General features: G+C 39.1%; 2 protein-coding genes and 2 pseudogenes across 4 annotated transcripts; 2 read left to right on the forward strand and 2 right to left on the reverse strand.

Annotated features, from left to right (window-relative positions):
* Positions 1 to 35,222: 35,222 nt before the first annotated feature.
* Positions 35,223 to 49,947, forward strand: LOC114270019 (protein kinase and PP2C-like domain-containing protein). Its single transcript, XM_082873926.1, is given in 15 exon segments — positions 35,223 to 35,352; positions 35,524 to 35,641; positions 36,728 to 36,894; positions 40,370 to 40,437; positions 40,561 to 40,772; positions 41,142 to 41,153; positions 41,260 to 41,311; positions 42,379 to 42,867; positions 42,869 to 42,926; positions 43,302 to 43,371; positions 43,480 to 43,699; positions 43,862 to 43,966; positions 46,947 to 47,042; positions 49,575 to 49,590; positions 49,593 to 49,947. Coding segments are annotated over 15 exon segments (1,974 nt in total). The 5' UTR covers positions 35,223 to 35,237; the 3' UTR covers positions 49,769 to 49,947.
* An 8,568-nt stretch (positions 49,948 to 58,515) lies between these two features.
* On the forward strand, positions 58,516 to 120,083 carry LOC145788935 (uncharacterized). The gene is made up of 5 exons (XM_082873925.1): positions 58,516 to 59,076; positions 64,364 to 64,467; positions 70,688 to 70,720; positions 71,537 to 71,624; positions 119,420 to 120,083. Exons 1-4 carry the CDS (start codon positions 58,930 to 58,932, stop codon positions 71,577 to 71,579), a joined length of 327 nt encoding a protein of 108 aa, XP_082730051.1. The 5' UTR covers positions 58,516 to 58,929; the 3' UTR covers positions 71,580 to 71,624; positions 119,420 to 120,083.
* A 975-nt stretch (positions 120,084 to 121,058) lies between these two features.
* Positions 121,059 to 124,177, reverse strand: LOC145792678 (rRNA biogenesis protein RRP5-like; annotated as a pseudogene). Its single transcript, XR_014332424.1, has 7 exons — positions 124,039 to 124,177; positions 123,771 to 123,947; positions 122,549 to 122,645; positions 122,274 to 122,430; positions 121,934 to 122,154; positions 121,738 to 121,821; positions 121,059 to 121,588 (listed from the first exon to the last, which is right to left on the reverse strand). The product of XR_014332424.1 is annotated as an rRNA biogenesis protein RRP5-like (transcript).
* A 38-nt stretch (positions 124,178 to 124,215) lies between these two features.
* Positions 124,216 to 211,253, reverse strand: LOC145792676 (rRNA biogenesis protein RRP5-like; annotated as a pseudogene). Its single transcript, XR_014332423.1, has 30 exons — positions 210,983 to 211,253; positions 210,670 to 210,893; positions 208,668 to 208,808; positions 208,288 to 208,461; positions 201,316 to 201,415; positions 194,516 to 194,634; positions 194,294 to 194,416; positions 194,107 to 194,178; positions 192,510 to 192,602; positions 191,440 to 191,562; positions 189,494 to 189,679; positions 189,220 to 189,294; positions 186,991 to 187,125; positions 169,514 to 169,648; positions 158,912 to 159,055; positions 158,761 to 158,826; positions 151,450 to 151,556; positions 149,797 to 149,877; positions 149,083 to 149,157; positions 148,901 to 149,002; positions 143,072 to 143,238; positions 142,833 to 142,981; positions 139,611 to 139,694; positions 139,410 to 139,510; positions 133,770 to 133,923; positions 133,562 to 133,636; positions 133,274 to 133,424; positions 126,374 to 127,035; positions 124,632 to 124,730; positions 124,216 to 124,389 (listed from the first exon to the last, which is right to left on the reverse strand). The product of XR_014332423.1 is annotated as an rRNA biogenesis protein RRP5-like (transcript).
* Between the last annotated feature and the right edge of the window lie 33,290 nt (positions 211,254 to 244,543).

The raw sequence follows: 244,543 nt of genomic DNA on the forward strand, positions 1-244,543 counted from the left end.
TTTTGATTTAGTTCTCAAGCCGAGAGTCCCGTGCTAGTTCCGTAAGTCTCCGCAGCTTACCTCTTGGACCCTCCCGAGGTGTTTGGGGCATTTCCCGGTCCTTCTCGCGACTGTGACACGTTTTTGGTCTCCCCCCCGGTGTCCTATTTCCAAGCCTAAGCGTGGAAACAGTGTCCCTTTCCAACTTAGTTTTCAAACCGGGAGTCCCCGTGCTAGTTCCGTAAGCTTTCACAACTCGCGTCTGTCACTCCCGAGGTGTTTGAGGCGCTCCCGGCCCTTGTTGCGACTGTCACATGATTTTAGGCCCCCGATGGCCTGCTTCCAAGCTTAAGTGTTAGAAAAGTGTGTTTTCCGACCTAGTTTTCAAATCGGGAGTCCCCGTGCCTGTTCGTTATGTTTTCACGTCTCAAATTGGCCCCTCCTGAGATGTTCGGGGTGTTCCCCGGGCCTTCTCGTGATTGTTACACGATTCCGGCCCGCCGGGGCATGTTTTCAAGCTTCGGTGTGAAAAGAGTACCTTTTCCGACCTAGTTTTCAAACCAGTAGTCCCGCGCTAGTTTCCACAACTTGCGTTGGTTTCTCTCGATGTGTTGGAGGTAATCCACGGGCCTTCTCGGGACTGTTGTAGGATTTTCTTGGGCCCCGATTGCCTATTTTCAAACTTAAGTGTTTAGGAAGTGCATTTTTTGACTTAGTTTCCAAACCGTCAGTCCCATGCGAGTTCCGTAAGTTTTCAAAGCTCACGTTGGTCCCTCCCTAGGTGTTTTGAGGTGTTCCCCGGACCTTCTCTTGGCTGTCACCCGATTTTGGCCCCCCCCGATGGGCTATTTTGAAGCTTAGATGCGAGAAAAGTGCCGTTTCGGACTTAGTTTCCAAACCGGGAGTCCCGTGCTAGTTCCGTAAGTTTTCACAACTTACATCGGTCCCTCCCGGGGTGTTTGACGTGTTCCCTGGGCCTTCTCGTGACTGTTACACAATTTTGGCCCCCGACGGCTTATTTTCGAGCTTAAGTGTGAAAATAGTGCATTTTTTGATTTAGTTCTCAAGCCGCGTGTCCCGTGCTAGTTCCGTAAGTCTCCGCAACTTACCTCTTGGACCCCCTGGAGGTGTTTGGGGCATTTCTCGGTCCTTCTCGCGACTGTGACACGGTTTTGGCCCCTCCCCCCCCAAGCTTAAGTGTTCGAAAAGTGTGTTTTCTGACCTAGTTTTCAAATCGGGAGTCCCCGTGCCTGTTCGTTGTGTTTTCACGGCTTAAATTGGTCCCTCCTGAGATGTTCGGGGTGTTCCCCGGGCCTTCTCGTGATTGTTACACGATTCCGGCCCGCCGAGGCCTGTTTTCAAGCTTCAGTGTGAAAAAAGTACATTTTCTGACCTAGTTTTCAAACCGGAAGTCCCGCGCTAGTTTCCATAACTTACATTGGTTTCTCTCGAGGTGTTGGAGGTGTTCCACGGGCCTTCTCAGGACTGTTACAGGGTTTTTTTGGCCCCCATTGGCCTATTTTCAAACGTAAGTGTTTAGGAAGTGTATTTTTTGAGTTAGTTTCCAAACCGAGTGTCCCGTGCGAGTTTCGTTAGTTTCCACAACTCACGTTTGTCCCTCCCTAGGTGTTTTGAGGTGTTCCCCGGACCTTCTCTTGGCTGTCACCCGAATTTTGGCCCCCCCGATGCACTATTTTCAAGCTTAGGTGCGAGAAATGTGCCGTTTAGGACTTAGTTTCCAAACCGGGAGTCCCGTGCTAGTTTCGTAAGTTTTTACAACTTACATCGGTCCCTCCCGGGGTGTTTGACGTGTTCCCTGGGCCTTCTCGTGACTGTTACACGATTTTGGCCCCCGACGGCTTATTTTCGAGCTTAAGTGTGAAAAAAGTGCATTTTTTGATTTAGTTCTCAAGCCGAGAGTCCCGTGCTAGTTCCGTAAGGCTCCGCAACTTACCTCTTGGACCCTCCCGAGGTGTTTTTGGCATTTCTCGGTCCTTCTTGCGACTGTGACACGTTTTTGGCCTCCTCCCCGGTGTCCTATTTCCAAGCCTAAGCGTGGAAAAAGTGTCTCTTTTCAACTTAGTTTTCAAACCGGGAGTCCCCGTGCTAGTTCCGTAAGCTTTCACAACTTGCGTCTGTCACTCCCGAGGTGTTTGAGGTGTTCCCGGCCCTTGTTGCGACTGTTACATAATTTTGGCCCCCCGATGGCCTACTTCCAAGCTTAATTGTTGGAAAAGTGTGTTTTCCGACCTAGTTTTCAAATCGAGAGTCCCCGTGCCTGTTCGTTATGTTTTCACGGCTCCAATTGGTCCCTCCTGGGATGTTCGGGGTGTCCCCCGGGCCTTCTCGTGATTGTTACACGATTCCGGCCCGCCGAGGCCTGTTTTCAAGCTTCGGTGTGAAAAGAGTACCTTTTCCGACCTAGTTTTCAAACCGGAAGTCCCGCGCTAGTTTCCACAACTTACTTTAGTTTCTCTCGAGGTGTTGGAGGTGTTCCACGGGCCTTCTCGGGACTGGTAGAAGATTTTTTTGGCGCCCGATGGCCTATTTTCAAACTTAAGTGTTTAGGAAGTGCATTTTTTGACTAAGTTTCCAAACCGGGAGTCCCATGCGAGTTTCGTTAGTTTCCACAACCCACGTTTGTCCCTCCCTAGGTGTTTTGAGGTGTTCCCCGGACCTTCTCTTGGCTGTCACCCGATGCACTATTTTCAAGCTTAGGTGCGAGAAAAGTGCCGTTTCGGACTTAGTTTCCAAACCGGGAGTCCCGTGCTAGTTCCGTAAGTTTTCACAACTTACATCGGTCCCTCCCGGGGTGTGTGACGTGTTCCCCGGGCCTTCTCGTGACTGTTACACGATTTTGGCCCTCGACGGCTTATTTTCGAGCTTAAGTGCGAAAGAAGTGCATTTTTTGATTTAGTTCTCAAGCCGAGAGTCCCGTGCTAGTTCCGTAAGTCTCCGCAGCTTACCTCTTGGACCCTCCCGAGGTGTTTGGGGCATTTCCCGGTCCTTCTCGCGACTGTGACACGTTTTTGGTCTCCCCCCCGGTGTCCTATTTCCAAGCCTAAGCGTGGAAACAGTGTCCCTTTCCATCTTAGTTTTCAAACCGGGAGTCCCCGTGCTAGTTCCGTAAGCTTTCACAACTCGCGTCTGTCACTCCCGAGGTGTTTGAGGCGCTCCCGGCCCTTGTTGCGACTGTCACATGATTTTAGGCCCCCGATGGCCTGCTTCCAAGCTTAAGTGTTAGAAAAGTGTGTTTTCCGACCTAGTTTTCAAATCGGGAGTCCCCGTGCCTGTTCGTTATGTTTTCACGTCTCAAATTGGCACCTCCTGAGATGTTCGGGGTGTTCCCCGGGCCTTCTCGCGATTGTTACACGATTCCGGCCCGCCGGGGCATGTTTTCAAGCTTCGGTGTGAAAAGAGTACCTTTTCCGACCTAGTTTTCAAACCAGTAGTCCCGCGCTAGTTTCCACAACTTGCGTTGGTTTCTCTCGATGTGTTGGAGGTAATCCACGGGCCTTCTCGGGACTGTTGTAGGATTTTCTTGGGCCCCGATTGCCTATTTTCAAACTTAAGTGTTTAGGAAGTGCATTTTTTGACTTAGTTTCCAAACCGTCAGTCCCATGCGAGTTCCGTAAGTTTTCAAAGCTCACGTTGGTCCCTCCCTAGGTGTTTTGAGGTGTTCCCCGGACCTTCTCTTGGCTGTCACCCGATTTTGGCCCCCCCCGATGGGCTATTTTGAAGCTTAGATGCGAGAAAAGTGCCGTTTCGGACTTAGTTTCCAAACCGGGAGTCCCGTGCTAGTTCCGTAAGTTTTCACAACTTACATCGGTCCCTCCCGGGGTGTTTGACGTGTTCCCTGGGCCTTCTCGTGACTGTTACACGATTTTGGCCCCCGACGGCTTATTTTCGAGCTTAAGTGTGAAAAAAGTGCATTTTTTGATTTAGTTCTCAAGCCGAGTGTCCCGTGCTAGTTCCGTAAGTCTCCGCAACTTACCTCTTGGACCCGCTGGAGGTGTTTGGGGCATTTCTCGGTCCTTCTCGCGACTGTGACACGGTTTTGGCCCCTCCCCCCCAAGCTTAAGTGTTCGAAAAGTGTGTTTTCTGACCTAGTTTTCAAATCGGGAGTCCCCGTGCCTGTTCGTTGTGTTTTCACGGCTTAAATTGGTCCCTCCTGAGATGTTCGGGGTGTTCCCCGGGCCTTCTCGTGATTGTTACACGATTCCGGCCCGCCGAGGCCTGTTTTCAAGCTTCAGTGTGAAAAAAGTACATTTTCTGACCTAGTTTTCAAACCGGAAGTCCCGCGCTAGTTTCCATAACTTACATTGGTTTCTCTCGAGGTGTTGGAGGTGTTCCACGGGCCTTCTCAGGACTGTTACAGGGTTTTTTTGGCCCCCATTGGCCTATTTTCAAACGTAAGTGTTTAGGAAGTGTATTTTTTGAGTTAGTTTCCAAACCGAGTGTCCCGTGCGAGTTTCGTTAGTTTCCACAACTCACGTTTGTCCCTCCCTAGGTGTTTTGAGGTGTTCCCCGGACCTTCTCTTGGCTGTCACCCGGATTTTGGCCCCCCCGATGCACTATTTTCAAGCTTAGGTGCGAGAAATGTGCCGTTTAGGACTTAGTTTCCAAACCGGGAGTCCCGTGCTAGTTTCGTAAGTTTTTACAACTTACATCGGTCCCTCCCGGGGTGTTTGACGTGTTCCCTGGGCCTTCTCGTGACTGTTACACGATTTTGGCCCCCGACGGCTTATTTTCGAGCTTAAGTGTGAAAAAAGTGCATTTTTTGATTTAGTTCTCAAGCCGAGAGTCCCGTGCTAGTTCCGTAAGGCTCCGCAACTTACCTCTTGGACCCTCCCGAGGTGTTTTTGGCATTTCTCGGTCCTTCTTGCGACTGTGACACGTTTTTGGCCTCCTCCCCGGTGTCCTATTTCCAAGCCTAAGCGTGGAAAAAGTGTCTCTTTTCAACTTAGTTTTCAAACCGGGAGTCCCCGTGCTAGTTCCGTAAGCTTTCACAACTTGCGTCTGTCACTCCCGAGGTGTTTGAGGTGTTCCCGGCCCTTGTTGCGACTGTTACATAATTTTGGCCCCCCGATGGCCTACTTCCAAGCTTAATTGTTGGAAAAGTGTGTTTTCCGACCTAGTTTTCAAATCGAGAGTCCCCGTGCCTGTTCGTTATGTTTTCACGGCTCCAATTGGTCCCTCCTGGGATGTTCGGGGTGTCCCCCGGGCCTTCTCGTGATTGTTACACGATTCCGGCCCGCCGAGGCCTGTTTTCAAGCTTCGGTGTGAAAAGAGTACCTTTTCCGACCTAGTTTTCAAACCGGAAGTCCCGCGCTAGTTTCCACAACTTACTTTAGTTTCTCTCGAGGTGTTGGAGGTGTTCCACGGGCCTTCTCGGGACTGGTAGAAGATTTTTTTGGCGCCCGATGGCCTATTTTCAAACTTAAGTGTTTAGGAAGTGCATTTTTTGACTAAGTTTCCAAACCGGGAGTCCCATGCGAGTTTCGTTAGTTTCCACAACCCACGTTTGTCCCTCCCTAGGTGTTTTGAGGTGTTCCCCGGACCTTCTCTTGGCTGTCACCCGATGCACTATTTTCAAGCTTAGGTGCGAGAAAAGTGCCGTTTCGGACTTAGTTTCCAAACCGGGAGTCCCGTGCTAGTTCCGTAAGTTTTCACAACTTACATCGGTCCCTCCCGGGGTGTGTGACGTGTTCCCCGGGCCTTCTCGTGACTGTTACACGATTTTGGCCCTCGACGGCTTATTTTCGAGCTTAAGTGCGAAAGAAGTGCATTTTTTGATTTAGTTCTCAAGCCGAGAGTCCCGTGCTAGTTCCGTAAGTCTCCGCAGCTTACCTCTTGGACCCTCCCGAGGTGTTTGGGGCATTTCCCGGTCCTTCTCGCGACTGTGACACGTTTTTGGTCTCCCCCCCGGTGTCCTATTTCCAAGCCTAAGCGTGGAAACAGTGTCCCTTTCCAACTTAGTTTTCAAACCGGGAGTCCCCGTGCTAGTTCCGTAAGCTTTCACAACTCGCGTCTGTCACTCCCGAGGTGTTTGAGGCGCTCCCGGCCCTTGTTGCGACTGTCACATGATTTTAGGCCCCCGATGGCCTGCTTCCAAGCTTAAGTGTTAGAAAAGTGTGTTTTCCGACCTAGTTTTCAAATCGGGAGTCCCCGTGCCTGTTCGTTATGTTTTCACGTCTCAAATTGGCCCCTCCTGAGATGTTCGGGGTGTTCCCCGGGCCTTCTCGTGATTGTTACACGATTCCGGCCCGCCGGGGCCTGTTTTCAAGCTTCGGTGTGAAAAGAGTACCTTTTCCGACCTAGTTTTCAAACCAGTAGTCCCGGACTTAGTTTCCACAACTTGCGTTGGTTTCTCTCGATGTGTTGGAGGTAATCCACGGGCCTTCTCGGGACTGTTGTAGGACTTTCTTGGGCCCCGATTGCCTATTTTCAAACTTAAGTGTTTAGGAAGTGCATTTTTTGACTTAGTTTCCAAACCGTCAGTCCCATGCGAGTTCCGTAAGTTTTCAAAGCTCACGTTGGTCCCTCCCTAGGTGTTTTGAGGTGTTCCCCGGACCTTCTCTTGGCTGTCACCCGATTTTGGCCCCCCCCGATGGGCTATTTTGAAGCTTAGATGCGAGAAAAGTGCCGTTTCGGACTTAGTTTCCAAACCGGGAGTCCCGTGCTAGTTCCGTAAGTTTTCACAACTTACATCGGTCCCTCCCGGGGTGTTTGACGTGTTCCCTGGGCCTTCTCGTGACTGTTACACGATTTTGGCCCCCGACGGCTTATTTTCGAGCTTAAGTGTGAAAAGAGTGCATTTTTTGATTTAGTTCTCAAGCCGAGTGTCCCGTGCTAGTTCCGTAAGTCTCCGCAACTTACCTCTTGGACCCGCTGGAGGTGTTTGGGGCATTTCTCGGTCCTTCTCGCGACTGTGACACGGTTTTGGCCCCTCCCCCCCCCAAGCTTAAGTGTTCGAAAAGTGTGTTTTCTGACCTAGTTTTCAAATCGGGAGTCCCCGTGCCTGTTCGTTGTGTTTTCACGGCTTAAATTGGTCCCTCCTGAGATGTTCGGGGTGTTCCCCGGGCCTTCTCGTGATTGTTACACGATTCCGGCCCGCCGAGGCCTGTTTTCAAGCTTCAGTGTGAAAAAAGTACATTTTCTGACCTAGTTTTCAAACCGGAAGTCCCGCGCTAGTTTCCATAACTTACATTGGTTTCTCTCGAGGTGTTGGAGGTGTTCCACGGGCCTTCTCAGGACTGTTACAGGGTTTTTTTGGCCCCCGATGGCCTATTTTCAAACGTAAGTGTTTAGGAAGTGTATTTTTTGAGTTAGTTTCCAAACCGAGTGTCCCGTGCGAGTTTCGTTAGTTTCCACAACTCACGTTTGTCCCTCCCTAGGTGTTTTGAGGTGTTCCCCGGACCTTCTCTTGGCTGTCACCCGGATTTTGGCCCCCCCGATGCACTATTTTCAAGCTTAGGTGCGAGAAATGTGCCGTTTAGGACTTAGTTTCCAAACCGGGAGTCCCGTGCTAGTTTCGTAAGTTTTTACAACTTACATCGGTCCCTCCCGGGGTGTTTGACGTGTTCCCTGGGCCTTCTCGTGACTGTTACACGATTTTGGCCCCCGACGGCTTATTTTCGAGCTTAAGTGTGAAAAAAGTGCATTTTTTGATTTAGTTCTCAAGCCGAGAGTCCCGTGCTAGTTCCGTAAGGCTCCGCAACTTACCTCTTGGACCCTCCCGAGGTGTTTTTGGCATTTCTCGGTCCTTCTTGCGACTGTGACACGTTTTTGGCCTCCTCCCCGGTGTCCTATTTCCAAGCCTAAGCGTGGAAAAAGTGTCTCTTTTCAACTTAGTTTTCAAACCGGGAGTCCCCGTGCTAGTTCCGTAAGCTTTCACAACTTGCGTCTGTCACTCCCGAGGTGTTTGAGGTGTTCCCGGCCCTTGTTGCGACTGTTACATAATTTTGGCCCCCCGATGGCCTACTTCCAAGCTTAATTGTTGGAAAAGTGTGTTTTCCGACCTAGTTTTCAAATCGAGAGTCCCCGTGCCTGTTCGTTATGTTTTCACGGCTCCAATTGGTCCCTCCTGGGATGTTCGGGGTGTCCCCCGGGCCTTCTCGTGATTGTTACACGATTCCGGCCCGCCGAGGCCTGTTTTCAAGCTTCGGTGTGAAAAGAGTACCTTTTCCGACCTAGTTTTCAAACCGGAAGTCCCGCGCTAGTTTCCACAACTTACTTTAGTTTCTCTCGAGGTGTTGGAGGTGTTCCACGGGCCTTCTCGGGACTGGTAGAAGATTTTTTTGGCGCCCGATGGCCTATTTTCAAACTTAAGTGTTTAGGAAGTGCATTTTTTGACTAAGTTTCCAAACCGGGAGTCCCATGCGAGTTTCGTTAGTTTCCACAACCCACGTTTGTCCCTCCCTAGGTGTTTTGAGGTGTTCCCCGGACCTTCTCTTGGCTGTCACCCGATGCACTATTTTCAAGCTTAGGTGCGAGAAAAGTGCCGTTTCGGACTTAGTTTCCAAACCGGGAGTCCCGTGCTAGTTCCGTAAGTTTTCACAACTTACATCGGTCCCTCCCGGGGTGTGTGACGTGTTCCCCGGGCCTTCTCGTGACTGTTACACGATTTTGGCCCTCGACGGCTTATTTTCGAGCTTAAGTGCGAAAGAAGTGCATTTTTTGATTTAGTTCTCAAGCCGAGAGTCCCGTGCTAGTTCCGTAAGTCTCCGCAGCTTACCTCTTGGACCCTCCCGAGGTGTTTGGGGCATTTCCCGGTCCTTCTCGCGACTGTGACACGTTTTTGGTCTCCCCCCCGGTGTCCTATTTCCAAGCCTAAGCGTGGAAACAGCGTCCCTTTCCAACTTAGTTTTCAAACCGGGAGTCCCCGTGCTAGTTCCGTAAGCTTTCACAACTCGCGTCTGTCACTCCCGAGGTGTTTGAGGCGCTCCCGGCCCTTGTTGCGACTGTCACATGATTTTAGGCCCCCGATGGCCTGCTTCCAAGCTTAAGTGTTAGAAAAGTGTGTTTTCCGACCTAGTTTTCAAATCGGGAGTCCCCGTGCCTGTTCGTTATGTTTTCACGTCTCAAATTGGCCCCTCCTGAGATGTTCGGGGTGTTCCCCGGGCCTTCTCGTGATTGTTACACGATTCCGGCCCGCCGGGGCCTGTTTTCAAGCTTCGGTGTGAAAAGAGTACCTTTTCCGACCTAGTTTTCAAACCAGTAGTCCCGGACTTAGTTTCCACAACTTGCGTTGGTTTCTCTCGATGTGTTGGAGGTAATCCACGGGCCTTCTCGGGACTGTTGTAGGACTTTCTTGGGCCCCGATTGCCTATTTTCAAACTTAAGTGTTTAGGAAGTGCATTTTTTGACTTAGTTTCCAAACCGTCAGTCCCATGCGAGTTCCGTAAGTTTTCAAAGCTCACGTTGGTCCCTCCCTAGGTGTTTTGAGGTGTTCCCCGGACCTTCTCTTGGCTGTCACCCGATTTTGGCCCCCCCCGATGGGCTATTTTGAAGCTTAGATGCGAGAAAAGTGCCGTTTCGGACTTAGTTTCCAAACCGGGAGTCCCGTGCTAGTTCCGTAAGTTTTCACAACTTACATCGGTCCCTCCCGGGGTGTTTGACGTGTTCCCTGGGCCTTCTCGTGACTGTTACACGATTTTGGCCCCCGACGGCTTATTTTCGAGCTTAAGTGTGAAAAGAGTGCATTTTTTGATTTAGTTCTCAAGCCGAGTGTCCCGTGCTAGTTCCGTAAGTCTCCGCAACTTACCTCTTGGACCCGCTGGAGGTGTTTGGGGCATTTCTCGGTCCTTCTCGCGACTGTGACACGGTTTTGGCCCCTCCCCCCCCCAAGCTTAAGTGTTCGAAAAGTGTGTTTTCTGACCTAGTTTTCAAATCGGGAGTCCCCGTGCCTGTTCGTTGTGTTTTCACGGCTTAAATTGGTCCCTCCTGAGATGTTCGGGGTGTTCCCCGGGCCTTCTCGTGATTGTTACACGATTCCGGCCCGCCGAGGCCTGTTTTCAAGCTTCAGTGTGAAAAAAGTACATTTTCTGACCTAGTTTTCAAACCGGAAGTCCCGCGCTAGTTTCCATAACTTACATTGGTTTCTCTCGAGGTGTTGGAGGTGTTCCACGGGCCTTCTCAGGACTGTTACAGGGTTTTTTTGGCCCCCGATGGCCTATTTTCAAACGTAAGTGTTTAGGAAGTGTATTTTTTGAGTTAGTTTCCAAACCGAGTGTCCCGTGCGAGTTTCGTTAGTTTCCACAACTCACGTTTGTCCCTCCCTAGGTGTTTTGAGGTGTTCCCCGGACCTTCTCTTGGCTGTCACCCGGATTTTGGCCCCCCCGATGCACTATTTTCAAGCTTAGGTGCGAGAAATGTGCCGTTTAGGACTTAGTTTCCAAACCGGGAGTCCCGTGCTAGTTTCGTAAGTTTTTACAACTTACATCGGTCCCTCCCGGGGTGTTTGACGTGTTCCCGGGGCCTTCTCGTGACTGTTACACGATTTTGGCCCCCGACGGCTTATTTTCGAGCTTAAGTGTGAAAAAAGTGCATTTTTTGATTTAGTTCTCAAGCCGAGAGTCCCGTGCTAGTTCCGTAAGGCTCCGCAACTTACCTCTTGGACCCTCCCGAGGTGTTTTTGGCATTTCTCGGTCCTTCTTGCGACTGTGACACGTTTTTGGCCTCCTCCCCGGTGTCCTATTTCCAAGCCTAAGCGTGGAAAAAGTGTCTCTTTTCAACTTAGTTTTCAAACCGGGAGTCCCCGTGCTAGTTCCGTAAGCTTTCACAACTTGCGTCTGTCACTCCCGAGGTGTTTGAGGTGTTCCCGGCCCTTGTTGCGACTGTTACATAATTTTGGCCCCCAGATGGCCTACTTCCAAGCTTAATTGTTGGAAAAGTGTGTTTTCCGACCTAGTTTTCAAATCGAGAGTCCCCGTGCCTGTTCGTTATGTTTTCACGGCTCCAATTGGTCCCTCCTGGGATGTTCGGGGTGTCCCCCGGGCCTTCTCGTGATTGTTACACGATTCCGGCCCGCCGAGGCCTGTTTTCAAGCTTCGGTGTGAAAAGAGTACCTTTTCCGACCTAGTTTTCAAACCGGAAGTCCCGCGCTAGTTTCCACAACTTACTTTAGTTTCTCTCGAGGTGTTGGAGGTGTTCCACGGGCCTTCTCGGGACTGGTAGAAGATTTTTTTGGCGCCCGATGGCCTATTTTCAAACTTAAGTGTTTAGGAAGTGCATTTTTTGACTAAGTTTCCAAACCGGGAGTCCCATGCGAGTTTCGTTAGTTTCCACAACCCACGTTTGTCCCTCCCTAGGTGTTTTGAGGTGTTCCCCGGACCTTCTCTTGGCTGTCACCCGATGCACTATTTTCAAGCTTAGGTGCGAGAAAAGTGCCGTTTCGGACTTAGTTTCCAAACCGGGAGTCCCGTGCTAGTTCCGTAAGTTTTCACAACTTACATCGGTCCCTCCCGGGGTGTTTGACGTGTTCCCTGGGCCTTCTCGTGACTGTTACACGATTTTGGCCCCCGACGGCTTATTTTCGAGCTTAAGTGTGAAAAGAGTGCATTTTTTGATTTAGTTCTCAAGCCGAGTGTCCCGTGCTAGTTCCGTAAGTCTCCGCAACTTACCTCTTGGACCCGCTGGAGGTGTTTGGGGCATTTCTCGGTCCTTCTCGCGACTGTGACACGGTTTTGGCCCCTCCCCCCCCCAAGCTTAAGTGTTCGAAAAGTGTGTTTTCTGACCTAGTTTTCAAATCGGGAGTCCCCGTGCCTGTTCGTTGTGTTTTCACGGCTTAAATTGGTCCCTCCTGAGATGTTCGGGGTGTTCCCCGGGCCTTCTCGTGATTGTTACACGATTCCGGCCCGCCGAGGCCTGTTTTCAAGCTTCAGTGTGAAAAAAGTACATTTTCTGACCTAGTTTTCAAACCGGAAGTCCCGCGCTAGTTTCCATAACTTACATTGGTTTCTCTCGAGGTGTTGGAGGTGTTCCACGGGCCTTCTCAGGACTGTTACAGGGTTTTTTTGGCCCCCGATGGCCTATTTTCAAACGTAAGTGTTTAGGAAGTGTATTTTTTGAGTTAGTTTCCAAACCGAGTGTCCCGTGCGAGTTTCGTTAGTTTCCACAACTCACGTTTGTCCCTCCCTAGGTGTTTTGAGGTGTTCCCCGGACCTTCTCTTGGCTGTCACCCGGATTTTGGCCCCCCCGATGCACTATTTTCAAGCTTAGGTGCGAGAAATGTGCCGTTTAGGACTTAGTTTCCAAACCGGGAGTCCCGTGCTAGTTTCGTAAGTTTTTACAACTTACATCGGTCCCTCCCGGGGTGTTTGACGTGTTCCCGGGGCCTTCTCGTGACTGTTACACGATTTTGGCCCCCGACGGCTTATTTTCGAGCTTAAGTGTGAAAAAAGTGCATTTTTTGATTTAGTTCTCAAGCCGAGAGTCCCGTGCTAGTTCCGTAAGGCTCCGCAACTTACCTCTTGGACCCTCCCGAGGTGTTTTTGGCATTTCTCGGTCCTTCTTGCGACTGTGACACGTTTTTGGCCTCCTCCCCGGTGTCCTATTTCCAAGCCTAAGCGTGGAAAAAGTGTCTCTTTTCAACTTAGTTTTCAAACCGGGAGTCCCCGTGCTAGTTCCGTAAGCTTTCACAACTTGCGTCTGTCACTCCCGAGGTGTTTGAGGTGTTCCCGGCCCTTGTTGCGACTGTTACATAATTTTGGCCCCCAGATGGCCTACTTCCAAGCTTAATTGTTAGAAAAGTGTGTTTTCCGACCTAGTTTTCAAATCGAGAGTCCCCGTGCCTGTTCGTTATGTTTTCACGGCTCCAATTGGTCCCTCCTGGGATGTTCGGGGTGTCCCCCGGGCCTTCTCGTGATTGTTACACGATTCCGGCCCGCCGAGGCCTGTTTTCAAGCTTCGGTGTGAAAAGAGTACCTTTTCCGACCTAGTTTTCAAACCGGAAGTCCCGCGCTAGTTTCCACAACTTACTTTAGTTTCTCTCGAGGTGTTGGAGGTGTTCCACGGGCCTTCTCGGGACTGGTAGAAGATTTTTTTGGCGCCCGATGGCCTATTTTCAAACTTAAGTGTTTAGGAAGTGCATTTTTTGACTAAGTTTCCAAACCGGGAGTCCCATGCGAGTTTCGTTAGTTTCCACAACCCACGTTTGTCCCTCCCTAGGTGTTTTGAGGTGTTCCCCGGACCTTCTCTTGGCTGTCACCCGATGCACTATTTTCAAGCTTAGGTGCGAGAAAAGTGCCGTTTCGGACTTAGTTTCCAAACCGGGAGTCCCGTGCTAGTTCCGTAAGTTTTCACAACTTACATCGGTCCCTCCCGGGGTGTGTGACGTGTTCCCCGGGCCTTCTCGTGACTGTTACACGATTTTGGCCCTCGACGGCTTATTTTCGAGCTTAAGTGCGAAAGAAGTGCATTTTTTGATTTAGTTCTCAAGCCGAGAGTCCCGTGCTAGTTCCGTAAGTCTCCGCAGCTTACCTCTTGGACCCTCCCGAGGTGTTTGGGGCATTTCCCGGTCCTTCTCGCGACTGTGACACGTTTTTGGTCTCCCCCCCGGTGTCCTATTTCCAAGCCTAAGCGTGGAAACAGCGTCCCTTTCCAACTTAGTTTTCAAACCGGGAGTCCCCGTGCTAGTTCCGTAAGCTTTCACAACTCGCGTCTGTCACTCCCGAGGTGTTTGAGGCGCTCCCGGCCCTTGTTGCGACTGTCACATGATTTTAGGCCCCCGATGGCCTGCTTCCAAGCTTAAGTGTTAGAAAAGTGTGTTTTCCGACCTAGTTTTCAAATCGGGAGTCCCCGTGCCTGTTCGTTATGTTTTCACGTCTCAAATTGGCCCCTCCTGAGATGTTCGGGGTGTTCCCCGGGCCTTCTCGTGATTGTTACACGATTCCGGCCCGCCGGGGCCTGTTTTCAAGCTTCGGTGTGAAAAGAGTACCTTTTCCGACCTAGTTTTCAAACCAGTAGTCCCGGACTTAGTTTCCACAACTTGCGTTGGTTTCTCTCGATGTGTTGGAGGTAATCCACGGGCCTTCTCGGGACTGTTGTAGGACTTTCTTGGGCCCCGATTGCCTATTTTCAAACTTAAGTGTTTAGGAAGTGCATTTTTTGACTTAGTTTCCAAACCGTCAGTCCCATGCGAGTTCCGTAAGTTTTCAAAGCTCACGTTGGTCCCTCCCTAGGTGTTTTGAGGTGTTCCCCGGACCTTCTCTTGGCTGTCACCCGATTTTGGCCCCCCCCGATGGGCTATTTTGAAGCTTAGATGCGAGAAAAGTGCCGTTTCGGACTTAGTTTCCAAACCGGGAGTCCCGTGCTAGTTCCGTAAGTTTTCACAACTTACATCGGTCCCTCCCGGGGTGTTTGACGTGTTCCCTGGGCCTTCTCGTGACTGTTACACGATTTTGGCCCCCGACGGCTTATTTTCGAGCTTAAGTGTGAAAAGAGTGCATTTTTTGATTTAGTTCTCAAGCCGAGTGTCCCGTGCTAGTTCCGTAAGTCTCCGCAACTTACCTCTTGGACCCGCTGGAGGTGTTTGGGGCATTTCTCGGTCCTTCTCGCGACTGTGACACGGTTTTGGCCCCTCCCCCCCCCAAGCTTAAGTGTTCGAAAAGTGTGTTTTCTGACCTAGTTTTCAAATCGGGAGTCCCCGTGCCTGTTCGTTGTGTTTTCACGGCTTAAATTGGTCCCTCCTGAGATGTTCGGGGTGTTCCCCGGGCCTTCTCGTGATTGTTACACGATTCCGGCCCGCCGAGGCCTGTTTTCAAGCTTCAGTGTGAAAAAAGTACATTTTCTGACCTAGTTTTCAAACCGGAAGTCCCGCGCTAGTTTCCATAACTTACATTGGTTTCTCTCGAGGTGTTGGAGGTGTTCCACGGGCCTTCTCAGGACTGTTACAGGGTTTTTTTGGCCCCCGATGGCCTATTTTCAAACGTAAGTGTTTAGGAAGTGTATTTTTTGAGTTAGTTTCCAAACCGAGTGTCCCGTGCGAGTTTCGTTAGTTTCCACAACTCACGTTTGTCCCTCCCTAGGTGTTTTGAGGTGTTCCCCGGACCTTCTCTTGGCTGTCACCCGGATTTTGGCCCCCCCGATGCACTATTTTCAAGCTTAGGTGCGAGAAATGTGCCGTTTAGGACTTAGTTTCCAAACCGGGAGTCCCGTGCTAGTTTCGTAAGTTTTTACAACTTACATCGGTCCCTCCCGGGGTGTTTGACGTGTTCCCGGGGCCTTCTCGTGACTGTTACACGATTTTGGCCCCCGACGGCTTATTTTCGAGCTTAAGTGTGAAAAAAGTGCATTTTTTGATTTAGTTCTCAAGCCGAGAGTCCCGTGCTAGTTCCGTAAGGCTCCGCAACTTACCTCTTGGACCCTCCCGAGGTGTTTTTGGCATTTCTCGGTCCTTCTTGCGACTGTGACACGTTTTTGGCCTCCTCCCCGGTGTCCTATTTCCAAGCCTAAGCGTGGAAAAAGTGTCTCTTTTCAACTTAGTTTTCAAACCGGGAGTCCCCGTGCTAGTTCCGTAAGCTTTCACAACTTGCGTCTGTCACTCCCGAGGTGTTTGAGGTGTTCCCGGCCCTTGTTGCGACTGTTACATAATTTTGGCCCCCCGATGGCCTACTTCCAAGCTTAATTGTTAGAAAAGTGTGTTTTCCGACCTAGTTTTCAAATCGAGAGTCCCCGTGCCTGTTCGTTATGTTTTCACGGCTCCAATTGGTCCCTCCTGGGATGTTCGGGGTGTCCCCCGGGCCTTCTCGTGATTGTTACACGATTCCGGCCCGCCGAGGCCTGTTTTCAAGCTTCGGTGTGAAAAGAGTACCTTTTCCGACCTAGTTTTCAAACCGGAAGTCCCGCGCTAGTTTCCACAACTTACTTTAGTTTCTCTCGAGGTGTTGGAGGTGTTCCACGGGCCTTCTCGGGACTGGTAGAAGATTTTTTTGGCGCCCGATGGCCTATTTTCAAACTTAAGTGTTTAGGAAGTGCATTTTTTGACTAAGTTTCCAAACCGGGAGTCCCATGCGAGTTTCGTTAGTTTCCACAACCCACGTTTGTCCCTCCCTAGGTGTTTTGAGGTGTTCCCCGGACCTTCTCTTGGCTGTCACCCGATGCACTATTTTCAAGCTTAGGTGCGAGAAAAGTGCCGTTTCGGACTTAGTTTCCAAACCGGGAGTCCCGTGCTAGTTCCGTAAGTTTTCACAACTTACATCGGTCCCTCCCGGGGTGTGTGACGTGTTCCCCGGGCCTTCTCGTGACTGTTACACGATTTTGGCCCTCGACGGCTTATTTTCGAGCTTAAGTGCGAAAGAAGTGCATTTTTTGATTTAGTTCTCAAGCCGAGAGTCCCGTGCTAGTTCCGTAAGTCTCCGCAGCTTACCTCTTGGACCCTCCCGAGGTGTTTGGGGCATTTCCCGGTCCTTCTCGCGACTGTGACACGTTTTTGGTCTCCCCCCCGGTGTCCTATTTCCAAGCCTAAGCGTGGAAACAGTGTCCCTTTCCAACTTAGTTTTCAAACCGGGAGTCCCCGTGCTAGTTCCGTAAGCTTTCACAACTCGCGTCTGTCACTCCCGAGGTGTTTGAGGCGCTCCCGGCCCTTGTTGCGACTGTCACATGATTTTAGGCCCCCGATGGCCTGCTTCCAAGCTTAAGTGTTAGAAAAGTGTGTTTTCCGACCTAGTTTTCAAATCGGGAGTCCCCGTGCCTGTTCGTTATGTTTTCACGTCTCAAATTGGCCCCTCCTGAGATGTTCGGGGTGTTCCCCGGGCCTTCTCGTGATTGTTACACGATTCCGGCCCGCCGGGGCCTGTTTTCAAGCTTCGGTGTGAAAAGAGTACCTTTTCCGACCTAGTTTTCAAACCAGTAGTCCCGGACTTAGTTTCCACAACTTGCGTTGGTTTCTCTCGATGTGTTGGAGGTAATCCACGGGCCTTCTCGGGACTGTTGTAGGACTTTCTTGGGCCCCGATTGCCTATTTTCAAACTTAAGTGTTTAGGAAGTGCATTTTTTGACTTAGTTTCCAAACCGTCAGTCCCATGCGAGTTCCGTAAGTTTTCAAAGCTCACGTTGGTCCCTCCCTAGGTGTTTTGAGGTGTTCCCCGGACCTTCTCTTGGCTATCACCCGATTTTGGCCCCCCCCCGATGGGCTATTTTGAAGCTTAGATGCGAGAAAAGTGCCGTTTCGGACTTAGTTTCCAAAACGGGAGTCCCGTGCTAGTTCCGTAAGTTTTCACAACTTACATCGGTCCCTCCCGGGGTGTTTGACGTGTTCCCTGGGCCTTCTCGTGACTGTTACACGATTTTGGCCCCCGACGGCTTATTTTCGAGCTTAAGTGTGAAAAGAGTGCATTTTTTGATTTAGTTCTCAAGCCGAGTGTCCCGTGCTAGTTCCGTAAGTCTCCGCAACTTACCTCTTGGACCCGCTGGAGGTGTTTGGGGCATTTCTCGGTCCTTCTCGCGACTGTGACACGGTTTTGGCCCCTCCCCCCCCAAGCTTAAGTGTTCGAAAAGTGTGTTTTCTGACCTAGTTTTCAAATCGGGAGTCCCCGTGCCTGTTCGTTGTGTTTTCACGGCTTAAATTGGTCCCTCCTGAGATGTTCGGGGTGTTCCCCGGGCCTTCTCGTGATTGTTACACGATTCCGGCCCGCCGAGGCCTGTTTTCAAGCTTCAGTGTGAAAAAAGTACATTTTCTGACCTAGTTTTCAAACCGGAAGTCCCGCGCTAGTTTCCATAACTTACATTGGTTTCTCTCGAGGTGTTGGAGGTGTTCCACGGGCCTTCTCAGGACTGTTACAGGGTTTTTTTGGCCCCCGATGGCCTATTTTCAAACGTAAGTGTTTAGGAAGTGTATTTTTTGAGTTAGTTTCCAAACCGAGTGTCCCGTGCGAGTTTCGTTAGTTTCCACAACTCACGTTTGTCCCTCCCTAGGTGTTTTGAGGTGTTCCCCGGACCTTCTCTTGGCTGTCACCCGGATTTTGGCCCCCCCGATGCACTATTTTCAAGCTTAGGTGCGAGAAATGTGCCGTTTAGGACTTAGTTTCCAAACCGGGAGTCCCGTGCTAGTTTCGTAAGTTTTTACAACTTACATCGGTCCCTCCCGGGGTGTTTGACGTGTTCCCGGGGCCTTCTCGTGACTGTTACACGATTTTGGCCCCCGACGGCTTATTTTCGAGCTTAAGTGTGAAAAAAGTGCATTTTTTGATTTAGTTCTCAAGCCGAGAGTCCCGTGCTAGTTCCGTAAGGCTCCGCAACTTACCTCTTGGACCCTCCCGAGGTGTTTTTGGCATTTCTCGGTCCTTCTTGCGACTGTGACACGTTTTTGGCCTCCTCCCCGGTGTCCTATTTCCAAGCCTAAGCGTGGAAAAAGTGTCTCTTTTCAACTTAGTTTTCAAACCGGGAGTCCCCGTGCTAGTTCCGTAAGCTTTCACAACTTGCGTCTGTCACTCCCGAGGTGTTTGAGGTGTTCCCGGCCCTTGTTGCGACTGTTACATAATTTTGGCCCCCCGATGGCCTACTTCCAAGCTTAATTGTTAGAAAAGTGTGTTTTCCGACCTAGTTTTCAAATCGAGAGTCCCCGTGCCTGTTCGTTATGTTTTCACGGCTCCAATTGGTCCCTCCTGGGATGTTCGGGGTGTCCCCCGGGCCTTCTCGTGATTGTTACACGATTCCGGCCCGCCGAGGCCTGTTTTCAAGCTTCGGTGTGAAAAGAGTACCTTTTCCGACCTAGTTTTCAAACCGGAAGTCCCGCGCTAGTTTCCACAACTTACTTTAGTTTCTCTCGAGGTGTTGGAGGTGTTCCACGGGCCTTCTCGGGACTGGTAGAAGATTTTTTTGGCGCCCGATGGCCTATTTTCAAACTTAAGTGTTTAGGAAGTGCATTTTTTGACTAAGTTTCCAAACCGGGAGTCCCATGCGAGTTTCGTTAGTTTCCACAACCCACGTTTGTCCCTCCCTAGGTGTTTTGAGGTGTTCCCCGGACCTTCTCTTGGCTGTCACCCGATGCACTATTTTCAAGCTTAGGTGCGAGAAAAGTGCCGTTTCGGACTTAGTTTCCAAACCGGGAGTCCCGTGCTAGTTCCGTAAGTTTTCACAACTTACATCGGTCCCTCCCGGGGTGTGTGACGTGTTCCCCGGGCCTTCTCGTGACTGTTACACGATTTTGGCCCTCGACGGCTTATTTTCGAGCTTAAGTGCGAAAGAAGTGCATTTTTTGATTTAGTTCTCAAGCCGAGAGTCCCGTGCTAGTTCCGTAAGTCTCCGCAGCTTACCTCTTGGACCCTCCCGAGGTGTTTGGGGCATTTCCCGGTCCTTCTCGCGACTGTGACACGTTTTTGGTCTCCCCCCCGGTGTCCTATTTCCAAGCCTAAGCGTGGAAACAGTGTCCCTTTCCAACTTAGTTTTCAAACCGGGAGTCCCCGTGCTAGTTCCGTAAGCTTTCACAACTCGCGTCTGTCACTCCCGAGGTGTTTGAGGCGCTCCCGGCCCTTGTTGCGACTGTCACATGATTTTAGGCCCCCGATGGCCTGCTTCCAAGCTTAAGTGTTAGAAAAGTGTGTTTTCCGACCTAGTTTTCAAATCGGGAGTCCCCGTGCCTGTTCGTTATGTTTTCACGTCTCAAATTGGCCCCTCCTGAGATGTTCGGGGTGTTCCCCGGGCCTTCTCGTGATTGTTACACGATTCCGGCCCGCCGGGGCCTGTTTTCAAGCTTCGGTGTGAAAAGAGTACCTTTTCCGACCTAGTTTTCAAACCAGTAGTCCCGGACTTAGTTTCCACAACTTGCGTTGGTTTCTCTCGATGTGTTGGAGGTAATCCACGGGCCTTCTCGGGACTGTTGTAGGACTTTCTTGGGCCCCGATTGCCTATTTTCAAACTTAAGTGTTTAGGAAGTGCATTTTTTGACTTAGTTTCCAAACCGTCAGTCCCATGCGAGTTCCGTAAGTTTTCAAAGCTCACGTTGGTCCCTCCCTAGGTGTTTTGAGGTGTTCCCCGGACCTTCTCTTGGCTGTCACCCGATTTTGGCCCCCCCCGATGGGCTATTTTGAAGCTTAGATGCGAGAAAAGTGCCGTTTCGGACTTAGTTTCCAAAACGGGAGTCCCGTGCTAGTTCCGTAAGTTTTCACAACTTACATCGGTCCCTCCCGGGGTGTTTGACGTGTTCCCTGGGCCTTCTCGTGACTGTTACACGATTTTGGCCCCCGACGGCTTATTTTCGAGCTTAAGTGTGAAAAGAGTGCATTTTTTGATTTAGTTCTCAAGCCGAGTGTCCCGTGCTAGTTCCGTAAGTCTCCGCAACTTACCTCTTGGACCCGCTGGAGGTGTTTGGGGCATTTCTCGGTCCTTCTCGCGACTGTGACACGGTTTTGGCCCCTCCCCCCCCAAGCTTAAGTGTTCGAAAAGTGTGTTTTCTGACCTAGTTTTCAAATCGGGAGTCCCCGTGCCTGTTCGTTGTGTTTTCACGGCTTAAATTGGTCCCTCCTGAGATGTTCGGGGTGTTCCCCGGGCCTTCTCGTGATTGTTACACGATTCCGGCCCGCCGAGGCCTGTTTTCAAGCTTCAGTGTGAAAAAAGTACATTTTCTGACCTAGTTTTCAAACCGGAAGTCCCGCGCTAGTTTCCATAACTTACATTGGTTTCTCTCGAGGTGTTGGAGGTGTTCCACGGGCCTTCTCAGGACTGTTACAGGGTTTTTTTGGCCCCCGATGGCCTATTTTCAAACGTAAGTGTTTAGGAAGTGTATTTTTTGAGTTAGTTTCCAAACCGAGTGTCCCGTGCGAGTTTCGTTAGTTTCCACAACTCACGTTTGTCCCTCCCTAGGTGTTTTGAGGTGTTCCCCGGACCTTCTCTTGGCTGTCACCCGGATTTTGGCCCCCCCGATGCACTATTTTCAAGCTTAGGTGCGAGAAATGTGCCGTTTAGGACTTAGTTTCCAAACCGGGAGTCCCGTGCTAGTTTCGTAAGTTTTTACAACTTACATCGGTCCCTCCCGGGGTGTTTGACGTGTTCCCGGGGCCTTCTCGTGACTGTTACACGATTTTGGCCCCCGACGGCTTATTTTCGAGCTTAAGTGTGAAAAAAGTGCATTTTTTGATTTAGTTCTCAAGCCGAGAGTCCCGTGCTAGTTCCGTAAGGCTCCGCAACTTACCTCTTGGACCCTCCCGAGGTGTTTTTGGCATTTCTCGGTCCTTCTTGCGACTGTGACACGTTTTTGGCCTCCTCCCCGGTGTCCTATTTCCAAGCCTAAGCGTGGAAAAAGTGTCTCTTTTCAACTTAGTTTTCAAACCGGGAGTCCCCGTGCTAGTTCCGTAAGCTTTCACAACTTGCGTCTGTCACTCCCGAGGTGTTTGAGGTGTTCCCGGCCCTTGTTGCGACTGTTACATAATTTTGGCCCCCCGATGGCCTACTTCCAAGCTTAATTGTTAGAAAAGTGTGTTTTCCGACCTAGTTTTCAAATCGAGAGTCCCCGTGCCTGTTCGTTATGTTTTCACGGCTCCAATTGGTCCCTCCTGGGATGTTCGGGGTGTCCCCCGGGCCTTCTCGTGATTGTTACACGATTCCGGCCCGCCGAGGCCTGTTTTCAAGCTTCGGTGTGAAAAGAGTACCTTTTCCGACCTAGTTTTCAAACCGGAAGTCCCGCGCTAGTTTCCACAACTTACTTTAGTTTCTCTCGAGGTGTTGGAGGTGTTCCACGGGCCTTCTCGGGACTGGTAGAAGATTTTTTTGGCGCCCGATGGCCTATTTTCAAACTTAAGTGTTTAGGAAGTGCATTTTTTGACTAAGTTTCCAAACCGGGAGTCCCATGCGAGTTTCGTTAGTTTCCACAACCCACGTTTGTCCCTCCCTAGGTGTTTTGAGGTGTTCCCCGGACCTTCTCTTGGCTGTCACCCGATGCACTATTTTCAAGCTTAGGTGCGAGAAAAGTGCCGTTTCGGACTTAGTTTCCAAACCGGGAGTCCCGTGCTAGTTCCGTAAGTTTTCACAACTTACATCGGTCCCTCCCGGGGTGTGTGACGTGTTCCCCGGGCCTTCTCGTGACTGTTACACGATTTTGGCCCTCGACGGCTTATTTTCGAGCTTAAGTGCGAAAGAAGTGCATTTTTTGATTTAGTTCTCAAGCCGAGAGTCCCGTGCTAGTTCCGTAAGTCTCCGCAGCTTACCTCTTGGACCCTCCCGAGGTGTTTGGGGCATTTCCCGGTCCTTCTCGCGACTGTGACACGTTTTTGGTCTCCCCCCCGGTGTCCTATTTCCAAGCCTAAGCGTGGAAACAGTGTCCCTTTCCAACTTAGTTTTCAAACCGGGAGTCCCCGTGCTAGTTCCGTAAGCTTTCACAACTCGCGTCTGTCACTCCCGAGGTGTTTGAGGCGCTCCCGGCCCTTGTTGCGACTGTCACATGATTTTAGGCCCCCGATGGCCTGCTTCCAAGCTTAAGTGTTAGAAAAGTGTGTTTTCCGACCTAGTTTTCAAATCGGGAGTCCCCGTGCCTGTTCGTTATGTTTTCACGTCTCAAATTGGCCCCTCCTGAGATGTTCGGGGTGTTCCCCGGGCCTTCTCGTGATTGTTACACGATTCCGGCCCGCCGGGGCCTGTTTTCAAGCTTCGGTGTGAAAAGAGTACCTTTTCCGACCTAGTTTTCAAACCAGTAGTCCCGGACTTAGTTTCCACAACTTGCGTTGGTTTCTCTCGATGTGTTGGAGGTAATCCACGGGCCTTCTCGGGACTGTTGTAGGACTTTCTTGGGCCCCGATTGCCTATTTTCAAACTTAAGTGTTTAGGAAGTGCATTTTTTGACTTAGTTTCCAAACCGTCAGTCCCATGCGAGTTCCGTAAGTTTTCAAAGCTCACGTTGGTCCCTCCCTAGGTGTTTTGAGGTGTTCCCCGGACCTTCTCTTGGCTGTCACCCGATTTTGGCCCCCCCCGATGGGCTATTTTGAAGCTTAGATGCGAGAAAAGTGCCGTTTCGGACTTAGTTTCCAAAACGGGAGTCCCGTGCTAGTTCCGTAAGTTTTCACAACTTACATCGGTCCCTCCCGGGGTGTTTGACGTGTTCCCTGGGCCTTCTCGTGACTGTTACACGATTTTGGCCCCCGACGGCTTATTTTCGAGCTTAAGTGTGAAAAGAGTGCATTTTTTGATTTAGTTCTCAAGCCGAGTGTCCCGTGCTAGTTCCGTAAGTCTCCGCAACTTACCTCTTGGACCCGCTGGAGGTGTTTGGGGCATTTCTCGGTCCTTCTCGCGACTGTGACACGGTTTTGGCCCCTCCCCCCCCAAGCTTAAGTGTTCGAAAAGTGTGTTTTCTGACCTAGTTTTCAAATCGGGAGTCCCCGTGCCTGTTCGTTGTGTTTTCACGGCTTAAATTGGTCCCTCCTGAGATGTTCGGGGTGTTCCCCGGGCCTTCTCGTGATTGTTACACGATTCCGGCCCGCCGAGGCCTGTTTTCAAGCTTCAGTGTGAAAAAAGTACATTTTCTGACCTAGTTTTCAAACCGGAAGTCCCGCGCTAGTTTCCATAACTTACATTGGTTTCTCTCGAGGTGTTGGAGGTGTTCCACGGGCCTTCTCAGGACTGTTACAGGGTTTTTTTGGCCCCCGATGGCCTATTTTCAAACGTAAGTGTTTAGGAAGTGTATTTTTTGAGTTAGTTTCCAAACCGAGTGTCCCGTGCGAGTTTCGTTAGTTTCCACAACTCACGTTTGTCCCTCCCTAGGTGTTTTGAGGTGTTCCCCGGACCTTCTCTTGGCTGTCACCCGGATTTTGGCCCCCCCGATGCACTATTTTCAAGCTTAGGTGCGAGAAATGTGCCGTTTAGGACTTAGTTTCCAAACCGGGAGTCCCGTGCTAGTTTCGTAAGTTTTTACAACTTACATCGGTCCCTCCCGGGGTGTTTGACGTGTTCCCGGGGCCTTCTCGTGACTGTTACACGATTTTGGCCCCCGACGGCTTATTTTCGAGCTTAAGTGTGAAAAAAGTGCATTTTTTGATTTAGTTCTCAAGCCGAGAGTCCCGTGCTAGTTCCGTAAGGCTCCGCAACTTACCTCTTGGACCCTCCCGAGGTGTTTTTGGCATTTCTCGGTCCTTCTTGCGACTGTGACACGTTTTTGGCCTCCTCCCCGGTGTCCTATTTCCAAGCCTAAGCGTGGAAAAAGTGTCTCTTTTCAACTTAGTTTTCAAACCGGGAGTCCCCGTGCTAGTTCCGTAAGCTTTCACAACTTGCGTCTGTCACTCCCGAGGTGTTTGAGGTGTTCCCGGCCCTTGTTGCGACTGTTACATAATTTTGGCCCCCCGATGGCCTACTTCCAAGCTTAATTGTTAGAAAAGTGTGTTTTCCGACCTAGTTTTCAAATCGAGAGTCCCCGTGCCTGTTCGTTATGTTTTCACGGCTCCAATTGGTCCCTCCTGGGATGTTCGGGGTGTCCCCCGGGCCTTCTCGTGATTGTTACACGATTCCGGCCCGCCGAGGCCTGTTTTCAAGCTTCGGTGTGAAAAGAGTACCTTTTCCGACCTAGTTTTCAAACCGGAAGTCCCGCGCTAGTTTCCACAACTTACTTTAGTTTCTCTCGAGGTGTTGGAGGTGTTCCACGGGCCTTCTCGGGACTGGTAGAAGATTTTTTTGGCGCCCGATGGCCTATTTTCAAACTTAAGTGTTTAGGAAGTGCATTTTTTGACTAAGTTTCCAAACCGGGAGTCCCATGCGAGTTTCGTTAGTTTCCACAACCCACGTTTGTCCCTCCCTAGGTGTTTTGAGGTGTTCCCCGGACCTTCTCTTGGCTGTCACCCGATGCACTATTTTCAAGCTTAGGTGCGAGAAAAGTGCCGTTTCGGACTTAGTTTCCAAACCGGGAGTCCCGTGCTAGTTCCGTAAGTTTTCACAACTTACATCGGTCCCTCCCGGGGTGTGTGACGTGTTCCCCGGGCCTTCTCGTGACTGTTACACGATTTTGGCCCTCGACGGCTTATTTTCGAGCTTAAGTGCGAAAGAAGTGCATTTTTTGATTTAGTTCTCAAGCCGAGAGTCCCGTGCTAGTTCCGTAAGTCTCCGCAGCTTACCTCTTGGACCCTCCCGAGGTGTTTGGGGCATTTCCCGGTCCTTCTCGCGACTGTGACACGTTTTTGGTCTCCCCCCCGGTGTCCTATTTCCAAGCCTAAGCGTGGAAACAGTGTCCCTTTCCAACTTAGTTTTCAAACCGGGAGTCCCCGTGCTAGTTCCGTAAGCTTTCACAACTCGCGTCTGTCACTCCCGAGGTGTTTGAGGCGCTCCCGGCCCTTGTTGCGACTGTCACATGATTTTAGGCCCCCGATGGCCTGCTTCCAAGCTTAAGTGTTAGAAAAGTGTGTTTTCCGACCTAGTTTTCAAATCGGGAGTCCCCGTGCCTGTTCGTTATGTTTTCACGTCTCAAATTGGCCCCTCCTGAGATGTTCGGGGTGTTCCCCGGGCCTTCTCGTGATTGTTACACGATTCCGGCCCGCCGGGGCCTGTTTTCAAGCTTCGGTGTGAAAAGAGTACCTTTTCCGACCTAGTTTTCAAACCAGTAGTCCCGGACTTAGTTTCCACAACTTGCGTTGGTTTCTCTCGATGTGTTGGAGGTAATCCACGGGCCTTCTCGGGACTGTTGTAGGACTTTCTTGGGCCCCGATTGCCTATTTTCAAACTTAAGTGTTTAGGAAGTGCATTTTTTGACTTAGTTTCCAAACCGTCAGTCCCATGCGAGTTCCGTAAGTTTTCAAAGCTCACGTTGGTCCCTCCCTAGGTGTTTTGAGGTGTTCCCCGGACCTTCTCTTGGCTGTCACCCGATTTTGGCCCCCCCCGATGGGCTATTTTGAAGCTTAGATGCGAGAAAAGTGCCGTTTCGGACTTAGTTTCCAAAACGGGAGTCCCGTGCTAGTTCCGTAAGTTTTCACAACTTACATCGGTCCCTCCCGGGGTGTTTGACGTGTTCCCTGGGCCTTCTCGTGACTGTTACACGATTTTGGCCCCCGACGGCTTATTTTCGAGCTTAAGTGTGAAAAGAGTGCATTTTTTGATTTAGTTCTCAAGCCGAGTGTCCCGTGCTAGTTCCGTAAGTCTCCGCAACTTACCTCTTGGACCCGCTGGAGGTGTTTGGGGCATTTCTCGGTCCTTCTCGCGACTGTGACACGGTTTTGGCCCCTCCCCCCCCAAGCTTAAGTGTTCGAAAAGTGTGTTTTCTGACCTAGTTTTCAAATCGGGAGTCCCCGTGCCTGTTCGTTGTGTTTTCACGGCTTAAATTGGTCCCTCCTGAGATGTTCGGGGTGTTCCCCGGGCCTTCTCGTGATTGTTACACGATTCCGGCCCGCCGAGGCCTGTTTTCAAGCTTCAGTGTGAAAAAAGTACATTTTCTGACCTAGTTTTCAAACCGGAAGTCCCGCGCTAGTTTCCATAACTTACATTGGTTTCTCTCGAGGTGTTGGAGGTGTTCCACGGGCCTTCTCAGGACTGTTACAGGGTTTTTTTGGCCCCCGATGGCCTATTTTCAAACGTAAGTGTTTAGGAAGTGTATTTTTTGAGTTAGTTTCCAAACCGAGTGTCCCGTGCGAGTTTCGTTAGTTTCCACAACTCACGTTTGTCCCTCCCTAGGTGTTTTGAGGTGTTCCCCGGACCTTCTCTTGGCTGTCACCCGGATTTTGGCCCCCCCGATGCACTATTTTCAAGCTTAGGTGCGAGAAATGTGCCGTTTAGGACTTAGTTTCCAAACCGGGAGTCCCGTGCTAGTTTCGTAAGTTTTTACAACTTACATCGGTCCCTCCCGGGGTGTTTGACGTGTTCCCGGGGCCTTCTCGTGACTGTTACACGATTTTGGCCCCCGACGGCTTATTTTCGAGCTTAAGTGTGAAAAAAGTGCATTTTTTGATTTAGTTCTCAAGCCGAGAGTCCCGTGCTAGTTCCGTAAGGCTCCGCAACTTACCTCTTGGACCCTCCCGAGGTGTTTTTGGCATTTCTCGGTCCTTCTTGCGACTGTGACACGTTTTTGGCCTCCTCCCCGGTGTCCTATTTCCAAGCCTAAGCGTGGAAAAAGTGTCTCTTTTCAACTTAGTTTTCAAACCGGGAGTCCCCGTGCTAGTTCCGTAAGCTTTCACAACTTGCGTCTGTCACTCCCGAGGTGTTTGAGGTGTTCCCGGCCCTTGTTGCGACTGTTACATAATTTTGGCCCCCCGATGGCCTACTTCCAAGCTTAATTGTTAGAAAAGTGTGTTTTCCGACCTAGTTTTCAAATCGAGAGTCCCCGTGCCTGTTCGTTATGTTTTCACGGCTCCAATTGGTCCCTCCTGGGATGTTCGGGGTGTCCCCCGGGCCTTCTCGTGATTGTTACACGATTCCGGCCCGCCGAGGCCTGTTTTCAAGCTTCGGTGTGAAAAGAGTACCTTTTCCGACCTAGTTTTCAAACCGGAAGTCCCGCGCTAGTTTCCACAACTTACTTTAGTTTCTCTCGAGGTGTTGGAGGTGTTCCACGGGCCTTCTCGGGACTGGTAGAAGATTTTTTTGGCGCCCGATGGCCTATTTTCAAACTTAAGTGTTTAGGAAGTGCATTTTTTGACTAAGTTTCCAAACCGGGAGTCCCATGCGAGTTTCGTTAGTTTCCACAACCCACGTTTGTCCCTCCCTAGGTGTTTTGAGGTGTTCCCCGGACCTTCTCTTGGCTGTCACCCGATGCACTATTTTCAAGCTTAGGTGCGAGAAAAGTGCCGTTTCGGACTTAGTTTCCAAACCGGGAGTCCCGTGCTAGTTCCGTAAGTTTTCACAACTTACATCGGTCCCTCCCGGGGTGTGTGACGTGTTCCCCGGGCCTTCTCGTGACTGTTACACGATTTTGGCCCTCGACGGCTTATTTTCGAGCTTAAGTGCGAAAGAAGTGCATTTTTTGATTTAGTTCTCAAGCCGAGAGTCCCGTGCTAGTTCCGTAAGTCTCCGCAGCTTACCTCTTGGACCCTCCCGAGGTGTTTGGGGCATTTCCCGGTCCTTCTCGCGACTGTGACACGTTTTTGGTCTCCCCCCCGGTGTCCTATTTCCAAGCCTAAGCGTGGAAACAGTGTCCCTTTCCAACTTAGTTTTCAAACCGGGAGTCCCCGTGCTAGTTCCGTAAGCTTTCACAACTCGCGTCTGTCACTCCCGAGGTGTTTGAGGCGCTCCCGGCCCTTGTTGCGACTGTCACATGATTTTAGGCCCCCGATGGCCTGCTTCCAAGCTTAAGTGTTAGAAAAGTGTGTTTTCCGACCTAGTTTTCAAATCGGGAGTCCCCGTGCCTGTTCGTTATGTTTTCACGTCTCAAATTGGCCCCTCCTGAGATGTTCGGGGTGTTCCCCGGGCCTTCTCGTGATTGTTACACGATTCCGGCCCGCCGGGGCCTGTTTTCAAGCTTCGGTGTGAAAAGAGTACCTTTTCCGACCTAGTTTTCAAACCAGTAGTCCCGGACTTAGTTTCCACAACTTGCGTTGGTTTCTCTCGATGTGTTGGAGGTAATCCACGGGCCTTCTCGGGACTGTTGTAGGACTTTCTTGGGCCCCGATTGCCTATTTTCAAACTTAAGTGTTTAGGAAGTGCATTTTTTGACTTAGTTTCCAAACCGTCAGTCCCATGCGAGTTCCGTAAGTTTTCAAAGCTCACGTTGGTCCCTCCCTAGGTGTTTTGAGGTGTTCCCCGGACCTTCTCTTGGCTGTCACCCGATTTTGGCCCCCCCCGATGGGCTATTTTGAAGCTTAGATGCGAGAAAAGTGCCGTTTCGGACTTAGTTTCCAAAACGGGAGTCCCGTGCTAGTTCCGTAAGTTTTCACAACTTACATCGGTCCCTCCCGGGGTGTTTGACGTGTTCCCTGGGCCTTCTCGTGACTGTTACACGATTTTGGCCCCCGACGGCTTATTTTCGAGCTTAAGTGTGAAAAGAGTGCATTTTTTGATTTAGTTCTCAAGCCGAGTGTCCCGTGCTAGTTCCGTAAGTCTCCGCAACTTACCTCTTGGACCCGCTGGAGGTGTTTGGGGCATTTCTCGGTCCTTCTCGCGACTGTGACACGGTTTTGGCCCCTCCCCCCCCAAGCTTAAGTGTTCGAAAAGTGTGTTTTCTGACCTAGTTTTCAAATCGGGAGTCCCCGTGCCTGTTCGTTGTGTTTTCACGGCTTAAATTGGTCCCTCCTGAGATGTTCGGGGTGTTCCCCGGGCCTTCTCGTGATTGTTACACGATTCCGGCCCGCCGAGGCCTGTTTTCAAGCTTCAGTGTGAAAAAAGTACATTTTCTGACCTAGTTTTCAAACCGGAAGTCCCGCGCTAGTTTCCATAACTTACATTGGTTTCTCTCGAGGTGTTGGAGGTGTTCCACGGGCCTTCTCAGGACTGTTACAGGGTTTTTTTGGCCCCCGATGGCCTATTTTCAAACGTAAGTGTTTAGGAAGTGTATTTTTTGAGTTAGTTTCCAAACCGAGTGTCCCGTGCGAGTTTCGTTAGTTTCCACAACTCACGTTTGTCCCTCCCTAGGTGTTTTGAGGTGTTCCCCGGACCTTCTCTTGGCTGTCACCCGGATTTTGGCCCCCCCGATGCACTATTTTCAAGCTTAGGTGCGAGAAATGTGCCGTTTAGGACTTAGTTTCCAAACCGGGAGTCCCGTGCTAGTTTCGTAAGTTTTTACAACTTACATCGGTCCCTCCCGGGGTGTTTGACGTGTTCCCGGGGCCTTCTCGTGACTGTTACACGATTTTGGCCCCCGACGGCTTATTTTCGAGCTTAAGTGTGAAAAAAGTGCATTTTTTGATTTAGTTCTCAAGCCGAGAGTCCCGTGCTAGTTCCGTAAGGCTCCGCAACTTACCTCTTGGACCCTCCCGAGGTGTTTTTGGCATTTCTCGGTCCTTCTTGCGACTGTGACACGTTTTTGGCCTCCTCCCCGGTGTCCTATTTCCAAGCCTAAGCGTGGAAAAAGTGTCTCTTTTCAACTTAGTTTTCAAACCGGGAGTCCCCGTGCTAGTTCCGTAAGCTTTCACAACTTGCGTCTGTCACTCCCGAGGTGTTTGAGGTGTTCCCGGCCCTTGTTGCGACTGTTACATAATTTTGGCCCCCCGATGGCCTACTTCCAAGCTTAATTGTTAGAAAAGTGTGTTTTCCGACCTAGTTTTCAAATCGAGAGTCCCCGTGCCTGTTCGTTATGTTTTCACGGCTCCAATTGGTCCCTCCTGGGATGTTCGGGGTGTCCCCCGGGCCTTCTCGTGATTGTTACACGATTCCGGCCCGCCGAGGCCTGTTTTCAAGCTTCGGTGTGAAAAGAGTACCTTTTCCGACCTAGTTTTCAAACCGGAAGTCCCGCGCTAGTTTCCACAACTTACTTTAGTTTCTCTCGAGGTGTTGGAGGTGTTCCACGGGCCTTCTCGGGACTGGTAGAAGATTTTTTTGGCGCCCGATGGCCTATTTTCAAACTTAAGTGTTTAGGAAGTGCATTTTTTGACTAAGTTTCCAAACCGGGAGTCCCATGCGAGTTTCGTTAGTTTCCACAACCCACGTTTGTCCCTCCCTAGGTGTTTTGAGGTGTTCCCCGGACCTTCTCTTGGCTGTCACCCGATGCACTATTTTCAAGCTTAGGTGCGAGAAAAGTGCCGTTTCGGACTTAGTTTCCAAACCGGGAGTCCCGTGCTAGTTCCGTAAGTTTTCACAACTTACATCGGTCCCTCCCGGGGTGTGTGACGTGTTCCCCGGGCCTTCTCGTGACTGTTACACGATTTTGGCCCTCGACGGCTTATTTTCGAGCTTAAGTGCGAAAAAAGTGCATTTTTTGATTTAGTTCTCAAGCCGAGAGTCCCGTGCTAGTTCCGTAAGTCTCCGCAACTTACCTCTTGGACCCTCCCGAGGTGTTTTGGGCATTTCCCGGTCCTTCTCGTGACTGTGACACGGCTTTGGGCCCCCCCAGTGTCCTATTTCCAAGCCTAAGCTTGGAAAAAGTGTCTCTTTCCAACTTAGTTTTCAAACCGGGGGTCCCCGTGCTAGCTCCGTAAGCTTGCACAACTCGTGTCTGTCACTCCCGAGGTGTTTGAGGTGTTCCCGGCCCTTGTTGCGACTGTTACATGATTTTGGCCCCCCGATGGCCTACTTCCAAGCTTAAGTGTTAGAAAAGTGTGTTTTCCGACCTAGTTTTCAAATCGGGAGTCCCCGTGCCTGTTCGTTATGTTTTCACGTCTCAAATTGGCCCCTCCTGAGATGTTCGGGGTGTTCCCCGGGCCTTCTCGTGATTGTTACACGATTCAGGCCCGCCGAGGCCTGTTTTCAAGCTTCAGTGTGAAAAAAGTACCTTTTCCGACCTAGTTTTCAAACCGGAAGTCCCGCGCTAGTTTCCACAACTTACATTGGTTTCTCCCGAGGTGTTGCAGGTGTTTCACGGGCCTTCTCGAGACTGTTACAGAATTTTTTTGGCCCACGATGGCCTATTTTCAAACATAAGTGTTTAGGAAATGCATTTTTTGACTTAGTTTCCAAACCGGGAGTCCCATGCGAATTCGATAAGTTTCCACAACTCACGTTGGTCCCTCCCTAGGTGTTTTGAGGTGTTTTTCGGACCTTCTCTTGGCTGTCACCCGATTTTGGCCCCCGCGATGGACTGTTTTCAAGCTTAGGTGCAAGAAAAGTGCCGTTTCGGACATAGTTTCCATACCGGGAGACCCGTGCTAGTTCCGTAAGTTTTCACAACTTACATCGGTCCCTCCTGGGGTGTTTGACGTGTTCCCCGGGCCTTCTCGTGACTGTTACACGATTTTGGCCCCCGACGGCTTATTTTCGAGCTTAAGTGTGAAAAAAGTGCATTTTTTGATATAGTTCTCAAGCCGAGAGTCCCGTGCTAGTTCCGTAAGTCTCCGCAACTTACCTCTTGGACCCTCCTGAGGTGTTTGGGGCATTTTCCTGTCCTTCTTGCGACTGTGACACGGTTTTAGCCCCCTGCCCGGTGTCCTATTTCCAAGCCTAAGCGTGGGAAAAGTGTCTCTTTCCAACTTAGTTTTCAAACCCGGAGTCTCCGTGTTAGTTCCGTAAGCTTTCACAACTCGCGTCTGTCACTCGCGAGGTGTTTGAGGTGTTCCCGGCCCTTGTTGGGACTGTTACATGATTTTGGCCCCCCGATGGCCTACTTCCAAACTTAAGTGTTAGAAAAGTGTGTTTTCCGACCTAGTTTTCAAATCGAGAGTCCCCGTGCCTGTTCGTTATGTTTTCACGGCTCAAATTGGTCCCTCCTGAGATGTTCGGGGTGTTCCCCGAGCCTTCTCGTGATTGTTACGCGATTCCGGCCACCCGAGGCCTGTTTTCAAGCTTCAGTGTGAAAAAAGTACCTTTTCCGACCTAGTTTTCAAACCGGAAGTCCCGCGCTAGTTTCCATAACTTACATTGGTTTCTCCCGAGGTGTTGGAGGTGTTCCATGGGTCTTCTCAGGACTGTTACAGGATTTTTTTTGCCCCCGATGGCCTATTTTTAAACTTAAGTGTTTAGGAAATGCATTTTTTGACTTAGTTTCCAAACTGTTAGTCCCATGCAAGTTTCGTAAGTTTTCACAACTCACGTTGGTCCCTCCCTAGGTGTTTTGAGGTGTTCCCCGGACCTTCTCTTGGCTGTCACCCGATTTTGGCCCCCCCGATGGACTATTTTCAAGCTTAGGTGCGAGAAAAGTGTCGTTTCGGACTTAGTTTCCAAACCGGTAGAGCCGTGCTAGTTCCGTAAGTTTTCACAACTTACATCGGTCCCTCTCGGGGTGTTTGACGTGTTCCCCGAGCCTTCTCGTGACTGTTACACGATTTTGGCCCCCGACGGCTTATTTTCGAGCTTAAGTGTGAAAAAAGTGCATTTTTTGATTTAGTTCTCAAGCCGAGAGCCCTGTGCTAGTTCTGTGAGTCTCTGCAACTTACATCTTGGACCCTCCCGAGGTGTCTGGGGCATTTCTCGGTCCTTCTCGCGACTATGACACAGTTTTGGGCCCCCCCGGTGTCCTATTTCCAAGCCTAAGCGTGGAAAAAGTGTCTCTTTCCAACTTAATTTTCAAACCGGGAGTCCCCGTGCTAGCTCCCTAAGCTTTTACAACTCGCGTCTTTCACTCCCGAGGTTTTTGAGGTGTTCCCGGGCCTTGTTGTGATTGTTACATAATTTTGGCCCCCCGATGGCCTACTTCCAAACCTAAGTGTTAGAAAAGTGTGTTTTCCGACCTAGTTTTCAAATCGGGAGTCCCCGTGCCTGTTCGTTAAGCTTTCACGGCTCAAATTGGTCCCTCTTGAGATGTTCGGGGTGTTCCCCGGGCCTTCTCGTGATTGTTACACGATTCCGGCCCGCCGGGGGCTGTTTTCAAGCTTCAGTGCGAAAAAAGTACCTTTTCCGACTTAGTTTTCAAAGCGGAAGTCCCGCGCTAGTTTCCACAAAATATGGTAGTCCCTTCGAAATTCAGCCATGGCACCATGCAAGTCCACCAGAAACCGGTATTTTCCCATTGGTTTAAAAATTGTTATGAACACGGTAGCCTTGCTCGGCCCTGGTGTGACTTTGGATGGCTCGGCTGAGCAAACTCGCCCAGGGGCAAAGTGCAAGGGTGTGCCTGGCCAACCTAGTCAAGTCTACAAAGTGGAAATAAAAGTGTTATGCCCAGATAATTGGACCGCGCTAAGTAAATAGGCAGAGTAATATCAGCCTAGCTTGGTTACAGTTGCGTTACATACCATTTCTAATTCGGCCATGAAACAAGGCCGACTCAAGGTTTATAGCACGGTTGGTGTTCTATGCATTTCTAGTTCAGTCGAGTACTATCCTAAGGGTCACAAACAAGTTCATAGTTCGGTCACAGCACGATTTTGGATCAAAAATCATGTTCTAAACTGATTCAAAATCCAGTTGAGTGTGTCTTTAGGTTTGAGCGTGAGGTTTTTTGGGTTTATGGTATTTGCTCAAGTCTCTATTGCATATAACACGCATATATGGGAGATTAATTGCTATTCTTTAAAGAAAGGCGTATCAGTTAAAACAGAGAAAATGGCATGAGGAACTTACAGATTAAGGTCGTGAAAGCAGAATTCAATCAAACAAGCCCCTGCGACTGGGATTGAGACTGGGCGGTAGAAGATAAGGATTTGGAGTTAAAAATGTGAGAGGTTTTCCAGAGGGCAGATGAACAGTAACAATGGACGTTTGAAGACTAAGGGAATAAGTGCAAAATGGAAGTAAAAAGGCGGGACTATTCAAATTTTGGAAGTTATGATTGACGGCTGTCACAGCGGTAGAGGCAATCAAGGGGAGCCACGTATCCCAGTAAGGGCGTGGTGTCAGCAGCGTGGAAAAGCGGGTTGTACTACGTCAAAGACGGGAAAACCGAGTGGGTTTTGTAGCTCGACTAGCCGAAGTACTTCCCTTTGGCTAATATCGTAGCACGGTTTGAAGGTAATAATCCTAGTCATGCTTCGCAGATGGAACTAAGGGCCAATTGAGAGGATAATTTATATGCATAAACCGGGCCGAGCTAGGTCCATTTGATTTAAGTATTGGGCCTAGCTAAGTAGACTCCACAATTCGTAAGGGCACGCTTGCGGCCGAGCTAAGAGCTTTTATAGCTCGGTCTTGTGGTGTACAGATATCAGTCCAAGGACTGGAGCAGATTGGCTAGATGTAAACAGCAACTCGGACTGGGGTATATTTGTAGCATACTGGACTGAAGGTTATCTCAGTCGAATACCATCTTGGTTCTATCCAATGTAGAGCAGGGGCAGGCTAGCTCAATTGAGTGTACTACCGAGCTAAGGCAGGAGGTTAGAGCCGTCTCACTTGGTTGGTAGTGAGTAGGATGTTATGAGGATAGGGATTATCCTTGGGAGTGTGATTATTAGGAGGACTCTTATAAGGAGAGCTGGAGTCCTACTAAGGTTGTGCCAGGTGGAATCTATAAAAGCTCATGATAGGACCTACGTACAGGTATCACAATTCTTATTCTCAAATACACAGAGCTTTTGTGTCTATAGTCTATTTGCTGACTTAGGCATCGGAAGGGTTTCCGGCACACACCCACCAGCTAACTCACGTTTGTATTTTCAAGTGATAAGACGAGGACGTTTGAAGGAGTGTAAACTTAATCAACAGAATTATACGAGACAGATTATTTCGTGCTCGTACAATTTTAATAAAATAAAATAAAAATTCAACTTTTTAACCGAGCTACCAAAATAATCTATCTTCATCCTCTCCATCCCAGCCCAACCCGAAGCTTCGTTTTTCCACCCTCTTCTACATATACATAAACATATAAATATATACATGGGTGAGAGGCGAGAGAGAGAGATATGGGGGTGGAGATTGTGGAGCCAAACACATGCATTCGGGGTTGCTGCCGGAGCGACTCAATTCCTCTGCATCTCCCACCTTCTTCCTACTCTCTCTTAAACCCAATTGCTCGAGGTATCAATCAATGTATATATGTGTGTATTTGTTTTTTTGTTTCTCAATTGCAATTCAAAGAGAAAGCTTAATTTGTGGCCCTTAATTTGTACCCCTCTTTGGCTTTGCTCTCACATTGGCTTTGTTGTTGTGAATGTGAAACTGAATTGGTGTGTATTCATTCTGTTTCAGGAGCAGAAAGTGTGGTTTATGAAGCTGTTTTGGATGGAAACAAGGTTGCTATGAAAAAACCCATTTTGTCTACCTCTGATCACATTGATAAATTCCACAAGGAATTGCAAATGCGGTGGTCATTTCTACTCTCTCTCTCTCTCTCTCCATATATACAGTAGCTCATTTTGTCCTATTTAGCACACAAATATTCTCCACCTTTTCTCATTTTCTATCTCTGCCTTACGTGAATTCCAAATTAACAAAACCCCTTTTTGTGTGTATATACATGTGTGTGTGTGTCTCACTATGTAAGTAACCAACTATAGTGCGATGATCAAGGCCTACCCTGAGTTGTTGGAGCCCTAAGAGGACTCTTGAAATTGGAGCCTTTTATATATAATCATTAAAAAAATTGCATGTAAAATAGTAAGTATTTACATTTTATATATATATATATATATATTTAAATTTGCTATTACCCACACAAATTTAGCTTGCAGATATAATTACTAAAATTTACTTACACAAATTAAGACACGAAGAAAAATCATTACAAGAGCTCAAAATGATAAGAATATTGTCTTGTTAGTTTTATAATTTGACCAAATTCAGTTTACAAAAAGGTATCAGTTAAATAATACCAAATAAAAATTGAACCAACTACAACAGTGTATCAGTTAAATATTACTTTTCTCACATTTTTTAATGCAAAATTACTAATTAAGCTTGCATAATCTATAAGGACCCTTTAGTTTAGATTGTGAAGTTAGATTAGTTGTACTGAATCCTTATTTTTGAGCCTACTAATGCTATAAGAGTTAAAATTAATTAGGGGCCCCTAAATTTTGTTAAAATTTGGAGGCCCTTGGTGGTCTTGCCTCAAGGTTGGGGCTGGCCATGATGCATTTGGGGGAGGAGAGGGATATTGGTTCTGGAAAAGGATGTTGAGGTGGTTTTAGGTAGTTTTACCATTTTATCATTCTGTGCAAATCAAAATAGAATCCAAAGATGTTTGAGCACAGGGTAATTCAGGCATACTAAAAATCTGTCAGGGACATCAATTAAGGTGTTTCCTTCTAATAATAGTATAAAATATGCGCTTATATATGAATTTATGTGTGTAGATGTTTATGTATGTGTATTTGGTTTGTTTATTTGAATGTCTACATGTGATATGCGGGATTCTTTTTTGACAATTTGGTTATATGATGTGATGATGAAGCAAGTTAGATCATCCAGGAATCGCCACATTGGTTGCAGCACATGCAAAGCCTCCAAATTACATGTTTTTCTTCAAATTCTACGAGTCCCTAAATTTGGCAGAGAAACTACACATGGAAGAGTGGAATCCAACTTTTGATCAAGTGCTCACCATCTCAGTCCAGTTAGGTATGTCTTTGATGATCTTGGCTTCATTTGAGTTTGTTTTAATTTTGTGAAGTAAACCTTAATTCCTTACTCGTCATTGAAATTCTTTGTATTTTCTTTGTGATATTATGTGCAAAATTCCTCTTATTAAGGGTAAATAAGTAGTATAGGTTAGGCTGAACATGACACTCATAAACTCATAGTGTTTTATTACCTGTTATGATTTGTTTAGGTAATATGAAATTACTGGAGATGATTCTTATAGGTGCTTAGTTCACATTGATGACATGTTAGTGATGTGGTGTAGATTTCAGGTTTAGGTTTCTAACTACTGTAAAGTTATATAGTGAATCTTTCCATTGGTGTTTTTCTTGCTTGAAGTCTTTTTTACTTTGAGTGTTGCTAATGGTACTACTCGTGCTCTGTCACAATTATTACAAATGATAAATTTTCGAAATTCTTGGACATTTAGTCTTTTTTGGAAAAATAATAAATAAAGAAATGTAGTAAATCCTTTAAACAGAGCCTTCTATTGAACCTAAATTGTTTTCGAAGCATCTTTTCAATTCTGGACGAAAACAAAAATTTTAGCCCTAGTTTTTGTTTAGATGCAATTGAAGGAGTAAAATTGTAACTTAAATCATAGATTTGTGTCAGGAGCAAAACTCCAACAACCCCTAGCAATAATAATAATAATAATAATGATAATAATAATATTTATCAAAAAAAATAATAATAACAATTATAAAAATTAAGCCATTAAACAATAAACACCTATGAAGTACGATACTCCAAAAATGGTGTCGTACGAGTACTGGGTACTTACCGGGTGCGGGTACGAGTACCGGTACGGCAGTACACATACCGGGTACGCCGAATACATGCCGTGTACGGCAAATACATTTGGGTACGTCATGGGTACATTGTGGGTATGGCATGGGTACGACACCAGTACGGCAAAATGAAATTTTTTTTTTTTCCCCTCAGATGCTAGAATTTATTGCAGCCTTTATTATTATTCTTTCAATTTTGAAAATATCAAGTAATTTATTTCCAACACTCTGTACCTATGAGTCATGGTTTTGGTCTCTTTTGTATCCTGTTTTAGACGATCAAAAAAGAAAAAAAAATAATTGTATAACTTTTACAAGTTGTTCTCATTTTAGTTTTGATATTGAAATTTTGATTTGTATGTTGGATGTTTGGCTATAAATTTTTAAAAAAATTAAAAAAAATTGACGTAAAATTGATGTACCCAGCCGTACTAGTACCCTACTTTTTAAAGAATTTTCCGTATCGGTGTACCCATATCGTACCCGTACCCGCACCCATGCTTCATAGATAAACACTTAAGGCTGCAAATTACTATTTGACGATTGTCACCGTCTAGAGGGAAAAAAGGTAATAAAAAAATTTTAAAAAATGATATGAAAGTCAAAATGTAAATGCTTTGGTATGTAACTTTATTTTGTTGATTAAGGTTGGAGTTTTCTATTTATTCGAGAGGCTTTTATAGGAACAAATGAAATTACAATGGACTTCATTTGATTGAAGGGTTGATATCATGTCTTTAACAAATTAGGAGCAATTGAAATAGGCGCATGCCTCGGATGCGCTTCGTTAATGTCATCTCACCTCAAGGATGGCAATGGATCGGGTTTTGAGTGTGAATTCTTGCTTTTAAACTTAATTAATTTAGTGATACAATTTTATACTTTACTTTACTATAAACCTGACAATTTTGACCTACCTACCGCTATAGTTTACCCTACCCTGGCCCTCAGGTGCACCTTACTACACTTTGTGCCTAGGTGCGTGCCTAAGCACGCTTTTGATAGCATTGGCTTAGATTTTACACACATTCCATAAAACATACGTTGTCAATGATTAAGGATGTGCAATCTACTACCATGTTGTGTTCTTAAGTATTGTTTTTTTCAACATATAGGAATTAGTAGTGTTTTTTGTCAATTTTGAATAGATTATTCCTGATGCATCTAGAGAAGGGAACCCAAACTTAGATTAGGTTATTGACCATTGACCAAAATAAAATAAAGAGATTAACTTATTGGTAAGTTTTAGCATGTTGCACAAGATTTATAAGAATGTCTAAACATATGAGTGATGATAATGAAGTATTTATGTCACGATGGACATAATGCTCTTCAAAAATTTTGATAAATATCCTTGAATTTCTGTAAAACATGGGAATAGCTAACGTGGAATATGATTTCAATTTTTAAAACATTCATGAATAAATAATGCAAATAATATTAATTTTTCTAAATTATTTCCAACATCTCACCAATTTAACCTGCATGGATAGCCTAGTAGTCAAAGGAGTGAGATATAAACTTAGATGTTTTGGGTTCAGCTCTTGCTGGCATCTAGACCCTGTCTTGGAGAGGTTCTTCATCATCCAAAAGGAAAAAAACCTCGCCAATTTTAAAATTTGGTATTGCTACTCAGCATCTTAGGTAGACGTCCTAATTAGATACCTCTTTAAGTTTCAGCTGAAAATTCTTGGAATTACTTTATGGATTTAATGGTAACTACTGAACCTCTTCAAATTACTCGTCTCATTAATTTAGAAATTCCAAATTTGTTTTGGTTTCAGCTCTCGCTGCTTCTTCTCTGTTTCTTTCTCTCAACATCTTCTGCTTCCTTTGTCTCTCTCTTCTCTGCATATTCTTCTCTTTTCTGCATCTTCCCTGGTTCTTTCTCCTTCTCTGCATAGCTTAGCTTCGCTTCTTCTTCCTCTTCTTTACTGCTTTCTTCTTCTTCATCTTCCCAGCTGGTTTCTTCTTCCTCTCCCCTGTTGCTTTCTCTTTCTTCTTCTTCACTGATGTTGCTTCTATTCTCCGCTTCTTCTTTGAATCTATTATCTACTTCCCCGCGTCTGCTACTACTCCTGCTACTGCTGATCTGTCTGTTCTCTGTTGTAGCTGTTGTTTTCTCTTCTCCCTAACTGTTGTTGGATCTTTCCTCTGTCACTGATGTTGCCTTCTCTCTTTCTTCTCTTCTACTGCTGCTGATGATGATGATGATGATGATGATGAGGATTTCATCCGTGTCCAATTACTTAATTTGTTTACTCTTTGCTTGGTACCACATGTGTTTTGATGGAATTCCTATGAGAAACCAGTTTACTTGTTTGGGAGTTTGGGCTGAATGTAGTAAAGTTCTCCATTTGAGTTATATCACTTGAAATTTTTTCTAACCAAAGTACCAAACTAAGCTAAATCCGAGTACATCTCTTTGATGAAACTTTGGAGCAATTTTTTGAAACGTAAACATCTCTTCAAACTCGAGATGGGTTTTCTCCGACAAGAGGGGTTTGATGTAATGTGGTCCCATAGGAAAAGATTGATTGCTGATTATTGGCATTGGATAAGCTTATTGCTGTATGTCTGTCCCTTTGTTTTGATTCTCTGTTTTATGAACGTATGATAAGGTTTATACTAAAGTTATAATGATCATGTTTCCTATTTTACAGCTAAAGCTTTGCAACATCTACATAAACTTGGGATTGTACACAGGGATGTAAAACCAGCAAATATTCTTGTAAAGGCCATCATCATTTTCTGATTTGTTTTGTTTCTGTTCTTTTTGTGGGTAAGATTTTGTGTTTCCTATTGAAGTGGTTGAATAATATGTTGCTGGTGCCTCAGTTTTTTTTTTTGGCAGCTTGATGAAAACCTTCGTCCACATCTGGCAGACTTTGGTTTAGCAGAATATAAGAAAGATCTTAAACGAGTTTCTATGGAGAACTGGAGGTCATTTGGAAAGCCAACTGGTGGTTTCCATAAAAAGAATATGGTCGGCACACTCATTTATATGGCGCCTGAAATATTGAGAAAGGAGATACATAATGAAAAGTCAGATGTATATAGTTGCGGGTGTCCTTCACGTGTTGCATCTTGCATTTTTTGAAATTTGTTGTGCTAGCGTGTCCATGTCATATCTCTATCGTGTCTCTTGTCCATGTCCATACTTCTTAGAGTGTCTAATAATGGATTAAACACTATTTTCTTGGGCTGACTATTTTCATGTCGTACTTGTCGAAAAGCAAATAGAATGATTGGTCATCTTGATCATTCATGAATGCCTTAATTCACTTTATCTAACAAATTTCGTGGCAATGTAATAACAAGAAGGGTATGCATGTACTTTATATTGTTAGATTCGGGGATAACATTTCAATGCTAGATAGTATGTATAGACCGAGTCTTTTGCTTTGTTATCTAGGCAGCTTATTTCTCTTACAGTCCTACCTTGTCGTAGAACTTGGGATTTGATAGATCATTATCATTTGCAATGACATGTAGAAGAATTTATTTTATATAATTTCATATAAACATGAAATTTGATTTCGATGTGTTGCAGTGAACTGCTTACTGGTGTTGTCCCATATACGGATCTTCGTGCAGAAGCGCAGGTTTGACTTTTTCCTTTTACTATAACTCACTGTTTACATGGCTATATGGCTGTTAAATTATCACTCTTGCGAGTGGAGGTGTAGAAATGTGTGTGGGCCAGTAATAGCATAGATGAAGTAAATGTCTGAGGAGTTTGGCACCTCCTTGATGTTGATGTTACGTGCCCCGAAAGTGCTGGTGATGTAAGGGGTGCTAACTCCTATTTATAAGAGGGGGGTCACAAGACCCATAACAAATTTCCTAGATATTTCTGTATTCCATTAGGATATGCCACAACATGTGGTTGTGTATCAATCCCTTAGGATTTGCCTTGATCCCTGAGCATCCACACAAAAGGTCCAATGGTGTGGTATCTCTCTCTCAGTAAGGCTGGCTTAAGTGGCACTCACGGGGGTGTCGTAGTGATCAACACTTTAGTCTCTAGCCACCAAACCACAAAATCTTCCGAGGTGCTATGTTGAATACTTCAGCATATATAAGTCCTGCCTCTTTGACTTGGCTATTGGACGAATGGCACAGTGTTACTATCGCAGAGTTGAAGGACATGTAGTTTGACCACCATGGTGATTAAGACAAGTGGAACACTTGAATCCTGCAGTTTAACCACAGCAGTTTCAGGCAAGCGTGGCATGAACTCATTTTCTGGGACTTGGGGTATATTTCCTGCCACTCTGTGTTGAAGGTCATGTAGTTTGACCACCACGCTAAGCTCTCTCATTTTCAGCCACCCTGTGTTGTTCAATATCATTTAACATCTAGTGGTATTTCTCTTCCTGCTTTCTAGATTACTTCTCATACCATTCCTCATTTTTCTTGTCATTCAGTTTATGAGCACACATATGTTCATGCATATAACTGCTTATCAGGGTTCAGGTTTCCCATATAATTTTCATATTCTAAAAATTGTATTACAGAAAAAAGGTTTCTGTTGAAGTTAAGTTTCTTCTGGACGTCCAATTCTTCACAGATAATATCTTACATCTTAATCTGACTGAATGCCCCCTAATCATTTGACCTGTCAACTATGCTTTTTAACATGGTTGTGCATCATGTGATCTGCTTGCAGGCCCACGCTGTGCTGGAAATGACCTATACTGAACAGCAACTTACAGCAGCCGTGGTGTCTGAAGGATTGCGACCTGCTCTTGCTGGTCACAGCTCGTCTGCACCAACAGGTTTCCCGTCCTTGATACAGAGATGTTGGGATGCAAATCCCCAAAATAGGCCTTCTTTTGATGATATTATTCTGGAACTTGATCCCATCTTGGAATGCAGAAAGAGAGTAGAGGAAGACGAAAAGGAAAAGGCACTTGTTGACCCCTCTATCCCTCTTGGTGATGAGGGCATCCCGAGCCTTCTTGCTTATCAAAAAAGTATTAACTGGTTTACTGAGGGTGAAAACCTGTCAAAGAGATCTTGTCTCGCAGCTGATTCTGGTGTCAGAATTTGGCCTGATCCTTTTACTGATCCTTCAGCATACCATCCAGTGTTGTCTTGGGGATCCTTCGGTACTTGTGGGAGAAGGGAGACAATGGAGGACACTCACTTTCTTATGCCCCCGTATGTGCGGTGAGAAGGATATCCATGTGTTTGGAATCTTTGATGGTCATCGAGGTGCGTCATAAATTAAGAGCTACTTATTTTCATCCTATTGGTGTATTTGGTACCAAACTCAAGCAACAGTGGATTTTAATGAGAACTAAAGCTCATGTGGGTGATCACAATATTAATTAATAAACAATTGCTTGGGCATCACTTGAAGTGTTTCTTAATGAAACCAGAATGACATAATGAGCATTACAAAGCCCAACTATTACAAAATGGAATTATTTGGAAATTAGTTTTAAGAAATTAATGTTTAAATTCTTGAAGAATTCCTTTTTTTTTTCTTTTTTTTTTTATAATTCTTTTTGGTTGTTTCCAAACATAGCCTATGTGTCGTGCATTAGTTGCTCTAGATTACAATAAAAATGGCAAGATCAAATGCAGGTGCAGCAGCTGCTGAGTTTTCTGCTCGAGCTCTACCAGGATTTTTGCAAAGTCTTGGTTCCATAAAAAGGTTTCTTCCATTCTATTATTCTCGTGGGCTCTTTACATTCTATAATCTATATATGAATGTATTTAATAATAAGTACATATTTTTATTTTGTATTTGATAACAATGCAGTCCGTCCGATGCATTACTAGAAGCATTTGTCAAGATAGATGTTGCATTCAGGAATGAATTGGATTCCCATCGTAAATCTAAGGGAGTTATTCAGAAAGACTGGCATCCTGGTTGCACAGCCATTGTGGCTCTTATAGTCAGAAACAAGCTTTTTGTTGCTAATGCTGGCGATTGCAGGGCAATGCTATGCCGAGCTGGCAGTGCTTATGCTCTAAGTAAGGTGAGATCGGACTTGATTTATCAACTAAATGACTGTGTAGTTGAAACATTCTATTAGAATAAAACATGGGACCTTTTTTTAACTTATTTTATTAAAAATTGTCTCCTTTGCTTACCCAAATGGGTTAAATTGTTCTCCAACTAATTCAACTTGACGCTGTAGGATCATGTTGCAAGTTGTCCTGAGGAGAGAGAACGTATTATCAGTGAAGGGAGACAGGTCAAATGGCAAGTTGACACGTGGAGGGTTGGGCCTGCTGCTCTCCAGGTTTTCTTCTTATCCTTTGCTTAACGATATTCTAGAAAAATGTGTAGACTATTGTCTTCTAATATGGTTGTCTATTGTGAGGAAGTATATAATATAAACTTATTTGTTTCGTCAAATTCTTTTTGCACCAAGTGTTAAGACACATGAACCACCACTACAACCCATATCTAGGGATATCTTGAGCATTATGATTATCAAAAATACTTATGATCACGAAAACATGAGCGAAAATATAAAAGGTAAGGAGTTGGTCCTCGAATCCTACTCCAACTTCTGAGCGTAGCGAGGAGGCTCCTTGTGTCCTGCATCGGCTGGTAGTTGTATGGAGGGTTCATCAGTTGTCACCATGAAGAGGAACATTATGCAAGTTGGGCTCAAAGCATTCGATGTGGTTGTTGACGGGGTTGATCGCAAGAAGATGTGGGTCGCAAAAAAGGGTAGATCTCTGCAAAGATCCCTGATGTTGGGATTTGAAGTTCCTTTGTTGGCTCAAAAGAAGCTTCTTAATTCCTGAAGAGAGGTCTTTTGGGCAGTCTCAACCTCTCGGAGGGCGCATAGGCTTTTGGAGGTCTAGAGAGTGGTGAATAGGAGTGGTTGCTCCTTGAGGTTAGGATTTTTGGGGCAAATCAGTGGCAGGTTGTCACACCCCAATTTCAGATTAGAAATCTAAGGCATGATGGTTAAGGGTTTAAGGCTAGTTAAGATTATTAAGTTAAAATAGTGAGATCTTCTATTGTAAATTCATATTAGATGTGGACTGATTCAAAAGAGTAGGGTGATTGATGTATGTTTTAAAGCCTAATTTAGTGTTCAAGGGTTCAACAACAAAAATGGAAACGAATAGCAAAGCAAATGATTTAAATTTCAATAACAAGACTTGCTTCATATGTGTGTGTGTTTATAATCCTAGTGTATAAAAGTAGCACACACCGAACTCTCTTTCCTCCCTACTTAAATCCCATTACATTACACAAAAGAAATAGTACAGGTACAACTTTTAGGTATATACATTACACTTTACAATCAGCTCACAACAGTACAATAAAAAAATACGGTAAATTACGTTAAACCCCCCTCAACTATGACCTATTTTTGAGTTGCCCCCTTAATGTTTTAAAGGCAACACTTACCCCCCTTGTAGTATATGAATTGCAAAAGTCATTAACACTGTTAACAGAAATTATTAAGTTACCCTTTTACCCTTCAATTGTATTGCTACCAGACTACCATTATCTTCTTCAACCACTACCTAATTTCTTCCAAACCCTAATTAAATCAATTCAATCCCAAACCCTTGATTCCACAGTGTCTCCACAATTCCGATTAACAAACACAACAAATTCATTTGACAAAGGGAGTAAAGTCAGCCACTATGAATCACCACAACAATCCCATATTTTTGCAGGACCTAATGATCAACAAAGGGAGTGAAGTTTGGGGGTGGCAATGGATATAGGGTTGTTGTTTAAGGGCTTGGGGTTTTGAACTCATTGAAGAGAGAGAGAGAGAGAGATGAGGGGTTGGCAGTGGCTACAACAGCTTATGGCAATGGCAATGGCAATGGCGACAACGGTGGTTGAAGACAATGGCCCACCTCTCTTCATCTCACTCGCCACATGCAACTCCTCTTCCAGCCTACACCAACTCCTTTTTTTTTCTTTCTTTAACCAATGGCATCTCCTTCATTGTTCCTCCCTCCTCCCATCTCTGCACCACCACCTTATTTCCCCCACCACTCACCACCTCCCCTTTCGATTCCCACCAAGCCGAAACCCCTTGCCCACAGCCTCCCTCCCATTGATCAAACACCCCAATATACATTGAAACCCCTCAACACTAAAAGCCCTATATTAATTCAACATATGCCCACTAAAATCGCCCCACCTAATCAACGTATCACCATCAAAACCCTCAATTCTTTTGCTGTGAAACTTTTTTATCAAATCATAATCGCTTGGCTAATAAGGGTTCTCTAGTTGGTGTTAGCCATGAGAGTTTCTAGTTATGGCTGGGCATTTCTGGCCATGTAGAGTTGCTGGTTGTGTATATATATACAATGTATGTATATATAATAAGGCTTTTTTAGTCATAAATTTTTAATTACAGTATGATACATTTATGCCAAATGACTACCGGTGTGATGACAGAAGAGGTTTAGAGTTACAAAACAAAACTATAAGCGGGTTGAGTGTTGAATTTTAAACATTGATTTTTAACTTGACAATGGGTCATAGTTGAGAGGGGTTTACTGTAATTTACCCTAAAAATATATATGTTGTTAGAATAGGAAATTGGTAGAATAGGAAATAATGAATTGTATTCTTATTTATTCCTTTTTTAGTTGCTTGAATTATGCCTGTAATTGATCAGAATTATCAATATAAAAGGGAATGAAGTCTAACTCATTTCCTAACTCTTTCTTTTCTCTAAACCTACATATGTGTATATATATGTATCTATGTATGTATATATATTAATATAATTTACCCTAAAACATTGATTTTTGTTCTTTGTGTGGTGTAGCTAAAGTATAGGAAGATTCATAATTCTCAACCAAACTTGCTAGCATGTCCACCAACAAAGCACACCTACAGTAGGCAAACATTTTTTCTTTAATTTGTTAAAGTTATATATTCCTTTATTTTTATTTTTCCTTCATGTCTTGTGAAGGCCTGAACCTTGCACCTTATCTTTTTGGGTATTAAGAGATAGCACTGAGCTAATAGCTGATATTTTATTTATTTTATTTTTTAAATTCTAAATAATGAATTAGAAACAAAAGGTTGGTTTCTATTTAATGAGGTTTCTGTAAACTAGATTTAAAAAATAAAGAAACAAGAAGAGGATGGGTAAACAGGAACACATGGTCCCTGCCCGGCCCCACTCTTTGCCCGTGCTTCCAGTATTCAACATGATGTGAAAGCAATAATCAATAATTTGTGGTTGAATTTGAAGTTTATTAATTACATATTTTGTACAGGTTACGCAGTCTATTGGTGATGATGATCTGAAGCCTGCTATGATTGCAGAACCTGAGATAACTGAGACCATACTGTTTGTAGAAGATGAATACTTGGTAAGGTCCTTTGATCTGATAATCTTCTGTTATCTGGGGTTTATTATTTGTGTGCTACGAGAAACTAATAAATGGATTTGTGGCTTCTAAATAGACTTTTATGTACAGTTTCCAGGGAAATCAGAAATTTTAAATAACTGCAGTTGCATCTGCTTTAATCACTTTAAAAGCATTTGTTCTATATGCCATTACCAAACACAATTTTCTGTAGTGCCTAGATGATCATAGCACAATTCATGTTCTTGCAATTTGAAATTTGTAGGCCCCCAATTTAGGAGGTCCCGTACTTGGAAATGTTATTAGCAAGACAATTGAATAATCCTGAGATATATTATTGAAGTTTGAAATCTGTAGCCTTACAGAACAAGATTTTCTCCAAGTGTTTCCCACAAACACTCCATTAATCCCAATAGTTTAAAAACCCTTTTACGAATGATGTGGAAAAGAAGTAACACAAGGTTTTAGAACAATAAACTTTTAAGGAGTTGAATTTAAACAACAAAGCTCAAAAGCAAAAGAATATGGAAGTTGAAGCTCAAAACTTGAAAGATCTTGATGGGTATTACATTTAATCCTTCATCCCATGTTTGTAGACATGTAAAAATCTTGTTTTCTAGCCCTTCGTCTCATTTTGGTCATTCCAGTGCAGTAAAGGCGTCTCTAGCAGTTGAAACGAAGTAGCTGTTGCATATTTTAGAATTTAAATTTCGCGACGAAGGAGTCAACTTATTTTGAATCTAGGTGAAATCTGAAGCTCTCAGAACTTTTCTTAAGGGATTCGATTTATTTTGTCAAGGAGTTGACTAATCCTTTTATCTGCACGACAACTGGAGTTCAGGGTTGAATCATTTATTTGAGGTCGACTCAAGACCTTCAATGTTTTTAAGATTTTCACGTGTTAAGCATCTCAAACTCATCCAAAACCCTTTCTAACTCCAAAATAATTTAGATAATGAACATTTAATCACAAAACAAATATCAAAGACTTATTTTGGAGCTTTTTAATCTCAATCATTACAGCAGGAAAAATGTAAAACTTTTAAAACACTTGTACTCCTTTTGTAATGAATTATTCATCAAATACTAATGACAAAATCATGTTACATTCTCATATTTCATTAAGCTATTGCCAACACCAAAGGATATTGACAATTCAAAGTACAAGTTTATCATTTGCTAGCCACTCACTAATTTTGTATTGTGAAATATCAAACATATATCACTGTAAAACACAACCAACAAAAGCATCATAGACAATATCAAAACTAAACCATAGGTCTAATTTCTCTTTCATTTGAAGCATTTTGAGGCTTCTTGAATTCAACCCTTATTCTTTTGTTATGTTTACAGTTAAAATAGAATACAAGTATCTTGGCAGACTAACCCCAAGGGGTTGGCCTAGTGGTCAAGACCTGGGCCTGGGGTGTGCTCCCTTCAAAATCTTCTAAGTGCAAACAATTTCTGGGACTTTGCCCCGACCCCCCACTAGTGGATGGTGGGATTGGTCTTCCGGAGTAGTCGGTCTAGTGGGCCAGATGCTGAGTTATCAAAAAAAAAAAAAAAAAATTATCTTGGCAGACTTGTAATTATTCTAATTTGTATTATGCTTTTCGTTTGTTAGTGCATAACACAGGTAGGCACTCAGATCAAACTTATTCAAAAGAGATCGTATACCACAATTTGAACGATTATGGTTTATGCCTTTGTTTTTCGGTTCTAAAAATAAAAAAATTCTAGCGACCTTGCCCTATCTCTTCCCTCCCCATTCACACCTCATGGTTTCAAAGCATTGAAATAAGACAATACAGGGAGGGTGTGGAGTAAGCCTAGAATGAGAGAGTGTTCTGACGATTGAACTTCCATAGAACTACATGTAAAAGTGAGACAGTCCGTACCTAATATTAGGAAGATAACCTCTCTAGTATATTTGGGACTGGTTAAGTTTGGGATAACATTATAGTGTTAAAGATATCAGAATATATGAAGATCCATAACTGAAGGGATTTGATTGTATCTCCCACTTTATATATATGGTGTACCATGTAATCAAGAGGATTAAGTAGTGTGAATAAAAGATGTAGCCCATAGGGCTTTGTATGTGTGAACGTAGGCCAAGATTGACTGAACCACATTAACTTTTTGTGTTCTTTCTTCTCTCTTTTCTATTTTTATTATCTCTTCATATTCAACCTTCTTGTCATATTACCAATATCAACTATTAACACCTACCTTCACATGCTTCTCATATTTCTGAACTTGGAGTTATATTCTTTTAGTTTAGTGATCTCTAAAAAATGATCTTTTGAAAAAAATTACAGTGGCTGAAAAGGGGGGTAGGAAGTAAAACCCTAGATAATTTTGCGACCTTTATGCTTTTCCCAATAATTCTTATTTAATTCAAATGCTTATGATGTATGTTTCATTTGTAATCAGACCATTTTCAAAATTTTGCTTTATTTATGACGGATGGTTGTGACTTGTTAGCATATCACATTTTTATAGAGAGAGTAACAATATGTGTTCGACTGTCAGGTTATGGCTAGCGATGGCTCTGGGATGTTATGAGCAACGCAAAGATTGTTTGCATAATAAAGGACACAGTGAAAGAGCCTAGGATGTGCTCAAAGAGATTGGCAACCGAGGCTGCTGAACGTGGAAGCAAAGATAATATAACTGTTATTGTCGTTTTCCTGCATCCTGTATCTACTGCAGAGAGGATTTACTAGGTTTGATGGTATTCTTATACAAATTGTTTTGTATCTATGAAATTAATTTTAGTGAGACATGGAAATGAACCAGAGGTGGTAGGAAAAGGTTTACCTCCTCGTCTTGTGGAAATTGTATGTGTACATTTATTTTTAGTGGGAAACTACACAAAGCATATGCTTGTATTATTGGATTTCAATGTGCATGTATGGAATAATATTGTTAATAGATGTTTAATGTGTTCACAGTGCGCGCGCGCGCACACACACTCTCTCTCTCTCTCCCCAAAAGGCATGAACACTTCATTAAAATTAAACTGTACTACATGATTAAGGCAGGAATTTTTGATATGATAATACGATTCAAATCTACATGAATATGTATATGGTACGACTCGTTAGCACGAATATTAAATAGGTTGGATTACTGTCGAATTTGTATTGAACAAAGCTGACACGAATAATCGATATAATGAAAAATTAGTTACATATTTAATATTATTTCTATTAAAGGGTGTTATGACATTTTTTAATCTCTTATATAACTCCATCTAACTAAGAAAAAAGCATGTAAAATAGGATTTTAAAGCTAATAAAGGTTTTGTTTTTGTTTTCAATTGAAAATCTATTTGTCTACTGTTTGAGTTAATTTAGTAAAAATATATATATATAATAATAATAAGATATTGTTTTTGTAAATTAAGAAAATCAAATTGAATTGAAATCAAATATTCTTATGAATAATTTCATTCAATATAGATTAGTTTCATAAAAATTAAATTGTGAAGAAATTTTTTTTTTTAATTTTTTGTACGCTTGATATTTTTAGCTTATGGTAAAATATTTTTACATGACACGTTAATACTATACAAATCGGATACAAATCAGAAATGACATGACACAATAACACGAAATAATACATGAGTTAGGTTATTATTAAGATAATTTTGACACATTCAAAATGTCACGACATGAGCACGACGCCGAAAGCATGCGAAGAAAGTAAGAAAACCTATATAATTATATTAGTAAAGCGTAAAGATATTTCCTCTTCTTATTATCTCTCAGGTTCATCCCTCTTTTGATTTATTAACTAGAGTTTCAGGCTTGTTGATATTATTCTGGCTGTGAAAGGCCTCAAATGAGAGATTTTTCTTGCTTCACTCCCAGCATTGAAAATAGGCAACCTTGTGTCAATATGAGCTCGTCCGAAGATCATGATTTAGCTGTTGCGAACTCCTCAGCTTTCCGCTAGACCCACCCTCTAGCAGTAAAAATTAATGTCTGCCATTTATTTGGTTCATAACCATCACTACTATATCATAATCTAGGATCACAAAATTTCTAAACCAAGACAACTATTATACACAATTCTAAAAACAAAAAAACAAAAAATAACAACCACTACTATTCGTGATAATCAAACACAACTATAAATCATTAACCAAACATTCCTAATGTTATCTTGGTTAATAAATTTGGTTGGAGATTTAGCAAATGAAAGGGAAAAAGTATGTAAAATGCGAATAAAATATAGTTACATTTTATCTACGTTTCACAGAACTTTTCCTTTTTCTTTTCAAATCCTTACTAAAATTTATCAACCGAATACAACCTAAATATTTGGGGAAAATCAAAACAATACACTTTTGGGATATTCTAAATAAGTGCACTTTTTGACTTTTTATAAAATATGAGTTGGGTATGGGTTAGGTTTAAAGTGATGTGATAGAGAGGTGATATGACTTCTAAATAAGTGCATTTTTTGACTTTTTATAAAATATGAGTTGGGTATGGGTTGGGTTTGAAGTGATGTGATAGAGAGGTGATATGACTTAAATAAGATGATATGACTTAAATAGGATAGTGACTTTTTGACTTTTTAATTTTTTTAGAGGATGACAAACAAGGACGACAAGATTTTTCTTTACTCTAACTAGGGGCACGGCTATAGATTTTCTTGTAATTTTATTGTGCATAGCTTTAAACTATAAACGACCGAAATGATATTTGCAATGCTTTGTGATCGGGGAGAAGTTTGGTATTAAAATAGTTAAAAACTTATTAAAAAATCAAAAAGCTTAGAAGTCATATAAAAAATAAAAACTCATTTTTTATTTTTTTGCATATTTTCTATAAAAAATAAAATAAAAATTAGAGTCATTTACAAACACTTTCATTTTTCACTTCATATTTTAATAAAAAAATTACTAAAAATAAATCACTTCCCAAAAGAAAATTAAAAGATGGGAAGACGAGTAATGGTATTTGATTGCATTTGTACCAATGTAGTCACTATGTTAAACCACTTGCGTGACTAGTCCTTTGGTCACTAAGTCTCTCTTAAGGAGAAATTTTGAGTTACACTCTTAGGAGTATAATAGGAGGCAAGACTTAGGCGGTGTTTGGCATCACGGTTGGCAGGCTATTATAGCCTCTTTTTGGAAATTAGCCCATAAGCCCCACTGTAGCAACTTTCTCTCTGATTTTCAAAAAAAAAAAAAAAAAAAATAGGCTCAGGCACGGGACAGTGTAGGCACAGCCTACACTGTCACAACTGCAAAGTGTAACATCAAGGGCAAAATTACCATTTTGCCCCTTTATATCAATTTTAAAAATAAAAAAGTTAGGGATAAATCTGTCATTTTAAATTTAAACATCATTTCAACACACTTTCCAATACAACAACTCAACTAAAAATTCATTTCATCTTCCCAAACACAAAACTAAAATAGCCTACTAAAATAGCCAAAAAGCCAAATAGCCTACTAAAATAGCCACTTCCCAAACGAGGCCTTAGTGTTTGTTAGGAGAAGGTGTGAGTTCAACTCCCTTAGATGTTAATCTAATAACTAATTACTAATTTTTGCTAATAAGAAAATAAAAAATAAAAGCAGAAAAACAATGAAAAAAGAAGGGTTGAAGATGGAAGAAAAAGTAAAAGGTGTGAGTTCAACTCCCTTAGATGTTAATCTAATAACTAATTATTAATTTTTGCTAATAAGAAAATAAAAAATAAAAGCAGAAAAACAATGAAAAAAGAAGGGTTGAAGATGGAAGAAAAAGTAAAATAAATGAGAAGAGAGGGGAAGGAAATAGCGAAAATATTGTACGTAAATATATTAAAATATACATTTTATAATTATAAAAAAAATTAAAAAAAGAATATCATTAAATTTGCAATAATTTTCCCAATCAATATTAAAATAGATGTATATTTGCAAAACAAAAAATAGAAAATAAAATAATATTATATGGATACTTTTTTCATATTATAGAACAAGTAGTGCTATATAAAAAATATAAATAAAAAATTGTACACAAATATTGCAATAAAAACAAAATAAGTAATGCTATATGGGTGTAATTTTTATCATTGTTACATCATTTTGAGAGTAAATTTTATATAAAAATTATGGTGACATATCATTTTTCTTGTAAAAACATTATGTTAATTTGGACCTAAACATCTAAAAATTCAAGAAATGACTAGTGTACACACCCTTTAAAAAAAATAATCACACCATAAGAATCTCTAATTCTAACCCTTAAATATTTGAAAATTAATGTGTCCATTTATGTGTTTCACAACTATCACCACTATATCATAAGCTAGCATCACTAAATTTAAAAACAAAGACGACCACTACACTCAAATGAAAAAATAAAATAAAAAAAAGGCAACCAATACATGTGATAATCAAACACCGCTATAAATCATTAACAAAACATTCTTATGTATTTGGGGAAGAAAAAAAGATTGGGAACTCTAAATTAAGAGTTTTAATAGTTTTAATTGGTGTGTAGGTCTCATGTGATGTGATTTTTGATTTTGGTTTTTTTTTTTTTTTTTTTTTATTTCTCACATTATTAGTGCTCTTTTAGAACTCCCAAATTAAAGGGATGTATCATTACTGATTTGGGAAAAACCAAATCTGTACATTTAATAACGCAGAATTTTCTTTATCTAGCAGGGCCCACAACTATAAATTTTCTTGTAATTTTATTGTGCATAGCATTTAACTATAAATCAGCCAAATAATGTTTACAATGCTTTTGTGATTGAAAATAAATTGTTTGGTGTTAAAATAGTTAAAAACATATTGAAAAAAAATAAAAAAGTTAAAAAATCATATAAAAAATTTTTAAATTCTTTTTCATTTCTTTTACACATTTATTCTAAAAAAAAAAATTTGAAGTGCTTTAATTTTCCAATTACTTTAATTTTTTCACATCATATTTTAACTTAAAAAATTTACTAAAAAAATCACTTGCCAAAGGAAAATTTAAAGATGGGAAGATAAGATTAATGGTATTTGGTTGTATTCATACCAAGTCATTGGTTTAACCATTAATCTAATCAAGGAGAGGGTGTGAGTTCTCCATGGTGTTAATCTAACAATTAATCACTAACTTTTGCAAATAAATAAATAAAAGCAAAAAAAATAATTAAAAAAATTAAAATTAAAGCAAAAGCAAAATAAATAAGGAGAGGGGGAAGGGAATGAGTGTAAAAATGGTCTGCTGGCCCGATATTCGACACAACCCGACCCCCCAATCTAAGGCTTGGTCTATGCTTTTTTGGGCTTGACCTAGCCTGAACAGCCCAACTTGAGGCCCAAACCGTCTGACGCCCAACATCACTTGCAAGCTAAGCCCAAGACCAAGTCCAAACCCAGGCCCGAGGTCTGATTAACCCTAGGATTAGACTTGGGCCTAGGCCTAAATTTTTTTGAACTGGACTGGCCCCGATCTGACCCTAATTTTTGGCAAGAGCCCGAGCAGGACCAAGCTAGATGGGCCAAGCCAGGTCGATTTTACACCCCTAGCAAAGGGTCGTTATCTGTATTTCTATTTCTAAGAAGCTTTTGATTACACCATATAAATATCTCTTTCAATTTATACATAAAAGTCATTCTTTATAAGGTACAACTACGTAATGTATAAAAAAAATTAACTATCATCGTCTTTTTTTTATTGAAATAACGCAATAGTGAAATATATATATATATATATATATATATATATTAATCCACGATATCTCGTGTTAGTTGTCCACTTCTAAATTCTCTTCTTTCTCTTTATCTTTTCTACATGACGGTCTGAAAGGGCTATGAATAACAAGAGACATCACATGCAAATGTTGTTAGGGTAATGCTAAAATATGTAAACCATGTGCGCTTTTGTTATATATTTTTATGATAAATATTATATATTTTTTGCCTCAAAGTGGCCAAAAATAAAATGGGGTTTAAAAAGCACCAAATGGGCTTAAAGAGCACCAAAGCGATACTGTTTGGCCCCATAACAAATTCGATTGTGCTCAGCAGGTACCCCTTCTTCCTAAAAGTTTGGGAGATTCTATTCTATGAGGTATACCCCTTCTTCACATTCTGATTGTCATCATCAGGTAATCAAAAGAAAGCGCCCAAGTCTTAGAGCCGGTCAAAATGGGGTGTCTACAATATTATGTGATTTTTTTTTCCCCGTGACTAATTTTTACAACTATTTATAAAATTGAAATATGCTGTGCGATTAATTTTTTTAAACTAGTTTTAAGTTTTTGTAAACTGTTTGGTTGAATTTTTAAATTTTGTCTTTTATATTTTAAAAAAAAATTAAAAGTGGCTTGATAAAAAAAATATCGTTTTCATTTTCATATGATTCTATTTTTGTTTTTAATGAAAATAATATTTGTATGTTTGAATAATATTTTTATATTAATTGTATAATTTGAGTTAATATTTTTATTAGTCTCTACGTTTTTTCTTCGCAGATAAAATAATATTTTTTATTTAAAAATTAATTTTAAAAAAATAATATAAAATATTAGAAATATTTTTGTAATATCTTTTTCATTTATAAATAACTCAGATGTATATATATTTTTTAAAGTACTTTGTAGGGTGCAAGTCTATTATGTGTGGGGGTACATTTTCATTATGTGTAGGTGCAAGTTTAGTATGTGTGGTGTCCAAGTTAAACCTATGTAGTGGTGCAAGTCTAGTCTGTGTTAGCATGCAAGTCGAATCTACATAAGGGTGCAAGTTTAGTCTATGTGGTATGCAAATCAAATCTTTGTAGTTGCGCAAGTCTAGTCTGTGTTGGCGTGCAAGTCAAATCTATATGGGAGTACAAGCTTAGTCTGTGTAGGGTGCAATTAAATCTATGAAGGGTGCAAGTTGAATTTGTGTAAGGGTGCAAATCTAATTTGTGTGGGGTGCATGTTTAAGCCTCGTTTGGGAACAGGCTTTTTTAGTAATTTTTGACTTTTTGGCTAAAATATGACATAAAAAAAACTAGAATGTTTGGGATGAGTTTTTGGTTTTTTTATGAAAAGATGTGCAATAAATAGAGAGGAAAATGAAATCTTTGACTTTTTGGTATAAGTTGTTGATTTTTTGTTTTTTTTAGTGACTTTTTGACTTTTTGACTAAAATCACCACTTGCCAAACGAGACCTTAGTCTATGTAGGGATGCATATTCAGTATGCGTAGGGTGTGCAAGTCAAATCTGTGTAGTAGTGCAAGTCTAGTCTGTGTTGGCGTGTATATTGAATTTGTGTGGAGGTGAAAGTTTAGTTAGTGTGAAGTACAAGTTTAATTTGTGAGGGGTGCAAGTTGAATCTGTGTAGGGATGCAAGTCTAATCTATGTAGGACACGAGTTTAATCTATGTAGAGTGTGGGGTGTAAGTCTAATATGCGTAGGGATACAAGTCTAGTCTATGTGAAGTGTAAGTTTAGTTTGTGTGGGTGTAAGTCTTACTTTGTGCGTGGGATCAAACACGACCACTATTTTTTTTATTATATTATTATTTTGGTTTGAGTTATTATTTGCGTGGTTTGAATTAATATATTTTTATTTACAATTGTATTATTCTAAACGTTTTCTCCTACCAATATATATATATATATATATATTAATTAGAAAAGTAATTTATTATTTATATTAACTTAAGTCATACAAATTATTTTAATTCTATAAATTTTTATATATTTTAGATTATTAATTTAAATTTTTATTAAATATGTGAAATATTAGTTGCATTTTAAAATTTTAAATATATTTTTAGAACAATATCAATTTTATAAAAATAGAATTTGTATATTAAATATTAGATATATTTTAATAAAACAAAATAAATTTAAAAATATAAAGATAATTTTTTTTTTATTAAAAGAATGAAGTGAGTGTATGAGTGCTGGGATAGAACTAGGAGAAGATTATGAGGGGTCATGACCCTTCTGTCTCTGTGAAAATTTTATTTTTCGTAGTACTTCTAAATATATATATATATATATATGTATGTATTATTATATAAATAAAATAGCATCTTAGTATAAAAGATATATACTTCATTCCTTTCTCATCTTTTATTCTCTGTTATTTTTCTAGAAAAAAATTTATTCATTTTATTAGAGATTGTTTATATGATATTTAAATTTTTTTATGTGTATATATATAATTTATATATCATATTGCACATATATGTGTATTTGTCTATACGGTAAAAAAATATTATTTATCTTTTAACCCCTGTAGTAATAAAATCCTAATTTCATCTCTGTATGAGAGAGAGAGAGAGAGAAAGAGAGAGAGAGTATGTGCAAGGCATATTAATGAGTGTAAGAGTTAAGGGTAAAATCCGTTTAGTTTAATTTTATAATTATGATTTAAATGTGAAATTGTGATTTTAAGTGTGGAGTTGTGAGTTCAGTTTTTAAAAAATAAAAATTTATTTGGTTATGAGTTTTGAAAATATTTTTGAGTTTTTGAATTTTGAATTTTGAAAAGAATTTTGAGTTTTGAAAAGAGTTTTAAGTTGTATTTTTGAGTTTTAAATTTTTGAATTTTGAGTTGTATTTTGAAATTTTTCGAATTTATTTCTTTTAAATATTTAAAAACGTTTAAGAAAAATTTATTTTTCATTTTAAATATTTTATCTCATTTTTGTAAATTTTTTAAATTCAAAACACAACTCCACACTCAAATCATAAGCAACCACATAACTCCAAATTCAATTCAAAAACTATTTTTAAAACTCATAACCAAATATATAACTCAAAACTAAAAACTCAATTCAAAAACTTTTTAATCAAAATATATTTTTTTATTTTTTTATTTTATTGAAAAATATTTTTTGTTATTTTTTGGGCAAATTACAAACACCCCCTCGAGGTTTGGTGAAAATACAGATTCTCCCTAAGGTTTGAGAAATTACAAATTGCTCCCTGAAGGTCAAATTTGCATATCAAATTAGGGAGAAATTTGTATGAAAATAAAAACCTCAGGGGGCAATTTGTTATGGAAATATAAACTTCAGGAGGCAGGATTTAATTTCTCAAACCTCAGGGGGAGTCTGTATTTTCACCAAACCTCGAGGGGGTGTTTGTAATTTGCCCTTATTTTTTTAAGTATTGGCCAAATAATTTGTTGTGGTTTAGATATATATGGCCATCCAATTTTTTTTTGAAATTAAAAAAAATTAAATATTTTAAAAAATAAAATCATTATCTTAAAACATAAAATAAAAAAATATTTTTTAAAATTTTTCTTTAAATAAAATTTTAAAAAGAGTTTAATTGAAAAGAATTTTAAATTAAATTTTAAGTTGTATTTTTGGTTACACATTTAAAAAAGAATTTTGAATTTTGATTTTTTTTTATTAGAATTACAATTTCAAAAGAATTTGGTTATGAGGATTTTTATTAGAATTTTGAGGGGTGTGTTTGGCCCCCAACAACGGCTATATCTTTTTATCCTCCTCTCTCCTCATTTGCGATTAACCTCACATCCCGAACCCACTATCGCTCTCTGAAAAGTTTTGGTTAGGGTTTCTCTCTCTCTTTAGAATGGACAGTGAGAACCCCTCCTCCTCCTCCTGCACTTTCTTCACATTCCCAACCAATCCGCCTCCATCCCTCGCCTTCTTCGGCAACGGAACCCCCAATTCAACGTCCTCTCCGTTCTCTTCTCCCCAACGATAGATCCAGCATCGTCCCCCGTCAAATTATGTGAATTCACCATGTCTCTCACTCCATAAACGTTGAAGATTCCCAAAACGGCTTCGAAGAAGGAGAGATTTGAAGAGAAACCTGCACAGAGAAGTGAGGTGAGAAGCCATGGGAGGGCAGGGAAACCCTAGAGAGAGAAACAGAGAGGGGGGAGAGAGAGAGGGGGAATGGGGGAGGGGAGAGAGAGACGTTTAGGGGAAAAAAAATTTAAAAAAACGATTGGGAGGAAATCGCTTCTTCCTGCTGTGGCAGCATCCACCCGGATGGGGATTGGGAGGTCACGGAACATGTCCATTTTCGCCACAGTTGACAAGGTTAGTAATTTTACATAAATAATATGTGCTATATATTTACATATATACATATTAATTGTGCCAAATTTAGTTGTTTGAATTCTCAACTTGTATCTGTAGAATTTGTGTGAAATTCTCGTAGAACATTCTGGTAATCTCGTAAATTCCCTACTCTGAAATTGATTCCACTGTGGTTTCCTTTTCATTGATTTTTTTTTTCTTTGTTTCTTTGTGTCTGAAATTGATTGCAGTTTGCAAGTATCTTTTTCACCTTTATTTTGAATCCTGCAATCCCAAATCACATTGTTGTTAACCTAAGATAACATGGACATAATAAAAACGGAATAAAAACGATAGTTCATATATATACCGGAAATCTTGAATTACACTTGTTGTTGGTGCCATTGACTGCTCAAAGTTTGACAGGTTCAGCCCTTTGATCCCCACGCTGCTGTGTCTTTCTGAGAGTAGATTAACAAATTAATACACCATGGTTTTGTTTTTCCATATCAAATTCTGATAATATTCATCTTTTCAATGACAAAGCCCCAAAGGGTAATCTATCAACAATAGAAAATTTTCTGTGTTTCACATCCAATTTTTGTTTACATGATGGAAACAATCAAATCACACTAAGTTAGGTAAGCTACCAAATATCATACAAACCAAGCAGATAATAAAGATTTTAGTCTTTCAGTTTAATGGGTGCGTGGCTTGCACCCATTACACAAAGATTCAATTAGAAAACTGGCCCACCAATAAATATTATATCTATATTATGTTGTGGTTTGGCAAAAAAAATTTTAATTGGCTTTTTAGAGTTGAGATTTTTTTTAGTTGGGATTAAAAAGTTTGTTTGGGTTGATTATTTTAGTTTAATGGGCTTGGGGTATAGGCTTTTGAGAATCTAAAATGCTTTTGGTTTACTATGATTATCTCTTTTGTGACTTGAGGAAAAGTTGCAGACTTCAAGGATTGCATTAGGGGGACCAACCTTTCATAATTTGATTTTGGGGAATCCATTTCCTTGAAACCCTAATCTCAACCTTATGTACTTAGTACTAGTTTCCATAAATCCTAATCTCAACATTATGTCCTTTTGTTACATTATTTATTTATACAGCCGGATCTATTTAAAAATAAAAATTAAATCATGTTTCAAAAAAAAATGCATCAAAACTTGACATGGCATGATAATCAAACTTGCTCACCCTAATAATGGAAAATTTCGGTGGATACATATGTAAATATAAGTTGGTGTTAATTTTGCAATTTGATGTTGATGGCAGTAGTTTAATAGGCCCCCATCCTTATCAATAAATATGTGCTATATATTTACATATATACATATTAATTGTGCCAAATTTAGTTGTTTGAATTCTCAACTTGTATCTGTAGAATTTGTGTGAAATTCTCGTAGAACATTCTAGTAATCTCGTAAATTCCCAACTCTTAAATTGATTGCACTGTGGTTTCCTTTTCATTGATTTTTTTTTTTTCTTTCTTTCTTTCTTTGTGTCTGAAGGCAGTTTGCAAGTATCTTTTATCTATGTCTTGGCTGTTTAATTATCAGTGTTAAGTATTTAAGAGCTTGTTTAGTACATGATGTACATCGAATTCTGTTCTTTTATTTTTTTAGCAAGAGAAAAAAAGCTCGATATATATATATATATATATTGCATGAGAAGAAGAACATGTTTTGTCCTCTTTTTGATAACCAAGTCTATTTATTTCATCCATGAAAGCCATTGACTTCCATTCTTAAATGAATGATCAAGTTATGTTGGCTTTTATTAGTGAGAGTTTTCAGAGGCCAACTGTTAATGGTGGACTGTGGAAGCGTATGTGCCTTTGTTACTGATCTGTCTGACGTAACTCATGCTGTATTTCCATTTGCATATGAAGTTGGCAACTAAGATGTAGTGACTTGTGACTCCTCCCTCATCCTTGTGTTGTTTCGTAAATAATCCCACATTTGGTACTGCAAAAGTTGCTCAGAATAGCTAATCCCACGTGACCCCTTTACCTACATATGAGGGATTATTTTGTCCTAGGGGTGGGACAGTTAAACCGGGGATAACTCTTTTGCATGTGAATGACTAAAATGCCTTTGCCTGGCTTACACATTCGGGGGTATCTTATCTGCCTAATCCAAACCGAAATCAAACATAGCCGGTGTAAAGTGGTGACTGTGCTCCTTTTTTTGGCACCTTCCTAATATATTTACTTGTCAAAAAAAAAAAAGGGAAGAAGAAAGAAATGGGCCGGAGTCTTTAGTGATTTGTTTTTGGTGATGCATCTAGGAGCACAACAGGAGAATCTTTAATGGAGGTGTAGTTTTTATTTTGGAGTCGAATATTGAACCCTTTTTTGGATTACTATTGTGTTATGTCTTGATATTTTGGAAATTTCCTGTGTCGGCATATTCGTATCATGCGTAGTTTATGGGCAATAACTTGATCTTTACTGGTTTAGATAGTCTAGTTCCTTGAGTTGTTGGAGCTTCTGTATAATGGTGGCCCTAATTTTGTAGGCATCTCTTTTGAAAATGAGACTTTAAACAGTATGGTTTCAAAGCTTGGTCATATATGGCAATAGTGGACCAGAGTGATGGTCTCTATATTCATTTTAGCAGGGGAATTAGACAACGCATTTGACATCAAAGTTTCTTTGAATCTATTTTATTTGTACAGAAATGAAAATTCTCTTTGCATGGAATTAGCTGAATGTCTTTTCTTTCTAGTACAATAAAGCTTGGTTGCAAAACCAAAATGCTGATATTCATAAAAATAAACTTTTCATAAAAAATTGAAAACTGCTCGTAAAATGTTTGGGATGGTTATTATTATTATTATTTTGAATTTATTGTCGACAGCAATATAGTCTAAAAAGAACAAAAGGTTATTATTATTTTAGCCTTATTGTTGAGTTTTTAGAACCCAAAAGCACATGCATAAAAAATTCTCGAATTTCTTTGAGAATAAGTAGATAAGGAGAGGAGGTGAACCAATATCAGAATAACTGGAAGATCTTTTGGAATATTAGTTTCTAATTGCTATGACCTTTATTTTGAATTGTTTTACTTGTGTTAAAATGTTGAGTTCATATGACAACGTTATATTTTGTCTATGATTATTTTATAGTACAAAAGAATATCAGCTTTGAAACTGTTCTAAGTGTGCTTTTGCTGTAATAGCGCTGTTGGAAATTATTTTAATATGCATTAATAAATCTTCTTCTGTGCTTCAAGAGTTCACCTGTCTTTCAAAGTTTTTTTTGCTATTTCCATTGCATTTGTGGCATGTTTACTAGATATTCCTTTTTCGGAGTCTTTAAATGTCGTGCTGCAACAAAATTTTGATCCTTGTGCATGATATTGCATTAGAAAGCATTGCAATTTTAGGCTATTTACCTTTGTGGAGATGTTTTTCTTCTTATTTTTGTGTCGATTTTTAATTAAGAATTTGGATTATCTTCTTTATTTTTATTTTGTATATTCTTTTCAATGATGACCAAAATTCTTTCAAACCTGATAGTCTCTTGTACAAACTTTATGAGAAAACAGGATTTTATAACAATGGAAAAAGGAAATGACAATTGCAATTTCATTTTTAACATACGGTTCCCACCATACTTATAAAAGTAGCATGTGCAACCCTCTTCAAATTCTTTTGTCGACAGAATGTTCATTTTTTTGGATGTTCTACCAGTCTCAGTTACCATCCTTGTGCTATGTCTTGATAGTCTTCTTTTTTTAATCTTCTTTCCAAGAGGATGAAATAATGAATAAGCTGCGCATCTTTTGATTTGTCCTTTGAACTTTTTTTTGATAAATAATTTATCCTTTGAACTTTTCATCCTTGAGATCCCACTTATCTGCTAACTGGGGGTTGAAAAGTTGCATGGCCCATGGTTAGCCAAATTCTCCCCATGATTATTCTTAGATGGATGACGGTGGCATGAATATGCAAGTGGTTGTTGGATTAGGAGTTGTTTCTGGATTTTATTTTTTGTTTTGTGGAGATGCATTTTCTTTCTGTGTTTTCTTACTTGTAGAGGATGCCTCATCCTTGCCTCTTTTTTGATCTATTCAATAAATTCTGTTTTTGCTGATCAAAAAAAAAAAAAAAAAAGTTTTGTCATTTGAATTCAGAGGTGGTTGATTGGTTTTGAATGGTATAATTTCTTCTTTTCCTGATGTTTATTGTTTTTTACTGTCCGAGGTGCATTCTTTACAGAAAGCTGTATAGGGTACAAGCTTCAGTTCACAAGTCAAGCTCACTTATAAATGGTGTAGAATTCAATTTATTTGATGAGCTTGCTAAGGCTTGGTTTGGCTTAGTAAGCCATGATTGCTTTGATGGTTTTATTTATATATTTAAGTCTTTATGTGGAATTTTATTTGTACCATTTAAGTAGGAAAAGATTGATGCTACTTTTTGCAGTGAAGCATTGTTGGAGGATAATTTAAGAGCAACCCACCACTTGCCTTGATGAGTTTGGATCATTGAATATTAAGCAAGCTGAGTCAGTTTATTATGCTAACTTGTGCTAGATGAAGGTGAAGGTTCCCACTTCATCTAGACTGTAAATGAGATGAAGCCGGCCAAGTACAAGGAGCTTGAGCTTGGTTCAGTAGCATAGGAGCTAGGCTCAATCTCAGCTTAGACTTGTTTTGACAAGTGAAATTCATACAAAGCCGGTTTTTGGAGATAAGCCACTACTAATTCGATATTTCCTGGAGACGTTTCTTTGATTGACTGGAGTGTAGCTTTTGATTCTCTCTTCTTCTTCTTCTTTTTTTTTTTTTTTTTTTTCACTTTTTATTTATTTTTTTACAAGATGTAGTTAAGAAGTTTAGCTTTTCTCTGGTTCTCTTTCTTTGGCTTCTTGCTTTGCACTTCAACTTTTCAATGAGAATCTTGAGGGTCCATTTGATTAAGTAAAAAATATGATGGAAAACAAAAGTGATAGATAGTGAAGTGAAAGAAAAGGTGAAAGGAAAATTTATTTTCTCATTTGTATTTGGTTTAATTTTTTGTGAAAAAGTTACAATAGTTGTCTACTTTAATGAGAGAAAAAAGTGACTGTATTTTTTTGTAAGAATCTAGAAGCAAAGTTGCCATTCTGGTGTGGGTTGTATAAGATATTTAACTTTGTTGTATTTTCCACCCTTCTCCTGCTAAACAAATACATGAAATTAAATAGTTGAATTTTTGTTCTCTTTCCCCATCTTCATCCTGTTCAAACTCAGTCAGCAGTCACTTGCTTTGCTGACATCAACTGTTCGTTTGAAATTATTTTGCAGTTGTATCCTCCTAATGATTGGCTAGTGGGGTCATCCCTGCCCCCTAAATTCAGCCCAACCATTATTGAATCAACACTCAATGAGCTTACCCCAAACAATGTTAGGTGAGTTCATTGCTGCTCCGAGAAGCTCTAACTTACTATATGACTGATACATATGTTATGATTGACACTTCCCTTTATATATTTGTTTTGTCCAGGACGTACATTTAGTATCGATGATGCAAAATGTCCTTAATTTTGGCATTAGTAAACAGGCTAATGAAGTATCTGTTCAAAAACATGCTAATGAAGCATTTAGACTTCAGTTTAGACAGAGCATACAAGATCACTCTGTGCATGCCTGCAATACTTGTTATACATTGCATGTTTGTTTTAGTTATTATTAGAGAGGTCCATTACACGCTATGAACAAATAACAGAGACGGGAGTTCACAGCTCAGATAAATAAATGATTGCATGTTGTTCTTATATACCTACTTTATTGAAAAGACACATGGAAAATGCTTCATCTTCAGTTGGATCAGAAACTATCCAGAGAGTAATGTGACTAATAAAGTTTTTGATAGAATTGTTGTCTTTGCGAGTTAAATATCCTAAGTGTCAATATAGTCAATAATAAGACAATTTGCATGTCGCTGTGCATACAGGATCCAAATGCCATTGTTTCAAGTATACTCATAACATGTGGTTTGGCTGGCATAATATGAAAGCATGTTTAAGGTGAATGTTCATTTATTTCATCTAGAAATTTAGGATGCTAGGAACTATCCAGAAAGGATGGGAAAACTGAAATTTAGGCAATCAACAATGTCTTGCCTTGCTACTTGAAGGTTTGATTTCAGTAGAATATTCAAAAACTTGATTAACGTCTGCTAATTTGTCATTGGATTTTACAGTAATTATGGGTATTGTGAGTGCTCAATTCATCTTTCCCTCGTCTCCGTTTAGTACATAGCTAGTGTATTTACTGGTAAAACTTCATTAGTACACTTGCCCAAATAGAAGGTAATGATATTGAGGACATTTCTTTCACTTGGCAATTTTGATGTTGAATAGATGTTTAGACAATAATGAATACTTGTTGACTATGCTCTTATGTACATTCTTGCCCAACAATTGTTGGGACACTTGCAAAAGTGTTCACCTTTATTGACTCAAGTGCGTGCAGTAGTCCAAGGGCATTACTCCTCCTTGTCAAAGAATTTTTATATGGTTATTATTTTAGGTTAAGTATGCTATATAAGTGAATTCACTTTCATTATTGTACATCACATTCTATCCCACATCGTCTAGGTAGGAGAAGTTCCTGGGCTATATAAATGAGTTCATATTCCTTCCAAGTAACAACATGCTTTAAACCCTTGAGGGCCTAGCTCAAAGTGAACAATTGTTATGATTTGAGATGGGTGTTATAGTAGCAGAAGCTGTTAGAATATTTCCTTATTTAGATTAGATTGTGATTGTGATTGTGATTGATTGATTGTGATTCCTTAATCAGTCAGTCAATCAATCAATATAAAAGGTGATTCCTTAATCATTGCCTTAGGGCTTCCTTTTGTAATAGTTGATTGATTAATATAAAAGGTGATGATTTCATAATCATCACTCAAGCTTTGTATTCTCTTAAATTATATGGTAGCCAAAACCCTAAAAACCGTCACTCACACAGCCGCTACCACCAACCAGCCATCACCTATCACCACCCATCCTGTATGAGTCTCTGTCGGAACCAACCAAGGTCCCATATAGCTGTTTCGACTTCAGCCGAATGCCCCTCTGGCCTCGTTGACCCTCGTGAGGGTTGTCCTAGCCTCTCTTTATGTATTTTGGCTCTTGTAGATGAGTGTTTGTGGGTTGCCCATCTTTTGTTGCCTCTGAGTCTCTGTGGGAACCAGCCAAGGTCCCACAGAGCTGTTTCGACTTCAGCCAAAGGCTCCTCTGGCCTAGTCGACCCTTGTTAGGGTTGTCCTAGCCTCTCTTTATGTATTTCGGCTCCTGTGGTGGGTTGCCCATCTTCTTTTGCCTTAAGTTTCTTTCCCTCTACCTATGTTACACGGACTCTTTGGAATTTCGAAGGTACCTGTGTCGAGACAACATGGGTACGGGTGCGGGATACGGCCGGGATACAGCTTCTTAGAAACGGATACGGCAGAAGAATCGAAAGAGAAGAGAGCAAGGAGAGAACCTGGCCTTCGACTTCAATCGGTTGCAGATCATCGATCGATCTGTGAAGTTGATCGATCTGCGAAGCTTGATCTCCGAAGTCGATGTACTGTGCTTCGTCGTCTTCCCCTTTGATCTCGATCTCGGACTCTCTTCGTCGTCTTCCCCTTCCGTCGTCTCTGCGAAGTCATTGCTCTACCAACCAATTTTCTAGGTCTTCCCCTTCCGTCGTCTCTGCGAAGCTAACTCAATTTTTATTTCTATAGGTCTCTGACTTTTCCTTTTAATATAATTTGAATTATATATAATATAAATTATATTAATATAATATTATTCATATTATATAATATTATTTATTCAAAAAAATATTATATAATATAATATATCATAAATAACATAACTTTTATGTCTAAAATTAAAATAATTTATTTTATCATATATAATATAATTTATTTTATGTCTAAAATAATGTTTATAATTTTTATTCATTATTTATTTGTTATTTTTTTAATAAAATTTGTTATTCCTTAAACTTTTTAAACTCATCTTCATATAATAAATATATTTAAAAATAACCATTTAACGTGTATCTCCGTATCCGTATCCTAATTTGGATCCGTATCCACGTATTTTTAATTTTTAATTTTAAAGTGTCCGACCCTTAGATGCACACCCATACCCGATATCCGCACCCGAGTCCGTGTAACGTAGATTACTGTTAGGAATCTCTCTCTCTCTCTCTCTCTTTTGATAAATACTATTAGGAATCTCTTTCTTTTGTTTCTTGATTGATTTGCCGAAAGAATTTAACTTATGGGTTGATGTATAGTTTGGCCTTTTTCCCTGTTATGTAATTTTTGCCCGGGATTTCTCCTTGTGTCTCGTTCTGGATTTTATCTACCGGGAAGAAGAAAATTCTCCTTCATTATTCCCCCTTGAGATATAACATGAACAAAATAAAGTTGGTTGTCTTAAGGCTGGTCATGTTGAATTCTCAGACTATTTAATCTTGGATTAGAAAACTTAGGCTGTCACTGATTTAGTAGTACTGGAGGGCCAACATCAATCATTATATTCTCCTATGTGTTGGAGGGCTAACAAGAATTTGAATCAAATGGAAATTGATTGGATGGGATTTTGGTGTGCTGAGAAGTTGATGTATAAATGCATAGGAGGACTAGCTCCAACCTTCAAAATCACAATTGAAGAAATAATACCTATTGGGAGCAAATATCAATCATTTTATTCCTCCTTTGTGTCTGCTTAGCAAAATCATAGAAGAAATAATAATACATATTGGGAGCAACTAGAATGGAAAGAACCCTCCTTGTGTGACTTGACTGCTTAGCAAAATCATAGAAGAAAAAATACATATGAAAGCAAGTCAAATCCAAACAAAAGTATAAAGAAAAATTTTAGCCACAACAAAAGTATAAAGAAAATTTTGACTTGAAGGATAGCTAAGGGACAAGCTTGAAAGAAAAAATCTTCCATTGTATGAAAATTGTGAGTTTTCAATCAACTTTGTTTCCATCTATTAAAAAACTGAGATCTCAAGTGGAAGCAGACACCCAATCTATTAAAAAACTGAGATCTCAAGTGGAAGCAGACACTCAATCTCTAGGGATTTTCATGGCTCGAGCAGTGGCCAACGATTTTGCAAAGTCTAAGGTGGTTTTAACTTGGATTTTGGATGGGATTGGTCTTCAAGTCATCTCATTTATAAATACTCGTTCCATCCCCAACTGTTTGTCAATTTTTAGCATTCATGCCTTTTAGTAGGGTCAATAAATAATGTATTTTTTTCCCTACAAATTGAAAGAAAGAATAAATAAAAAAACATAGATGATTTTTTTGGGATGTTTGGAATAGTTAAAATGGACCAGCAATTTCGTATGGGAGGAGAATTAAACTAGTTGTAACCAAAATAAATTTGTCAAATAAGAGAAGCATCCATATTCGCTTGCACTATCAATAGATTAATATGCGTTTTACATCACTTTAATACATTTCAAGTTTGTTTTGGTGATTTCCTAGTCAATGGTGGATCGCGTTTAATTTGTGGTGAATTCACAGAGTATCATGGATGCTTGATACTCTACCAACCATTCAGGAACAAACATCACCGATTTCTAGTGGTATAAGAAACACGCTAACAAGTTTTAGGATTCAACACCTAAGGCATATGAACTGGGTTAGGGTTGGGTTGTTTCTTTTTTTTTTTTCCCTTACTAATGGTGAATTGGTTGGCTACGGGGTCCTGTGGTTTTTGTCCATTTTGATTTTCGACAGGAAGAAGCAAAAAAGAAAAGAAAAAGGGAATCCTTTTGTGTGTCTAATTGATTATTATATTGATTGCAGAATTGATTGGCATAAAGCAAATTTGTACTGGTTTAATTGAATAAAATGAACAATTCATAATCTCTGTCATGTTATTTTATCAATCCTAAGCAAATTCTTTTCCATTTTGAGGGCTAAATCTCCTCTAGACCTTATTCAAGTGCCAAACAACATTTTAAGTGTGAAGCATTAGCACTTTATCTGAATCACTAGATCTTTAGCATTGTCAAATTAATTTTTGATTTGAAATGTTACTGCAATAGTCGTTTGACCAAAAGATGTGAAATAAAACCCTGTTTATAGATGAGGGCTTATTAGGGTTATATTTTAAGCCTGGCTAAGAAAGATTTATACAAGTCAACTAAAATTTGGGATATACGTAGATCATGGGATATACGTAGATTTTGATCCTTAGGAATGGCACTGTATAGTTACCAAAAAGCATGACATTTTGCATTTCAACTGCAGGAAACTTTCACCAGAGTAAATGTTCCCATAGAGTGGCTGCGATGATTTTTTCCACGGCGAAGCATGGCTGGTATTAAGGGCGATACATGTTAGATTAGCACAATGTAAGAATGGAGTGTCCGTGTCGTGTCCGTGTCATGTCCCGTGTCCGTGCTACATTTTGCCTCTGTCAAATGGCGTGTTTTATGCCAAAGTTTGTGTTAAGAGTTGTTGGACTCCAGTTGCTGGTCTAGAGTGAGCAAGTGAGGATGTAGTTTAAGAAGTGTCCCCTTAATGCCTCTTTTGTTGTCTATGGAAGGAGAGGTATAGGACTTCATTTCAAGGAGTGAGGTGTTTGTGACCATGGACGCATTTTTTTCCCTTCTTTTAAGCAGTTTATTTGTGTGGCCTATAGGGGTTTGCTACGATCATTGGACTTTTTTGGTCAATTCTAAAGATATTTTTTGTGTGTCATTTTTGCTTCTCTGCATGTACTCCGGTTTGCACCCTGTTGAAGCTCTTTTGGATTTTTCTTATTTACAAAACTATGTATATTTTTTGTTGGCTCTTCATGAGACTCATTGCCTTTTACGATTTTCAATAAAAAATGATCTTCTTAAAGTTGTAGATTGCTGTTTATTCTTCCATCCTTGGTCCATGCAAGGTAATACGGGACATTGCGACGTATATCACCTAAGTATGCATCTCTAAAAGTTCCCAACATGGTTTATTCAACAGGGAATGATCTCACAAGGTTGGATCTTCCTGTTTAAATTAAACCACATAAAAATGTTTTTACTTCTCTTGTCACCCTGTTCAAACTGCGTAAAAATGTTTTTACTACTCTTATCACTCCTTCCGTTTTTGAGAGACGCAACTAGTTGTTTTCTGAAAGTCAACATTGTAGATCCATTATAATTTGAATTGAGATTTTTTGGCATGGCAGTAAATGCAGTAGTTTTGACTATTAAGTTTCATACATTGTCAGTCTTGTACTCTTGTTATGTTCTTTCGAGGCTGGCTATTATTTGGGATCAATATTTATGCATCAAGTGGCATACCATGTCCATTGAAGGTATGCAAGGAACTAGTTATGTCCTAAGGCATAAACATTTTTTCATTAAAAGGAAGGCCAGAACATAGGATTAGTGCGAATGTTGCTGCTAACTATAACATGTGTTTTGATTCATTCCAATATAGGAAGTGAATGCTTGGTAATAATGTATAAACTTGTTTCTAGATGATAGAATTTCCTGATCATTATCTTTGTTAGTAATTGATGCATATCTACTTATTTTTCATTTTACGTTAGAATTGCAAGCTGGATTCATATGTTCGTTATTAATCTGTTACCCAATTATTTATTTTGCAGAAAGCAATCTACAAGGACCCAACTGATTCAAAGGTTAGTATTGAACTACTCCTCTTCATGTATCATTCGTTAATGTGTTAATTTTTTTAAAACTTTTTTTTTTTGAGTCTATAATCTGTATTTTCTTTCTGAAGGCACTAGGGGAAGAAAAGGAGATAAAATATTGAATTTTATTTAATATATATTTATTTATTTTCTAAAAAATGGAGAGTTGTTTCAACAATGACGTAATAGTCATATAAGCACTGTTGACTGGATGTTGTTTTCTCAGCCGTCAATAATATGAATCTTATGATTCCAACGTTTATTGTAATCCTTTTCCTACATCCTATGTTTGAGTTGTTAGTTGGATGATATGTGGTTGTACTCATTAATTGGGAGGGTCATGTCCTGTTGGAGTTCATGCTGCTGTAGTTGTGCAGACTGAAAGGCTAGCATTGTGTTTCATTCTTCAGGGAAAACAAATTTTTTTGCAATATGGTGTTTGTATTGGACATGAATGCCATTTTTCTTCTTCGTCTTCTTCTTTTATCAAGGTGGTTGTGTTCAACACCATTTTGTAATGGATATTGACATGCCATTGTGTCCTTGATATGTGTTCCATGTTGCAATATTTATCACATTCTAACATCTCACGTATGTAGATGCCTAAACCTCAGGCTTAGGTTTAATTATAGACCAATAGGCATAGTCAAAATTTCATATGTGGTGGTGTAGTATGTTTGTTCCTTAGGATTGATTGACATTTGTCATAGATTGGATATATTGATGATTCTAGTTTCCTACAATCTATAATACACTATGCTGAATGTTTTCTTTTCTTTTGCTTTTCTTATATATCTGATGTAGGAAGTTCCACCGCTCGATGTACCAGAACTTTTGGCATATTTAGTTAGGCAATCTGGGCCATTCTTGGATCAAATTGGTGTTAGAAGAGGTAAGCAATTCTCTTGAGTTTTGATTTTGATCTTATAATGAAGTGATCAATAAAGGTATATATATATATTTATATATAGAAATACACATAGTTTAGTTCCTATTAATGGGGTTCTAGGTACAGAGCTGACCTTTAATCATTATGTACAAAATAGCTGCCTTGTATTCACACTCACTACTTGAAGGTTATTAGGCCTGCATTTAAAACCACTAAACCAATCGTCCCCTTTAAAGTACACCCACTTCAGTCCCAATTAGTGGAATATGTATATATGTTTGTCACGATAATTTGTATTGAGGATGATTGATGTAGTTTCATATATGTCATGTGACAAAATCTTTGCTTCACAACTTTAGATGGTCCTTTAGATAAGCTTTACTACACCAATTGAAACTAGTTTGCAATTCTTAGGCAGAAGTAAAATTCAGGACTGCAGCCTTATGTAATACAGATGTCTTACAATTGAAGTTATCAGAAATGTGCTACAAATTTAAACACCAAAACTACATTACAAAATGGTTTTTTTCTTTATCAATGTATGATTGTCTACTTTTTGCTATATTCTAGAACTATCTGATGCTTTAAGAAAATTAACGATGTGGATTTGGTATATAGAAAGATTCAGGGGAATAACTGACCTGTTGGTTCCCCTTATTTAGATGGTTGGGTTATGTGAGTTCACAGGTATTAGATAAGCAGGCAACAAGTATCAAAACTTGAATTTTTTTATCTAGAACTGTCTTTGAGGGTCCGTTTGGGGTTGCTAGACCTATTTGAAGGTGCTTATTTAGGTACACTGACAAAATCAGCTGGGAATGTGTTAGGCAAAGGTTGTTTAAAAAGTGCTACAATTGGGTCACATATAGAATTATAACTTTTGCCAGGGGCCAAGTTTTAAAGTTAATATACTACAATGCAAGTATTTTTTTTAATTTTTTTTTGTTGATAAATTCTTTTATTGTTGTTCATAAATTCAATGCAAGTATCAGTGGGCCCAAAACAACCAATAAGCTAAGAGGCATGATTGGATGTTTTTCTGAAAAAAGCTAACTTTTTGTTTAATTTGAAGTAGATCCACTTTAACCAAATGCCACAAATGGAGTTATCTTGGTTCTAGTGTGGTTTGACTTGGAAAATTTTAAATTGTTCCAATTGACAATATGGAAGCAGCGTGTCATTTGGAGGTCTGAAGGGCTGTTCTTATATTAAGTATTCCACATGCTATTTGTAATATTTGGTTTATTTTCAAGGAATAGTTCCATGGTTTATAGCATATAATCTCTATCACTTAATTTTTGACAAAAATGTTAGGACAACTAACAAGCGTACCAACTAGACAAAATATTTGGTGAATCCCATACCAAGTGGTGGGACCTATGTACAAGCGCTCTGTTGGTATTTTTTTTTTTTTAGTGTTTCTAGCATTTTGGTATTCTTCATAGTTCAGATGTTTCTTATACTCCAATGTACTGAACTCAGACTAATCATGGTTACTTGGGTTGAGGTTGGCAACATGGTTGCTCTTACGTATGGTTGTTCTTAGAGTACACACACACACACATATATATATATATATATGTACATATATATTTTTTTCAATTTTAGAATAACTATGTCCTTTCTCATGGTCTCAATTCTCTTTTTTATTTTTTTTTGTGTGTGTTTTTTTTCTGTCTTTGAAGCACCTATAACTTAGTTTCTGTTATTCCTTCTTGACAATATTTTCTGGCTTCGTTGCTACTCTTAAACCATCCTGTGCTCCTTCACCTCATATTGTCTATGCTTCATGCCTACTTGTAGCTCTAGAGAAATGTAGCACCTCATATTGTCTATGCTTCGTGCTACTTGTAGCTTTAGAGAAATGTAGTCATTTCTTATTGTTGTGCCCCCCTCCTGTCTGTGTCTGTGTCTGTGTCTATATCCTCATTTTTACATTTGCTTTTTATTGTAATCCAACATTTTGTACGGTATAGCATATGCCATGTAGCCGTCTTATGGAGATTTTCCAAGGAATACCTCAAACACCTTGCGAAGGACCAATAGAAGTTGTGGAAACTTACGGAACTAGTACGGGACTCCCGGTTTGAAAACTAAGACAAAAAAGACACATTTTTCACATTTAAGCTTGAAAATAGTCCATTAGGGGCCAAAATCGTGTAACAGTCAAGAGAAGGCCCAAGGAATACCTCAAACACCTTGGGAAGGACCAATTAAGTTGTGGAAACTTATGGAACTGGCACAAGATTCCAGTTTGAAAACTAAGTCAAAAAATGTAATTTTTTCACACTTAAGGTTAAAAATAAGCCATCGGGGGCCAAAATCGTGTAGCATTCAGTAGAACACCCGGGGAACGCCTTGGGAGGGATCAATGTATGTTATTGAAACTTACAGAACTAGCACGTGACTGCCGGTTTGAAAACTAAGCCGAAAAAGGCACGTTTCTCACACTTAAGCTTGAAAATTGGCCAACAGGGGGCCAAAATCGTGTAATAGTCACGAGAAGGCCCATGGAACACATCAAACAACTTGGGAGGGACCAATGTAAGTTGTGGAAACTTACGGAACTAGCACGGGACTTCCGGTTTGAAAACTAATTTGAAAAAGACATTTTTCTCACACTTAAGCTACAAAATAGGCCATCGGGGACCAAAATCGTGTAACAGTCACGAGTAGGCCCGTGGAAAGCCTCAAACACCTCGGGAGGGACCGATGTAAGTTGAGAAAACTTACGGAACTAGTACGGGACTCCTGGTTTGAAAACTATATCAAAAAATGCAATTTTTTTCACATTTAAGCTTGTAAATAGGCCATCGGGGGCCAAAATCGGGTAACTATCACGAGAAGGCCTAGGGAACACCGCAAACACCTCGGGATGGACTAACGCAAGTTGTGAAAGCTTACGGAACTTGCACGGGACTCCTGGTTTGAAAATTAAGTCAAAAAATGTACTGTTTCCCACTTAATCATGAAAATAGGCCATTGGGCGCCAAAGTTGTGTAACAATCACGAGAAAGCCCAGAGAATACCTTGAACACCTCCAGGGGGACCAATGTAAGTTGTGGAAACTTACAGAACTAGCACAGGACTACCGGTTTGAAAACTAAGTCGAAAAAGACACTTTTTTCACACTTAAGCTTGAAAATAGGCATCGGGGGCAAAATTGTGTAACAGTCACGAGATGTCCCGGGGAACACATCAAACACCTTAGGACGGACCAATGTAAGTTGTGGAAATTTACGGAACTAGCACGACACTTCCGGTTTGAAAACTAAGTCGAAAAAGCCACTTTTTTCACACTTAAGCTTGAAAATAGGCCATCGGGGGCCAAAATCGTATAACAGGCGCGAGACTTTCCGGGGAACACCTCAAACACCTCTAGAGGGACCAATGTAAGTTGTGGAAAGTTACAGAACAAGCATGGGACTCCCAGTTTGAAAACTAAGTCAAAAAATGCATGTTTTTCACTTAAAGCTTGAAAATAGGCCATCGGGGGCCAAATTTTTGTAACAATCACGGGAAGGCCCGAGGAACACCTCAGACGCCTCGAGAGGGACTAATGTAAGTTTTGGAAACTTACAGAACAGGCGCAGGACTCCCGGTTTGAAAACTGAGTCGAAAAAGACACTTTTTTTCACACTTAACGTTGAAAATAGGCCATCGGGGAACGAAATCGATTAACAGTCAGGAGAAGTCCAGGGGAACACCTCAAACACCACGGGAGGGACCAATATAAGTTTTGGAAACTTACGGAATTACCCCGGAACTTCCGGTTTGAAAACTAAGTCCATAAAGCCACTTTTCTCGCATTTAAGCTTGAAAATTGGCCATCAGGGGCCAACATCATGTAATAGTCATGAGAAGGCACAGGAAACACATCAAACACCTCGGAAGGGACCAATGTAAGTTGTGGAAACTTACGAAACTAGCACGGGACTCCCGGTTTCAAAACTAAGTCAAAAGATGCATTTTTTTCACACTTAAGGTTGAAAATAGGCCATCGGGAGCCAAAATCGTGTAACAGTCTCGAGTAGGTGTGGGGAACACCTCAAATACCTCAAGAGGGACCAATGTAAGTTGTGGAAACTTACAGAAGTAGCACGGGACTCCCGGTTTGAAAACTAAGACAAAAAAGACACATTTTTCACACTTAAGCTTGAAAATAGTCCATTAGGGGCCACAATCGTGTAACAGTCACGAGAAGGCTCAGGGAATACCTCGAACACCTTGGGAAGGACCAATGTAAGTTGTGGAAACTTATAGAACTGGAACGAGATTCCGGTTTGAAAACTAAGTCAAAAAATGTAATTTTTTCACACTTAAGGTTGAAAATAGGCCATCGGAGGCTAAAATCGTGTAACAGTCATGAGAAGGCCCGGGGAACACCTCAAAGGAACTAGCACGGGACTCCCGATTTGAAAAATAAGTCCAAAAAGGCAATTTTCTCAAACTTAATTGTGAAAATAGGCCATCGCGGGCCAAAATCGTGTAACAATCACGACAAGGCCCAAGGAACACATCAAACCACTCGGGAGGCACCAATGTAAGTTGTGGAAACTTATGGAACTAGCACGAGACTTCCGGTTTGAAAACTAAGTCGAGGAAGACACTTTTTTCATACTTAAGCTTGAAAATAGGCCATCGGGTGCCAAAATCGTGTAACAGTCACGAGAAGGCCCAATGAACGCCTTGAACACCTTGGGAGGGACCAATGTAAGTTGTAAAAACTTACAGAACTAGCACGGGACTTCCGGTTTGAAAACAATGTATCAATTACGAGAATGTCCGAGGAATACCTCAAACACCTCAGGAGAGACCATTGTAAGTTGCGGAAACTTACGGAACTTCAACGGGACTCCCGACTTGAAAACGAAGCCAAAAAATGCACTTTTTTTCACACTTAATCCTGAAAATAGGCCATCAAAATTGTGTAACAGTCACGAGAAGGCCCGGGGAACACCTCACACCTCGAGAGCAACCAATGTAAGTTGTGGGAACTCACCGAACTAGCATGGGGCTCCCGGTTTGAAAACTATGTCGGAAAAGTCACTTTTTTCACACTTAAGCTTAAAAATAGGACATCAGGAGCCAAAATCGTGTAACAGTCACGGGAAGGCCCAGGAAACGCATCAAACACCTCAGGAAGGACCAATAGAAGTTGTGGAAACTTACGGAACTAGCAAGGGACTTCCGGTTTGAAATCTAAGTCAAAAAAATGCACTTTTTTTCACACTTAGGCTTGAAAATAGACCATCAGTGGCCAAATTCGTGTAACAGTCACGAGAAGGCCCAAGCAACACCTCAAACACCTCGGGGGGGACCAATGCAGGTTGTGAAAATTTACGGAACTTGCACGGGACTCCTCGTTTCAAAACTAAGTCAAAAATTGCACTTTTTTCACACTTAATCTTGAAAATAGGCCATCAGGGGCCAAAATTGTGTAACAGTCACGAGAACCCTAGCGAAACCCCTCAAACACCTCAAGAGGGACAAATATAAGTGGTAGAAATTTACAGAACTAGCACGGGAGTCCCGGTTTGAAAACTAAGTGGAAAAAGACACTTTTTTCAAACTTAAGTTCGAAAATAGGGCATCAGGGGGCCAAAATCGCGTAACGGTCACGAGAAGGCGTGGGAACACGTCAAACACCTTGGTAGGGACCAATGCAAGTTGTGCAAACTTGCGGAACTGGCACAGGACTCCCGGTTTGAAAACTAAGTCAAAAATGCACTTTTTTCACACTTAAGGTTAAAAATAAGCCATCGGGGGCCAAAATCGTGTAGCATTCAGTAGAACACCCGGGGAACGCCTTGGGAGGGATCAATGTATGTTATTGAAACTTACAGAACTAGCATGTGACTGCCGGTTTGAAAACTAAGCCGAAAAAGGCACGTTTCTCACACTTAAGCTTGAAAATTGGCCATCAGGGGGCAAAAATCGTGTAATAGTCACGAGAAGGCCCATGGAACACATCAAACAACTTGGGAGGGACCAATGTAAGTTGTGGAAACTTACGGAACTAGCACGGGACTTCCGGTTTGAAAACTAATTTGAAAAAGACATTTTTCTCACACTTAAGCTACAAAATAAGCCATCGGGGACCAAAATCGTGTAACAGTCACGAGTAGGCCCGTGGAACACCTCAAACACCTCGGGAGGGACCGATGTAAGTTGAGAAAACTTACGGAACTAGTACGGGACTCCTGGTTTGAAAACTATATAAAAAAATGCACTTTTTTTCACATTTAAGCTTGTAAATAGGCCATCGGGGGCCAAAATCGGGTAACTATCACGAGAAGGCCCGGGGAACACCGCAAACACCTCGGGATGGACTAATGCAAGTTGTGAAAGCTTACGGAACTTGCACGGGACTCCTGGTTTGAAAATTAAGTCACAAAATGCACTGTTTCCCACTTAATCATGAAAATAGGCCATTGGGCGCCAAAGTTGTGTAACAGTCACGAGAAAGCCCAGAGAATACCTTGAACACCTCCAGGGGGACCAATGTAAGTTGTGGAAACTTACAGAACTAGCACAGGACTACCGGTTTGAAACTAAGTCGAAAAAGGCACTTTTTTCACACTTAAGCTTGAAAATAGGCCATCGGGGGCCAAAATCGTGTAACAGTCACGAGATGGCCCGGGGAACACATCAAACACCTTAGGACGGACCAATGTAAGTTGTGGAAATTTACGGAACTAGCACGACACTTCCGGTTTGAAAACTAAGTCGAAAAAGCCACTTTTTTCACACTTAAGCTTGAAAATAGGCCATCGGGGGCCAAAATCGTATAACAGGCGCGAGACTTTCCGGGGAACACCTCAAACACCTCTAGAGGGACCAATGTAAGTTGTGGAAAGTTACAGAACAAGCATGGGACTCCTAGTTTGAAAACTAAGTCAAAAAATGCATGTTTTTCACTTAAAGCTTGAAAATAGGCCATCGGGGGCCAAATTTTTGTAACAGCCACGAGAAGGCCCGGGGAACACCTTAGACGCCTCGAGAGGGACTGATGTAAGTTTTGAAAACTTACAGAACAGGCGCAGGACTCCCGATTTGAAAACTGAGTCGAAAAAGACACTTTTTTTCACACTTAACGTTGAAAATAGGTCATCGGGGAACGAAATCGATTAACAGTCAGGAGAAGTCCTGGGGAACACCTCAAACACCTCGGGGAGGGACCAATGTAAGTTGTGGAAATTTATGAAACTGCCACGGGACTCCCCGATTTGAAAACTAAACCAAAACAAGCACTTTTTTCACACTTAAGGTTGAAAATAGGCCATCGATGGCCAAAATCGATTAACAGTCACGAGAAGGCTCGGGGAACACCTCAAACACCTCGGGAGGGACCAATATAAGTTTTGGAAACTTACGGAATTACCCCGGAACTTCCGATTTGAAAACTAAGTCCAAAAAGCCACTTTTCTCGCATTTAAGCTTGAAAATTGGCCATCAGGGGCCAACATCATGTAACAGTCATGAGAAGGCACAGGAAACACATCAAACACCTCGGAAGGGACCAATGTAAGTTGTGGAAACTTATAGAACTGGCACGAGATTCCGGTTTGAAAACTAAGTCAAAAAATGTAATTTTTTCACACTTAAGGTTGAAAATAGGCCATCGGAGGCTAAAATCGTGTAACAGTCATGAGAAGGCCCGGGGAACACCTCAAAGGAACTAGCACGGGACTCCCGATTTGAAAAATAAGTCCAAAAAGGCAATTTTCTCAAACTTAATTGTGAAAATAGGCCATCGCGGGCCAAAATCGTGTAACAATCACGACAAGGCCCAAGGAACACATCAAACCACTCGGGAGGCACCAATGTAAGTTGTGGAAACTTATGGAACTAGCACGAGACTTCCGGTTTGAAAACTAAGTCGAGGAAGACACTTTTTTCATACTTAAGCTTGAAAATAGGCCATCGGGTGCCAAAATCGTGTAACAGTCACGAGAAGGCCCAATGAACGCCTTGAACACCTTGGGAGGGACCAATGTAAGTTGTAAAAACTTACAGAACTAGCACGGGACTTCCGGTTTGAAAACAATGTATCAATCACGAGAATGTCCGAGGAATACCTCAAACACCTCAGGAGAGACCATTGTAAGTTGCGGAAACTTACGGAACTTCAACGGGACTCCCGACTTGAAAACGAAGCCAAAAAATGCACTTTTTTTCACACTTAATCCTGAAAATAGGCCATCAAAATTGTGTAACAGTCACGAGAAGGCCCGGGGAACACCTCACACCTCGAGAGCAACCAATGTAAGTTGTGGGAACTCACCGAACTAGCATGGGGCTCCCGGTTTGAAAACTATGTCGGAAAAGTCACTTTTTTCACACTTAAGCTTAAAAATAGGACATCAGGAGCCAAAATCGTGTAACAGTCACGGGAAGGCCCAGGAAACGCATCAAACACCTCAGGAAGGACCAATAGAAGTTGTGGAAACTTACGGAACTAGCAAGGGACTTCCGGTTTGAAATCTAAGTCAAAAAAATGCACTTTTTTTCACACTTAGGCTTGAAAATAGACCATCAGTGGCCAAATTCGTGTAACAGTCACGAGAAGGCCCAAGCAACACCTCAAACACCTCGGGGGGGACCAATGCAGGTTGTGAAAATTTACGGAACTTGCACGGGACTCCTCGTTTCAAAACTAAGTCAAAAATTGCACTTTTTTCACACTTAATCTTGAAAATAGGCCATCAGGGGCCAAAATTGTGTAACAGTCACGAGAACCCTAGCGAAACCCCTCAAACACCTCAAGAGGGACAAATATAAGTGGTAGAAATTTACAGAACTAGCACGGGAGTCCCGGTTTGAAAACTAAGTGGAAAAAGACACTTTTTTCAAACTTAAGTTCGAAAATAGGGCATCAGGGGGCCAAAATCGCGTAACGGTCACGAGAAGGCGTGGGAACACGTCAAACACCTTGGTAGGGACCAATGCAAGTTGTGCAAACTTGCGGAACTGGCACAGGACTCCCGGTTTGAAAACTAAGTCAAAAATGCACTTTTTTCACACTTAAGGTTAAAAATAAGCCATCGGGGGCCAAAATCGTGTAGCATTCAGTAGAACACCCGGGGAACGCCTTGGGAGGGATCAATGTATGTTATTGAAACTTACAGAACTAGCATGTGACTGCCGGTTTGAAAACTAAGCCGAAAAAGGCACGTTTCTCACACTTAAGCTTGAAAATTGGCCATCAGGGGGCAAAAATCGTGTAATAGTCACGAGAAGGCCCATGGAACACATCAAACAAGTTGGGAGGGACCAATGTAAGTTGTGGAAACTTACGGAACTAGCACGGGACTTCCGGTTTGAAAACTAATTTGAAAAAGACATTTTTCTCACACTTAAGCTACAAAATAAGCCATCGGGGACCAAAATCGTGTAACAGTCACGAGTAGGCCCGTGGAACACCTCAAACACCTCGGGAGGGACCGATGTAAGTTGAGAAAACTTACGGAACTAGTACGGGACTCCTGGTTTGAAAACTATATAAAAAAATGCACTTTTTTTCACATTTAAGCTTGTAAATAGGCCATCGGGGGCCAAAATCGGGTAACTATCACGAGAAGGCCCGGGGAACACCGCAAACACCTCGGGATGGACTAATGCAAGTTGTGAAAGCTTACGGAACTTGCACGGGACTCCTGGTTTGAAAATTAAGTCAAAAAATGCACTGTTTCCCACTTAATCATGAAAATAGGCCATTGGGCGCCAAAGTTGTGTAACAGTCACGAGAAAGCCCAGAGAATACCTTGAACACCTCCAGGGGGACCAATGTAAGTTGTGGAAACTTACAGAACTAGCACAGGACTACCGGTTTGAAACTAAGTCGAAAAAGGCACTTTTTTCACACTTAAGCTTGAAAATAGGCCATCGGGGGCCAAAATCGTGTAACAGTCACGAGATGGCCCGGGGAACACATCAAACACCTTAGGACGGACCGATGTAAGTTGTGGAAATTTACGGAACTAGCACGACACTTCCGGTTTGAAAACTAAGTCGAAAAAGCCACTTTTTTCACACTTAAGCTTGAAAATAGGCCATCGGGGGCCAAAATCGTATAACAGGCGCGAGATTTCCGGGGAACACCTCAAACACCTCTAGAGGGACCAATGTAAGTTGTGGAAAGTTACAGAACAAGCATGGGACTCCCAGTTTGAAAACTAAGTCAAAAAATGCATGTTTTTCACTTAAAGCTTGAAAATAGGCCATCGGGGGCCAAATTTTTGTAACAGCCACGAGAAGGCCCGGGGAACACCTCAGACGCCTCGAGAGGGACTGATGTAAGTTTTGAAAACTTACAGAACAGGCGCAGGACTCCCGATTTGAAAATTGAGTCGAAAAAGACACTTTTTTTCACACTTAACGTTGAAAATAGGTCATCGGGGAACGAAATCGATTAACAGTCAGGAGAAGTCCCGGGGAACACCTCAAACACCTCGGGGAGGGACCAATGTAAGTTGTGGAAATTTATGAAACTGCCACGGGACTCCCCGATTTGAAAACTAAACCAAAACAAGCACTTTTTTCACACTTAAGGTTGAAAATAGGCCATCGATGGCCAAAATCGATTAACAGTCACGAGAAGGCTCGGGGAACACCTCAAACACCTCGGGAGGGACCAATATAAGTTTTGGAAACTTACGGAATTACCCCGGAACTTCCGATTTGAAAACTAAGTCCAAAAAGCCACTTTTCTCGCATTTAAGCTTGAAAATTGGCCATCAGGGGCCAACATCATGTAACAGTCATGAGAAGGCACAGGAAACACATCAAACACCTCGGAAGGGACCAATGTAAGTTGTGGAAACTTACGAAACTAGCACGGGACTCCCGGTTTCAAAACTAAGTCAAAAGATGCATTTTTTTCACACTTAAGGTTGAAAATAGGCCATCGGGAGCCAAAATCGTGTAACAGTCTCGAGTAGGTGTGGGGAACACCTCAAATACCTACCAATGTAAGTTGTGGAAACTTACAGAAGTAGCACGGGACTCCCGGTTTGAAAACTAAGACAAAAAAGACACATTTTTCACACTTAAGCTTGAAAATAGTCCATTAGGGGCCACAATCGTGTAACAGTCACGAGAAGGCTCAGGGAATACCTCGAACACCTTGGGAAGGACCAATGTAAGTTGTGGAAACTTATAGAACTGGCACGAGATTCCGGTTTGAAAACTAAGTCAAAAAATGTAATTTTTTCACACTTAAGGTTGAAAATAGGCCATCGGAGGCTAAAATCGTGTAACAGTCATGAGAAGGCCCGGGGAACACCTCAAAGGAACTAGCACGGGACTCCCGATTTGAAAAATAAGTCCAAAAAGGCAATTTTCTCAAACTTAATTGTGAAAATAGGCCATCGCGGGCCAAAATCGTGTAACAATCACGACAAGGCCCAAGGAACACATCAAACAACTCGGGAGGCACCAATGTAAGTTGTGGAAACTTATGGAACTAGCACGAGACTTCCGGTTTGAAAACTAAGTCGAGGAAGACACTTTTTTCATACTTAAGCTTGAAAATAGGCCATCGGGTGCCAAAATCGTGTAACAGTCACGAGAAGGCCCAATGAACGCCTTGAACACCTTGGGAGGGACCAATGTAAGTTGTAAAAACTTACAGAACTAGCACGGGACTTCCGGTTTGAAAACAATGTATCAATCACGAGAATGTCCGAGGAATACCTCAAACACCTCAGGAGAGACCATTGTAAGTTGCGGAAACTTACGGAACTTCAACGGGACTCCCGACTTGAAAACGAAGCCAAAAAATGCACTTTTTTTCACACTTAATCCTGAAAATAGGCCATCAAAATTGTGTAACAGTCACGAGAAGGCCCGGGGAACACCTCACACCTCGAGAGCAACCAATGTAAGTTGTGGGAACTCACCGAACTAGCATGGGGCTCCCGGTTTGAAAACTATGTCGGAAAAGTCACTTTTTTCACACTTAAGCTTAAAAATAGGACATCAGGAGCCAAAATCGTGTAACAGTCACGGGAAGGCCCAGGAAACGCATCAAACACCTCAGGAAGGACCAATAGAAGTTGTGGAAACTTACGGAACTAGCAAGGGACTTCCGGTTTGAAATCTAAGTCAAAAAAATGCACTTTTTTTCACACTTAGGCTTGAAAATAGACCATCAGTGGCCAAATTCGTGTAACAGTCACGAGAAGGCCCAAGCAACACCTCAAACACCTCGGGGGGGACCAATGCAGGTTGTGAAAATTTACGGAACTTGCACGGGACTCCTCGTTTCAAAACTAAGTCAAAAATTGCACTTTTTTCACACTTAATCTTGAAAATAAATAGGCCATCAGGGGCCAAAATTGTGTAACAGTCACGAGAACCCTAGCGAAACCCCTCAAACACCTCAAGAGGGACAAATATAAGTGGTAGAAATTTACAGAACTAGCACGGGAGTCCCGGTTTGAAAACTAAGTGGAAAAAGACACTTTTTTCAAACTTAAGTTCGAAAATAGGGCATCAGGGGGCCAAAATCGCGTAACGGTCACGAGAAGGCGTGGGAACACGTCAAACACCTTGGTAGGGACCAATGCAAGTTGTGCAAACTTGCGGAACTGGCACAGGACTCCCGGTTTGAAAACTAAGTCAAAAATGCACTTTTTTCACACTTAAGGTTAAAAATAAGCCATCGGGGGCCAAAATCGTGTAGCATTCAGTAGAACACCCGGGGAACGCCTTGGGAGGGATCAATGTATGTTATTGAAACTTACAGAACTAGCATGTGACTGCCGGTTTGAAAACTAAGCCGAAAAAGGCACGTTTCTCACACTTAAGCTTGAAAATTGGCCATCAGGGGGCCAAAATCGTGTAATAGTCACGAGAAGGCCCATGGAACACATCAAACAACTTGGGAGGGACCAATGTAAGTTGTGGAAACTTACGGAACTAGCACGGGACTTCCGGTTTGAAAACTAATTTGAAAAAGACATTTTTCTCACACTTAAGCTACAAAATAAGCCATCGGGGACCAAAATCGTGTAACAGTCACGAGTAGGCCCGTGGAACACCTCAAACACCTCGGGAGGGACCGATGTAAGTTGAGAAAACTTACGGAACTAGTACGGGACTCCTGGTTTGAAAACTATATAAAAAAATGCACTTTTTTTCACATTTAAGCTTGTAAATAGGCCATCGGGGGCCAAAATCGGGTAACTATCACGAGAAGGCCCGGGGAACACCGCAAACACCTCGGGATGGACTAATGCAAGTTGTGAAAGCTTACGGAACTTGCACGGGACTCCTGGTTTGAAAATTAAGTCAAAAAATGCACTGTTTCCCACTTAATCATGAAAGTAGGCCATTGGGCGCCAAAGTTGTGTAACAGTCACGAGAAAGCCCAGAGAATACCTTGAACACCTCCAGGGGGACCAATGTAAGTTGTGGAAACTTACAGAACTAGCACAGGACTACCGGTTTGAAACTAAGTCGAAAAAGGCACTTTTTTCACACTTAAGTTTGAAAATAGGCCATCGAGGGCCAAAATCGTGTAACAGTCACGAGATGGCCCGGGAAACACATCAAACACCTTAGGACGGACCAATGTAAGTTGTGGAAATTTACGGAACTAGCACGACACTTCCGGTTTGAAAACTAAGTCGAAAAAGCCACTTTTTTCACACTTAAGCTTGAAAATAGGCCATCGGGGGCCAAAATCGTATAACAGGCGCGAGACTTTCCGGGGAACACCTCAAACACCTCTAGAGGGACCAATGTAAGTTGTGGAAAGTTACAGAACAAGCATGGGACTCCCAGTTTGAAAACTAAGTCAAAAAATGCATGTTTTTCACTTAAAGCTTGAAAATAGGCCATCGGGGGCCAAATTTTTGTAACAGCCACGAGAAGGCCCGGGGAACACCTCAGACGCCTCGAGAGGGACTGATGTAAGTTTTGAAAACTTACAGAACAGGCGCAGGACTCCCGATTTGAAAACTGAGTCGAAAAAGACACTTTTTTTCACACTTAACGTTGAAAATAGGTCATCGGGGAACGAAATCGATTAACAGTCAGGAGAAGTCCCGGGGAACACCTCAAACACCTCGGGGAGGGACCAATGTAAGTTGTGGAAATTTATGAAACTGCCACGGGACTCCCCGATTTGAAAACTAAACCAAAACAAGCACTTTTTTCACACTTAAGGTTGAAAATAGGCCATCGATGGCCAAAATCGATTAACAGTCACGAGAAGGCTCGGGGAACACCTCAAACACCTCGGGAGGGACCAATATAAGTTTTGGAAACTTACGGAATTACCCCGGAACTTCCGATTTGAAAACTAAGTCCAAAAAGCCACTTTTCTCGCATTTAAGCTTGAAAATTGGCCATCAGGGGCCAACATCATGTAACAGTCATGAGAAGGCACAGGAAACACATCAAACACCTCGGAAGGGACCAATGTAAGTTGTGGAAACTTACGAAACTAGCACGGGACTCCCGGTTTCAAAACTAAGTCAAAAGATGCATTTTTTTCACACTTAAGGTTGAAAATAGGCCATCGGGAGCCAAAATCGTGTAACAGTCTCGAGTAGGTGTGGGGAACACCTCAAATACCTCAAGAGGGACCAATGTAAGTTTTGGAAACTTACAGAAGTAGCACGGGACTCCCAGTTTGAAAACTAAGACAAAAAAGACACATTTTTCACACTTAAGCTTGAAAATAGTCCATTAGGGGCCACAATCGTGTAACAGTCACGAGAAGGCTCAGGGAATACCTCGAACACCTTGGGAAGGACCAATGTAAGTTGTGGAAACTTATAGAACTGGCACGAGATTCCGGTTTGAAAACTAAGTCAAAAAATGTAATTTTTTCACACTTAAGGTTGAAAATAGGCCATCGGAGGCTAAAATCGTGTAACAGTCATGAGAAGGCCCAGGGAACACCTCAAAGGAACTAGCACGGGACTCCCGATTTGAAAAATAAGTCCAAAAAGGCAATTTTCTCAAACTTAATTGTGAAAATAGGCCATCGCGGGCCAAAATCGTGTAACAATCACGACAAGGCCCAAGGAACACATCAAACCACTCGGGAGGCACCAATGTAAGTTGTGGAAACTTATGGAACTAGCACGAGACTTCCGGTTTGAAAACTAAGTCGAGGAAGACACTTTTTTCATACTTAAGCTTGAAAATAGGCCATCGGGTGCCAAAATCGTGTAACAGTCACGAGAAGGCCCAATGAACGCCTTGAACACCTTGGGAGGGACCAATGTAAGTTGTAAAAACTTACAGAACTAGCACGGGACTTCCGGTTTGAAAACAATGTATCAATCACGAGAATGTCCGAGGAATACCTCAAACACCTCAGGAGAGACCATTGTAAGTTGCGGAAACTTACGGAACTTCAACGGGACTCCCGACTTGAAAACGAAGCCAAAAAATGCACTTTTTTTCACACTTAATCCTGAAAATAGGCCATCAAAATTGTGTAACAGTCACGAGAAGGCCCGGGGAACACCTCACACCTCGAGAGCAACCAATGTAAGTTGTGGGAACTCACCGAACTAGCATGGGGCTCCCGGTTTGAAAACTATGTCGGAAAAGTCACTTTTTTCACACTTAAGCTTAAAAATAGGACATCAGGAGCCAAAATCGTGTAACAGTCACGGGAAGGCCCAGGAAACGCATCAAACACCTCAGGAAGGACCAATAGAAGTTGTGGAAACTTACGGAACTAGCAAGGGACTTCCGGTTTGAAATCTAAGTCAAAAAAATGCACTTTTTTTCACACTTAGGCTTGAAAATAGACCATCAGTGGCCAAATTCGTGTAACAGTCACGAGAAGGCCCAAGCAACACCTCAAACACCTCGGGGGGGACCAATGCAGGTTGTGAAAATTTACGGAACTTGCACGGGACTCCTCGTTTCAAAACTAAGTCAAAAATTGCACTTTTTTCACACTTAATCTTGAAAATAAATAGGCCATCAGGGGCCAAAATTGTGTAACAGTCACGAGAACCCTAGCGAAACCCCTCAAACACCTCAAGAGGGACAAATATAAGTGGTAGAAATTTACAGAACTAGCACGGGAGTCCCGGTTTGAAAACTAAGTGGAAAAAGACACTTTTTTCAAACTTAAGTTCGAAAATAGGGCATCAGGGGGCCAAAATCGCGTAACGGTCACGAGAAGGCGTGGGAACACGTCAAACACCTTGGTAGGGACCAATGCAAGTTGTGCAAACTTGCGGAACTGGCACAGGACTCCCGGTTTGAAAACTAAGTCAAAAATGCACTTTTTTCACACTTAAGGTTAAAAATAAGCCATCGGGGGCCAAAATCGTGTAGCATTCAGTAGAACACCCGGGGAACGCCTTGGGAGGGATCAATGTATGTTATTGAAACTTACAGAACTAGCATGTGACTGCCGGTTTGAAAACTAAGCCGAAAAAGGCACGTTTCTCACACTTAAGCTTGAAAATTGGCCATCAGGGGGCCAAAATCGTGTAATAGTCACGAGAAGGCCCATGGAACACATCAAACAACTTGGGAGGGACCAATGTAAGTTGTGGAAACTTACGGAACTAGCACGGGACTTCCGGTTTGAAAACTAATTTGAAAAAGACATTTTTCTCACACTTAAGCTACAAAATAAGCCATCGGGGACCAAAATCGTGTAACAGTCACGAGTAGGCCCGTGGAACACCTCAAACACCTCGGGAGGGACCGATGTAAGTTGAGAAAACTTACGGAACTAGTACGGGACTCCTGGTTTGAAAACTATATAAAAAAATGCACTTTTTTTCACATTTAAGCTTGTAAATAGGCCATCGGGGGCCAAAATCGGGTAACTATCACGAGAAGGCCCGGGGAACACCGCAAACACCTCGGGATGGACTAATGCAAGTTGTGAAAGCTTACGGAACTTGCACGGGACTCCTGGTTTGAAAATTAAGTCACAAAATGCACTGTTTCCCACTTAATCATGAAAATAGGCCATTGGGCGCCAAAGTTGTGTAACAGTCACGAGAAAGCCCAGAGAATACCTTGAACACCTCCAGGGGGACCAATGTAAGTTGTGGAAACTTACAGAACTAGCACAGGACTACCGGTTTGAAACTAAGTCGAAAAAGGCACTTTTTTCACACTTAAGCTTGAAAATAGGCCATCGGGGGCCAAAATCGTGTAACAGTCACGAGATGGCCCGGGGAACACATCAAACACCTTAGGACGGACCAATGTAAGTTGTGGAAATTTACGGAACTAGCACGACACTTCCGGTTTGAAAACTAAGTCGAAAAAGCCACTTTTTTCACACTTAAGCTTGAAAATAGGCCATCGGGGGCCAAAATCGTATAACAGGCGCGAGACTTTCCGGGGAACACCTCAAACACCTCTAGAGGGACCAATGTAAGTTGTGGAAAGTTACAGAACAAGCATGGGACTCCCAGTTTGAAAACTAAGTCAAAAAATGCATGTTTTTCACTTAAAGCTTGAAAATAGGCCATCGGGGGCCAAATTTTTGTAACAGCCACGAGAAGGCCCGGGGAACACCTCAGACGCCTCGAGAGGGACTGATGTAAGTTTTGAAAACTTACAGAACAGGCGCAGGACTCCCGATTTGAAAACTGAGTCGAAAAAGACACTTTTTTTCACACTTAACGTTGAAAATAGGTCATCGGGGAACGAAATCGATTAACAGTCAGGAGAAGTCCCGGGGAACACCTCAAACACCTCGGGGAGGGACCAATGTAAGTTGTGGAAATTTATGAAACTGCCACGGGACTCCCCGATTTGAAAACTAAACCAAAACAAGCACTTTTTTCACACTTAAGGTTGAAAATAGGCCATCGATGGCCAAAATCGATTAACAGTCACGAGAAGGCTCGGGGAACACCTCAAACACCTCGGGAGGGACCAATATAAGTTTTGGAAACTTACGGAATTACCCCGGAACTTCCGATTTGAAAACTAAGTCCAAAAAGCCACTTTTCTCGCATTTAAGCTTGAAAATTGGCCATCAGGGGCCAACATCATGTAACAGTCATGAGAAGGCACAGGAAACACATCAAACACCTCGGAAGGGACCAATGTAAGTTGTGGAAACTTACGAAACTAGCACGGGACTCCCGGTTTCAAAACTAAGTCAAAAGATGCATTTTTTTCACACTTAAGGTTGAAAATAGGCCATCGGGAGCCAAAATCGTGTAACAGTCTCGAGTAGGTGTGGGGAACACCTCAAATACCTACCAATGTAAGTTGTGGAAACTTACAGAAGTAGCACGGGACTCCCGGTTTGAAAACTAAGACAAAAAAGACACATTTTTCACACTTAAGCTTGAAAATAGTCCATTAGGGGCCACAATCGTGTAACAGTCACGAGAAGGCTCAGGGAATACCTCGAACACCTTGGGAAGGACCAATGTAAGTTGTGGAAACTTATAGAACTGGCACGAGATTCCGGTTTGAAAACTAAGTCAAAAAATGTAATTTTTTCACACTTAAGGTTGAAAATAGGCCATCGGAGGCTAAAATCGTGTAACAGTCATGAGAAGGCCCGGGGAACACCTCAAAGGAACTAGCACGGGACTCCCGATTTGAAAAATAAGTCCAAAAAGGCAATTTTCTCAAACTTAATTGTGAAAATAGGCCATCGCGGGCCAAAATCGTGTAACAATCACGACAAGGCCCAAGGAACACATCAAACAACTCGGGAGGCACCAATGTAAGTTGTGGAAACTTATGGAACTAGCACGAGACTTCCGGTTTGAAAACTAAGTCGAGGAAGACACTTTTTTCATACTTAAGCTTGAAAATAGGCCATCGGGTGCCAAAATCGTGTAACAGTCACGAGAAGGCCCAATGAACGCCTTGAACACCTTGGGAGGGACCAATGTAAGTTGTAAAAACTTACAGAACTAGCACGGGACTTCCGGTTTGAAAACAATGTATCAATCACGAGAATGTCCGAGGAATACCTCAAACACCTCAGGAGAGACCATTGTAAGTTGCGGAAACTTACGGAACTTCAACGGGACTCCCGACTTGAAAACGAAGCCAAAAAATGCACTTTTTTTCACACTTAATCCTGAAAATAGGCCATCAAAATTGTGTAACAGTCACGAGAAGGCCCGGGGAACACCTCACACCTCGAGAGCAACCAATGTAAGTTGTGGGAACTCACCGAACTAGCATGGGGCTCCCGGTTTGAAAACTATGTCGGAAAAGTCACTTTTTTCACACTTAAGCTTAAAAATAGGACATCAGGAGCCAAAATCGTGTAACAGTCACGGGAAGGCCCAGGAAACGCATCAAACACCTCAGGAAGGACCAATAGAAGTTGTGGAAACTTACGGAACTAGCAAGGGACTTCCGGTTTGAAATCTAAGTCAAAAAAATGCACTTTTTTTCACACTTAGGCTTGAAAATAGACCATCAGTGGCCAAATTCGTGTAACAGTCACGAGAAGGCCCAAGCAACACCTCAAACACCTCGGGGGGGACCAATGCAGGTTGTGAAAATTTACGGAACTTGCACGGGACTCCTCGTTTCAAAACTAAGTCAAAAATTGCACTTTTTTCACACTTAATCTTGAAAATAAATAGGCCATCAGGGGCCAAAATTGTGTAACAGTCACGAGAACCCTAGCGAAACCCCTCAAACACCTCAAGAGGGACAAATATAAGTGGTAGAAATTTACAGAACTAGCACGGGAGTCCCGGTTTGAAAACTAAGTGGAAAAAGACACTTTTTTCAAACTTAAGTTCGAAAATAGGGCATCAGGGGGCCAAAATCGCGTAACGGTCACGAGAAGGCGTGGGAACACGTCAAACACCTTGGTAGGGACCAATGCAAGTTGTGCAAACTTGCGGAACTGGCACAGGACTCCCGGTTTGAAAACTAAGTCAAAAATGCACTTTTTTCACACTTAAGGTTAAAAATAAGCCATCGGGGGCCAAAATCGTGTAGCATTCAGTAGAACACCCGGGGAACGCCTTGGGAGGGATCAATGTATGTTATTGAAACTTACAGAACTAGCATGTGACTGCCGGTTTGAAAACTAAGCCGAAAAAGGCACGTTTCTCACACTTAAGCTTGAAAATTGGCCATCAGGGGGCCAAAATCGTGTAATAGTCACGAGAAGGCCCATGGAACACATCAAACAACTTGGGAGGGACCAATGTAAGTTGTGGAAACTTACGGAACTAGCACGGGACTTCCGGTTTGAAAACTAATTTGAAAAAGACATTTTTCTCACACTTAAGCTACAAAATAAGCCATCGGGGACCAAAATCGTGTAACAGTCACGAGTAGGCCCGTGGAACACCTCAAACACCTCGGGAGGGACCGATGTAAGTTGAGAAAACTTACGGAACTAGTACGGGACTCCTGGTTTGAAAACTATATAAAAAAATGCACTTTTTTTCACATTTAAGCTTGTAAATAGGCCATCGGGGGCCAAAATCGGGTAACTATCACGAGAAGGCCCGGGGAACACCGCAAACACCTCGGGATGGACTAATGCAAGTTGTGAAAGCTTACGGAACTTGCACGGGACTCCTGGTTTGAAAATTAAGTCAAAAAATGCACTGTTTCCCACTTAATCATGAAAGTAGGCCATTGGGCGCCAAAGTTGTGTAACAGTCACGAGAAAGCCCAGAGAATACCTTGAACACCTCCAGGGGGACCAATGTAAGTTGTGGAAACTTACAGAACTAGCACAGGACTACCGGTTTGAAACTAAGTCGAAAAAGGCACTTTTTTCACACTTAAGCTTGAAAATAGGCCATCGGGGGCCAAAATCGTGTAACAGTCACGAGATGGCCCGGGGAACACATCAAACACCTTAGGACGGACCAATGTAAGTTGTGGAAATTTACGGAACTAGCACGACACTTCCGGTTTGAAAACTAAGTCGAAAAAGCCACTTTTTTCACACTTAAGCTTGAAAATAGGCCATCGGGGGCCAAAATCGTATAACAGGCGCGAGACTTTCCGGGGAACACCTCAAACACCTCTAGAGGGACCAATGTAAGTTGTGGAAAGTTACAGAACAAGCATGGGACTCCCAGTTTGAAAACTAAGTCAAAAAATGCATGTTTTTCACTTAAAGCTTGAAAATAGGCCATCGGGGGCCAAATTTTTGTAACAGCCACGAGAAGGCCCGGGGAACACCTCAGACGCCTCGAGAGGGACTGATGTAAGTTTTGAAAACTTACAGAACAGGCGCAGGACTCCCGATTTGAAAACTGAGTCGAAAAAGACACTTTTTTTCACACTTAACGTTGAAAATAGGTCATCGGGGAACGAAATCGATTAACAGTCAGGAGAAGTCCCGGGGAACACCTCAAACACCTCGGGGAGGGACCAATGTAAGTTGTGGAAATTTATGAAACTGCCACGGGACTCCCCGATTTGAAAACTAAACCAAAACAAGCACTTTTTTCACACTTAAGGTTGAAAATAGGCCATCGATGGCCAAAATCGATTAACAGTCACGAGAAGGCTCGGGGAACACCTCAAACACCTCGGGAGGGACCAATATAAGTTTTGGAAACTTACGGAATTACCCCGGAACTTCCGATTTGAAAACTAAGTCCAAAAAGCCACTTTTCTCGCATTTAAGCTTGAAAATTGGCCATCAGGGGCCAACATCATGTAACAGTCATGAGAAGGCACAGGAAACACATCAAACACCTCGGAAGGGACCAATGTAAGTTGTGGAAACTTACGAAACTAGCACGGGACTCCCGGTTTCAAAACTAAGTCAAAAGATGCATTTTTTTCACACTTAAGGTTGAAAATAGGCCATCGGGAGCCAAAATCGTGTAACAGTCTCGAGTAGGTGTGGGGAACACCTCAAATACCTACCAATGTAAGTTGTGGAAACTTACAGAAGTAGCACGGGACTCCCGGTTTGAAAACTAAGACAAAAAAGACACATTTTTCACACTTAAGCTTGAAAATAGTCCATTAGGGGCCACAATCGTGTAACAGTCACGAGAAGGCTCAGGGAATACCTCGAACACCTTGGGAAGGACCAATGTAAGTTGTGGAAACTTATAGAACTGGCACGAGATTCCGGTTTGAAAACTAAGTCAAAAAATGTAATTTTTTCACACTTAAGGTTGAAAATAGGCCATCGGAGGCTAAAATCGTGTAACAGTCATGAGAAGGCCCGGGGAACACCTCAAAGGAACTAGCACGGGACTCCCGATTTGAAAAATAAGTCCAAAAAGGCAATTTTCTCAAACTTAATTGTGAAAATAGGCCATCGCGGGCCAAAATCGTGTAACAATCACGACAAGGCCCAAGGAACACATCAAACAACTCGGGAGGCACCAATGTAAGTTGTGGAAACTTATGGAACTAGCACGAGACTTCCGGTTTGAAAACTAAGTCGAGGAAGACACTTTTTTCATACTTAAGCTTGAAAATAGGCCATCGGGTGCCAAAATCGTGTAACAGTCACGAGAAGGCCCAATGAACGCCTTGAACACCTTGGGAGGGACCAATGTAAGTTGTAAAAACTTACAGAACTAGCACGGGACTTCCGGTTTGAAAACAATGTATCAATCACGAGAATGTCCGAGGAATACCTCAAACACCTCAGGAGAGACCATTGTAAGTTGCGGAAACTTACGGAACTTCAACGGGACTCCCGACTTGAAAACGAAGCCAAAAAATGCACTTTTTTTCACACTTAATCCTGAAAATAGGCCATCAAAATTGTGTAACAGTCACGAGAAGGCCCGGGGAACACCTCACACCTCGAGAGCAACCAATGTAAGTTGTGGGAACTCACCGAACTAGCATGGGGCTCCCGGTTTGAAAACTATGTCGGAAAAGTCACTTTTTTCACACTTAAGCTTAAAAATAGGACATCAGGAGCCAAAATCGTGTAACAGTCACGGGAAGGCCCAGGAAACGCATCAAACACCTCAGGAAGGACCAATAGAAGTTGTGGAAACTTACGGAACTAGCAAGGGACTTCCGGTTTGAAATCTAAGTCAAAAAAATGCACTTTTTTTCACACTTAGGCTTGAAAATAGACCATCAGTGGCCAAATTCGTGTAACAGTCACGAGAAGGCCCAAGCAACACCTCAAACACCTCGGGGGGGACCAATGCAGGTTGTGAAAATTTACGGAACTTGCACGGGACTCCTCGTTTCAAAACTAAGTCAAAAATTGCACTTTTTTCACACTTAATCTTGAAAATAAATAGGCCATCAGGGGCCAAAATTGTGTAACAGTCACGAGAACCCTAGCGAAACCCCTCAAACACCTCAAGAGGGACAAATATAAGTGGTAGAAATTTACAGAACTAGCACGGGAGTCCCGGTTTGAAAACTAAGTGGAAAAAGACACTTTTTTCAAACTTAAGTTCGAAAATAGGGCATCAGGGGGCCAAAATCGCGTAACGGTCACGAGAAGGCGTGGGAACACGTCAAACACCTTGGTAGGGACCAATGCAAGTTGTGCAAACTTGCGGAACTGGCACAGGACTCCCGGTTTGAAAACTAAGTCAAAAATGCACTTTTTTCACACTTAAGGTTAAAAATAAGCCATCGGGGGCCAAAATCGTGTAGCATTCAGTAGAACACCCGGGGAACGCCTTGGGAGGGATCAATGTATGTTATTGAAACTTACAGAACTAGCATGTGACTGCCGGTTTGAAAACTAAGCCGAAAAAGGCACGTTTCTCACACTTAAGCTTGAAAATTGGCCATCAGGGGGCCAAAATCGTGTAATAGTCACGAGAAGGCCCATGGAACACATCAAACAACTTGGGAGGGACCAATGTAAGTTGTGGAAACTTACGGAACTAGCACGGGACTTCCGGTTTGAAAACTAATTTGAAAAAGACATTTTTCTCACACTTAAGCTACAAAATAAGCCATCGGGGACCAAAATCGTGTAACAGTCACGAGTAGGCCCGTGGAACACCTCAAACACCTCGGGAGGGACCGATGTAAGTTGAGAAAACTTACGGAACTAGTACGGGACTCCTGGTTTGAAAACTATATAAAAAAATGCACTTTTTTTCACATTTAAGCTTGTAAATAGGCCATCGGGGGCCAAAATCGGGTAACTATCACGAGAAGGCCCGGGGAACACCGCAAACACCTCGGGATGGACTAATGCAAGTTGTGAAAGCTTACGGAACTTGCACGGGACTCCTGGTTTGAAAATTAAGTCAAAAAATGCACTGTTTCCCACTTAATCATGAAAGTAGGCCATTGGGCGCCAAAGTTGTGTAACAGTCACGAGAAAGCCCAGAGAATACCTTGAACACCTCCAGGGGGACCAATGTAAGTTGTGGAAACTTACAGAACTAGCACAGGACTACCGGTTTGAAACTAAGTCGAAAAAGGCACTTTTTTCACACTTAAGTTTGAAAATAGGCCATCGAGGGCCAAAATCGTGTAACAGTCACGAGATGGCCCGGGAAACACATCAAACACCTTAGGACGGACCAATGTAAGTTGTGGAAATTTACGGAACTAGCACGACACTTCCGGTTTGAAAACTAAGTCGAAAAAGCCACTTTTTTTCACACTTAAGCTTGAAAATAGGCCATCGGGGGCCAAAATCGTATAACAGGCGCGAGACTTTCCGGGGAACACCTCAAACACCTCTAGAGGGACCAATGTAAGTTGTGGAAAGTTACAGAACAAGCATGGGACTCCCAGTTTGAAAACTAAGTCAAAAAATGCATGTTTTTCACTTAAAGCTTGAAAATAGGCCATCGGGGGCCAAATTTTTGTAACAGCCACGAGAAGGCCCGGGGAACACCTCAGACGCCTCGAGAGGGACTGATGTAAGTTTTGAAAACTTACAGAACAGGCGCAGGACTCCCGATTTGAAAACTGAGTCGAAAAAGACACTTTTTTTCACACTTAACGTTGAAAATAGGTCATCGGGGAACGAAATCGATTAACAGTCAGGAGAAGTCCCGGGGAACACCTCAAACACCTCGGGGAGGGACCAATGTAAGTTGTGGAAATTTATGAAACTGCCACGGGACTCCCCGATTTGAAAACTAAACCAAAACAAGCACTTTTTTCACACTTAAGGTTGAAAATAGGCCATCGATGGCCAAAATCGATTAACAGTCACGAGAAGGCTCGGGGAACACCTCAAACACCTCGGGAGGGACCAATATAAGTTTTGGAAACTTACGGAATTACCCCGGAACTTCCGATTTGAAAACTAAGTCCAAAAAGCCACTTTTCTCGCATTTAAGCTTGAAAATTGGCCATCAGGGGCCAACATCATGTAACAGTCATGAGAAGGCACAGGAAACACATCAAACACCTCGGAAGGGACCAATGTAAGTTGTGGAAACTTACGAAACTAGCACGGGACTCCCGGTTTCAAAACTAAGTCAAAAGATGCATTTTTTTCACACTTAAGGTTGAAAATAGGCCATCGGGAGCCAAAATCGTGTAACAGTCTCGAGTAGGTGTGGGGAACACCTCAAATACCTCAAGAGGGACCAATGTAAGTTTTGGAAACTTACAGAAGTAGCACGGGACTCCCAGTTTGAAAACTAAGACAAAAAAGACACATTTTTCACACTTAAGCTTGAAAATAGTCCATTAGGGGCCACAATCGTGTAACAGTCACGAGAAGGCTCAGGGAATACCTCGAACACCTTGGGAAGGACCAATGTAAGTTGTGGAAACTTATAGAACTGGCACGAGATTCCGGTTTGAAAACTAAGTCAAAAAATGTAATTTTTTCACACTTAAGGTTGAAAATAGGCCATCGGAGGCTAAAATCGTGTAACAGTCATGAGAAGGCCCAGGGAACACCTCAAAGGAACTAGCACGGGACTCCCGATTTGAAAAATAAGTCCAAAAAGGCAATTTTCTCAAACTTAATTGTGAAAATAGGCCATCGCGGGCCAAAATCGTGTAACAATCACGACAAGGCCCAAGGAACACATCAAACCACTCGGGAGGCACCAATGTAAGTTGTGGAAACTTATGGAACTAGCACGAGACTTCCGGTTTGAAAACTAAGTCGAGGAAGACACTTTTTTCATACTTAAGCTTGAAAATAGGCCATCGGGTGCCAAAATCGTGTAACAGTCACGAGAAGGCCCAATGAACGCCTTGAACACCTTGGGAGGGACCAATGTAAGTTGTAAAAACTTACAGAACTAGCACGGGACTTCCGGTTTGAAAACAATGTATCAATCACGAGAATGTCCGAGGAATACCTCAAACACCTCAGGAGAGACCATTGTAAGTTGCGGAAACTTACGGAACTTCAACGGGACTCCCGACTTGAAAACGAAGCCAAAAAATGCACTTTTTTTCACACTTAATCCTGAAAATAGGCCATCAAAATTGTGTAACAGTCACGAGAAGGCCCGGGGAACACCTCACACCTCGAGAGCAACCAATGTAAGTTGTGGGAACTCACCGAACTAGCATGGGGCTCCCGGTTTGAAAACTATGTCGGAAAAGTCACTTTTTTCACACTTAAGCTTAAAAATAGGACATCAGGAGCCAAAATCGTGTAACAGTCACGGGAAGGCCCAGGAAACGCATCAAACACCTCAGGAAGGACCAATAGAAGTTGTGGAAACTTACGGAACTAGCAAGGGACTTCCGGTTTGAAATCTAAGTCAAAAAAATGCACTTTTTTTCACACTTAGGCTTGAAAATAGACCATCAGTGGCCAAATTCGTGTAACAGTCACGAGAAGGCCCAAGCAACACCTCAAACACCTCGGGGGGGACCAATGCAGGTTGTGAAAATTTACGGAACTTGCACGGGACTCCTCGTTTCAAAACTAAGTCAAAAATTGCACTTTTTTCACACTTAATCTTGAAAATAAATAGGCCATCAGGGGCCAAAATTGTGTAACAGTCACGAGAACCCTAGCGAAACCCCTCAAACACCTCAAGAGGGACAAATATAAGTGGTAGAAATTTACAGAACTAGCACGGGAGTCCCGGTTTGAAAACTAAGTGGAAAAAGACACTTTTTTCAAACTTAAGTTCGAAAATAGGGCATCAGGGGGCCAAAATCGCGTAACGGTCACGAGAAGGCGTGGGAACACGTCAAACACCTTGGTAGGGACCAATGCAAGTTGTGCAAACTTGCGGAACTGGCACAGGACTCCCGGTTTGAAAACTAAGTCAAAAATGCACTTTTTTCACACTTAAGGTTAAAAATAAGCCATCGGGGGCCAAAATCGTGTAGCATTCAGTAGAACACCCGGGGAACGCCTTGGGAGGGATCAATGTATGTTATTGAAACTTACAGAACTAGCATGTGACTGCCGGTTTGAAAACTAAGCCGAAAAAGGCACGTTTCTCACACTTAAGCTTGAAAATTGGCCATCAGGGGGCCAAAATCGTGTAATAGTCACGAGAAGGCCCATGGAACACATCAAACAACTTGGGAGGGACCAATGTAAGTTGTGGAAACTTACGGAACTAGCACGGGACTTCCGGTTTGAAAACTAATTTGAAAAAGACATTTTTCTCACACTTAAGCTACAAAATAAGCCATCGGGGACCAAAATCGTGTAACAGTCACGAGTAGGCCCGTGGAACACCTCAAACACCTCGGGAGGGACCGATGTAAGTTGAGAAAACTTACGGAACTAGTACGGGACTCCTGGTTTGAAAACTATATAAAAAAATGCACTTTTTTTCACATTTAAGCTTGTAAATAGGCCATCGGGGGCCAAAATCGGGTAACTATCACGAGAAGGCCCGGGGAACACCGCAAACACCTCGGGATGGACTAATGCAAGTTGTGAAAGCTTACGGAACTTGCACGGGACTCCTGGTTTGAAAATTAAGTCACAAAATGCACTGTTTCCCACTTAATCATGAAAATAGGCCATTGGGCGCCAAAGTTGTGTAACAGTCACGAGAAAGCCCAGAGAATACCTTGAACACCTCCAGGGGGACCAATGTAAGTTGTGGAAACTTACAGAACTAGCACAGGACTACCGGTTTGAAACTAAGTCGAAAAAGGCACTTTTTTCACACTTAAGCTTGAAAATAGGCCATCGGGGGCCAAAATCGTGTAACAGTCACGAGATGGCCCGGGGAACACATCAAACACCTTAGGACGGACCAATGTAAGTTGTGGAAATTTACGGAACTAGCACGACACTTCCGGTTTGAAAACTAAGTCGAAAAAGCCACTTTTTTCACACTTAAGCTTGAAAATAGGCCATCGGGGGCCAAAATCGTATAACAGGCGCGAGACTTTCCGGGGAACACCTCAAACACCTCTAGAGGGACCAATGTAAGTTGTGGAAAGTTACAGAACAAGCATGGGACTCCCAGTTTGAAAACTAAGTCAAAAAATGCATGTTTTTCACTTAAAGCTTGAAAATAGGCCATCGGGGGCCAAATTTTTGTAACAGCCACGAGAAGGCCCGGGGAACACCTCAGACGCCTCGAGAGGGACTGATGTAAGTTTTGAAAACTTACAGAACAGGCGCAGGACTCCCGATTTGAAAACTGAGTCGAAAAAGACACTTTTTTTCACACTTAACGTTGAAAATAGGTCATCGGGGAACGAAATCGATTAACAGTCAGGAGAAGTCCCGGGGAACACCTCAAACACCTCGGGGAGGGACCAATGTAAGTTGTGGAAATTTATGAAACTGCCACGGGACTCCCCGATTTGAAAACTAAACCAAAACAAGCACTTTTTTCACACTTAAGGTTGAAAATAGGCCATCGATGGCCAAAATCGATTAACAGTCACGAGAAGGCTCGGGGAACACCTCAAACACCTCGGGAGGGACCAATATAAGTTTTGGAAACTTACGGAATTACCCCGGAACTTCCGATTTGAAAACTAAGTCCAAAAAGCCACTTTTCTCGCATTTAAGCTTGAAAATTGGCCATCAGGGGCCAACATCATGTAACAGTCATGAGAAGGCACAGGAAACACATCAAACACCTCGGAAGGGACCAATGTAAGTTGTGGAAACTTACGAAACTAGCACGGGACTCCCGGTTTCAAAACTAAGTCAAAAGATGCATTTTTTTCACACTTAAGGTTGAAAATAGGCCATCGGGAGCCAAAATCGTGTAACAGTCTCGAGTAGGTGTGGGGAACACCTCAAATACCTACCAATGTAAGTTGTGGAAACTTACAGAAGTAGCACGGGACTCCCGGTTTGAAAACTAAGACAAAAAAGACACATTTTTCACACTTAAGCTTGAAAATAGTCCATTAGGGGCCACAATCGTGTAACAGTCACGAGAAGGCTCAGGGAATACCTCGAACACCTTGGGAAGGACCAATGTAAGTTGTGGAAACTTATAGAACTGGCACGAGATTCCGGTTTGAAAACTAAGTCAAAAAATGTAATTTTTTCACACTTAAGGTTGAAAATAGGCCATCGGAGGCTAAAATCGTGTAACAGTCATGAGAAGGCCCGGGGAACACCTCAAAGGAACTAGCACGGGACTCCCGATTTGAAAAATAAGTCCAAAAAGGCAATTTTCTCAAACTTAATTGTGAAAATAGGCCATCGCGGGCCAAAATCGTGTAACAATCACGACAAGGCCCAAGGAACACATCAAACAACTCGGGAGGCACCAATGTAAGTTGTGGAAACTTATGGAACTAGCACGAGACTTCCGGTTTGAAAACTAAGTCGAGGAAGACACTTTTTTCATACTTAAGCTTGAAAATAGGCCATCGGGTGCCAAAATCGTGTAACAGTCACGAGAAGGCCCAATGAACGCCTTGAACACCTTGGGAGGGACCAATGTAAGTTGTAAAAACTTACAGAACTAGCACGGGACTTCCGGTTTGAAAACAATGTATCAATCACGAGAATGTCCGAGGAATACCTCAAACACCTCAGGAGAGACCATTGTAAGTTGCGGAAACTTACGGAACTTCAACGGGACTCCCGACTTGAAAACGAAGCCAAAAAATGCACTTTTTTTCACACTTAATCCTGAAAATAGGCCATCAAAATTGTGTAACAGTCACGAGAAGGCCCGGGGAACACCTCACACCTCGAGAGCAACCAATGTAAGTTGTGGGAACTCACCGAACTAGCATGGGGCTCCCGGTTTGAAAACTATGTCGGAAAAGTCACTTTTTTCACACTTAAGCTTAAAAATAGGACATCAGGAGCCAAAATCGTGTAACAGTCACGGGAAGGCCCAGGAAACGCATCAAACACCTCAGGAAGGACCAATAGAAGTTGTGGAAACTTACGGAACTAGCAAGGGACTTCCGGTTTGAAATCTAAGTCAAAAAAATGCACTTTTTTTCACACTTAGGCTTGAAAATAGACCATCAGTGGCCAAATTCGTGTAACAGTCACGAGAAGGCCCAAGCAACACCTCAAACACCTCGGGGGGGACCAATGCAGGTTGTGAAAATTTACGGAACTTGCACGGGACTCCTCGTTTCAAAACTAAGTCAAAAATTGCACTTTTTTCACACTTAATCTTGAAAATAAATAGGCCATCAGGGGCCAAAATTGTGTAACAGTCACGAGAACCCTAGCGAAACCCCTCAAACACCTCAAGAGGGACAAATATAAGTGGTAGAAATTTACAGAACTAGCACGGGAGTCCCGGTTTGAAAACTAAGTGGAAAAAGACACTTTTTTCAAACTTAAGTTCGAAAATAGGGCATCAGGGGGCCAAAATCGCGTAACGGTCACGAGAAGGCGTGGGAACACGTCAAACACCTTGGTAGGGACCAATGCAAGTTGTGCAAACTTGCGGAACTGGCACAGGACTCCCGGTTTGAAAACTAAGTCAAAAATGCACTTTTTTCACACTTAAGGTTAAAAATAAGCCATCGGGGGCCAAAATCGTGTAGCATTCAGTAGAACACCCGGGGAACGCCTTGGGAGGGATCAATGTATGTTATTGAAACTTACAGAACTAGCATGTGACTGCCGGTTTGAAAACTAAGCCGAAAAAGGCACGTTTCTCACACTTAAGCTTGAAAATTGGCCATCAGGGGGCCAAAATCGTGTAATAGTCACGAGAAGGCCCATGGAACACATCAAACAACTTGGGAGGGACCAATGTAAGTTGTGGAAACTTACGGAACTAGCACGGGACTTCCGGTTTGAAAACTAATTTGAAAAAGACATTTTTCTCACACTTAAGCTACAAAATAAGCCATCGGGGACCAAAATCGTGTAACAGTCACGAGTAGGCCCGTGGAACACCTCAAACACCTCGGGAGGGACCGATGTAAGTTGAGAAAACTTACGGAACTAGTACGGGACTCCTGGTTTGAAAACTATATAAAAAAATGCACTTTTTTTCACATTTAAGCTTGTAAATAGGCCATCGGGGGCCAAAATCGGGTAACTATCACGAGAAGGCCCGGGGAACACCGCAAACACCTCGGGATGGACTAATGCAAGTTGTGAAAGCTTACGGAACTTGCACGGGACTCCTGGTTTGAAAATTAAGTCAAAAAATGCACTGTTTCCCACTTAATCATGAAAGTAGGCCATTGGGCGCCAAAGTTGTGTAACAGTCACGAGAAAGCCCAGAGAATACCTTGAACACCTCCAGGGGGACCAATGTAAGTTGTGGAAACTTACAGAACTAGCACAGGACTACCGGTTTGAAACTAAGTCGAAAAAGGCACTTTTTTCACACTTAAGCTTGAAAATAGGCCATCGGGGGCCAAAATCGTGTAACAGTCACGAGATGGCCCGGGGAACACATCAAACACCTTAGGACGGACCAATGTAAGTTGTGGAAATTTACGGAACTAGCACGACACTTCCGGTTTGAAAACTAAGTCGAAAAAGCCACTTTTTTCACACTTAAGCTTGAAAATAGGCCATCGGGGGCCAAAATCGTATAACAGGCGCGAGACTTTCCGGGGAACACCTCAAACACCTCTAGAGGGACCAATGTAAGTTGTGGAAAGTTACAGAACAAGCATGGGACTCCCAGTTTGAAAACTAAGTCAAAAAATGCATGTTTTTCACTTAAAGCTTGAAAATAGGCCATCGGGGGCCAAATTTTTGTAACAGCCACGAGAAGGCCCGGGGAACACCTCAGACGCCTCGAGAGGGACTGATGTAAGTTTTGAAAACTTACAGAACAGGCGCAGGACTCCCGATTTGAAAACTGAGTCGAAAAAGACACTTTTTTTCACACTTAACGTTGAAAATAGGTCATCGGGGAACGAAATCGATTAACAGTCAGGAGAAGTCCCGGGGAACACCTCAAACACCTCGGGGAGGGACCAATGTAAGTTGTGGAAATTTATGAAACTGCCACGGGACTCCCCGATTTGAAAACTAAACCAAAACAAGCACTTTTTTCACACTTAAGGTTGAAAATAGGCCATCGATGGCCAAAATCGATTAACAGTCACGAGAAGGCTCGGGGAACACCTCAAACACCTCGGGAGGGACCAATATAAGTTTTGGAAACTTACGGAATTACCCCGGAACTTCCGATTTGAAAACTAAGTCCAAAAAGCCACTTTTCTCGCATTTAAGCTTGAAAATTGGCCATCAGGGGCCAACATCATGTAACAGTCATGAGAAGGCACAGGAAACACATCAAACACCTCGGAAGGGACCAATGTAAGTTGTGGAAACTTACGAAACTAGCACGGGACTCCCGGTTTCAAAACTAAGTCAAAAGATGCATTTTTTTCACACTTAAGGTTGAAAATAGGCCATCGGGAGCCAAAATCGTGTAACAGTCTCGAGTAGGTGTGGGGAACACCTCAAATACCTACCAATGTAAGTTGTGGAAACTTACAGAAGTAGCACGGGACTCCCGGTTTGAAAACTAAGACAAAAAAGACACATTTTTCACACTTAAGCTTGAAAATAGTCCATTAGGGGCCACAATCGTGTAACAGTCACGAGAAGGCTCAGGGAATACCTCGAACACCTTGGGAAGGACCAATGTAAGTTGTGGAAACTTATAGAACTGGCACGAGATTCCGGTTTGAAAACTAAGTCAAAAAATGTAATTTTTTCACACTTAAGGTTGAAAATAGGCCATCGGAGGCTAAAATCGTGTAACAGTCATGAGAAGGCCCGGGGAACACCTCAAAGGAACTAGCACGGGACTCCCGATTTGAAAAATAAGTCCAAAAAGGCAATTTTCTCAAACTTAATTGTGAAAATAGGCCATCGCGGGCCAAAATCGTGTAACAATCACGACAAGGCCCAAGGAACACATCAAACAACTCGGGAGGCACCAATGTAAGTTGTGGAAACTTATGGAACTAGCACGAGACTTCCGGTTTGAAAACTAAGTCGAGGAAGACACTTTTTTCATACTTAAGCTTGAAAATAGGCCATCGGGTGCCAAAATCGTGTAACAGTCACGAGAAGGCCCAATGAACGCCTTGAACACCTTGGGAGGGACCAATGTAAGTTGTAAAAACTTACAGAACTAGCACGGGACTTCCGGTTTGAAAACAATGTATCAATCACGAGAATGTCCGAGGAATACCTCAAACACCTCAGGAGAGACCATTGTAAGTTGCGGAAACTTACGGAACTTCAACGGGACTCCCGACTTGAAAACGAAGCCAAAAAATGCACTTTTTTTCACACTTAATCCTGAAAATAGGCCATCAAAATTGTGTAACAGTCACGAGAAGGCCCGGGGAACACCTCACACCTCGAGAGCAACCAATGTAAGTTGTGGGAACTCACCGAACTAGCATGGGGCTCCCGGTTTGAAAACTATGTCGGAAAAGTCACTTTTTTCACACTTAAGCTTAAAAATAGGACATCAGGAGCCAAAATCGTGTAACAGTCACGGGAAGGCCCAGGAAACGCATCAAACACCTCAGGAAGGACCAATAGAAGTTGTGGAAACTTACGGAACTAGCAAGGGACTTCCGGTTTGAAATCTAAGTCAAAAAAATGCACTTTTTTTCACACTTAGGCTTGAAAATAGACCATCAGTGGCCAAATTCGTGTAACAGTCACGAGAAGGCCCAAGCAACACCTCAAACACCTCGGGGGGGGACCAATGCAGGTTGTGAAAATTTACGGAACTTGCACGGGACTCCTCGTTTCAAAACTAAGTCAAAAATTGCACTTTTTTCACACTTAATCTTGAAAATAGGCCATCAGGGGCCAAAATTGTGTAACAGTCACGAGAACCCTAGCGAAACCCCTCAAACACCTCAAGAGGGACAAATATAAGTGGTAGAAATTTACAGAACTAGCACGGGAGTCCCGGTTTGAAAACTAAGTGGAAAAAGACACTTTTTTCAAACTTAAGTTCGAAAATAGGGCATCAGGGGGCCAAAATCGCGTAACGGTCACGAGAAGGCGTGGGAACACGTCAAACACCTTGGTAGGGACCAATGCAAGTTGTGCAAACTTGCGGAACTGGCACAGGACTCCCGGTTTGAAAACTAAGTCAAAAATGCACTTTTTTCACACTTAAGGTTAAAAATAAGCCATCGGGGGCCAAAATCGTGTAGCATTCAGTAGAACACCCGGGGAACGCCTTGGGAGGGATCAATGTATGTTATTGAAACTTACAGAACTAGCATGTGACTGCCGGTTTGAAAACTAAGCCGAAAAAGGCACGTTTCTCACACTTAAGCTTGAAAATTGGCCATCAGGGGGCCAAAATCGTGTAATAGTCACGAGAAGGCCCATGGAACACATCAAACAACTTGGGAGGGACCAATGTAAGTTGTGGAAACTTACGGAACTAGCACGGGACTTCCGGTTTGAAAACTAATTTGAAAAAGACATTTTTCTCACACTTAAGCTACAAAATAAGCCATCGGGGACCAAAATCGTGTAACAGTCACGAGTAGGCCCGTGGAACACCTCAAACACCTCGGGAGGGACCGATGTAAGTTGAGAAAACTTACGGAACTAGTACGGGACTCCTGGTTTGAAAACTATATAAAAAAATGCACTTTTTTTCACATTTAAGCTTGTAAATAGGCCATCGGGGGCCAAAATCGGGTAACTATCACGAGAAGGCCCGGGGAACACCGCAAACACCTCGGGATGGACTAATGCAAGTTGTGAAAGCTTACGGAACTTGCACGGGACTCCTGGTTTGAAAATTAAGTCAAAAAATGCACTGTTTCCCACTTAATCATGAAAGTAGGCCATTGGGCGCCAAAGTTGTGTAACAGTCACGAGAAAGCCCAGAGAATACCTTGAACACCTCCAGGGGGACCAATGTAAGTTGTGGAAACTTACAGAACTAGCACAGGACTACCGGTTTGAAACTAAGTCGAAAAAGGCACTTTTTTCACACTTAAGCTTGAAAATAGGCCATCGGGGGCCAAAATCGTGTAACAGTCACGAGATGGCCCGGGGAACACATCAAACACCTTAGGACGGACCAATGTAAGTTGTGGAAATTTACGGAACTAGCACGACACTTCCGGTTTGAAAACTAAGTCGAAAAAGCCACTTTTTTCACACTTAAGCTTGAAAATAGGCCATCGGGGGCCAAAATCGTATAACAGGCGCGAGACTTTCCGGGGAACACCTCAAACACCTCTAGAGGGACCAATGTAAGTTGTGGAAAGTTACAGAACAAGCATGGGACTCCCAGTTTGAAAACTAAGTCAAAAAATGCATGTTTTTCACTTAAAGCTTGAAAATAGGCCATCGGGGGCCAAATTTTTGTAACAGCCACGAGAAGGCCCGGGGAACACCTCAGACGCCTCGAGAGGGACTGATGTAAGTTTTGAAAACTTACAGAACAGGCGCAGGACTCCCGATTTGAAAACTGAGTCGAAAAAGACACTTTTTTTCACACTTAACGTTGAAAATAGGTCATCGGGGAACGAAATCGATTAACAGTCAGGAGAAGTCCCGGGGAACACCTCAAACACCTCGGGGAGGGACCAATGTAAGTTGTGGAAATTTATGAAACTGCCACGGGACTCCCCGATTTGAAAACTAAACCAAAACAAGCACTTTTTTCACACTTAAGGTTGAAAATAGGCCATCGATGGCCAAAATCGATTAACAGTCACGAGAAGGCTCGGGGAACACCTCAAACACCTCGGGAGGGACCAATATAAGTTTTGGAAACTTACGGAATTACCCCGGAACTTCCGATTTGAAAACTAAGTCCAAAAAGCCACTTTTCTCGCATTTAAGCTTGAAAATTGGCCATCAGGGGCCAACATCATGTAACAGTCATGAGAAGGCACAGGAAACACATCAAACACCTCGGAAGGGACCAATGTAAGTTGTGGAAACTTACGAAACTAGCACGGGACTCCCGGTTTCAAAACTAAGTCAAAAGATGCATTTTTTTCACACTTAAGGTTGAAAATAGGCCATCGGGAGCCAAAATCGTGTAACAGTCTCGAGTAGGTGTGGGGAACACCTCAAATACCTACCAATGTAAGTTGTGGAAACTTACAGAAGTAGCACGGGACTCCCGGTTTGAAAACTAAGACAAAAAAGACACATTTTTCACACTTAAGCTTGAAAATAGTCCATTAGGGGCCACAATCGTGTAACAGTCACGAGAAGGCTCAGGGAATACCTCGAACACCTTGGGAAGGACCAATGTAAGTTGTGGAAACTTATAGAACTGGCACGAGATTCCGGTTTGAAAACTAAGTCAAAAAATGTAATTTTTTCACACTTAAGGTTGAAAATAGGCCATCGGAGGCTAAAATCGTGTAACAGTCATGAGAAGGCCCGGGGAACACCTCAAAGGAACTAGCACGGGACTCCCGATTTGAAAAATAAGTCCAAAAAGGCAATTTTCTCAAACTTAATTGTGAAAATAGGCCATCGCGGGCCAAAATCGTGTAACAATCACGACAAGGCCCAAGGAACACATCAAACAACTCGGGAGGCACCAATGTAAGTTGTGGAAACTTATGGAACTAGCACGAGACTTCCGGTTTGAAAACTAAGTCGAGGAAGACACTTTTTTCATACTTAAGCTTGAAAATAGGCCATCGGGTGCCAAAATCGTGTAACAGTCACGAGAAGGCCCAATGAACGCCTTGAACACCTTGGGAGGGACCAATGTAAGTTGTAAAAACTTACAGAACTAGCACGGGACTTCCGGTTTGAAAACAATGTATCAATCACGAGAATGTCCGAGGAATACCTCAAACACCTCAGGAGAGACCATTGTAAGTTGCGGAAACTTACGGAACTTCAACGGGACTCCCGACTTGAAAACGAAGCCAAAAAATGCACTTTTTTTCACACTTAATCCTGAAAATAGGCCATCAAAATTGTGTAACAGTCACGAGAAGGCCCGGGGAACACCTCACACCTCGAGAGCAACCAATGTAAGTTGTGGGAACTCACCGAACTAGCATGGGGCTCCCGGTTTGAAAACTATGTCGGAAAAGTCACTTTTTTCACACTTAAGCTTAAAAATAGGACATCAGGAGCCAAAATCGTGTAACAGTCACGGGAAGGCCCAGGAAACGCATCAAACACCTCAGGAAGGACCAATAGAAGTTGTGGAAACTTACGGAACTAGCAAGGGACTTCCGGTTTGAAATCTAAGTCAAAAAAATGCACTTTTTTTCACACTTAGGCTTGAAAATAGACCATCAGTGGCCAAATTCGTGTAACAGTCACGAGAAGGCCCAAGCAACACCTCAAACACCTCGGGGGGGACCAATGCAGGTTGTGAAAATTTACGGAACTTGCACGGGACTCCTCGTTTCAAAACTAAGTCAAAAATTGCACTTTTTTCACACTTAATCTTGAAAATAAATAGGCCATCAGGGGCCAAAATTGTGTAACAGTCACGAGAACCCTAGCGAAACCCCTCAAACACCTCAAGAGGGACAAATATAAGTGGTAGAAATTTACAGAACTAGCACGGGAGTCCCGGTTTGAAAACTAAGTGGAAAAAGACACTTTTTTCAAACTTAAGTTCGAAAATAGGGCATCAGGGGGCCAAAATCGCGTAACGGTCACGAGAAGGCGTGGGAACACGTCAAACACCTTGGTAGGGACCAATGCAAGTTGTGCAAACTTGCGGAACTGGCACAGGACTCCCGGTTTGAAAACTAAGTCAAAAATGCACTTTTTTCACACTTAAGGTTAAAAATAAGCCATCGGGGGCCAAAATCGTGTAGCATTCAGTAGAACACCCGGGGAACGCCTTGGGAGGGATCAATGTATGTTATTGAAACTTACAGAACTAGCATGTGACTGCCGGTTTGAAAACTAAGCCGAAAAAGGCACGTTTCTCACACTTAAGCTTGAAAATTGGCCATCAGGGGGCCAAAATCGTGTAATAGTCACGAGAAGGCCCATGGAACACATCAAACAACTTGGGAGGGACCAATGTAAGTTGTGGAAACTTACGGAACTAGCACGGGACTTCCGGTTTGAAAACTAATTTGAAAAAGACATTTTTCTCACACTTAAGCTACAAAATAAGCCATCGGGGACCAAAATCGTGTAACAGTCACGAGTAGGCCCGTGGAACACCTCAAACACCTCGGGAGGGACCGATGTAAGTTGAGAAAACTTACGGAACTAGTACGGGACTCCTGGTTTGAAAACTATATAAAAAAATGCACTTTTTTTCACATTTAAGCTTGTAAATAGGCCATCGGGGGCCAAAATCGGGTAACTATCACGAGAAGGCCCGGGGAACACCGCAAACACCTCGGGATGGACTAATGCAAGTTGTGAAAGCTTACGGAACTTGCACGGGACTCCTGGTTTGAAAATTAAGTCAAAAAATGCACTGTTTCCCACTTAATCATGAAAGTAGGCCATTGGGCGCCAAAGTTGTGTAACAGTCACGAGAAAGCCCAGAGAATACCTTGAACACCTCCAGGGGGACCAATGTAAGTTGTGGAAACTTACAGAACTAGCACAGGACTACCGGTTTGAAACTAAGTCGAAAAAGGCACTTTTTTCACACTTAAGCTTGAAAATAGGCCATCGGGGGCCAAAATCGTGTAACAGTCACGAGATGGCCCGGGGAACACATCAAACACCTTAGGACGGACCAATGTAAGTTGTGGAAATTTACGGAACTAGCACGACACTTCCGGTTTGAAAACTAAGTCGAAAAAGCCACTTTTTTCACACTTAAGCTTGAAAATAGGCCATCGGGGGCCAAAATCGTATAACAGGCGCGAGACTTTCCGGGGAACACCTCAAACACCTCTAGAGGGACCAATGTAAGTTGTGGAAAGTTACAGAACAAGCATGGGACTCCCAGTTTGAAAACTAAGTCAAAAAATGCATGTTTTTCACTTAAAGCTTGAAAATAGGCCATCGGGGGCCAAATTTTTGTAACAGCCACGAGAAGGCCCGGGGAACACCTCAGACGCCTCGAGAGGGACTGATGTAAGTTTTGAAAACTTACAGAACAGGCGCAGGACTCCCGATTTGAAAACTGAGTCGAAAAAGACACTTTTTTTCACACTTAACGTTGAAAATAGGTCATCGGGGAACGAAATCGATTAACAGTCAGGAGAAGTCCCGGGGAACACCTCAAACACCTCGGGGAGGGACCAATGTAAGTTGTGGAAATTTATGAAACTGCCACGGGACTCCCCGATTTGAAAACTAAACCAAAACAAGCACTTTTTTCACACTTAAGGTTGAAAATAGGCCATCGATGGCCAAAATCGATTAACAGTCACGAGAAGGCTCGGGGAACACCTCAAACACCTCGGGAGGGACCAATATAAGTTTTGGAAACTTACGGAATTACCCCGGAACTTCCGATTTGAAAACTAAGTCCAAAAAGCCACTTTTCTCGCATTTAAGCTTGAAAATTGGCCATCAGGGGCCAACATCATGTAACAGTCATGAGAAGGCACAGGAAACACATCAAACACCTCGGAAGGGACCAATGTAAGTTGTGGAAACTTACGAAACTAGCACGGGACTCCCGGTTTCAAAACTAAGTCAAAAGATGCATTTTTTTCACACTTAAGGTTGAAAATAGGCCATCGGGAGCCAAAATCGTGTAACAGTCTCGAGTAGGTGTGGGGAACACCTCAAATACCTACCAATGTAAGTTGTGGAAACTTACAGAAGTAGCACGGGACTCCCGGTTTGAAAACTAAGACAAAAAAGACACATTTTTCACACTTAAGCTTGAAAATAGTCCATTAGGGGCCACAATCGTGTAACAGTCACGAGAAGGCTCAGGGAATACCTCGAACACCTTGGGAAGGACCAATGTAAGTTGTGGAAACTTATAGAACTGGCACGAGATTCCGGTTTGAAAACTAAGTCAAAAAATGTAATTTTTTCACACTTAAGGTTGAAAATAGGCCATCGGAGGCTAAAATCGTGTAACAGTCATGAGAAGGCCCGGGGAACACCTCAAAGGAACTAGCACGGGACTCCCGATTTGAAAAATAAGTCCAAAAAGGCAATTTTCTCAAACTTAATTGTGAAAATAGGCCATCGCGGGCCAAAATCGTGTAACAATCACGACAAGGCCCAAGGAACACATCAAACAACTCGGGAGGCACCAATGTAAGTTGTGGAAACTTATGGAACTAGCACGAGACTTCCGGTTTGAAAACTAAGTCGAGGAAGACACTTTTTTCATACTTAAGCTTGAAAATAGGCCATCGGGTGCCAAAATCGTGTAACAGTCACGAGAAGGCCCAATGAACGCCTTGAACACCTTGGGAGGGACCAATGTAAGTTGTAAAAACTTACAGAACTAGCACGGGACTTCCGGTTTGAAAACAATGTATCAATCACGAGAATGTCCGAGGAATACCTCAAACACCTCAGGAGAGACCATTGTAAGTTGCGGAAACTTACGGAACTTCAACGGGACTCCCGACTTGAAAACGAAGCCAAAAAATGCACTTTTTTTCACACTTAATCCTGAAAATAGGCCATCAAAATTGTGTAACAGTCACGAGAAGGCCCGGGGAACACCTCACACCTCGAGAGCAACCAATGTAAGTTGTGGGAACTCACCGAACTAGCATGGGGCTCCCGGTTTGAAAACTATGTCGGAAAAGTCACTTTTTTCACACTTAAGCTTAAAAATAGGACATCAGGAGCCAAAATCGTGTAACAGTCACGGGAAGGCCCAGGAAACGCATCAAACACCTCAGGAAGGACCAATAGAAGTTGTGGAAACTTACGGAACTAGCAAGGGACTTCCGGTTTGAAATCTAAGTCAAAAAAATGCACTTTTTTTCACACTTAGGCTTGAAAATAGACCATCAGTGGCCAAATTCGTGTAACAGTCACGAGAAGGCCCAAGCAACACCTCAAACACCTCGGGGGGGGACCAATGCAGGTTGTGAAAATTTACGGAACTTGCACGGGACTCCTCGTTTCAAAACTAAGTCAAAAATTGCACTTTTTTCACACTTAATCTTGAAAATAGGCCATCAGGGGCCAAAATTGTGTAACAGTCACGAGAACCCTAGCGAAACCCCTCAAACACCTCAAGAGGGACAAATATAAGTGGTAGAAATTTACAGAACTAGCACGGGAGTCCCGGTTTGAAAACTAAGTGGAAAAAGACACTTTTTTCAAACTTAAGTTCGAAAATAGGGCATCAGGGGGCCAAAATCGCGTAACGGTCACGAGAAGGCGTGGGAACACGTCAAACACCTTGGTAGGGACCAATGCAAGTTGTGCAAACTTGCGGAACTGGCACAGGACTCCCGGTTTGAAAACTAAGTCAAAAATGCACTTTTTTCACACTTAAGGTTAAAAATAAGCCATCGGGGGCCAAAATCGTGTAGCATTCAGTAGAACACCCGGGGAACGCCTTGGGAGGGATCAATGTATGTTATTGAAACTTACAGAACTAGCATGTGACTGCCGGTTTGAAAACTAAGCCGAAAAAGGCACGTTTCTCACACTTAAGCTTGAAAATTGGCCATCAGGGGGCCAAAATCGTGTAATAGTCACGAGAAGGCCCATGGAACACATCAAACAACTTGGGAGGGACCAATGTAAGTTGTGGAAACTTACGGAACTAGCACGGGACTTCCGGTTTGAAAACTAATTTGAAAAAGACATTTTTCTCACACTTAAGCTACAAAATAAGCCATCGGGGACCAAAATCGTGTAACAGTCACGAGTAGGCCCGTGGAACACCTCAAACACCTCGGGAGGGACCGATGTAAGTTGAGAAAACTTACGGAACTAGTACGGGACTCCTGGTTTGAAAACTATATAAAAAAATGCACTTTTTTTCACATTTAAGCTTGTAAATAGGCCATCGGGGGCCAAAATCGGGTAACTATCACGAGAAGGCCCGGGGAACACCGCAAACACCTCGGGATGGACTAATGCAAGTTGTGAAAGCTTACGGAACTTGCACGGGACTCCTGGTTTGAAAATTAAGTCAAAAAATGCACTGTTTCCCACTTAATCATGAAAGTAGGCCATTGGGCGCCAAAGTTGTGTAACAGTCACGAGAAAGCCCAGAGAATACCTTGAACACCTCCAGGGGGACCAATGTAAGTTGTGGAAACTTACAGAACTAGCACAGGACTACCGGTTTGAAACTAAGTCGAAAAAGGCACTTTTTTCACACTTAAGCTTGAAAATAGGCCATCGGGGGCCAAAATCGTGTAACAGTCACGAGATGGCCCGGGGAACACATCAAACACCTTAGGACGGACCAATGTAAGTTGTGGAAATTTACGGAACTAGCACGACACTTCCGGTTTGAAAACTAAGTCGAAAAAGCCACTTTTTTCACACTTAAGCTTGAAAATAGGCCATCGGGGGCCAAAATCGTATAACAGGCGCGAGACTTTCCGGGGAACACCTCAAACACCTCTAGAGGGACCAATGTAAGTTGTGGAAAGTTACAGAACAAGCATGGGACTCCCAGTTTGAAAACTAAGTCAAAAAATGCATGTTTTTCACTTAAAGCTTGAAAATAGGCCATCGGGGGCCAAATTTTTGTAACAGCCACGAGAAGGCCCGGGGAACACCTCAGACGCCTCGAGAGGGACTGATGTAAGTTTTGAAAACTTACAGAACAGGCGCAGGACTCCCGATTTGAAAACTGAGTCGAAAAAGACACTTTTTTTCACACTTAACGTTGAAAATAGGTCATCGGGGAACGAAATCGATTAACAGTCAGGAGAAGTCCCGGGGAACACCTCAAACACCTCGGGGAGGGACCAATGTAAGTTGTGGAAATTTATGAAACTGCCACGGGACTCCCCGATTTGAAAACTAAACCAAAACAAGCACTTTTTTCACACTTAAGGTTGAAAATAGGCCATCGATGGCCAAAATCGATTAACAGTCACGAGAAGGCTCGGGGAACACCTCAAACACCTCGGGAGGGACCAATATAAGTTTTGGAAACTTACGGAATTACCCCGGAACTTCCGATTTGAAAACTAAGTCCAAAAAGCCACTTTTCTCGCATTTAAGCTTGAAAATTGGCCATCAGGGGCCAACATCATGTAACAGTCATGAGAAGGCACAGGAAACACATCAAACACCTCGGAAGGGACCAATGTAAGTTGTGGAAACTTACGAAACTAGCACGGGACTCCCGGTTTCAAAACTAAGTCAAAAGATGCATTTTTTTCACACTTAAGGTTGAAAATAGGCCATCGGGAGCCAAAATCGTGTAACAGTCTCGAGTAGGTGTGGGGAACACCTCAAATACCTACCAATGTAAGTTGTGGAAACTTACAGAAGTAGCACGGGACTCCCGGTTTGAAAACTAAGACAAAAAAGACACATTTTTCACACTTAAGCTTGAAAATAGTCCATTAGGGGCCACAATCGTGTAACAGTCACGAGAAGGCTCAGGGAATACCTCGAACACCTTGGGAAGGACCAATGTAAGTTGTGGAAACTTATAGAACTGGCACGAGATTCCGGTTTGAAAACTAAGTCAAAAAATGTAATTTTTTCACACTTAAGGTTGAAAATAGGCCATCGGAGGCTAAAATCGTGTAACAGTCATGAGAAGGCCCGGGGAACACCTCAAAGGAACTAGCACGGGACTCCCGATTTGAAAAATAAGTCCAAAAAGGCAATTTTCTCAAACTTAATTGTGAAAATAGGCCATCGCGGGCCAAAATCGTGTAACAATCACGACAAGGCCCAAGGAACACATCAAACAACTCGGGAGGCACCAATGTAAGTTGTGGAAACTTATGGAACTAGCACGAGACTTCCGGTTTGAAAACTAAGTCGAGGAAGACACTTTTTTCATACTTAAGCTTGAAAATAGGCCATCGGGTGCCAAAATCGTGTAACAGTCACGAGAAGGCCCAATGAACGCCTTGAACACCTTGGGAGGGACCAATGTAAGTTGTAAAAACTTACAGAACTAGCACGGGACTTCCGGTTTGAAAACAATGTATCAATCACGAGAATGTCCGAGGAATACCTCAAACACCTCAGGAGAGACCATTGTAAGTTGCGGAAACTTACGGAACTTCAACGGGACTCCCGACTTGAAAACGAAGCCAAAAAATGCACTTTTTTTCACACTTAATCCTGAAAATAGGCCATCAAAATTGTGTAACAGTCACGAGAAGGCCCGGGGAACACCTCACACCTCGAGAGCAACCAATGTAAGTTGTGGGAACTCACCGAACTAGCATGGGGCTCCCGGTTTGAAAACTATGTCGGAAAAGTCACTTTTTTCACACTTAAGCTTAAAAATAGGACATCAGGAGCCAAAATCGTGTAACAGTCACGGGAAGGCCCAGGAAACGCATCAAACACCTCAGGAAGGACCAATAGAAGTTGTGGAAACTTACGGAACTAGCAAGGGACTTCCGGTTTGAAATCTAAGTCAAAAAAATGCACTTTTTTTCACACTTAGGCTTGAAAATAGACCATCAGTGGCCAAATTCGTGTAACAGTCACGAGAAGGCCCAAGCAACACCTCAAACACCTCGGGGGGGGACCAATGCAGGTTGTGAAAATTTACGGAACTTGCACGGGACTCCTCGTTTCAAAACTAAGTCAAAAATTGCACTTTTTTCACACTTAATCTTGAAAATAGGCCATCAGGGGCCAAAATTGTGTAACAGTCACGAGAACCCTAGCGAAACCCCTCAAACACCTCAAGAGGGACAAATATAAGTGGTAGAAATTTACAGAACTAGCACGGGAGTCCCGGTTTGAAAACTAAGTGGAAAAAGACACTTTTTTCAAACTTAAGTTCGAAAATAGGGCATCAGGGGGCCAAAATCGCGTAACGGTCACGAGAAGGCGTGGGGAACACGTCAAACACCTCGGTAGGGACCAATGCAAGTTGTGCAAACTTGCGGAACTGGCACAGGACTCCCAGTTTGAAAACTAAGTCAAAAATGCACTTTTTTCACACTTAAGGTTAAAAATAAGCCATCGGGGGCCAAAATTGTGTAGCATTCAGTAGAACACCCGGGGAACGCCTTGGGAGGGATCAATGTATGTTATTGAAACTTACAGAACTAGCACGTGACTGCCGGTTTGAAAACTAAGCCGAAAAAGGCACGTTTCTCACACTTAAGCTTGAAAATTGGCCATCAGGGGGCCAAAATCGTGTAATAGTCACGAGAAGGCCCATGGAACACATCAAACAACTCGGGAGGGACCAATGTAAGTTGTGGAAACTTACGGAACTAGCACGGGACTTCCGGTTTGAAAACTAATTTGAAAAAGACATTTTTCTCACACTTAAGCTACAAAATAGGCCATCGGGGACCAAAATCGTGTAACAGTCACGAGTAGGCCCATGGAACACCTCAAACACCTCGGGAGGGACCGATGTAAGTTGAGAAAACTTACGGAACTAGTACGGGACTCCTGGTTTGAAAACTATATCAAAAAATGCATTTTTTTTCACATTTAAGCTTGTAAATAGGCCATCGGGGGCCAAAATCGGGTAACTATCACGAGAAGGCCCGGGGAACACCGCAAACACCTCCTGAGGAAGGATATTTTGGATCTTACCCAATTCATTAAGGAAGAGTTGCCTGTAAGGTATTTGGGAGTTCCTTTGATCACCACTAGATTGCGAGCTAGTGACTGTAGGAGTTTAGACACTAGAATTACTAAAATGTTGAAATCTTGGACCAACAAGGTCTTGTCTTATGCTGGGAGGGCCCAGCTTATCAAGACAATCTTATTCTCTATGCAAGTTTACTGGTCCTCTCTTTTTATCCTTCCAAAAAAAGTGATTAAAGAGATTGAATCATTATGTAGAGCTTTTCTTTGGATTGGTTTGGATCTTAAACAAACTGCGCCTAAAGTGGCTTGGGATAAAATTAGTGCTCCTGTTAATGAATGGGGCCTTGGTTTTAAAAATATGGAGGTGTGGAATAAGGCTGTTGTGTCTAAACATGTTTGGTTCTTAATCTCTAGTGGAGAGCAGTCTGCGTGGTGCCAATGGGTTAAATCCTACCTCTTAAAAGAAAACTGCTTTTGGGGTATCAAAACCCCAAGTAATCCTTCCTGGGTTTGGAGGAAGTTACTATCATTGAGAGAAAGGATCTATCCCCTTGTTAAATGGGTGGTTGGTCCTGGTAGTAAGGTTTTCCTTTGGCATGATAATTGGCATCCTTTTGGTTCCCTGTGAGAGAAATATGGTGCTAGATTTGTGTATGATACTGGTCTCCTGAGCCAATCCAAGGTTGACTTTGTGATTTCTGTTACTGGTTGGCATTGGCCTAATGCTTCCTCTTGGGAAGTGCAGGAAATTGTGGGGCACTCTCCTCCTATCATGGTGCCAACCATTGGTAGTAGGGATGAGGTAATTTGGCTGCCAAATAAGAGTGGGTTGTTTACTATTGGGTCTGTTTGGAATCTTTGGAGAAAGAAGTGGCCTAAGGTATCTTGGGCTGATCTTTTGTGGGGTCCTTACAACATCCCTAAAGCTAGCTTTGTTGTTTGGATGGCTATCTTAGGGAGACTGAATACTGGGGACAGACTTGCCACCTTTGGCATTAATGGGGTCTCCAATTGTCAATTTTGTACCCATAATGGGGAAGATCACCAACATCTATTCTTTCAATGTCCATTTGCCTTGCGAGTGTGGACTGCTATCTAAGACAAATGCCAAGTAAATTGGCAGAATATTCCATGGAGTGACCTACCTCAGGTAGTGGCTGCTGACTGTAAAGGAAAATCCTTAGCTACCATCATTAGACGATTGAGCTTTGTAGCTCAGTTTACCATATGTGGCTAGAAAGAAATAATAGAATATTTTCCCATGAAAAGAAACCTGAAGAAGTGGTGGTCAAAGGCATTGTGTCTCTTGTCAGATACAGACTTTTGGCTATCTCCAACATCAAGAACTCAAACTGAGGAATGGTTCCTCCAAGAGTGGAGGCTTCCTGCCTCTATCCTTAAATGAGTGTTGTGTTGTGGGTTGAGTTGTTGGTGAGCCAGTATAAGAGGGCCTAGTGATGTGAGCCATATAGTGAGGTTTTTAAATCTAATCATTATATTTGTTTGGTTCTAATGTGTGTTGTTGCAGATTTGCAGGCCATTCCAGTGGAGTAAAGAGTATAGCAATAGGAGGGTTGAGTGCAGTGAGTTTATAAATCCTGTGAGGAGTGTTGTAAGGTGTGGGTTGAGTGAAATAGCCCTATAATATTTTCTAATACTGCTGCAGGTACATATGCTGGTACAATTTTTAGGGATATCCATTGTTGAGGGTTGAGTGATTGAGTGTATAATTTGTTGGTTAATTAGGGTTTCTTCTCTAACTTGCTGTTAATTGTTGAGTGTCCTTTATTTGTGGGTTGAGTGACCAAGGAATTTACATAAGTGAGAATTGTTGCGGGTTTTCTTTATTTTTATATTCTTATTCGTGATTATATATAGCTTCATCGCTGTTTACTAATCTGAATTGGATCAGGGTAATCAAGGTTCTTACACTTGCTTTGGTTGTTAGGTTTTATTAATCGATGGAGGTAGTGTTTGCTGCGTTGTTTGCTGTGTAGTTTGCAGTATCCGGTTTGAAGACTCTCATGGTTGAGGCTGCATAGGTGCGCCAAACCTAGTGGAATCTAGTTGGAAATTCGTTGTTCTTATTATGATAGTTGGCTCTTTTGTTTATGTTTTGATTTACACAGTTTTGAATGGTATAGCTCTTTTATTATGGTAATTGTCCTATCCCTGCGGGCTATGTAGGGTAAAGCTCTTTTTTTTGTTCTCTTTTCTTTCTCTTTTGTTGGAACCGTTTGGCATTTTGGACATGTTGACTTTGCTAGGTTTCTTCTTGCCTTTGCTACAAAGTTGGTTCTCCCCTGTTCATCACCCCTATGTGCTGTATATGGCTGCTGAACAGGTTTTGGTTTTTTATGGTTGTTAGAGTGGATCACGCTGGTTCTGTTGTTGGTCGGTGCTATGTAGAAACTCTCTTTTCTAGTTTTGGTTTTGGGGTTCACTGGGCTGTTGCTGCTTTGCTGCTATGGTGCATTTATCCTAGGGGGATTTTCAGGTCTAGTTTTGTCTTTATTTGTTTGTGCTTTTCGAGTTCGAGTTTGTTCTCAGCTCATTTGTTCTTTATCTGTTGGGCCGATGCTTTTGTTAATAGTTTATAGTTCTTTGTTCTACTTCTTTTTTGTTTTGCTTGTCACTATTTGTTTGTATAGTTGGCTAGATCCTGGGGCATGCCCCTTGTATTCTTGTATTTTCTTCTGTTTTATTTTATGACTTATTCACTCAAAAAAAAAAAAAAAAATCTCTACAAAATATTTCTCTTTGTTCTTCCCTCCTATGTCACCATTGTAAAATCTAAGGATTTGGAGTGTGGATATAATATTAAGAAACTCTAATAACTTCTTAATGAAAAATGTTTCAGACCACTAATTCAATACCACTAATACACCACTAATGATATGACACCATGTGGACTCCATCACTGATATGATAATTTGGCCTTTGTTTTTTATTTTTACTTTTATTTTTTTCTTCTTGCACTGCTAGCTCATTAGAGCTGACATTAATACTACTACTTTAGAGCACTGAATCAGTGTTGGGTCTTAATTGACAAAGGGTTTTCCAAATGAGGCTTGTAATTCAAGTGTCCGATCTAGATCGTTTTCACATCAAGTAATATGGTTACCCGTGTTATTTTTATTCAACTATATATAGTGGGTGTTTGGAATGTTGCTATTTTAGTAAGATATTTTAATTTTTAGCTATTTTAGTAAGATATTTTAATTTTTAGCTATTTTAGTAAGCTAAAAATCTGTGTTTAAGAAGATAGATTTTTTTTGTAGTTGAATGTGATGTTTGTAAGAGAAAAAGTGAAATGATTATAAATTTTAACATTTTATTTTATTAATTATTTTAGCATATTTTGTCCTATTGTAAATTTTAACCCAAAAAAAAGGCTAAAATTCAACTTGCCAAACACCCCCATAAAGTGAACAAACTACTTGATGTCCAAACCTTCTTTTTATGCCACGTGTCCCATATTTCTTAGAGAAATATAAAATTAAATATTAAGGTGATAAAAGGCACTTGAACCTAAAATCATTGGTTTAATAAACAATACTTCTACCACTAAAGCAATAGACACTATATTTTTAATTCAAAATCAAAATGTATATTTTATAGATTTAACATGACATTTATTGGGTGACACTCACCCACTAGTGTGTATATATATATATATATATATGAAGTGTTGTTCAGGACACCGAAACAAAAATAAAAAATAAAAGAAACCTTAATGTAGAGAGAGAGAGAACAAAGACGTTCAGTGAATAATTAATTAAACAAAAAGCGTACACAATCATGAGACAAACAGGGAGATGGTTATAAGTTATTTATGCCATCTATTTCTAACTGTCGTGCTGCTGCTACTCATCCTCCTATTGCAAATATTGAGTGGGTGAGTGAACGAGCGGATGTCATAATACTTTGGACTATACCCAATGGATGATTCCCGTTGAAATGCGAAACAACCTCAACCTCATCTTCATCTTCATCTTCATCTTCATCTTCATCCTCATCAAGCAAGACTACCTCTCAACATATTCCATCGCCTTCCTCTTAACAGATTCAATCCTTTCTTCATCACCTACAGACTTTCATACTTTTTGAATAAGAACTGCATTTCCAACAAACCACACTTATTCACTCACTCATGTGACAAGGAAAGTCTCAAAAACTAAATCTTCAGCATGAGCACGAAAAAAAAAAAAAAAAAAACAAAACAAAACAAAAACAAACACAACCAACCAGTTAGGTTGCACACACCTTCATCCTTTTAGGTGGAAGGCTCAAACTTGTTGCCCTCTCAAATAATGCACGAATCACATCCACATCACCAAGTCGAATTTCCTGTTTGTTAATTTTTTTTTTTAAGACAAATTTTAATGCATAAAGCAAACTATATTTTTTTATCATTCATTGTTAAAAATAAACAACAGAAATAGAAGAAAAGGATTTTTACTTGATCAAGATAAATGCTCCACAAATCTGTTCTCTTTGGGTACTCGCGAAGCATTCCCATCGCCCTCTATCAGGAACCCCACATTTGAACTCTAGAATAGCTGCTTGCGAGAGGAACTTAATGTGCTTATGCCGGGGAAGGCATACAACAGCTCATTTTACAATAGACTGAACTTCATCCTGATTTTGATTCAAAAGCCACTGAATCCGCCTTAACCAAACCTATAAAAAATAAAAATTAATAAAAAACGTATGGTGAAGTCTAGTAGATTAATTTGATAGCTCCGCCACTCGAGGAAAAAACAATAACAATACTCTAGTTTATTATATCATAAAAATACCTTGCATGAATGCTTTGAATTTCTTGCTCATTTTGCTGAGAAGCTCGTCAGCCAACTTGTGTTGCTCAGTCCTTTCATACATTCCCAACAGTGCCAGATGCACCTTTTTGGGATCACAATACTGCAATGCTCTTCCAAATATTTTTGAAACAACGTCCTGTAAAGAAAAACTAAAGTAAGAAAACTCCTAGAAGCTATTGAAATGATACTGATGGTGAGAGAGTTTTTTTGGAAACAAGGCAAAAGGATATACATGTATAGTATATATATTTTACCTCTGGAGGATATCCATATTCATTCTCTAAATTAAAATAAGCCACCCATACATTCAACTTCTCAGATTCTTCTCGGATGTTTATTGTCTTCAAAGCCCTAAAGAACACAACAGAGACATAGAGTGAGAAGCAAACTAGCACACATTATGAACATAAAAGCCAATTTGTGGATGTGCATTTATTTTATTTTTTTGATGCAACTAGCTACTGCTGACACAAAAAATGGCTCGTTGGTTCAACCACAGCATATTTGATGAAGGGAATATAAGGTAAAACCAAAAAATTTGAATGTAGAGAAAAATGAAACCAAAGAAGAAAGAAACAAAGAAAAAAAAAAAGAACAAATCAATACAATAAGACATCACGTGACCAGAAAGCTGAAATGCAATTCAGGACCCACAATAATGTCGGCCTTGTTTGGTTTGTGTTTCTCAAAAAATTTTGGGAAAAATTCTCTACAAATAAGTTTTCAAAAGTAATCAAACCAAACAAATTTTCTCAAAATTTTTTTCCAAAACTTGTTTGGTTTACAAGTTTTCCAAACAAATCTCTCTCTCATACACATCAAATCAATCACTTTTTCCAAAACTCTCTCAAAATAATTTTTCAAAACATCTTTTGAAAAAAAACCAAACCAAACAAATTTTCGTACTTTTTATCTCAAAACATGTTTCTCAAATACAAACCAAACAAGCCCGTCAATTCTCTGCTTCAAGTCCAAGATCACTAATCCACTTTCACATCCTGTTCAGATATTCTCGCTTTTTCTTGACAAACAAAAGCTTACACACAAGACCATGCACTCATATGTTCCATGTGGCTATTCACTCAACAAATCAGTCTCATTATTTTGAAAATTTAAGGTTTAGCATTTACTTTTCAACTCAAATTAAGCAAGCCTTTGTCTCAATTATCTCAGCTCAATTTGAATATTTTCTTTCTTCATACTACCAGAGAAATGCTTATTATAACATTGATAAAAGCAGGCAGTGGATTGGATCCCATTGTTAATAACTTTTAGTATTTCCTGTTAAAAAATAAATCATAAGGAGAATAATAACAATAAAAAGACACATTTAGGGACAAAATGTTTTGCTTGAAGCAAGAATTTCAAATAAGATTTAAAAAATAAAATAAAAATACAAATGCAGAAAAAAAAAAGAACACTCCATATGTTTTTGCCAGAGCAAACTAGAAACTAATAATACAGCTAAATGATTACCTCTCAGCAATTGAGCGGGCTTTCTCAACATCAGCCAAAGAAAGCATAAATGCCATGTACTTTATCCAGACAAAGCTGCTATTTGGGGAAATTCTAACCACTTTCTCAAATTCATCAGCACTTCTTGGAATATCTTTCTCTAATAGCCTTTCTTCAGCAGCCCTAATTTCTCGTTCCCTGAGCAGAACAATTTCCATTCTTAACAGGAAAACTGAGACAGACAGCCTTTAATAAGAAAATCATGAAAATATGTGAATAAAAAAATTACCTCTTCATTGGCTTTCTTCTTTGCCTGGCTTTTATTCTTTTGATCTACAGCATCAGCATTAACCATGTCTGATTTCTCTATATCATCGAGAGGGACCTCAAGTGGAAGAATAGAAGCCCTCGCTTCCACTTCAGCAGGAAGAGGATGCTGCCCATTTTCACATTCAAAGTCCAAATTCTACATCCCGAATGAGCCTCTATCTGGCAACATTGTTAACCTAGTACCCACCATGTGATCTTTTTCCTCAATGGCATCATCATACTTCTGCTTTGAAGGAGCTTGAATGTCATAATTGCTCATAAAATAAGAATTCTTCATCCTAAGAGAAACTCGTTGTCTATCCTCATCCACCTGATAATAGTTTGAAAAACAGAAGAAAATAAAAAATACAGCTTCTGTAGCCACAGAGAGTTACTCAAACTGGCAGAAGTTCCATAGCAGCTGTTCCTATTTTAGATAATATTTAGAGAAATTATTCATTTGAATCAATATACATGTTCTCCAGAGTGTAGAAAGAGGTTACAATAATCACCATTCAGCAATCATAACACAACAACCACACTGCTTGCAAAGCTTGACATGCAATTGTTTACCTTCAAAACCTTTGATGTAACTCTCTCCCCTGCTCTGTATTTAGTTTCAATATTGTCAACATGATCATCAGAAAGCTCGGAAATATGGCATAATCCAACCTAGGCAGAAGAAGAATGCAATTATAAACCCAAACTAATATGCAGTCCGCTGCCAGAGCAGGATACCATGTGTTACATAACCTAAAAAGAGTTGGGGCACACCTACCCATAAAACACATCCTATATTCAAAGTTTGGTAAAATCAAACAAATGTGATGATTGTACAAACTGGCTTATTATTATAGTGACAGAAGTTGATGGGCAGATGTTACCGCCACCCGTTACGGCCGCTTTTGCAGTGTGATTGAGATTCACAGGTGTGTCGGCCGTAGCGGCTACCGTAGCGGTCTTAACGGTGCCGTAACAGCCGTAACGGCCTGTTACGCACTGTTACGTAACGGTTCCAAATTGTTTCTTTCCAACAAACACACAAAAAAAAGCTGAAAATGGGGGAAGAGGGATAGAGAGAAGAGAGAAGATAAAGAGAGAAAATGGAGAAGCAAGAGATAGAAAGAGAGAAGAGGGAAGATGAAGAACATGTTATTGATTCGTTGAAGTTGTAAGACCTATGTTATTCTATTCAGCTGCTATCACTCAACCATTTTGTTTGTGTGTGTCTATCTATATATTGTTTGAAAATAATAATAATAATGAGTGTGGTCATTATCTATTTGGGTTGGTTAAAATATGTATATATATATATTTAGGCTTTTATTTATTCTTTTACTTTTGTCATTGTTTATCTTATATATAATAGTTAGTGATTGATTTTTTGTATAATATAAAGTCATTAATTATTAAAATAAAATGAAAAAAACTCAGTTTATAGTAATTTAAAAATATGAAATATATTAGATCATACTTAAAAATTTATAAAAATTAATCAATATTTATTTTTAACCCAATAAATATGATCATGGAAAAAAAATATGCGTATCCGTAAGTTTGTTTCAAAGTGTGCGAAAAATAAAAAAATTCACGATTCCGGTTACCGCAACCGTGACACTACGGCCTTTACACCCCGCAACCGCAACCGCGCCACCGCCACCGTTACGGCGACCGCAACCGCTTTTTAAAACCTTGATTTCATATGATTTTCCAGCAAAGGGGGCAGTTTTTCGGAAATCTAAATTGCCAGCTTAAATAAGTCCTATTAACTATTTAAATAAGGCCTATTAACCATACATCTTAAATAACTACTTCATCGAAAAAAGACAAGTGATTCAATACTAGAGAGCTGACTATTATATATCATATGATTTTCCAGAAAAAGGGGCAGTTTTTCTGAAATCTAAATTGCCAGCTTTGTGTGGAGCAATTTTCAGTTCCATCGGATATTGAAGGTGCTGACTGGCCGATTGGGATCACCAGCCAGGTTTATTGGAGCGTAATGTTAAGCTCTGGGCCCCATTGGTATTCAGGTCCCTGGTGTGCTGTTTGACAGTTAATTTTTTTGGGTCAGTTCAACATTGTTTTGCAATTTTCTAATATGATTTGGTGATATTAGTTCCTATTTTTTGTTGGGTGTTTGCTGACTGCTTGCAGCACCCACTAAACAAGAAAAGAAGGAGGGGGGGTGTTTGGTGGTCAGTTGAAGGGTTACAATAATAATGCAAAATGATAAGTGCAAAAGAACGAAATAGAATTTTAATTATATACGGACTTGGTGATGCAAGAAAGCACCAGTAATTCTAAATACTTACAGTGTTGTTGAGTTCACTGTTGCTGACAGTAGTAGACTTCTGAGAATGAATGCCATCTGAAGTTGTGCGTAATGACAAATCAACCTGGAAAGTTCCCTTAACTGAATGGCTGATTTCTAGGACTTTGCATTTGACAAATTGTCCCTCATGATATCCAGACAATGGGTCAGAAACCCATAAGTCTGTCAATTCAATAAAATGGACCTTTCCATACCGGTGTGGATCTATTTTGATGAGCATTCCACCCACACCAGGAAGAATTTTGGAAATCCTGCCGCCCACAACATCACCTTCGTGAATATGGTATGCTACATTCCCATTCAAGTGATTGCTTGTGTCATCTATCTTAGTAGTTTCACAACCAAGTGTTCTATCAGGAGCAGAATAAATTAGACGCAGCACGAAACGTAACAGCTTTTTCTCCTTATTAGCACTTAAAATATAACCAGATATTGCTTTCCCCACAGTATAGCGCTTCTGGAATTCCTGAAGTTCAGTAGGTTCACATGAACTGTCAAGAACGTAGAGCTGAGCCTTCACATGTCGAGACATTGTTAACCAGATCCATTCACTATCCAATTTATAGACAAATCCAGTAACATGTTGCCCAATTGAATAACTGAAATCTTCATTGCCAAGCTTAACTCCCATTTCTGTAGAACCTGGATAAGCAATTGCATTTGGATCAACTTGAGTGATAAAACAGATACTAGAACAAAGTTTGGGTCATGTGCAACTTAGACCAACTAATGCACCAGCAAGGGCTGATTTGATACATGTTGCAGTCTCAAACAGAACACAGAGGAAAACAGAGGACATGGGTTAAGGGAGTGGCCTTGGATCTCACCGAGCATTGCTTTGAATAGACCCAACCAGAGAAAAAGGATAAAAACTGCACCCAGCAGATAAAAAAATATCTACTTTTTTAATATAAAAATTTACCATCACCTACCACACACTTACCATCACCTACCACAGTACCTACTACACTCACCTACCACCACCTACTCCTCACCTACTACACTCACCCTCTCCTATATAATGAGCCACTCACCATTTGTAATACACAGAATATCAAGATACATCAATCAATAATACAATTCTCTATTTCTCTTTATACATTAAATTTCTACATGGTATCAGAGCGAGGTTAACAACCTAGTCATTCTGTTTCACCGGCGGGCGGCAGTCTCGCCTTGGCCGCCCGCCGGACCTCTACACATACCTTGATCACTCTGCATGTGCTTCCTCCCCAAGCTCCGAATACTAGAAAGTTCTTAATTCCTCACTAACAATCAAAGCTGCTAGAACATCCATAAGTGATTCTTTATCCACCCCATCAGACGAATCCCTGATACGCTGCTTGTAGGTTCCATCTGCTTCATCTGAATCAAATAACTCATCATCCGAAGCGTCTGTATCCAAAGATTCTGCTTCAGTCCTTTCATCTTCTTCGTCCTCAACATATGCTTTATATGTCAAACGATCGCACCCTTGGGAATAGTGTAAGTCTCCGTCAGCTTGAATTCCTCGCCGGCGACGTGAGGTACGAGAGTCGCCGGAGCACGTATTCTCACGACCTCACGCGTCACAGCCTCGGTGTATTTCATTTCCCTCAATTGTTCGGAGGAGATCTGAATGTTCGATTCCGGAGACCAGATCGCCGCCACCTCACGGCGGACCTTGGCGAGGACCTCCGGGTGAGTGTCGAGGAAACCCACCGCCCACAGCAGCGAGGAAGTCGAGGCGTCCTGCGCCGCGAAGAGGAAATCGAAGATGTGGCCGCCGCTCTCGATCGACGAAGTGTGCGGCGGCGGCGCCTTGCCTTCTGCCGCAGCCTCCGCCTCCTCCCTCAGAACCTCTTGCATCCAGAAATCAATCCAACAAGTAGGATCTCGACCTTCCTTCATCTTCTTCTTACTCTCTTCAGAACGAGATTTCAACCCATAAGGCTTTGCTGGTGGCTTAAATCCATTCAGGCTCTGGAAGGTCACAGCCATGTGCAGATTAGTATCTGCTTCTGAAGCCCTCGAAGCAGCTGAAAGGTGGAGACGGTAATTGACTAGGGCCGACCCAAAGGGCTTGCTCTTTTCTAGCTCGGGTTTCGACCAGTCTCTTCACTCCTATTCTCTGTTTCTTTTATGATGATGGTGGCGACAAAAACAGACAAAAGAGAACACATCTTTCTCTATACCCAATGCCCTTCGTGTTGTTTACAGCTGTGTTTTTCTTTGGTCATCATTTGCTTTTATTTTATTTTACCCCATCATCCCCACCTTTTGCATATACCCATACTTCTTTTTTTATTTTTAAACCAAAAAAAAAAAAAAAAAAAAAAGTGGAGTGATTAAAAAAATGGTGGGTTGGACAGTGGAAAGATGAGAGAGAGAAGGCATGTGGGTGGTTGTCCATTGTGGAGGACAAACATCAGATAGAGAGTGGGTTATATTATATTCAGAAAGTGGGCGGTGAGAGTCATGCCCATGTGGGGCAATGGCTTTAGCAGATGTCTGTTCCAACATTAATTGTCTCATCTTTATAGAAGTGGAGTGCTGGCAGTGGTAGACTCGTATTAATTGTCTCATCTCTTTTTATTATATTATATTAAAAAAAAAAAAAAAAAAAACATCATCTCTCCTCCGTCTGCTTTCCAACTCCATTATTTTTTATTTATTTTCTCCAAACCATTTTCCTTATTTTCCCATCTTTCATTTTTTATTTCAATTATATTTTTATTATTTCTTTCTTTATTTTTCTTTCACATTATTTTTAATCTTTTTCCACTTCCATTCATATCATATAGTTTTGCACACCACACCATATTTTATTCATCTCAGGGATCCACCCCGATCACAATTTTACACACACACAAAAAAAAAAAAAAAAAAAAAAAAAAAAACACAACAACAGCTTTGTTTTCTTTTCTGCAGCCGGCCACCAATCAACCTCACTTCTTCGCCTATTCCGCCGGTCTCTTCTTCTTGCCTCCGTCCTGGGCGGCCCTTGACGGTGTTGCCTCCGTGTTTCCTTGTCCACCGAGCACGTTCACTCCCCCATACTCTTCCACTGCAGCATATGGCGGCCCTCCGAATCGGAACATCACGGTGGCCTTCCGCTTCAGCTCCTTGTTTTCTGTCTTTAGCACACTTATCTCTGCTCGCGCATCCTTATACATGCGTTGGAGCAGAGCCAGCTGGGAGTTTAACTGTTGCACCTCATTTGTCCTGCTCTGCAGCCGGTGCGACAAGTTTGTGACCGCAGTCATGGTTTCCACACATGACTTCAGAGTATACTGATTGGCCTCAATATCAGTTTGCACCGCCATTTTTTGCTCCACCGACCGCATCGGAAAGTTCAACGGAGCAAACACAGAGGTGTTTGGTTGAGGTTCACTGGCCACCGCACCAGTTCTCTCTCTTGTTGACTCATTGAGGTCGGGAAAGAGAGTGAGCAGCCCACGGGAAGACGAAGCCATTTTCTGGGCAACAGAGTGTTACAACGTATTACAGCGTTTCTCTCTCAGCAAAGGAAGAGTTTTTTCAGAGGTTTCTCTCAGTTTTTTTGTCTCAGCTTCTGCCTCAGCCTCAGCCTTCGTCTTGATTAAATAGCCGAGGCAGCCACGCGCATCGCGCGCCTCTTGCCACCAGACGACAAAACGGGCGCGCAAGCCAAGGCGCCCACGTGCCTCGCCATCATGTTCGGCACGCCTTTTTATGGATTGGGCACGCCTTTTGATGGCACGCCTTTTGATAGATTGGGCACACCTTTTGAGGGTGCGACTTTTTAAGGGTCCGACAAGACTCTGTAAACTGTCCCGACATTGATTCCGGTTAGCTCCTTCATGGGTCCGACAAGACTCTGTAAACTGTCCCGATATTAATTCTAGTTAGCTCCTTCATGGGTCCGACAAGACTCTGTAAACTGTCCCGACATTGATTCCGGTTAGCTCCTTTATGGGTCCGACAAGACTCTGTAAACTGTCCCGACATTGATTCCGGTTAGTTTCTACAAGGGTCCAGCAAGACTCCGTAAACTGTCACAACAACTATCACAACATTGTCTGCTACAACGGTCCGACATGACCCCATAAACTGTCTTCTACATCGGTCTGACACAACCATCCCGTGTCCTCTACAACGTTATGACACCACCATACAGTGTCTCATATCATCTTTTCTTTTATGTATTCGTCTATTTTCTTGTTTTGTAACTCTCTCCAAACTCAAGTTGGTTAGTTCCTATCCTCTTTGAGTTTGCGGGGGGCTGTTAAAATTTACCATCACCTACCACACACTCACCTACTACACTCACCTACCACCACCTACTCCTCACCTACTACACTCACCCTCTCCTATATAATGAGCCACTCACCATTTGTAATACACAGAATATCAAGATACATCAATCAATAATACAATTCTCTATTTCTCTTTATACATTAAATTTCTACATTAGCCATAAGAAACATCCGACGACAAGTAGTCAGCAACATGCTCAGGGACCAAATTTTGGGAAAATGGAGTAAAAATGAGCGGGTCATGGTAGTTAGGTACTGCTTTCTACAGCAACAAAAAGATACATATAAAATATGTCTGTGTGTTTGTGTTTAAAACAGTCGCTTAGACACGAAAGAGATGCACATTAAATACAGGTGTGAATGCCTTTTCATCTGTGCTCATACACGGATGAGGATGATCCCTAGAGCAATGCCCAACAACTATTAACAGACACATATAAGGTGTAAGCTTTTCTGTTTCTGAGTTAAACATATTACAAGATGTAAGCATTTCAACGAATTTATCTTCAAGTGGGATAACTACGAAGACAATTAATAGCATAAGGTGAGTCATGCTACAATAAAGGATACCGTCTTTTTTTCCACCAGGGATGAGAGCCAGATAGTTGATCTTTTTTTGGTTTTGAGAATTTTTGGGGTGATCTCAGGGCTAATTTGGCAAAAAGTAGTGTGGTGGGCATCAATTTGGCAAAAAGTAGTGTGGTGGGCATCAATTTGCAACGTAATAAGCTTCAACGAATGGCTTCGCTTCTAGGATGTGGTATTGAGGTACTTCCGTTCAAGTACCTGGGACTTCCACTGAGGGATACTCCTAGGAGTGAATCTTTTTGGAATCCAGTTGTGGAAAAGATTGGCAAGAGGTTGAAAGGGTGAAGCAAGGCTTTCCTCTCACGTGGGGGTAGATATACTCTAGTAAGACAGTTTTAAGCGGTATTTCTATTTTTTTTTTTTTTATCTTTGTTTAGGATTCCAATTAAGGTTGCAAGATCATTAGAAAAGTTGATAAGATCCTCTGGGAAGGTAAGGATGAGGGTAAGAAGGATCATCTAGTGAACTAGGAAATAGTTTCCTTCCCAAAGGAGAAGGGGGATTTGGCCATTGGTAACATCGTGGCTAGAAACATGACTACTTGGCAAGTGGTTATAGAGATTTCCAAATGAATGTGACACACTATGGCATTCTGTTATTAGAAGCAAGTATGGGATTCAAGGTAATGGTAGGGATTCACAGGTGGTCTTTAGGGGTAGTTGTCGTGCTCCTTGGAAATCAATTTCTCATCTCTACCCACTTTGGTCTCATTATCATTCTATGATGGTGGATAATGGGAACTTGTTAGATTCTGGGAGGATGTTTGGGTGGGCTCTTCTTCCTTTGTTTCAAATTTTCCACATTTATATAGAGTGGCCCGGTCTCATAATAGTTCTATAGCTTCCATGGCTTGTTTCTTTTTGGCTCCAATTTCTTAAAATTTCAATTTTTATAGGAATCTCAATGATAGGGAAGCTGAAGAGTTGATGTCTTTGTTGTCAAAAGTTAATCATATTTCTTTGGCTTCTCTTTCGGAAGACAGAAGGTTTGGGCTCTTCATTCATCAGGTATTTTTTCTTGCAAGTCTTTTTTGACAAAATCATTAATAATCCCCAAGTTCCTCAGTTTCCTTTTAATAAAATAATTTGAAAGACTTGTGCTCCTCTTAAGGTAAAGGTATTCATGTGGTCCTTGGTTCATGGATCATTTATTTTTGCACTGTCCAGTTGCTTTAAATTTATGGCATAGATTGTTTCTTTTGAAGAATGCTACGTGGGTGGCCCCAAAAGGCAGTGTGCATATGCTACTAATTGACTTTCGAGCTTTGGGTGCATCGAAGAAGGCCAACGTGCATTGGTATTGTGCCATCTTCGCAACTTTTTGGGTCATTTGGTTGGAAAGGAATGCACGGGTTTTCGAATATAAATTTCGGGATGTGGATTTTTTGTGGGATAAAATTTGTTATGTAACCTCCTTTTGGGCTTCGGTGAATGCTCTTTTTAGAGGGGTTCCACTTTTTAGAGATTGGTTGTCGATGTGTGACATGTAGAAGGATTTTGATGTAGTCTTGTTTGGGTTGTGTACTTTCTTTCTTTTTTATCCTCTTTGTAGAGGATGCCTTATCCTCGTTTCTTTTTGTTCATTAATAAATCTCTTTGTTGTTGATCAAAAAAATACTACAATAAAGGATACAAAGTAGTATTACTGGGATGAACTATTTTGAGATGGAAGAACACTATGATAAGTAGATATGATGGAACACAATTTGTGATGGAAAAAAAAGTTTAACGGCTCTAGTGCTGGGGTTATAGTCCAAGTTCAAGACACTGCTTGCACAAAGGGGAGGAGTAGAAGTGTAGAAAATGATTCAAGGTTACAAGAAAAGAATGGTGTACTTAGATAAGAAAGAATGAAAAAAACAAGTTGCGTTGCCAATTCAACTACTTGGAATAAATGTCAGCCAACTTTGGGTGATATGTTAACATATTGAAAGGACAAGTATGCTGTTGAGGGAACCCAGTGACTGAAAGCTTTGATATAGACTATAAATAAAGAAACTTTAGACATTACCGTACCTGAAACGAGTGAAGGTCTGATAGACAATTCCCACTGATAGTTTTTCCTATTATTTTCTGATTTATTGGTCTTTGAAACAATTACTGCGGTCAGTGTTTGTCCAATTCTGAAGTCTTTAAAGGGATTTTCGACAGCATTATCATCATTTGCCTGCCACAACACAAGTTTAACTAGTATATACAGCCAAGTAATTCGAAACCCATATAAATCTAGAAACAATGATCATAGATGACTGTACTGTGCCATTGTGTCAAAAAAATAAAAAATAATAATTGAAAAATATTCACCTCTGTGATATGTACCCTCCCATGGAAACCAGATCCAAATTTCAATTTCAGTTCCAAAGTCTTTATTTCAGTAATCTAGCAATAAAACATAATTGCATATAAATAATCTTAAAAAATAAAGAAACCATGATAACAGGTTTTTGTGGTCAAATGAAGCCTTTAAATATTAACACCAAGATGGAAATCCAACAAAAATAGATATTTCTACCTCTGCCTGAACAACAGCTCCCACATCATAGCCAGACTTCTTTTTTGCTCTTTTTGAACTAGAAGTCTCTGTAACCTCACTTATAGATTTAAGTAGCAACAGCAACCTCCCAGCTGTTGCAGGGCTTGGCAAAGCCATGATGGTGGCAATGACACTACATTACATAAACAATTTCAACTTGTGAATCCACAAAAAAGCATATATAATTTTGAACCTATAGAGTTTCAAAAATATTTGGAAAGAACCTCTCCTAGAATTGGATTAGTAAAGTTGGTTTATTCTTTAAAGTTTGATTACAGCTTTTCTTTTTACTTTTTAATTTGCATATTAGGGTATTTTGCTAATTTTACTTTTCAGTTGTATTCTGATTGTCTTTGTTCTTTATTACTCAGGTAAGCTTTCAAGATCATGAGTATGATTCTGTATAGGTCCAACCCTTAGCTTTACTTAATTTTCAAGACTACTTGGCTCCAAATTTTCAAAATTGAATCCTCCATAAAAGTGATGCAGTGGAATTACTTTGAAGCCCCCTGAATGAGGAATTTGTTGGAAGACAGTTACTAGTAGTATGTGATGCAACCTCTTGCAGATGTGATGCCAAAAGAGTCTAGGGGGAATTGCTTCAGGATTTCCTCACTGTTTCTACTGTCTCTTCTCATGTAGTCCTTGTTCACTGAACCCACGCATTCTGTCAACCACCAACTGCTGTTGTAACACCCTAGGTATTTCCATTAACTGACACGTACATATTTCTCATTTCAATGCTTGAGATGCCTGGAATTAAATTTTCCTTCTTCAGTGTATGATACACTTAAAAGACATACTTTGATGGTCCTTTGGCATGACTAGAAAGATTTGTTCTTTGAATAAAATACACATGTTTTGCTATCCAATGTTTATAGCCTTGAAGTTCTGTCATTTGATGTGAAATGAAAGAAAACATAGAGACAAGAAAGGAAGAATTATATTTGCATACATATAATTATATTCCCCTCATCAAGATGCTTAAGTGGCATGGTCTAATGTTCTTAACATTTATATGCAATGTGTGGAAAACATAATCAGGATTAGTGGTAATTTAAGTGTGATTAGTGAATTTAATCAAGATTAATTAAGCTTAAACAGGAATAATTAAGTCAAGTGTGATTAGTTGCCTGAACTTGATTAATCAGTACTAACCTAGCTTAATTAATGTAAACTTGATTAATTAATATTAATCATGTATTGGTAGAGACATCCAAGCACACACCTCACTTAGGAGTGTGAAACCTCACACTTGAATAGATAGATACATATATAGGAGAGACAAGTGTCTGTCCAGTAATAAAAAACAACGGAAAATAGAGAGAGAGAGAGAGAGAGAGAGAGAGAGAAAAGAAGAACCTAAACTTGCCCCTAGTTTGAATTGAGGTAAAAAAAATTATTTTTATTATTATTATTATTATTTTTGATAGGTAAAATTCATGTTCACCTTATTGTTACCTTTAATTGGTTGATTTTATGCTTTGACACTTACTCTAATTGAATTTAAGCTTTTGAGTAGGAAAATAACTGAGTTCTTGACAAGTAGAATCTGAACAGGTTGCACTCTTTTGACCATATCTCCTAAAATATGTGAAATTTTGATGTGAAATTACTACTATTAGAAACTAGACTTATGGGAGTTCAATTTAGAGTCAATTTTGCCCAAACCCATGTTTGTGTGAAGGAGTTATGCTCATTTGAAAGTAACTTACCTGTGCTGAAAATCAGTGCACAGGCAGCAAAAGTTTTGGGTCAATTTTGATTGCAAATCTGTATTACTTGGGAAAGAAATAAATGGCATGGCCTATACCATTGGAAACATATAGGAGTCTAGTTTCTAACACATCAAACGGAGCTTGATTTCAAGTTTTGTAGTGAGAGATATGATTGTTTCACTAAAAGGTGTCGGTGCTGCCTAGGGGTGAAGGAAAAACTGCCTACACTGACCAGATCCCGGTTTTTGGTCTGTTTTCTGCACCGTTGGACTGTGTTGGGATTTTTTTTTTTTCCTGGAAATCGGTTCAGTGTTCGGTTTTGGAGATTTCACCCGGATAGAACCGAACTTAACGGATTATACCAAATTTACCGAACATTCAAATAATATACAAGCATTACCTCTTACTGTTGTTGAATTTGATATTTGATGAATTAGTCTTGGTGCAATTATGTTGTTGTTTGTTAGGTAAAAACAAGCCTTATATTTTAATTAGATTGATCTATAAAATATATATATATATATATAAAGGCAATTATTTATTTTTTTTAAACAAATGCACAAACCGGTAAACTGCACCGAATCAAACGAAACCGAATTTACTGGTCCGGTCCGGTTTACTTGTTCTAGTCAGTCTGTTTGGTGCCATAGTTGTAGAAAACCGATTTTAACAATTCTGTCAAAAAAACATGCAAAACCAGACTGAACCAGACTGATTTCACCTACTGCTGCCCACTCAATTCGAATCGCATTAAAATGGTTTCAAACTTATTTTCTTCATCTAATTCAGCCCCAAATCACACAGAATTTAACTCAAACATGTTTTGAGATATTAGCAAGGGCCTAAGCAACATGGTCAAACCTTCGATATACCTCAAACAAGTTAATTTAAGAAAATGAATTTCAAACCGAATTAAAATTGCTCTAATTTTGTTGAAATGGATTGTGTACACCAACATGCATTGTTTTATATGATGCAGGTTGAATTATATTTGGACTAACCTACATTTTAAGGGGGAAAAGAGGTGAGTGGCGATAAATCACAATTTATTTTGCAGTACAACTTCTTTGAAAATTAAATCTACCCTGTATTCTTCGAATATAAAATGTTTAATCAAGGATATCATATGTTTATTACATTTAATGTATAAAGATGATATCTATGGTTTTGGTTATGGTTTTAACCAAGGTTTTAAAAAGCGGCCGCAACCGTTACGTAACGCCGTTACGTAACGGTTTTGGCGGTTACCGCCACCCGTTACGGCCGCTTTTGCAGTGTGATTGATATTCACAGGTGTGTCGGTCATAGCGGCTGCCGTAGCGGTCGTAACAGTGCCGTAACAGCCGTAACGGCCTGTTACGCACCGTTACGTAACGGTTCCAAACTGTTTCTTCCGAAAAAACACACAAAAAAAGCTGAAAATGGGGGAAGAGGGATAGGGAGAAGAGAGAAGATAAAGAGAGAAAATAGAGGAGTAAGAGATAGAGAGAGAAGAGGGAAGATGAACAACATATTATTGATTTGTTGAAACTGTAAGACCTATGCTATTCTATTCAGCTGCTATCACTAAACCATTTTGTTTGTGTGTGTCTATCTATATATTGTTTGAAAATAATAACAATAATAAGTGTGGTCATTATCTATTTGACTTGGTTAAAATATATATATATATATATATATTTAGGCTCTTATTTATTCTTTTACTTTTGTCATTGTTTATCTTATATATAAGTTGGTGATTGATTTTTTGTATAATATAAAGTCATTAATTATTAAAATAAAATGTAAAAAACTCAGTTTATAGTGATTTAAAAATATGAAATATATTGCATCATACTTAAAATTTACAAAAATTGATCAATATTTATTTTTAATCCAATAAATATGATCATGGAAAAAAAATATGCGTATCGGTAAGTTTTTTTCAAATTGTGCGAAAAATAAAAAAATTCACGGTTCCGGTTACCGCAACCGTTACACTACGGCCTTTACACCCCGCAACCGCAACTGCGTCACCGCCACCGTTACGGCGACCGCAACCGCTTTTCAGAACCTTGGTTTTAACTGTTTTGGGAGCAAAGTACTACATGAAACTAAGTGCTACATTGTATTGTGAAATACAATGGAAGCCACCTCTAGAATTTTTACAAGTCACCTCCTGGATCCTACATATCAGCTTTTGTCTTGGGCTGCTATTGGGGAACATTAATCTACTAATAATATTCGTCCCGGAAGCTATTTGGATACATTAATCTACTAATCGTATTGGTATTGTGAAAGTTATCTTAGAATGCGGTCTTGACATCATCGAAGTCAACCTAGTTATGTTTTGTTTTGTATTTTCTGGATGGGCATTATCACCATCGAAATGCAAAAGATATGTTAAATTTCAAATGCAAATTTAGCTTTTAAGTTTTGAACAACTTATAATTATTGGAAATGAAGATATCCTTGTCTCTAAATAGCTTTGATACATCACAATTCATTGGGCTTTAGTTCACCTCGCTTCCCTATATATATGAAGGAGATGATGATAGAGCATGAAGATTTCATGTTTGAAGCTAAGTGTTTATGTGAATAGACAAGAAAGTTTGTATGCATAGTTGTTGGATAAAAGACAAAGCCCTGAAGTTTGAAAGCTTTGTACACGTTTATCTTTGGAAAGAACATGACGTTCTCTTGTAAAATTGTGTACTCCTTGTGACTGAGTCTGTAAAAGGCATAAAAAATAATAATGTATGTTTCATTTCATTTACTTATGCACTTCCTCTGAATGGATGTCGTGGAATAAACAGGTCTTCCAATTTAGTGGCTTCCGCTACTCAAAGCAGTTTTTCCCCAAATTTTCCGTAAGTACAATGCTTTTGTTTAGTTAGGCCGTTGACTATTGGCTGGTCACTACTCTATCTCAGTTTGGGGTGGAATGCAATCGTGACAACTGTGGACTTCTTAAGCCACATCATACTACTACAGAACTTTCATGCCAAAATAAAGCAATCAGACTTCAATAATAGTAGAGGGCGAGCACATGAATACAGGCTACAGCTATTGTCAGATTCTGTCAGATACTTACTTCAGTATAGAGGATCACATAATCCATATCATACTTAAGAAAAAATAAATTTAAAAAATCATAAACTATGAAACCATGGTTCCATTTCAAGGCCGGATCCACTTTAAGCTTTTCATAATTAAGTTCTAAATAATGTCGAGTTTTTTTTTTATATTTCCTTCAAGCACTACTGCTTCAGTTTTGCGTATCTTAAGTTATGTTATGTTTTAGGAGTAAAAAATTATTCAGCATATCCACATTTTCCAGACATGGGCTATAGTGCTAAAATGTGGTTTACATTTTGTTAATAGATGTGTTATTGGGTCCCTTGTTTTGGCCTTAAGTGTGTAAAGATAAGTTTCACTAGTCATAACTTAAGCAGCTACTTTGCCTTATTCCTACCCCACAAGCCTCTTTCATACACTAACGAAACCAAACCAGTCTAAGTCTTCCCCTCCCCTAAGTTATTCATTTGTGGTGATCACATAATTTTTTTCTTTTATCATTGCATCTATCCATCTTTGTTGTATATGATCAAACCATCTTAACATGTTCTCCTACAAAACCCTAAAAAAGTTGCCATACAAAAATTTCAGCAAGCCATCCTTTGAAAATTCAAAAAATCCAATCCATTTTTATCCATAAAACCTACCTTTTAAAAAATCCTCAAAACACAAGTTTACCAAAACCTAATCTCGCCAAATGTTCAACTATAGGCCGCAGTATTCTAATTTTCAAGTGCTGTCAAAGAATATTTGATTTGAATTTTAAAATAAAATTAAAAAAGAAGAAACAAAGAAATGGCATGCACAAAGTATTGATTAAATTACAACAGAAATCATGTTTCACCTTTGGCCATTAACATATTGTCTTGGAGGGAACTTTTGTGTGCTGTAGTCGGTCAGTGAGGCATATCCAACAGCAAAGTTATATTGTGGTATTGACAGAACCTGCTCCACAAGTAACACAATAGGAAGAGAGAGATCAAAATAAGTATAGATCACTAACAGTGAATTCTTGTGAGACTAAACAAAAACATCAAACACTTGCCAAGTAAGTATCTTTCACAATCTCCACCATTGCATCAACAGTTTGATGTACCTCCAATTCTTTGTGTGATTCCTTTTTGCGTTTCTGGAATAAACAATTGCATAATTCATGTTTAAAAAGTCAAGGAGGAGAAAGAGAAGGGAACTACAGATGATCTTCATTAGTGAACCATGAGAAGTGAAATGTCTAAGACAGTAGCTAAATTTAAAATATAACATCACACCTCATCCTATAAACTTTAACAAATGAAATATAGGTGTATGGAGATTCCCTAAGACGTGAAAGCGCAACAATATAATTGCACTCAATGTGCAGCGAAACGTATTCACCAGAGACCAAAAGCATTAACAGAGCTGGAAGAAGAAGAATATCAGAACTGAGAAAGATCATCTCAAATCACAATGTGGGTGTTTGGAAAGTGACTATTTTAGAAGTTTTTTAGCTTTTTGGCTATTTTAGTAGGCTATTTTAGTTTTTGTGTTTGGGAAGATGGGATGGATTTTTATTTGAGTTGTTGTATTGAAAAATGTGTTGAAATGATGTTTAAAGTTAAAATGACAAATTTACCCCTAACATCACATTTTTCAAAATTAATGTAAAGGGGCAAAATCGTCATTTACCAAGGGATGGGACAACTTGTCAATTTGACAGTGTAGGCTGTGCCTACACTGTCCGTGGTTGCAGCTATTTTTTTTATAAAGTGTTAATTTAGGAGCTTTTTGGCTTTTTTTTAGTTTGAGGCTATTTTAGCCTCAAACTCATCTTCCCAAACACCCCCAATGATAATATGTGACTGAGGAAGAGGTGGAAGAAGCAAGGGAACAGACAACATGTCACGACCCCAAACCGCCCCTAGTAGTTTGGTGCCGTGATGGCCAGTAATCCGTAATTACCGAAGGCCAACTTCCAAGGTTCACACACAATCAGAGTATATATATATGGGGCTCACAAATGCGGAAGCAATAATTCAAAATACAAGTGGTCCATAAGAGCAGTGCATAAGTCAAATGAAATGGCATACATCTTTACATAGCTTTACAACTTGAGTACAAAAAAAAATGAAATACAAAATGCATCTTGACCAAAAGGCTTCTCAAGCCGACATATGCCAAAACAACAAAAACATAAGCCAAGAAGCATAATCTTCAAGACGCCACAAAATATGAATCCGAGGAACATCGGTAATACATCCAAAACACATCGGCAAAGCATCTAGGCCTCATCGCCTTCTTGCTCATCACCTACATATATATAGAGAGGGTGAGCTTGGATACTCAGTGAATGGTACAAGTAATAAAGGGTCTGCATGCATGACATCCGAGATCCTTAACAATACAATGCATAAACATAGCTTATATCAAAACGTGGAATGAATCAAGTTCTTCTACAAATCTAACAAGCTTTGTCAATCAAGTCTTTCGAGGCTTCCAAGTCCCAAGGATGATATTTGCAAGGTTGTGCTACAAATGCTTATAGTCCCTTAGCACGTACGGACTTTCAAATTTTGTGCTACTAATGCTTATAGTCCCCTAGCACGTACGGACTTCCAAACTTTGTGCTACTAATGCTTATAGTCCCCTAGCACGTACGGACTTCCAAACTTTGTGCTACTAATGCTTATAATCCCCTAGCACGTACGGACTTGTGCCACAAATGCTTAAAGTCCCCTGGCACGTACGGACTTTCAAAGATTGTCATCCAAAACAAAGCTCACTTGATAACTTGCCATTCAAAACAAGGCTTATACTTGTCACATAAAATAGAGAGGTCATTCATGCTTAACAAATACTTTTATCAAAACGAGGCAAAGCTTTATCAAAACTTTAAGAACATATCTTTATTAAAAATACCACTCACCTAATTCTGCAATGTCGGGGTTACAGGCAAAGGTCCAAGGCCTACAAATACACAAGGGATCCCATTGAATGCACTAACAAACAAACTTTACATGTATGCAAATGATTTTGGCATTCATCAAAACCAAGTCGAACCAAGACAAATACTGTTTCTCCTTTTGGGAAAGTATGTTGGGTACCAACCAGGCTATTGCCGAGGTCCCACACCTCTTTGCCGAGGTGTGGTCCCAGCGGCCTTACCCAAGGAAATGAAGCCGGGAAACCTGGGTTTCCCTTTGCTAAAGAACATGGAGAACATGAAACACATGAATGCTCAATCTTAACTTGTCACTACGAAATCTGGGATTTCATGCTATGAATTTCAAAACATGGACCTGGGTACCCAAACTCGAAGATCTTACGAAAACAAACACAAAAGCATGAATCTTGATGTAAACTTTCGGATTAAACAAGGCTTTTATTCAAGAACTCATGAACACTACTTATTCTTTCTAAAACCAGACTTTCAATCGATGCATGGCTAGCAAATCAAATTCAATCATGCGATGTAGTTAGATGATCATAGAGAATCACAAGAGAAGATCAAGAATCTAACCTCAAGACACAATTCTAACGGCTTGATCTCTAGGAATCAAGCTCAAGGATCTACTTTCTCACTCTACAATTTCTTCTTCTTCCTAGAGCTTCTCTCTCTAGAAGACAAGGACTTGATACAAAAATGATAGGTTCTTTGGCTGGTTTCAGACTTAACCCTCAGCTGGGACACGTGGTAGCGACTGGTTGGGTTTCCTCAAAAAGATGGCTGACAGGCCAGGCAAAAGCATGGCGATAGAGTGTTCAACAAGTAAAACGGTATGGGCGCTCTGGCAAGACGCTGACATCGGGCGAAACCATCAACTCCGGTAGGTAAGGTATCTATGACCTCGGCTAGAACGAACAACACTTGGCCTAGCTGTGCCACACCTCGGCCTAGGTCGCACCAATCCAGGAACAAGATCACTTGGGTTCAAGGTTAACATCTCAGCCTAGATGATACTTCTCGGCCTAGAAAATGACATCTCGGCCAAAATGCCAGGACGGAAACAAAGGTAAACCTAAGTGGTTTCAAGATGGTTTTAGTTTTAAAGTGACCTAGGCTAGGCTTACCAAGGGGAACAAGACCTAACGAGTAATTCACATGAGCACAAACCATGACAAGAATCTTATTCTAGATAAAACAAGTCGAGAAAATTCACTAATGCAAGTTTATCACAACAAGATTATACAAATGCTCGTGCTCGAGGCTAAGGTGGGGATTGAGGGTCTCTACACAACATCTGGTACATCAACAGTACATCAACATTTAGACACCAAACTTGAGGCAAACCTTCTTGTTAATATCAACTTTAGAAGTTTCTTCTCTCAATATATCAACAAATGCTGCCCTTAAAGACAAATCCACAAGGTGTTCAATCTTGGCAACATCAAGAACCACAGCTCGAACGATGGACCCAGTTTCCACAGTAATTCCACCTACTGCAAAAGATTTGTTGCACCAAACAGATGTATTACATCTTGAGAGATAATAAATAACTGATTCATGAAATTTTCAAATAAAGGACTTACACTGATAGTGCGTAACAAAAGCAAAAACATCATTATACTTCTCAAAGCTGACGACAACTCCAAAATCTCACATCACTAACTTTTCCTTCAACAACACTGCCAATGCTAAAATCTTCAACCCAATTTAACCCAAGACTTTTTGAGTCAGATAACTGCAGCTTAGCAATCTGGATCATAAAGTAAGATCAGTTCAAAGATGAAAATATTACATATCCAGAACATGGTCAAGAGAGTCAACAGCAGCATCGAAACAAATATGCATGATAGTTACAGAGCAGAAGTAACATCTTACATAGGAACCTCAAATGCTAAATGAATAAATTCAATTTACAACACACTGTACAGTTTCAAGCAAAAAAGGTAAAAGATACAGAAAACAGTAATGTGTGTTTTTTTTTTTTTTTTTTTTTTCTCATATATCATATGAGCGTTCTGAAGAATAAGGAACATAAAAGGAGGAATGTGGAAGGTACTTTAAAATTTTTAGGAAGAATATAAAGAATTTCCACCAAAATGCTTGAACAACTAAACTAACCAGTGAAAGGTTCCAAAGACATCATTCTTTGAAGTAAGTTCCGCAAAGCTGTTCTACATTTTCCACAGGGGCTTCTTTTCTTTTCCAAGGGATGGCATTTTTCCCTTAGCTTATTCACTAAGCTATCCTTACCAAACAAGACAAGTGAGTTATCCCACAATTAAGATCCCACCCCACCCAATGCCCATATGGTTTCAGCTGGAAAATTAAGGCTGTGTTTGAAACGATTTCCAAACATTGATTCTACCTCCACGTTCCAATATGATGTTTGGATAGGCATTTGGAACTAATTTTCCACAACTCCGCAGAAAACTCTGTGTGAGGCGCGATTTTTAATTTTTTTTTTTTTAAATTTGGCCTAACCGGTCGTCCCACCGATTGTCCGGCTGGTTGACCGGAATAGTACTATTTTTTTTTTTTTTGCAATTGACATATTTTAATTTTTATATATTCGAAAAAAATATTTTCCGAATTTTTAAAAAAAAATTATGTGTTTTAATAGAATTTTGAGTTGTATGTTTGATTATGAGTTGTAAGTTTTTGTATCAAATATCAAATGACACATCAAAAATTCCCCACTCAATTCAAAACTCTTTCACCAAACAAATTTTCCACACTCAAATCATAATTCCAAAACTCACAAACTCAAAATATAACTCCTACTCTCAAATCATAGTTAGAAAGCTCTACCAAACGCAACCTAAGATTTCAAAGGAAAATTCATTCGCAAATGACATCAGATCAGATCAAACATAACAAAAAGAAATGCCGTCCTTTCCTTGTCCACCTTGAACCACTTTCCAACCCTAAAACTTTGATGGCAACTTTAATAATAATAAAAATAAATAAATAAATAAAAATAAGTATAGTTAAGACAATTCTACATGTGCAATTAGGAACAGTTTAGACAATTTTCCTATAGTGTACATTGATACATTTCCTGTGCTAACTCATGAGCAATACTACAAGAAAATGACATAGTTAGCTGTTAAATTTGATGTATAGAGAAATGGAGAGAATGAATTATGTATTATTGATTGATGTGTTTTTGTATACAATGACCCTCCTATATATAGAAGAGAAAAACATATTCACCTACCACACTCAACTCTCACCTAACACACTTACATCTACCTACCACACTCAACTCTCACCTAACACACTCAACTCTACCTACCACACTTACAGCCCCCCTCAAACTCAAGGAGGATAGATACTAACCAACTTGAGTTTGGAGAGAGTAACAAAATAAGAAAATACATAAAAATAAAAGAGGATAGGAGACACTGTATGGTCATGTCAGACCGTTGTAGAAGACTGTATGGTGATGGCAGACCGATGTAGAAGACACGGGCTCGTGTTGGACCGATGTAGAAGACAGTTTATGGGGTCATGTCGGACCGTTGTAGCAGACAATGTTGTAACAGTTGTTGTGACAGTTTACGGAGTCTTGCTGGACCCTTGTAGAAACTAACCGGAATCAATGTCGGGACAGCTTACAGAGTCTTGTCGGACCCATGAAGGAGCTAACCGGAATCAATGTCGGGACAGTTTATAGAGTCTTGTCGGACCCCTAAAAAGTCGCACCCTCAAAAGGTGTTGTGACAGTTGTTGTGACAGTTTACGGAGTCTTGCTGGACCCTTGTAGAAACTAACCGGAATCAATGTCGGGACAGTTTACAGAGTCTTGTCGGACCCTTGGAAAAGCTAACCGGAATCAAATGTCGGGACAGTTTACAGAGTCTTGTCGGACCCCTAAAAAGTCGCACCCTCAAAAGGTGTGCCCAATCTGTCAAAAGGAGTGCCATCAAAAGGCGTGCCCAATCCATAAAAAGGCGTGCCATCAAAAGGCGTGCCATCAAAAGGCGCGCCTATGTTGTCGTCTAGCGCCGAGCGGCGCATGATGTGCGTGTCTGCCTCTTCATCATGGTCTTTATAAACCGAAGCGGAGGCTGAAGCTTGGAAGCATAACAAACCAGTTGAAACTTCTTCGTTCTCTGAGAGCTTGTCGCTAAGAGCTGCAAATCTTGAAACACTTTGTAAACACTCTGTAACCAACCCTTCTCTGAAACACTCAGCAACCCATAACATGGCCTCGTCTTCCCGTTCAGCTACCCAGAATATGGCCTCTTCGTCCCGTGGTCTGCTCACTCTCTTTCCCGACCTCAACGAGTCAACAAGAGAGACAACTGGTGCGGTGGCCAGTGAACCTCAACCAAGCGCCTCTGGTTTTGCGCCGTTGAACTTCCCTATGCGGTCGGTTGAGCAAAAAATGGCGGTGCAAACTGATATTGAGGCCAATCAGTATACTTTGAAGTCATGTGTGGAGACCATGACGGCGGTCACAAACTTGTCGCACCGGCTGCAGAGTAGGACAAATGAGGTGCAGCAGTTAAACGCCCAGCTGGCTCTGCTCCAACGCATGTATAAGGATGCGCGAGCAGAGATAAGTGTGCTAAAGGCGGAAAATAAGGAGCTGAAGCGGAAGGCCACCGTTATGTTCCGATTTGGAGGTCCGCCATATGCTGTAGTGGAGGAGCAGGATGGAGTGATCATGCCCAGTGGAGTAGGAAACACGGAGGCAACACCGGCAAGGGCCGCCCAAGACGGAGGCAAGAAGAAAAGACCGGCGGCAGAATAGAGAAGAAAAATCCCACCTGTGAATGTGGGTGTTTGTTTGTATTTTATTTTATTTTATTTTATTTTGTTTTGTGTTTGTGGATTTTTTTTTTTTTTGTGTGTTTTTGTATGTGGAAACATGGTGATCGGGGTGAGACCCGACATGAATAAAATGAGTTGGTGTGCAGATCTTCCTGCTTCTTCTTCTTCTTCTTCTTCTTTTTTTTTTTTTTTTTTTTTTTTTTTTGGTTTTTTTTTTTGACTCAGACCCATGTGCGTCGGATGGGTGATATGAAAAACAATGTGAGAGGTGGAATATAAAAAAATAATAAGAAGAGAAGGGGAAAAGGGTGATGCTCTCGAATAGGGGAAATATAAAAAAAATATATATATAGATATTAAAATAAAAGAAAAGTGTAACGTGGGTGGAATAAATTAAGAAAAAGGATGGATATGAGTAAAGGGAGTATGGGGGAGAGAAAAAGGGACCAGAGAGAGAGGGAGTGGGTGGAGGGCATGTGTATCTGTTCGTTCTTTTTTTTTTTGTTTTTTTTTTTTTTTTGTTGGTTTGTTCGTCAACACCCCAAACCCGAGAGAGTGTTCTTCAACACCCCAAACCCGAGAGAGAGAGAGACAGCGTCCTCTAGTAGAGAGAGAGTTACGGATGCATGGTGTGTGTGAAACAATGCCAGATCTGTGAGGAGTCCGAGCTCCTCCGGGAGGTACCCGGCGATGCCGCCGTGGTTGAGATCGATGCCAGCGACGGTCAAGATCGAGGAGTTGTCCGGCGCCGGAGCGCAAAAAACTGCGGTGTAGTTGCAAACACGAGATCCGACCCAATCGCCTATGAGGTTTTGGGGATCGGAGAAAATAGCTTCTGTCCAAGCTTGGAGAGCAATGTAGGCTGGTCGGAGACGAGGGTTTGGGAAGACCAGAGATGGACTAACGGTCACAAACTCGCCTCGGTCGCCGAACTCGTCTCTGGAGGACAAAAGTTGTCTTTGCTTGATGTACAGAGCTTCGGCGTCGGTGAGGCCGCCAATGACGGCGAAGTCGGAATGAGAAGTAGCAGAAGAGATGAAGAAGAGAGAGAGAAGAAAGAAGTGTAGAGAGAGAATGTTGGAGAAGAAATGGTGGGCGGAGGTGGTGGTTTTCTTCTTCATCTCACATTAGACATCTGCTGCTCTCTACAAACAAGTACTTGCTCTGGCTCTTTCTCTCTCTCGCTCTGTTTATTTTTCTAGGTGTATCTGAGAATGTGATACGGAAATGGATGAGATCTGATGAGAGAGAGAGAGATTGGGGAGGTGGGTTTTGAGATTTGGTGGTGTTTGGAGAGAGAGAAGAGAGATTGTGAAATCAAAAGAAGCCGAGGAGGTAGATGACGGAGGCGATCAGCGAGATGACGGCGGCGAGCTCGGAGAGGGTGAAGATGTGAGTGTTCTTAGTGCGGAGGGCACGGAGGCTTTGCTTTGGCGAGGTATGTGGAAAAAAAAAATCTTAGCGGACTAGGTTGAGGTCCGGCGGACGGCTAAGGTGAGGTTGCCGCCCGCCGGTGAAGCGAAAAATATTAGGTACTAAACCTGCTCTGATACCATGTTAAATTTGATGTATAGAGAAATTGAGAGAATGAATTATGTATTATTGATTGATGTGTGTTTGTATACAATGACTCCTATATATAGAAGAGAAAAACATATTCACCTACCACACTCAACTCTCACCTAACACTTACATCTACCTACCACACTCAACTCTCACCTAACACACTCAATTAAAGCATGACAATCGTTTTTGGTGTCCTTCAATTTCTATCACATTCACAATTCTTCCTGTTTTTGTAGAGCGCTAGATAACTGAGGAGTGATAATAGGCATTTTGGCTTTTGTGACAAGTCTGGCTGTTGACATTGGTTAGTACCCCTTTAATGCTTTCTCTAATAAATCTTTTACTCACAAAAAATATAGATAATAAATAAAACTGCTTTTGCTGGCCATTGTAAGCCCTCAAACTTGTAGTTGAAGCGCAACTTTTTCCCATCATAGAGCAATTCAGAAGCTGATATAAGTTAGTCCACTAGTAAACCTTTCATCAGCTGTTTCAAGAACCTTATACGTACAGTGAACATCATCAGCTATTTCAAGAAATCATTACCTCTTGTTTTTATCAGTTCAGCGAACCAGAAACCATCAGCTATTTCAAGAATCTTATCCAGGCTACAGTAAATGAGTATACCAAACCAATGGACAAAAGCATCCTCAACAAGACAGGAAAATCAATTTTGTTTGAAACCTATCAAATAAGAATTGCATTTTGTACATCAATTAGAAACATGCCCATGATTTCCTAAACAGTTGAGCCAGATATGGAATTAGCACATATGATAAGTGCATTTCTAATGATTTGGAAGTCCTTGACAAAAAGAGTTGAATAACCCTTTCTTCCATGGGAAACTTCGAGTTGTTCTGTAATTAGAATAACGACACAAAAAACAGAAATAAAAAATTTCACTCACGAATCCAATGTGGTTGCATTTCTATTTTGTTTCCTTCTTAGTACACAGAATTTAAAGAAGAATTATCTTTTCTCTAAGTTTGGATTATTTAACTAAAGAGTTAAATTTGTAAACAAAATCATTTTTGATATGTTAAAAATATGGTGACTTCAGTGTTTACCGTTTCTTCCAAGAGAAAGTATTCTTGGATAAAGGATGCATCCATCGAAGAGCATAATGATTGCTTCAAAGATAATGTTACTCTGCCAGTTTCACTACTAACCTGGAAAGAAAACAAACAGAAGCTTGTAACTGAGATTCTTCAATAGCATAAGAGATTCCATTCTCAAATTGTCAACCTACATCAAGTATGTAACTGCGAACAGATTGCCCAATGTAGAAGGCTTCAGACAGATTAGTTCTTCGGTCATCCGTTGCCTTCAAAAAACAAAAAACAAAAGAAAACCCAAAATGAGGGAGAATACTACTAAATTAAACAGGACACTTGGGCCTTGTCTGGTTCAGGCCATTTTAGCCTAAGAAACATTTCATCGAATTTTTTTGATTTTAGGTTCCTCGAGTAGAGGGAACCTAAAAACAAATTTTAAAAAATGATCCAATTTGAAAAAATTCATATGAGCAAAAATTAAGCCAATTTTTTGGGTAAAAGATAGCTTATTTTCGTCTTATTAAGACTCTTTAAAAATTTGATCATATTTATTATTTTTAGGAACCTAAAAAATTTAAATAAAAAATGATCAAATTTGAAAGAAAAAAAATTCAATTAAGGTAAAATAAAGCCAATTTTTGGGCAAATGATGCCTAATTTTTGTCTTAAAAGGACATTTTAAAATTCAATCAAAATGTTTTTTGATTTTTAGCTTTTAAAAAAATAATAATAAAATAAAATAAAATAAAAAACTAGGGAAAAAATTGATCAAATATGAAAAATGTCCTAATAAGACAAAAATAAGCTGATTTTTCTTACTTAGGTTAAAATAGTCTCAACCAAACCTGTCCAGAGAAAGTAATAGCCGGAAGAAAAAAAGAAATGACAGAAATAATGAAGGTTACTACCTTGCTTCTAAGAGCAAAACCAGTTAAACGCTCAATATATCGAACAAAACAACCAGATTCAATCAAGTTACACACGTACCCCTGGTTCAAACATCCGAAGTAGTATTAGTCAATAAAATTCAACTGCAAAATATCCGCAATTGATCTTTTAAAGCTATGGGACACTTTGATAATATTTCGTATACTTTTAACTTCCAACTTTCCATGGGCTTCATTTGTAGGTAATCTAAGTTGTTGGAGATGATGATCCAGTTGTTTGGCACGGGAAGTGGGTTAATCAAAGGGAACATAGTGAGTGCGAACTGTATGGAGGAGTTAAGTGGCTGAATAGTCTAGTGGCAAGCTGGAGTTTAATTTTTTCTCTTGTTGGACAGTGCAGGTGTGAGTATAATATTTTATAAATGAAGATTGGGCAAGGTCGGCAATGGTTTAGGATTGGAAGAGAATGAAGACAAGGGGTGGGCTTAGGCAAACACAAACGAAGAAAATGTGAAAAGGGGTTGACAAGATTTACTTTTCATACTTTTTCATCCTATCATCTTATAATTTCATTCTTTTTTTGGCCATTTTCAGTTCTGTTTTGAAAACCAATGACACCAACAATGCATATTCTCTAGCTTCTCCCTCAATATATATATTTTTTAAGAAATTACTTTTAAAAATGCAGCAGAATAGGGGCTGCACAATGTTTTAAAAAGCGGCCGCAACCGTTACGTAACGCCGTTACGTAACGGTTTTGGCAGTTACCGCCACCCGTTATGGCCACTTTTGCAGTGTGATTGAGATTCATAGGTGTGTCGGCCGTAGCGGCTACCGTAGCGGTCTTAACGGTGCCGTAACAGCCGTAACGGCCTGTTACGCACTGTTACGTAACGGTTCCAAACTGTTTCTTTCCAAAAAACACCAAAAAAAACTGAAAATGGGGGAAGAGGGATAGAGAGAAGAGAGAAGATAAAGAGAGAAAATGGAGAAGCAAGAGATAGAAAGAGAGAAGAGGGAAGATGAAGAACATGTTATTGATTCGTTGAAGTTGTAAGACCTATGTTATTCTATTCAGCTGCTATCACTCAACCATTTTGTTTGTGTGTGTCTATCTATATATTGTTTGAAAATAATAATAATAATGAGTGTGGTCATTATCTATTTGGATTGGTTAAAATATGTATATATATATTTAGGCTTTTATTTATTCTTTTACTTTTGTCATTGTTTATCTTATATATAATAGTTAGTGATTATTTTTTGTATAATATAAAGTCATTAATTATTAAAATAAAATGAAAAAAACTCAGTTTATAGTAATTTAAAAATATGAAATATATTAGACCATACTTAAAAATTTATAAAAATTGATCAATATTTATTTTTAACCCAATAAATATGATCATGGAAAAAAAATATGCGTATCCGTAAGTTTGTTTCAAATTGTGCGAAAAATAAAAAAATTCACGGTTCCGGTTACCGCAACCGTTACACTACAGCCTTTACACCCCGCAACCGCAACCGCGCCACCGCCACCGTTACGGCGACCGCAACCGCTTTTTAAAACCTTGGGGCTGCATTAATATGTGATGAGTTTTCCTACAAAAAAATATATATATAAAAAATAGAAAAAAACAGGGCCCAGAAATAAACTAGTAAATAAATTCTTACATGGATTATTGAATGAGGACAAATTTGAGAAACTTCTGCAGGAAGTTGTTTAGCAGATTTAATAAGTGAATACTTAGCAGTGAGAATTAAATTGTTGCTCTCAACGTCTACAACATTCAAGAGGAAATTTTAAAATTTGGATCAGCAATTCATAATTGTCATAAAGACTTTCTGGCAATGAAAATTTAATAGCATCTAAGCAAGAAACAAGCATACATACAAGAAATATCCTTTCAAGTAGAACAAAATGACTAAGAAATAAAAATGATGACTGCCAAAAACTCGCTCTCTCCCCCTCCAGTTATTCACCCACAAGCAGCAAGGGTGCAACTCCAAAACATCTGCTCCATTAACGTATACACCCCTCGACAACCTCCCAACACCTAATACTAGTCTCTGATAATTCAATGAACCCATTCCCTTCCCCAAATGCTGGTCCCAATTCATCATGGTTTCTTGGAGGGGAGTGTAAAGAGGGAAAAAAAATAAAGGGACCGTAGGGGTTGTTTGGGATGTCCTAAATAAGTGCACTTTTTGACTTTTTAGACTAAAAAGTTGAGGAAAAAATTATGATTGTTTGGGTTAACTTTTTGACTTTTTATGAAAAAATGTGTATTAAAAAATTGTATAAATTAGTGTGTAGGAGAAAATTAGAATCGGGAGTTGTTCAGCCGTAATTTTTGACTTTTGGGTGAATAGTGATTACTTTTTACTTTTTGAGTAATTTTTTGGGTTTTTGACTTTTTTACAACTTGTCAAACTTGGTCTAAATCAAGCAGTAAAGAGATGATCAACTGACTTGGGGACACAACCTCAATGAAGCATAAAATAATAAAAGAGGTAAAAAGAAAAAGAAAAACATTTTGTTTGGGTGCCTTTAATCAGGAAAGAGATACAAAACTTTGAGGATGTGAACAGTGCCCAGACAATTACAGTTGGTGTCATTGCTATGGCTAATTATTTCAAAAGGAAAGCAAATAAGCTCAACAGAGAAGATTTTACAAGGGTTAAAAGTGGTTACGGGTCATAAACTAAGACCAAAAAAACAATTTCAGTAGAAGTAGATGCTAGGAGGCAATTCTAAAAATCCTTAAAGGTCAGACCTAGGCTTGGAATTGCACCACACATTCCCTAATAAATTGCTAGAAAATTCCTCGAGAACTACTCTGTATTGAACTGAATGCATCTAGTAGGTATTATATGTAGACTAGTAGGTAATCCTAACCTATGTTACGCGGACTCAGATACAGGTATCGGGTGCGGGAGGGTGTCTAGAGGTCAGACCCAGCAAACGTCAAATTTAAGGGTACACTGACTCGGTATAAAAGGTCAAATTTTATATTTTCAATCTATTATATGAGATAAAACAATGTTAACTTATATGTAACATACAATGTCAAAAAAGCATTTTATTTATTTTATAGCAATAATACAACAATATATACATATAATAATAGTGTTCAATAAAAATATGTATGGAGTGTCTGATGAGAAGTATCGGACATATATCCCACACCATTGCCCAAGGGTCGGGTGTCCAACATAAGTATTTGGTTTCTTTTTAGTCAATGTAACATAGAATCCTAACTTCAGTAGGATTTAGAATCCAAATTTAAAATTTTATATGCTTGCTAGTGCAATCCATATAACCAATATAAAGTCATCAACTAAAGATCCAATAGTGCAATCTAGAGTTCAGAGCTGTTGCCCATGGAATCTGTGAAGTAATGTGGATTAAAAGAATTCTTGAAGAATTAAAGCTTTCTCACCCGACACCTATGAAGGTCTATTGTGACAACAAAGCAGCTATATCTATAGCTCATAATCCAGTTCTATATGATCGCACAAAACATATAGAAGTGGATAAACATTTCATCAAGGAGAAAATCAATGCTGGCATAATCTATATGACCTACCTTCCAACAGGTGAACAATTAGCTGATGTGCTAACGAAGGGACTACACAAGAAGCAATTTGATAAGCTGACTAGCAAGCTGGCTATGGAAGATATCTTCACACCAGCTTGAGGGGGAGTGCTGGAAATTTGTGTTAATGTATATAATAAGATAGTGGCATGTATATAATATGATAGTGGTGTTAGTGACAGATAATGGCATGTATAGAATATGATAGTGGTGTTGGTGGCAGATAGTGGCATGTATATAATATGATAGTGGTAGATAGTGGTAATATATAATATGTAAGTGGCATATAATGGGTTATAATGATGTTTGTAATATCTCCTATATAAGGAGTGTCATTTGGTCTTGTAAGATAAAAAGTTTTGAATATAACAGAAATATATTCCTTCTTCCTCATATTTTCGGAGTTCTTCTTCCTCATATTTTCTAAGTTGGTATCAGAGCAACAAAAAACACAGCAGCCCTAAAACCGTCATAGTCATGTCGGAAGTCACGTCCGAAACCACTTCAACCCCTGCCGCTGCCATTCCGGTGAAAACGTCCAACTCTCACTCTGTCCAAATCACCACCATCCGCCTAAATGGTGATAATTTTCTCCGCTGGTCACAATCTGTCCGGATGTATATCCGTGGGCAAGGAAAGATCGGTTACATCACTGGTGACAAGAAGGCTCCTGCTGTTAATGATCCGCTGTTCGACAGTTGGGACGCTGAAAACTCCATGGTTATGACATGGTTGGTCAATTCCATGGAGGAGGATATAAGCTCTAATTACATGTGCTATACTACTGCACAAGAGTTGTGGGATAATGTTAGTCAGATGTATTCTGACCTAGGAAATCAATCTCAAATTTTCGAATTAACTTTGAAGTTGGGAGAGATTCGTCAAGGAGATGATTCCGTCACCAAATATTTCAATTCGTTGAAAAGGTTGTGGCAGGATCTTGACATCTTCAACACATACGAATGGAAATCGGTTGACGACTGCAACCACCACAAGAAAACTGTGGAAGACAGCCGTATTTACAAGTTTCTTGCCGGCCTCAACATTGAGTTCGATGAAGTGCGAGGAAGAATTATTGGCAGACCTCCTCTCCCATCCATTGGCGAAGTATTTGCCGAAATCAGAAGGGAAGAGAGCCGAAGGAGCGTCATGCTTAAGAAAAAAGGTACTGGTGAATCGACTGAAATTTCTGCTTTAATTAGCGATGCTGCAGCCAACAAGGCTGCAAATTACTAGCGCAGGTTTGATGTAAGCCACGGGTCTGGTGTGATTTTTGCAACAAGCCTCGCCATACACGCGAAACGTGTTGGAAGATCCATGGCAAACCTGTCAACTGGAAAAGCAGCAAACAAGGAGAGAAGAATCGTGGCTTTCCTACCGCTAATGAAGCCGATTCAGGTCCCTTCAACAAAGAGCAGATTGATCAACTCTTAAAGCTGATAAAATCCAACTCCTCATCCGGTACTCCTAGTGTTTTGTTGGCACAAACAGGTAGAAATCCTAAAGCCTTCTCTTGCCTAAACTTCTCTCCGTGGATCATAGATTCCGGTGCCTCCGATCACATGACTAGTTTTTCCCATTTATTTAGTACCTATTTCCCTTGTTCTGGTCATGACAAAATCAGAGTAGCCGATGGTAGTTTTTCACCTATTGCAGGAAAATGATTTATTAAACTAACTGAGAAAATTAATCTCAATGTTGTTCTTCACGTCCCCAACTTAGCCTGTAAACTTTTGTCTGTCAGTAAACTATCTAAGGATTCTAATTGTCGTGTTACATTTTTTGAATCCCATTGTGAATTTCAGGACTAGAACTCGGGGATGATGATTGGGCGTGCTAGGATGCTTGAAGGTCTTTACTACTTTGATGAAGTACCTGTTAGTAATAAAAAAGCTCAGAGCTTTAATAGTACTAGTTCAATCTCTGTTCGAGAAAAAATAATGCTATGGCACTATAGGCTAGGACATCCTAGTTTTCTTTATCTGAAACATTTATTTCCAGAATTATTTAAAGGGATTGATTGTTCTTCTTTTCATTGTGAAAGTTGCATTTTTGCAAAATTTCATCGCTCTACTTATTTGCCAAAACCTTACCAGGCTTTCAAACCTTTTTATTTGATTCATAGTGATGTTTGGGGCCCTTCTAAAATCACTACTCTTTCTGGTAAAAGATGGTTTGTTACATTTATTGATGACCATACCCGCTTATGTTGGATTTATTTGATGAATAAAAAATCTAACGTGACAAATTTATTCACAAATTTTTACAATATGATTGAAAACCAATTTCAAACCAAAATTGGTATTTTACATTCTGATAATGGAACAGAATATTTCAATGAGCAGTTGGGTGAGTTTTTGAAAAAAAAGGGGATTTTTCATCAATCTACATGTCGGGATACCCCTCAACAAAATGGCATTGCAGAACGAAAAAATAAACATTTACTTGAAGTAGCACGTGCTATAATGTTTTACATGCATGTTTCTAAATATTTATGGGGTGAAGCAATTTTAACAGCCTCTTATTTGATAAACAGGATGCCTACAAAGGTGTTAACATACAAAACACCTTTTGATTGTCTCAAATTTGTTTTTCCTGATACGAGGTTGTTTTCTTATTTACCCGCCAAAGTTTTTGGATGTGCTGCCTATGTTCATGTTCCCAGTCAATTTCGTTCAAAACTTGACCCCCGTGCTATAAAATGTGTTTTTTTGGGTTATTCCTCAAACAAAAAGGGGTATAAGTGTTTCGATCCTCAAACCAAGAAATTTCATGTGAGTATGGATGTGTCATTTGTGGAAACAAAATCCTATTTCCCCAACACTTCTCTTCAGGGGGAGACAAGTGGAGTAGAAGACCATTTTTGGGATATTTCTATCCCGCTCCCCAATGTCATTTATCCTCCACAAAAACCACATCTGTCTGATAATGATCACTTAGGAGAACCAAGTTCTATGGTGCCTAGTCAAGAAGATTCTTGTTTAGGGGGAGAAGTACTACAAAATGATCTAAATTCTGAGCTTCAGGTTTATACTAGGAAGCGATTTCATCTGAGGAATAATGACCCGAATGTCCATCCTACTGACCCGAATGTCCACCCGAGTTCTGGCATCGAAATTTTAGGTAATCCTATTCCTTCTATTTCCGACCTTGATGTTCCTATAGCAATTAGGAAAAGTGTTCGAATTTGCATTAAACATCCTATTGCAAATTACCTCTCCTATCAAAGACTGTCCAAAAACCATAGAGCTTTCACATCTAGGATTTCACACTTGTTTGTTCCAAGGAATATACAGGAAGCATTGGATGATCCGAATTGGAAATTAGCAGTCATGGAGGAGATGAATGCTTTAAGGAGAAGCGGTACTTGGGAGATAGTTGATCTACCCAAAGACAAGAAAACAGTTGGGTGTAAATGGGTATTTACGATAAAATGTAACGCAGATGGAAGCGTTGAGAGATACAAGGCGAGACTGGTGGCTAAAGGCTTCACTCAAACTTATGGGATCGACTATCAGGAGACGTTTGCTCCTGTTGCTAAAATAAATTCCATCAGAGTACTGTTATCTCTTGCAGTAAATTCAGATTGGCCTCTACATCAACTTGACATTAAAAATGCATTTCTCAATGGTGATCTTGAAGAGGAGGTGTTCATGAGCCTACCGCCGGGATTTGAGCAGAGACGTGGAAGCGACAGAGTATGCAGATTGAACAAGTCATTATACGGACTCAAACAATCACCAAGAGCGTGGTTTGAACGCTTTGGGAAGGCAGTTATCAGTTGTGGCTTCTCGCAGAGTCAAGCAGATCACACAATATTTTATAAACATTCAAAAGGCAGTAAAATTACAATTTTGATTGTTTATGTTGATGACATCATTTTAACTGGTAATGATGAAGCAGAGTTAGCAGCCCTCAAAGAGAAACTCGCAAAACAATTTCACATTAAGGATCTGGGAACCCTCAAGTATTTCCTCGGAATGGAATTTGCAAGATCCAAGGAAGGTATATTCGTTTATCATAGAAAATATGTTCTTGATCTCCTTGGAGAAACAGGTATGCTTGGTTGTAAGATGGTGGAGACTCCGATCGAGCCTAACTTGAAGTTACAAGCTGCTAAGGCTGAAGAAGTCAAAGAGAGGGAACAATATCAGCGACTTGTAGGGAAATTGATTCACTTGTCTCATACGCGGCCTGATATTGCCTTTGCAGTCAGCATGGTAAGTCAGTTCATGCACTCACCAGGGGCAGAGCACTTTGAGGCCGTTTATAAGATCTTAAGATATTTCAAAAGGAACTCCAGGGAGAGGCTTACTGTTCAAGAAACATTGACATCTTCAAGTTGAAGTATACACAGATGCAGACTGGGCAGGAAGTGTTACAGACAGGAGATCAACATCCGGATACTGCTCCTTTGTAGGTGGGAACCTAGTTACATGGCGGAGTAAAAAACAGAATGTGGTAGCTAGAAGTAGTGCAGAAGCAGAGTTCAGAGCTGTTGCTCATGGAATCTGTGAAGTAATGCGGATTAAAAGAATTCTTGAAGAATTAAAGCTTTCTCACCCGACACCTATGAAGGTCTATTGTGACAACAAAGCAGCTATATCTATAGCTCATAATCCAGTTCTACATGATCGCACAAAACATATAGAAGTGGATAAACATTTCATCAAGGAGAAAATCAATGCTGGCATAATCTGTATGACCTACCTTCCAACAGGTGAACAATTAGCTGATGTGCTAACGAAGGGACTACACAAGAAGCAATTTGATAAGCTGACTAGCAAGCTGGCTATGGAAGATATCTTCACACCAGCTTGAGGGGGAGTGCTGGAAATTTGTGTTAATGTATATAATAAGATAGTGGCATGTATATAATATGATAGTGGTGTTGGTGACAGATAGTGGCATGTATAGAATATGATAGTGGTGTTGGTGGCAGATAGTGGCATGTATATAATATGATAGTGGTAGATAGTGGTAATATATAATATGTAAGTGGCATATAATGGGTTATAATGATGTTTGTAATATCTCCTATATAAGGAGTGTCATTTGGTCTTGTAAGATAAGAAGTTTTGAATATAACAGAAATATATTCCTTCTTCCTCATATTTTCGGAGTTCTTCTTCCTCATATTTTCTAAGTTTTAGACCAGCCAGTATCATTATTATGTCATAATAAAAAGGCTTATTTGAACAAGCATAAAACAAACTGAAAATATAAGAAAGAGTGTACATATTGAAACATAAAACATAAAAAACAATAATAATAATAATAATAATAAAAGCAAAAGCAAAAGAAAAATTAAAACTAAGGAAAACAATTTAACGAGAAAACAAGATGTGTCCTTGATACAAGTATTGAAAAGAAAGAAACTGAGTACCAAGAACCAATAGTTGATCAAACTCACATCCTGGCTTCAAGACAGATTTCATCAAACCCACAAGCCCTGTGCAGCAGTGCCTTGAAAGTTAGTAAACAATGAAAGAAGGCAGCCTTGAACAACCCTTTCTTCTTGAAGACAGAAAATATACCTTGGTGATCTGACAAATGTTCTGCAGAAATTGTACCCTTGGTGTAACCTTTTGCATTGACACCTACTATTGCTGCATGAGGGGTTACTCACTACCACTCCAGAAACAATAGTGCCCAACTTGGCCACATCATCATCAGTAACCCTGCCAGTAGAAAATCTCAGTTGCGGTACACTGTTCAATGTGAAAAATGCAATTCAGGAATTGACATATATTTCCATTACCATACATGACTGTAGATTATGAGTATCAACATTTTATGTAACAAACAAGGAACAAGATTTCATTTTGTTTCAATGAAAATGACCGAAACATTTCAGTTTTCCAAGAAACCAACACAAAACTGGTTGAAAACCAAAATTCTAGTGTTTCCACCAAAACACATTGAAACTCACCAAAACACTACGAAATACACGGGAACAATTTGTTAGAGACCCATTAGGAGTCCCTAGCCAAAATTGTTTGTGTTTTTCCATTTTGTAAAGAAAAAGAAACAAGAAGTTTAGAAATAAATAAAACATGTCAAATGTGATAAAAGAAATATGAGAAAGTAGAATAGAGAAATAGAGAGATAAAGAGAATAGAAACAGGACATTTTTGAGCTATTTATTGTCTTCTACTGTATTCACAGATATCTTCTTCTCCCCCTCTTCCCTAGTACTTTTAGTTTTTCTCTTAACAAAGACAATCCCCACTCCCCAACCCAACCATTTTATTTATCATTTGCAAAGAATCATAGACACAGATAAGGATGCGGACACAAGACATGCTCATTTTAAAAAAAATAGGGACACGGATACTGCGGGACAAGGCAATAAAATATTTTTCATATATTTTAATTTTCTATGTAGATTAATATTACATCCGGAAACAATCAAAATTAACAAAAACTAATACTAATTCAATATTAAAATAAATAAATAAATCACCTTTAAATTAACACTTATCGTTTGTATCTTTTTTTATGGATGATAGATGAAGTATTTAAATCTAAGCAAAAAGAAATAAACATTCAACATCCAACATCTAACATACATCAAAAGCTCTAAAGCAAGCGAGAAAAAAAACTACTTCGCATGTCCCCGGCATGTCCCCAGAGCAGTGTTTTAAAAAGCTCTAGGCGTGAGGTGCAAGGCGAGGCACGTGCCTCATCAAAGTGAGGCACAAGTCGTAGACTATGAGTAAAATTTTAATATAGGCAAAGTTTTCAACATAAGCAACTATTTCTAAAATTTCAAAAAACATAGAACTTTCAATATTCTAAAAATCATAAAAATAACATTCAACGTTCCGAAAATTTCTCAAAAATAATATTCAACCTTACTTTATCCAATACTACCTATCTTCCTTCATTAATTTATTGACGTGATTCACTTCTTTTTTAGATAAGAAACTCGCAACATATAGTACCTTAGTGGTTTTGATTTTAAACCGGGACCAAATTGCCTGATAGCTTCAATCATTGGCCCAACGTTGTCCTAATTCACTACATTGAAAGGAATGCCAAAGTCATATATCCATATTGCAATCCAAGAGCTTTTTCTCAATCCCTAAGGGTTTTTTAATATAAAAATTGGGGCTCAAAGTACATGTTTATGTTTGTCGGCGGCGGCGGCAGGTTTGGTTGTTGCTGCCACTAAGTTTGATGTGGTTGGTTTGGTTGGAACGGAATCGACGAACGTTTCAAGAGGTTCATCATTGTGTGTCCTGGCTAGAGTCGTTTATTATTTGTTGGTTGGAAAGGAGGACAGGTTCGGATTTGTTTGTTCTTTTTTGATTTTTTGGATGATGTTATTGTTTAGGTGTTGTTAGTTTTTTACCCCATGCCGAGGCTCTTTTTGTATTCTTTTGCATCATCTTGACGCTCGCTCGATAAATTTAGTTTATTTATCATAAATAAAATTAAATAAAATAAAATAAATTAAAGGGGTTATGATTCCCTATTGCACACACACACAAAGAATAAGGATGGAGCAAAAAAATGAATGAGGCAGGCACCTCACGCCAAATCCTAAGTCACGGACCTCAAATCCGCCATTCCTATAGCACCTTGCCTCAAGTTGTCTAAGGCACCTCAGTGCACTTTGCGCCTAAGTGCGCGCTTAGGCATGTATTTTAAAACACTACCCCAGAGTGTCCTTGCTGTGTCCCCAGTGTGTCCCCTAAAAAGAAATCAATTAAATAAAGGGGCACACCTCGTAACGTGTCCAATGCGTGTCCCCGCCGTGTCCCCGCCATGTCCCCGTGTCTAACACGACTACAACACTTATTTTCAATTGTCGATGCTTCATAGATCATCTATCAATATTTATTGATCATTGTTGAAACATTGTTTTTTAACTTGTTAGAAAGAAACTTCTAATCTTATCGCTAAAGGCCTCCTTACACCTTAGAACCCCTTTGGCATTCATTTATTACTCCCTTCATCCCACATTGTTCATCCTTATTTCCCATTTGGAATGTCCCGCAATGTCTCCTCTTTGAAAACTCAAAGCATAAGATTTTACAATTTTCCAAAATTATCTCTTATAAGTGACTAGGAATAGATTTAAGAGTGGGAATATAATGGCTATTTGGGAAACCATGTTGTTTGATTTTAAATTGAATGCATTAATGACATGCCTCCTTAAAATGCTGGAACTCCCAAATCAGACTAACATGTAAACCTTGTTTGGAAGGGATTTAATGTACATTTAGAATTATAAATGCTAACGTTAAAGACTTGTGGATTTATTTGACTTTAATTGAATTTTTTTTGTTTATATTAACATTTACTACCAAGTTTAATAAGAATGGATGAGTAGACCTCAACTACGTTTTAATCGTTAGGCTACATATGCATTTGGATAGCTTTTAGTTTTTCCATCAAACATTATTGTGCTTTTCCAAAAATGTTTACGATTTCCCTCAAATTTCCCAAACATTTCCATTTCCAAACTGACACGTTGAAACAAATTTGACCCCTGGTTACAAAGTAACCATATTTAACAAGTCACATGCTTTTTGGTCACTTATCATGTTAGAAAGTAAACACAAGATTTTAGCAAATCTTGTAGATCCATTTTAAATATACAACCAATATTATTACACAGTTACATACTATTACGTTCCATTTGGATGGAGGGATTTGGTGAGAAAAGAAAAGAAATAGTGAGAATAGGAAACCCCTTTACTTGTGTGGATGGTTAAGTAGGTGAGAAATGATGAGAGATGGTGAGAAAAGGATTCTCACCAAACCTATGTTTTGTTTCTCACCAAAAGCGGTGAGATTTGGTGAGAAAGGAATTGATTTAATGAAACTTTTCTAAGATACCAAAATTACCCTTATGAAAAAACATAACTTATTAATATGGACGGTTATTTTAGTGAAATGAAACACAACACTTTCCTTTCTTTTTTCTTATTTACTCTATCCAAACAAGAGAGGTGAGAAACCACATTATCTTCTCTTTTATTCATCCAAATATAATGGTGAGCTACGTTACACGGACTCTTTGTTTTTTGAGAGGTACCCGTGTTGACATGACACAACATGGGTACAGGTGCTGAATACTGTTAATTTTAGAGAATACCATATTAGGGAATGATTAGGATATCATTCCCTATTTATATTAATGAAGATTAATAATTACAAGGAAGCCCTAAGGCATAAAATAATTACAAAATAATAACCCAAATAATCATATATTATTCTAACACTCCCCCTCAAGCTGGTGTGAAGATATCTCTCATGCCCTACTTGCGTAAGATGTCATGAAATGGCTTACTCCCAACTCCCTTGGTGAGGATGTTAGCAAGTTGTTCACCAGGCTACACAAAGGGAGTACATATTGCGCCACTAGTTAGTGAGTTTCTCCTTAATGAAGTGGTGATCAATCTCAACATGTTTTGTCCTGTCATGTTGAACCGGATTGTATGCAATGTTGATACCGGCCTTATTATCACAGTATAACCCATGGAGTCTGTCTGATCAATACCTAGATCACTCAACAATAACCTGATCCATAAGAGCTCACACACCCCTTGTGCCATAGCTCTAAACTCAGCTTCTGCACTCGACCTGGCAACCACATTCTGTTTCTTACTCCTCCAAGTAACTAGGTTGCCACCAACAAAGGTGCAATACCCTGAAGTCGATCTCCTATCAGTCACTGATCCAGCCCAGTCAGCATCTGTATAGGCTTCTACACGAAGATGATCATACCTTGAAAAATAAAGACCCTTACCAGGGGTAGACTTCAAGTACCTGAAAATTCGCATGACAGCCTCGAAGTGAATCTGATGAGGAGCATGCATAAACTGGCTAACCACACTGACAGCAACAGCAATATTAGGACGAGAGTGAGATAAGTAAATGAGTTTACCCACTAATCGCCGATAGCTCCCCCTGTCAACAGTTGCTCCTCCTTCATCATCCCCTAATTTCTGATTGGGTTCTAGTGAAGTGTCACAGGCCTTGCAGCCAAGCATCCCAGTTTCCTTCAACAAATCAAGCACATACTTCCTCTGTGAGATAAATATCTCATCCTTGGAGCGAGCAACTTCAATTTCCAAAAAATACTTCAAGCTCCCCAAGTCTTTGATCTCAAACTCACGGGCTAAATATTTTTTCAACAGAGGAATTTCCTCACTATCATCACCCGTAAGAACTATGTCATCTACATAAACAATGAGGGTTGTAGTCTTACCAAGTGAGGAATGTTTCACAAATAAGGTGTGATCTGCCTGACTCTGTTTGAAGCCATATTTAAGCATAGCTTGAGTGAATCTCTCAAACCAAGCTCTCGGAGACTGCTTGAGTCCATATAATGACTTTCGAGATCCTCAAAACCAGGAGGAATGTCCATATATACCTCTTCTTCGAGGTCACCATGGATAAAGACATTCTTTACATCAAACTAATGAAGTGGCCAATCTAGATTAGCTGCTAAAGAGAGAAGCACTCTGACTGAATTCATCTTAGCCATGGATGCAAAGGTCTCCTAATAGTCAATGCCATACGTTTGAGTAAACCTTTTTGCCACAAGTCTAGCCTTGTAACGCTCAATAGAACCATCCGCTTTGTGTTTCACAGTATACACCCATTTGAATCCCACCGGTCGTTTGCCCTTAGATAACTCAGTCAATTCCCAAGTACCATTCTTCCTAAGTGTTTTCATTTCCTCAATCATGGCAAGTTTCCACTCAGAGGTAGCTACTAGCAAGAGCATCCTGAAAATGGTTAGGAATGCTAACATATGAAATATTGGACACAAACGCTTTATATGAGGACGACAAATGAGAGTAGGACACAAAATTTGAGATAGGATGTTGAGTACAAGACCTCACACCCTTTCTCTTGGCAATCGGAACATCAAGATCAATGGACTCGAGAGATTCAAAGTTACCTGGACTCTCATCAGAAACAGGAGATGACAGTGGAAGAGCAGAAGTGGTCTCTTGTATGCAGTTAACTTTATGTCCGTCTTTGTCCCTGACAAAAACTTGTCATTCCCTATCCTTGGTGACATTGGGATCTGCAGTCCCAGTATGACATGGTGGTGTAAGAACAACTGGTTCCACCATAGGAATCACTTCACACCAAAGCTCCCCCTGAAGGGAGGACTGTGACACCGGAGAGGACAAGAAATAGGACTGGGACTCAAAGAATGTGACATCCATGGACACAAACCGCTTACGAGAAGGAGGGTGGTAACACTTATATCCTTTTTGAGTAGGAGAGTACCCAAGGAAAACACATTTGAGGGAGCGAGGGTCCAACTTACCACGAGTAGGAGAGTGATTATGGACAAAACAGACACAACCAAATATTTTATGAGGAATAGAAAACAAGGACTGGGAACCTAGGAGGACTTGAAGAGGAGCTTGTTTTTGCAAGATGTGAGTAGGGAGATGATTAATAAGATGGGCAACGGTGAGAACAACGTCGCCCCAGTAGGACCGAGGCATACTCATAGAAAAACACATGCACCGAGCCATGTCAAGAAGATTGCAATTCTTGCATTCCGCCACCCCATTTTGTTAAGGGATATAGGTGCAAGAGGTCTGATGGATAATGCCATGAGTAGAAAAATATTGCCCTAACCCAGAATCTATGTATTCACCCCCATTATCAGAACGGAATATTTTGACAGTGGCCCCAAACTGAGTACAAATCATCCTATGAAAATTGTGGAACACAGAGAAAACCTCACTCTTGTCTTTCATGAGATACACCCAAGTAGTACGAGAAAAATCATCAATAAATATAACAAACCAGCGATGACCTTTCATAGACACAACACGAGATGGACCCCAAACATCAGAATGTATTAATGAGAAAGGAACTAAACTATTATTAAAACTGGGAGCAAAAGAAGCTCCGTGTTGCTTGCCAAGCTGACAAGACTCACAAAAGAAATTCAGACACATTATTGTTTGAAAAAATAGATAGAAATAAATGCTTAAGTAAAGAAAAAGAATGATGCCCAAGACGCCAATGCCACAGCCATATATCATCGGTGGTAGTAGGACGCATGGTGGAAGAATGAGCAAGCTTGTCCGGTTGATCCAGGAAGTAAAGACCATTTTCTGCACTACCACTGTCAATCGTCCTCCTCATGACAAGATCCTGAAAAAGACAATTATCGGGAAAAAATGTCACACTACAATTCAAATCCTTTGTAATACGACTCAAGGATAGCAGGTTAACAGAAAAAATGAGAACATGAAGAACAGAAGAGAGAGATAAAGTAGGAGTGACATGGACTAAACCTTTCCCAGAAATAAAAGAAATAGCACCATCTGCAATCCTAACTTTGTCCTGACCTGAAGAGGGCTTATAGGCAGAGAAGAGATCAGAGGAGCCAGACATATGATCTGAAGCACCAGAATCAATAATCCAAGGCAAAAACTTATGAGACAGGAAAACACAAGGAGAAGAGACTAAGTTACCTGAGCGGGCAAATGACGAGGAAGATGTACTGAGAGCAGCAAAAGACCGGCGGTCTAGCAATTGATGCAGAACATTCTCAAGCTCATGAGTAGTCATGCCAGAGAGATCATCAGAAGCCTGGCCAACGGAAGCAGAATAAGAATAAAGTGTATCAACGACACTAGACTGATGAGCTCGGGGATAGGAGCCACGTCCTCTAGACTGGCCTGACCGACCTCCTCTAGAACTAGACCGACCACCGCGACACCCGGATGGAGTCCCATGAAGCTTCTAACACATCTCACGAGTATGCCACAGCTTCTTACAGTAATCACAGAATACAGACTCCTTAGCGGCAGACGAAGGAATGGGAGTCGGGCTAAGGCCATCTCGAGAGGTAGACAGTAATGCTAAGCAGTAAGTAGAGACAGGGGACATCATAGCAGACCGGCGACTCCTCATTCTGGACATAGGCAAATGCCTCTTGAAGTGAAGGAAGAGTATCCATACTCAGAACCCGACTCCGAACCGAATCATACTCCACATTGAGACCGGCCAGAAACTAGAAGACCCTTTTCCTGTGCAATAAACTTCCTGTACCCGACAGAATCAGCAGTGCAAACAGGCTTATAGTCCTGCAGGTGATCAAGACGTTTCCAGCCGTTGGGGAGGAAGGTGAAGTACTGAAGAACCGTCTGCTCCCCCTGAATAGAGCTCTCAATAGAGCGACGTAACTCAAATGCCTGGGAGAAATTCCCTTTGCGGGAATAGGTGGTAGCCACAGCATCCCAAACATCTTGGACAGTCTCTATAGACAAGTAGCCCTCGCCAATGTCTGGTACCATCGAATGAATAAGCCAACCCATAATCAAAGAGTTGGTAATCTCCCATTAGTCATAACCCGGGTCAGTTGTGCTGGGTGCCTGTATCCTGCCATCCACATACCCCATCTTCCCCCTGCTCTTCAAAAACATAGTCAAACTCTACGACCACGCGAGATAGTTCTGACCATTAAATAAAGAGGTGGTGATTTTAAGACTAGGGTTGGGGTTATCAGTCATAGTAGTAGGTATAGGGAAACTCTCACTCCTAGGTGTCTGAGAAGTAGTGGACACATCGGTGGAATCTGCCATAGATACTGTACTACCAAACCCACAACAAAACTAGTGTCAATCACAAACCTGGAAGGTGGTGGTGGTGGTAGAAGGAAAAACAAACAACCACTATGACAGTAAAGAATTAACAACTCTTACTATTTTCTTCTTCTTTTTCTTTCTTTTTTTTTTTTTTAGAAAAATAAAACAAACAGTGCTGGGTTATATACCTAGGTTATATAAACACAGAGCAAACAAACAACTCAAGAGTGAGAGACAGAGAAACGAGACAGACAGAGAGAGGAAGACAACAAGAGAAGCAAAGCAGAGGAAGAGTTGAGCAGTTGAGAGAAGCGAGGTAGGGTAGCGGAAGGGGCAAGGCAGTCGGCTGAAGCCAACGAAGACTGAGGAGCTGTCCGCTGAGTCATCCAGTGGTCGACGAAGCTAGCACAGACGACAACAATGAGCCGAGGGTGATTCAGTGGTTCACGTTCATCACACCAGGTGAGTTCCGAACCCTAGGTGAACCGAAACCCCTCAGGCTTGACACGAACGAAGCCAACGAAACCAATAATGACGATGATTCGAATGTGATTCGGCTTGGTTGGCTCCGGAAGTGGGATGGTGGCTCCGGTGGGTACTGTATGCTTAGAGGAATTTAGGTTTTACGGTTAGCTCTGATACCATGTTAATTTTAGAGAATATCAGATTAGGGAATGATTAGGATATCATTCCCTATTTATATTAATGAAGATTAATAATTACAAGGAAGCCCTAAGGCATAAAATAATTACAAAATAATAACCCAAATAATCATATACTATTCTAACAAATACGACCGGGACACGGCTGTTTACAAACAGATACGACAGAGCCCTAATTGCAAAAGAGAAAGAAGAGAGAGCAAGGAGACAACCTGGTCGCCAACTTCAAAAGGGTGAAGACATTGATCTCTTCTTCTCTCTGTCGATCTCCTCTTCAACTTCCCCTTCGTCTTCAACGAGTCCCGTCTCCTTTTCTTCTCTCTCTCTCTCTCTCTCAGATAATAAATAAAATAAATAAATAAAAAAAACCCTAATAAAATCATCTATTTAATAGATAATAATGAATAAAATAGATCATTTATTTTTATGAAAAAAAAAACTAATAAAATTATATATATATATATATATAATAATAAAAAATCTATAAAATAAATCATAACCAAACCTTAAGTCCCATTAAATGGGATCGGCTACATGAATCCTTCTTTTCCACTCAACTCTATCCAAGGCCATTTCGTTAGTCAAACAAATCATCTAATTTTTATTTTTTATTTTTTATTTCTTTCAACATAATTTGTTATTTCTTATTTTGTTATAATGTTTTATTTATAATATATATAGATGTCAATTAAAGATAACATATACAGATAAATTAAAAATATTATAAAGAGAAATTATTAGGTGTGGTACTTTTGGTTTGGGAAGAAATTATAATAGAACCGCCATGTTACCAAAAAAATACATAAAATTTAATTAGAAAAATACAAAATATTTTTTTGCAAAGCCATGTTTAACCGTATCCACATACCCGTGTCTAATTTTTGGGTACTTTTTAGCCGTACCCGCGTATCCCTCATTTAGAGGTTTGTTGAGTCCGACCTCTAAATATATACCCGCACCCGACACTCGTACCCGAGTCCATGAAATGTAGATGGTGAGAAACCATAATCATTTCTTTTCTCACCTCACCTCACAATCCAAACAGAGTGTTACTGTTCAAAGCATAAAAGAGCTTTCTAAGGAAGGCGGCTCACTAAACAATGTTTGAGAAGATAATTGTCCACGTATGAAGCAATGTTATTTTCAGTCCATAATTCTTTTAAAATGTACAGGTTCCGATAAAATTGGATGCATATTACATGTATGAATAGTAGGCACATTTCCTGTTCTAACAAGTTTTCCATGAGGAAAAAAACGGGTGGGTGATTGGTAAGTAATATAAATATTAGTTCACACTCATGCAACCAAGTTACCTTACCAAAAGATAGTAGCCATTGAATTATTGACCAAGTAAATACAGTTTCTGCTGCCAACTAACTACACACGTAGGTATCCAGTTACAAAAATGCAAATCATGTCCTTCCATTCTAGGGTAGGACTGAAAAATATGAATGAGTTGTGCAGAAGCCATGGCGTTGGTCTCCCATACCCTTCTTGTTCACTCTCCACCCTCTTTATCTCTTTCCTTTTTTTCTTATTTAAACAACCTTCACACAAGTTACAACACCTAGGCACTGTTTCTGACATAAATTTTCAACCACTTTTCCTATGAAAAATATGTTTCATCATTCTAAACAAATCATATCTTCTTTCTTTTTCCTTTTTTTTTCAGTTACTTTTCAAGGTTTCACAGATTATGTTAAAAGATCCTGATCCTTTGTGAGTTGTGTGTCATTATATGTCAAACATGCATTAACTATTGAATCAAATTATGAAAAAATATTCTGACTGCTCAATTATGTTATGGTTTTATTATAAAGCTAGGTATTTTGCAAAAAATTTGCACCCAACTATAATAATAAACACTTCAACTAATGATGTCAAAGATTACCTTGCAGGTGTCATAACAAAACTAAGGTTGATGCGCCGTGAAGCAGGAACAGAACTTGTAACTCTGCATTTGACAACTTGATCAACATGATACAGCAAAGTTGGGTCATCACCAGGTTCTAAACCAAGCTCAGATCTGGGTCAGATACAATCAGTTAGTTTCTTTCAATAATCAGATAAGGACACACAACATCCAATAAGATGATAGTCAAACAGAAATTTGCTACAAATAATAATTCTTTTTTTTTTTTTTTTGTTTCAGGTACAATTCTTTCTTCTTCCTCTCTCTTTTTTATTTTTTTCCCAGTGCATGGGGGGCAAAGGGATAAGGAGAAAGAAACAGTAACACTTATAGAAGAAACTCCAATCAATTAAACAAACTGCACAAAATATGATTAAAACATGCACAAGCTAACACACCTACCCATGAACACAGAGGCCAATGCACACCTTCCCCCCATATTTTTCCCATGACTAGAACCCGAGCCACAAGGCTGAAGGTGGATATCACTTGCATCACACCAAGACACAACCTCTTATATACAGACTTAAAAGAACTCCCAATTCAAACAAAAGATTAAGATTCCAAAATTTAAAGCTTGAGGCATCGAGTTCTAAAAAGCCTATCTAACCCAATTCAAACAAATTCAGAGACTCAAAACGATCAAATGACCGATATACTGACCCATGGGTGACTTCTATAGCTATGTCCATAAAATTTAAGAAAAAAAGTTCTATTGCCTCTTTATTGTCCAACTCATGTGATGGAGAATGCATCGGATAAGGATAAGAATAAAAGTTCTATTTATCTACAAGCTATTTATCTAAAAATTTTATCTATCTAGGAAGTCGAGTTTGTTTAGGATTTGTTAAAATTTACCATCACCTACCACACACTCACCTACTACACTCACCTACACTCACCTACTCCTCACCTACCACCACCTACTCCACTACACCTACATCTATATAAGGAACCATTTGTAATAGACATACATCAAAACATATCAATCAATAATACAATTCCCTATTTCTCTGTATACATTAAATTTCTACATGGTATCAGAGCGAGATTAAGAAGTTAGTAATTCTGCTTCACCGGCGGGCGGCAGCCTCGCCTTGGCCGCCCGCCGGACCTCTACATACCCACCCAGCTTCATCTCTCTCTGTGTCTTGCTTTGTAGCCCACGTTAGTAGTCCTCCTCTTCCAACAACCCATATAACTTTCGGCCATGCCATCACTGTTAAAGGTGGTAGTGTTGGTGGCGATGCCAGTCCTCTTCTTGATGGGTCTATCTCTCTCCACCAACAACGGCGGCGAAGTCGAACTCGTCTGTAATAATGGAACTGGAATGGTTAAGGCTGGATTTGCCGGAGATGCTGCTCCAAGGGCTGTATTCCCTAGTATTGTCGGTCGCCCTCCTCCTCTTACCAACCCTCGAAGCCACAGTAAACACCCACAACATCACCATCTTTGCACTCTCTATCCACAGCTTCTTTGATGGTGTCAAGGTACCTCAAGTTCCTTAGTCCAAAGCTCCTGTCAGTCTCCTTCTCAGATAAGCTCCTTCTTGTTGAGTCCAGCAGTAGTAAAGCATCACATGACTGAACAGCACAGTCATGGAAGATGTTTCTGAGCCAAGAGACAGCCGTGCTCTTGTGGCGCTTGTAGAGAAGCTTACCTTGTTCTTTGATGATGTCTTCAGCTTGAGGACTTGAATCTTTTTCGAAGTTCATAACAAGACCTGCTGGGTCATTAGCTTCTTCATTTTCTGCAAAAACTGATGTTCCTCGTGAGACAGAAAAGATGGCAAACAAAAAAAAAAAAAATTACATGGTAGGAGAGGAAAAAAAGGAAGAAGACAACTTTCTCTTCATCCAACTATCCATCAACTTTTGTCCCCCTCTTTTCCTTTCTTTTATTTTATTATTGACCACCCATCTTTTCTTTTATTTTAATATCTATATATATCTTAAAATAATGAATCCTAAAACCAAAACCATGTGCTGGTTCTATCCACGCTATTTCACACTTTTCTTTTATTTTAATATATATATCTATATATATATTTTCTTATAATATATTTTCTCTATTCCTACTTTTATTTTATTCTATTTTATTTTATTGTATAATAATGAAACATTGATAAAACAAAAAAGAAAGATAAAAACAAAAAAAAAAAGAAAGATAAAAAATAAATAAATAAATAAATAAATTAAAAAAAATACCAAACACCAACCAATCATATTTTATTCATCTCAGGGAACAACCCCGATCACACTTTTACACACCAAAAAAAAAAAAAAACCCCAACAACTTCATCCACAGGCGGGATTTTTCTTCTCTACTCTGCCGCCAGTCTTTTCTTCTTGCCTCCGTCTTGGGCGGCCCTTGCCGGTGTTGCCTCCGTGTTTCCCACTCCACTGGGCATGATCACTACTCCCTGCTCCTCCACTGCAGCATATGGCGGCCCTCCAAATCGGAACATCACGGTGGCCTTCCGCTTCAGCTCCTTGTTTTCTGCCTTTAGCACACTTATCTCTGCTCGCGCATCCTTATACATGCGTTGGAGCAGAGCCAGCTGGGAGTTTAACTGTTGCACCTCATTTGTCCTGCTCTGCAGCCGGTGCGACAAATTTGTGACCGCAGTCATGGTTTCCACGCATGACTTCAAAGTATACTGATTGGCCTCAATATCAGTTTGCACCGCCATTTTTTGCTCCACAGACCGCATCGGAAAGTTCAACGGAGCAAAACCAGAGGCGCTTGGTTGAGGTTCACTGGCCACCGCACCAGTTATCTCTCTTGTTGACTCGTTGAGGTCGGGAAAAAGAGTGAGCAGACCACGGGACGAAGAGGCCATATTCTGGGTAGCTGAACGGGAAGACGAGGCCATGTTATGGGTTGCTGAGTGTTTCAGAGAACGGTTGGTTACAGAATGGCAACAGAGTGTTCCAGAATCTCTTTCTCAGAAACGGAAGAGTTTTTTTCAAAGGATTTTCGGCGGTTTCAGACTGGTTTGCACAGCCTCCGCCTCAACCTTGGTTAAATAGCCGAGGCCGACACGCCACTCTGTCGCTCACGTGCCTCGCCGCGTCTCCGGCTCACCTTTTGATGGCTCGACGCTTTCTGTCAGGCACGCCTTTTGAGGAAGTGGGCGCCTTTTGAGGGCGCGACTTTTGAGGGCTCCCTATATATATCCATATATATATATATATATATATTTGGGCAGCCTATATACACCATCATACAGTGTATTTTTTAAGGGTCCGACAAGACTCTGTAAACTGTCCCGACATTGATTCCGGTTAGCTCCTTCAAGGGTCCGACAAGACTCTGTAAACTGTCCCGACATTGATTCCGGTTAGTTTCTACAAGGGTCCAGCAAGACTCCGTAAACTGTCACAACATTGTCTGCTACAACGGTCCGACATGACCCCATAAACTGTCTTCTACATCGGTCTGACACCCCCATACAGTGTCCTCTACAACATTATGACACCACCATACAGTGTCCTCTACACCGTTATGACACCACCATACAGTGTCCTCTACAACGTTATGACACCACCATCCAGTGTCCCCTACCACGTTATGACACCACCTTTCAGTGTCTTCACCAACGGTCTGACACGACCATACAGTGTCTCCTATCCTCTTTTATTTTTATGTATTTTCTTGTTTTGTTACTCTCTCCAAACTCAAGTTGGTTCGTTTCTATCCTCCTTGAGTTTACTGGGGGCTGTTAAAATTTACCATCATCTACCACACACTTACCATCACCTACCACACACTCACCTACTACACTCACCTACACTCACCTACTCCTCACCTACCACCACCTACTCCACTACACCTACATCTATATAAGGAACCATTTGTAATAGACATACATCAAAACATATCAATCAATAATACAATTCTCTATTTCTCTGTATACATTAAATTTCTAGGCATGCTTATAAATTAATCTTTTATGTAATGGTTTAGCTGACTTGGAAAACAATTAATAATTATCATTTTGACTTATGATTGATGTGAAAGCCTAGGGTGATTGCTGCTATGTCTGAAACTGTCACACCCCAAACCCGCCCCTAGAAGTTTGGGCATGACCACTACAGAAACGGACACTTAACCTGTTATATATGACATATGGGGCCTAAATGGAAGCATAAATTTTTATATAATAACATGCAAGAAAAGAGCTACATCCATTGAGCGACCACTATCATGCCAGGATCACAAACAGACAGATAATAATAGTTACACACACATATACAACCCCGCCCATGTTTGGGCATATAACAAAAACATTAGAATTTACAACATATTATGGACAATCAGAATGTAAGCTAAAACTTCACAAAACGAGTAAGCTTCACCCAAATGCTTGGATACACAGGGGCTAACAAAGGGAGACGAGCATTAAGAGTTGTGGCTGACCTCCAAACGCAGGACCTACGGAATCAGACGAAATACAGAGTGAGATAACCTCAGTGAATAATAGTACTTGAATAATTCAATGTTCAACTTGAATAATAATGCAAATCAGAGCGTATATAATATAAAAGACAGGTAGTTAATCTGATTCTGTATTAATGTCACAACGGCTTTGGATCCGGCCTTTAAAACAAAGTGGCTTTATTTCCAAAGATTTCACAAATTGGCCCTTGGCCTAATAGGTTCACAAGTTCACAGATTGGCCCTCGGCCTCATAAGTTCACAATATCACAGATTGGCCCTAAGCTTCATAGGTTCACAATATCACAAATATTCATAATTTCACAAATTAGCCCTTAAACAGAACGACATTAAGCACAGAATGGCATATAGCCCTTTCATGTACGCATGAACTCAAGAGGTGGCTTGCACGGATTCTAGAGGTGGCTCCCACCAAAGTGTAGCACTTAGCTCCGTACAGCACTTTGTTTCATGCTAACAGATCAGACAAAATGGCCATAGGCCTCATAACTTTCACATAACGGCCATAGGCCTCATAACTTTCACAGAATGGCCATAGGCCTCATAACTTTCACATCGGCTTTAAGCCCAGTTACATATGTATGGACTCAAGAGGTGGGTGGCTCCCACCAAAGTGTAGCACTTAGTTCCGTACAGCACTTTGCTCCATATCAGAAATACATAATGGCCTCTGGCCTAATAGTTCATAAAGAAGCACATAGTTCCTTCTAATTATTCACATGAGTTAACATAGTTACGTTACATTCAACAGAGTGCTAATAGCAGCTATTAACGGGTTGGACTTCATAAATAGCAATGGATAACATTAATGAGGATCAAAGGTGAATGTACCATTAATAGAGGCATATATGTCATTCCATTACATTTAATAAGGATAGACCAATTTACATTCTAATGCGGTCACATCGTAACATTAAACCTTTGCATACATGCCATAGGATCTGAACGATCTAGGTTTCATAGGTGACATGTTTGTTATTGACAGAATAGAATGATTGCAAAGTCATACCGATATGTGCCAATCCTTCAACATTCACATTGATTTCCAATCGTCATAACTATGCGTGTAACACTTACGAGGAACAGAGCGTTAGTGACAATAATTACCAATGGTAGATAAAATATACATTTCCGTACTATTACTCACAGTGTTGTGATGACGTGTTACTTCCTTCCGGAGTGTGTCCTGCACACACGCAAAACTTGCACATTAGTTCTCTTTTCTTTCTTAAATCATTTCCTGAATCATTACACTTTTCACGAATTTACAACCCTCTTAAAATCATCAGAAAATATTCTAAAAATACCAGTGAGTCAAGCACGCAAAACTAAGCGAACCACTTTTCCAGCCCGGGCCGCACGTGCGGCCGGACCCTCCGCTCGAGCGGCCAAGCACCGCACGTGCGGTCATCCCCCTCTGCTCGAGCGGCCGTAGACAGTAGGCATTTCCAGGTTTTTCTTCTTTCTCCGCTCGAGCGCCCAAGGCCTCCGCTCGAGCGGCCATGGCCCTGTTTTGGGGCAGCTCGGTTTCAACTCAATTTTAAGCATCATCACTTCATTTCTCATGCAACCCAAGATGAAATTAAGGCAATACTTGAACCCAACTTCACTATAACAAAATTTATCATTGAAATATCAAAAGTTAACATGATTAAAAGCTTGATCAACTCACTATTCTTCCAAATTTCATCCTTTAAGTTAACTTCCTTTTGTTCATAAAACATAACACATTATGGCATAAAAACCAAGGATTGAAGTATAAATTGCACCATAGCATGTACTAGAACTTGAGCATCATAAAATACACATGAATAGAAGCTTATTCCAGTTACAAACCGTCTAAATTCTATCTTTAATTCAAGTTCCTCATGTTTATCAAAACATCATACCTTACTTAAATATAGTTTCATGGGTTTGACATGAGAAACAAAGATTGAGGTATAAATTTCATGTCAAAGCAACCAATTGATGAGTATCCTCTTCAATCAAACATAAATTATGAACAATTCTCCATTACAACCCTAAATCATCAAACATAAATCATAAACAAATCATTCTTCACAATTAAAAGGAGAATTCCCATATACACTAAATTTAGCATACCTTAAGCTTTAAAAATGGCAAGGATCTCCTAATTTAATCTCAATTCCCTTCCTTGTTGAACCTTGCCCTTGTTCTCCTTTTTTTGTTTTTCCTCTTCTTTCGTTTTTTTCCTCTCCAAGAGATATGTCAAATTGTTTTTGATCAAGCTTAAGAGAACTTGGACTTTGATATATATATAAAGGCATATAAGACAAAATTCCATCGTTTAATCATTCCGAAATTGAAATTTCGTAAACATGCTTAATATTACGTAAAAATTATGCTAATCACAGATATATAATCAATTGTAGATAATTAAGCCGTTAAGGCTTCCAATTTCTGATTCAACCATTCTAGATGTAATAGATACTTTTCTTGTTAGACAAATAGACATCCTTAAACATGGATTTCACTTACTTAACCTTAATTTCTCATGGGATGTTACAGTAAGCAGTTATAGTAAGCATTTAAAAGCACAAAACAAGGACTGAAAATAAACATGTACGAGGGTCGGGTTATTACAGAAACTAAACTCCTTCAATGTTCAATCCTAATGTTTCTCGTCTTTTCGTTTCGTTCTTTCTTATTGATCCTGCATCAATTTAGGTGTCAGATCCTGGCATTGACCAACCTCATTCATTCAAGAAGTTCATCGAACAGTTGGAAACCACCAATGTTTCAAGTCTTGATGAACCGTCAGCAGCATCAACATCATCACACTGTCATTACCCATCGCATATATTGAAGTTTGGGGACCAATTACTATTTTGGATTGCATTGACACTACTTTTCGTCATTGTCCTTGTCACTTCACTGCCTCAAATCACCGGACCATCCATTGTCAATCACAACCAACACCTTCGTGCCTCACTGCCACTCTCTTTCAATTTAGAATTGCGGGGTAGCCTGAACTGATGCAATCCACGGCATTAACTTTGATTTATTTTGCTGTCTCTCAGTTCAGAATTGTTGGGTTGTCTGAACTGCTGCAATCCACAACATTAACTTCGAACTGTTTGCGACAGATAATTCCATGACTCGTTGCTGGAAATAGCAATGATTGTCAACATCCCTTGTTGAGTCATTACTTCTTCCACCAAAGCCACATCGTCTATTACATCACTGTGGGCGATGCTTCCCTCATGCCGATGCCACCATCAAAAGCCAGATCCCTTGTCTGTGACCGTGTTACTGCTCAACATTGTCAGTGTTGTGTTCTGTATTCACTTGAGGTTTCATCATAGCTATATAGTGCCTTTATGTGTTGCTATTTACTACATGAGGAAAACATTGTGCAATGAAAAGAGTATAAAAACCCTTGATTAGACACAAGTCCAACCCAGAGCCAAGAATATTTAACGCAAAACAAGCCTAGCCCACCGAACAATCCAGACGACAATAAATACCCACACTGACCCAAGTCCTACCTTTATTATATTGATCCAGCCATTTTGTCTTACAAATAAAGATTTCCAATCCAAGAATATAATGAAGCAATAACCCAACTCAAACCAATTGCCCCTGCCAAAGCCTAAACATAACAAGGATCAAAAATTTCATTTCGGTATGTTGTTTCGGGTAGCTTGGAAATGAAAATGTTTTAGAAACATTTCAGAAATATTACGGAAACGTTTCAAAAATCTCTCAAAATATTTCGAAACCATAAGGGAAATGATAAAAGAATTTGAAAATGTTTAATATCAAAAACAAAAACCTATATAAATGTTAATACATTATCAATAATTAAATCATAACACTTTTTTTTTATCAGCTACAAAAAACAAATTAATTAATTAATTAAAATAAAAAATTTATTAATAATGAAAAAAGGGGTACAAGGAGAGGACAAGATGGTGTTCAAAAAAAAAAAAGAGGACAAGATGTCCTCAAACACAACATGAAAAACCACACTGAAACACCACAAAGAAAAGAAATCAAGATTCACAAACAGCTTTCCAATCTTTGAAAATCAAAAAAAAAAAAAAAAAAAAATGCGGAACCCGTTTAAACGGAGGAGAGGCGTATATCCAAATATTCAATCCTATCCTCAAAGATCTTTGCATTCCTTTTCAACCAAACTATCCAAAAGATCACAAAGACAACACAATGCCACTATTTGTTTTATTTCTAATTGCCACCAAAACCTCATAAATCAATTAAGAGCAAATTTGCACATGCACCAACAGCCACCCAATGTGTTTTCAATCAAACAAAATAGTTGATGCCATAAATTCAAAGCCAGGAGGCAATGCAAGAATAAATGATCCACCAAATCCCCTACACATGATGCACCATTGAGGATAAAGGAAATGATTCAGTCTCCTCCTTTGAAACATATCGTTGGTCATAATGCTTCCATGAGCCAACGACCACATAAAAATCTTCACTTCAGGAGACAGCACCACTTTCCAAATCCTCTTGTGCAACCAAAAACTAGAAACATTGGGGTCGCGTTTGGTAGAGTTTTACAATTATGATTTGAGAATAGAGTTGTATTTTGAGTTTGTGAGTTTTGGAATTATGATTTGAGTGTAGAAAATTTGCTTGGTTATGAGTTTTGAAAAGAGTTTTAATTGAGTGATGTGACATGATATTGAAAGTGTGTGTTTTGAAAAGTGTTTTGAAAAGTGAGTGTGAAATTAATTTTCTAAAGCTGTAACCAAACAACACACTCAAACTAAGAGGAAACTTCAAAAGCTCTACCAAACAAAGCCTGGGTTTCTCAATGATTGAATCAAAAAAAAGACTTGCATGAAAAGATATCGAAAGAGTATTTAAGCCAAACCTACCTATCACAAACATTTGGAGACAACGAAAAATTATCAAGCAAAGACAACAAAGATGCCAACTCAAGAGCCTCCTGATCATTAACATTCCTGATGAAATTGAAATTCCAAATAATTGGAGCTAAATTGGAGCATGCCAAAGATGCAATGGAAAATTTATTGAGAACGAACCACAATATACAAGTGTAAAACAACCTTGTTAAAGGAAGATTCACCCAACCAAACATCCTCCCACAACCTCTGCATTTTGTCCTGTTGCAAATTAATACCAACCACACCGCTCTTGTTCAAATTAACCTACGACCGAGCATAATTTCAAAACTTCTCACAATCCCTAAAAAATTAGCTACCATACTTTCCTCCCTTGAAAAAAAAAAAAAAAATGTCATCCACATAATGTAAGGTGAGACACAAATTTCATCCTCCCAATAACAAAACCATCAACTAAACAAAGCCCCTAGCTCTATCTACAATCCTCCCCAGCACAACCGCCACCAGAATAAAAAGGAAAGGAGAAAGTGGGTCTCCCTACCTTAATCCTCTAGATGCCTTAAAAGTGTTCCCAGCTTCTCGATTAACAATGACCGGCATATTACAAGTGGACAAACAACCCATAATCCATTTCCTCCATCTTACCCCCAAACCCTTTATTTGCATCACAAAATCCAAAAACCTCCAAGCAATATGACCAACCATATATGCTTTTTCAAAAATAAGGCCCTCCTTTTTCAAAGCTCTATATTCTTCCACGCTTCATTTGACACCAAAACAATATCCAAAATATGTCGGCCCTTAACAAAAACACCCTACACTAGAGATACAGTCTCCCCAAAATGGTTCCCAATCTTTTTGATAGAAATTTCCCCAAAATTATAAAGGGGTGTAACCAAATCGATTGGTCTAGAATTACCTTCACTGAGTTTTCCTTTTTTAGGATTAGACAGATAAAAGAAGCATTTGTGCACAAGTTAACTACTCCCTTCTCATAGAATTTTACAAAATCACTCACTAGATCCTTTTTCACTATTGCCCAACAATCTAGGAAGATCGTCATAGAGAACCCATCTGGGCTTGGAGCTACATCTCTATCACAATCAAAGACTACCTCTCTAATCTCAATTTCACCAAATGGTCTCAGCAACCAACTTGCTCTATATTCATCAATCGACATCCAATCAATTCCATCAATTCCTAGCTTCTCGACTCCCCCATCAGAGTAAAAACTTGAGTAAAAATTTAAAATCTCACTAACAAGTCGATCCTCCCTATCCACATACACTCCTTGATCAACCTCCAATATTTTGATGAATGCCTTTTTCATCTTTCCATTAGTCATTCTATGAAAGAGCCTTGAGTTAACATCACCCTCCTTAACCCATTTTAATTTTGCCTTTTGGGCCCAAAAAAATATGCTCCATAAAATTAAATCTTCCAAATTCACTTTTAAATCAGCCCATTTGGATCTCAAATTCCCCACCAAATCCTCCCTAGCCTCAATGGTTATCCAACTCCTCAATATTCCTAATAATCTAATTCTTTGTTCCTTTCAAATCTCCAAAAACCTCTATTCCACATCTTCAAGTTTTCCTTGATCTTCTTTAGTTTTTTCACAAACCTAAAACCCTCCCATGAATGGCATCCACAACTATTCCATCACACCCCAAAATCTTTCTTAAAAGAATGGTGTTCCTAGCACATATTTTCAAACCTAAAAGGTGATGGACCCCATATTAATGGACAACTCTCCATGATCGCCAGACAATGATCTAAAACGATTCTTGAAAGACCCTCCTACCTTGAACTAGGAAATAATTCCTCCCATCCCGAAGCAACTAAGAACCTATCCAACCTACTACATATCAAATTTTTTGAAGATTAGACCCAAGTGAATATAGCATTACACAAAGAGGGGTCAATCAAATCACAATCTCTTATTAAAGAGTCAAAGTCCCTCATGCTCCTATTTGTTGAAGTCTCATTGAGTCTTTCTGACACATTTGACCACATTAAAATCACCCCCCACACTCCAATTGGGATGAAAAAGCCAATTTAAACGTACCACCTCCTCCCACCAATCCTTCCTTCCACTAGGCCTATTTGGGCCATAGACTTTGGTCAACCACCACGCATTATTATCACCATTTTTGAACCTAACAAAAAATGAGAATTCCCCTACAAGAATTTCACAATAAGTGACCACTCTCTCATCCCAAATAATCAAAATTCACCTTGACATCCCACAAGCTAGCAAGAGAGCCTATTTTCTAAACCTAGATTCCCAAATACTTTTAATGAAATGCTTGTCACAACTCTCAATTTTAGACTCTCGAAAAATAACTATATTTGGCTGATAAACTTTCAAAGTCATTTATTACCCCATTCTTTTTACGAGACCACATATCTATAACATTCCAACTTAAAATCTTTTGTTGAGAACTAACATTACTTGTAACCTCCTTGTGACGTCCTTCATAATTAATGTTGCTCGCTAAATTTTTTAACTCCTTGTAACCTTTTCTGCTATTACCACCCCTTTTTCAAATCCTTACCTCCCCCCAGCTATAACCAAAGATAATCCCAATGTTTGAAGCAAATGTTTAAAATGTGACATCCTCGTCCAAAGAGAAAGACACAAACTTCATCATCTCACTCAACCACCTCTAAGTCTCATCCACTTTTTTCCCCTGAATAGTGCTTTCCTCAATCCCATGATTCCTAGAAACTTTACATTTGAATTATCACTCATATTGTATTCCTTATTAAACATAGGACATTGTTGACAATCATAGTGGGTCCAGTCTCTATGGGTAACTAAGGTATATGCCCATTCCCATTTAAATCCTTCCTTCTCGACTACAATTTGGGCAAGAATCAAAAAGACACTACCTATTTTGTCATGCACCTATCGTTTGCATCCCTCGACACTAACCTTCCCTTTTTGATTGTTTCCCACCCTTTCCACTTCCTCATGTTCCTTGAGAAAGTAAACCTCATTGTGCCACCCTTTGTCTACTCCAATGCCACGTGTTAGCTTTGTCTACCATCTGTCCCCAACGACCCAATTGTTGATGCTTGAGCTTACTGCACTTCCTCACCCGAAACTCCATTGTCGATTGCCTGCTCTAGGTTTAATTGATTTTAAAACTACCCTCAAACGAACTTTGATGACTTCATCAGCTACCTTAAACTCCATCGCAGTTGGAAGGAAACAACAATCGAAACCTTGTACCTTCAATCTACTTGCCAACAAATTCTCGAAAGCCAAGTAATCGATCTCAACTAGCCCTCCATAGTTTATGTCGATCTGTTCAAAAATGTCTTCGTTCTATAACTTGAATGGTAATTCGAAAACAAACAGCCCAACCTCCATATGACTAATTTACATATGGTTCTTTGTGCCTTCTATCGGATCACTTTTCCAATCTAACCGCAACTCCTCCTTCAAAGAAACACACCCCTTGACTTCCATAAAAATCAGCTTCATCCTTCTACAAAAAAACAAAGCCGTGTTGATTTGGAAAGGTTAAAGAACAATTAACTCTTCATATTCTTTTTTCTATGTCCTTTCAATTTGCACCCAACTGATGTATAAGTCAGTTCTAATGCAAACTACAACATTTCCCCAATCAATTACCTACTTTCTACTTTGATTTTCTTATGTTAAGGCCTTAGAAGCTCATTAAAAACAAAATTTGTTAAACGCTTAATTAGGATAGAGATTTACAAATTTTTTTTTTTAAATAAAAATTAAGGAATAGTAGGGATGAAAAAAAACTCTGCACTGGGAGTAACAAAGAAAAAGAACAAGTGACTTAATCATACAGGTTTTATCTTGTCCTCACTATCTCTCATTTTCTTATTTCTAGATATAGTTTCTCATATTCTCTAATAAATTTAATTTTTTTTCCTTTTTCACTTTTTTATTTTTATTTTTATTTTTTTTAACAAAAAGAAGCAAATAGAAATGACCATTGTTAAATAACCTTAATAGGTATCGAAACAGCTCGTTGTTTCAGTATGTTTCGTTGTGTTTTAGTACATTTCAGCTTGTTTCAGTGGAAACATCGAAATTCGATATTCCACAAAAGCATTTTCGTTGTTTCGATGAAAAAGAAATGAAATTTTGTTTCTCAAAAAAAAATAAAAGAACCCACATAAACCCACAAAAACTCATTATAGCCAATCACCCAACCCACTAAGAACTAAACTAGCCCAGCCTAATACCTTTCCAACTTATTCTAACCCAATCAATTTAGCCAACTCACTAAAAAATCCACCAGAAACCAAAAAAAATACCTCATCAATTTTGGAATAAGAACTAAATCAATCTATTACCTTACAACGTTAAACTCCCAAACTGGTACATCATCTCACAAGTGTTGTGTCATTGTTACAAATAACCTCTCGTTTACCCCAAAGGCACTACCATCTCATTCAACCTTCAGGTCTGGCAACATCACCTAAATCTTTCATTGTCCACATCATTGCCTGCATCTTTTCCACAATGCCTTCGAGTTCCCAACAAGTGTTCGATGTCATAGTAACATAGCTTCCATTACAGATAACCTTTGGTTTACCCCAAAAGGCACTACCATCTCATTCAACCTTTAGGTCTGAAAACATCACCTAAATCTTTCATTGTACACATCATTGCCTGCAACTTTTCCACAATGCCTTCGAGTTCCCAACAAGTCTTTGATATCATAGTAACATAGCTTCCATCATGCTACTATGATATTGTTGCCACGTTGTCATCAATTGTTGCAGCTTCTATCTATTCCATCGTTATCATTCTAAGGCTTATTGGTCAATAAATCGACATGAAGACAACGATGTGCAAAGCTTGTACTGCCATTACCCAACCCTGTTTTGACCCATAAACCCATATCACTTTAAAACCTAACCCAAGAACCAACCTAAGACAGTATTATCCAAATTCTATCCAACCAATTAGATCTTTTGAGTAGCATCCAACTAATTAGATCAATCGTTAAACAGCCCAAACCAAAATCTCATTACAACTGACTGACTAATCCCAAAAACTCTTTAACCCATTAACCCAGCCCACACTACAACCATTCAAAACCAAGCCCAATGAAGTTCGCCAGCTCAGCATGTATCCTTATGCCACACAAGATCTTTGGCATAATGAGCACTACCAAAGTCGCAGTTGTTGTTTCCGCTCCAGCCCATAAAGCCTACTGTTGAACTTTGTATACAATAGAGCCATTACAACTCTCCGGACAAGAGTTCTTTTCTTAGCTAGAGAGAAATGATAGGGGCAAAAAGGCAAAAAATAAAGATGAATTGAAGACTACAATTTATTACTTTACTAGCATTATCCTATATTTTTTATTTTTGAGGTTTTAGTGTTCCACTAGGATCCAGTAAGTGTAGTGTTTTATTATAGATAGGGTTTATTTAGAATGCCTACAAATAAGCCTATGCGTAATAGGTTTTAGTGGACTTGAAAGAAATTAATAGTTATCATTAGGATTTTTGCTATGGTTGGTGTTGAAGCCAAACTCCTCAGGTGCTGAAACCTAGGATGATTTCCTCTATGATTGGTGCTGAAACCAAACTCTTTAGGTGCTGAATCCTAAGATTTCTCTGTTCTTTTTCTTTCTTATTGTCCTGTGCCACCAAGACTCCAAAAAACAAAAAACCCTTGAGAATAAACAAAAAAATCCAAGATATCTCACAATAGATTGTCATAAGAGCAAGGACCAAGTAATCACTTCAGCCTGCCTACCCATCACAATTAGAAACACCTCCGAGCAAACAACTATGAAATTCCAAAGAAGTGGTCCCTCTGACATGTCCATTATAATGCCTATTTTATACCTTTAATTTATTCTTTGTTAGACCTATTTTATATATTATTTTATTTTATTATACTTATTTTTATGTTTTTAGGTATTCTGGAAGTTTAATGGAAAAATGCTCTTAAATGAAGGAAATTGGAATATGCATAGGAAAAGATTAAAAAACTTTTTTGGAATTATTTATAACACATTGAGGTGTCTAGCCTAGTTGGTAGTGTGGTGATTCTATTCTTGAGGTTCCTAGTTCAAGCCATTCTAGCAACACCAATTCTATATTTTTAGCAAATTTGGCATTGTCCAATTGTACCAAGACCCAAAAAGCACCAAATTATTTCTCGAATCAAGTGGATATCTTCAGAAACCAAACTGCACCACTTTTGCCATACTACTCACGGGAGAACAATTTTTTTTTTATTGGCATGGGGTGTCCGGATCAAAACCCAACTAATTCCCAGTGGTGCCCAGGCCCTCAGCAAGGAGAATAATTTTTTTTATTACAAATTGTACTTTTATTTAATAATAGTTTATTATTATTATATTAGGTTTAGGTTTTCTCTTTTATATAAACACATGTAACCCTTATATTTAGGGACGACTTTTTAGAGAGAGAAAAAGAAAAAGATTGTTAGGGTTTTGCTATTATCTTCTTCAATAATAGTAAGTTTTATAACTTTGATTTTTTTTTTTTTTTTTTTTTTTTTTTGACTGACACTTGGGTGTCCAGATCAAAACCCAACTACTCCCCAAGGGTGCACAGGCCCTTGGCAAGGAGTTTCCCATTAGTGCACCACAATTAATTCAAGGGTTAACCCCTAGTCCAATTGCCCCAAGGAATTGTTAGTACCTAAGAGGTTTCGATCCTGAACCTTCGAAGAAGCACACCCCCAAGACCCAAGGCCTTGCCACCAGACCAACTCCTTGGGATTTTTATGACTTTGATTATTTCTTCAGCAATGTGTAACTAAACTATTAATTAAGGTTAAAGATGAAACCTCATGCTTCATAGTAATTAAATATTAACCTAATTGTATTTTCTTGAATTGTGATTTAATTGATTAATCATTCTTGTCTCTTCGTAATTAATTCAGTAAATTTTGGACATGAATTTAATCATGTTTCTTTCATGATTTGAAATCTACTGATTAATAGTTTGCCTTGATTATTATCTTGTTCAATTCGTATATTGGATATCTACTGTGATTTGTGCAAACGGATGCATTAGATGATTAGATTTTTAACTTTTAGGCGAGGAAGAACGTACATAAGATAATTATTTTCAAAAGAATTTAACGATCCTATTTTCCATAATAATTGAGATTGATTTCCATATTATTGTGAAGAGAATTAAAAAAAAAAAAAAAAAAAAAAAATGCTTGAGTGTGGATTTTGAAACCTTAGTTCTATTCATCAGATTAATTTATTCTTCAATTCCATTATTTCTATATTTATTTAATTATTTTTTTATTGCATATTTATAATTAATTTCAATCACACCAAAATTTGTTCACTACATTAGGATCTATTTAATTTGAAATTGATTAGTTTTTGCAAAAATCGTAAGTGTTTGTGGGTTCAACCTCGCATTCATTAAACTATACTATTGTATGGTCCATACACTTGCAAGTAATTAAAATTGACACATCACCCTCCATGGCCTCTAACAGGACAATGATATTCGCAACAGATTATAAAAAAGTAAAGAGTCATAGCATGTTTTGTTTTGCGCTATGGAACCAATCTGGTTTTCCAAATATATGTAATGTAACTTTTGGCAAGCGTGGTATAGTTTGCTCATTCAAAAAATTGAAGAATTTTAATGAAGAAAATGCAGAGTCCAAATAAATACATCATATCTATTTAGAGACTCAAGAAGTTGTCAAATCATCCAAACCCCCAAAGTCAATAAGTTAATCGGGCTTATGCCATAACTAAAGTCTAAATATAGAACCACTAATTATTTAGATTCCACATCTCTTAGACAAAAACCATAGCTTTATTTGACAACTACTAAAATCATATTCATGCAAAAAAAAAAATTTGACGTTAAACAAAAGCATAAGAGCTAAAAACCTTTGGAGTTGGGAGCCAAAGGAAACAAAAGAAACCAGCTATTTTATATTGTTTAGCATAGCTAATTTCAAAGAAGAGAAGAGGCCTAAAGACCATCATTATGTAATTACACTACTTTTTTTTCTTGATAAGTAAGACAATAGTCATTCAATTACAATCACATTATTACCACAATTCACACTCAAGGCAAAAGAAAGTGACTGGAACTGAAATTAAAGGTGCTGATACTAACCTTGAGGCAAATCCCTGTACTCCATTGTAAAATCGCACAAAGCATCCATGGTTTTCGATCTTGGTTATCCATCCATGTGTTATTAATCCTTCAGTAGCATCAGTATGAACTAACAATTCCAAGCATTGATTTCACCTGAAAAGATACAGAAAAAAAATGTACAAAACATCATACATGAGTGTATTGCAATTTTATTTTAATTTTTCATTTTGAATAACAGAAATTAACAGAAATGAAGAGGGTTGTTAGCACCCAAAAATTTTTTTTGCATTTTGTATCAAATGGAGTAAAATTTGTTACTCTAAGATTTATTCCTACATTTTGATAGCATGTTTCTTGACATATGCAACCTACAATAATAGCTTACACTGTAACCAAAATTTCTCTCATTTAGATTCATTAAATGGGGGGACTAGATTCAGGCGTTGAACAATGCAAGGATAAATTAGTAGCAACTAGCAATACAAGATCAAATACGACATGATAATATTTAGGACACATTACAGACCACACCAATTGAAACAGGATAATAGAATCCAGCCTCAGATGATTTGCCATGTGCAATACTGCCAACACAGGTGCACAGGTAGCAGCAAGTGATTATTATTTATTTTTCTTTTTTTGCTGAGGGAACAAGAACAAAAATTGAAAATGAACATTCAATGACATAACTGATACCACACTGAGTAAAGAAGAACAATTCAACGAGCTGATCCTTGGTAGTTGGGAAAGTCTCATTGAGTTACTCAAAGGATCTCAACAAAAACCAACTCATAGAAAAGAATAAAAAATTGAGTTCAAAATTGAAATATTCACTTTTACAAATGAGGACTGAAATGAAATGCAACTCTTTAAAATAAAGAGGCATATACAAGCATGTAATATGAGTCCGCATAACTAACAGGTGAATTGAGAAGGTGACCCCTCCTACACACATCATATACTTCATAGCAATCCAGTCAGCCCAAATTATGATAATTGAAAAATTCACAAAATTCATGCTGATGAAAAACAAATGTTGCAAAAATAAATCCTTAGGTCTCAAAGAGAGCTTGCTATGCTCAAGAATAAGATGACATTATCAACTCTACTTCCAGCACAGTAGCACCTACAATACGGAGGAATTTTCCACCCTCAACTCATGAGATGCTATTAAAATTTATACTTGGTAAGCTGTGACATGTGAGATACACAGGGACAGTAAAGAATAAGGTTGGGGTGGGGTCCGGTTGATTTCAGCTAAGAGGTGAAGTCTTCTAAAGGGTACGAGCAGTCCCATGTTGGAGGAAAGGTTTTCCAAAGAAGCATATTACTGCCTTTCTGTTTTCCTGGATGAATGCATGAGACAATTTGAGAAAAAGTATATCTGGAAATTAAATTTTATGGGGTTATTCGAAAACCGGATGGAAATCACAAAAGAGAAAAAAAAACACCATTTGTGGAAATGGCGTGTTATTGAGGCAATTCAGGGACTAAGAGAATTTTTTTTTTAGATGTTGGGGGTATTAGATCTATTTTCTATACTTTTTCTTGTTTTCTTTCTTTGTATTTTATTTGATTATACAAGGGGTGTTACTTATGTGTGGCCCCTCAACACATTCTCTAATACAACGTGAAAATGTATGTACCCATTTGGTAATGGTTGACAAAGAGAACAAAAGAATTGCTAAGATGCAGCAGAGAGGAACACAAACCAACCAAGTTAAATTTACAACAATAGAGTTATTCCTCAAAGGCATATAAGGTTTCTTTCATAAAAACTCCGTAAACCAAAAGCATAATTTTAACAAGTTTCACAATCCCAGTGCACTAGTTCATTGATAGGGGCATAGATACATCAAAATGTGATTTTAAACACCAAATAACAGTGAATGTCTTATTACCTCAGAAAAATACACTGAAACAGCAGAAAGATAAAAGGAACAAAAACTTTAGAAGAAAATATAGCAGATCAGAAAAAACACGAGTAGCATCATTCACAAATCAATAATGATTAAGACCTCATACAAATTATTTGGGTTTAGCAGAGGAATTATTTTCTACCAGCTAGACACTTCTCTAGTGCAACAAGGCAAGCTTGGAATTACAAATTTGATCAATTTCAATCATTCCATTCATAGATTTTGAAACAGGACCAATCCAATAAAAGGGTTTGAACTTCTAATTTAAGTTTTAAAGGAGTTCTTTAAAGTTTATAAGCTTGTTCATGGTAAGTCTGGAAAAGCATACTAGTGTTTTCTTGTGAGTAACAGTGATTCTCTTGGACTTGCATCCAAGCACACGGAACTGTAGTTCAGCTCCAACCTGCACAGAAATTACCAAAGATAACATTAAACAAAGTAACTGACAAGAAAAAGAATCATCTCTTTTAACAAGATGAAAAAAAACAAACAAACAAAAAGTATTTCTGCTCTCAATATACATCATGAACTGGTGCAAACTACCCACAGAAAAAATGCAGTAATAAAAGCATCTTTAAGAGGACATGTTGCTTAAAAATAACCTGAAACTTTTTTCTAGGCTTTGCTATTTCAAACTCTGACATATGTCGAAGGGGACAAAGTGACTTGACACCACTGGGAAATTGAACAATGGCCCCAAAATTGTCCACAACAGTTACTTTAGCTCTTACCACCATGCCAGGCTTCACATCGGAGTGAGTGAAAACTGAACCTTCAAAGGCGCTACTCTGCTTAAAAGAAAAACGCAAGGACAAGAATGTATGCAACCAGATAAGCCACATATTCATTAGTAACATTGAGGAAGGAAAAACACCATTTTTTCACACTTAACCATATAAATCCCCTTAATATATTCCAACCAGTCCGCTATTTATATTTACTTTTTAGCAATAACAAGGCAATTTGTAAGCCAAAACAATCATTTCTTTTGCATTAGAGAAAATTCAATACTAGAAGAAGCACATCAAAAAGCCTTAAATCAGAACATATCTTGCTAAAACATTTTTGCTAATCAATCAATAACAGCACCCAATCAACAGGAAAAGTATATATTAAAGAATGATGCTGTAGACAGTGTGCAATACGATTTGGTGGACTAAGAAAGGTGTATATTGAAAGGGATGGGATTAAATCAACAGATGAACCAAAGCTTTATGTGGATACAAAATTGAGCATCAATGAGAAAAATGTACTTAGAGATATAATCATGATAGGGTATGAAATCACTAAATAAAATACATTAATAGTTCCAAGATCCCAATCAAGTGGCACTCTTTATACAAACAAAATATCCTATGAATCCATTCAACACTTGAGAAACGGAATTTAACCTTCTAAGTTATGTTACCTAGAATGTGGATCATTCCTGTACGAGGAATGGGAACAGGAACGTAATACACCACATGCTCTAAAATGTGGTACGATAGAGGTGGACTTCTTAATTTAATATCCAATATATTATAGTTTATTTTTCTTCAAATTGATGATTCAACAACACACTTCTATGAATATTAAAGCCCATTGTTTTACATTTTCATAATCCAAAACTCCATTCCATCTCAATTTTAGTTCATTATATTTAAATTTTCCCTATTAAGGAGACCTTTTAATAAAAAACATAGAAACAAATTATGGGACCACTAAATTCACCATTTTGGAACGAAAGTGTACCATGTTTCGGAACGTGCATTCCAAAACGTCGCTAAGGTGTTGGCATTTTCCAGCAACACTACTTCTAAGTAGACTATATTTCTGTAAGTACAAATAAAGTTTTATAGAGACCCCGGTGCACATGTAATGCACACAAAACATTAGTACACATGCCTTGCTGGGTTACCTAAAACAAAGGCAATAAACAAACTGTTAACAAGAAATTTTTGAAAGCCCAAAAGACCTTCAAAGAGGGTATATGTTAATAAAAAATTAAAAATTAAAATTTTAAAAAAAAAAAAAAAACCTACAAATCTTCTATGTTTTTTTCCCCAACAATATTCCTTCACCATGTGGAAGAAATGGGGACGTGCTATCCAATAAGAACCCAACGCACAATGCTAACTGAAAACAAAGGTTGTATCCAGTGCATTACAGCGGAGTCTTGGAGAGGTACTAGGTAGGCAGGCAGCCATCCCTCCACTCTTTTTCTATAGTGGTTTTTTTAGCGGAGAGGCTAATTCTCGTGACTCAAACCAACGCCACAACAAAATATATGCAGTTCTTTTAAAAATTAGTTCATCAAACTGAGGCCAAAAATTACAGCTTCTTTTCTTAAAAATGTAACTTTTCTTGTAAAACAAATAAAAACATCATAAATGGTAATGAAGTCCCGGAGGAAATTTACTTGTGTACATACATATAATGTAACCAGTACAAAAGCACACACAAAAGAGTCCAACCATCAAAAGCACCACAATAACAACCTAAACTAAAATATAGTTCAACCTAGAATATTCAACCTCAAATAGAATTCAATGGAAGATATAAAAGTGACCTTTAAAACACCCATAGCGAGCCCTTCCAAGTGCCTAAATCCTAGAATCTGAACACGAACATGGCTCCCTTGCTTGAAGTTTTTTTCCAATTTCCTAACATCCTTGTCAGCGACATCAGATACCTAGGAATCTCATAAATTAAATATTACCATTACAAAATCAGTAGCCCAGCTGAATAAAATCAAGATCACCACTACAACTTAAGATGCCAGGATGAACTAACACTGACATATGCTGGAGTTGGGATTGGAGAAGTAGGGACCTCAAGTAGAAGACCGAATCCTCTATCCACCCTGATTACTTTTGAATGGTCAAAGATATCTCCAGTTTTAACAAGTTGCATAATGAACCCAAAAAATGAACTCCATAACTGAGCAAATTGTATATCAATTTCGCTATTCCAAAACATATTCAACTAGTACATAATATATATATATATATATATCAGATAGAATGCAAAAGAAGAAGGAAAACAAAAGTTATTGGCAGAAACAAAGAGAATTGTCAGTGAAGCCTGAGCAGCACCAAATCCCTTTAGGCACAAGAGCCAATAAGCGAAGCTAAAGTATGCTTAGGTAAGTTAACTAGCATATGCATGCTACAATCGTAAACCTGTCCTAGAGATTTTCAAGTCTTTTGTGTACAAAGCAGGCTTTTACTATTTTGCTTCATTCTGGTGACCCCATGTACAAATGGATTTTAATAAAACTGTTCAACTTGTCCAGTGAAAAAATTTCTTTTAATGCACTATGGAAAAGCGTAATAAACCAAGTCTCAAAACCAAAAATACCAAGCTTGAGCCCAAAAGAATGCACAAGCTGAAGCTTGGCCTCACGCATGTTAATTGTACCTTTTTCCTATGCACAGGGTTCAACTGTTAATTCGAAACAACCCAAATCATATTTAGAATCTGAACATATAAGAACTAAGAAGTACTAGATCACATTCACTCCAAGCAACATTTAATAAATAACAGCACAAAATAAATGATCTCTGATTGCAATCAATGTTCTTGCAACTTGGTATATTCCAGGAGAAAGCTCAGAATTATCATAAGTACTAAACTTACAAAAGGTGGAGCCTTGTAATGGACAAGGTGAGGATTCAGAGTCAAACCAACAGCTCTAGTGAAGGGATCAATGAATAATATCCGAGCATTGACCTAATCCCAGGTAACAGATATTAGTAAAAATACAAAAAGTGAAAACTCATCAAAATTTGAGAAAGAATTAATGGCTTTAGAGACCATGGCTGGAAAACTATCAATGGATTAAATTTTATATTTCTAGCACAAGAAACAAAAGCAAATAAAATTATAGAATCCCTGCAAAGAGCAATTTAAACAAATCTCAGTGAAGGTAAATCAGCAAGAGAACAAATCACTCCAATAAGGCCAATTCCCTCTTATGATGCTTTGCTCCATCGAAACTTCTATATTTATAAAGCACCAGCTATGATATGAAGCACAAACACTCCAACACAAGTGCCGTAGCAGTGTCGGACACGCCAGGGACAAGGCGGACACATACGGGACACACCAGCTGATGTGTCACCTTATTTAATTAATTTGTTTTTCAAGGCCAGGCTGAGGACACTTCGGGGACATGCCAAGTAGTTTTTTCCCCCTCTTCTTTACTGCTTTTGATGGATATTTTTATGGATTGTCTATTAATTATTTAAATCTAGTTATATATATATATTGAATTACGGTCAGTTTTTGTTAATTTTGATTGTTTGTGGAGATTAATATTAATCTTCATAGCAAATAAAAATGTATAAAAAATAATATGTTTTTATTGTCGTATCCCTGCAATGCCCATGTCCTCATTTTTTTTAAATCACCATATCCCTTGCCAGTGTTTGTGTCCGTGTTTGTGCTTCTTCGGTTGGAGTCTAACACTCTAATATTTACAATGGCTCTTGTATTTAATGAGTGAACATTTAGCTTCACCATAAAAAAATGGATTGTTGATGTACAATCATATAATTTACAATTAATAAGTGTGCAATTAATTATCTCTTGAAGCCTTCCAATATAAGTATCTATGTGGTGCAAAGCACAAAATACTGTCACATCAAATAAACTACATATTATATCATTCACTATAGCATTCTCTGATTTCACCCGTGTCCACAAATCTTATCTTTTCCTACACATGAAATTAAAACATTTTATTGCAGTAAGTTCAAGATTCATATGATGCAATTGAAGTATTGATTTTAACCTAAGTTTTGAGTTTCAAGGACATGTCACATAATTCACATTAACAAAACTATCAAAACATAATTACATTCCAGCCTAACATGCTTTACTAGAAAAAGAAATTGTTGTCAACCGCTTGTACTAGGAATTACAGTAGTCTTTGTGCTGAACTTGTCACTCCAAAAAGATGATATCAATGTTTACCAGATGTCTAAAGTCTCATTATTGTTCTTGAATACTTTGCAAACTTGTCCCAAACTTCTAAACAAACTTCGAATCCAAAATAAATCTCAAGACCTAAACTTATGGCAAAAAAGTACACAACCATGAACACCTTAAGCCTTAAGCTCAGATACGCCAAATGACAACAGCAATAAATGGGTTAGATAAAGGGGGGCAAAGAATCCTATTATAGATTTCTACACCAGAGATACCAAAAAAATGGGTGAGAAAGTGCCCAAACCTTCTTATTTTGATTGTAATCATCTTTCCAATTTGAAGTAGGGAATGCTTTTTGCAAGTGAAATATGTCAACCTGTAAAGATATGAAATGAAAGATCACGGTGGCAGACAGTTAAATTGAACAAATTTATAACCTGTTAAATCATGATCTTATTGCTGCAAAAATATGACAGACACTGCAAACTCACAGTTCCCGTAAAGTACGTAAGGAATGATAACATGATTCCGTTTTCAAGGGTTGATTGTACACATGCATTAACCATCATGCCCGGAATGAGAAGATCAATTGAAATGCCTTTAAGCTCCTTGGTCTGTATAGAAGTACAAATTGAAGTGTTAAACAACAAAATAAATTGCTTGAGAACAGGACAATTAATAATAAAAGAATACTAAGCAATGACAAGGCATACCACACATTTAGACACCATATCAGCATCAGAACTCAGATAAACTACTATACGAGTTTTGTCGACGCTTTTGACAACCCCTTGTAAAAGTTGTCCAATATTGACCCTAATTTCCCTGCTTTCTGCCAGAGAAGGGTAAAAAAAATGAAAAAATAAAACATGTTACTAGATGAGCTGCAAATCACAAGCCACTAATGCAACCATAAGAGAGTCCTCATAAACATATTACAAGTAGATTGCAACATAAGAGAGAATTCTGAGAGAGAAAATATAAAAATAAAAGGGAATAGTGTTTGATTTTTGCGAAACAAAGAATGGCCTGATCGTCATTGTGAAGCTTATACTTAATAATTTCAGGGGATATTTTTTCATAAGAAATGAAGACCTCATTGGAAAAAAAAAGAGATGCACAACAAATTTATATATACAATGAATTGTAGAGTCAAATGATCCCATCTATGGAAACCAAGGTTTCAAATAATGGTTGCAGCTACCGTAACGGTTGTGATGGCAGTGACGTGGCAGAGTATAACGGCCGTAGTGTAATGGTTGCGGCAACCAGAACCATGAATTTATTTTTTTTCTTCATGCAATTGAAAGAAAACTGACCAATACACTTGTTTTATTTCAGAATCACATTTATTGAGATTTAAAATAGATTTTGATAAATTTTGTTTTTTTTAAAGTATTATACAATATATGCCATATTTTAATAATATTTTCCAATTACTATAAATACATTTTTTCAATAATCAATGATTTTATATATCACAAAATTACATTTGGTTAAAAAAAAAATCAATTTCACATTTAAATGTGTACAAAATTATATGTGGAATCTTGGATTAAAAAGAGAATGATTTGAAGACATCCATAAAATTATGCAAACATCCCACTTAATGTCCATAAACTAAACTCAATTCACTAAATAAATAAAAACAACGATCTAATCTAAAATTTAAAAAAAAAAAATTAAAAAATAAAGGCAATGTTCATAATCATACAATAAACAAAAATACTAGCAGTGTTTTTATATTTATAATTTCATATTTAATGTAATCACATTAAATAAATTGCATAGGAAAAAAATTGGCAGATAAATGACAATCTATGTAAATAATAAATAAAAGTAGAAACAGAATTGTAGATATTAATGACTGTTATAGATAGTGTATAACATCTCTATCATCTATCTAGAGAACATCACTCTAAAGCATATCAAAAGACAGCACTCTTCCAGATCATATCAAAAGACAGTCAATAAAAGAGAAGGTTAAAAGAAATATCTAGAAGCTAAAGCTCCCTGATGAGGTGACCCCATCAATGGCAACGGCATCCTGTTGTCTCTCGTCTCCTCTCCTTTCCTTTCAGGCTTTGTCAATCTCACTCTATCTCCCACTGACCATGCAAGTCAAAGCCCACTAGGGCCTCTAAGGTCATCTACAGGTTTGGAACCCTCTCCCTCTCTTGATCCGAGATTCTAAAGTTGTTCAAACCTTTCAAAGATAAAAATAAGGCTATAGATAATACATCTGAGGATTCTGAGGTATATCAATAATTTTTGGTTGAAGGGCTCTAAAAACTTTGTTTTTCCAAACCAAGGATGTTTGAAGGGCCCTGAAAACTTTGTTTTTTTCCAAACCAAGCCTATTTAGAGGCTTACCTGCACCTTAATGGGACATTAAGACTGTTACTCTACCGTTACAGCAGTTACACATGCAATTTTCTGTCACACTGCAAAAGTGGGCATAACGGGTGGCGCCTGAGACCGCAACCATTACATAGCACCGCTTTTTGAAACTTTGCCCATAACTAAGAAACAACAATATCAGAAGCTAAAGACATGCCACGAAGTATCAAATGGGAAATGTGGTTCAAGTACTACTAGGAACATGAGAAAGAGGGGTCCAGAGTTTTACGCTTGATCATGAAGAAGAAAAAAGTTCTAGAAGCGGAGTAAGGTATTCACCTTTCAATCTCAATATTTTTCTTTTCTTTTTCTTTTCTTTTTTTTCTAAGAAACGACCTTTGTATATAAGGTATGAGGTTCAAAATTTTCAAAAAATTCAAAATGCATTATATTGGCTCAGCACAAAAATTGAGCTCTCCTACATTATCAACTAACTAGGGCAAAAGAGGATTCGAAAAAAAAAAACAAAAAAAAAAATCCTTCATACCAAAATGAGAACTATGCAATAAACAAATCTTTAATTTTTGCACCACCAACTCTGTATCCTCAAAAGTGCATCCATCTCTTTCTCTCCACAACCACCACGTGATACAATCATCCATGCTTTTTTTAGTAAAATATCCCAACCTTAATGGGATGAGTTTGGGAATGGGCAAGTAGAATCTGATTAGGTTCAGGAGGGGCTGGGTGGGAAAGGGGCAACTTAAACTCAAGCATATAAATTCTCATATATATAATTATATTTTAGAGCAAATTACAAATATACCTCCTAAGATTTGCTTAAAATATGGATTATCCCTTGTAATTTGGAAAATTACAAATACCTTCTTGTCAGAATTTTTTATTTAACAGAATTAACTAAAAAAATAAAATTTTTGACTACTCTTCTATAGAATAATAAAATTACATGAATTATTAATTAAAATAAATTTCTGACATCATTAAAAACTGTTAATTCATTTGATGATTTATTAACAAAAGAGACTATTTGTTATGAAATTAAAAACTTCAACAGGTGGAATGTAATTTTCAGAATTTGTATTTTAAATTAACCTCAGGGGGTGTATTTGTAATTTACCCTATATTTTAATATATATCCATGGGAGCTTCTATTTGCACCCTAAAATGTAGGTCGAGGACCCCATTACTTTGAGCACCCCAATAATAAATTTGAAATTTTATTTATTTGTTTGGACACTCTAAATAATACCTATCCTAATCTTAAAAGCTCTAAAACCCTATACAAATCTACTTTGTACACCCTATTACCAATAAACAGAGGAACAAAAACCACATTTGGAGTCTCTGGAATTCCAAGCGACGAAAAGGGATTCTGAGTTCATTCGAGACGAAGAGGGTCTCTCTCTACTCCTCTATGCAATCCGTCTATCAAAGCAAACTACTACTCCTACATCAACCAACGGTAGGGCTGTGCAAAATATTGCCCAATCCGTTAAAATTGTACCGCGGTTTAAACTTTAAAATTTATAATCCGCCTTCGAAACCGCTCTGCTCCGCTATAGTTAATACATATATATTTTTTAACCTATAATAAAATATGAAAGTAAAAATGAGTGTGAAAGATATTTAATATGTGAAATTTATTACAAATTAGTAGTTATATATATGAAAAATATTATGTAAAATTAGTTTGTGTCATATATATGAAAAATATTATGCAAATTAGTATTATATATTATGCAAAAACTTGATAATTGGCTAAAATATTCTTCAATCTACCAATCCATCCAAAACCACTCAAACTGCAATTTACCAATCTATCAATCTGCCAATCCGCCATTCGGTTCATAATTTCACTCTCAAGCTACCCAAACCGCACCGCGCACACCCCTAACCAGCGGCTACCTAGTCCCAGTTGTTTCAAATGGATACTCAATGCGGAACAAAATATATTTGTCCGCATACTTAATTCCAAACATATGAAGTTTATTCGGATACTCAAGCCCAAACCACAAAAAATTGATTCCGATTGTTTCATATGGATACTCAGTGCCGAACAAAATATATTTATCCGGATACTTAATTCCAAACACGTGAAGTTTATTTCGGCCAGTTGTTTCATATGGATACTCAGTGCCGAACAAAATATTTTGTCCGGATACTTAATTCCAAACATGTGAAGTTTGTTCGGATGCTCAGTGTCAAATCAATTCGGAAAACTAACCTACGAAAAATGATGAACAACAATTAAACACTTAATTTCTCTATAGAAAATTGCTTGGAAACGTCTTCTTTATTATCCATTATTGATTTCAATATGAAATAGAATACAAGAATGATGGATTAAAGTAAATAGGGTTGGGTTAGGGTTGGGTATGAAGATGCAAAGTGATGAAAGTAGGAAAAGAATAGGGAAGATGAATATTGGGGCTGATGATGAATGGGGTTTTCAAAACCCTTTTATTTACACTTTTTCCAAAGTCAAGTACTTTTTGGTCATTTTAAATAGGGACTTAATAGTAATAAAAAAAATATATCATTAAATTGGGGCGCCTAATCTACTTTTTGGGGTGCAAATAGAAGCTCCCATATATCCACAAGTAGGAACACTTCTATGAAAGAAGTGTCGTGTCAGACACTGACACTCTGCTAACACTCCTAATTTATTGTTTCTTCTTCTTTCTCATATAAGCAATGACAATGATTGGTATGTATATACCCTGTCTTCTTTAGGTTATCAATAGAAGGAATAGTCATCTATTGTTTCCTCTTTCTAACGTAAGCAGCACAACACTAATAAAGTGATTAGTGAGCCTATATCCTTTCTTCTTTAGTTTATCAATAGTAAGAAAAGAGTCTAACGCAATCATCCATACAAAGAATGCCACCTTTGTTGGCGCTCCCAACTCCCAAATCACCTCAAAAGGAAATAAGATCCTCACCCTACCAAATGTTAGAGAATAATAGGACTTTACCAAGAAAATCCCATTACCATGATTCCGCCAATCTTACTCCTATGAACAGTAATTCTGTATAGAAGCTCAAAGAAATAACTTATAGCCTCCAATTACTAGTCCTAGAGCAATCTAATGAGAGATATTCCCAAACCATTCCGGAGTCTCATGTAATCTGCTATCAAAGTTTCCTAGTTCACAACAACACTATGAAGATCCAAGGTCACTATGACCATCACCACAAAGCTCACGTGCTTGACAAAGTCAGACCATCCTCTATCGTCACCCTTCTCCATAGATTGTCTTTCTATTCTCCGAATATCCAAAGTCATTTACCCAACAAGGCTAGATTAAAAAGGCAAAAATGATGAAAGCCCCCTATCCACAAAGTAGGCAAGCAAGCTAGGGAACCCTTAATAAGAGTGATTCTAATCTCTTATATATAGATATTCCCTTTTCCATCAAGTGATGATATTTGAAAATTAGGATGATTTCAAAAAAAAAAATCGATACATAATCATGTCTCTAGTATTATTAGTCTTATTTTATGACTAGTTTTAATTTACTAGGATTTTAAGGTAGCGGTATTTTGGTAATTTTCATATTTGCTAACTTGGGTTGTAGGGGTTGGCATGTGGGTCAAATTACTGAATTGAATTTTATTCATATTTTCTTATTTGGTCTTAAATTGGTTTCAGAAGTAAAAGAATTTTTAGTAGTTCACTTCTCTTGTTATAGTTGGAATAGGAAGTCTTTAAAGTCTATATGAAGTCATGTAATTCTTCTAATTCAATAGATTTGATATTTAAGAAAATTTTCAAAGCTTTTGAAGCTTCTTTACGGATTGTGTGATGCAATCAAATGCTAGGTGTAATGCCTAAAAGATTCTAAGAGTGATTCCGCAACCTGTCTTCTTCTTCTCCTTCTTTCCCTCTTGTATTTTCTGCACTTTAACAGCCCCTAAACAGTGCCAAATCTCATCTTTTCATGCTTAAACTCTTAACCATATATTATCCTAAACAAGCCCTACTTGTCCCCTATACTTTTATTGCAATTTCAGCCATCTATTCAATTAAAATCAACTCTTAATTTTCAAGAAACAATAACTTAACAATGATGTTGATATTTCATAATCATATATACATTTACAAGTAACAATGACCCAATAATAACGAACTTGTAGAACCGTTAGGTTTAACTAACCTCATCCATGTAATATTAAAATATATTTATTTCAATAAAATAGCAATAGATGAATTCATATTGGAAATTACTTTAACCTTAAACATTTTTAGAATATACATTCTGTTTTTTTTTTTTTAAGGAAAAAAAAAAGAAAAAAAAAAAAGAGAGAAATGTTTAAAACATGTTGGGTTTGACTGAATCTGATTGGATCCTATTAAAAACTCCCTCATCTAAAAAAAAAAAAAATCATATATATATATTGGTTATTTCGCACTAAACCCTCTTAGAAGTTGTATTATGTCATTTTAACTAAAAAAATGAAGAAAAAAATTGAAATATGTCAAACATGATCGCTTCAAGAATTGCATGAATTGTAAAAAGTGAATCGAATCGTAAATCGATTGTGAATTGCGCGATTCACTAGAGACTCACTTCCAAAATAGATTCACCCATAGATTCATATCGATTTTGTAAAAATTGTGAATCGAATCGTGAATCGTAAGATCCTGATAACAAAGCTCTGGATCATTGGCTTCTCAACTGTGAGGTGGTTAGGGAGCTTTGGGATTTGTCGTTAGGACATTTTTGGGGTTCTTTGAGTTATCCCTGCTTGATTAAGAGAGTTGTTGGAAAGTTGGGAATGCTGCAAATGGAGGAGAACAAAGAGAGCTTGATTGAAAGCTTCTCCCTGCATTTTGTGGTTTTATGAAAAGAAAGAAATGGGTGCATTTTTTATGATAACAGTGTTAGCAACTTTTATGTTCAAGATTTGTCTTTTGCATAGTTTTCCTTCATGGTGTTAAAGATTTTTTGTCAATCCTCATCTACTGTAGATTTCATCAGGAGCTCAACTTGGCATCAAGCCTTCTTTGATACTCTTGAATACAGGTTGCGTACCCTTTGCCCTTTTGTTTTTTTCTAATACATATTTACTTATCAAAAAAGATGTAACAAAGATTAATTAAAAGACAAAAAGTGACTAGAATGGATATGCTAGGATGACTAGCGATTACCAGCTTGACTGTTTTTCGACATAAACCAAGTAAATGAAGGCAATCCAAAATGAAGTATATAGCCGTGGTCTTCAATGCTCTTCACATATGCAGTGATAACCTGTAAATCATACACAATTAGAAAAAGAAAAGAAAAAATCATACCAGAACATAAGCATGAGAGATAAACAAAAGATATGGTTAAGAGTAGAGTGTTCAACTCAAACACAATTTCGCAAGAAACAGACTCCACATCAAACCAAAAAGAGTACCTTACCTAGCCTCTTTTGTCATATAGGCAAATAAGGGAATAAAATTTTTATTTTACAACTTCAAAGCTAGATAATAAAGAGCTAAAAGAGCACATAATAATTAATAATGTAGCAATAATACTTAGGAGTCTTATTTTTTCATGGGTAATTGAAAAGGGAGGATTTAATTTGAGTATTGGCATACCTCTGGTATAGAGGACTAGGCAGTGTTTTTAAAGGCTCACGGCGCACCAAGTCGCTAAAGGTCTCTTAGGAGCAAGGCGCAAGGAGCAAGGCGCAAGGTGAGGTGCGGGCTTTATTGAAGCAAGGCACGCAGTCTTAGTAAAAAATAAATAAATTAACATAGACTAATGACTCATACTAGTACTAAGACAAATTATTAAAAAAAATAAAAAAATAAAAACTAAATAAAAGAAGAAGAAGAAAGTAACCAAGGCAAATTATCGAATAATTCTCAAACCATAGAATAAAAAAAGAAGACATGTGCTTGCTTATACAAATAGTTGTTATTCTCGTTTTACATTATTCCATGTAACAAAGAAGCAAAAAAAAAAAAGACAGGAAAAAAAACCCAACCCAGCAATAGACAGAAAAGAAGAGAAAGAAGAACCCTGCCCAGCAAAGAAGCAGGGAAGAGAGAAAGAGATTCGAAGAAGCTGGAAAAAGAAAAAAACATAGAGCAAAGAGGAGGAAGAAGAAGAAGAAGAAGAGAGAGAGAGAAAGTCGAAGTCGAAAAAGAAAAAAACAGAGAGCAACAAAGTAGAAGGGGAGGGAGGAGGAGGAGGAGAGAAAAAATAAGTCACCTAGCAACCAACGAAGAAAAAGAACAAGGGAAAAAAAAAAAAAAAAAAAAAAAGTCGAATCAAATTGAATTGAATCACCTAACAGCAACTAACGAAGAAGAAGAAGAACTAACCTCAAGATTTCGAAGTCGAAGTCGAAGTCGAGAGAAACGAGCCCAGAGGAAGAGACGACACAGATTTCTTCAATAGATTAGGGATTTAAGCTGTTGACTGATTTGAGTTGAGTTATATTGTATGAGTTGTAATCCTATGGGTTGGAGCCTTTTGAACACAGATCAGAGCCGTTAGATCAGCATCAGAAACAAAAATAAAAACAAAAAAAGCCCTCTTAGGCTCGCACCTTGCGCCTTTCACCACCTGGCCAAGGCGCGCAACTCATTTAACGTGCCTCGCCTTGGATCCCTTCAAGACACTAGTTGCGCCCTAAGCCTAAGTGCGCCTTTCACAACACTAGGACTAGGGTTACCACAATTCTCACTAGTCATCATCATTCCTAAGTGGGGGAACCACAATGCTGTTAGGCACATCCTTCATGTGAGCTCCCCTATTATGTGATGCAAGATTCTTCCCCAATTGTTTAATCCAGCACCTGGGGATTTTGATGACATGTATTCCTCTGTTACAACCTTAAGTTGAGTCCAAGGACAAGGCCTTGTTACTTAGTCCAAAAGGTAGCCCTCTCTGGGAGTGCTCCCTTAGTTGTACGGTCAAGCTCTTCCACACTAGCCACTCTGTGCTTAGCCAATATGATGATCTTAGTGGTCTGATCCAGTTACAGATGCTCGGTCATTGCCTATCTTGGCCCAAATAGTGGCTGGACCAACTCTAACATTCTCGACGCACAACCCTAATTCCAATATACGGTATCTAGCCCTAGCCCAAAGCTCGGCTCAGTCCAAGGGTGCTAGACTAGGTTTGGCCCATCTCGTGTACTTGGCCTATGCCCTTATCTAACCACATACGCAGGCTAGTTGGGCTTGACCCATGTGACGAGTTCGGCCCAATCTAGGCCTTGCCTCGGTCATATTAACTACCTTCATTTGCCCCTTAGCTTTCACTTGTACTTAGCAGTGTTTTAAAAGGCTCTAGGCGCACCGAGGCGACAAGGTCTCCTATAGCCTAAGCACAAGGCACGAGGCAAGGTGCGCGCCTCACCAAAGCGAAGCGCAAGTAGTAGAAGAAAAGCAAAATTATAAAATTGGCAAACTTTTCAACATAACTAATATATACAGAATTTCAAAAATCATAACCATTTCCAATAATCTTTAAACATAACATTCAATAATCTAAAAACTAGAAATATAATATCCAACGAAAGATATAAAGCATAACATTCAATCTTTTATCACTTTTCGCTCTCTTTTGACCACGTTTTGTCATTTTATATTGAAAAGTTTTGAATCCCTGTGGGTATTCCCACAAAAAAAGCACTTAATCAACAATTGGAGTAGAAAAATAGGTATGAGCTCACGTCTTGCGCCTCAAAAAAGAGCCCACACCTCACGCCTCAAAAAAAAAGCCCTCACCTCAACACCTAAGCTGCACCTTGCATATTACACCTCGCCTTGACCTGTTAGAAGCGCAAGGTTGCTCCTCATTGCAACTCGCGCGCCTTTTAAAACACCAGTACTTAGTGAAGTGGAAGCTTACTTCAGGGGCAATCTCCTTGTGATATTAAGTGTCTACCTCCTTAGCTCAGTCATCCCCCTGGTCAGACACAAATATCCGTTTGTGTACTGCTTGTGCACACGTGGCGCTTTTCAATTGGCAAAGCCAACCTGTCCTTAACCGCTTGATTTGCTCAATGTGACATGATCCGTTGTATTTTTCATCTTCCCCAACAAGTAATGATAGTACTAAACAACACCCTTTGGTTTCCCAATACACTTGGATGTCCCTTCTAGTTCAAAAGCTATGAGTACTACATCTTCCTTCCAATAAGGTCTTCCCCTTCCTAATGATCTAGAGTGCTCTCTCGCAGATTCTGTTTACTCCAATTCCATCATTCCCCTCCAACGAGCCTGTTCCAGCCCCAACTTTGAGCCCATCTGTTGTAAGTCGTCCTTCCTCACTAGCTTTGATTCCTAGTCCCACTTAGTTGCTTTGATTTCCAATACTGTTCTGGTTTCTCCCGATGTCCGCCATTGATTCTAGTGACTATTGCCATGATTTCCCCGCCGTTTATTATTTCCATGCTTTGTGAGGTTTCAACGCCATGGACAAGTTTCGGAGTAAGGTGGATACTCTCACTGCTATGGTGCGATTCCATCATGAGTACAGTGTTGCCAATGACGTTACATTATCATTGGCAAAGATGGATGCTAAACAGATGGGGACCAAATCAACAGTCGCCTTCCCCATAGCATCCATTGTTGAAGGCAGCCTTAGATTCTTATTAGACGCTTCGTTGCATCAGCTTTTCCATCAAGTCATGCTTACCTCGATGCAAGTCTCTATTAATGTCATTAGGATAGTCTGTGGAATCTCAACCCTTAATCACAAGCTCAGACTTAACCTTGAAATCTGAGACATCTTTCATTGCAATGGTTTATTCCACAACAAGGATTATAGCACATATTATTTGTGTGTTTGGTCGGCCGAGCTACATATTACTTGTGTGTCTGGTTGGCCGAGTTGCACCTAGTTACCAAGCTCTTTGATAAAGGACAAGCACAATGATGACTTCCTTCAAGTTAGGAGAAATTGGGAGTTTTCAGCCGATACTAAGGACCAAACAGAGAGGCTACCACTAATCGATAGCCATCCAAGTCTTGGACTGACCTCTCCTTTGATCTCAAATTCTTGATTATTTTGCCTAAGTCACTCGTTTGGTTCCCCTTTCAGGTCCTAGTTGACACAAGAGGCAGCCGACAACGGAGAACGTAGAAGCAATCAAAGCCACATTTCAATACAAAAAACGTTCAGCTCTAGAGTTGCTCGGTTACATACAAATCTACAGGTTTACTATCACAAAGAAAGTTAAAGTACTAATTATCTTCAAGAGTCTCCTGAGCATAAAGACGAGCATCAACTCGATTAGACACAAGTGCCTCTTCTTTTGTTCCAACCCGTTCTTCGAGCCAAGCTCCCAATAGCACTGTCTAGGGAGATAACCATGCTGAAGCAAAGAGTGATGCTTGATTTGGAGACCAAAGTGCTCAATTCCACATCTACACAAGGAACAGCTCTCTTGCCTTTCCTTAGACTAGGTAGTATGAGAGGCTTGTTTAGAAATTTATCTGAGGGAGAAGAACGTTTATTTTATTCTGAGGTTGAACTGAACAAGTCCCCCCCCCCCTCCCCAAACCGAGAGGTCCTGGAAGAGGCATAAGGAGACTAGCAAAGAACTAGTTGATGCCACATTGAAGAGCAAGGAACGAAAGAGTTGCTCGAGCTGTGGGAACAGCCTTTGATGCATACTGGCCGACTGATCAATACCACTAACTCCGTTGTAAATTCGCGAGAGATGGCTTTCGATCTGTCGAAAATCTTCTTCTTCCACTTGACATGGCCAACCACAACATTCCTTCAAGAAACCACATAATGAAGGGAATAGCCCAAATGCTAAACGTGGAAATGTCTTTTTGTACATATTTAAGTCTTTCCTCTCCCTTGTTAGCAACTAATTGACTGTCTTCTTCAATGTGTACAAAGGATGCATATCATTGATGATCTGACTACTTTAGAGGATTCCAAGAGGACCCCCGCATCTTGGCCTAAGACTTCTATTGCGTCAGATGAGAAGGCAAAGCTAGAAGCTGTGGAGCTAAGCAAGAAATTAGAGGAGAGGGCGGCCAAGCTAGAGGGTGTGGTGGCAATCAAACTCTAGGTGCGATGTCAAAGGCTTGTAAAAGTGATTCCAAAAACCAGATTTATTTAAAGCACTTTAACCCTCAAACATCTCACATCACAAGTGCAACCCTATAAAGAACTGCAAAATAAACATGTATTCCTATTTTTTGGATATTGTTCACAAGGTAGGAACAAGCCCAAACCAATCCCCAAAACTCGTATTTTTCAATCTCAAAACCCAACCCTTTGTTTCACTTTTAAAACCCTAAAATCCTCGTATCTTTTCACTCATCTAGCCTTTTAAAACTAACCGAAAGAGTCACATGCACTTTTTTTGTTGCTATACATTTGAGAACAAGAGTCACTCCTCTTAGTAGAGTGCAATTTGCACTGATTCTACATCACAAAAAAGCAAGGACATATGCCTAAGTGGGTACAAGATACAGGTGGTTTGCCTTTGTCTATCCTAGCACCTCATTAATAGTGGGACCTCAACTACTAGGACCACCAAATCACCAATACACAGATTTCAGATGTTTACAAAGCACATCACATGCCTTCTATGAAGCACGGATACTTCAAATAGGGTGACATATCCGTATTGTATCCGTATCAGATACCGATACTCCTTGGATACTCGCGGATACGTATCGGATACTTATTAAAAGTATCGAATACTTCTTTTTTATTTTTTCATTAATTTTGGAGTATCGGATACTTAATTTTGAAGTATCGGATACTTCAAGTCATGTTTACTTGTTTTATGAAATTAGAATTGTAACATTTCTTGCATAGTAATATAATATAATATAATTGCAAGTATAAATATAAGAATATTTTTCTAATACTTTGTTAAGTTCTTCGATAAGAAGAGTATAGTGAGTTAAATAATAGAATTTATCAAACTAATGTATCCTAATTATTTCATGCATGTCCCCCCTATAACAACATAGAAAGTAAGAATTAACAAGATAATATAACAATGGTAAAATTAATTATCAATAAATAAATAAGCAAGTAAACTTGAATACAATATTTTTCACTAGTGTCAAAGGAAAAAGCATAGGGACAAATTGTGAATTGTTCTATTATTGTAATATAAATATATTAAACTTGATCTTGAAATGAAATATTTGCAAAACCTATTAAAAATTTAAGAAGTAAACAAGCTACTAGCTTAAATTAAAACAAAATTCTTAAAAGTTAATATTTTGCATTATAAAATTACATTATGATTTCTCAACGTTCTTTAGTTTATGTGTAACTCACTATTAATAATTTTAAAAAATATATTTTTCACAAACGTATCCTAGCCGTACCGGTATCCTATTTTTTTAGATTTTGTCGTATCGCCGTATCCGTATCGTGTCGTATCCATATCTTGTATCCGTATCTATGCTTCCTAGCATGCCTTTATCTTGGTATGAGTCATCTCCTTTTGGAGATCTATCTCTTTCGCTCTCTAAGTCAAGCAAACGCGCAAGTCCCTCGAGGGAGAGTGGAGCGAGCATCTTAATCAACCTTTAATTCTAGCCACCAAGTCACATGACCTGAGAGGTATTGCATAGGGTCATAGGGTCACACTCAACTGCCCTGTAATCGTGGAACAAACTCTACCAGAGAGGTCCCTAGGCTAGTGTAAGAGCATTGGATGCCATTGGGGGAAAAGGGGGGACGCAGCATAGGTGAAACACACTATAGTAAAAAATCACTCCACCACCAAACAAAAGGCATCGAGCATGGCATCGAGAGCAAGAGAGGCGACGCGCAAGAGAGGAGCATATTGAGCATGTTTACATAAGCATATTGGAAGTACCTTACTAATTGACTGTAAGCCCTAGGCTTAAGGTTAAGACATCGTTAGTCTTAAGTGACATGTCTCGACTCACAAAATATCAAATTTCAATATCTCATCACAAAATATTTTATTACACCTCTTCCTTTCACTAGTAACATTTATCATTATTAAAATTAATATTCATTTGTTATAGGATTGTGGTCAAAAAAAGTTGAATGAAAACAGGAAGGAACCAAAAATAAGAAGAAAGTATCATATTAGTATCAGAGTCATTTTCTTGCAAAAAGAAAAATTAAATCTTCAATGAAACATTTGAAAAAATGCATACCATTCCTTCTTGAATAACATCCAAGGTTAAGGTCTTATGCAACAAAGCAAGACGCAAAGAAAGCCAGATCTTTCGTTTCCCCTTCTCTTTCTTATCATCACCCAATTGCAGTACAATGCAAGAAACCAGTTGCCCAACATGATAAATGCTAGAAAGAAAATTAGTCTCCACATCCTAAGATAATAGAAAATAAAACCTTCTTACACTGAAATTATGAAAACAAACAATTTTAAGCACACATAAACGTAAGGAAGGAGGGGGAAAATCTAAATGAGAAAAATTAGTTCAAAAGCAGTAGAATAATAATGGCACAAAGACAGAAAATAAATGTCAAGGGAAGAACTATTTGGATATTCTTTATAGAAGAAGCAAGTCACCACCTTCACTTTATTATCTGAAATAGGATCAAATGCTTCACTTGCACGAACTAATCCACGCAAGCCCCCTGGAAGACTAATTACGATATCTTTCTCATTTACTTCAGCAATGACTCCCCAAAGCTTCATTCCAGGAGAAATATTCTAGGAATGCACAAAGAAAGCATAACTTTAAATTAGACAGCAAATTAATGTGGAAAAAAAAATATATCCAAAATTAAGATGCTAAATTATTAACAGATGGCATCTATGAAGTTAACTTCAAAGTGTAGATAAGCTAGAAATACAAAAGTAGCAGTACCAATAATTACAAGAATTTTTGAAAACAATATTAGGCTTTTATTGAAATTTCATGCAATTTTTATTAAAATCTTCAAAATAAAGTTTACACACACTGTACTATTCTCAGGTTGCCCAGTCTCAATAGAGAGAAATAAAGAAAAAAAATACACAAAAAAAAATAATAATAAGAAGTATAATAGATAACATTCACATATGGAACGAGAGAAGGGAAAATGAAATCGTATGACAGGACAAGGTCTATACAGTAAATCATAACATTATGATCAGGGTTGGAGAAAGTATGATCAGGAAGAAAACAAGTAGGGTTGGAGAAAGTATGATCAGGAAGAAAACAAGTGGGCATAGCAAAAGTAGTCACAAGACTCACAGTTGACACGTTTAGCAGACCTTAGACAGTCAAGTTGATCCAACAACTTCCATCGGGGTAGTCCATTAACTTCACATGAAATCAGGGGCAAGTTAAAGGAAGAAATACAAAATCTAACCACCTGGCTCAGACTTGTAAATTTTATTTTCCCATTTTAGCTCAAGTAGAACTTTAATTTTAGAAATTAAGCTCTCCTTGTATTCAGTATTTTATGGTCATGGTTCATTCACCCTTTAATATATATTAATTAAAATTTTACATGGATTGAGTTTGATCAAGTCATACGGATGTACATGTCTATGTATATAACATTCCCCCCTTCTTTCTTTTTTCTTTTTTTGGGTCAATTGATAGAGAGAATTTTTCAATATGAAGTGAATTATATCAGGGGCAAACATAGTCCAACAACTATAGAATAGAAGCCCCACAACTAATCTAGTGAAGAGCCCCTATAATAGGAAAGAAACAAGTAGCCTAACCAACCAACCAACCAACCTACAAACATACCCCATATTGGGGAAGAAGAGAACAATATTACGAAAGAGCGGGAAGAAATTATCAGTCCTTGCTCAATGCAAGAATTGACCCCCTAACCTCCCAAATAGAAATGTACCAGGGTAACCAACTAAGTTAACCCACCCTTGTTATTTGTACCTTTTTCAAGGAATGTAAGCACCTTAAATTCATAGATCAAACTGAGAATGAAGCTGAAACATTGTCAGTTCAGTATTGTATTGCAGATGTATAGGTCCTCAGATTTCAGTTTTTCGGCCTGTCAAACAACTAAACAAAAATTCACCAAGTCTGGAAATACAGTAACTTAATTTAGTTTAATGAAATAGCATTATTAGCACCTAAATACGGCTGTTACCAACCATCTTATTACTTCCATCACCCAGTGAATTCCCTATTCAGCTTTGTAGTTACGCAGTTTTATCGGTTAACTCTAATCAAACTTGTAAATTGTTTGAGTCATTACTCAACAATCTTGTTTCTTTTCAAGCATTTCCTCTTTTATTCCCCCGCTTACTCTCCATTTTTTTGTTTGTTTGTTTTCTTGCGAAACCACATTGTTGTTTTCAGCATATAACTCGAGTATCCAGTTCCTAAACTAGGAAAATCAGACATTTAGAACAGATGTCGCAGCAACAATACAAAAGAAAACTTGAATGAATTATACATCAAAACCCTATTATAATAATGATTCAAGGATGGGTCAACAATAGCATAGCAACCGAGAGAACCAACCATAGTACACACTAATGATAGAATAATCTATCTCCATACATATAATAACTTAAAACACAAACAATCAATTATCTAACAAATATTTACCTTCAAGGTGATCTTATTGGCAAACCTAGGTAATTTTCCAGAAATGCCATCACCAAAAAGAGAACCCAAATCATCCTCTTCTGCTGAATGATTTCGCTTTTGTAGCCTTTTATTCTTATTCTTATAATTATTATTATTCAACTCCCTCTCTCCTGATTCAAACTCCATATCAACATCATCGCCATCAACTTCATCGACTTCTTTCCCAAGTGAACTTCTTCCACCTAATAATAATAACACATACAAAACAACAAACAAATTTAAAACCATACATACATACATACATGTAATATATATATATATATATACGAACCACCTCTGGCTGTGGCTCTGGGGAAGTCAGGGACGTCGTCTTGGAGTTGCATAGCCAATACTTGTGTTTCGTCTGTTTTTCTTGTGGGCTTGAATGATTTCTTAGATGGCTTCTGGAATTTCTGCTCAGATTTCTTGTTTGAAATTTTCTTGGAAGGTCGTGCCACTTTACCTGAAATTTTTCCAAGCAACCAAACACGTTCTAGGGTTTTGAGGCAAGTGATCGTTTAAACCCTAAACCCTTAACCAATAGAAGGGTAACGGCTGATGATAATGTTTTTATATATATATATATATATATATATATCAAATAAATACAATTGTTAATTACACTTTTTGTCCTTCTAATTTGATTTAAATTTTATTTTAATTTAAACAATTTAATTCTTATAGCTGCCTTATTTGATTAGATGAAATTGCACTTTTTATCCATCTAATTTGATTTAAATTTTATTTTAATCTCTATTATTTTAATTTAAATAATTTAATTCTTATAGTTGCCTTATTTGATCAAATGAATTATAATATAATATTTGAATTATTGATTCATGAAACTCACATTTTATTATTTTGTTACAAATTTTATTATTCAGTTTAAATTCCAATGACTATCTAACAAAATTGATGAATTTTTTAATCTTACAATTAATAGCACAAAACATATATATAATTGGTTATAGACCAATTTTTCCTTACTTGATCATTGACCAAATATTGCCTAAACCTTGTTACTTCGAGTAGTATTTAGGCCGTTACCTTTATTTTTGATAACATTTACATTTTTGAAAACTATTTGATAAGATCTATCAAAAAAATATCTCAATTGAATATAAAATTATTTTTTAAAAAAAAAACACTTTTTGAATGAAAATGTATAACTTTCGGAATTTCACATTTTTAAAATTTCATATAGTTTCTAAATTGAAAAATTTTAAATTTAAATTTCTAATAATGTGAAATTTCACATATTTGAAATGCAACAATTAAAAAATAAATAAATAAACTTTACACTTGTTCTAAATAAAAATAATGTGATTTTTTTTATAGTGCGAATGTTCACACTTTCAATGAACAATAAATACTTTCTACAAGTTTTTAGGTGGCCTTGCAACCTTTTTATCAAAATCCAAACTAAAATTAACAAAAATAAAATAAAATAAAATTGAAAATTTTAAAAATTACTAAAGAATTGCATCCAAACTACTACTGATTGTTGGTCATGCACTTCGTTAAAGAGGGTAAAGATATCTCACAAAGGAATTTTTATTTTTATTTTTTTTGATAAATAACTAAAATTTATAAGAAAAGCATCGAGAAAATGCAAAGAATACAAACTAGAAACCGCAAAGGCTCAACATATTAACAAGTCAAATCCTCCACAAAATCTACAAATGCCAAAACATCAAAATCAACCAAACAGGTCAGCCAACTATGCAAAACCACAAGTAGTCGGCGTTCCAACCAAGGAACCGAATGAGACACCCCTTGGAAAATTTATAGATATACATATGCATCTCTAGTTATGATTTTTGTAATTTTTAGTTATAATTTATTGGAGTGTTAGTCATGACTCATTATAATGTTGATTATGACATTATTTTGGTTATGATTCAAAAGTTTTTTAGTTATACCTTATGAATATTTTTAAATTTTGACTCCCAACAAATTGAGTTATGACATTTGTGATAATCAACTCCATAAATATTATAACTTACATATAATAGCATTGCCTTTTTAACAAATGCTTAAGATGAATTTTGGAGTATGCCTATCATTTATTGCTCTCTCTTTCTTTCTTTTTTTTTGTTCTATAATGATGAAATACATAGCAACTAGTGAGCCTCAACAACTAATAGCTCAATTAGATACCATTAGTGGAGAAGGCTCTTCAATATGTGTCAAATAAACCACAAACATTTCCTTGAGTTGAGTTGAGTTGAGTTGACATATAATCTGTGTCAAAGAATCCAAAAGCATTATAATAGTTTTGGAGAAATAAATTGCCGCTTGAGCGGTGGAGTTACCGCTCGAGCGGTGAATTGAGGCAACCAATATTTTCCTCTACAAGTCTGATGTAATAACCTCAACATACATATCATGATTATATTCATTTACTTATGTGTTATTTATTAATTGTGATATGTGCCTTGTGATTAATTTGTGCATATCTGTCAAACTTGGAAATTATCTACCATGATTTCTACTCTAAATCTGAAAGTGATAGCCAAAATGTTTTTAGAAACTGAAACTGAGCATATGGGTAGACTAAATGGAATTTTTGAAACCATTTGAGAAGTTTTATTAGAAATTGATTTAGTTTAGTAAAATCGCATGTGATTAAATTGAGCCTTAATTGGAACTATTTTTGGTTAACTGAGTTGTGTACTAACCTTGATTAATTAAGGCTACTTGTGTTTAATTAAGATGATATAAGATAATACATGATTAGTATCTAATTTAATCCTATTTATGATTCAACATCTGATTAAGTGTAGTATGAGATGGGAATTTTGTAATGTTGGGTGTAGAGGATTAAAATCCTTGAGTGTGTGTTGTGCTGGAAGCTTTGCAAGAGTTGTGTATCTTGTGTAGGAGAGTCAAGATGTGAGAGTGTGTGTATGTATATTCTGCTGAGTTGAGGGAATGTTGTATTATTCCTTTGGTTTTATTGAGTTCATCATTGGCTCCTTGTGTTGAGAGCTCAAGTTAGAAAGAGAGTGAGAGTTGAAAACTTGTTTTAGAGAGAAAAACCCATTTTTGTGCTAGAGATTAAAGAAACTAAGGAGGATCATCTCATATTTTCTGAAATCGAAGCTCTAGGTAAGAATCTTGAACACAATTTCTGTAGTAAATCCTCTATGCGTCATGATTTCATCAAGTTATTGAGCTACTTTCATAAGAGTTATAAAAAAATGGATTTTTGAGCATGAAGATGAGTTGCATGTACATTCTTAGTAGTTAACCTTTGATTTCATCATTTTGAGTATGAGTTTTGAAGCCTTTGCATGCATGTGAGTTCATATATTGTATATTGTTTCAGAAACTCATGAATTTATAAGCACCATTGCATATTTTTTTGAAGAATAAGAGAGAAGAGTTAGAAATTCTTGCATGCATGGGATTTTGGTTCAAATCTTTGACAAATTGATGAAGATTTGAATAAAGGATTTTTCAAAGGTCTTGTATTTGAGTTTTCTAAAACTATTCCATGCATTTGAACAAACCATGCAAGACCCCCAAGTTTTGAAGAGTTGTTAGAAGCCATTTTTGTTGAGCTTGGTACCCATAAATTTTGCTGACCGCTCGAGCGACCGTCTAGTAACTCTAGTGAACTCCGTGGGCTCCCAGTAGTTTTGCAGTCTTTACAGATCGATCGAGAGACCAAAAGGTGGCTCAAGCGAACCCTTTGTATGTTATCGGACTGCTTGAGCGATAGAGTGTTGGCTTGAGCCAACTTCAAACCTTCCCAATATTTTTGAAATCCATGCAGTCTGCTCAAGCGACCATTTGGTGGCTTGAGCGATCATGTCATTTTCAACACATTTTGGGATGTTGTTTTGTGTTCGCATCTTCATTCTCATATTCTTCTGAGCATTCCTAGGCATGAATTATGACTCATTAAGGAACTGACAAGTAAGAAACCATCATGAATAATTGGATTAGAAAATAGTAGATGAATTATTCGGTTCAAACAATATATTTCAATGTGTATGCTTATATGTAATGTGTAGGTTCGAACGTTGTGGAAGAACATCAACCTACTCAAGGTGAGTAATATCTTAGTAAAGATATTTTCTCCTATGTTATTTTTTTACCATAACAATGTGGTAAGTTTTTTTATACTGATAATTTTGAAAGTATGAATGAGTCTTTTATCTGTCTGATCGGTATGCTATTTGTAAATGTATCTATCGGACCTAAGGTCATTCTATATCTCTGTTCATGTTGGATCTAAGGTTGTTTTGCTATGTATTAAGTCGGAGGCCGTTTTATACAGTTGTGTTGAATTGGAACCTAGGTTGTCTCTTTTTGCCACTGTCTGCTCTGCTTTGTTTTCTGCTCTATTCTCTGTTATACATTGGACCCGAGGTCGTTCTGTCATGTATTGGACTTGAGGTCATTCCGTTACGTACTGAGGTTACTTTATGGTTTTACTTATGTATATAGAACTCATTCATATAACCTCTTTACTCTAATGCTATTCACTAGGCTATAGCTCACTCCATATTTATATGTATGTAGGTGAGCAATGAGATGTCCAGCCCCAGTGAGTTTGTGAAAGAATTATTGAGTTTTGTGGAGTTAGCCCAAGATGCCTCATGCATAAGGCTTTTGCTTTTTGTCCTTTGTTTCGTTTTATTGGTCATGTTTGGCCATGTCTGTACATAAGTTTTAAGTTTTGTATGGTCCTGGTTTTGTAGTATCTTTTGTGTATGAATGGATGTGAGTTATTAACTAAATGAGATGTTTATGATATGCTATATATGCACAGCTCATTGGACAAAAGTTGTTAGTCTGCTTCCACTTTTGGCCCATTTATTATTAAAATATTTTTGTTAATTCTGTCTTTGAGGCCAAGTAATTCGAGATTACTAGTTGGTTACAGTCTAAACTCATAAGGACGGGTTTGGGTTGTGACATTTGAGATTATAGGAGAATGAGTTCTCCGCTCGAGCAATGGAGTTACCGCTTGAGCAGTCTTCGTTCTCACACCGCTCGAGCGCATAATTGACTGCTTTAGAGGTCTATTCGGATTCAGCCAATCAAAAATCAACTTTTTGCCTATTTTCTCTAAAATTTTTCTTTTCCTTTATCTCTTTCCTCCATTCCCGAAAAACCCTAGTCTCAAACCTTTGATTTCACTCATTTTTACAAAGAATACATCCTAGATCTTGCAATATAAGTGAAGAGAAGGTGAAAATCAACACTTTGATCTTACATTATAACTCTTTCAAAATCATGACCGTTGATCATTTGCTCACCATATATAAACATTAACCACCATCATGTTAAACACATAACTTAATCCATTTCTTGTTCCTATTTTCATGTCGCATCTTTTATCATAATAATTAATATGATTCAAAGAATTCATGATATTAGCAATTAACCTTATTTCTCAACATGATTAAATAGACAAAATTAAGGCTTTTGATTTTAATTATCATAATTATATTCTATTGTCATCAATTTATCATAATCAACATTAAAACATAAGATTTATTCCTTGGATTCAAAACCCTAACCCACATCTACATGTTTTTCACAGATTCCCCTTTAAAACATGATTTTATGCAATACAAAAATATCACAAGCCTATCTATAACAAGGTGTTGAGGAGAAGCTGTCACATCCCAAATTTTAATTACTCGAAAACATTACCAAAAGCCTGTAATTTAGGTCTTTTTTTTTTTAATACAAATATCCATTACCCTTAAGTAATATAAACACAATAGTACATATTCTCTCTCATAATGAATACAACAATAATAATAATACATGCCAAGCTTCCGCTACAAAATTACAAATAAATAATTATAAACGTCAATGTGCAAAATTCATTTCTTTCACATCTACTATGGAATTACCCAAAAAAGATACATGAACTTCTTAACCCTGCAACCAATCAATCCGAATTCTCTTCCTGTAAAAAAAAAATGAAACAACAAGGGATGAGCACAATTGCCCAGTAAAAATCTTATAGTTCTAAAACAATAGCCATCCTATAGATAGAAATAATCATGCATGCAGGGTGATACCATATAATAAGGTAATGTTTTGTAATTTATTTGAACATTTAAGGAAAACCTTCAGCCATAAAAATTATTCGTTATCGTCAGAAAACCATAAATCCTTTTTAAAAACAAATATGTTTAAGGAACAACATCAATTTAAATTTATTAACCAATTCCAAAATATTTCTCATTTAATCTCCATTGTAATATTCCTCTTTTTATTTCCATTTTCCCTTTTTACTAATTACATTTATTATAACTCCATAATCTCAAGTTCAAGTTCAAGTTCAAGTTCAAGTTCAAGTTCCCTTAATACTCAAAAACAGCCCTCATACACTCCATTCCCACCTGTCTATTCATATTTGTTGTAACTCCTTAATGTAGAAATCCAAATCTCCTTTATGTTCAATAACAGTTCTCCTACACTCAACTCGTACTTGTCTAACAGTTATATCACATCCACATTTGCATTATCAATTATACTCCAACATATCATAACTACATTACATCCACATTTGCATTATCAATTATAATTCAACATATCACAAGGATAATAAACCCTTTTAATTCAATTCTTCATTAATTACAAAACAAAACTCTTAGTCTTTCATTATAGTTGCAAACAACCCGGTGAATTCATTATCACCAACCCCTTATCCAGTTACTATTTCCTTATTCCATTCTTTTCAAATAATTTCTATATGCATTCCCCTTCCATACCAAGGTACACATTAAATTGTAATTTCATCAGTTCATCACAAGTTACACATATTATCACCAACTCAACACATTCCACATTTTGTCGACTTGATACGGCGGGATAGTGGGCATCCAATTCATGGCACATTCCACCTTTTGCCCGCTACTATATGGCGAGAAGTGAACTCCCAAAAATGCTTTTCTCAAAAATCATATTTTTTCAAAAATCATGTTTTTCCACATTTACCGACTATCATATAGCAAGACGTGAAACCCAAAAAAAAAAAACATTTTCAACTTTAAAACCATCCCCACATTTGCTGGCTATTATACAGCAGGAAGTGGGCACCCAAAAACATTTTCAAAACCATCTGTTTTTCCACTTTTGTCAGCTATTATACAGCGGGACTGTGTAGACACCCAAAAATATTTTTCCACTTTTGTCGGCTATTATACGGCGAGACTGTGTGGACACCCAAAAATATTTTTCCCACATTCGTCCAGCGATAAGCCTAGACAGGACATTTGGGCACCTTTAATTCAAAACCACCTCCACATTTGCCAGCTATTATACGGTGAAACGTTGGCCCCCAAAAACATTTTTGACTCCCCGCGCGGATGTCAACCACAACACAACCCAACACAACTTAACTCAACCCAATACAACTCAACCAAACTCAACACAACATAGCCCAACTAAACTCAACATAATTTAACATAACTTAATGCAATTCAACATAACATAACAAAATTCAACACAACCATTTCAACACCATTCAATACAATTCGGCATAAACCTTCACATCATCATTTCATCACAAAGCTCATATCATCCATACCATTAGTAATTTCTTTCCCCTAAGTTTGGTTTCATATTATAACATAATTTAAAATATCAACATTAAGAGTTCAATCGCAACTTTTACATAGATTTTCCAGCTATTTAAAATTTAAATTTAACTTGTACATGTGTAATTTGACGCCTCAATTTCATAATACTATTTTCAATTTAAGCAAAACCATCATCTATCTTCATGGACCAAACTAGGATTTTTAAGAGAAATTAAAGCTCTTCACAAAACACATTTTATTCCAACCCTTCATCTTGAAGCAAAGAGAGATGACAATCAAAAAATCACCGGCGACGAAACCACGAAACTCTTGGATTAAAAGAAAACTCTTGACGAGATCTACAATCTTTCTCAAAGGACCAAGGTGAAAAGATCACTCTAGGTGAGTAGATCTAAAGATCTAAGTAAAAAAGTTTGAGTTGAGAGAGAAAGAAGAGAAACTTACAATGTAGCGAGAGAAAATAGGAGAAAAAGTAAAATGAATAAGTGTTTGGAGACTATTTATAGTAGCAAGGTAATAATAGAATAATAGCCCCAAAGTCAAATGAAAAGAATAAGTTAAAAAACCCCAAAAAGTAGGGCCCAAACCGACCCAAAAATCTAACTATCAACCCGAGAAGGAGATGGTATTAATCGAGGGTGGCTAACCAAAACACTTCACACTGTAGACACCCCATTTTTGACCGACCTTAAGACTCAGACGTCATCGATTGAGCGCTCGGTGATGGTGCATGTTGTGCTCGTTTCGAGTTTCTGGAGTTTTGGCTGAGAGCCTTGCCTCTAGGCCTCTGAACTCTTTGTGCTTTGGCTCGGTTTGTAGATCGAATCTTGTTTTCTCTTCCCGAAATGAGAGAGAGGTCTTGTAGACCGTCTCTTTGTGGTTGTAGACCACTTTTCCCGTTTGGAGACTAGTTTCTGATTTTTGGAGCCTTAGGTCTCGCACCTTGTCTCGGGACCGCTTAACGTTCTCCGTTTGGCATGGTTTTTGAACCACACCTTGTTGCCTCTGCCTAGAGGGACACTGTGGTCCGGGAGACCACTTTTGTGGTTGTATACCACTTTTGGTGCCCGTAGACTAGTTTTTGAGGCTTTCGGTCACGTGTCTTGCCTCCCGATCTCTCGTCTTGCATCCGTTTTGGTTTGTTTTTGGTAAAAACCTTGTTTTCCTTGTTTGTAAGGTGGTACAAGGGTGGGAGACCACTTTTTCTCCTTGGAGATCACTTTTCCTTCTGCCAGCCAGTTTTCTGGTCGAACAACTAGCTTTCTTGGTCTTTGGGCCATCTTTTCTGGTCAGCCACCACACCACTGCATTGTTTTCATGCCCTAGACCTTCTCCCACCATGTCCGACCAGTTGTCTTCTTGGAAGACCACTTGAAGTGGTCGGCCGACCACTTTAAGTAGCTGGCCGACCATATCAAGTGGTCGGCTGTTTTTGTCACATTTTTTGAGATATTATCCTCCAGCTGGCACAACTAGAAGGCACCAGAGCCATCCTCCATACACGTGTATGGAGGGATTGGTTTGAGTCTTAGCTTCTTTGAGAAGCTTTGCCTTTTGTTCTCTATAAGAAGGAGGCTCCCCTTCCCTCCTCTAGGTTCAGAAAATTGGCTTAAGAGTTATAGATATAGCTTTGTCTCTATATTGCTCTTCTTCTTCATTTTTGTGCCTTAAAGTGTCATTTTGTCTTACTTTAACACACAAACACACACTCAAACACCATCCTTTTGTTGCTGAGGTGCTTAGGAGCTGGTTTTGGTGTTCTTGGGTTAGTTTGAGCTTGAAAAACCTGCTAGAGTTGCAGCCTTGAAGAGGTTCTACAAGGGTGAGTTCTTAGCATGTATTTGGGGTTATTTTGAGGTGGCATGCCACTGTTTTTGGTTAACTCGATCATCCCTTGCATGCCTTATACACTTGTAGTGTAAATCTCACAAACTAACTTTGTATGCTTCATGAAGTAGCATGTCATTCTAGCTTGTGTTGAGTCCATTTCAGTACGTTTTTGGTATTGTTTTACCATGCCTTAGATCTATTTTGGGTTTGTTTATTACCCCCTTTGCATGCTCCATGCACTTGTAGTGCAATTCCATGAAGTAGCCTAATGTGTCTCAGGCTTTGACATGTTATTCTAGCATGCTTTTGGCTTAACTTAAAGAAGATTTTGTTCATGTTTTACCATGTTTAAGGTCTGATTTTGATTTTTTTTGGTCGCGCATGCCATGCTTTGTATAGCTATAATGCATTCTAGCTTGTTAGTTTTGTGTATCAAGTCCATTAGCATGCATTGCTTAACCTATTTCAATGATTTTGCATCATTTTTAATCTTATTTCAGTCCATGTAGTGTGGTCATACACTCACATCTTTCACTTATTCAATGCGTTAGAGGGTTAGTCCTTTATGCCTTAACATGAGCCATTATGTATGCCTTCATGCCTAAGCTTGTGAGCTATTATTTCAGTGTGTTTTTTGGGTTATTATGCCATGATATAACTCTGATTTTTGTTGGTTAAGTCATTCCATGCTTTGTCTTAATAGGTGTAGTGTAATCCACCTTATTTGCCTTGTATGCATCATGTCTTATGCCCTTCATGCTAGCTTATTTTGGCTTCCTTCCATACATGTTTTAGTATCATTTTGACATGTTCTAGGACTGTTTTGGGTTGCCTTAGCCATATGATTCATGTTTTGTATAGTTGTAGTACAAGTGCATATCCTAATTTCAAGCTTTGGGCACCATAGCATGCTTCATTTGTGTTGTGTACATGATTTGGCATTATTTAACATGATATTTCAGAGCATATAGGGCTGTCATGTTCCCACTTCATTCACTCTTTAAGTGTCTTTAAGTGTTGTGCATTGTTGCCTAGTTTATGGCTTAGCTTGTATGCTTGCATGCCTAGGCCTTTGAGCCCTCATCTTAGCATGTTTTGGTCTTTGTTATGACCTATTTAAGCTCTGTCCATGATTGGTTCATGCATTTGTGTCATGCATTGCATGCCCTCTTTATAGTCCTCTTTGATAGCTTCATGCTTTAAGGACCCTACCAGGCCTTACTTGTCTTGTTTGAATGATTTGGCACCATTTCTTGCTTAATTTCAGTGCACTTAGTGTTGTTACACTTCCATACTTTTCACTCTTTAAGTGCTCTTGAGAGTTGCACCTTAGTGCCTTAATTGGTGAGCCAATTAGTATGCATGTTTGCATGTGTTTTCGGTGCCTTCATTTTAGCATCATGGCCACTGTTTTGGCATGACTGAGGTCTGTCCATTTTGGTTTAAGTCCATTGAGTATGTGGTTTGCATGTTGTTGCATGCTTGGTGTATTGCATATTGTTGCCCTTGTTGCATTGCATTATGCATGCATGCATTGCATTGTGCTTAGAACCTTATGATTGCCTTGCATTGAGTATGCCATCTAGTTCTTAGCATTTAGCATCGTGTATGCCATGTTATTCCTTGCATTGTGTATGCTATGTTGTTAGTTGCATTAAGTATGCCATGTAGTTGCATTTGCATGTTTGCATGCTTGAGTTGCATTGTTTAACATGCCACGTTGTTTGCTTGCATTCGTTTGGATTAAGTGTTAATCCGAGCACGAGAAACGAGGGACGTTTCATACTTGAAGTGATAAAACGTGCCTCAATTCTCGGTCACCGACGCTCTTGATCAAACATGATAGAGTTTTAGGCTTTATGTGTTTATGTGTGCATTCATTTTATATTGAATTGTGCAATTTGGCTTCTCGGCCATCATGCATTGAAATGCGTGATTGGTGGCCCGAGGGTTGAGAACTACACTCCCTTGAGCTCATGACATGATAGAGAGGGTGGTTGTGCACACATATGTTGCAAATACATTGCCATGCCCTTTCTTGCTCTTTGTTGCAGCAAACTAAAATTCAGTAGCAACAATTGGTCGGCCAGCCAGAAAAACTAGTTAGCCGACCACTTTTTCTGGTTTTCAACACAAAAAGTGGTCGGCAAGTGGCTGGTGGCACCAATAAGTGGTTAGCCAGCCCGTCACGACCCAAACCCGTCCCTATGGGTTTAGTACCGTAACCGGCTAGTAATCCGAGATTACCGAAGGCCTGCTTAACAGTAAGACAGTAATACAGAGTACAGGGGCATGGTGGAAGCCAAAACAGTAAATAAACAATGTCCAATGAGCTGTGACAGTCTGTATGCAAAAAGATTTTTCATACATATATACAATCAGTGCAAAACAGTATGTACAACATTTACAATTATTCAGGACAGGGACTTAAACCCTATTAAAACAGTACAGTATCAGTCTATATAGAAACAGAACAGAAAGGGGGAAACTAAAACACCCCATAGCCTTAGCTTGGCAGGCTCGGAACCTCTCAGTGAGGCACAGTAGTTGGCTTGACAAAAAGGGGAGTCTAACCCACGCTCTTAGCTCCAGTCTGGTGCCCGAACACCTACATATATATATAAACAGTGAGCTAAAGCCTAGTGAATAACATGATGCGTAAAGAGGTTAAGAATAAATGTCCTTTCAGTATTGAAAACAGTCAATTGATTCAGTATATCAGTCATTCAGTCATTCAGTGATATGTGGTACATTCATTAGCATAGCAGTACAGTAAACAGTAGGTCTTAAAAGACCGAACAGTAAATGATGGCCATCATGTCAGTAAACAGTAGTGGTTCCAACATGGGAACCAACAGAGATCTCTGTAACAGTAATAGTAACAGCAAACAGTAGTTGCTAAGGATGCCACAATACAGTTCAGAATAGAGGACATACATTCATTCAGTCAACAGTAAAAATTCAGAAAGCAGTTCAGTTAACAGTCAGAAAATATTCATCTTTGAACATATCTTTACACAGTTGTTACTCACAGAGTTCTGGGCTACAGTTAAGCTAGAGCGCGTCCCCAGATGCTAACCCTACACAGTTACAGATTGAACACACACTAAGCTACACAGTTGGGAAAAATAATAACTTAATCCCTAATTTGCCTCGGTGTGGTTTTACATCTCTATCCTCATTAAGATGCCTTAAATTAGGCCTAAGAATGCCTAGGATGGGATGAGGACGCAAAGATGCACTCAGAAAACATTTTCAGAATTTTTAGAAAACAGGAGTCCTGCTTGAGCGTCTACTACTCCGCTCGAGCGGACATGCAGACAAAGGTTTCCGCTCGAGCGTAGACTTACCCGCTCGAGCGTACTGCAAAACAGTCAAAAGTACTGGATAGGTGAAATTCACGCTCTATTGGGCACTCGATAGCTGCTCGAGCGTAAGACACAAGATCCCGCTCGAGCATCAATTACCCCGTTCGAGCGGACATCAAAACAGTGCAAAGTACTGGGAGCACGAATTTCACGCTCGAGCGCCAGTAACCCCGCTCGAGCGTGAGTTCAAAATCTGGAATTCCCAGATTTGAACCTCGAGCTCAAATTCAACTTCAAATGTATCAAATTCAATTCCTTTGGGCCCATTTCCTGGAAAACACTTGTAAATACATAGAATAACATGATTTAAAGCTCAATTTGTAAAATCAAGGCCCAAAGGTAGTTCAATTAAACCCAAATTCAAACCAATTTTCATAAACATAATTCAAACATGACATGCATGAGTTAATCCATTTTCAAGCTTCAAATACTTGCTCTATTGAGCTCATTAGTCTCAAAACAAGATGAAATCAAGGTCCATTGTAAAATTATGAACATGCATGTGAGGAATTTATGAACAACACCTCAAAACTCATGAATGGCAACATGGATGCAACAATTAAGCTACAATTCAACATTATTAGACTAAATCTTGACTTAGATCACTAGAGGCTCATAAAACATGTAAAACCAACTCAAATACACAATTAAGAAGGTGAGTCTCCAACCTTAAGTCTTGAATTATAGGCAAGGAAGCTTAATTTAGCAATCTACACTTCAATTCCTTCAATTTCCAAGCAATTCAACAAGATGTAGCCAAATTCTCTCTTAATTCTCTCCCTCTCTCTCTCTATTTCGGTTGAGACATGAAATGAGCTGATGAAATGTTTTTGTTTAAGTGTGTATGAAGATCAAAATGTTTAGCTAGTGGCCACTCACAATGGCATTAAGGTAAATATGTCAAACTATGTAATTTAGCTTATGTTAATCTAACTTAATCATAACAAATCACATTTTAAATAAATATGCCATAAAATCATATAAATTTCAATGATCGTAAAACATCAATCAATTTTTGATTCGGCCGCCGATAAGGCCTTCAATTAGCAGTTTAGACACAATGACATGAACAGATCAATTAACAATCAACAGATAGAAAATGCATTTAAACAGATACAGTCAATCAATTAGTTTCAGATTTCAGTCAGTCAGTTCAGTATTTCAATCAGTTCAATTACCAATCATAATCAGTCTCAGTTTAGCAGTAAACAGTAGTCAATCGGTAGACGGTGGTGAGGGTTGTTACACACCCTCCTTTAGGTTTCCAAGGTGGAGTTCAAGCTTTCTGGAGCTTTGTGCAAGGTTCTAAGGACAATTGCAAACAGAGGCAAATTAGGGCATCGCGACGGATTTCTGAACGAGGCGACCGAGCATGCATCCAGTCTTCTCCCTCTGAGAACCTTCTGTTTTATTGCTTTCCTTAGCTAATTTGCTTAGCTAGATTACGCATTCGTTTTGTACTTTAATAGTTAATGCGTTTAGCTATTTCAATTCGTTTTGTAATAATTAGTTAACTAAGATTAGTTAATTAGTTTTGTTGTGTAATAATTAGTTTAATTAGCTTAGATTAGCTAGTTAGCTTCTTACTCGGTCCCTCCTTTGAGAGGGCATATTGTTGTAATAAGCGTGCGTGTATGTGATCCATGTCTTCCAACCCCTATTTCTTTCTCCCTTTTACTTAACCGCTTATGATGGTTAGTTTTAGGGCATATTTCGTTTAGCATACTTTATGCTTACATGCATGCATCATTCATCTGTATTGCATGCACCGGGCTCGACACATCATACTAACTGCATTGTATTTCGATTTCTACTTGAATATATGTATCAAGTTGCATTTCACATGACATTCTAGATAGCCGAGCCTGTCTCAGTTGCATTTTCACATGTGTTGCATTAGCCATCTTAACATGAACTAGGATCATGAATGATTTCTAACTAGTTTTCTGTTTTGGCTCGGAGTACACTGTGAGTGTTTACGCTTTAGCATATTGCATGTGTGTTAATGTTGCCATGAAAGCATGCTTGCCATGAGGCTAATTGCTTATTTGATATAGCTGCCTGAATGTTTGTGGGTGAAGGTTGGATTACTTGAATTGGAACAATTCATTAAAATTCGTGATTTAGCCTACCAGTAGCAAATTTCAAACCGTTTTCAAACAAATGAACATGCAATGTTTTGTTCCAACTTGGGCGATCTAGTCTATACTTGTATGTTGTGCGCATCACATAGTAATTCTAGGTTAATAACCGGAATAAGAACACATGTGTTTTCAAAAACAAAATATCATGCTTAGTAAAGACCGATCTTTGATCGGGCGAGCGGGGGTGCTCATTGCATGATCTTTCCCTTTCGTACCCAAGTTCCCGAGCCGAGACAACTTTGGTGATGACGGACACGTGGCCTTCGGCACGAGTCAGGGTTTCCTAAATTTCCCAAAATAAAATATTTTGGTGGCGACTCTGTATCTGGCAAAGCAATCCATGTTTGGCACTTCTTTATAAAAATCAGTTTTCCAAAACGATTTGCCGGATTTGGACTCTTTGGTGATTTATCGGTCTCATATCGCACATTGTGAGACTAGATTCAGAACCGTGATATGAGTCCGAACTTGTAGTAGCTAGAAAGCAAACGAATTTTGCGCCTTCGCAGGGCGGAGCTTCGGGAGCCCTCGGGCGCGTCTACAAACACGTGCAGAGGGTGATTGCAACAACAGAAGCATCCTACCGCTGAGGCAAATGTAGGAAAAACACAACACAATGGGGGCAAACCTTTCCCTCATTTGAGCCACTAAATGACTGCATTTTAGAATATGATGGGGATAACAACTATTCTAAACATCTTCATCTCAATATACTGCTAATGATTGTTTAGCCAGATCATAATTATCCAGCTCAAAATATATTTAGCCGGTTGGCTTAGTCGGGTCATTTCAGGGACAAAACTGACTTTTCACATCTTTGAAAGTTTATAAAAGGCGTGACCATCCAGCTTCCATTCATTTTCATCTGAAAACAACTCTTACTCTCTCTAAAACCATTTCTGATCATTACCTATGGACAATGATGATTTCCTCCCCCTTCCTTCATATTCGCCCATTGGTTTCAATGAACCAGATACTCTGGAGGACATGTGTTCTCCCTCTAAGAACACTATGGCAGAAGTGATCTCCATGGCCATAACAGAGAATGTGGACTTGGAGCTTGCTTATGCCACAACTTACGCAAGGAAGCATGGTCTAGGACGGGCTCGTGGTGGTAACAGGAATCACAGACGGTCGGCAGGTCATGAGCCTGTTCAGAACTAGGCTCGTGGCAGGGGGAGATACTATTAGCCAGGCCAATCTCTAGGTGAGAGACGAGGCCGAGGATACGGGGGATGATGAAGACAAGGATGAAGTCCCTTGCCTCCAAGTCCATTCCCTTAACACTTCCCTGATTTCTTTGATGAGGTTAAATTCTTTAACATCCGAAGCTGATCATTTTTCGAACTACTTGTATACATGTTCTTCTGCTAACGGTTCTCACTTCTTCTTTTTGCAAGATGATGAGGCTGCTTCCCCTTCAGAGGTGATTGTCATCAGTAGCGATGAGGATGAGGAGAATGATGAGCTTGACGGTTACTTCAATGACCCTTCCTATAGTAGTGGTGGCCTCGGTGATGATTCCAGCGATGACGATGACTGGCCCGATGGAGTTAGCGCTCCGTTATCCCTTAGGATGATTGTGCCTGCTGTTTAGTTCATGCCTTTGATCAGTCTTGTTTTTGTTATCCTTTTTGGCGTCTTATCCCTTTGTATAGTTAGATGTGTCTTTTTATCTTTGTGCAAAGAACATCTTTTGTAGCCATTTGTTTTAATCAACTTCGCGGTTGTAGCTCATAAATATATATATATATAACTACTTTTTGTAAATGGATGACCTTTGGCTCTCGTCTTGCTCCAAATTTGAACACACATTGTCATTCTGAGATCTACAACACATCACTTTCCCTTCTCTAGCTGAAACTGGATCCATTTATACATTGAAGCACAATGAATCACTCCAAGGAGATTTTCTAGATACCGAACACAATTCTATCCGGTCGGTTAAACATTAATTTGGTTGAACTATTTGGGTGGCCTTCGGGGAAGATTTTAATTTTCAACCTTTGACTGTTTATGAAAAAAGCTCGAAACCATTTGAAGGCTCTTATAGCCACTCGAAACCTTTGTTGTGGGTGGCCTCATTACTCTCACTATATTCTTATAGCTGGGAATACTTCTCCTCCTCTTTCTCCTCATTCTTCTCTCAAGGTTGATTTCCTTCATTACCCAGACAACGATGACTCCTCTGATGATAGCTCAGGTGACGTTGTAGTTCTAGACTTAGACTTGGAGCATGCAAGAGCTCGTTCTAGAGGCCGTAGTGGCAGGCAAAGACTGATTCGTAAAGGTAGGGATGAACCATGAGTCGTATTGGGAGAGACCAATAACAATGATGGAAGAAGGGTCCGAGGTCGCGATGAAGCCTACGGACGATCTGTGAATTATGCTCAGGCTCAAGGTAATTTTTATGGGCTCGATCAAGCACTAGGACATAAGTATGGGTATGGCTAAGGCCCTCCACCTCTAGGTTTTTTCCTACATACGTCCTAAACTTCTTGGAGGTTACTCCTTTGAATTTTTCATCTTTGTCCCATTTCTGGTTTAATACCACTATTTTTCATTCTTTTCACATGGACACCTTTCTTAATTTCAGGATGAAGACGTGGAGCTACTCTAACCTCCTACTCCGGACTTCCTAGTGGTAAGTAGCGATGACGGGGACACTATGAAAGTGATTTCTGATGCTGGGAAAGGCCCAATGACTGGGGCAATTCCAGTAACGATGAAGATGCACTGGGGGGTCTCACATACCTTTTGGAGAACTATAGCCTTGCCTCATCAGTTTAGACTAGCCTCAACGGTGCATTTTCTCTACTCTCAGAGAGAAAGGGTTCCTTGTATAGTTTTGATAGCTAAAACTTGTGTATAATGAAACCCCTTTGTGAAATACCAACTGTAATGGGCTAAAGGCCCTTGTGAACCTCTTGTAAACCTCCCGTGTTTAATATAACACTTCTTATGTATAAATTGGAATCGACCGTTGTTTTGTTGACTTTTAGAGTGCACACTGATCCTCTAAAATTGATTTGAACACTGTTTTCTCCTCCTAGATAAAAACAAAGACCATTTGAGCAAAACAAGACTCTGCCTGTACAAAAGATCTATGCTGGTCCTCTTATTTGGCCGCCAGACACTAAATTGGCTGGCCGAACAAGAATTGGTCCAGTGGGTCATGTCAAGTTTTTCAGGGACAGTTTCGACTTTTCACCTCCTGGTGTAGAGTAACAGATCAGATTGGTTATAAAGACCCACGTGCAGATCAAATAGTTGATTACGCTTAATCAGTTCCATGAATGAAACTCACGTGAAACCCTGGTACCAGATAACAAATAACACATGACAGATACACATAATGCTAAGGATGCCACGAATACATTTAAGAAATTAGAAAATCATTCGTTCTAATCAGAAAATAACATTTCAAAAAATAGAGTTTAACATATAATCAGAAAATACATATAATCAAACATATCTTTACAAAGTTGTTACTCATAGATAGCTCCAGAAGCAGATCAGATAGATTAGACAGATGATAGCACGTGACCTACACAAACATATAACATATACACATTGAAACACAATATCACTTCCTTGATCAAACTTGACTTCTCTTGTCTTTTTCTGTCTAAGTAATCCGAAGTTTTACTGCGTTTATTCTTTCTTTATTCAAATGAATCGAATTCTCATTTCACATATTCTTTCATTACTGAATCGTTATTTTCCAAATAAACTGATTTCTTACTTGGCTTCTTAATCAATTACTACTAAATCAATGATTTATTCTTTAACCAACTAAGTTATGTTGATTGTTAGCTTATTAATCTTCATTGAGTCATAATTCTTGCTTAGAAATTTTTGGAGGAGATGAGATAACAATATGAACAAAGTGTGATTTTTCAAAACATGCTGAAAATAGCCTGACAGCTCGAGCCACCACTTGGTTGCTTGAGTAGACTGTATTATCTGTAAAAATACTGGAAGCTCGTAATGTTCGCTCGAGCCACCAATTGGTCGCTCGAGCAGTGTGTAAATTTTTTGGATTTTCATAACTGCAGATTTAGCTTCCAAATTTCATTTCAAGTTTAGATTCATGCATGACTCAATTTAAACATGTCATATTATTAATAAATATGAACACATGACTAATTTCCAAATCTTAATACAAAAAACTTCTTAATTTGTCCAAATTGAAATTTAATTCATTTCCTTTATATCAAACCCAATTTCAAACTCATATGTCCTAAAATATGAACTAAACTTTCAAAATATAATTCCAAAACTTAGGTTTAAACATGACTTGTCTAAAAATGTAGAACCTCTTAAATAATTAAGAAAACTTAATCATTTTTAAACATTTACATCAAAACTCCTTTAATATAAAAATTATGCTCATTCTTCATAGACTCATAATTTTTCCAAAATTTAGTTCTTGCTTCATCAAGAGATGGAATCAATTCTTAGAAATCTTTTATGCATGTACAATTAGAGTATCAAAATTTGTAGAATTTTTTCATGCATGTAGGAATTAGACTCAAACCCATGTAAGATATTCAAAATCAAATCCAAAATAATTAGTTTTCATAACCATGAACATGCATGTAACCCATTTCATGTTCAAAACCTAATTTCTTTCTAATTCCATGAATAAAATCTCAAATCCTTCAAATCTTTTAAAAATCCATTGATGCATGTAAAGATGAAGTCTAAATTCATGAAAAATAACACAAATTAAACTCAATCGATAAATTTTCTAAATGCATTTCTTAGTTCTTGACCTTAATTCTTTTCTTTTCTTTTCATTATATGTAAAATTTCTTACAATTAGATTCTATTTCTTTCTGATTTTTGAAACATGAAATTTGTAATGACCCTTTTTTTTTAAATAGCCAGCGCATAATTTAATTGAGCAAATTTTTTAATTTGATTGCCGTGTAAATTCTGTGCGAAAGCAGTTTGGTTTTATATTTTTTAAAAATAGTTACCGATCTCAGAAAATTATGAAATTTTTGTATGTTGTTCCCATATGAGTCTAGAATGTCGGATAAAAATTTCAGAATTTAATAATAAGTATTTATTTTATGAAAATTCGCGGACTGATTGGTGTTGAGTTCAATTTATAACAGAATTTAAAATTGAGTTTTGGGTGTTCGGACCATGATTTGAGATAAATTTGTTAGGGTCTATTTTGGTATATAATTGGACCATATTTAACTTATGGGTGAGACCCGTGACTTAGATTTAATTTAAATTGAGTTTATTTAATTACTCACGTTTAACTGTTTGGTCCTTTTAAAATGTGATTGGTAAAACCACATTGGGAGTTGTTATTATTTATTATATAGGATTATAATAAATATTTAATAGTTGATTTTATGGTGTGTACCATATGGAGAAAAATTATATATTTTTGTAGTAAATAAAATGGACGTATATTTCGTGGTGAGTAAAATATTATACTTTGTGATGTTTACAAGCAAACAAGATATATTTTGTGGTGAGAAAATATTATATCTTTTTATCATTAATAATGTTGAAATATACTTTTAATTGATATATATATATATATAGATATATATGTATAGATAGATAATTGTATTGATTTGAAAAGGAAAAAAAAAAATTATTTAATTGAAACAAGGAGGTAGACCCACGTGGGTGCTGCTCTCCCATTTCTTTTCTTTTTTTTTCTTTTCCTTCTTTCTTCTTCTTTACTTCTTTCATTCTTCTTTTCAATTGCACAGCTCACTCCCTATCTCTATCTCTCTCTCTCTCTAATTTTTGTTGTTACTTCTATCATATAAAATCGTTGATCTACCAAAATCTATTAGATTTTAGACCATAGTTCTTAAGATCAAAGTGAAAAGCTTGGTGAGAGCAACGTTTTGACCGGTGGAGATCGAAATTCGACAAAATCGAAAATTTAGATTTTTGCTTGTTTCTCCTTATAGCTTGAGGTAGGGATTTTTCCTACACTTCTTTATGCACTTTTACTTGATTATAGGGAGTTTATAGCTGTATATAATTTAATTAGAATTTTTGAAAAAATTGTGATTTATTTGCTTAAAAGAGAAATTTTGAAAAAAATAAAAAGTTAATACCCAAATTGCGAAAGTGTAAACTTGGAATATGTTTGTAAGGTTATGAAAGAGTCATGTTTTAAATTTGAACAAAAACGGACTTCGATTCGATTAGTTTTGAAATTTTTACCAGTTTGTGACCAAAAGAGCATTTTTAAAGAAAACAAAGGAATTACGTTTAATTTTTGGGGCTTTCGATCAAAATAGGATATCATAACTGAATAATGCTTGGAGAATGAGTTTGGAAAAAAATGATGTTTTCTTGGGCATTAACGGTATTATTTCGTTTAATGTATCTGTTGGAATAAAACCGACACGGTTAGAAATGGACCTTGAGAGGTTACCGGACGTGATTGTGATATGAAAACTAGTGTAGTTGTTCATATTTGATAAGATGTGGAATATATTGTATTTATCAGATTTTTTTTTGAAATTTAATTGTTTAAATATCTATTTAGAAATATCTATTTTGGGCTATAGGTAGAGGATAGTCACGATTGTTGTAGAAATGCATGAGACTTAGGTAAATTGAACCACATTCGTCATTTGTTGCATTGGACGTTGCATCACATTTATTTCATTGGAAATGTATCTGTTCTTTGAGAAATGTTTGGAAATGTATCTATTTGCGAAAAGATGAATACTTGGTGAATCTGGGTAAGAGGTGTAGAACCGCGCGGTTAGGTGTCGAGCCTTCCAGTTTACTGGTAAAAATGACAGTGGTAGTGCATTAGGGCCTACTTGCAGACACTCATCTAGAGATTCACAGAGCCTGTATTTATATAACAGATATGGTTTAAAATGGAAATGGTTTTATATCTGTTGTTGCATCTTAGCATTGCATGCTTTATAAAAAGAGAGATAAATTGTTTTATCATGAGCATGGCATGGGTATACTCCTCTTTAGTCTTGTCGTGGTTCATATGTTGTATAGTATATCTCTACTGGGCTATGGCTCACCCTATAAGGGAAACCATTTCAGGTACAGGTGCTATGCCTGCGCCAAGGTATTGACTTGGGAGGACTCGGAGCTGAGGCTTCATTTTTGTTTTATTGTTATTTGTTGAATGTAAGCCCAGGGCTGTATTTGCATTGAGTTGAAACTCCATTTTGTGTAACCAAGAATGTTCTTGGATAAATTTGTAAGATTGTAGGGCACTCATTATCTGTTTGGTTTCCATTTCATACTTGTTGTAAAATGCATGCTTGGGATTGAAACTGGGGCATTGAGATGTGAACAACATGTATTTGGTATTTGGGATTAAATGGAAATGGATGTATGAAATAGTTAGCTAGATATATGTATTTGACTATTAGATGGGTTTGTTGTATACATAGATATACCCTGCCTAATTTTCGGGGCATTACAAAATTAAACATGTAAGCCATGAATTTTTCTAAAAACATGCAAGATATATATGCTCTTATGTATGCAAGAACTTCAAAACCAAGTTCAAAAATGATGAAACATGAGACATACAACCATGGATATGAACTTAGTTTACTATTCATCATCTTTTTGACATTTCTTAACAAATTTCATGTAATTAAACCCAATTACTTCATAAATTCAACCTTTAGATGATTCCTCTACAAGAATTAAGGACTAAAATCTTACCTAGAGTCTTTAGCTTTAAGAGTTGTAGCCAAATCTTCAGCTTCTCCTACAATTCTTCTTCTCTTCACAATTTTGGAACTTATTCTCTCTAGAGTTGGTCTCTCTCGCTCTCTCTAAAGTGAACTCTTAGTACAAACAAATGAACAATTCATCTATAACTCACCAGCACATAACATATACACACACAACACCTCTTGACACCACACAAGCAGACATGCACACTTCTTTGAATTCAACACATCGCTTATATGCATGCACACACATATTTCTTAGCACACTCACACCCACATACACTCTCAAATTCTAGACCATTCCATAATTCCATTTATGATTAAGATTGACTTAATTAGGCAACACTTAGTCTTAATAAATCTTGATTAGCATATAATTTAATTAATCATAACTAATCACAAAACCCACATAATTTAACTAGTTTAATTGACTTCAATTAAAACCCCATTAATTATATTTAAATTTATCAATCTGAATCAGCTTTTTAATCAAACTCCCAAAAGGTTCAAAATATCAAATTAAACTTATTACCATCATCAATTTTGGTTTCCCAAATCATTAAAACCTTCAATTTCAGATCAAACTCAAAATCTCCGTCAATAAATTACATACTCAAATTGGACACCTCATACGTAAATTTAATTTGTAATAATCATAATTCCTAATCCTCGTGCTTAATTAACATAATTAACTCCAATTTAGACCCAATTAATCGAATCTTAATTTTACTAAGCTGAATCAAATATTTAATTAAACTCTCATATGGTCTAATACTTACAATTAAACTGATTCAACTCATCAATTTTATCTTTTTAAGCCATTTAGGCTTTCAATTTCTAATTCCAAAATAAATCCTTAATCATATCATATACGAATTAGACTCCATAATTCTTATAAATCCCAAACTAATTCAAAATATTGGACAATTAAAACCTAAATCTCCTTAATTAATCGAATGCCAATTATTATACATGGTGGGGTCATCACAGTCTCTCTCCCTTAGAAAGTTTGATCCTCCAAACTTAAGGCACTTGTACCTGAAACCCAATCATATAGCTTTGCTTTATTTCATTTCTCTTTTCTAAGTAACTTACTTACCATTTGATTTTCTCATCACAGGAGCTCAACTCATTTTTATTTATTTGTTGGTTAATAACCCAAATTGAAGTTTCATCACAGTCTCTATTATCATCAAAGGCCATTCAATAATGATCAATAAGATGAGTGGATCTCAAAGTTCACCTCGTATCATCATAACATACCTTATAACATCATAACATAAAACACATTAATCACATAACTCATATACCTTTATTTAGCTAACCATATATCTTCTAATAATTCACATATTTCCAAATAACCCGCATGTCTCCAAATAGTAGAGAATTGATCACAAATGATATTTATAATCCTTCTTAACTTCAAATAAGTCAAAGTACTTCTCTATTGACATGCTGGATTCTTCAAATTGAATTTAATAATCAATGCATTACTAATAACAAATACAAGTTCTTGGTCTTTCAAGTCTATTTACAATAATAGTCCTGACATTATTCCTATGCAATTCGTAATCCATTATTTCCCAAAAGAATAGTCATTTAACCTTTATTGACCATGTCAAAGGGTTTTTTTTGTTTTGTTTGTTTGTTTGTTTGTTTGTTTGTTTTTTTTTTTTGTTTTTTTTTTATAGTTATGCATATAATGTAGTATTCTCAAACAAAGTTTCACATGTCAATCTATAACAGAAATTTTCAGTTTATATGGAAATATTATCACATAATAATTATCTTAGTTTCTGATAGGTATCTTGTGTACAAATAAGAACGGTAATTCTAAATTTGGAGTAGTTGGTCATGAACAGTCATTCAAACTTAATAGTTATACGGTTACTGACAGAGCGCTCAAGCGGTTTACTCTATCAATAACCTTATAACTATTAAGTTTAATTAGATGATCGGTTACGATGCTTAACCTATAGGGGGGTTTGGGTCGTGACTAATAATAAATACAAGCTCTTGTTCTCTATTACAAACCACTCGAGCGACCAATCATATACGAACCAGAGTGGTGTTGATTAAAATTATTTAAAATTAAGTGGAGTTTAATTAAGTTAATTCATAAATTAGTAACTAAGTTAATTTATTCATTTAGTCAATTGAGAAGAAGTGTGTAGGGCCTTCTAATTTGTTGTATTGAAGTGTGTATGTGCACGTGTACATGGAATAAAAGAAAGGAATGTAGTGTATTCATCTTGGCTGGAGAAGAGCTGAGAGAGAGAGAGAGAGAGAGAGAGAAGGACCTCAAAGCTTGTGAATTGAAAGAAGAACAAGGGAAAATAGAGGAAAATCAACCAAACATGCTAAAATTAAAGTTTAAGGTATGAAATTTATGCTTGATTTTTGTAGAATCTTTGTATTACACTTGAAATTAAAAGATGAGTTTGGAATCAACATCATATAATTGGAAGAAATTAAGACTAAATTGAAGAACATGAGATAGGTTAATAAACATGAAAAATAATTTTAAGATTTCATTAGATTGAGTTTGATTTTGAACACTTTGATGTAATTGGGTTTTATGTTTGCATGCAGCATGAATTTTGAAGGAATTTAAGTCATCCAATTTTATACTATGAAAAAAAGAAAGCAAAAGTTTTGTAAACATTGAGTTCATGAAAAGAGTTTAATCATGGAGTTAAATGAGATTTTGATTTTGCTTTGAAACCTAAAATTTCTCTTAAAAGGGGTGTGTAAATGTGTAGAGACCCTAATTTTTGTAATTACCATTAAATCCCTAACCTTGAACTTATTTCAATAAAGCCCTTGAATTTTCGCTTAATTGCATTTTAAACCCTAGAATCGGGAAGCATCGCGGATTAACTTGAGTAAACCCTAATTGATCTCAGTAGATTAATAATCACCTTTAAAACCTTGGAATTAATTATTAGACCATATACTTACAGATTAATTACTTTAAAATTTTAATTCTCGATAACGCCATTTTCACTCGGTTTCTCGCCTTTCTTTGCGCTTTAATTTAACGAGACCCGAATTTATTATTTTAATTGTTTTCTAATGTTAGTATATTAATAATAAATATCAAGGTTTTATAAATTTAGACTTGGTATTTTATTAATTAATGTACTTGTGCCTATTATTATATGTTTATAAATACAAATATCTCCTATATATATATATATATATATATAAATTGACTGTTATTCATGAGAATTGAAATTTATTATAAGCTTTGCTTAATTATTGTTTTTGTTGTATGTTATGATCATGTCGTTATTTTACTTGTGTATTTGGAATGGAAAAATGGACAGGGTGTGTGTGCTTATTGGGCATTCCAAGCTCATGGCATTTTATGCCAAGTGAAGGCGAGTTTTACACCAAGAACAGAATCCCTAAAAGTTTTGAGGAATCATGGCTGCCTTAGAGATTAGATTTTATATTTCCTGTATTTTGGATAATCTTTTTGTATCAAGAAATTGATCTGTATTTAAAGACTTGAAAATTTTTATCTATAACTATTATTAATATTTTCTTTTAGTGTAATTATTTGTATTTTGTGCTTAAAAATGTTGTGTATCCAATAGTTAAACCCCGGTGTATCGTTGTATTATATTATCGATGTTTCCAAAATTTGGGGCTTCACAAAATGCCTCATAGGTGTGCTCAATTCGGTTCTTAGCATACTTCCACCACTGCCCGACCTCCCTTTTTAATTGATAGGCTACCAATGCCACCTGAAGCTCACCCTCATGAATGTCCAAGATCTCAAAAGATTTGACTACATGTTCTAACCACTCATCTACTTTCATAAGGTCGGACCTGCCACTAAACTCTGTGAGGTTGGAACGGAAGAATTCCTTCTTCAGAAAAGTAGTTCTAGTCTCTCCTTTTACGGTCCTAGCCACTTGTTCGGCTCTTAATATGTCCATGTACTCTCTAAGAGCTCCTGTCATCTCTCAAGCCAAAGCCTTTATTGCATCTTGGATTGATTGGGCGGCCACAATCTTCTTAAGGAGGGATCTCTGTCAGAGCCGGAATATCCCGACAATCCCGACGAGGTCTACCATGGCCTCTACCACGTCCTGACATCCTATAAGCAATAGAGATAGAATTAAATTCGTGACTCACCTTTCCACACTTAGTCTCACCCGTCCAACATGCACTAGCATGAGACCATACATACATTTAAATCACATTAAGCAAACCACATAAACACCTTGTCACATAGAGCGCATACGAACCATCCCTTTAAGATATCAACAAGTTCCACAATGCTCAAAGATTTCAAAGCGGAAAAAGTATTGATCAAGTGCCTTTCCAAAAGGACTTCAATAAGTGCAGTGAATCCAAGTTGTATCCTAGAAGTTTGATCCCATACACACATAATCACATAAACACATAATCATGTTAAGAAATTAACATCCTTGCCTAGCATGGCAAACCCATTATGCGGCTAGCCACTTCCCACGAGCACAAGGTATTCAAACCTGGTTAGCTCTAATACCAATTTGTAACACCCCTAAATTATTAATCATAAAACATTACTCACAATATAATAAATGTTAATCCATTCATCACTAACCAACAACATTAATCCAGTACCCTCTTTCTCATTGAACTATTACTTCAAAAATACAAATTTACATGTTCAGTTCTTAGTTACATCAACATTAGCATAGTTCAAGAAGTTAGAGGAGTTAATACAAAATGCCGTAGTGGCTCACAAATATCAAGGCCATGCCTTGTTACAATAAAATGGTCTCACGGTCCCCAAACAAGAATGCTTAGAGCTTCCACAAAATACATCATCGAGAGTTCACGCTCCGGTCAACACAAAACTTCCACCTCCTTCTCATTGGGGCGGTGGCACATCACAAAGTCCTAAAATGTTAGATATTAATGAGCTAGATACCCATTAGAAAAACTTTTAACAAAGTATCTAGTTATTCAAAGATCCATATGGCATCATCATCACAACCCAAAACATATTTAATTCAACTATTTGTGTTATTATAAAAGGGAATACAAGAATCCACCGTTTCCATAAAATTTGATAAATTCCAAACTGAGGGTAAATAAGCCATTAAGTCCCTAAGAAGAGTCCCAATACATACATATAACTAGGTTCGTAACCAAAATATTCCCACATTTGCCGGCTATTAATACAGCTGGAAATGGACACCTAAAATCATCTGTTTTTCCACTTTTACCAACTACAATACGGCAGGACCAGTGGACATCCAAAAATATTTCTCACATCCGTCCGGTGATAAGTTCAAGACAAGGCAATTAGGCACCAAAACTTCCCTGCGTGGGCTGAGAATTTACTGATTAATTAAGTTAGAATTTACTGGGAATTTACTGAGAATTTACTAAATAATTTACTGAGAATTTACATGGAATTTACTGGGTAATTTATAGTGTAATTTACTGATTAATTTACTTAGAATTTACTGGAAATTTACTGAGTAATTTACTGAGAATTTACTGGGACTTTACAGAGTAATTTACTTACAATTTACTAGAAATTTACTGATTAATTTACTGGAACTTTACTGAGTAATTTATTGAGAATTTAATGAGAATTTACTGATTAATTTACTGAGAATTTACTGAGTAATTTACTGAGAATTTAATGGGAAATCACTAATTAATTTACTAAAAATTTACTGAGTTATTTAATGAGAATTTACTGATAATTTATTGAGTAATTTACTGAGAATTTACTGAAAATTAATTGGGAATGCACTAGGAATTTACTAAGTAATTTACTGGGAATCTGTTAAGAATTTACTTGGAATTTACTGAGAATTTCCTCAGAATTTACTAAGTAATTTTTTGGGAATTTAATGATAATTTACTGGAATTTACTAAGAATTTAGTGCAGATTTACTAACTAATTTAATGAGAATTTACTGAGTAATTTACGAAAAATTTACTGGGAATTTACTGAGTAATTTTCTGAAAATTTTATGGTAATTTTCTGAGTAATTTATTGCAAATTTACTAATTTATTTACTGCAATTTACTTAGAATTTACTGCGGATTTACGAAATAATTTACTGATAATTTGCTGAGAATTTACTGAGAATTTATTAGCAGTTTACAAAGTAAGTTACTGAAAATTTACTGAGAATTTACGGGGAATTTACTGAGTAGTTTACTTAGAATTTATTGGGAATTTAGTAAGTAAGTTACTAAGAATTTACTGAGTAATTTTCTGAGAATTTATTGAGTAATTTACTGAGAATTAAATGGAAATTTACTGAGTTATTTTATGAGAATTTAGTGATAATTTATTGAGTAATTCACTGAGAATTTATTGAGTACTTTAGTAGGAATTTACTGAGAATTTACTAAGTAATTCACTGAGAATTTATTGAGTACTTTACTGGGAATTTACGAAGAATTTACTAGGAATTTACTAAGTGATTTGCTGAGAATTTATTAGGAATTTACTAAGTTATTTATAGAGAATTTTCTGGGAATTAACTAGTAATTTACTTAGAATTTACTGAGAATTTACTTAGTAATTTACTTGAAATTTACTGATAATTTATTGAGTAATTTACTGAGAATTTATTAGGAATTTACCGAGTAATTTACTGAAAATTAACTTTGTAATTTACTGGTAAATTACTCGGAATTTACTAAGTTATTTACTGAGAATTTACTAGGAACTTACTAAGTAATCTACTGAGTATCTATTGGGAATTTCTAAGTAATTTACTGAGAATTTACTGGAATTTTCGTAGAATTTACTGCGAATTTACTGAGTAATTTAATGAGAATTTACTGAATATTTACAAAGTAATTTCCTTGGAATTTACTGGAAATTTTCTGAGAATTTACTGATTAATTAAGTCAGAATTTACTGAGAATTTACTCGAAATTTACTAAGTAATTTACTGAGAATTTATTGGCAATTTACTTGTAATTTACTGAGACTTTACTTGTAATTTACTGAAAATTTACTGAGTAATTTACAGAGAATTTTTTGGGAATTTACTGAGTAATTTATTTGAAATTTACTGAGAATTTAATGATTAATTTACTGAGAATTTGTTGAGTAATTTACTGAGAATTTAATATGAATTTACTGATTAATTTACTGGGAATTTAATGAGTAATTTACTGAGAATTTAATGGGAATTCATTGATTAATTTACTGAGTTATTTAATGAGAATTTACTGATAATTTATTGAGTAATTTACTGAGAATTTATTGAGTAATTTACTAAAAATTTACTGGGAATGCACTGGGAATTTACTAAGTAATTTACTGAGAATTTCCTCGGAATTTACTAAGTAATTTTCTGGAAATTTACTGATAATTTATTGAAATTCACTGAGTAATTTACTAAAAATTTATTGGGAATGCACTGAGAATTTACTAAGTAATTTACTTTGAATTTACTTAGGAATTTACTGAGTAATTTACTGAGAATTTCCTCGGAATTTACTAAGTAATTTTCTAGAAATTTACTAAAAATTTATTGAAATTTACTAAGAATTTATTACGGATTTACTAAGTAATTTAATGAAATTTTACTGAGTAATTTAGTGAAAAATTACATGGGATTTACTAAGTAATTTTCTAAAAATTTTATGGGAATTTTCTGAGTAATTTTCTGAGTAATTTATTGGGAATTTACTAAGTTATTTACTGGAATTTATGTAGAATTTACTATGGATTTATGGAGTAATTTACTGGGAATTTACGTAGAATTTACTAAGAATTTATTGGTAATTTATTAAGTAAGATACTAAAAATTTACTAAGAATTTATGGAGAATTTACTGAGTAATTTACTTAGTAGTTTACTTAGAATTTACTGGAAATTTAGTGAGTAATTTATTGAGAATTTACTGCGAATTTACTGAGTAATTGACTGAGAATTTGCTGATTAATTTACTGAGAAGTTAATAGGAATTTACTGATTAATTTACTGAGTTATTTAATGAGAATTTATTAAGTAATTTATTAGAAATTTACAAGTAATTTACTGAAAATTTACTAAGTAATTTACTTATATTTTTTTGACAATTTACTAAGTAATTTACAGAGTATTTACTGGGAATTTACTGAGTAATTTACTTGGAATTTACTGAGTAATTTACTGGGAATTTACAACGAATTTACCAGGATTTACTAAGAATTTACTGCGGATTTACAAAATAATTTAATGAGAATTTACTGGAATTCATTGACTAATTTCCTAAAAAATTAATGAGAATTTACTGAGGAATTTACTGAGAATTTAACTGGAATTTACTGAGTAATTTACTAAGAATTTATGGAGTAAATTATTGAGAATATACTGAGAATTTACTGAGTAATATACTGAGGATTTACTGGAAATTTACAGAGTTATTTACAAGGAATTTACTGAGAATTTACAGGGAATTTACTGATTAATTTAATAAGAACTTACTGTGAATTTACTAAGTAATTTACGGAGAATTTAAAAGGAATTTAACGAGTAATTTTCTGAAAATTAACTTGGAATTTACTTAGTAATTTACAGAGAATTTACCTTGAATATTCTGTTAATTTTCTGAGTAATTTACTTAAAATTTATAGAGAATTTACAGGGAATTTACTAAGTAATTTTCTGAGAATTTACTGGGAATTTATGATAATTTACTGAGCAATTTACTTGGAATTTACAAAGCAATTTACTGAGAATTTACTTAGAATTTACTGAGAATTTTCTGGGAATTTACTCAGTAATTTACTGGGAATTTATAGGAAATCTACTGAGTAATTTATCAAAAATTTACTGGAAATTTATTGGGAATTTAGAAGTAATTTATTGGAAATTTACTGAGAATTTACTTTAAATGTACTGAGTAATTTACGGAGAATTTCCTAGGAATTTACATAGAATTTACTGAGTGATTTACTAAAAATTTACTCAAAATTTATTGAGTAATTTAATGAGAATTTACTGAGTAATTTACTGAGAATTTATTAGGAATTTACTAAGTATTTAATGGTAATTTACTGAGAATTTACTTGGAATTTACTCAGTAATTTACTGAGAATTTACTGGGAATTTACTGAGAATTTATTGAAAATTTACTGAGTATTTTACTTGAAATTTGTTGTGCACTTTACCGAGAATTTACTGAGTAATTTAATGAGAATTTACTGGGAATTTACTGATTAATTTAATTAGAATTTACTAGGAAATTTACTAAGAATTTACTGAAAATTTACTGTGTAATTTAATGAGAATTTACTGATAATTTGTTGTATAATTTACTGAGAATTTACCGAAAATTTATTGAGTAATTTACTGAAAATTTACAGATGTTTTTACTGGGAATTTATTTAGAATTTTATGGGTAATTTACTAAATAATTTACTGAGAATTTATTGGGAATTTACTGTGTAATTTAATGAGAATTACCTTGTAATTTACTGAGAAATTTAATGAGAATTGCCTCGGAATTCATTGAGTAACTTATTAGAAATTTACTGAGAATTTACTGGGAATTTACTGAGAATTTCCTGAGAATTTTCTTAGTAATTTTCTCAGAATTTAATAAGAATTTTCTGAGTAATTTGCTGAGTAATTTACTGGAATTTACCTAGAATTTATTGCGGATTTACTAAGTAATTTAATGAGAATTTACTGAGAATTTAACGGGAATTTACTGAGCAATTTGCCGAGTAATTTACTCGAAATTTATTGAGTAATTTACTTAGAATTTAATGAGTAATTTATTTATAATTTACTGACAATGTAGTGAAAATTTACTGAGTAATTTACTGAGAATTTATCATGAATTTACTGAGTAATTTAATGAGAATATAGTGAGAATTTACTGGCAATTTACTGGAAATTTGCTGAGAATTTACTGGTAATTTACTGAGAATTTAATAAGAATTTATTGGGAATTTTCTGAGAGTTTACTGAGTAATTTACTGGGAATTTACTGATTAATTTACTTTGAATTTACTGGACATTTACTGAGTAATTTAATGGAATTTACTGAGAATTTTCTAAGTAATTTTATGAGAATTTACTGTAAATTTACTGAGTAATTTTTTGAGAATATTAGGAATTTTCTGAGTAATTTATTAAGAATTCGCTGGGAATTTACAGAGTAATTTCCTTGTAATTTACTGAGTAATTTACTGTGAATTTTCTGGGAATTTACTGATTAATCAAGTGAGAATTTACTGGGAATTTACTCAGTAATTTACTGAGAATTTATTGGCAATCTACTACGTATTTGACAGAAAATTTATTGGAATTTTACTGAGTAATTTACTGGGAATTGACTGAGTAATTTAATTCGAATTTACTGAAAATTTACTGAGTAATTTATTAAAAATTTAACGAGAATTTACTGAAAATTTACTAAGTAATTTACTGAGAATTTAATTGAAATTTAATGAGTAATTTACTGAGAATTTACTTGGAATTTACTGAAATTTTTTTGGGAATTTACTGCGAATTTACTGAGTAATGTACTTAGAATTGACTGGGAATTTATTAAGTAATTTACTGAGAATTTACTTGAAATTTACTGAAAATTTACTGTGAATTTGAAGGAAATTTACTGAGTAATTTACTGAGAATTAACTTGGAATTTACAGAGTAATTTATTGAGAATTTATTGGGTAGTTTTCTAGGAATTTACTGAGTAATTTACTGAAAATTTGCCGAGTAATTTACTGAGAATTTACAGGGAATTTGGAGAGAAATTTACTGAGAATTTACAGGGAATTTATTGAGTAATTTAATGACAATTTACTCGAAATTTACTGTGAATTTACAAGGAATTTACTAAGTAATTTACTGAAACATGGAATTTACTGAGAATTTACAAAGTAATTTACTGGAAATTAACTAGGAATTTGCTAATTAATTTACTGAGAATTTAAATGGAATTTACTGAGAATTTACTGGGAATCTACGGCGTAATTTACTAAGAATTTATCGGGAATTTTCGGATTAATTTACTGTGAAATTACAGGGAATTTACTAAGTAATTTATTTTGAATTTACTGTGTAATTTACTAAGAATGCTGGTTTTTTGATTTTTTTAGTGACTTTTCGGCTTTTTGACTAAAATCACCACTTGCCAAACGAGACCTTAGTCTATGTAGGGATGCATATTCAGTATGCGTAGAGTGTGCAAGTCAAATCTGTGTAGTAGTGCAAGTCTAGTCTGTGTTGGCGTGTACGTTGA

Source organism: Camellia sinensis, chromosome 6 (genome assembly GCF_055761805.1).
Source record: "Camellia sinensis isolate YWXY chromosome 6, ASM5576180v1, whole genome shotgun sequence".
Classification (NCBI taxonomy): domain Eukaryota; kingdom Viridiplantae; phylum Streptophyta; class Magnoliopsida; order Ericales; family Theaceae; genus Camellia; species Camellia sinensis.

What these genes read in the sequence shown, in the direction of transcription:
- LOC145788935 (XM_082873925.1), top strand. Translation starts at nt 58,930, where the DNA reads ATGGGGGAGGGGAGAGAGAGACGTTTAGGGGAAAAAAAATTTAAAAAA. An exon ending in TTTTCGCCACAGTTGACAAG is followed by an intron (nt 59,077 to 64,363) that starts GTTAGTAATTTT and finishes ATTATTTTGCAG; the next exon opens with TTGTATCCTCCTAATGATTG. An exon ending in CTTACCCCAAACAATGTTAG is followed by an intron (nt 64,468 to 70,687) that starts GTGAGTTCATTG and finishes TTTATTTTGCAG; the next exon opens with AAAGCAATCTACAAGGACCC.